General features: G+C 38.7%; 1 pseudogene; it reads left to right on the top strand.

The window, feature by feature from the left end:
* Window positions 1-216,487: 216,487 nt before the first annotated feature.
* Window positions 216,488-217,015, top strand: LOC149221519 ((S)-8-oxocitronellyl enol synthase ISY1 pseudogene; annotated as a pseudogene).
* The last annotated feature ends 71,343 nt before the right edge of the window (window positions 217,016-288,358 follow it).

Here is a 288,358-nt window from a genome sequence, read left to right on the forward strand (position 1 = left end):
AAAGGATGGGGATTTGCAGTACATGTTCTTCTCTTAAATCAAAAAGGGACAAATATGAAGGGTCGGAAAGAGGTAAGCATTCATAACTTTAACTTTTAAAATTGTATAGTCATCAACTATGAAAACATATTTCTTAATGAATTTCTTTTATGTTGTGTAGATTTAACTGTCAAAGAACTTCAAGATCATCGCGAACAACAAACAAATGAAAGGAAGAAGTTGTACAAGCATCGAAAGAAGTGTTATGATAATCCAAATAAATATTTGGATTTGATAATTGATGGTATGGACTAGAAGAAAACACTTTTACACATTTTGTTTGCATACCCAAAAATTTACAGGAGGAAAATTTTATTCAGTTTCACTTGGTCAGTTGTATGGTCTTCAATGGGAAAATGTTGCCAAGACTTCACAGCTCCAAGTATTCATAATGATGCAAATCTGACCATAACCATAATTCATGATGTGATTTCTCATTGGTCTAGTAATCTTCCTGAAGTTTTGTATCTACAATTAGACAACACTTGTCGTGAAAACAAAAATCAGGTTGTTTTTGGATATCTAAACATGCTTGTTGAATTGAGAATTTTTCAAAAGGTAAAGGTTGGTTTCCTTCTTGTTGGGCACACTCATGACCATATTGATCAGATGTTCAATCGTTTTTCAGTCACATTGAGGAGGAAGGAAGTTGGGAGCTTGCCATCACTAATTGAATGTATTAAGAAATCATACATGCCAGAGCCTACTTTTGATGTGTTGGAAGAAACTGTTGACATGCGAAGGTTTATTCTGGGATCATATGGTGAGGGGAAATGCATTGAATAACTTAATGACATTAGCTTCCAACATCAATTTCGTATCAAAAAAATTGATGGGAAAACACTAATATGGGGCAAGAAGTATTCAACTACTACAGAATGGGCACCGTCATCAGGTTTGCAATTTTTGAAGTTCATTCCAGATCATCCAATATTTGCATCAAAAATATTGTTATTACAATCAGTTGGTGAAGTTCAGAATGCACGCAGACAAAATAGAGATATAAATTATTCTGATTGCCTGGAAGAAATTAAAAAATGTATTAGATATACATATGAGTACTTTGACATTGCTGATTTAGCTTGGTGGGAGTCATTTTTCAATAATCAAAGTGATATCATTTCAACAACAACAAATGAAGATATACCTTTGAAAAATCCATTTATTTGGCCACAAAATGTGTCAAATGAACATGAGGAAATAAACATTGTTGAACAACAACAATCTCAAGGTATTATTAATTCTTCACAGGCAGTAGAAAGAGAGATGCACATTGGTTCCAGAAGATCTCGTGCACAACGTGAAGCCATCGAAGACCTTTACAGGGGTTCAGTACATGATATTAAGGAGGGTTGCATGATTGTAGTGCTAGAAGATGGAGATCCCAATGGCTATCCATTCTGGGTTGCTAAAGTTATAAAAGTATTTACATAAAATGAGGATGTTACAAGTATTGAAGTACATTGGTATGCCAAAAATACACACCCATTCAATGGTGTGTATAAGCTAGAGATGGTAGTTGACAAAAAAATGGTGGAAAGAGAAAAAGAAAGGGTACAAATATAAATCGCCGCAGCACAAACATATTAAAATTGGAGGATGTTGACATACTTGTTTATGACTTCAATTTAACAAAGAGAGGAAATCTTCGCTTCAAGACGATAGAGATTCTGAAAAGGTTGTTAGCAGAAGGAACAGTGTTGAGATGGGAGTTTGCTAAAACCAGTCGTAGATCTAGAAGAATTTTGAAACCTGAAATGTTGGGCATGCATGTGGACTCAGATGGGGCACTAGTTGATGAAAGAGAAGAATATGGAACATCTTTTTCAGCATCTAGTCACTCATCTGAAGATGTGAATTCTGATGGTGTGCAAGAAAATATGAGTGATTTTGAATAATTGTTTAAGACAATTTATATAACTGGTGTATGCATCGTATCTTCAAGTAAAATTAATGATTTCCATATAGTGTTAAATGAGAAGTTATGAGGCATTTTTATGTTGTTGGATTATATGTCTTAATTATGATAAATTTTATTGTTTAAAATATCTACAATGCAATATTAAATTAGAGATATAATGTATGTTTTATTCAATATACAAATAATGACTTTTGAATTCATTTAGTAATGTAATTTGTTCATAATGTCATGGTTTTTTAATTTTATAGTTGAAAAAATTTCAATTTCTTTTGTATCTAGCATGTTATGGTTGAAAACATGTTGAATTTATACTTAGGAAAGAAAAATGATATTCTACCAAAAACATTAATGTGTTTTTTCCTCATAAACAACTTTGTTTGGCACATAAAAATTTGGTTTTACTAGCATTTTTTAAAAATTTTGAAAATTGACCCTAAAAAAAAATCATTGTTCCAGTATCATCACTTTCGTTTTGAAGCTATATTTTGCACGAAAATTTCATAGTAAATTTCGTAGTCACTGCCATTTTTAAAACATGTTCAAAATTGACGCCTAAAAAATAAAAACATCGTTCCAGTATACACACTTTTCGTTTTTAGCACTGTTTTTGATGTTTTTTCGGGGTTTTTTTGCCAGAGTTCCCGTTTTGAGTTTATAGTTCCCATTTCAAAGTTTACATTGTTTACCTCTTACCTTAAGTTTCCTGTCACTGGCTGTACCTTACTGAGCTTACCTTCCAATGGTCCAGTCCTTATATGATGTTTGCTTGATTCTTGAAATGGTAACCCACTTAAAAATTAAATTAGATGTATAATCCCACAATTCATGACCTCGACCAATAATAAGACTATCAGTACTTTATCAAATAATTTAAACTAATGTTCTGTCTATAAATTTTGTTCTTTAGGAAACCCAGGACGTTGCTGCAGGAAAATGGAACTGTGACTATTGAACATTCTGCAGGAAATTCTTCTACAGGAAAAACTATTTCTCCCCTATTTATGTACAGTTCATTGCACATGAGTAAAGGTGTTGATGTCGAATGTGTAATGATCTCATTGGATTACTAGCCATTAAGGTCAACTGTTAACCAATGCGAGGCCCATCACCATTAATGAGAGTGAGGACCAAGGTGACCTAATGCATCTTATTGGGTGTGAATTTATACGTTGTTATCAAAACCCCTGTAGGATCCAACAGTCAAGGAGCCATAGTGATTCCCCATTGTTGCTAGTGAGATAGCCTGTCATTAGGGCATACAAGCTTCAAGGCATCATAAGACTCTGATCTTACACCCAGATAATTTGTTGATGTTGATGGGCCAAGATTCTTGGAAGGAGGGCCTTAAGAAATCCCACATCATTCCAACACAAGCAATCCAAAATTAAATAAAAAGAATTTTATTGAGAGTATCCTAGAGAATCTACTGACTTGTAGTTTTAACGAGCCCAGGGTAGTCCATGCTTGCCCGATTTCAGTTTTAGAGAGTCTGAAATACTTGGAAAAGAAGACTCCAAGGGGGATCCTTTTCCGTAACTAGTCTATTGGGCCCGGAAAAAGGAATAAACCTGTACCCAATAGAAATTCCTCTCATGGTTTACTGAGCACGAGGAGGAACAAAGTGAGCTCATTGTATCAGCAGGAAATTAGGAAGAGATAGTGGAAGGAATGACTCCTTCTCTCACCATTTCCAGCTCTTTTTTCTTCACAATTTCTTCCACAAATTCCTCCTTAGATTGGGGTTTTTGATATAGCTTGAGTCTGTGCCCATTCACCAAGAAGGTAACATTCCCATCATCAATGGTTTTAACCCGAACAGATCCATTATAAAAAACTTTCTCAATTTCATAGGGGCCTAGCCAATGTGTGTTGAATTTCCCTTTAAAGTTCTTAAATTTTGAATCATACAACAAAGCCCAGTCTCCCTCTTTGAATTGCTTCTTTTTAATGTATCTGTCATGCCATTTAGCCCGTTGTTGTTGGATCAAGTCAGTATGCTGAAAATCATCCTGCCTAATCTCATCCAACTCATTGAGCTGCAAGATTCTCTGCTGTTGAGCTTCATCAAGGTCTATACCCAAATCTGCTGCCATTTTGAAAGTTCTGATCTGAAATTCAATGGGCAATAAAACTTGCTTTCCATACACCAATTCATATGGAGAGAAGCCAGTGGTATTTCTCCATGTGATCCTGTAAGCCCACAATGCTTCAGGAAGTTGGTCAGACCAATCCTTCTTATGTAATTGCATTGTCTTGGTAAGGATTGTCTCCAACACCTTATTTGTTGATTCCACCTACCCATTGGCTTGTGGATGGTAAGGGGTGGACTTCCGATGAGTAATCTGATATTTCTGCACAATTCCCTGCATAAGATTTGACACAAACTAAGTACCTTGATCAATAACTATCTCCCTAGGTACCCAAAATCTTACAAAAATATCAGAGAAAAGAAAATCTACCACTGCTTTCTCCATTGCTCTAGGTAGTTCTCTTGCCTCCACCCACTTCGTAACATAATCAGTAAAAACTAAAATATACTTCTTACCTTTGGACATAGGATTGATGGGACCTACAAAATCAAGAGCCCACCTCTCAAAATGTTCTATGAGAACCTATGGTTGCAAAGGAATCTCGTTTGATTGTACAGGTCACCCCATTCTTTGGCAGCTATCACACTTCTGGACATACTCTTTTTCATATTTAAAAAGACTTGGCCAATAGTAACTTGAGCGAAGGATCTTATAGGATGTCCGCTTGTCTGCAAAGTTTCCTCCACAAGGTTCATTGTGATAGGCTCTCAAGATGTCATAGATCTCATCTTCCTTGACACACCTGTGAATAATCAAATCAGGTCTAGTGAAAAAGAGATCTCCCCTAATCCAAGAGTAATCAACACTTTTCCTAATAATTCTCTTTTTCTGATTAGATGAAAAGTAAGGGGGCAAATTTCCTGTAGCAAGGTAGTTGGCCATGTCTACAAACCAAGGTGTTTTGACAGAAATAGCAAATAAATTTTCATCAAGAAAGCTATCATTAACAGGAACATCCTCACCTACATGGTTGAGCCTAGATAAGAAATCAACTACCTGATTTTATTTTCCTAGTCTATCCAATACTGTGATGTCAAATTCCTGCAGCAATAAAAGCCACCTAGTAATCCTACCATTAGTGACTGGTTTGTTCATGAGATATCGAATGGCAGAATGATTAGTGTGTACAAAAACTTCATAGCTCGTGATGTAATGTTTAAACTTATTAATAGCGTAAATTAAAACAAGGAATCATTTTTCAGTTACCGTGTAATTCAGTTTTGCGAGAGTTAAATTTTTACTAACATAATAAATAGCATGGGTTACAGGATCCTCCTTTTGACCCAATACTGCTCCTATGGCTTAAAAAGAGGCATCAGTGGAAATATGAAAGGGAAATTTCCAATCTGGGCCTCTCAAGGCAGGTGTTTAAGAAAGCTTTTCCTTGCGTGTATCAAATGCAACTTAACACTCATCATTCCAATGAAATTGAGATTATTTAGTCAATAATTTGAACAATGGAGAGGCTACCTTTGTAAAATTTTCAACAAACCTTTTGTAGTAGCTTGCATGTCCAAGGAAAATTCGAACTCCCTTTTGACTGTTTGGTGGGGGCAACTTTTCAATAACTTCAATCTTTGCCGGATCAACTTTAATTCCTGCAGCAAAAACATGATGACCCAAAACAATACCTTCAGTGATAATCATAAAACATTTTTCATTACTTAATGAAAGATTAGTTTCTCAACATGTTTGCAAAAATTTCTCAAGATTATGTAAAGCCTCTTTAAAAGTATCACCCATAACTGTAAAATCATCCGTATAGACCTCTACACAATCATGCAAAAGGTCAAAGAAAATACCAAGGACTGTCCGCTGGAATGTCACTGGTGCATTGCATAGACCAAATGGTAATACCCTATATGCATAGGTACTCTAGGGACATGTGAAAGTTGTATTCTCCTCGTCATCTGGAGCTATGCTAATCTGATTGTATCCACTGAATCCATCTAGGAAGGAAAAATACCTTTTTCCTGCTAATGTGTCCAACACTTGATCTATAAAAGGCAAGGGAAAGTGATCTTTTAAGGTAGCTTTGTTTAGTTCCTTATAATTTACACACACTCGCCATTTACCATTCTTTTTGGGGACAATAACCAGTGGATATACCCACTGGCTATCTGAGATAGGATAAATGAACCCTGCATTTAACAATGTCTGTAATTCATCTTTCGCAGTTTCCCTTAAAGCGGGATTCATCCTCCTTTGTGGTTGTCTCACATGCCTAGAATTTTCTTCTATATAGATATGATGAATGCATGTGTCTGGGTGAATGCCTCTCATATCTGTATATTCCCAATCAAATTTGTCTAATTTTTTTTTCAATTCTTGAATTAACTATTTTTCTTGTTCAAGGGTTAAGGCAGAATTAATGTTTAGATATTTTTTAGGAAAAATTTCAAATACCTTACTCCACCATTCAGTCAAGGAATATGCAGGAAATGCAGATAAGAGGGCTGAATGTAGTTCGGCTACTGTACTATGTTCATGAAAATCATGCAGATTAGTAATGATATCCAAATTATGACTAGACTGCCCTTCTAATTGCTGCGGAAAATCAGGATTAGAAATACAACAATTTATCAAATTTTCTTCTGAATTTTCTTTAAGGCTCATAGCTTGGGCTATTGTCAAAACTGGTCGGGTACATTCTGAATCATGCTCCTCTTCTTCAACCCAATGTGTATTTTTTGATCTCAAGAGGGGTTGAGCAGGGGGATACAAATTAATGTGCTTTGTTTCAGCTCCATGAGTGATGGTCATGTTTCCAGACCTACACCCTATGTAGGCATCTGCCGTGGCTAACCACGACCTCCCCAAGATCAAAGGATGCCCTCCCAAGTTGGTTTTGGGTTGAAGAACATAAAAGTTTGTAGGGTACTCCCAAGAATCTAATGAGATGACAATGTCTTCTAATACCCCCTTTGGCTTTACCTTAGACCTGTCTGCTAGTTCTAACATGGTGGGAGTAGGTAATAAGTCAAAGGATCCTATATGAGATAAAGTCTCCATAGTCATCACATTAATGGCTACACCTAAATCAATTAAAGTGTTCTTTATGGGATGTCCATTGATAAAGGTGGTAACCACAGGGATTTCGGGGTCTGCATATTTTTTAGTAACAAATCCGGTAGACATTAAACTTGCAAGCTTTCCACCTACTTGAATTGTAGAGAGTTCTCTCTTTTGTCTTCCTGGTTTCTTGGTACATATCTCCCTCACTATTTTGGCATAAATTGGGATATCCTTAATTGCTTGCAGTAACAGGATCTTAATGCACACATTTCTTAGTTCAGACACAAGATCAAACTCGGGTTGTTTTAATTTCATTTCCAACCTCTCTGGAAAAGGAGGCTGGACCGTATGGGATGAGGAAGGTTCTTGTGGCCTTGAAGTAGGTTGTTCTACTGGTTCAAGTGTGGTTTCAACTTTAGGCATTTCCAGAGTATCTTCCTCTACAATCTCTTCAATCCTTCCGGGCTGAGTCACCACTTTTCTAGATCTAAGCTGAATTTCCTGCAGCGACATAGGAAATTCTTGTAACACAGGAACATAAATTTCCTGTAGCGGCTGTGGTGCAATACAGTAGGTAGGAAAAGTGGGATAAGTGACCAATCCAATGTTGTGAGTAGATTGGATGGTTTTATTGTTGGGGTTAGACACTGGTTGAGCAGGAAGTTGTGTGGGACGAGGTTGATTTGGTGGGGCAGGCAACTGAAGTTGTTGTTGTTGAGGTTGAATCATTTGCTGTAGTGTGGGCTGCGGTGGATAAAAGTTCTGAGAGGGAAAATTTTGTGTAGTAGGGTAAGAAAATTTCCCCTGCCAAGGCTGTTGTGGAGGCCAAGGCTGCCAGGGCATTGGAATATTCCACATCTGATTCTGAGTATAAGGAACTTGAAAATGCGATTGAGACATACCTATAGGATGTGGTTTCCATGGTCTTTGAGGTGCCATTGCATAAAGTGCATTGACAGCTCCCTGATCTGCTAGATATGCTGCTTTAATCTCAGGAAGTGAAGGACATTGATCAGTGGAATGCTCAGCTTCACAGATTCAGCATACCTCTATACTATATGTAGGACATTCCCTCAAGGCATGCTTCTTCCTGCATTTCGAGCAGAACACGACCAGGGATTTCTCCAGTTCCTCCTATTTCTCTTGTTTCTTCTTAGCCTGTAAAACATCTAATTGTGAAGATAAAGTGCTAAGAATATCATTTTTAAAATTTTCAAATAGATTACCCATTTTAGCTCTGGTTACTCCAACTCCAGCAACTGACTTGACAAGCCTGGAAGAAGTATCTCTTGTTCCTCCTCCAACTTTAGAATTTCCTCTTGAATATCGCCGACACAGCTCACACACATCATCATAACTTAACTTTGATATGTCACCTCCTCCCATTAAGTTCAAAATCTCCAAAGATTCTGGTCTAATTTCCCTGAGCAAAATTGTTCTCTTGGTGTCCTTGCTTAATTGATTCATCTTGGATCTCTACAGATTGTACTGAAATCTTTCCACCAAATCCTCGAGACTCTCCCCTTCCTTTTGAGTCATGCCAGATATTTCTTCCCTAAGGTCCCTAGTTTTTCAATAATCTTGATATTTCTTCAAGAATACCTTTTTCATGTCATCACAGGTTGTAATGGAGTTTGAATCCAACCCCATAAACCACCTGAGAGTTGCATCCTTCAATGTTGCAGGAAACAACTTCAGCTTCTGAGAATTGGAAGAATAGTCATAGCTCCTGCATAACACATCGAACTTGAACAAAAAGGCATCAGGATCTTCACTGGAGACTCCATGAAAGTTAGGCAAGGCTGAGGGAGGAATATTCTTCATCTGAGTTGCTCCACCAGTCTCCCTGACAGGGAATTCAAATGTGACAAGTTCCTCTTCCTTCTCATCATAGCCTCCATCTGTATTACCAGTTCCTTCTTCATGAGCCATATTGGACCAAAAAGGAGTAGGACCTTTGTAAACTATAGATTTTGTGGAATCAATGGTTTGAAATTCTAGTTCTTGAATAGGATTAACAAGGAATTCCTTTTCAGGCTGACCACTAAGTAAAGATGTTGTCTTCCTTGTAAGGGGAGGTTCTAAATGGGCAGCAACAGAAGATTTTCCTGCAAAAGATTCTACTGTGGAAGTAGGAATATGTTCTGGGCTCTTTTCAGGACCACAGACCTCCTGTTCGGACTCTTCTTCCCTTGTTGCCTTGTTTCTTGCAGACTTCTTTTTCCTTGCCAGTTTATTAGTAAATGAAGTGGTGCTCACACCACCACAAAAGACATTTGTAAATATTGGACCCTATCATCTATTATGTAAACAAATTCAAAGAAAAACTACTTACCAAGCAATCAGGACACAACTTTGGCGAATTTCTGACCTTTGTAGGTGCGTAGGCTTTGCCCTTCGTCTTACCACCTCGACTCGCCCAGTCCTGAAAATTTCAAGCAACACAAATAATACTAAAACACTTTTGGTATTATGCTATGCAAAATATATGCAAGCTTTAATACCTTGAGTGCTTACTAATAAAACCAGTCAATCATACACAGAACTAATGCCTATTTTCTGCATCAACATTTGGTATCAAAGGGCTATAGAGTGTATTTAAACATCCCTCTACAACTCTTAGTATTGTTGATTTTGATTAGAAAATATATGAAATCAAACTTACATCAATAAAATAATCAATTTAACAATGTAAATCAAATATTTGATTAAATGAAATCAACACATTAACATGGAAACTTAATCATTCAATCAATAGAACATTGTTGCTGAAATGTGAGAAAGAGTACATTAGTTGTGTAAACAAATTATTATTGCATAAAAGAATTAAAATGGACACACACTACAAATAAGGGAGTTGTGAGCAAAGGGGCTCCTCCCCCACTCACAACCCCTTCAAAATTAAAAGGGCTTGCTCAGTAGAATAGATAGAACATAAAGTATTATATTAATCTAAAGATATTACAGTCGAGTACAATCTGATATGTGATATCAGAAAACCCAACCCAACCCCTTACAATATAAAACATAATCGAATTTATACAAGTTCGAAAGCCCATATTTGGCTCGAATGAGGAAAAATACTAATCTGAGCTATTAGCTATCAATACTGGTACAGACTGTCAAAATTATCTCTACCGAGTCTAATCCATGACTGAAAGCATGGATTAGACAAAATTTGTTACATAGCTAGAGTTTGTCCTCATGCTGCCATTGAGAAGAGGTCTGCAAATCTGGGTAGTTTTGATGGTGGATTTGAAACAACCAATAGGACAACATCTATATATGATGAATTCCCCACAAAACTGAAAGCATGAATTAGAAATAATTCGTTACATAGTTGGAGTTTCTCCTCATGTGGCCAATGAGAAGAGGTCTGAAAATCTGGGTAGTTTTGATGGTGGATTTGAAATAGTGAATAGGACAACATCCATGTATGACGAATTCCACACAAAACCCATGTTCTCATTTGATTTGGAAGTGAGTGGAACATAGCTAACTGTCGATTTTGTTGTAGGAAATCTGGGCGGTTGCAGGAAATCCGTGTCTGTAGGAATTTCAGAGCATCTACAGGAAATATGACCACAGGAGTTGTCTACAGGAAATTGCGGGACTGTTTCGAACCAAAGCAAATCTGCATAAGATTTCTAGATTGGTTGTCATGACAATTCAATAAGGAAACAAATAGCTTAAGGAATACTTAAGATTAAGGTAAAATGACACTTTTTATGTTAATATGCATACCTCAAGCATATAGCACCCTTGTGGCCAAAACTTAGAGGATATAATTGAAATAAGCATAATTAGGGGTCTAGGAGAGTTCAAAATGGGAGAGGTAAAGTCTAGGAAAGCTGTCAAAATTAGGCAAAAATGGGTCTCAACAGGCTGGGTTTTATTGGTCTACTCTTTTTGTTGATGTGTATAAGACAATGATGACTTCTCATGAATGCCAATTTTTTCAAGGGAAAAGAAAACTTTTACCATTGCCATTGCATCCTGTTTTAGTCTCGGTTCCATTCGAGTAGTGGGGTCTTGATTTTTTTGGGGAGATCCATCCTTCATCGTTAGCACAACACAAATGGGTTCTAACAACCACAAATTACTTTACAAAATGGATTGAAGCAATCCCAACCAGGCAAGCTACTGATTTTGTTGTCATTAAGTTTATTGAATCTAATATCTTGTCTATATTTCGGTGCCCGCAGAAGATAATCACCGATAATGTTGCTGATTTTAAGTCAAAAAAGATGTTGGAGCTATGTGAGAAGTATCATATCACATTGAGGCATTCAACTGCTTATTATCACAAGTGAATGGGCTAGTTGAATCTTCTAATAAATCTTTGATCAACATAATCAATAAAGTGTTGGAGGTGAATAAGAAGAACTGGCATAAAAAGCTCATTAATGCTTTATGGGCGGACATAGTAAGTAACAAGAAATCCATAGGCATGTCTCCTTTTCAGTTGGTGTATGGGGTTGATACTGTCTTTCCTTCATCCCTTATTGTCCCAGTCATGAAGATTCTGCAGGAAGTGGGCAGTGAAGGACAAGTCAGATGATCCACTTACAACAAAATAGGGAAGAAGTATTTCAAAATAAATGGTAGGCTTCTCAAGCACTACCTTACTTGAAGAAATTTCTACATATTTTAGTTATCATTGTATATACCTGTTTACTTTTCATGCCAGAGTGTGAAGTGGCTATCATGGGAGTTTGAAGCCCAAGGAGAAGGCCATAAGGCTTCTTTGATCAGCTTCTGGTTTGAAGGATTCAGTTTTTTTTGTTTATGGTTTGTCAGTCAGTTTTCAATTTGAATTCAATCTTTGTATTTTGACTCCATGCTCAATGAATAAGGCTACCTAGTCTACGGTGTTCTTGACACTTCCAAGGAGCTTCCATCCCTAGCTAAAGCCAATGTTAGTGTCAGTCAGTTTTTCGTGTCACCAATGATCAAATATGCTCTTACCAGATTTTTTAGGGGTCTCAAAGTCAAATTTTATCATTTCACTAGGTTTTCAAAATAAAATTTGGTCACTAGCTAGTGTGTCTAGGTCTATTGCTGCTCCTTCAAAGTTTTCATGATCTAGTCACTGCCATCACTCAGTTGGATGTGCCATCACTGAAAATTCATCTTCTTATTCATGTCATCATGGTCTTCATTTAGCTCAGTGTCACCATTAAGTTATTAAGGTTAGAGTCATCAAAACTATCATGTCATTCATAAAACCGAGAAATGAAGGAGTAGTGATAGGGTTATGCTCAAAAGGTTATGTTATAAAGTGTAATTCATTTCAAAGTGATGTAATAAGTTTATGTTTTAAAGCTGCATATGAAAGTTCCAAGGTTACATAGTTTATTCCAAAACAAAATGTAAATGTATGGTGGGCCACCCTACCATTGTAAAATTCAGTTCCACAAGCTATAAAGACCACTTCATTTCATCTCTCCCTCTTATATTCATTACTGAAGAAGCTCTCATTCACCAAAATACATTTCCTTGGCATTTTCAAAGGAAAAAACACTCCCAAGGCCCATCTGAACTGTTTCGCTACGTTTTATCAGTAATTCACTGTGTTTTATCAGTATTTCGTTGTGTTTTCCAGATTTCACTGTGTTTTGTCAAGTTTTCGTTTCATTTTATTTGTTTCGGCCCTAACACCTATTAGAAAAGGTTTTTACAGCAATTCAAGTCTCTAGCAACCTCCTACAAATAAGTTAAACACTCTCCACCTTGCCATAAGCTTGTTTCATTTGTTTTCAAGTTGAAAAACCGATATTACTCTATACGTTGTGTTTTTTTCTATTTCCCTATTTCGGCTGTGTTTCAATTCTCTAAACCAGACCCTCTACTCATCTTCCCCCATTCCACTTCCCAAAGGTCCCTTACACCCTTGCTCATCTCCATAAATTTTCCTACCCTTTTCCCCCTTCCCTAAACCCTCCATCCTATCCGCTCATTCAAATCCCTTGTTTTCCCAGTTAGGGGTTCACTTGCTCACAGTCAAAATGGAGGAGGAGAAGAAATCTTCTAACAAAGGAGGGGAAATCTTGAGATATGAAACATTAAACGCTGAGGAGATGATGTCTTCCCCATTTTCTAAGCAGTGCTTTGAGAATGCAAAGTGTTTAGTGTTTTGTGAGCTAGTTCAAAGGGTCAAATACCATGCCAAATTGACTAGTTTCTTTGCCACTCATTTGAGGAGGGATAAGGTCACTATTCCAGGTGTTACTTTCACTATTTCAGCTGAAATCATAGCAGTAGCCATGGGGATACCCAACGATGGAGAAAAATGGGTTAAGAATTAGGACTTAGACCTACAAAACTATCAACCATTCATCAAAGGCCACTACAGACATACTATTAAGAAGGGTTTTCCGTTTCCACATCTCCTTGACAAATTTGCTCCATTGATGAAGGTTATAATCAAATACTTTACATGTGAAGGAAGATTCTCAAGATTGTACAAATACCATGTCAGATTTCTCATGCATTTCACAGGGGTAAGGCCACTAAACCTAGCTTACTACCTCTACAAAATTTTGGCTAAGATGGCAGATAAGGTGCAACATAGACAGAGTGCCGATGAAAAGATCTTTTTCTACCATGCCCTAATCAGGGTTATTGTATTGCATCAGCTGACTCAAAATAATATCACTTGGGAAACTTTCATTCAGTCAGATGTTCTATTGTCTTCTACTAGTCAATCTGCAAGCCCTAGTACATCATCAACACCACCTAAGCATGTGAAAGGTAGCTCATCTAGCAGACATGAAGTTGAGAGGATACTTAGGCCTGAAGTAACTCAGACATATCAGAAAGGAAGGAGGCTTGTGTTTAATCCACATCTTGTGGAAGGGGCTAAGCTTACGTTAGCATCATCAACAAAGTACGGATTACAATCACAGCATGAAGCACCATCACAATATGAGGAAACATTTCATATTGACAGTGACATGGTTGATTTGAAGGCTAATGAGGAGCATAAGACAATGGAGCAGGTCATCATGGAGAAATATGCTGAGATAGAAAGGCTCAAGGACAATTTATCAAAGGCAAACTTCATGATTTCATTCCTAGAGCAGGAGAATCAACAATTGAAGGTAAAGAAGATTCTTTTGGAAAAGAGTGAAGTTTATATTGGAAAACAGGATATAAAGGGAAATGCAGTGAAGGATGCATAAGATTTAGAGGAACATCAAGAACAGGTAACAAGGAAAAGGCCAAGGACCAGAGGCCTCAAAAGAGCACTTCAACAACAAAAGGAGCAGATGACTTCAATTGACCTAATTGCAGCAGAAATCAATGAGGATAGAGAATTTTGGATTGACAAGGTGAATTGTCATTTGGAGAAGCTTCTCAAGAGGGCTAACAGAGACAACAGGCTACAAAGACACATGGCCATGCATTATTACACAAGGAATCAGGTTGCTAGGGTTAAGGTCAAGCAGTTAAAGGAGAAACTCAATGAAACCCTAATCAAGAAAAAAGGGAAGGTAAAGTTGGATTTGCTTGCTGATGCCTCCCTCATAGCATAACATAGCACTTGAGGACATCACAAACCAATTTTGAAGATTTTTGGAGGAATTTTGGTTTTTTGAGAATTTTTGCATATTTTAACACAGTCATGGAGACAAAAACGCAGTGTGCTCCACATTGCGCTTTTGTTGGAGAGCTCCAATTCACTTTTTTCTTACATATTTGGATTTGGCATGGTTCATACATCATTTTTGACCTAAGGGGAACATACTTTTAGCAAGATTTGATAGGTGAAAAGGTCTAAAAACCACCTTTCTGCCACCCTGCTACAGACCACGTTACATTTTCCACAGTACCTATGGGAGAATGAAATTTTGAGGGGATAGAAGTGGCCTTTTTCAGCTCCTGAAGAGTCCATCTTGTAGCATACATCCTCAGCTTTCCAAAGAGCCATCAATATCATAATTTTGACTTCAGGAAGGCCTTCAAAAACCATTTTTTCCAAATTCACTGTGTTTTCTCCAGTTTCGTTGCATTTTCTCATAAATTCATTGCGTTTTTGCCTGTGGCAGTTTTTCTCCAGTTTGGTCAGTTGGATTCGGATTTATATGGTGTAATTGATTAATCCTAATGTAAATCTAATGTAATAGTGAGTAATTAGTCTTGTTAAAGTTGTTTTTATGTAAATTTAGCATCATTTATGAGAGTGGTTGGAGTCAAAGTTAATTGGAGTAGTTGTTTTAACCTCCCTAGTATTTAGGGCTTTGATTGGAACACCTCATGTAGCGATTCCTAGACTCATGGATTCGACCCCTGAGAGTAGGGATATATTGTTTTGCTATATATGTATAACTTTATCAGTCATAGAACAGGTTGGACATTAGAGGAGAGAACTATTGTAGCTTTTACTTAGACATTTTCTGAAAATCAAAGGATATAGTTTGCAGCTATTATCTAGGAATTCATGTGCAGTAAGTTTGTGATGTTGTTTTTTCTCTGTTATAGCTTTATATGAAAGACATTCATCTTCTCTTTCCATTCATCAGTTTTTCAATGGTTTTCCCTAAAGTTTATAAACAAAATTCTTTGCATAAAGCTCTGTTTTAATGGGAATATCATTGTGTGTTATTTTCCTTCTTGCTAAATGAATTCATGATGCACATGCTCATTAGAACCCTTTGTTTCTTCTAAACACTACACTACACCGACACACCCTAAATCCATCACAGAATTATTGGTACCTTGCTCCTCTATATGTTTGCTACTGTAACCCTTTGAGCCTTTGACCTAGCTACCTGGTTTTCATCCCTTGTCCATCATCAAAACCCTAAATTTGCAAGACCTACCTGAGCCTATCATACCTAGCCTAAAATCTATTCCTTTTCCAGTCAATTCATTTTTTGTGATCATAGAGAGAGAGCCCTCTCTGATTTGGTAGGGCTAGCTACTGAACTGAAAGTTTGGTTTGTGGTATCCTTCGTTGATCTCCTCTCATCTTGGGACATTGTGGATGATAACACCACTTGTAGTACAGACCAATCAATCACATGATCAGCATCTTGTACATATCTCTCAAGAAATGATACAAGGAAAACATCATAGACTTTCATTGATGGAGACAGTGCATGTTTGTATTCCACTGGTCCAATACTCTCAATGATCTCAAAAGGCCTGGAATATCAAGGTGACAACTTGGCACATGACCCAATCCTCAAGGATCTCTTCTTGGGATTGATGTGCAAGTACACATGCTACCCAACTTGAAACTCCTTGAATGCTCAATGTTGATATGCATAATTCTTCTACTCATCCTATGATGCCTTTAAATTTCTTTCTATAACCAGCATCTCCTACTCCGTCTCTGCTAACATATATGGTCCAATAAACACCCTGTGCACTAGATCACTCCAACTAATAAGTATTACAACTCATCCATAGAGAGCCTCAAATGGACTCATCTTCAATTATTCATGATACCAATTATTATATGCAAATTCCACTGGTGGAAGATACTCCTACCACTTCCTTTGTTGATTCCTGACATACATCCTCAGTATATACTCAAGGATCCTATTAACCCTCTTTGCTTGTTCATCTGTTTGTGGATGATAAGATGTAATAAAAGCTAAATCTATCCCCAATCCTACAAACAACTCCTTCCGAAACCTGGAAGTAAACTTGGCATCTTTGTTTGATATGATCTTCTTGGGAACCCCATGCAACCTCACTATCTGCCCGATGAAGATCTGATCCACTTCACTAGCTGAATTAGTAGACTTCACTGCAATGAAGTGAGCTGCCTTTCTCAAGGTGTCAACCAAAACCATGATGGAGTCATTATGCCTTGATGTCCTAGGAAACCCTATAATGAAGTCCATGGAAATGACCTTCCATTTCCATTCTAGAAATGGAAAAGGCTGCAATAAACCAGTGGAATGCTTTCATTCAACTTTCACCTAATGACATTCCAACCACTTAGCAACAAAATTAACCACCTCTTTCTTCAAAATAGGCCAATAGTAGAAATTATTGATAATTTTCAAAGCCTTATGGTATCCTGGGTGGCCTAGATATGGATTGATGTGAAAATATCTCAAAATAAGCTTCTTCAACTCATTGTTATCTAACACATAAATCATGCTCTTGAATATGACCAATCCATCTACTGTGAGGTGAAACTCCTCATCCTTATCACCTTTACTGTGCTATTGTAATCTTTGCTTTAGTTGTTGGTACTTCTCATCATGTTGCCTTGCATGCGAGATCTTCTCCGGTAAATATGTCCCATAAGATCTCACAACTGGAATATGGTTCACCTACACTCTCCTAATAATTGCATTCGCAACCCGACTCTCCTTGCCTTTAATGTACCAGATCTCAAATTCAAACTCATTGAGAGTATCCAACAATCTAGCTTGCCTTGCATTCAGACTGGGTTGGTCAAACAAGTACCTTAGTCCATTGTGATCACTCATCAAGACAAACCTATTACCAAGGAGATAATGTCTCCACATCTTCAACACATGAATGATGGACGCTAACTCAGGATCATGAGTCACATATTTTTACTCATGTTCATTCAACATCTGTGATTCATAGAAAACCACCTGTCCTTCCTGCATTAGGATTCCACTAAGCCCTTCCTTGCAATCATCTATAAAAACCACAAACTCCTTATCAAGATCTGCAATCTTCAAAACTGGAGCATTGGTAAGAAATTTCTTCAACTGATAAAAACTAGTTGCACACTCATTAGTCCATTCAAACTTATTCCCTTTCCTCTACAAATATGTGACAGTATAGCTAATCTTAGAGAAGTTCTTGATGAACCTCCTATAATTACTTTCTAGTCCCATGAATGATTTGATATCATCCACATTCCTTAGAGCTGGCCACTCCATGACAATTTTAATCTTTTCTGGATCCACCGTCACATCCCTTCCTTGGAAACAAAATGTCCCAAGTAATGAATCTGAGACTGAAAGAAACTGCACTTGTTGAGCTTGACATATAACTTATGCTCTCCCAAAAATCTCAACACTGCTACCAGGTGCTTTTCATACTCCTCCTCATTCTTTGAATATATTGTTATATCATCAACAAAGGCTATCACAAACTTATTCAGGTAAGGGTTCAACACACTATTCATTGAACACATGAAGGTGGCCGGAGCATTGATAAGACTAAGAGGAACCACCACAAACTCATAGTGCCCATACCTTATATGAAATATAGCCTTGTAGATGTCTTCTTCTTTGATGTGCACCTAATGATATCTTGATCTCAAATCAATCTTTGAAAATAATGTTTCTCCCATCAACTGATCAAACAAATAATCACTTTGAGGCAATGGATACCCATTCTTGATAGTCACCTTGTTCAGCTACCTGTAATCGATGCAAAACTTGAGAGTACCATCCTTCTTCCTTACAAACAACACTAGTGCACCCCAAGGAGATACACTTGGCCTTATGTATCCCTTATCAAGCATCTGTTTAAGATGCAACTTCAATTCCACCAACTCGAGAGTGCTCATCTTGTATTGTGTATTAGATGCTGGTGTTGCTCCTGGTACCAACTCGATAGAGAAATCCAACTCCCTATGAGGCAGGAGCTATGGAATCTCTGTAGGAAACACATCTTGAAACTACTACAAGGGAGGATACTTCCTTAGGATCTCATCATCCTCATCTTCCTTCCCTTTTCCACTGGAAACATGTACTGCAAATAATAAACATCCTTTCTTGCAACTACGCTTGACTTGCATAGTTGTAACCATTCTCACTGATGTAGGATTTTTCTTTCCCAACAACACTCTCTTTTCTACATCATCATCTAGGAACTCAATGGCATTATCATAGAAATCTACCTTAGTCATGTGAATGAACAACCACTCCATGCCCAAAAGCATGCTATATGAACCCAAAGGAAGCACATTTAGATGTGTTGATGTAGGCATGCCATTAGACTCAAATGCACAAGGTCTCACGCAGTGATGAACTCTTATCTTGGTCCCTATAGCCAACTTCACCAAAAAATATCTTCCATGAACTTCCTTATTCAATCGACATTGATCCACCAAGTCATGACTAATGTAGCTATAATTCAAACTAGGATCAATACAAATATAAACAAGTACAAGTACACATGATGTGATAGCATAAAAATATAGCTCTTCTTGGGCTTGATGTGCAAGTACACATGCTCCCTAACTTGAAACTCCTTGAATGGTCAATGTTGATATGCATAATTCTTCTTCTTGTCCTATGTTGCCTTTAAATTCCTTTTGATAACCAACATCTCCTAATCCGTCTATGCTAACATATCTGGTCCAATAAATACCATGTTCACTAGATCACTCCAACTAATAAGAGTATTACAACTCTCCCATAGAGAACCTCAAATGGACACATCTTCAATTATTCATGATACCAATTATTATATGAAAATTCCACCAGTGGAAGATACTCCTCCCACTTCCTTTGTTGATGCATGACATACATCCTCAACATATCCTCGAGGATCCTATTAACCCTCTCCGTCCATCCATCTGTTTATGGATGATAAGATGTACTGAAAGCTAACTCTATCCCCAAGCCTACAAACAACTCCTTCCAAAACCTGGAAGTAAACTTGGCATCTTTGTATGATATGATCTTCTTGGGAACCCCATGCAACCTCACTATCTCCTAGATGAAGATCTGAGCCACTTCAATAGCTGAATTAGTAGACTTCACTGCAATGAAGTGAGCTACCTTGCTCAACCTGTCAACCACAACCATGATGGAGTCATGCTGCCTTGATGTCCTAGGAAACCCTGTAATGAAGTCCATGGAAATGACCTCCCATTTCCATTCTGGAATTGGAATAGGCTACAATAAACCAGTTGGATGCTTGCATTCAACTTTCACCTAATGACATTACAACCACTTAGCAACAAAATCAACCACCTCTTTCTTCAAATTAGGCCAATAGTATAAATTCTTGATAATTTTCAAAGCCTTATGGTATCTTGGGTGGCCTGGATATGGCTTGACGTGAAAATATCTCAAAATAATCTTCTTCAACTCGCTATTATCTGACACATAAATCATGCTCTTGAATATGACTAAGACATCTACTGTGAGGTGAAACTCCTCATCCCTATCAATGTTACTCTGCTATTGTAATATTTTCTTCAGTTGCTGGTACTTCTCATCATGCTGGCCTACATGTGAGATCTGCTCCTATAAAGCTATGCCATAAGATCTCACAACTGGAATATGATTCACCTGCACTCTCCTACTAATAGCATCCGCAACCCGGCTCTCCTTGCCTTTAATGTACTAGATCTCAAATTCAAACTCATTGAGAGTATCCAACAATCTAGCTTGCCTTGCATTAATATTGGGTTGGTCAAACAAGTACCTTAGTCCACTATGATCACTCATCAAGATGAAACTATTGCCAAGGAGATAATGTCTCCACATCTTTAACACATGAATGATGGATGCTATCTCAAGATCAAGAGTCACGTAGTTCTGCTCATGTTCATTCATCTTTTGTGGTTCATAGAAAACCACCCGCCCTTCTTGCATTAGGACACCACTAAGTCCTTCCTTGCAAGCATTTGTACAAACCACAAACTCCTTATCAAGATCTGCAATCTTCAAAACTGGAGCATTGGTAAGAAATTTCTTCAACTGATCGAAACTAGTTGCACACTCATCAGTCCATTCAAGCTTATTCCATTTCCTCTGCGAAGATGTCATAAGATAGCTAATCCTAGAGAAGTTCTTGATGAACATCCTATAATAACTTGCTAGTCCCATGAATGATTTGATCTCATCCACATTCCTTAGAGCTGGCCACTCCATGATAAATTTAATCTTTTTTGGATCCACAGTTGCATCCCTTCCTTGGAAACAACATGTCCCAAGTAATGAATATGAGACTAAAAGAAACTGCACTTGTTGAGCTTGACATATAACTTATGCTCTCTCAACAATCTCAACATTGCTACCAGGTTCTTTGCATGATTGTTGGGAAATTTATTGGGCTTAAATTGCTTCATTAAATTATTAACCAGGGAAACTCGTAAGCTTGTGATGATGCCAGCAAAATATATGCAGGAGTAGGCAACTAACTCTATGTCTAACTAAATTATTTACGATTCAATATAATATGCAAGGGAAGAGGCTCCTAACTAAGGAGGTCCTGGTTGTCCTTCCGTACAGTATCGTAGAGAAATCATTGATTACATAAAACTAGAAACTTGAAATGAAGACAAGAGAATGAACTTTAATTGTTGTTCAGATTCAAAGAGAGAGAAAGACTAACTTAGTCTCTTGATTGTCCTCTCATGTACTAATCCAAACTAAACTAAGATTCATTCATAAGCATAAGAAATGAAATAACTTGAAACATAAAAGCAAAAGAATGAATTTCAATTATCATGCAAATCAAATAGAGAGAGAGAGCCTAACTTAGACCCTTGGTTATCCTCTCATATGCTGATAAGATTCTAATTTAAAACTCATTCATCAATCACAAACAAATCCTCAAACATCAAACATCTAAGCAATTAAATGAAATAAGATCTAATATGAAATAACATGTTCCTTTGATCCTTCTAGAGTGAGCTCAATTCTCCTAAGAACAAAGTGACAAGCTATTCCATATACTACATTAAGGCAACTTATATTTAAAACTACATAATGGAAATATATGTACAACTTATATCTAAAACTACATAATGAAAATATATGTAAAATGAAGCTTTATTATATTCCATCATAAGTTGGATACATGCTCCAAGAGTCCTCCCTTTGGAATGGAGGAGGTACTCCTATTTATACAATGGGATGAGATAACAAACTCATAATGATGATCCACTAATCTCTCTTTAGTTCCATACATTTCTCAACCATCTAGACACATAACCCTATCCTCCATGATTTCCTCCATGAGGTCCATGATCTTCTCCATGAGATCATGATCTTTTCCATGAGGCTTATCTTATCAAATTCGAATTTGATCATTCAAGGCCACATAAATATGCCCTGGAAGCTTCCTTTGTACCTACAGATGTCAACAAACTCATTCTAATTGTTAGGTATAAGTATAAGCATATTATTTTCTAAAGTTTAGCCATAAATTCAGTTAAAAATGTTAAGAATTAATAAACTTTGGAAAAGCATAGTTATAACCCAATAATGAGGTAAATGTAATGATGTGGAGGTGGAATGGAGGTGACATGAAGGCAAAATGTGAAGATATTGTTGAATAATGGAGTGAAAATAGGGACTATTTTGAGGCCCAACAATGATCCTCCTCATTCTTTGAATATACTGCTATATCATCAACAAAGGCTATCATAAACTTATTCAGGTAAGGTTGCAACATACTATTCATCAAACACATGAAGGTGGCTGGAGAATTGGTAAGACCAAAAGGAACCACCACAAATGTATAATGCCCATCCCTTGTATGAAATACAGTCTTATAGATGTATTTTTCTTTGATGCGCACTTGATGATATTCTGATCTCAAATCAATCTTCGAAAATAATGTTGCCCAATCAACTGATCAAACAAATCATCACTTTGAGGTAATGGATACGTGTTATTGATAGTCACCTTCTTCAACTGCCTGTAATCGATGCACAACCTGAGAGTACCATCCTTCTTCCTTACAAACAACACTAGTGCACCCTAAGGAGATACACTTGGCCTTACGTATCCCTTATCAAGAATCTATTTAAAATGCAACTTCAATTCCACCTAACTCGAGAGTGCTCATCTTGTAAGGTGTATTAGATGCTGGTGTTTCTCCTGGTACCAACTCGATAGAGAAATCCACCTCCCTATGAGGAAGGATCTATGGAATCTTTGTAGGAAACACATCCTGAAACTACTGCAATGGAGGATACTTCCTTAGGATCTCATCATCCTCATATTCCTTCCCTTTTCCACTGGAAACATGTACTACAAATAATAAACATCTTTTCTTGCAAGTGCGCTTGGCTTGCATAGTTGTAACCATTATCACTGATGTAGGCTTTTTCTTTCCCAACAACACTCCCTTTTCTACATCATCATCCAAGAACTCAGTGGCCTTCTCATAGAAATATACCTTAGTCCTGTGAATGAAAAGCCAGTCCATGCCCAAAAACATACTATATGAACCCAAAGGAAGCACATTTAGATGTGTTGATGTACTAGGCATGCCATTAAGCTCAAATGCACAAGATCTCACGTTGTGATGAACTCTTTTCTTGGTCCTTATAGCCAACTGTACCAAACAATATCTTACATGCAATTCCTTATTCAATTGATATTGATCCACCAAGTCAAGACTAATGCAGCTATAATTCGATCCAGGATCGATAAAAATATAAACAACTTCATCACAAAGCTTACCTTCCATCTCAATAATGGATGCCTGGTGATTTGCCTACTTGTTATCCAATGCTACATAGATTTGGGGAATTCTCTGACCTACAACCCCAACCATCTATTTCTCTTGATCACTCTAGATCTGAGTTTTGTCTCCCTGATGCAATGGACAATCCCTCCCGCGATGGTCTCCACCACAAGTCCAACACCTCAAAGGTTTTCTGCTATTGCCTTTATTCTGCCACTCCTCGGGTCAAGACCCATGTCCTCTCTCAGTTGCAGTGAACTTCTTATGAGGTGCCACATTTTCCTTTTCACTTGCATCCTAGGATCTTCTTTGTGTTTTGAGTCATTTTCATTTAGTATTCTTATTACCTTTCTAGTCACGCTTGAACTCAGGCTTACGTTTTGACTACTCATAACAATGCATCAACTTTCTAATGGCTTCCTCCAATGACCGAGGCTCATCAAACTATATCTTGGCTATGAATGATAATGGAAATCTGTTGATGAACCTTTGTATCTTTGTTTTCTTATCCTTGAAATAGTGCACATATCTCAATAGATCTAGAAATTTGGTTGTGTATTCTTTGTCTACCATGGAACCTGTCTTGAGCTCGTAGAATTCCTTGGCCTTTCCATCATAATATCTCTCAGACAGGTACTTCTTCCCGAAGATTATTTCAAACTCACCCCAAAACAACTCCTCTTCCATGATGCCTCTGACATGCTTAACATCATTCAACTATATATCTTCTTTTCCATTGAGACTAAAGGTAGTTATCTTGAATTTCATGTTCTCTGAGTAATCATGCAACCTAAAGAATTTATTCATCCCAAGTAGCCATGCTTCTACATCTTCTGATTTCTTCATTTACCCATCAAAATTAGGAGTCTTTTCTTTCTTGAACTCCTATGGAAAGTACCTCCTCTCACTCCTCCTATAAGGATGTTGGAAGTGATGGCGATGATGTCTCTTAGAAACAAATCTACAATAAAATCCATGAGTGCTAGCCCTTCTCTCAGGTGTGTACAAGGATATGCACCCTTTATTGTATCATCTTTTTCCATCTTGTACCCTTTCCAAGACCTACTTCCATCCGCACCATTAGACTTTTCTTCATGTCCATCCCCATGACTAATCCCCAATTGTCCATGCTTCTACAAATATGAAAGTATCTGGAGGAGTACTCCATTAAGATCAACTTTCTTTTCTTGAGCTCTAGTAAGCCTTTCCCGCGCCTCAATCAACTGCTCATTGTTTTCCCTTGAAAATCATGATTTTTGCCTTCAAACTTCTCAATGTATCTGCCAAACCAGGAGAATATCCATCTCCCTGTTGCTCAACTAATCTCTCCCATCCTACTAATGTCTCTTCCGGCCTGTACGCAAAGTCATATGAACTGTACTCAACTATTCTACTCTTCATCTCTTAGCCTTTTATTTCCTACAATTTGTCATTGTTAGCTAAATAATAACATAACCAGAATCATACTTCAATGAATATTAGGGGAGGCTATTGAATATGCATATGCAAATCCAGATTAGCATGATACAACGTCATAATCATACGTTCTCATACATGGATATCATAACCATAACAATACATAACTAACATATATGCATGATAAACACATAAAAAACTAACATTCATGCACGAAAATTCTGCATTTACCCCAAGTTACAATGTTTCAACCTTGCTTTGATACCACCTTGTAACAACCCACCCCACATTTACTTGCTTTTACAAGCTCACCAGGGTAAACATGAGATGAGAGTTACTATGACGAGACCCAAAAACCAAGTTCCAGTTATGGAAGTTGGGTCTACCATAATAAAACTCATTGCAACTTCCCAGGGACACCATACCACCGAGATGTTAGAAGACATCCAATGATGATCTTACCCTGAGCTGGAACTACCTTTTTTCTTTACTTAACACGCCATCTGCACGCATGCCAAGCTATGCATGTGGCCAAAAGGCTCCATCTGTATGCACAAACCTTCCTTTGTGCAACTACTATTGAAACTTCTCAGTTAAAATACCGCAACTGTGAAATCAGTGCCACACTTTAGGGCTAGCCTGTAGGCCATTGCCCATAACTCTCCAGAATCAAGTCTATGATAATCACAAGTATGAATAACCTATACTTAAACTAATATCAACTAATATCTTTCCCAACCATGAAAGTCACATGATAAACATTTAGATAAACATATGGTAAACATGGTAGTAATAGGTCATGAATGCATATCTATACATTGTTTCCTTAGTTTCATCAAAGAATCATCAAGAAGACTCACTTCCCTCTCTAGCTAGAAGCAATAACACTAGTTATACCATGCATTCACATAACCATTCAATAACTTATCAAGCCATAAGAAATATCCATAACAAGAGCACATCATTTAACCATGCCTATGAACAACATATAACCAGAATGAAGCCATGACAAACCCGTCATAAAATCAATACAATAACCATTTCATGTGCTCATTGATCTCAATAAGAAATAACACATAATAACATATGCATAAATCTAACCAATTCAAGGACTTCCATATAAAACCCGACCATAGATTGGGATGAAGCAATCTCTCTTTTAGTCAATCGCCCCCATGCCATATTTCAAGCATGAATGTGGGATCACATGAGATAAACCAAAATAGAACCAATCAGGGCTTCCAGAGGATAAACCACCTCAACCCTCAACAACAATGATTTCACCTAAATAGGTGTAGAAATCACCAAAACCAAACAAGATTGGCTTCCTTAGACTTTATTCATCATACCTAGAGAAGTTTTCCTATCTCCACCCATATGTCAAGAGTTTTAGGAGAATTCCCATCTCCACCCTCGACCCTTGGGATTTTTCCTAAGACCACCTCACCAAGCTTCGAAATCTATCGACCATCCAAAGATTAACCAAAATAGGGAATCCACTACATCATGGCTATTCAAGAAATGACAAGGCAAGAATGGAACCACTATAAAGCCAGGAAAATCCCATGCCAATGACAACAAAGTAACCAAACAACTAGATGCATGTACCATGCATTCAAATCTCAACAAGGAAATTACACATGCAACCTGTTACCTGCAATATTCTCATGTTGTGGCTTCTTTTCCAACCTTCTTCCTCACTTCCCCAATTTCCTTTGCTTTCTTTCTTGCTTTTGTCCAAGTGCTCTCTCTCTCCAAGTTCAAATGAGAATGCCTCAATGTCCAAGTGAATGCTATAATGCTGAGTAACCAATATTTGATCAAGAGTAAATAAGAGTGACTAAGAGAGGCATAGGATGTTCTCCCTCTCCTTTTTGTTTCCTTTTCCTTTTCTTTTTTCCTTCACTTTCCTTCATTTTCCTTGCATGCATATTCTTGTCTCTTCATCTTCCTTTTCTCCTATTTTCCTTTATTTCTTTTATTAATTGTCATTTATTTCCTTTTCTCCTTTGCCAATGCCAATGCCAATTTCCATAACCAATAATAAACCATAAGTGATGCCCATTATAATGATTTTCCCTCCATTCAACTTGGAATATGTGTCCCATGAACTTGGTTTAATTTATTTACGTGGAAAATCAACCCGGGGTTGTTACAATATTCATCTAAACTATCGCCATATTCTACTCAAAATCCATTTGTAATAGTATCTCATCTAAAATAATTGTTATGGTAGTGGTGGTGCCACTACCCATAATCTTACTATGATACCACCTATCATAACTCTAATGATACACACATGGATCAAGGCACACCATGGACTCCTCGACGTACAACACCAACATCATTATGCTCAATGGTCTACCCAAATCTATTGTAGTAGACTTGGATTATGCCTCCCTCTCTCACTTTAGTTAAGTATTAGTGGAGTATTTTGTTACTTAACTAGTTCTTCAAATTAGAATTGAAATAAACAACATTTACATTAGACAGGTGGTACCAGGAAGAAGCAAGGGTTGAAGGGAGATTGTAAATAAAATTACCTTCTTTTGCAAGTTATTGGGGAAGGTGCTTACGTAATCAATTTCGAGGTGGGTAATGGGTTTATTAGTTATAAGTTCTTGGTACAGGTTGTATTTGAAGTGTGCATGGAAAGGTCACCTTCAAAAGAAGTAGGTCACAATGGTGAACATAAGGTCTAACCCAATGGACTAGGATGAGGTGGCACTATTTGGGAAGGTTCGAGATATTGAGTTAAAATTGGCATGGATGGTAGACAGTATGCAAAGCCATGGAAGGGATTTTGAAAAGCTCCAAGAAGAAATTCAAGAAATTAACAGAGCCCTCAATGTAGGTTCCTCTTCCCTTGATTATGTAGTAGGAAAATCCCATGATCATGAGATTGGTTGAAGCATTTAGAATATCAGGTGAAGTCACTTTTGGCATTCACAAGACCAAGCTGATACCATAAAAATATTGAAGAAATCCATAGGGCAGAGTCTAGGCAATTCATTATGAAGTTGAACCTGTAAGAACCATAGATGCATGATGGAACTAGAAGTGGTAAGTTTCTTGGAAAATTATGTTGGGACATGAAACAAATGCCAGAACAAATGAATGATTGATTCGAAGAGATGAAACTCAATGAAACAACCATATCTCTCACAGGAACAACAAAAAATTTGGTGGAAAACTTGAGTTGAGGATTTATCAGTTGATCATATCACAAATAAGATTGGGAATTGGAGAAAGTTGAAAGAGGATTTGTATGCATATTTTGGATTGGGGAATCAAGAATGTGTGGCTAGGGATTGTTTGAGGGATTTGAACCATACTAGAAAAATATAGACCTATATCAAGGAGTTCTCAAGTCCTATTTTGGAGATTAGGGATATGCATGATAAGGATAGTGTTTATTGCTTTATCAACAATATCCACCCATGGGAAAAGGGGTAAGTCATGAAGCAAGGAGTGCAAATTCTTGTTGCAATCATCTCCACAACAGAGAAACTCGTTCATTACCAAGAAAATGGGAAGGATAAGGAGGAGTAAGAAGAAGAAGGATCAAGAGAAGGGGAAGACTTCCAACGAAGGCAATCTAGTAGGTGTAGCCAAATAAAATTAGCCCATATCTTGGTGGATCTATGGAGAATATCACTTGGCAAGGGATTTCCCTATCAAACAGAAATTGGTTGCTTTGGAGCATAAAAGGGTGACAAAAATTGGGATATTACAGGTACTAGGAGCAATATATTCGCAGAGGAAGAAGGAAAAAGAAAAGTGATCCAGGTTGATATTGGGGGGAACTTTCCTATTCCACCTAGACCTCCATTCGGTTTCATAAGTTTCCTTAATTATAGCACAATTTACTATTTTTAGTAGTTTTTTGGGTCCTAAACTTCCAAAGCTATTTTGACCCCATAAAAAATGTTTTTTTGAGGTTCATAGTAGGGCCACAAAGCTTGCTGTGAATCTTGTAGTGCTCAGATCGACCTTTCTAAAGAGGTATTGTTGGCTTAGTGGGGCCTGACCCAGGTTCAGAAGTGATTTAGCCAAGAAAATCTCGTTACTACTGGCCCTTTCGATAATAGTCCACGGAGCACGGACTGTTACACTAAAAAATGTCACCATGGCTATTTACAGTTAGTATGGCTCTATCAACAGTCATGCTATCCTCCTGGGCAAGTCTTATGCCTCTTCTCTCCATGTCAAACTCCAAAAAGAGAGAAAGTCTTTATAAATGTATTTATCTCTGGGTACGCAAGTTCTCTCAACCTTACCTGCGGATACGCACCTAATGTTCACAAAAGCTGCGTACTTGTACGCTCTGTATGTAAAGGGGCAGGTGCGTACCCCTGTAAAGGTCAAAATGCACAAGTTTCATCTTTAAAAAGTTACTTGTGGTCATTTCTAGAGGTTTCTAGAAGTATGTTTGACGTGTATGAAGCGCCCCCAGATGGTTCATGTACCCCTACCAAAGAGGAACTTATCCCATCAATAAGGGAGCTATCCCATCCAAAGAGGGGATTATCCCATTGATGGTGGACCTGATTAACTTCCTCTTGAGCACTATAAATACAGGCATTGGGCCAGAAGGAGAAGAGGCTGGAAGATAAACATTTCTAAGGGTAGATGCTGCTGGAATTAGGACTCCCATTTAGAAGCTTGTGAGGAGAGATTACCATCTTTGCTTGTTCTATTTGGAGGTGGGTGAGCTTTGTCAAAGTAAAGGAGAACTCTTGATGGACCCTGGGAGGAACTTGCACAACACCAAGGCTCAGGTTGTAATTGTTCCTTTTGTTTCCTATTAATGCAAATGAGTCCATTCTTCTCAATAACTTGTTATTTATGAGTTGTTTCATGTACTCCTTGGTCTATGTGTTAAATATGTTTTATTTTATGAGATTATCAAGTGCTATTTAATCGTTTGATTGTTAGTGAATGCAGGTTTCGAAGTGAAGGAGGAGCTCATCCGGATCGGCGAGGCTGGATTGCTACAACAGCGTTGGACTACAGGTAGGATCTAAACACTTGATTTCTCGTATAGTAAATGCATGTTTAGAGAAGGATCGCTCTTGTTTGTCTTGTTTGTCACTAGAGAGTCTTAGGCTCCTAGGGAGGTTGGTTGTGTCCGCACTATCGACTCTTTCCGCCTGACAAAATGGCGACTCCGCTGGGGACTCCATTGATGTGAAAGTCTTTTCCTTTGTATGCAACTTTGGTCTGAGAAAAGTCATTTATTTTCTGGTTTTTGCCTTTGTGACTTTGTATTTGGGTGGGTTAGCTTAGGGTTAGATTGAATTTAGCTTTTCTTGGTTTTTTCAGTAGTACGCACCCTCTGAGCATTGCACAGTGCGTACTTGTACGCACTGTTACTGTGTGCACAGAGCGGGCCCGCACCTGTTTTAACAGGTTGCCTGCGTACCTTGCTAAAAATTAAGAAATTTCCATTTTTTACATTTTTCCTCTTAGATTTTGCTTTTTCTGAGTTTTTACTGCCCAGATCCATTAGTCTCTTGTCAAAAATCTTCACCTGAACTTGTTTCGATAGTATTGAGTGTTTTAGTGGATTTCATAGAAATTTAAGCCCTAGGGTTTGATTTTTGAGTAGGTCCTGTAGTGACTTTGGCGGTAGAAGTTGTCAAACCTTAGATCTCTCTGGTTTTGTCAGCCTTCTTAGAAGTCGGACCTGTCATAAAGTCTACCTGTGAGAGAAACTTACCTTTGAGTTGTCTCTTTGGCAAATTTCGAAGTGCTTGTTGATTGAGTATTGAATTCCATTTTACAAAAAGAACAAAAAGATTTGAGTTTTGTTTTGACTAGTCTTTTGATTCTGCATTAGCTGGTCCTTGGCTTGATTGTGGCCAAGTAAAACAACCTAGAATCATCTTTGTAGGCTTTTGCCTCGTTAGGTTTGCTTTAGAGTAAATTTCTTTTTGATTTGCTTGTGAGTCAAGTTTTAATAGATTTTATAGCTTTTGAGATTGATTTTCGTTAAAATAGATTTATATGCTTTATTAAATAAAAGAAAATACAAAAACATCTCCTTTGAAAAGTTTTGTTTCAAGTAGCTTTGAGAGATTTTGAAAGAAAAAGAATTTTTCGTGCACGTAAGGAGTGGTCGTGTTTGTATGCTTGGAAAGATAAAGAGAATTGTTTCTTTGATTGTCTTTACTAAGAAAGTTGTTTTCTATAAAATTTGCATTTTCCAACTCTCTTAGTTAGGAGTTTCATTGAAAGAGAAAAGTAGCGTAAATCATCTTAGGTGCATCTTTGTAGTGGTTTTGAGTCGAGTCTACACACCATTGGTTTCATTTCCGCTACCTTTTGTCTTTAAGAAAAACCATAAAATTAACGCTTAAAGTAAAATCAACTTAGTAACTTTTATTTACTAGGGCTCTGAAACACCAATTTAGATCAGGCTAGTGTCTTGGAGTAGGAGAGTAATTAACTCTCCAAGACAACAAAACAAAACAAGTAGCTTATCTTGTGATAGAATACATCCAATTGTCTCATTTGTACTCTGGGAAAGCTCCTCTTAAAGGAGAAGCACGAGCTCGTGTCCGAACCAGTGAGGGGATCAATCCTCCCTCGTTGGGAACGACGCCAGACACGCACGTATTACAAACGGTAAACCTCGGATTAACCATTGTCGAGGAGCCAGGGGTCACTTGTCGGTAAACCTTGGATTATTGTCAAGGAACCGGCAAGGGGATTGAGCTTGATACTCTGCCCTTGCGTGCTGTCGGAGTGTAGACTGTTCCCCCAGGTGCATTTGTTGCGGTTGGTAACCTTAGTGACCATTATCTTTAGGATTCTACCGAGGTGACGGTGGAGAGAAGATCCCACTGTACCTGGAGCAGACGTCGGCTAGACTCACTTGGATTTTCCGGGGGGTTCACTTCCCTCGAGACGGTTAAAGTGGAGGAACTTGTGCCGGTCTATTCATTAAGCAGGTTGCCGGGGTAACTGTTCCACCCGCCACTTCTGTGCTGAATCCGGCGATGTTGGGTTTCATCTCCAACTAGCGTTTTCGGTCTGGAAGGCTACTGTTTGTGCTTGGTTTGACGCCCTAGATTCTTTAGGCGTGTGCTTCAAATTTGTTTGGTTCTTTAGAGACTTTAGGTGGTTTGATTTGAGATTTTACTTTGTTTTCGTGTGTAGTAGTTAAAAGTTTTTAGCTGTGGCGGAATTACCGAGACAGTCCCGTAGACTTCGGGGCCAGTCTCCTGAAGTTGTTTCTGTGGCCGAATTGTTGAGGAGATCCCGTAGACTTCGGGGTGAGCCTCCTCGAGACGACCCCAGTAATCTAGAAGGTTTGAAGGTCCTTGTAACTCCTCCTAGTGGCAGTAGAGTAGGTTCACCTGAAGAAGGAGAATCTTCCTTGGTAGTCCATCCAGATTACCAAAGTCTAGAGACAGGTTATAATCCCGAAGCTGTTATAGTTTCTGAGCTTGCTGGTAGTTTTTCGTCTACTAGTGATACAGGCGAAGAACCTGAAATATCTGAACCTGTTACTCCAACTTCTAGTGTTCCAGATTCACCAAGAGTAGAACGAGTTATCACCGAAAATCTTCCCACTGGTCTGATTGCTATTGAAGAACTTGCTCCAGAGGAAGAAATAGGCGTCTCTAACCTTGAAGATCAAATTACTATTGATCTAAGGGAGCCTGAATCCATATTTTACAGTCCTCCTAGGAGTACTACTTGGTACCTTTCATTAACTAATTATTTAGACAACTCAGGGGTAGATTTTTCTACACCTCGTACTCCTTTTCCACCTGGAGGTATTTATACTCCTGTAAATATGTCTGGTCAGGCGTCCGTGTTTACTCAAACTCCTGAATCTTTCTTACACGGCGGTCCTTCTGTTCCCACCGGGTATCAATCACTTTCTGGTACCTTTGCGGGGGCATCTCCTCAACCCATTGATCATGGGTTATTAGCTGGAAACAATGGTAATATACCATTGGGTGTAGGAGACATTTACATGATGTCAGGTTCAGTTCCCGTTTCTCAACCTCAAGGTGGCCAATTACCGCCTGGGGGGCAGCCTCAATTAACGCCTGGGGGGCAACCTCAAGGTACACAAATTGTGTCCGGGGGGCAACCTCAAGGTCAGTATGTACCTATGGTGCAATACATGCCTCAAGGTCAACCCCAGCCTCAATATGTACCCCAGGGTCAACCTCAGTATCAATATTTACCTCAAGGGTATCAACCTCAAGGGTATCAACCCCAAGGGTATCAACCTCCAGGTCAAGGTCAACCCCAGTATCAGTATTTACCCCAAGGTTATCAACCTCAAGGTCAATACTCGAGTCAAGGTTATCAACCACCTCAAGGTCAGTCATATGCTCAAGGTATGGGAACTGTACCTTTCGGTTATCAATCCTATCCTCAATCCGGTTACGGATCTCAGTATTCTCAACCTGTTACGGGTCAATACCCCGGAATGTTAGTGTGGGATCCATCACAGGGTCAACAGGTGTTGCAACCAAGTATACAGTTGGTACCTCAAGCTGGACAACCCGTAGTTTCTGGTCCACCCCAGCAACCGCAACCTGTCCAGTCAAATGTTCAAACTTCTGTAACTTCGGTAGTTACTCAGCCGCCAATTGCACCTAGTACTCCATCTCAAACGGCTGCTGCAACTACCGCTACATCTGCCGCACTTACTTCTGGAGTATCGACAGCTCCGGTTTCTACTGTCTCTGCAACCACTCCTCAGACATCTTTACCGTTGTCTGGATCTATGATTCAAACCACGGTCCAGATGCCTACAGGTCAGCCTGGTATAAGTACGGTTGTCACTACTCAACCTCAATTTGTTCAACAACCGTATCAGGGACAGTACCAACATGGGCAAGCTGTCCAACAGCCGGTTTACCAGTATCAACCGTATCTTGGGTACACTTATCAACAACCTCAACAACCCCAGTACGGTTCGGTTAATCCTGGTTTTCCAGGAGGATATAATATCCCTAATGCGATTCCTGTTCCTAGTTATCCTGGATATCCTCCTCCTGGGACTGGTCTTGTGACCTAGAATTTTAGAGATCCTAACTGGCAATTACCGTTTATCGCAATTTTGGATTTACCAGACTTGACGCGCCTAACGAACGATCCAATTCAATATCTTTCGTTCTGGCCGCCAATGCCAAATAAGTTGCCCAGTGATATACCCAAGTTCGAAGGTAAGTCTGGAGAGGATCCGTCCAATCATGTGATGACTTACCACCTCTGGTGTGCTTCAAATTCTATCTCGGATGATTCGATCCGCTTACGTCTTTTCCAACGTACACTCATTGGTCTCGCGGCCAAGTGGTACATTGAGTTACCACGGGCCTCTTTTTACAATTTTAGCCAGTTAGCTACCTCGTTCTTAACTCACTTTTAGTTGCCGGTCAGATACGATAACGGCACAGAGTTATTAACTTCACTAAAACAATCGACGTCCACGTATATTTCTGATCACATTCATGAGTGGAGACGTCGAAGAAGATTAGTGAAAGTTTTTATTCCGGACCAAATATTAGCTGAATGGTTTGTTAAATCATTATTACCGAAGATTACTGAAGATGTAGCTAAGGCCGGAGTAGTTACTGAGGAGCAAGTCATTGCTCAGGCGCAGTACCTTGACTTGGTTTATACTCAGTCAGGTACGTTACACGACAAGATCCCAGATCTTCCAAAATCGAATCAAATCGCTGCTGCTCCTTCGGGATCTCATGCCGCTGATGGTATGATTGGCATCGTGAATACAAAGAGAAAGAAGAAGTCTTCCAAGAATTCTACTACTCCTATAATCACTTTGCCTGATTCCCCGACAGGAGAGTCTTCTCCTGAACTTTCCGTCGATATTCACGCTGTAGAGTCATCTACGGCCAAATCAAAAAACGGTGGAAAGAAGAAAGGAAAGAAGAAGGCTAAAGCAGACAAGGCTCCGAAGGAGAAAACGGAAAAGTCGGAAACCAATGACGAAAAGCGCAAACCTCGATATCCTTGTCTTATTTGTGAAGAGGATCATTTTACAAGAGATTGCCCTCATCGGGCCGAGGTTGTGAAAATAGTCAAAGGTTCTCCCACTCCTGCTGTGTTAAAAGATCCATTTCCGAAGCAGGAGAGTAAGATGATAGGTTCTTCCTCGACTGCCAGTGAAGAACCCATTTTGATGATGTCTCATGTGTGGATTGCGACTCGATCGCAAGATTATGGTAGTAAGAATCCTGTTGATGGTAAGGAAGCAGAATCTTCTCATTCTAATCCATCAACCTCAGCTCCTGGTTCCGATCCACTACAGATCGAAAAACCTAACCCGGACTTAGTAATCAAACCACCCGCCAAGGGTGTACTTCGAAGGTCTGCTTTCAATCCACATGCGAGAGCAGCCCAGAATTACAACATTGTTGAGGACTTAGCTGTTTCACCCTCAGCAATGTCGGCTTTGAAGTGCTGCAATCATGCCCAGCACAACGAAAATTACTTTTGTCGGCTATCAGAGCTGTTGATGTTCAGGACCCGAATCTGATAATCTTCGATCTAGAAAATAGTACACCGTGTCTACCCCATCAAATGGCTTTCCAAATTCCAGTGATAGTCAAAAACAGGCCTATTCATCGGACTGTGATTGATGAGGGAGCTTCTACGTGTATTATGTCGATTCAATGTTGGAGATCGCTTGGTTCTCCTTCGCTGAACCAATCCCCGACCATCCTTAAGGCCTTTGATGGCCGTGGGTTCCGTCCGTTTGGTATTCTACAGGAATTGCCTATAGGGGTAGAAGGCAAAACCGTTAGTCTGGATGTGGAGGTGGTTGATGCCCCTCTAGACTACAACCTTCTTTTGGGTCGAAGTTGGTCATATGCTATGACAGCGGTCGTTTCATCGGTCTTCAGAGTAATAAAGTTTCCACATAACGGTAAGATCGTGACAATTGATCAGCTGACATACTTTTCATCCGACCCAGCCTCTTCAGAGAGTATCCAGCATGTCGGTAAGACGACAATCCCTTATAGGGACGTTGGCGTAGGTTTAGTTAAAGATTCCGGTTTACTGGGAACTTTTCCTTTCCCTCCAATCAACGCAGACCCTTCATTTGCATCAATTCATATGATTACATCAGAAAACATTATTTATGATGATCCTTGGATTGTCCCATCTGAATCTGAGATAGACTCATTCGGTGATGCTATGCCTTTGAGTCCATATGAAATTGCTTATGAAGCCGTCATGTCTTTTACTGACTTGCGTTCAACCCAAATCGACCAAATGAATGTGGTCAGTGAAGAATCACTTTTCACATCAACCTTAGAACGGATAGCGTTTCCCGAAGTCGTGTCATCTGACGAGCAACTTCGCGAAATCCTAAGTGTAAACGATCTACCATGGGAAGATCTCCATCATAGATCTTCGTTTTTACCTGAGGATGATGCTTTTGAAAATGATTTTTCATCTATCTTTACCGCTGAATATGTCAAAGATGCTCAAAATCCAACGAAACATTCTGATTCAGAGTTGAATTTAGGGAATATTTCTCGCACTATTCCCATTGACATTTCAGTGAAGCCCGGAATTGAGGAAAACATTCATATAGGTGCCTCATGTACAGAAGATGAAATTCGAACTTACAAGGCCCTATTCCAAGAATTCCGCGATGTGTTTGCCTGGTCTTACGAGGAAATGCCATGAATCGACCCTGCCATTGTTGTTCATGAAATAAAGACCTACCCGGACGCTAAACCCGTCCGGCAACGGTTGCGTCAGATTCACCCCCGGAAAGCGGCTGCGATTAAAGCAGAAGTCGAGAAGCTGTTGAAAGCAGGTTTCATTTATCCAATCCCGTTAACGGATTGGGTATCGAATATTGTTCCGGTCAACAAGAAACAAGGAACAATAAGAATCTGTATCGACTATAGGGATATAAATCGAGCTTGTCCAAAAGACAACTATCCTACGCCTTATATCGATCAAATTATTGATGATTGTGCCGGAAGTGAAATGTTTTCCTTTATGGATGGTTTTTCGGGCTATAATCAAATCAATATTCTACCTGCCGACCAACCAAAAACGACATTCATTTGTCCATGGGGGACATTTGCTTATTGCAAATTACCTTTTGGGCTTAAGAATGCCGGGGCCACTTTTCAACGGGCGATGTCTTACGCATTTCATGACATCAAGCACATTGTGCAACCGTACCTCGATGATTTGCCTGCTCATTCTTTACATCGAGCTGATCACCTTGTCCACTTACGAGCAATCTTTATGAGGTGTAGGCATTATCGAATTCGGTTGAATCCCCACAAGTGTGTTTTCTGTATAGAGACGGGTCGATTGCTGGGATTTGTTGTTTCAAAAGCCGGCATTCGCGTCGATCCCTCGAAGGTCGAAGCTATCATCAAATTGCCTCCTCCTTCGAGTTTGCGCCAACTCCAAAGTTTGCAAGGGAAAGCGAACTTTTTACGCCGATTCATTCCAAATTACGCCGAGGTCACTAAAGGTTTTACACGGTTGTTGAAACAGAACGCTCAATTCTTTTGGGACGAGATTGCCCAACAATCTTTTGATGCACTTAATCACGCGTTGACCCATGCACCGTTGTTGCATCCTCCCAACTACAACCAAGACTACTTCTTATACCTCGCAGCTTCGCATTCCACCATTGGAATGGTGTTAGTTCAAGAAGATGAATTCGGAGCGGAACATGTGATATATTATCTTAGTAGGACATTAAACCCCACTGAGCTAAAATATTCGCATGTGGAGAAATTGGTCCTGGCAGCCGTTCAAGCTGTCCAATGTTTTCGTCACTACATTCTTCTCCGTAAAACTACAGTTATTTCGGATTGCAACCCTATGATTTATATTTTGACAAAACAACTGCTAGGGGGCAAGTACTCTAAATGGATCGTTATCCTGCAAGAGTTCGACTTGGAGTTTGAGAAGTCCAAGTCTAAGAAATCCTTAGTTTTTGCGGAATTGATGTGTGATTTCCCGTGTGCTGACACAGAAACTGTGGCAGAGGAGTCCATTGCAGACGAATCTTTGTTTCTTATCAGTACTTTAGATTCGTGGTACAGGGATATAATCATCTATCTCCAAACCCAAACCTTTCGGCCTGAAGCTTCAAAGTCGGAACGTCGAAAAATTCGGTTTCAATCCCAGCAATACAAGATTATTGGAGATACACTTTATCGCCGGGGGGCAGACTTAGTTTTTCGACGTTGTTTAACTCACGAAGAGGCTGAGAGGGTTTTGAATGATTGTCACTCTGGAGCATGTGGTGGTCATATGTCTGGGTATGCCACAACTCAGAAGGTGTTGCGCGCTGGCTATTTCTGGCCGTCCATGTTTAAAGATTGTATCATTGCGGTCCGGAAATGCCACAACTGTCAAGTGTTTGATCGCAAGATGCGCGCACCACCTGCTCCTCTCCACCCTATAATTGCCGTTGGTCCTTTTGCCAAATGGGGTATCGATTTTATTACTTGTAACCCTCACTCGGCCGGGGGGCATGCGTATATCATCCTCGCGGTTGATTATTTTACTAAATGGGCCGAGGCGATGCCTACATTCGACGCAAGCGGCAAAACAACTGCAGTTTTCGTATTCAATCACATTATAACTAGGTTTGGTGTCCCACAAGCAATCATCACTGACCATGGCAGCCATTTTCGAAACATCATGATGACTGAGCTTACAAGCCAGCTTGGTTTGCGCCACGATAGCTCTACTCCTTATTATCCGCAAGCCAATGGTTTGGTTGAGTCTATCAACAAAGTTCTGGTTATCATGATCCGACGAACCATTGGTATTCATCGGTCGAATTGGCACAACATGTTATTTTCAGCGCTATGGGCATACCGAACTTCAGTGAAAACTTCAACATGGTTCACTCCTTTCCAGCTAGTTTATGGCTTGGAAGCTGTGTTACCCATTGAATGCGAAATCCCATCACTTCAAATGGCTGTCGAATTACTCCCAGCTACTTCCGAAGAGGAGAAACGTTTATTATACTTAGCTCAATTAGATGAGACTCGACGTGACACTGCATTGGCAATCGAGACTCACGCGAACCGAATGAAAGCTCAGTATGATAGAAATGTGACCCCTCGGAGTTTTTCAGAGGGAGACCTAGTGCTGTTATATGATCAAGCTAACGATAAGCTAGGTGCTGGAAAATTCGTTCCTATGTGGCATGGACCCTACATTGTAAAGCGAAAGCTAGCAAAAGGGGCATATGAGCTGGTATATTTTGATGGGGACTCTTTGGGTAAACCCAGAAATGGACTTTACCTAAAGAGGTATTATGCTTAAATGGTGGGTATGGAGATTTTTAGTTAGGTTAGGTTTTCTTTCTAGCCAGTATGTTTGTTAAGTTTAGATAGTGTGCTTAGCTTAGGAAGTGTGTTTTTCGTCGTTATTCTGGCTTATCTTGGTTTTACTCTTGATATTGCAGATGTCAACGCCTCTCCAAACGTACATTGGATTTGCCGATGGTGCTTGTCGTAGTACACAGAATATCTCTTCCGCAACTTGGGTTATCTATTCGCCCTCTGACGAGTTAGTTTCTATGCATGGGGTGAGCCTCGGTCAAACGACGAACAACATTGCAGAATACAGTGCAGTGGTTGAATTATTGTCTGAATTTATTTCATTTGGAATTCGACGTTTGATAGTGAGGTTAGATTCTGAACTCGTTGTATTACAGCTTAATAGAGTATATGCCATTAGAAATCTTGTGTTATTAAGGTTGTTTTTGAGAGTGCGTCTCTTGGAACGTGAATTTGATTACATTGAATATTAGCATATTCCAAGGTCTTTAAATACATTAGCAGATGCAATTGCTTCTCGAATGTTGGACAGACATTTGCGATAATCATACAAGTAAATTTAAAAAACATTTCATCACATATGTTAAACAAAATGAGCCGGTAATAATGATATATATATATATATATATATATATATATATATATATATATATATCTATATATATATATATATATATATATATATATATATATAGATAGGAGTGTGTCAAAAATATACATCGTCTTCGATCATAGGTTTAAAAACACCTTATGATCGGCAAAAATGATAAGTACAAAAAACCAAAATGTCATATGTGTCTACAAAAGTGACTAGTCAATCACTGGTGGTGCTCTCTATACGAGACCATTGCCCGCGCTACCCTACACAAGAACCTCCTAAAAGGTCTTGGGACTGCAACCACATAGCGCTGAAGTCGAATGGGAATGTCATCTATGGTGGTCTCTGGTATATCCGTCGTAAGACGCTCTAGATCCTGTTCCAGCTCGGCTAAGGTCTCTGCGGCCGCATCCTGTGGGGTTGGTGCTGGTACAGCTGGTACTCTCCTCTCAAAAGCCCGGAGGTTGGCTGGACGCCGTGGACCTACATCTGCATTTTGAAAATTTGTGCTGTCAGTTTTGAGGCGATATATAAAAACAAAAAAAAAATATATACATAATTTGAAAACTCGTGAAAAATGAAATACCTCTGTCGTCCCATTGTTCTCCCTGTGGAAGAACCATGTCCGGATCATTCCGAAAATCCATTCCGGCATAAGGAAAGTCCTGAATAGCAAAGACCTGGCTCTCTAGCAAGTGAAAGTAGCCATCAGGAAATCGAACAACTGCTGCGCCCTCATCAGGATGACGGGCCATTACCGCAACCCATCTCGTCAACTTAGGCTCCCGAGGCGCCCCAACTGGAACTGTAAGATGCTGGGGGACCAGCATTGGAACTCTCTCTAGGGCAAAGCTCACGACTATAGGCCCATATCCAAAGGTCTTCAGTTGTCCTCTCTTTGCCCTGGTTAGTTGGCCCTTCAAATTAGCCAACACAGCATTGCACCAGTCGAAAATGGTGCCATGGAAACAGTCTATAGCCATCCGCATTTGGAACCCGGTGGCTTGGTACAAAGCGGCCGCGCCGCAAATTCTGGTAACGGTAAAGGTTATCACCATAAGTTCAAGTCGGGATATGTACTTGATTTCTATCCCCTTCTCATGGTTTTGGTTGTTGCACCACACTAGCCGGAGACTAGCAAGGGATTGGCCACCCGGCCTAGTCCCGAATAGAGAAAGTTGCTCGCCCCTCTTAGGCAAGCCAGTGAGAAAATATATGTCGGAGGGCTCTATCTCAAGCTGGTGCTCTCCGATGTAGAAACATTGCTCCTGAATGTTCCACCTTTCAACCAGCCACTCAAGAAAAGGCACTTGGCCCCTCATGCCAGGTATGGCCCAGTATTTGTACAGTCCGCATGCTTTTAATGCATCAATGGAAGGTTAATGACCTATTGCGGCCAAATCAACGTCCTCGTGCTTTGTTTCACGCCAATCAAGCATGGTGTGCTCCCTGCGCATCATAAAACATCAGTTAGAATCCATAAAATTTAAAAATTTTGGTCTATTTTGGAGATATGAGGGTTTCAATTTGTGTTTTGCGGGGTACGCACCCCGGCCTTTAGGGACAGAGCGTTCGGACGCAGCTTCCCTTAAGGCCGGGTGCGTACACCCCGTAATTTTCCCATTGGGAAAATATCGCGGTATGCAGGTCAGCAGTGCATGACCTGCGTACCCCGAAGTGCGCATCTTGAAACCCCAAGACCCCCAAAAAATCAAATAAAAGCTTAAAAATGAATTCTAAACGGATGGAAATCAAGAGAGGGATGTTGTAGAATACCTGGTGAAACGACGTTCGATTCTGACGGTCGGATTCTCCGCAATCTCCACGGGAAGTTTCTTGTCAAAAGCCCTTTTCTCAACCTCAACAGTAAAATGGTAAAAATGACATGGTAAAAAGTCTTTTTATAGGTTTTTTTGATGAATGAATGCTAAGTTTGTTTATTTTTCACCATGAAAGGACATTTCTCAATGTATTTTTACCCATCTTAAACAGGTATGAGTAATGTGTTGTTTCTGTGCAGGACAAACGGACTTTAGGGTAAATTATCATTTTTCACGTCAGAGTCATCTTTTAAGCTCTTTTCTGACTCTTAAAACATGAAAAGATTGCTGAGCGTTTCTTTTACACTCGTTAAAATGGAATTAAAAGACGGTCCCCTTATAGCTCTTTTCTGACCGTAAAAACAGGAAAAGATTGCCGGGTTTTTGTCGTTTCAAACTCGATATGGAAATAAAACGACGTGTCCTTGGTCGCTTTTTACTTTTCAGGTCAGAGACACTAATTATGAAAGTACTCCTTGGTCGCAAGATCAAGCGGTTCTCCCGAGTATTATTTTATACTTTTTCGGGCTTGGGGGACACAAATTTACGAAAAAGTTCAACCTGGAGTCTTCTTAAGTTTTTCAGACTCTCTAAAATTGAAAAACGCCGAGTTTCTCCTATACTGGGCTCGTTAAAATTTTACAGTAAAGGACCTATTCAATTACAAACAGGAACGAACCACTCCTTCCTAGGGTTCGAATCAAAACTAGGTTGGACTTGTCTGAAGGATGAGCTTATAATCAAGCATATGTTATCCTCCTCAAGCTTGTTAAAAATAAAGAGGTACTTGCTAGAAATGGTGGGGGAAAAGAGAGAAGAATGAGCCTATTTGTTATCTTTTGTCTCAGAAGAAACTTTATTACCACTCTTGGACACGACACTTTTCATTCACCTGGGTTGGGAAATCCTTTGCCTCACAGTTGATCAAACCACTTTGAAAGTCTTCAGCCGGGTTCCGGGGATTAACTTTGAGTCATTCGTCACCAAGCCATCTGTTGTGTCATTATGTGTTCAAGAGGTCTGCAAGCAAAACTTTCATCTGCAAAATACTTGTCATCCATTTGACCATCCCTGAGTCAGTCCTTACAGCAACATTTCTTCAACTTGAACAATGATTTCGTGTTGTGGGCTTGCCCTGCAACGGGTCGCTTTCTATCGACATCAGCACATTATCTAGAGAGATGACTTAGAAATCGTCAGTACCTTGAAGTCTGCATGCATCAATGGCAGGTTTCTCGCCTTTGACGTCAGTTTACATCATTGACTTTCGATCGAAGGATTCCGTGAAATGTTCGACATCAACTCATTCATTCACATCTCATGGATTGTACTGGGTACTTTGAGAACCATTGACATTACTGGTGGTCTCTCTCACACTTGTTAACAGTTTACATCATCGACTGGTAATCAAGTGGTTTCTACCATGTTCGACATCAACTCATTTATTCGCATGGCTAGAGTCGTACCAATTCGGGAAGTAGAAATGAAGACCCTGGATCTAGTTTCCACCATCCAGGCTGCGAGGAGTTTTTTATTCATTATCTAAGTAGACTAATCATAAACAGATGGCTGCGCCCATACTGTGTCTACAAAAGTCTATGATTATGATGTACTGCAAGATCATTCCTGTATCAGAGTAGTTAGTCTGTTAGTTAAAGTTTTGATCTGAGTATGGGAATGCCTACCTCAGCGATGATATAATCTTATACATGTATTTTGTGTTGAAAATTGCAGGTTCTGACCAGGCTCTCCCGAGATAATCCTTGAAATGATAAAGCGCTTCACCCTTCCTAGATAATACAAAACCCTAATCTACTACAGGCTTCGCACTTTAGGGGGCAATCTGTTACACTAAAAAATGTCACCATGGCTATTTACAGTTAGTATGGCTCTATCAACAGTCATGCTATCCTCCTGGGCAAGTCTTATGCCTCTGCTCTCCATGTCAAACTCCAAAAAGAGAGAAAGTCTTTATAAATGTATTTATATCTGGGTACGCAGGTTCTCTCAACCTTACCTGCGGATACGCACCTAATGTTCACAAAAGCTGCGTACTTGTACGCTCTGTATGTAAAGGGGCAGGTGCGTACCCCTGTAAAGGTCAAAATGCGCAAGTTTCATCTTTAAAAAGTTACTTGTGGTCATTTCTAGAGGTTTCTAGAAGTATGTTTGACGTGTATGAAGCGCCTCCAGATGGTTCATGTACCCCTACCAAAGAGGAACTTATCCCATCAATAAGGGAGCTATCCCATCCAAAGAGGGGATTGTCCCATTGATGGTGGACCTGATTAACTTCCTCTTGAGCACTATAAATACAGGCATTGGGCCAGAAGGAGAAGAGGCTGGAAGCTAAACATTTCTAAGGGTAGATGCTGCTGGAATTAGGACTCCCATTTAGAAGCTTGTGAGGAGAGATTACCATCTTTGCTTGTTCTATTTGGAGGTGGGTGAGCTTTGTCAAGGTAAAGGAGAACTCTTGATGGACCCTGGGAGGAACTTGCACAACACCAAGGCTCAGGTTGTAATTGTTCCTTTTGTTTCCTATTAATGCAAATGAGTCCATTCTTCTCAATAACTTGTTATTTATGAGTTGTTTCATGTACTTCTTGGTCTATGTGTTAAATATGTTTTATTTTATGAGATTATCAAGTGCTATTTAATCGTTTGATTGTTAGTGAATGCAGGTTTCGAAGTGAAGGAGGAGCTCATCTGGATCGGCGAGGCTGGATTGCTACAACAGCATTGGACTATAGGTAGGATATAAACACTTGATTTCTCGTATAGTAAATGCATGTTTAGAGAAGGATCGCTCTTGTTTGTCTTGTTTGTCACTAGAGAGTCTTAGGCTCCTAGGGAGGTTGGTTGTGTCCGTACTATCGACTCTTTCCGCCTGACACGGACTGAGGTCTCACCCGAAGTAGTATGGGAGGGTGCTAGAACCAGGTTTCCGCACCTTGGGGATGTTTGATAGGAGGTGATTGGTACACGGCCCAACATTTGCACTTACTGTGCTACGCGCACCAGCGGGTACCCCGTGCCCTGTGATACAGTCTTCACGCAATTCTAGCCGTAGCGCGACCCATGTTATTTACCCAAGTTTTCCTTAGTTAGGCTCTGTTAGCTGATTACTTAGATTATTTTCATATATAAGCATTCATACAAGTACTTATCAATTGTGTGCGGTAAGTCAACAGAGTAAAAGTAATGCATAACATCAAAATATGGATTCAAGAACATATGCACAGAATAAACATCTCTTTATTAATTTTCAACCCCAAGTACAAACCAGAATCTGCCCTATGCACTTAGCTGTAGGGGTCCGCACACTCAGCTGCGGACTCTTCTAGGCCTCTGTGCACTCAGCTGCAGAGCCTCTTCCTACTACTATGACCCAGTACACTTCAGATCCAACTCTAACCTCGAACCATTCCTTCATTGTTCTATCTATTATTACCTCCCTTTACACATAGAGCCTCACTCTATTTATACAATCCCATGGTCTGCGAACCATGGGTAGGCCGACACAACTTTACATTGAATTACAATATTTTAGGTCAGACCGCTATGACTCATCCTAGACTTCGCGCTCTGCGCCCGCAATTGTGGAGTATTACAATCTAATTGACCAAAAATTGGGCTTTGAGCCCCAAAAACATGCTGCAGGGGATCCCATGCCCAATAGACCCCCAACACAATCATCGTGACTCGTCTCGAGTCACTCTATTGGTGCGGTGATCTTGGCATAGAGCCCTCCCAATTGTGCATGTGTTGCGTGAAGGTTCGCAGCACACTGTTCTGCTGTCTGTTGGATCTGCTCGACTCTTTCGGCTGAATGCTCGCTATCAGGGGAAAATCCCTATCATAAGGCATGCATCACGTTCATCTGTGTGAGCTTTCCTTCGATATTGGTAGTGATGAGGAAGGCCTCATCAATCCAAGGCTGGATGCGTGCTTTAGGTACTGCCTCTTTCTGTGGCACAGCATTCACCTGTTCCTTCAATGCCTTCGCCTACTGTAGCTTCGCCTGCTGTTGGGTCAGGACAACCATTTGTGCCATTCTACGCACATTATCATACTGCACTTGAAGCTCCCGCACCTCTGTTTCCAGGCACTGTATGGTGGGGTCCTCCTATAAGGAAGTGAGGACCGCGAAGGATTCTTCCAACATAGTAGTACATGTCTGCACTGCTTGTCCTATTTCCTCCAGCCCTTTTTGGATAGCGCTAGCATGCTATTCCCTAACTTCCAAGGGTGTGGATTACTGTGCCTTTAATTGCAGTTCGAAAATCTGAAGGTTGAGGTCCAGCTGTATCCTCATTGCTTCCTCCTTTGCCTCATGGAATCCACTAGCCAATTTGTGAATTTGCACTCCTACTGGTAGATCTGTCGCAATTTCTAGCTTTGGAGCACGCTGACATGCTTCCTCTACTATTTTCTCTAGCTGTTGATTCTATGCCAGCACTTCATCGCATTGTAGACTAAGCTGCTTGATGTTGATTCGTTGATTGCTGAGCATCTATACTGCGCGTCCTTCCTTAGCACAGAGTTTTGCTGTTGCTCCATCCTATAGCTAGTATAATGTATCCCGCAGAAGGGCAACCAAGTTTAGGCTAAGTCTGTTGATCTAGCCCACCGTGCCTCTGTCCTCCGTGCTTTCCACTGTTAGTGCTCCTTCTGGCAGCACGATGGTGTTAGCCATTTTGGCCCATAGCAACTGCTCTGTTGCCGATGTACCTGCGACACTGTAGGAAACTACCATTCCCTCCTATGGGGGCCACACCTAAAGTTGCTACAACTGTGCCCTGAGGCCCCCCAACACATTCTGCTGCTCTGTCATCGCTTCCTGGAGCGCTTCCCTGGTGACCTTGCGAACTATGTTGCCAATGTCATAGAGATCACCCTCTGTCAGTGTCATAGGTTCACTGTCTAGTTTGGAAGCCTTGGTCTTCTTTCGTGGGCCCGCTCGTTCCCTACTGCGCAACCGTTTCAGTTGTGTAGATGTTGTTCTTAGTTCTGTGCCTTCCATTGTGTCCTCTGTTCCTGGTCTTGTGGTCACATCTGTGCCTGCTTCCTCCCGTGTCGTGGTGGCCCCTGTTGCCTATGTTGTTGCTGCTTTTTCGGCGGCCTTGGTCTGCTCTGCGGTGGCCTTCACTGCCTCACAGACATCCCTTACCTTCATGGCCAACTGCTCGTTGTGCTTTTGCTGAGCCAACAGCTTGGTGGCATCCTTCTGTTTTTGTACCGCTATCTCACCACGCGCCGCCAGATCCAGTGCACGCCACTCAGGAGGCCATGAGTCAAGCACAGTGAAAATGGCATCATCAATTGTGATGAAAGGAATTTTGGTCTAGTTCTGCACTGGATCCTTATGCACCTTAATATACACATTGTGCATATCCGCCTTGAAGTCTGCAAAGCTTCGTAGACTGTTGTACACTGTGGGGGATAGGTGCAGCCTTTTGTTGATCCACATCTGGACACTCACCTCCATGAGCACCTAGAAGATCTTAGTCTCGCAGATCCTCATGGTGTCCTTCGTAGCCCAGAGCGATGCATATTTTGCTGCCTCTGGCAAGTCCTGTTCAAGAGGAGGGAACTGACTATCCTCAGGCAGTTCCCCGGTCACCAATAAGATAGACAAGAGCAACCACACGTAGTGGAAGGTCTTGCCCTGCTCCTGAGCTTCTTTGCAATTGGTTATAAATTCTTCAGAAAGGAATTCATCGCAGTTTAATTAGACCCCCTCCACACATTGTTCGGCCAGCGCGATGACCGACGCTGGTACCTCGTTGCCACGACATTTTCTCATCACCTTCCCGGCTAGCAGCTGGGTGGCTACGTGCACCCCTTTGTCTTGAATGCTACTAATTACGTAGCCTCTCTACTTCTTTTCCAACTTGTATTTCTTCTTCATGGCCTCTGCGAGCGCCAAATCTCTGCTTTTGCCAGCTATTTCCGTAGGGTCCCTTCCCTTACAGGGAAGCCAAGAAATCCTGTGAATAAGCTCCGCCGTGATGGGAATAGGCTCCTCCAGCCACAAGTACCCATCGTGCACCAGGAAAAGTAGTTGCTTGATGACAAAGATTGTGATCAGTGCCCGGTGAAAGTGTGGAATCCATAGTAGGTGGAGTAGCCTGGCCTTCTCCACACCGCGCAGCCATTTCCACGGCTCTAGCGCTATAACTGACCCTTCCTTGCTCTATTTCATGAGGTTGCTAGTCTCCAAATGTGGGAACTTTTTGCTGTTCGTGAGGTCCCAATCTTCAAATTTCATCGTGGGCATGCAGCCCAGGACCGAGCCTTCAAACAGAATTCCATCTGGGAGGAGTGGGGTTTGGAGTGCGCTCTTAGCGGCATCCAAATCCTTGGGTACTTTTGCTTTCCCTTTCCATGGAGGGACATACTTGGGTAGTTTTGCTGTAGCACGCACTGGCTGGATGTCTTCTTCCATTTCTTCATCCGCCTCTATCTCCTCTACGAAAGCCTGGAGGTCCTCCTCCTCATCATCTGTCTCAAGGTTAACAGTCTTGCCCTTGTCTTCCATAGAAAGTTTACCAAACCACAGATTTCGTGGGGACATGCGGACTGGTCCCGCTACCTATGTATCCATCTTGGGCCTTGGCGTCTGGGGCAATTTCAGAATTTTCGGTGCATCCCCCACCTGCATCATAGGGCTTTGCGTGGCTTCCCTAGTAGTACTTTCTACAAATCCCACACCTCTCCTAGTAGTTGTCATCTTGTTCAAGTTGTCTGTAGTTGTTCGCGACTTTGGAGGCTCAAACACCACTTGGTGCTCAACACTTTGTGCCCTTTGTAACAGCTCAAATCTCAAACAAACAAGTGTTGTCTCATGGCTAGCCTTGGTAGTTTTATAGCATCTTTTGAATTTGAATTTTATTGTTCCCCCCATTTTTGAGTCATTAATGCATTCTTGGCAGCAGATCGTCCCAAATCTAGTTTTGACTTCGTGTCTTAATTGCCCGCCTCCTGCTCCTCTTTGTCTTATATTAGACATCTTGTCATGAATAGTGACACCAAGGATCACTTGCCAACCTACCCGCGTGGTAGCGTAGCCCCCTCTGTGCAGGCGCGACCCTTGTGACATGTCAATCCTGTGGGTAACCTCCTTATCGTGCAGCTCCCCCATAGACTCTTTAATAGTCCCGCGCTCTCCTTCAACTGCTTGGAGCACTAAGACTATGCTCCCTATGGTTATTCAAGTCGTCACACCACCTGTGTGAGACTTCAATTCACCTTCCAGCCTAGTCCGTGGGCACTCCTCGATTACCCTTGCGACAGTCAACGCTGCGCATTCTTCCTTATGTGGTGCGCTCCCTTGGTTACTTTGTTTGGTAAGGTGCGGTTGCAGCCATGGTAGCAGAGTAATAAATTCTCGGCGACAATCTTTTAATGTAGTAGTGTGGCTGTCTATATCTTGTTTTTTCATTCTTAGTTTAGCGATGAGACATGCTTGTGCGATTTCGTTTTCCATTTTTTGATGTCCATGTTCATTGACATGCTTTTCTTCCTTATTCATACATGATCTTCTTCGAGTTCACGAAGTTTAAGGTTCCCTCGCCGAATGGCTTCTTTAATCCACATATGTTCGCCCTCACATAGCTGCATAATTCCTTCATCCTGATCCTTGCTTACTGTCCCAACTATGGGAGCTATTGCATGAGGATTCCTTTACTCCAATATTTTGGTCTCGACTCTGCTCCTCAGCTTTGGAATCATCTCCGCGCTCACGTTTTTGCACATGGTCCTATAGGCCCATCGAACCGTTGGCACGCACAGGTCGAAATCAGTTATTCTCGTCTGATGAACCCTATTCAGAACTCCGCACACCTTATTGAATGCTTCCACATGGAATGTTTGTGGTGCCTATCGCCTTTCCTGCTGTTGCATCTTGTGCTGATTTTCGATCCTAAGTTTGGGGTGTGCTTGTGCTGGCTGCAAAACACATGTCTGTACCCATTGAGACAGGTGGGCATGCAAGTTGCTCTGTCCTTGTTGACTGACTCTTGTTCGAAGCTGGGGGCTTCCAAACCGTAGGCGCATCATCCTTCTACATCTGTGCAAGTTACTCTGTCCTTGCTGACCGTCTCTTGTTCAAATTTGGGGGCTTCCAAATCGTAGGCGCATCATCCTTCTACATTCGCGCCAGTCCTTAAAATTCCCTTGATGTGTACCCCACCATCGTGCAGATGTTTCACGTAGTGCCTACTTCAACGCATCGAACCACTACTACTCCGGTACTGTGCTTTCAAATTTTCTCAGGAATTCATCCACCACTGTCAATCCATGATATGTCGGCAGCTCTCTCGCCTCTGTTGTCACGCAACGCAGTGATCTAATCATCATGTTGCAATTCAACGTCGTCACTTCGTGCAACCGATTCTGCCATCGCTCTACTTCTTCATCTGAATCTGAAGTGCAGGAGCTCTCGCACTCCCACGTGATCCTCCCATCTGTAGTCGGATTCACCCAATCTTGGTCGCACGCAGTTATTTTGTAAATACAATCAAGATCATCATCATTATCATCATCGAGCACTGGTTCAGTGTAGTGCGCTCCTTCGGCTGGGTCTAGTGGGACTACTACACATAATGAATTTTTCTCTAAGATCATTTTGCACTTCTTCGGGTTGATGACTCTGTTCATATCGGTGGCCCAGTCTATTCCTAACAATGCGGGATAGGGATTGCTATCATCAACAATCTCTATTACTTCAAAATCCGCCTACGCACTCGTGCCTTCAATATCAACTGTTACCCCTTGCAACCTCCCCATGGGAAAAATATTTTGTTGGTTTGTCATTCGTAATTGAATAGGGGACCATTGTAACATGGGCCTACCCATGCGTTCCCATGTCTGCTTCGGTAATACATTCGCATTCAAACCCAAATCTAGGATTACCTGATCCATTTCATACTCACCAATCTGTGTAGTCAACCTTATTTCCGTTCCAGTGCGCAATGCATGCTTCCCCAATTTCTGGACTACACGTAGTTCTCCTGACCCCACGCACTTGGTGATTAGATCCTGTAGTCTTTTAATTGCCTGGCTGTCGCATAACAGTTTCATGCATGTCTCCAGAAAGGTAGTGAGCATTGAAGGATCCATTCCTGGCTCTGGTTGATCCTTACTACCTGAAGTGGAGGCCTCCATGAATCTCTTCTTAGCTTCCATGACTGTCTCCTTCATGTGTTCTAAATCAAACTCGTGTTCCTATGCAGGAGCCTTGCGAACCCACGTACTTTCTTCTAGCTACTTCCCCATATCTTCTCCCGTGGGTGTACCACTTCTAAGCATCATGTTTACATTCAGGTCCTCTTTGCACGGCTCAGACCTCATCATTTGTATATTCTGAGTCGAGGGAGGCTGGAATACCCCTTTTTTGTGCATCCTTGTGATCAACGTAGGACAATCTATTGTTTCATGATCAAATTGAGCACAATACGAATAGGATATCCTCGTCAGGTTGGTACAATCACGGGAATAGTGCCCTGGTCCTCCGCAATTGTAACAAATTAATTGTCCATAACCCCTTCCTAGTCCCATTCCACCTCATCCTTGACCTCGCCCCTGAAATCTAGCGTGCGCCATCCCCACATCTAGGTCGAGGGCTCACGTTTCAGTCTGCATCCTATAGGCAAGGGTTCGATCCATCATTAGCTTGTAACTGTGGCAAGTGCGCTCATCATGGCCTACCGACCTACAGAAATTACAAAACAATTGCTGGGGTGTCTGTGTATACTTCTGAAACAAAAGACAATTATCCATCATGTGTTTCCGTTCTATCTGACAGATCACGCACCATAAAGCGGGTACTGCACTCGGCCCTGCTTGTGCCTCCGGTCTCAATGGAATTTGCCTTCCTCCTGCCAAGTAGTTCGCAAACACTGGACAATGATCCTTGTCATGGCCTTGGCCTTTGCATTTTATACACCATACTTCCTCGTGCGCTTCTGGCCACGGTGCCCTATCCTGCTTCAAACTTTTCATTTCCAAACACAGATTCTGTAGTTGCGTGTGGATTTGTTGAACTCCCAACCCAGGGTCTTGTATCGGGGTCTCATGTAATCTCATTGCCATTTCCAATGCTTCGACTTGGGTGGAAAGTTTCTGTTGTGATAGCGCCATCCTCAAGTGCGGTGTCAAATATGCTACAAACCATGCGCGATGCTGTCCATTTGTCAATGTCATATTGGCTTTGCGGATCATACTCTTTAGCCGTTGATCCAGATCTTAGGGAATCTCACCCAGAGCATCGCGATTTCTTTAAACCTGATGATTGATTGTGTTTCTGACTTTGGCTTGCTAAATTCCCTGTTCAGCACGTTCTGGATCTCTGTTATCCCTACATTTGGGTGGTCGTTAGAGTGCTTGATATACCATGTTAATGCGCGATCCTACAGCGTGCTCACCAATGTAGCCTTCTTAATATTGTGGTCCGTGACACCTTGTGCTTCCCATACTGCTCTAACCACAAACCAGAATTGGTTTGGATCTTCATTCCCCACTCCTGTGAATACTGGTAGTTTGATCATGCTCGCGATATTGAACTATGGAGGTGGTGGAGGTGGAGGTGAGGGAGGTGAAGCGGGTGGTGGTGTGGGTGGAGGTGGTAACTGCAAAATTCACTGCCTTATCAAACTGACCACACTTCTCGGAGAAACCTTAGCAAACTCTTCCTCACTCTCTTGCGAGGGTGAAATTAAGGGACTATTTTCTAATTCTTCACTACTTTTGTAGATATTTCCCCTCCATGTGGTCCCAAACATTAATGTATTCACATGACCCTTTTCTCACACAATAGCATCTTAATCCACGTATTCAAAGATTTAATATACTTACCTCGCGGTCCTTTGAGAAAGCGTTGTTCTGCCTCGCTGTAGCTCATGGTCATGTCTACCGCAAACTCAGTGACAAATCCCCCTATTATCTAGTGAAGCTAATGGTCCATAGCTTGCGCGATCTTATCTTCTGATGCTTCTAGTCTGTGCACTAATTCCGGAGTCCACACTATTGTTTTGTCGAGCCTACACCTTCCCTGGTTGTCGGCTAAGTTTGCGATCCACTCATACAGCTCAAAAGGAAAGGAAGCAAAGAAAATCTCATGGATTTCCGTATACACGTAGCACTCCAACCACTTTTCCTTAGATACTTGTGGAGTTTTGTTTTCCTATGTCGCGAACTCATGAATCTTTTTTTCCAACCACTCTTCAATTTCCTGCTTTTTTGGGTTCCAGTGGCACAACATTAGACATCCCTTATGCACATCCCAGTCCTGACAACGAAACCATTTGTTGGCTTAGTGGGCCTTGACCCAGGTTCAAAAGTGATTTAGCCAAGAAAATCCCAGTACTACTAGCCCTTTCGGTAATAGTCCGCGGAGCGCGGACTGAGGTCTCACCCAAAGTAGTATGGGAGGGTGCTAGAACCAGGTTTTCGCACCCTGGGGATATCTGATAGGAGGTGATTGGTACACAACCCAACCTTCGCACTTACTGCGCTATGCACATCAACGGGTACCTCGCGCCTTGTGATACGATCTTTGCGTAGTTCTAGCCGTAGCGAGACCCATGTTATTTACCCAAGTTTTCCTTAATTAGGCTCTGTTAGCTGATTACTTAAATTATTTTCATACAAGTACTTATCAATTGCGCGTGGTAAGTCAACAGAGTAAAAGTACTACATAACATCAAAATACAAATTGAAGAACAGATGCACAGAATAAACTTCTCTTTATTAACTTTCAATCCCAAGTACAGACTTGACTCCACCCTGCGCACTTAGCTGCAGGAGTTCGCGCACTTAGCTGCGGACTCTTCTAGGCCTCTGTGCACTTAGCTGCAGAGCGTCTTCAGATCCAATTCTAAGCTCGAACCATGCCTTCGCTATTCTATCTATTATTACCTCCCTTTACACTTAGAGCCTCACTCTATTTATACAATCCCATGGTCCACGGACCATGGGTAGGCCGACACAACATTACGTTGAATTACAATATTTTAGGGCGGACCGCCCTACGACTCATCATAGACTTCGCGCTCTGTGCCAACAATTCGCAGAGTCTTACAATCTAATTGACCAAAACTTGGTCTTTGAGCCCCAAAAACTTGCCGCGGGGGATCCCATGCCCAATAGGTATCATATTCGCCAAATGGCTATCATATGACTAAGTTACGACCCCAGCAAGTTGGTTGCCCAACTAACTCCAATAGGGTACGCAAAATATTGGTGTTCCATCTCCTAGGGTTAGGGTTTTGGTTGTTTAGGGTTTCCCTTTGTTTTTTAATAACAAAGATGCCCTTGAGCCTCATTATAAAAAATTTCAAAGGCATGTAGTTGCCACATTTCTTCTCAAAGATAAGCTACCATCACTTGAGCTACTTTATTTCCATTATGTATGTAAGCATCTTTCAATTTTTTGACATTAATGAAATGAAGATTTATTTCTGCTGAATCTTTGTGTTTATGTTTATATCTATATTTTGTTTCGATCTTTCATAAGCCCAGATCAGTGGTATCAAATCATTTTTCTCTTTCTCTATTTTTCTTTGCATGTCCCCAACAAGGTTGGGGTATAAGGAGTTAGGGATTGAAATGGTTAAACCTTTGGAAGACCAGCCTTGCAAACCCTGATGACCTCCCATGGTGGAAGAAAAGAAAGATGAGGGAGCAGGAGATCCTTTCAAAATATTCCTCAAAGAAGCCCTCAAGCGACAAAGGAATGCAGTGATGGACAAATTTTCCTAGATCCTTAAAAAACTGCCCATAGGCAACACATCTTCATCAAGCAGCCACTCTGTAAGTGCCTTCAAGGTACAAGTCAACTTTGATATTCCTATATTTGAAGGCTAGATAGATGTATACGTCATATATAGATGGTTAAATCTGTTGGAAGGATAAATTTCAATTCGTGATTTTCCCAATAGGGAAAATATTACTTTTTCACTCCTCAAATTCGCTGCCCATGTCAAGGACTAGTGGGAAACCTACTGTGAGCAAAGGGATGATATAGAACCCTAACTATTTTCAGCCGCACCTACTTGCAATACTTTCTGAGACATCATCAAGGAATAATATTACCCCATGGGGAGATATGAGGAAAATTACATACAATGGACTACGCTACGAGAACAAAGGGATCAAGATGTGCATGAGCTGACGAATATTTTTCATACCATGCATACAAAGTTGCGTATCAAATATTTTGAGAAACATTTGGTGCTCAAGTACCATAGTTTTTTGCACAAATACATTCAGGATGAAATGGAGTTCCTAGACATATCCTCGCTTGGTGTAAGATACCGATATGCTGCCAAGATTGAGCAAAAATTCAAGCAAAATAAGTGAGACTTTGGATCTACGAACCTGAAGCAGAGCAAAGGCACCCCTAAGCCATAAAGAAAAGGACAAATTCAGGTTGTGATCGCCCAGGACAACTCCTCAAAGCCGTAATCCAAGAATAATGGGAAGGCGAAGAAAGACACTGACAAGTGGTGTGATTTCCATAAAACGCTCACTCAAAACATGAACGAATCTTTTGTGAAGCAGGCGCTAGTGGCCAAGCTAAAAGATGCAGAGACAGATGCATGCTCTAATTCTAAGCCCGGACCCGACAAGGGAATCGATAAGGGAAAGCAGATCATTGACATTGGACCCAATATGACTATAGCCACCACCAAGCCCCAAACGATGGAACCTGAGGATCTAGAGGAGGGGGAGTACCTCTTCCACTCACATATGTGGGCAAAGGGTTCGTAGGTGCAATTAATAATTGACAGTGAGGTCTAGAATAACCTAATTTCAGCCAAGATCATTAAGAGATTGAAGCTACCAATGACGCCGCACCCACAATTACACTCCATCTGATGACTCTACCAAGGGCGATATATTTGTGTCAACCAGCAGTGTCACCTACCTTATAACATCAATCCCTTTTCATATGAGGTATTATGTGATGTCTCCCCTCTAGAAGTCTATGATTTTTTATTAGGTCAGCAATGCCTATGGAAGCATCATGCTATATATGAATCTAGACGTCATTCTATTATTATTACTTTGGGTCAGAAATTGTACAGTATACCTGAGGTAGTGTTGCCTATCACCTTATCTTTGATCTCTATTAAACAATGCAGCAAGATAATTTCCCAGAACGAGAAATTTGTCTTACTTATGATTCACCCTCAGAGCAAGGGGAAGATTGTAGCCACATCCAAAACCTCTAGATAGGGTTCCTCTGCATGGAAGCAATGGATGGACAAGTTTGTGGAGGAGTATAGGGACATCTTCACCTCACCCATATGGATACCCCTATACTGTCAAGTCAAGAACTCCATCGTTCTAACCCCAAGTGTACCACTACCCAATGACCAATCTATCAACACTCTGTTCTGGAGAACGATGAAATCAAGAGGAAAATTCAAGAGTTGTTGCAGAAAGGGTGTTAGAAAATTATATATTACAAAACAATGGAACACATAAAATATTGTAGAAATATAAACATGAAAAACACATAAAACAAGAGAGACACAAATATACGTGGTTCACCCAGTTTGGGCTATGTTCACGGAGAAACAACCAGTCCTTCCTTCTATATTATCCAACAAACTGAAGAGATACAACCTACAACAGATCCGCTGTAATTCCCTCTTTGCTTTAAATCTCCTCTCTCTTCCTCACTCAGAATATAGATCTACCTAGACGCAATACAATTCCCTCATATACAGTGAGGGGTTTCCTTATAGGACAAAAAACCCTAAATTAAACATAACTTCTACCATCAAATCTCCGCCTAATGAACGGCCTAGATTGACTACAAAATTACAACATTTTACAAGGAAATTTTACATCTATTTTTAGCTTCGGGGCACTTTGGGGGGGCTCCCAAAGGTCGTCGCTGCCCTCCCCCTAGACCCTATCTGCAGCGCAAATATTACGGGTGGTGTTGCTGCCCCATTACGAACTGGGGTCCAATGCGGCGATACCTCTAAATAAAGAAGATAATCAGGCTCCACACCCAATAAAGGGCACATAAGGCCAAGTTCATCACACTATGGGAGCCTAATCGCGTTGGTACAAAAGGACAAAATTTGGAGGCTATGTATTGACTATCGAGCGCTAAAGAAGATCACTATCTAGAATAGGTATCCAATCCCATAGATTCATGACCTTCTGGACCAGCTCAAGGGGGTCAAATATTTCAACAAGATTGACTTGAAGTTCAGTTATCACCAGGTACCAATCAAACCCTCCGATGTGTGGAAGATTTCCTTCCAAACCAAGGAGGGCCCTTTAAAATGGCTAGTCATGCCTTCCGGGTTGATGAATGCCCCCAAAAATTTCATGTGGCTGATGAATGACATCTTGCATCCCTTTTTTAAGAACCCTGGTGAAAATTCCATGTAAAAATATATAAATACCATAGATGATGGGACACGTATTCCAAGATGAATGTTGGGCGGGACATCGTAGTGGGGGTGTTCATTTGGTTGTTTATGGCTAAGGAAATTGGCAAAGGCATTAAAGAGGAAAAAATGTATTTTGGCACATTTATTTATGAAAATAAAGGAAATTAGGAGCAAAAGGAGGTGAAAGGTCACAGGTTGCATCTGAGGAGGAAATTAAAGGAAAATAATTGAAAATGAAGAAAATAGAGGCCTCATTGATAAAAAGGCTTTTGAGGATCAGTGTGAAAAGCTTGGTTAGTGTAACCTTTTGTTAGTTTAGTGTTGGAGCACTCTCATTATTCTCTCTTTCTCATACCCTTGGACACTTAGAGTTTTCTTGGAGCACTTTGGCATTGGAACAAGAAAGGCAAAGAAGGCAAGAGGAGGCAAGGATCAAGCAGGGAAAGATAGGATCAAGCAGCTACAACTAGCTTCATTGTAGGTATCGACTTGCATGTGTATTTTTCTTGCTAGATTTGGCATGTATGGGATTGCATGTGTTTCTTTTCTACCATGGCATGGGTTTTTCCAAGTGTGACAGTATTTTTAGCCTACCCTTGCCATTTCTTGATAGCTTTGATAAGAGGGGTTCTCTCATTTGGTTTATGTGGGATGGATGGATTGGATTCAAAGCTGAGTGGGGTGGATCTACAAATTGACAAACACATGGTGTAGTGGTCCCTAAAACGGACTGAGGATCATGAAGCCACTGGCCTAGGAATCCTTGTCAGTGAATGGTGGGATATACAGTAAGGCCAAGAGGTGGTTGGGCATAGTGGTTCCAAGATGGAATGCACAGTAAATCTTGGAGAGTATCCCTCGACGTAGGTCCTAGTGATCCCTGGATCAGACTGTGGATGCATGGTAAAGCTTGGGAGACTAGGAGGAACTCAAATTCCCCATGGTGTAGGTAGATAACTCTGGTGGCATCTGCATTGAGCGATGTTTTTTTATGTGTTCTATGAGTCCCACATTCATGCTTGGAATATGGCACGCGGGTGATTGACTGAAGACAGACTTGGCTCATCTGATCTATGGTTAGGTGGAACATGGTAGTCGTATCTCTAGTTGGTTCATTTCATTCATTAATGAGAAATTCATTCCCTTGATTTTCATGTGTAAAAGTACTGATGTATACATGGATTTCGATGGTTGATATGTCCATTGTATTTCGATTCCTATTATGCTGGTTATATGTATATTTTGAGACAACAGCTATGTATGGATCACAACATGTTTTTACTTGTATCTAAATGCATAATGTATCTATGATCTAATAAATGACAAGGCAGCAAATGACACGAGGAAACAATGGTTCATGGCGATTCTCAGATAAGTATGAGACCCCCACACTTAATTATGTTGTTTACACCTGTAGGTTACATGTTGATGATATGTTTGATGAAATTCTTATCATGGCTAATAGGGGTCTGGTTATGATCTTGTTCAACTTATTGCTTTTGTACCCTTGTTTCCTTGTATTCTTGCCAATTTTAAGTGACCATTCCATTCTTGCCAGTGTCCCGAGCTCTGGGATGAAAAGGTGGCTCAAATCCTGGAATGATAGCAAAACAGAGAATTAGCCTAGAGACTAACTCGCTTGGGCAGTGTCTAGGGAGCATTATAACTCGCCTAGGCAGTGTTTTGGAAGCATTATAACTCGCCTTGACAGTATCTACGGAGCGCTAATTTGGCCTAAGTTGGTTAAAACAACAATAGGACCCAGGGCTAGGCTGTTTGAGTGGTTGACTTGTCTCCCGAAGGTTCTGTGGATGATGTTGGATTACTTTTTGTGATGTTCCATCGATTCCACTTCCTTAAGGTCACCTATGACGTTGAATCTGATCATAATATTCTCTAGTCTCATGTTTACCCTGGTTGGCATGGTTACTTGGGTGGATGTGGGAGGAGGGTGTTATAGAGTGGTATCAAAGCATGGTTCAACCATCGGACTAGATGGGTAGTGTGTGTTGGTCATGCATGCATGTCATTTGCATGCGTGTCTCTTACACTTGCATTCCATATGTTTTTTGCATTTGGATGATGTTGATCATGGTCATAACGATGTCATTATGTGTAAACTTGATGTTGATTTTTTGGAATGCATCATCATGAGTATATGACTGGCTAAATATTATTGTATGTCACTTGATTACATCCTTGTATGTTAGGTTGCATTCTTGTATGTTTGATTACATGTATCAGTCTTGTGGGTTGATTACAAGAATTGATCACTTATGCTCGACTACATGCGCTTATACATATGTGTAGTTGATTAGGCATTGCTTATGCATGTTGATAGTTGCATGTAGCAATGTGTACAATGGAGTAATGGTTGTTATCATGCATTGGGTCATGGTTTGTGTAGTTGATATGGTCATGCATTGGTGATTGGGCTCTAACTAGAAGGATGTGTATATAGTTTTGTACTCATGTGTTATATGTCTATATGCAGTCGTTATGCATGTATGGTTTTGGTTATAGTTATGCAAGGATAGTAGGTCAAACATGTCGTGTGAAGTCATGGTTTGTAATTTAGGTCATCATGGTGCTATTGGTATGTTATGATGCTAATGCGTTGAATGAGGTAAAGTAGGAGATGCAGATCATCAAAGTGAAGTTGCGACATTGGACCTCAAGGCAAGAGCATGTCGTCATACAGAATTGTATGTTGGGCATGCAGGTATGTAGGTTAAGAATTGTTATATGCATTAGGGTTATATACATTAGGTTTATGTACATGTATTTTGATGTTATGGTTACATACATGATAAATGCTAGTTGATTAGTATAGTCATATGCACATGTGTTGGGTAGTCAAGAATTATGGTAACTTGTGGTTGTATGCATTGCTATTGTTGTTTAATAGATAACTTGAGGATTATGTTATATGTTGTTGATGAACATGATATATAGCTTATTGTTGTTATATATTATTAAATTGATGATTAGGGTTATTTCATTGAGATCTAGATGTTGTAATTTGGATTGGTCATATGTGCGATGGTTATGTTCATTGCATTAAAGATCTTGATGTTATATGTATTGTGTTAACCTAGTTTGACCTATGCAGATGGTTATGGTTGCAATATTCAGGTATGAGCCAACATATTTGTGATATGGTGTCATACTAATCTAGACTGATCGTACATATGTGATCATTATGCATGAACGACAAATTCTTATGAGTTTATGATGTGAAAATGTTAGTTAGTCACTATTATGGATATCATGATTTATGTTTGAGTTGATATGTTGTGAAGTTGTATTGTGCTAACCTAGATTGATTGTACAGACAAGATTACCTCCCCTGAGATACATTAAGGTATGAGTTTTCTTATGTTGTATATTGGTACTTAACTGTTTGATTATGTCATCTACTTGATTTATTTAACATGGTATGTTTGCAAGTTGGTTGAATGTTTGATGAGTTTCATAATACGAGTATGTGTTCCAACGATCTTGTTTTGTGATGATTGTACTAACACATATGAGTTGAGACAGTTGATATGTATTTGAGTATAGTAGTTGACAATTGTAGCATTATGTCTAATGACTATGAGTTGACTATGGATTATGACATGATTGTTAGTCTTGCTAAATGTTGATTTCACATTGATAGATATGATTGTCTTGATATTTGGAACATGTGGTTAACCTATGTGAGCAGTTGTAGGAAGCATGCTGGTATTAGCCTGACAAGGTAATAGTTGTTGTGTTTATATCACTAACAGTTGGGTGATGTGACAGTGCATAGTAGAACTCAATTGTAGCAAGGAAAAGGTCAAAGAAAGGAATTGGTAAACAATTCCTTTGGCTAGGTTTGGAAACCCTAATTCCAAACAAATGGAGTGCTTTACATACAAGAAGTCTTCTTAACGTGATATCGTTTCACATTATGTGGATACATGCTATATTCATGAACATGTACTTGATAGGTATATTAGCTAGTATTTAGTTATAGGTGGATCTGTCAAAGGGATTGGAGTCCCTTGAGAGATGGCGTGGATGTGCTCAGTTGCAAGCAATATGCTTGGCACAACAAGATAAGGTAACCATTGTATTGTTATGTTTATTTATACACTGTTAGTTATGTGTTTATGGAAATATGATGCAGGGGACTGCATGGTAAGAGAGGTTGCCATGAAATCTTGAAGAAGGCTCAGGTTGAATTTTCCCTTGGAAGCACTGGGAACCATGGGGATTGAGTCATGGTGTCTGTTGTTAATCTTGTGTTTTTGGTCTTTAGTGATTGTTGCACTTGATTTGTGATTTTGACTATGTATGGTGCATAGTTATGCCACTTTGTTGCAGTGCCGTATTGCTTTTGGTTTTCATGGTATTGTTGTTGTTGTTTCCATTCTTTCCTCTTATTGTTTTGAGTCTTGGAAATTGGTTGGGAAAGAGGAAAGTTAATGGAGCTCGGGAGAGTTGTGTGGTACCTAAAAGGTAATGTAAGATTCAGATGAATCTCTATGCATGAGTAAGCATAGTGGAAGATGTGACTATGAAAGTCGGTTGGACTGGTTGGTCCATTGTGGTAAATGGACGGTGGCAGTAAAGTCATGAGAAAGGTAACTAGAAAAGGTAAAGTAAATGGATCTGAGATGTCAAATGGTTTGACTAAGTTGGGAATTTGTGGTTCTCAATGTTGTGCATGCTGTGCACAATAAGGAATTTCTCTTAACCTAGGCCTTATGTTATCTGGTAATTATTTTATGATCATGATTATGCTGATGCTTATATATGTATACATGTACATGAGTATCTATGTCACTGTCTGATAGGGTTGTCAGGGATCATCCTGTGGAGGAATGATTTCTTATGCAGGTGAATGGCATGAAGAGATTCTTGGTTCATGAGAAATCAAGTGGGAAGTCTAGTAGTCACGAAAAATATACGAGGTCAATATCATGTGGTTATGAATTGATATTATATGCTTGTAATATGTTTATGTTATGACAGGTAATGTGGAAGGATACATCAGCAAAGTGAAAATAGTGTGGTCTGTGGCATGCTAGGATAAGCATGGATAAGACATTGGAAGTAAGGTTTCTTGGTAAGGACAAAGTGGTTTTGGATGTGTGGTATTATTGTTAATAATTTGTTGTATATGTTGTACATGTTGCATCCGAGATGAGTGTGCACATGATGTATTGTGTGTACATGTTGTTCATGCAATATTATGTACAGGGTGTTAGTGCATATAGTATTGTATGAACGTTGTGTATGCAATGCTGGGTATAGATGGTGCTATGAACATGTTATATATGCAGTGATGTGTACATATTGTATTGTTTGCATGATGTATATGCAGTGTTGTGTGCATATGGTTCTCTGTGCATGTTGGATATGTGGTGTTGTGTACAGATGATGCTATGTACATGTTGGATATGCAGTGCTATGTACAAATGGTGTTGCGTGCATGTTGTAGATTGGTACTATGTACATATGGTGTGGTGTGCATGATTGTGCATATAGTGTTGTGTACATGTTGTACAAGTGGCACTATGTGCAAGTGGTGCTATGTACATGTTGTGCATGTGGCGTTGTGTACATGTGGTGTCACGTACATGTATTGCATGTGGTACTATGTACATGTGGTATTATGTACATGTTGTGCAAGTGGTATAGTGTACATGTGGCTTTGTGTAAATATTATGCAGGTGGCGCCGTGTACATGTGATGTTGTGTAGACGTTGTGCAGGTGGTGTAGTGTACAAGTGGTATTATGTACTTGTTGTACATATGGTACTGGTGTACGTGTGGTATTGAGAGCATGTCATACATGTTGTGTTGCTAGCATGTGGTACTATGTATGTTTATTGTGGACTTGTGGTGTTGTGACATGCGTACTTGTTGTGTTGTACTCTGTGTTAGTACATGTATCATTTGGCATTGTACATCGGGTATGAATGTATAAGTTGTGTTGTATATAAGATGTATGTGCATGCATTTTTTGGTGTCACACGTTGTGTGCGAATGCATGTCTTGTGATGAACATTGTGTACATATACATGTTTTGTTATGTCATACATCGGACGTAGGAGTATGTATTGTGTTGTGGTACACTAGGTGTAGGTGTATGTGTTGTATGTCAAGTGTAGGTGCATGGTGTTGTATGCCGTGTGTCATCGTATGTGTGTGATGCATGATATGTGTATGTGCACATGGTTGAGGAGAAGGCATTGGGTATTTATCCGGTATGGTGACCGATTCGGTGTGCATACGGAATAAAGACAAAGGACGAAGCTAAGGATTGATGAAAGGATAAGTATCAACATTTTACTTCAGTTTTCTTATGCATGTGGTTTATGATTATGGTATATGATGATTATATGTGATTTATTATTCTAGTCTATAATGATTACGCGTGATCTATGATTTTGGTTTATGATGGTTACATGTGATTTATGATTTTGATGGTTATGTTGTGAGCTAACCTGATGTGATATTTTTATACATGTTGATTTGGTCAAATATTCTAGTTTGACTTGTTGTGACAGGAAGTGAACAGGATTGCAAATGTACCTTATTGACGAGCTACCAATGAGGTATGATGTGAGTTTATTTCAATTTATTTTGAATCTAATGGAAATTGTGTGCTTGGAATAGGAATGAATGAACATGCTCGCTTGAGTGACTGAAATTGAATGCAAGGACTAGCAGCATCAATGAAAGGAATTGGAACATGTAGCAGTATGTTGGTAAAGCATTCAGAAACAGGGCCATTATGGGACACTAGTACCCAATAGTGTCCATTAATTTCCATGAGCATGCTATGATCGGTATGATGGTTTTGAGGCAGGGATATGCCTTGGTTTTTGTATCTTTCGATGTGAGGAAGCCTTGCCAAGGGGTGGACTACCCGGGATGGGGTGCCAGTGAAACTTGGAAGGTGAGTGACTACACGAAAGGGGTGACGAGATTGCCCGAGGGACTGTGTAGTAGAGAATGGAAGGTAGGGATGGATTTGTTTTGGTCATTAGAATTTCCAGATGGAATTAGATGCACATTGGGAGTGTAAGCTAGAACAATGAGCTGATAACTGTTCACTAAGAGGAAAAGTGGCGTAGGATTATAGTGTTGGAAATTGGATGCAAATTTGACTTTGTAGTGGATTCTTCACTTCCTGGGAAGGAGGTGAATCCTGGTACTACTATTGAGCGTGGAGGTGTGAGCTTTTGGATTCCCTTGTTGATTGATACGGGCATCGTATCCTTTTAATTGTTGGTTTAGAAAATGTGCATGTGCATATGTGGTTATTGTAAATACCATAATGAGTTGTGTTATAAGGCTCTAGTATGCAGTATGGTTGTTATATTGTCATGGTGTCATGATGTTTTTCTTTTGAGCAGGTATTTCATTGTAAATACTGCAAAGACCTATGTTATAAAGCTCCATGGGAAATATGTTTTGTTTCAATAGTCTTTTTGGTTGATCTGTTATTGAATGTTAGTTTTGTTGTGCTAATTCCAATTACAGATTTATAAACAAATTCTTGTTCATTCTTCCTATGCATAGGTTTCCTTAGGTTGTTTGGTGATTTTAAACAGGTAAATTACATCAAGTTTAATGTGACATTCATGAGTAAATTATCTTTAAAAGACAAGTGCTGAACAACAACAATAAAAAGTATAGAAAACCATCAAATAGACACTTAACACAATGTTTTGATGAAGGAGTTCATCCCTCTTGGGCTACATCTCCTTGGTCCAACTTCTATGGCTTGGGACTTTGTATTGGCTCAATATGGAAAAAATGTTGTTTACAAAGCTCTACTGCTCCTGATACTTGCACCAATGTGTTCAGAATGTCAAAATTAACTAGGAACACCTTTTCCTGAGCTCAACTTGGTCAAAAAATGCTCCAGTTATGACTCAAATAGTTTATTCCTAGAAAAGCTCCTTTAAATCTGGAAGAACTCTAGTTAAGGTCGCTAAACTTGGAGAAAAGGTCGGATTTAGTGGTATCGTTAAAAGTGCTGCCGATTTAAAATACGTGTTAATTAGAGCTAAACCAGGATTAACTAGAAGATTAGTGCACTAAGTGCAGTTTTGTGGCTAATTGTTCCATAACCGCTGGCGGTTTAGGCGAAGGTCACATGTTGCATTAATCGTCGCAGTCATGGTCTGTTAGCATTGTCCACTGGGTCAACTAACCATAACCTTAACAATGTGCTATCACCATTGTGTGTTCACATGTATGCGGTGCCATGAGGGTTAAGGTTTATGGGGCCATCAGGTTAACCATTTGTGATAATTGTTGGCACGTTCACATGGGGAGGGATGGCCCTCCTAACCACCAACTCTCAAACAAATATAATTTAAATATATGTGGTGCACTGTATCTGTTAAGTAACACGGTTAGTAGAGATGGTCAAGAGCTTTGGTATGTGGGTAGGAGGTTGTGGAGTCGAACCCTGGCGCCTTCATAAAATTTTGTTACACTGCGCTGAGCCTGACCTTTGGGGAGGGACACATGGCGGCCTTTGGACTTGCCACTTGTCCCCTCCTCATTGGTCCAATTCAAACCACTAATAACCTACCATGTCATCAATCTGAAACCCAATAAAATCTTGAAACTTGTCGAAGCATGATTGAATGTTGACCGAAGTTGACCCTGCCTAGTCACTTTCCACGTCAGCAGTACGGACTGCTGACTATGCAGTGACTGGGCATTTTTTTGTTGTAAAATTTCGCTTGTTTAGCAAAGTGGACAAAAATCAATAACTTCCTCAAACGAACTCGGTTTTCAGTGAAACAAGTTGTGTTAGGATTGTTTTGTCGAGGTGGACGCGGTCGTTTAGGTTTTGATCCATTCTAAGAACTTTTATTGTTGAGCTACATACTAAGTGCCTAATCATTCCTCCCCACTAGAAGCCTTTTGGACCAAAAAAGATACTATCAATTGTTCAGAAGGTGAGGGTACGACTCCCTTACCTTCTCAATCTAGAACCGTTTGGCTTTAGAAGAATTTTTTCCCTTGAGTCCCACTCTAAGGAATTCGACATTCCCTCTCTTCGAAGTTCTGATTCTTCTACCAAGTATGAGATATTTCTGAAGATCGTCAAGATATTCTGGCAAGAAATCATCTATTGATGGTAGTTGAACATTCTCTCCTTAATCATCAATCAAACGAGGCTCAAATAATCTCAAATTATCAACATTAACAATAGAGTATATTTGCATATAAGGAGGAAAATTAAGCTTAAATGCATTGTTACCAATCTTTTCCAGAATTTTAAAAGAACCATAACGAATTGGATTAAGATTTTTACCTTCCCCTTGAAGTCTCTCTTTGCTAATATATAACCAAACTTCATCTCCAACTTGAAAATTGTGATCAACCCGATGCTTATCATGCCTTTCTTTGTAGCTGCTTTCACTCTTTTCCAATTGTTCCTGCATTGTGTGATGTTCCAATTGAATTTTCTCTATGAACTTTCTTGCCTTATCGATGTGACACTGACCATCGATGGCGACATCTTTCTCAAAGATAAAGTTCAGTGGCGATCTTGGCAAGTACCCATAACATGCCTCAAATGGCGATGTGTTTGTGGAAGAATGCTTTGCCTTGTTGTATGCATGTTGTATGTAATGCAACTGTTCATCCCACAACTTGGGATGTTTGCTGCAATATCCTCTAAGAAGATGAATGATTGTTCTATTGACCACCTCAGTTTTTCCATCTGTTTGTGGATGAAAGGTTGTACTCTTCTTCAAATTTGTGTCCATCATGTCCCACAAATTTGACCAAAAATTCCCAACAAATCAAGAATCTCGATCACTTACAATGGAAGTAGGAAGACCAAAATGAACGCAAATGTTTTGGAAGAAAAGATGCGCTGTTTGTTTAGCTGTAATTTGCTTTCTACATGGTGTTAGTATACACATTTTACTGAACCTGTCTACAATTACATACAAGTAATCATGACCTTTCCTTGAAAATGGAAGACCTCCTACAAAATCCATTGAGATACTCTCCCATGGACGTGAAGGTACTGGAAGTGGAGTGTACAATCCTAGTTTCCTATTACTAGTCTTACTTGTTGCACACAAAGAACATCCTCTTCTGAAACGAGAAACATTATCAAAAATGCGTGGCCAATAACAATACCTTTGGAGATTCACTAGTATCTTGCCTACACCAAAGTGTCCAACAATCAATGAAGTGTGCGCCTCTCTTATGATACTATTTCTTTCTCCCCATGGAATACACAACTCACCCAAGTGATACAACAAACTGTTATGTACATGATAATCCAACTCTTCAATTTAGTTTTCTTGACTCAAGTTTGCATACACATCTTGAAAGTCACTATCATATGCATATTGTTCAATGTAACTTTCATGTAAAACCAAATTTTGCTTGAGTATAATAGATGAATTTACAATAGGCCTTGACAGCATGCCAACTACCTTATTTTATATTCCCTTTTTATACTTGATAACCAAATGAAACTGTTGTAGAAAACCCATCCATCTAAAATGTTGTGACTATTGCATCTTTGACTGTGACTATAAGTACTACAATGGTTGATGGTCGGTATGGATAATGGTCTCCTTTCCCATCAAGTAGTGTTTCCATTTTTTGACACTTTGTACCAATGCGTAAATTTCTTTGTCATAAGTGGGATAGTTAGTCACAACTCCATTAAAAGTTTTAGAATGAAATGAAATGGGCTTACCATGCTGCGTAAGAACTGCTCCCATGGCATAATCACTAGCATCCGTTTGAATTTAAAATGGCTGTTTAAGATCCAGAAGAGCCAATATTAGTTCTGAACTGGTCTTTTGCTTCAAAGCATCAAATGATTTCCGTTGTACATCTCCCCAATGTAATACTTTCTTGACACTTGTCAATGCATTTAATAGAGCTGCAATGGAAGAAAAATTAGCAATAAACTTTCTCTAATATTGTGCTACCCCTAAAAAGCTTCTTACCTCTATAACTATATTGGGCTTGGGCCAATTCAGAATGACCTCAACTTTAGAGGGGTCTATCTTCATCTCACCTCCTCCAACAATGTGTCCCAAATACACTAAATAAGTCTTTCCAAATTCACACTTCGAAATCTTTAAAAACAATTGTTCTTTTCTCAAGACATCAAGTACTTTGTTTACATGCATGACATGTTCATCTCTGGATTTGCTAAATATGAGTATATCATCTAAGTACACAATGACAAAGTTATATAGAAATGGTCTCAATACATTATTCATAACTCTCATGAAAGTAGCTGGAGCATTTGTAAGACCGAAAGGCATAACAAGACACTCAAACAATCCTTGTTTAGTTTTAAATGCAGTTTTCCAAATGTCCTCTTCAGCTATTCTAACTTGATGATAACCATTTCATAAATCTAAATTAGTGAAATACTTTGCATATCTCAACTGATCAAGCAAATCATCAATTCTTGGGAGTGGATAACGATTCTTTACCATGATTTTGTTCAGTGCACAGAAATCCACATACATGCACCAAGTCCCATCCTTCTTTGGCACCAAGACAATGGGTGAACCACATGGCGAAGCAGATGGCCGTATGGTACCTTTGTTCAACAATTCTTGAATTTTCTTCTTGATTTCCATGCTCTCCATAATCGACATGTGATACATGTCAATGTTTGGAAGTGCAACATCATGCTGCAGCTGTATCTCCTGTTGAATTCCCCTCTTGGGAGGTAACCCCTTTGGTTCCTAAAACATCTTGCCATGCTTGCTTACCTCATCAAACAAATCAGATTTCAATTTGTCATCACAAACTTCAAAAGATTCATAATCATTATCATTCTTTTTATTGATAATGAGAAGCACAAAATTTTTACTTTCATTTACTAGTCTCTTCATATGCCCTACATTAACCAAAAAAATGTTCAGCTTTTTGCGATGGGTTCTCACAATGTACTCCACCCCATTCTTGAGCAATAAGTATTTGTTTTCATGGCGATAAAATACTTCTTTCCTATCATACAAATATGGACTACCCAAAATTATTCCTGAGATGTCAAGTGGAACTACATTTAACTCAACTTCATCAATGAACTTTTCAGTAATGACGAACTTGAATAAAGACTTCCTTGTAACCTGTAAATTTTCATTATTGACTATCCAACCCAATGGATATGGCTTATGATGAGGTATAGTTTCAAGGTTGAGTTTTTTGACCAAGTCTTCTGAAATTAAGTTTGATTGTGATGCACTATCAAGTAATGCATCAATCTTTGTATGATTTGAAATTACCCTTACATGAAACAACTCTATTCTTGATTCTTCACTCGGAGTGTTTTTTTTTTACTATTTGAGGAACTAGTGCTTGCAACAACTTCTTTCACTTTTGTGACCATCGCTGAAATATTGGTGTCATCACCAGAATATGATCCAAGGTCATGTTGTGTGGTAGCAGTCATCTTTTGTTTTCCCCTATTGTTTTGTTTCTTAGGCCTTAATTCGGGATGTAATTTCCAACAATGGGCTTCATCATGCCCAACTTTGGAATAGTGTTGGCATATGGTTTTCTCCCTTTCTTTGTTCACACTTTCATTCCTTTTTCCCTTCCATTTCCCCCTTTCTCTTTCTCCTTACCCTTGAAAGGCTTCTTCTTACTACCCTCTTCCTCAATTTTCTTTCCCCTTGCTTCAAGGTGCGTGGCTTGCACACATACCTCATCCAAATTGCTTGGATTGAACATAAAGATAGTATGTTTCAAATAGGAATGTAAACCCCCAATATATTTCAACATTGTATATTGGGAATTCAAATTTACTCCTAAAAACAAAGCCCTCTTTCTAAACTCCTGGGTATAGTCTTGGACTGTTTTGCCTTTGAGCTACCTAAAATTCTTCCAACTCATAATGGATTTTTGCATATAGGCTAAAGGGTAAAACTGTATTTTAATTGATGAAACAAATTCAATCCAAGAAATGGATATCTTACCATGAATTCACATTTCCTCTTGAGTCTTTTCTTCCCACCAGATTAATGATTCTCCTTCTAGCCTTAATGAATCCAACTGGATCTTTATGTCATCTTCTTGAAGGTTCTGAATTCTACATTATACCTCCAATTGTCGAATCCAATTGTATAACTTTTCTGCATTCAGTTCACCATTGTATGCGGGAAGTTCAAACTTAATGTCCAATTTGAGTAAGGGAGTTTTTCCTTTTGGGGTTTGGGAATGAGTATGGAAAATTTTGGTGGTGGAAGTGGAAGCTATTTGAGCTGTTGAGGATGATGAAGATGATGAGGAAGATGATGAAGATGGTGGAGATGGAGGTGGTTTTCCTCCATTACCCTTGGAATCCTTCTTATCATAGTTTTTTTCTCCTCATCTTCCTTATCCATGTGGAGGCTTAGAAATCTCTCCAACCATTCTAGTGTTCCTGTCTTCATAGAGGACTTTAACCATCTTAGTTAAAGTATAGAAATATTTCTTGATTTCTTCCTCTTCTGAACAAGGACCTCTAGGCTCTCTTTCTCTAGAGATAGTGGCTATGGATTCACACTCAGAAACTGGTACTGCTTGTACCTCTTCAATATCAATTGAAGGAAAAACTTGAGGAGTTTCAAGTGCAGCTGGAATTGGAACTTTGGGTGGTGGAGATTGTGGCCTTGTGGCTCTCCTTCTTCTCGACATAACCTCAGGAGTTGCAACCAACAATTTCCCTTCTCCTCTCTCCAACTTTAACCTGGTAAGCATCACACTTTTGCAACCATTAAAACCCTGCTTGCACAAAACTCAAGCAATCAAGCAAATAAACCTTTTCTTTGATACCAAATTGATTTGTTATTGAATGCTAGTTTTGTTATGCTAATTCCAATTACAGATTTATAAACAAATGCTTATTCATTAATTCTTGTGCATAGGCTTCCTTAGGTTGTTTGGTGATTGTAAACAGGTAAATTACATCAATTTTAATGTGACATTCGTGAGAAAATTAGCTTTAAAAGATAGGTGTTGAACAACAATAATGAAAAGCACAAAAAACCATCAAATAGAAACTTAACACAATGTTTTGATGAAGGAGTTCACCCCTCCTGGGCTACATCTCCTTGGTCCAACTTCCATGGCCTGGGCGTCTATATTATCTCAATATGGAAAAAAAATTGTTTACAAAGCTCTACTGCTCCTAATACCTACACAAATGTGTTCAGAATTTCGAAATTATCTAGGAACACCTTTTCCTGAGCTCAATTTGGTCGATAAAATGCTCCAGTTATGACTTAAACATTTTCTTCCTAGAAAAGGCTCTTCCAAATTTGGAAGAACTCTAGTTAAGGTCGCTAAACTTGGAGAAAATGTCGGATTTAGTGGTACCTCTAACAACATCATCGATTTAAGCTACGGGTTGATTAGAGTTATACTCAGATCAACTGGAAGATTAGCGCACTAAGCGTGGTTTTGTGGCTGACTGTTCCTTAACCGCTGGCGGTTTAGGTAGAGGTCACATGCTACATTAACCATCGCAGTCGTGGTCTGTTAGTGTTGTCCGCCGGGTCAACTGACCATAACCTTAACAGTGTGCTATCACCATTGCGTGTTAACATGTATGCGGTACCATGAGGGTTAAGTTTTATGGAGCCATCGGTTTAACCATTTGTGATAACTGTTGGCGCATTCACATGGGGAGGGTTGCCTGCGAGCTGCCCTCCTAACCGCCAACTCCAAAACAGTTACATTTTAAATATATGTGGTGCACTATACCAGTTAAGTAACACAGTTAGCAGAGATAGTCAAGAGCTTTGGTCTGTGGGTAGGAGGTCGCAGGGTTGAACCTCGACGCCTCCATAAAATTTTGTTACACTGCACTGAGCCCGACCTTTAGGGAGGGACACGTGGCGGCCTCTAGGCTTGCCACTTGTCCCCTCCTCATTGGTCCAATTCAAACCACTAATAACCTGCCACATCATCAATTTGAAACCCAATAAAAAATTGACACTTGTCGAAGCATGATTGAATGTTGATCGAAGTTGACCGTGCCTAGTCACTTGCCATGACAACAGTAAGGACTGTTGATTGTGCAGTGACTAGGGATTTTTTTTTTGGGAAAACTTTGCATGTTTAGCAAAGTAAACATAACTTAATAAATTCCTCATACAAACTCAATTTTTAGTGAAACTAGTTGTGTTAGGATCATTTTTCCAAGACAGACGCAGTCGTTTAGGTTTTGATCCATTCTGAGAAATTTTATTTTTGAGCTAAATACTGAGTGCCTGATCATTGGTTATAGGCGTCATTGAACACCAAGGATGGTGTTCCCCCAACGGGGAGGGTTCTGTAACAACCTTGGTGAAAATTCCATGTAAAAATATATAAATACCACAAATGATGGGACACATATTCCAAGCTGAATGTTGGGTAGGAAATCCTAGTGGGGGGTGTTCATTTGATTATTTATGGCTAAGGAAATTGGAAAATGCAATGGCTAAGGAACTAAAGAGGCAAAAAGGTATTTTGGCACATTTATTTATGAAAATAGAGGAAATTAGGAGAAAAAGGAGGTGAAAGGTCACAAGTTGCATGTAGGAGGAAATTAAAGGAAAATAATGGCAAATGAAGAAAATAGAGGCCTCATTGATAAAAAGGCTTTTGAGGATCAGTGTGAAAATCTTGGTCAGTGTAACCTTTTGTCAGTTCATTGTTGGAGCACTCTGATTATTTTCTCTCTCTCTCATACCCTTAGACACTTAGAGTTTTCTTGGAGCACTTTGGCATTGGGGCAAGAAAGGTAAAGAAGGAAAGAGGAGGCAAGGATCAAGTAGGGAAAGGTAGCATCAAGTAGCTACAACATGCTTCATTGCATGTATCGACTTGCATGTGTATTTTCCTTGCTATATTTGGCATGCATGGGATTGCATGTGTTTCTTTTCTACCATGACATGGGTTTTACCAAGTGTGGCAGTATTTTCAGCCTAGCCTTGCCATTCCCTAATAGCTTTGATGAGATGGGTTCTCTTATTCGGTTTACGTGGCATTGCCGGATTTGATTTGAAGCTGAGTGGGGTGGATCTTTGAATTGACAAACACATGGTGTAGTGATCCCTGAACTGACTAAGGATCATGAAGCCACTAACCTAGTAACCCCTGAATTGAATTATGGGTTGCAGTAAAAACCATATTGTGTGCCTTGGTGGGCCTAAGAATACTTGCTAGTGAATGACGAGATATACGGTAAAGCCAAGAGGTGGATTTTCTCTCCATTGGGACTAGTGGTCCCGGGATGGAATGCACGGTAAATACTGGAGAGTATGTCTTAGTGTAGGGCCTAGTGGTCCCTGGATTGGACTGTGGATGCATGATAAAACCTGATAGACTAGGAGGCACTCAAATTCCTCATGGTGTAGGAAGAGAACTCGGGTGGCATCCACATTGATTGGTGTTTTTTGATGTGTTCTATGAGTCCCATATTCATGCTTAGAATATGGCACGAAAGTGATTGGATGAAGAGAGACTTGCCTTAGCCAATCTATGGTCAGGTGGAATGTGGTAGTCCCATCTCTGATTGGTTCATTTCATTCATTAATGAGAAATTCATTCCCTTGATTTTCATGTGTAAAAGTATTGATGTATACATGGATTTTGATGGCTGATATGTCCATTGTATTTATGTTCCTATTATGTTGGTTATATGTATATTTTGTGACAACAACTATGTATGGATCTCAACATGTTTTTACTTGTATCTGAATGGATAATGTATCTATGATCTAATAAATGATAAGGCAACAAATGACATGAGGAAACAATGGTTCATGGCAATTCTCAGATAAGTATGAGATCCCTACACTTAATTATGTTGTTTACACCTGTAGGTTACATGTTGATGATATGTTTGACGAAATGCCTGTCATGGCTAGTAGGGGTCTAGTTATGGTCTTGTTCATATTATTTCTTTTGCATCCTTGTTTCCTTGTATTCTTACCAATTTTAAGTGACCATTCCATTCTGGGCCGAAAAAGGGGGCTCAAATCCCGGAATGCTAGCAAAACAAAGCATTAGCCTAAAGACTAACTCACCTGGGTAGTGTCTAGGGAGTGTTATAACTCGCCTGGGCAGTGTCTAGGAAGTGTTATAACTCGCCTTTGCAGTGTTTTGGGAGCGTTACTTTGGTCTAAGTTGGTTAAAACAATAGTAGGACCCAAGGACAAGCTATCTAAGTGGCTGACTTGTCTCTTGAAGTTTATGTGGATGTTTTTGGATGACTGTGTGTGATATTCCATTGATTCCACTTCCTTAAGGTCACCTAGGTGGTCAAATCTGATCATAGTAGCCTTTCGTCTCATGTTTACGTTGGTTAACATGGTTACTTGGGTGGATGTGGGAGGAGGGTGTTACACCTTCACCAAATAGTTTGTGGTACTATATCTAGACGATATCTTGATCTTCAGCCAGAGTTGGGAAGAGTACATACACCATATTCGACAGGTCCTCCAAAACCTACAACAAAAAAATTGTGTGCCAATTTGGAGAAATGCACTTTTGGTATGAACCAAGATATAAGTTATTCAGGATTTTTTAGCCCCAACCTCTCTGATAAAGCTCCACAAATTTTTGGGTCTTTCCAATTTCTATCGTAGGTTCATGTTGGGATTCTCTCATATCACTTAGCCTTTGAGTCAAGTCACCAAGGGCAGAGCGAAAGAAAAGTTCTTTTGGTGTGAATCCCAATAGAAGAGGTTTTCCGAGTTGAAATATCGCCTCTTCTTTGCACCAATGCTCACACTACCAGACTGCATCAACCATTTGAAATTGAGACAAATGTCTCTGACTATGTTGTTGGCATAGTTTTTACTCAACAGGGGAATTTGGTGGTATATCACAATAAAACACTTTCAGAGACAGTCCAAAAGTATCCCACCTATGACAAAGAGATGTATTCCATTGTGCAGACCTGCCGAAAATGAAAGTGTTACATTTTGGGGAACAAAACTGTCATCCACACAGACCATTGACCCTTGCAGTTCATACAAACACAAGGAAAGTTGCAGAACATTACCATCAGAAATGGTCCACATATCTACAACAGTTCCATTTGAACATTAAGTATAAGAAGGGAAACACTAATAATGTTACAAACTGCCTCAACCGATTACCAGTTATGGTGTTGACCACTATGCTTGACTCTTGTGGGCACGAGACTTTAGGATGGCCACATATTTATAAGAGTGATCTAGAATTCGACACCACATACCATAGGCTCCTGGAAGGTAAGAAAAATTATAGATTTTCACCTCTAGGACACTCTGTTATGCCACTTGGGACACCTTTGTGTTCGTTTAAGTGAACGTTCCAAGATGATTCGGGAGGTGCACTACAGTGGGGTTGCTGGAAATTTTGGGGTAGAAAAGGCAATGACAGTGTTGCAAAATTATTTTTATTGGCCAAATCTTCGATAGGATGTTGGGAAGTACATCAGATCCTGCGCTACCTATGCCATTTCCAAACCTACAATCAAGAAGCAAGGCTTGTATACTCCTCTACCTAATCCTAGCTAACCTTGGGAATCCATCTCCATGTATTACATGTTAGGACTTCCTTCTACCAAGCATGGCAATGACTGTTTTTTTGTGGTTGTCAACAGGTTCTCTATGATGGCCATTTTGGCGGCCTGCAAGAAGAGCATCACAGTAAAAGCCACTGCCAAACTCTTCTTTGAACGAATATGGGTACACTTTTGGATCCCACAGTCCATTAAATTGGATTAGGACATCGTTTCCTAAGTACATTCTGGTCAAGCCTCTGGTCATTGTTGTATACCAAGCTCACTAAGTCCACGACCTTCCACCCCCAAACTGATGGCTAGATAGAGGTCGTCAATAGGATGATCATGCACATCTTGTGTATGTAAAACTCGAAACATCCACCTACATGGGATGAAAGCTTCCCTTATGTATAACATAGCTATAACAAAGCCCTCCACAGCTCAACTGGCCATATCCCCTTTCAGGTGGGATTAGGATTCCAGCCACTATGTCCCATTGATGTTGCCATACCACTTATAGCTACTCAGGTAGATTCGACGCATGTCCAGTCTGGAGGTGAAAAACTAAAAAATTTATTGAGCACATTCAATACATCTTCCAATAGGTCCATGACATATTGGATAGAGAAAATGCTAAGTACAAACAATTTCATGACAAGCATCGGGTGCCAAACAAGTTTCAGGTGGGCAACAAAGTTTGGTTACATTTGCAGAAGGAGCACCTCAATGAGGCCCACCACAAGCTTCACCTATTTCGATATGGACCTTACACCATCATTAAGGTTGTAGGGGACAATGCTTTCAAGCTCAACATTCCTTCGTTCCTTGGCCTGCACCTAATGTTCAATGTGGACCGACTGCGACCATACTTTCCCCCATTTCTAGACACATCTGACGTTGTTGAGCACCTGACGCCAACAAAGCTCAACCCAAGTGTTATAGACATTTTTGTGCCTTACAGCATGAAGCATGAAATGTCAATAATCTAAGGGATCCAAAGTCCCTAAACATGTTGTTCCTACCCCTAGAGGAACAAGGTCAGCAAACCACAGCACTAAATATCAGTTCTCCACCTGAAAACACTCAAAAACAAGCTAATTCTGGATCATGTCAACTGCTCCACTGAGCATCTGCGCTGAATGTCAACTGCTCCACTCTGTACCTACGCTGAATGTCAAAAGAAATGAAGGATACCTGCGCTGGGCGAGTTTGGCCAAGTGGCACAGTCATTCCTCAAGGTGTCAAATGCCCAGGAAGCTTCCAAAATGACACTTGGATCAGGGAATTCGCCTTGTGATGAGTAAGAGGATCTGGATCTCCAAGTGGAAGAAAGAACCTCCAAGTGGACTCAAGAACTGAAGAATAACTGAAGTGGGAGAGGACACTAGTCAGCTCCATGCCAAGCTCAAGCTGACTCATCCTTTCTCCAAATCTCCTATATATAGAGCTCTCTCATGAGGTCTAGGGGGGCTGGAATCTGGTGAATGTAAGGAAGTGCTGTTGGTTTGAGTATAGAACTATTGGGTGATTTGCTTGAAGGAGGTGAAGAGGAGATTTCTTTCTGCTGGGAGGTGTTGGTGGATTGGGCCTCTTATGGTTGTAACACTCTCAGAACTTTACTTCTTCCATTAATAAAGCATTTGAGGTTCTTCTATATGCATGTGTCTCAATGGCGTATTGATACTTGTATATTTGATTTATTCTAATCCTTGAATCAATTATGAATGTATGCTTCTTGTAGTTTCCCTCTCTTGTCATTTTGCAGGATCTTGGTGTAGCTGGGCCAGTGAAAGAGAAAGGAGCTGGGAGCAAGCAGCAAAGAGAGAAGATTGGATCAATCATTAGCGGAAGATAACAGTTAGTGGATCTCTTTCTCCCCTCTCTTACATCTCATAAAGAAGTAATCTTGAATAGCTTTGCATTCGGTTGTTGCTGAGGTACTATCACCCTTAGAGTGGGATAGGGTCATTCCGTATTGGATACTTTTCCCAACAACAAATTGGCGACTCCACTGGGGATCGTATCTTGTTGGTTGTTTGTGTTTTTGCTATTCATTTCATAAACACAGGGAGTACCGAATCGAACTGCATTTGGATCTTTCAAATGCAAAGTAGAGGGCAGCTACTCTAGCTCAGTTTCTGGGCAAGTTTATGATTTGAAGAGCTGATCCACAAGGACTCTAATAAGCTCTTAGTGATAGCTTTTCATCCTCCTTTTCATCCCTTAGTGTGTACTTGACTGATATCTTCTGATTTGGCCAAAAACTGTGAATTTTTGAGCAATTTGTGACCCGGAAACCAAGATAAACGAAAGTTTCGTTCTTCAGTGCAGGCTGTGTGAAGGCTGTCTGCATTTCAGCGCAGTTCCCGAAGGGGCTACCTGCGCTGAATGTCAAAGTGACAGTGTACCACCTGCGCTGAACCAGTCTTGCCTTGTGCTACTGGGGTTTCCTGTTGTTTCTTGCCCTGTTTTCACCTTTGTTTTTGCAACCTGTTACCAGTCAATGTACCTATCTGAAACCAACTTTCCTTGCCACTATTCCGCCTCGGTTGTATAAAGAAATTGTATTTGTTCTTTGTGTATTTCTTATATCATTTGCAGTTTCCCATAACGAAAGTGAACTAGTCTTGCTGTGACCTCTTAGATCTAGACCTGTGATAAAGTGTCGTTTTGATCTTAAGAGTTAGTTTATTTGCTGTTCATAGCTGATTGAGCTTTTGCTTTCGTCATATGGTTTGAATTTATATATTTCCAGTGTCGAAACAAGTAAATCTTAAGGTGTCTTTTGATTTTGGACAAGCTTGTTTGCTTTCACTTGAAATTGAATTCAAAATTATACAACAGCTTTCTTTTTGTGTCGCACAAACATTAAGAAAGAGAAAAGAAATACCTGCATTGTGCATGTGCATTATGACAGTTTGTATGTTGATTTAGGAAAAAGTGCATTAGTGTGTGCTCTATGATCTGTGTGGAAAGATGTTGTCTTTCTTTTCCCTCAGTAGTTAAGATTTTCAAAGTTGAAAGATTGAAAAGCTTGCTTATCATCTTAGACTGCATTTAGGAGTGTTACTATACATCTCGTGGTGATCCATAAAGGCAAACTTCTAAACAAGATCAACCTTAAAATAAATTGAATTTACATAACAACGCATTGAAACATAACGCAAACACATAGAGGTCTAAGCTAGAGACGTGTTCCGGCGTCGTTAAACGTGATATCTTAGCGTTGAGTGGTTGGGTGATTCCTCCACGGTGAAGCGATAAGTATCAATATGGACTTGTGCTCCCACGTACCGTCGCGTATATATTGGGAGACCCCTATAGGAACAAAGCCTTTATCCATAGGAAACCGTGTCGGCCGCCCTACTGATCGCAATGCAGTGAACATAGCATTCACGAAGATCGACCACTCGTACCGTAAAACGTATTCTGTGGTTTTGCGAAAAGTTTGGCACACCCTCTGCCTAGAACTCCAGAGCAATTTCTTTTGGCCTTTTTCAAACTCTATAACTGAAAAATTCCATCCGAGCATTTGTCACTTCGGGCTCGTTCAAACATCGAAGGAGACTAGAGTCATCTTTAGCTTTTTCTCGACTCTTAAAAAGTGAAAAAGCAAGTTGTGTCTAAAGCGTCGTTATAAAATTTATTTTAAACGGAACATAATCACCTCCTATTCCCGCGTTGATCTTTAGGTTGAGAACATGGAACGCCCCAACCAAGGAATTCCACATGATGGAAATCCTAGTCCTTTCTCCTCTTGGGGAGAAGTTGGTGCACCCCACATGGCCACATTGTCGCTTCCAGGACTGACAATTGGCCTGCCAATTTGGCTATTCTCAACTAATGTAGTTCAGAACACCATGGTTCCTGAACAGTCGAGTCAACAGTTAGATGAGTCTAGAGCTGCCCACCAGCCTTCAACTTCCTATAACTCTTCCTCTAATCCTTCATCTTCACAAGGTAGAGCCGGCAAAAGCCAAGCTCCCATGGAGAAGAAGGAGAAGAAGAAGAAAGAGAAGAAGAAGAAAGAGAAGAAGAAGAAGGAGCCAAAGGTGACTGGGGGCAAGCAAAAGACATCTGACAAAAATCCACACACAGCACAGACCGGGCCTAAATCGCCATGTGTCATATGTAGAGGAGACCACTTCCATAGAGATTGTCCCTGTATTCCCCGGATACTAAGGGACTGGTCACCTCGTTTGCACAATTCGGGAGCATCAACCTCTGATAGCCATGTTGAATGCTTACCGTCAACCAGCGAAAGTGAAGGTTCAAGACAAAGAGGGGGAGCAAGATCCCCCTGCAAACTGTGTAAAGGCGATCACGCCATCCACCGTTGTCCCTTCTTAGACGAAGCGAAGAGAGTTTTGGAAGATCGCCCGGTTTCACCGTTGAGACTTCCTCCTGGATACAAAAAACTCGTGCCAAGTCCTTCGTTGGTTGAAAATACAGCTGGCCCGCTCAAGTGGTCAGCTGAAGAGTCGGTCATTGAAAATGAACCTACTGAATCCAGACCGGACGAAAGTCTAAAGGTCGATACGGCAGTTGACCCGGTTCTTCCTTCAGAGGTTTCATTCTCAAATGACACCGTCACTGAAGATTCATCTTCAAATGACACCCTCACTGAAGAGAATAAGGATGACACCATCCAGATTCTTTTCGTCAACACAGACTCTGATGAGCATCAGGGCAATGCGCCCATTCCTTTATCGCAGGAAGGAACATCGTCAGGGTCATATCCGGCCGTGTATTCGGTCCCACCACCAAGCAACCTGGTTGTGTCCTTTGATTGGAACCAACTAGGCAGACCCCGGTTGCCAGCCAGTATACCATTCAGAATCATAGTCCAAATTTATAGAATGGTAATGGCTGGAACTATCATTGATGAAGGGGCATCTGTGAGTATCCTTTCCTCTATTGCTTGGAAAGCACTGGGTTCCCTGGAGCTTTTGCCTGAGATAAGAAATCTCTCGGGTTTTGATAAAGGAACCAGTCGACCATTAGGGATCCTCCCCAATGTACCTGTTACATTGAAAGGGAAGACCGTTCAAATGAACGTGATGGTCGTTCAAGGACCCTTGGATTATAACCTACTCCTTGGATGAGACTATATATATTGCATGGGAGCTATAGTCTCCTCACTCTTTAGAGTAATGTGTTTTCCACACGAAGGAAGAATGGTCAAGCTCGTAGACCAACTTTCATTTCCGGGATCACGCATCGCAAATAGTCACATACCAACCCTGAATGGTCTATTCAATCAAGAAATGTCTCCACCCCCAGTCCTCCTTCCCGATGAGTGCGAGTGATTCGGAAAGATGGGACTGGAACCCAGGGGGCATGCATCCGGGTCTGCTTCGGGCAGAGGAAACCTTGGGTATAGGGTAGAATTTCCGCGAAAAAATATGACTAGTCCGTACCCCGTCCGTGGATGGAAGAGGGGTTGTTCTAGAATAGGATTCTTTTGTCAAGGTTACTTGTTTGAAAAAGGTCATTCACCATTGTCTACTTCGGTAGACAGTGCCGAGGAAATGTTTTCGTTTGATGGTGTTAACAAAACAATCTTTGGGTAACCAAAAAGAGGCAAGCCTCACCCTTTAAAACAAATGTTTTATCGGATAAGTAGGGGCAGCCTTGAAATTGTACTTTATACCTGGGGGCATGCAAACCTTTTGGAGTGTAAGCTAAGAGCGGTTATTTATCTGTTTTTGGGATTAGACGTTTCCGAACTTGCATAAAGAAAGGATATGAGGAGCATAGCTTCGTGAGATAAAGCTCCATAAAAAATAGCTATCTCACAGGAGACATTTCTTATCTTATGACTGGTATTATCGAGCAGTTTTACCGCGGAATTTATGCTCGTTAAAAAATAGAAAAGAGAAGATTCGAGCAGTTTTACCGTGGAATTTATGCTCGTTAAAAAATAGAAAAGCGTGAGCAAGAGTTTCCTCCAGAGTTTAAACTCATTAAAAATTGAACCCATACCGGTAAATAAACATTGTGATCGTAAATTTATTAGCCATAAAAAGCCTTGGTCGTGTTTGCACCCGCCACCTCCATTCCATTTGGCCAATCGTTCACCTCCATATGATTGTTTACCCATTTTGAGGAACAGCTGCGAAGAGTGATTTCACCTAGCCATCCTTGTGACACTGCCGTGATTGGAAAATTCCAACCTGTACCTGGAATCTGTTGCTATCCCTGTTTATCACTCGTTCCTCAAAAGACGAGTCTTCTTTGAGCTCTTTTCTCTTGACTCGTAAAATATGAAAAGTTTGCCGAGTTTTGGCCTTCCAGCTCGTTAAAGTGACCGGAAGAGCTATCCCTCCTCTAGATTTTAATCTTTTTGGACCTGAGGGATTATTACACAAAAAGGTCGAGCGCTTGTTTTATTCGGCTCGTTAAAATTATCGAAAACTCATCCCTTCTGTATTGTTTTATACTTTTTCGGACTTAAGGGATTAGATGACGAAAAAGGAATTTTGGAGTTGACTTTCTGTACCTTTTCAGACTCTCTAAAAATGAAAAGGACCGAGTTTTCCTTGTCGTTAGACTCGTTAAAATGATTAAATAGCGACAAACTTGTCTTTAGAGGAGAACGAGTTTCCCTATCGCTAGGCTCGTTAAAACATAGCGATGGGCTTGCCCGAAGGGCAGGTTATAGAACAAGCATATGTTATCCTCCTCAAGCTTGACAAAAATAAAGAGGTACTGGTCAGAAATGACTGGGGAAAAATTGGGAGAACCTCAAAGCTTTAATGGTAGCAAGTCGCTCTTGAACATGACACTTTGTCCTCCGTATCACATCGGGTTGGGTTGTTTCATTCACCGGTCTCATCACCATGGTCTTCGCCAAACCATCCACATTTGGGGTAATGCTACCGATCCATCACATCAGTGTCGTTATATGTTCAAGAGATGTTGTTTAGAAAGAGTCAACCGTGTCCCATCCACTGCCATACATTATCTTTCATCCACCCATGATCGCCACCCTGAATCATATTTCGCAGATTGTTTTCACCTCCACTAAAATCATTAGCTCCGTTCCATGTCACTGATGTGGGATTCATTAAGGCCCTCCTTTGACGGATCGCTTCTTGTCGACTTCAGCTCATTATCCAAGAAGTTGATCTAGGGACAAACCCCCCAGTACTTTGAAGCTTGCATGCCTCAATGGCAAGTTTCTCACTTCCGGCGACAGGTATACATTAATGACCTTCGACCAGAAGATTTTGCGTGGTGTTCGACGCCAAGTCCTTTATTCACACCACGTGAATTGTACTGCAGTACCTTGAGGGTCATTATCATTATCGGTGATTCCTCTCGCGCTTGTCAACGGTTTACATTATTGACCGGTAATCAAGCGATGTCTTTCCATGTTCGACTTCAGCGCAATTCTCACATGGATCGACTTGTACTTAGAGTGAAGATCGAACGAGTTTGAAGACCCCGGATCTAGTTTCATCCATCCGGGCTGCGATATATATTCAGGAAATATAAAGACATTTGATATGTACATCATTGCAGCAGATGATCATCCTACTCAAAGGATGATAATTTTAGCAGAGAATTATCAGTCTACCATCAGACGATCGTCTGTTCTATGTACCAAAATGAATTTATAAAGCTGAGCATGGGAATGCCCGCCTCAGCTAGATCATGAAAGCAGAATGAAAAATAATGTATTGTATTGTATTTTATTACAGGTCACCTCTCAGCGATTGAATGAACTTCAGATCCTCCTGATAAAGCATTTCACCCGATAAACGACCTCATACTTTAGGGGGCAATTGTTATAGACATTTTTGTGCCTTACAGCATGAAGCATGAAATGTCAATAATCTAAGGGATCCAAAGTCCCTAAACATGTTGTTCCTACCCCTAGAGGAACAAGGTCAGCAAACCACAGCACTAAATATCAGTTCTCCACCTGAAAACACTCAAAAACAAGCTAATTCTGGATCATGTCAACTGCTCCACTGAGCATCTGCGCTGAATGTCAACTGCTCCACTCTGTACCTGCGCTGAATGTCAAAAGCAATGAAGGCTACCTGCACTGGGCGAGTTTGGCCAAGTGGCACAGTCATTCCTCAAGGTGTCAAATGCCCAGGAAGCTTCCAAAATAACACTTGGATCAGGGAATTCGCCTTGTGATGAGTAAGAGGATCTGGATCTCCAAGTGGAAGCAAGAACCTCCAAGTGGACTCAAGAACTGAAGAATAACTGAAGTGGGAGAGGACACTAGTCAGCTCCATGCCAAGCTCAAGCTGACTCATCCTTTCTCCAAATCTCCTATATATAGAGCTCTCTCATGAGGTCTAGGGGGGCTGGAATCTGGTGAATGTAAGGAAGTGCTGTTGGTTTGAGTATAGAACTATTGGGTGATTTGCTTGAAGGAGGTGAAGAGGAGATTTCTTTCTGCTGGGAGGTGTTGCTGGATTGGGCCTCTTATGGTTGTAACACTCTCAGAACTTTACTTCTTCCATTAATAAATCATTTGAGGTTCTTCTATATGCATGTGTCTCAATGGCGTATTGATACTTGTATATTTGATTTATTCTAATCCTTGAATCAATTATGAATGTATGCTTCTTGTAGTTTCCCTCTCTTGTCATTTTGCAGGATCTTGGTGTAGCTGGGCCAGTGAAAGAGCAAGGAGCTGGGAGCAAGCAGCAAAGAGAGAAGATTGGATCAATCATTAGCGGAAGATAACGGTTAGTGGATCTCTTTCTCCCCTCTCTTACATCTCATAAAGAAGTAATCTTGAATAGCTTTGCATTCGGTTGTTGCTGAGGTACTATCACCCTTAGAGTGGGATAGGGTCATTCTGTATTGGATACTTTTCCCAACAACACCAAGCTGTAGAAAATAAGACACAACTGATAGGATCATGGACACACAGATCAAGAACACTCACCAATAGAGGATCCAACTATATCGAGTTGTCAAAGCAAGCCAACTCCTTCACCAGGGAAAGTAGCTCATTAGGGACCATGTTCAATAAAAGTTTTCTCACCTCATGGAGGCTCTGCGCACAATGGGGACAACTACTTCGTAAGGGAGGAGGACTGACCTAGGTGGATATTGGTGGCCTCTCACCTATTCCACCTAGAACTCGAGTCGATTTCATCAGTTTCCTTAATTAGAACACAATTTACTATTTTTAGCAATTTTTTGGGTCCTGAACTTTTGGATCTATTTTGACCCCCTAAATGACGTTTTTTTGAGGTCTACAATAGGCCCATAGTTATCAGTTGGGCCTTTCACAAATCTTGTATTACTCAGAGATACCTTTCTAACAAGGTATCGTGTCTGCCCAATAGAGATCATATGACCAAGTTACGACCCCGAGAAGTTGGCTGCCTAAATAACCCCAACATTGCCCACAAACTCTTGGCGTTCCATCTCCTAGGGTTAGGGTTTTGGTTGTTTAGGGTTTCCCTTTGTTGTTCAATAATAAAAAAGCCCTTGAGCCTCATTGTAACACAATTTAGAGGCATGTAGCTGCCACATCTCTTCTCAGAGATAAGCTACCATCCCCCAAGCTAATTTATTTTCATTCTATATGTAAGCATCTTTCAGTTCTTTGATATTGATGAAAATGAAGATTTATTTATGTTTCATATCTATGTATATGTTTATATCTGTATTATGTTTCATTCTTGCATAAGTCTGATCAAAGTGGGTAATAAAAGAACTTAATTAGAGTTTTTTGGGATAGAATTGGGGGCACCTAGGTGATAACAATGGTTGACAATGGATCTACCCACAACTTTGTGAAGGAAGAAGTAGAAAGGAAGCTTGGTATTAGATCCAAGCCTAAGAAGGACTCCTTTAAGGCTATCAACTTTGGAGATATGTAAGTGATCGGTTTGATTGATGATGTGCCTATCCATATGGGATATTGGCAAGGTAAGGCAGACATTACGATAGTGCAACTTGTTGATTTTGACTTGATGTTGGGAGCAGAGTTGTTGACTGTTGAGACGTTTTTCCACCTCATATGGGGCATATGTTCATTCTGTCAATGCCTAAGCCGATCATAGCGAAGAATTAGAGAGGATACCCAGTTAGTTTATGTATCTCAAACATGTGTTCTAGTCTCAGATGGTGTCCATGAGGCTAAGGAACATAGTGGGTTAATTTTCTCCAATATCGAGGAAAATTTTCTAAGGAAAATTAAATTAATTAGCCATTTTATTAATTTTACTAAGTCTAACTTAGGGAAAAGGCTTACTTAATCGAGATTAATTGAGGTAAATTGATTATAATGTATCTCATCTAACACTTTTTTTTTCAAAAATAATGTCATTCTTTATTACCATCATGATACCCCTTCGTCTAACTATGTCAGTACAACTATTGTATATAATTATATAATTATTCCTTAAACAATCATTAAAGTAAGTTACCATACATCAATATAATTTCCTTGTTTCACTGATTACTCAATACTTTGATAGTTCACAATTCCCATTTTTTCCTTCTTCAATAAGATTCAACTTATTAAAGTCTTTTTATAGATATTATGAGATTTGACATATCTCTTCTTTGTCATCATGGATTATTCTTACATTTAAAACCACTCTTTATTTTGCATAAATGCATTCGATAATCGTTGAATACATTAGTAAATGTATTTTATATTTATGGCTTCCTTAAAGTCCCTTGTCCTAACTCATATTTTTTTTACTCTTTTCTTAATAGTGGCAAGCTTTAAGATTCAACTTATTAAAGTCTTTTTATAGATATTATGAGATTTGACATATCTCTTCTTTGCCATCATGGATTTATTCTTACATTTAAAACCGCTCTTTGTTTTATTAAAGTCTTTTTATGGATATTATGAGATTTGACATATTTCTTCTTTGCCATCATGGATTTATTCTTACATTTAAAACCACTCTTTGTTTTGCATAAATGCATTCGATAATCATTTAATACATTAGTAAATGTATTTTATATTTATGGCTATTAAAATCTTTTTATAGATATTATGAGATTTGACATATCTCTTCTTTGCCATCATGAATTTATTCTTACATTTAAAACCGCTCTTTCTTTTGCATAAATGCATTCAATAATCGTTGAATACATTTGTAAATGTATTTTATATTTGTGGCTTCCTTAAAGTCCCTGATCCTAACTCATATTTTTTTTACTCTTTTCTTAATAGTGGCAACCTTTAAAATTTAATGACCACTACATATCTATATACATATGGTTTCTATACTTCAATTTTTTTCCACCCAATCATAATACTATATAGTCGGGTTATATTGTCGCATGGAAAATTTATGCTAAAACTAGAAAATATTACATATACATGTATAAATCATGCTTGGAAATAATATATGTTTATCTATCTCTCTATATGTTTAATATATGTTAATCATTTTACAGCAATTTTGATTTATTAACCCTTGTTACTATAAGTCCCATCAGTGATGTGGTACATAGTATATTAACCCCTGGCTTTGATTTCGAAATGGTTTATTTAACATGTAAATGAATTTTGGAACCTTCCATGTAGCCAAGTGTTGATCTGTGGTATTTCCACGAAGGGTTTCCAACCTACCAGATCTACAGTTGTAATGTGTTCTGAGCAAACCGATAGTCACTTAACATTTCTTAGGGTTTCATCTGGAATACAAATATTATTCCGACAGTATAATTTCTTATAATTTCTTTCTCAGGAAGTGAGACTGGTTGTTTTAGATTTTCGTTACAATTTCTCAAGTATATAATTTGATTATGAAATTGGGTACATTGGATTTAATTTACAATCATCTCTTTTGTGCTATATGTCCCTAGGAATAACCATAACGACTTCAGGGTTTCATAAATTTGACCTCCCCCGTACAAGACTTCTTGCATGTATCAGTGAACATATAGGGACTCATTTTTGCGTATATTTTATAATGGATTTAGTTCCATTTTACAAAATCCCTCTGCTGTTAAACTATCTCCTCCGCGAATTTATCCCAGGGTTTGTACCCATTATGACTCAGTAATTCATTAGCCCTTTATTATTTTTTTTCCACATAACGTTGTTAGTGTTTTTCTCCCTTTTTATTATTGGGTTTGTTAATCTATGGAATTGTGGCTTTTCCCTTATTTCCAAGCTTATTTTGTCTCTATACAAACTCCAAAATTACGTTCTTTGTTACTATGGCCTTTGTTTAAATACACAACCTCTATTTACATATATGTATTTTGTTTGGGCTTCATGATTATAAAATAAACTTTGTCGGTTTATAATGACCAAAATTTAACTCGCTTAGTCATAAATTACTACTTGTTTAGAAATAAATCATAATTTCATTTATACTTTTTATTTTATATGCATTGTTTCCCTAAGGGTCTCTAAATGGCTTATAACAACGATTTGTGCTAGTAGTTTTACTCGTTTTGCAAGAATACACTCGTTATTTTCTTTCCTATTGTTATGGTAGTGCAAGGTAATATTATTACTCTCTACATACCCTAACATCCCTTTGGATATTCATATACCCTAACATCCCTTTGGATATTCATAGTAAACATTCTAGTTATTAAGAAAAGGGTTTTGTTTCTATAAACTAGTATGTTCCTTCAATAACCTAAATATATATACAATATCTACTTTGTTGGTTTAAACACCATTTTATTGGTTTTTTATTTATGTGTTCTTTAATAGATGTTTTGGGATGTTCTCCAAAGGGTTTGAATCTCCTGAAGGTAACTTGAAATAAACTATTTTTGTTCTTTTTCCTTTAAATCTTTATTAGATCTCGGAAATTCATACTAATTTTTACTTTCTTTTTATTTTCTATATGTATTCTTTGAATGTATATAACAAGCGAGCTCTCAATTGTTCCTTTGATGTTTCTTGTTAGGATATTCCGACACATAGGAAATAGTTAAGTATAACTTGGTCTAGTGTAGAGTTGGGTAAAGTGTGTTTCTTTACTATGTACTTTTGTAATTTACAATCTGACGGTCACGATATGTTCTAGACATGAGTGATCTGATGCTTCATTCTCTCCTCGATATTATCGACACTTTATTCGTGGCTTGACACCCAATTGGTCTTGTTAGGTTCCTATACCAATAAGAGTCATAATTTTGAATGACTAAGGTTAATCCTTGTAATATTGTACATACCTTCATTTTCTGCAAATGTTTTCCATATTAAAAAATTAAAAAATGTAAAGAGGGTATGTCCTAAAAGAAAAATCAAAGGACAAAAAGAATAAGAGAAGGTCAAAAAATGAAAATATATGAACCCCAAAAACAAAAAGAGACCATGAAAGTGTGCAAGTCTAAATGCCACTACTATTTACTTTTATGCATAATAATGATTGTGTGCAGCTTGTTATTCATGCCACAATCCATGGTAATCAAACTGTTTAATCTTGGTTACTTCATGCTTTGAATTTTATGTTTATAGTTAGAGAATAAAATCTGACCAAACAGTTTAATCTTGGTAGATCATAGATAGGTAGAGAAAATAAAAGGAACTCATAAGCTTAATCTGAGCCCTTGGATGATATAAAGTTAGAAATAGATAGTTTGTTTTATAAAAAAAAATATAGGATAAGGGTTTGCTAGCCTAAATGCACCCAAAGAAATGAAGAAAACATGTTAGGATAAGAAATGGGTAAGTAGAAGAAAGGTTGTTGAACTACAAAGTTGATTGAATCAAAACACATTCATCATGCTTAGACACATATTTCAAATATGTATGATCAACTATGGAAACAAAAACAAAGGTTTGCAAGTTAATTTAATTAACTCCCCCTCATTCATTTTCCCCTTACTAATTTCTTATCTACAAGTATGTTCTAGTACTTTAAATCTTTTAAGTCAAAGAGGCTCAGAGCATTTCTCGGACTTTTGGTGGGACCAGACCCTCAACTTAATGACTTATGGACATCAAGTGTTAGAATCTCTTTCATAAAATTCATCCCCCCCTTCATTTTCCTAATAAAACTCCTTTTCCTAAAGTTAAACACCATTTGCCTAAGAAAAGTGAAAACCCCCATGTAAATCCTATTTCTCCCAAAAAAACCCCACAAAAAACATTTTATCCTAAGTATAAAGCGTATGCACAAATATTACACTTTACATTATGCTTAGGGGGATATCCACTCCGCCCATCACATTTCATATTAATTTTTAATTTTATTATATAATTCTCCGATAAAACCTTTTCCCGTATATTAATTAAATCCCATAACTAAATACCCCCAACCCTTAGTTTTAATAAAAACTATACATTTACCCCTTATCCCGACAAAACAAACAAATCCCTTCATTGACCTTAAATAATCCAAACCCGCCGTGATTAAAGTCCTGCCCCCTCCTGAACCTCAGTTCATTTCATCCGTGCTATTTCACCACTCGACTACCGTCCGATTATCTGCGCCCAAATCCGATGATGCACAACCATATTGGGCTCACTCGATGCTCGAACTTTACCTGAAGTTAAGTTAAACTTTCATTTAGCCTCGCCCGATCGTTTTAACCCATGATTAAAGTCTTAAATAATCACAAACCATCGAGGATTAAAGCTCTGCCCCCACCCCCCCAGAAAACCATGCTTTTATCACCTGCGCGCTTCCCTCACCCAATTGTCGTCCGATCATCATCCCCCTCATCCAATAGTCCACAGCCATATCGGCCGCGCCCGATGGCCGATCGTTACCTGCCCGATAAAGTGGTTTTCCCCGGCCCCCCGAAGGCTATGTGTTAATCACTGGAGTAGATCGGGTGACCCCTCCTAAATACCGCCTTCGCCTTATAAGCGGTGTGACGACCTCCAATACCACCTCCCCACTCGACCCGATAAACCACTTACTATTCATAAATATGGATTTCCACACCAAATTTAAGAAATTGCCCATTAAAACTTAAAACCATGAAAACCCTCATTTTCATGCCTTTTGCCCCGTCTCACAGTAAAACCCATTAAAATCCTCCCGGCGCCACCCTGAACCTCTGCAACAAAATTCGACCTCCGATTGCTTTCAAAACATTGCCATGACTCCTTCTTCGGACATCCTTGTGCAAAAAAGCCATCAGTTGCCTTTCCTGCCGACCTGTGTTTTCTTAATAATTGTTGAATTTTGCAGGTAATTAGCAGAAGACCAGAGAGCTTGGACAAATAGTTTTGATACTAGTCACAAAACTTGTTTACTCCAAGACTCGAAAAGAAATCTATTAAAAATTCTATATTAAGAAGAAGAAGACAATTATACACAAAACAGAGAAGAAAACATTCACACAGAGACATTGACTGTCAAAACAGAGGAACCAGACAGAGCATACAATTTGAAGACAAACAGATAAAACATGCAGAAAGTTGACCAATATCTAACTACCAGATGCTGACACATATAAAAAGCTAAATAATTTATTGTTGAAACACACAGTAAATAGTTAAAATGTACAGTAAAAATAAAAACGTAGTAAAGGATATTGACAGGTCAACAAAGTCAAAGAGTATCAGTGTAATAGAGTATTAGATGAAAGCCTGAAGTAAATGAAGCTTCCAACGTGAAAATCCAAACAAAAAAGAGCATAAATGGCTAAAACCAAACCATAAAGGCCAGTAATACCACAATAAATGGGACAGCATGAAAGCAGTTCAAAAGCTGTCTTTATCTTCTTGCCAGAAGATATTTGTATTTCCTAGATTAAATCTCAAGTTAGTTTGAGATATTTTGTAATAAAACTTTTGTATAAATACTTCACAATTCGAAGTATGTGGGTGGATTCTTAGACATTCTATAGACTTCTTGATCAAAATATTGTAAAACTATTAGATCATTGACTGAGCAAGCAAGCTGGATTGATGAATAAAGACAAGATATTTCAAAGGATTCATGTGTTGAGCGAAGTGCAGACAAGTATTTTCTCATGTTGTTGTTATCTTTCTTAAAGTTTTTCCACAATCTTTAATGTATTTCTGAATCTAAATGCTATAACTGGAATATTATCTCAGAATTTGTTTAATTACACTCTGTTTTAACAATTAAGCAAATAAATGTTAACTGATATCTAAGTTAAGGAATTCTTAATTGCTCCTTAGTTTAGGTTGTCTCTTTATAATCTATAGCAAAGGATTCTTAATTTCCCTTTGTTTCCGATTACCCTCTGTTCCTCGTTTAAATCCCGGTCTGAGAATTCTTAATTTCTCTCTCACCCTGGTTCAAACCATTTCACCTCTCTGCCCCCAAAGACTTGCACTTTACTCTGCTATCTTGCCCTTTGACCATTCCATTTAGTGAGTTGATCCAGTTCTGCTGCCCTTCTATTGACTCCATAGCCCAATGGTCTAAAGACATCATTCTATCCATCTGTTTTAAGGATCCCACCACCCAATCTTCAATACAATTCAAAAAACCCCTAAAAATTCAGAACTAGCCTAAAATCCCAACAAACAAAGATGAATCATATAGACAGAGCCCTCTCTGAGCTTAGGTTGGCTAGAGCCTATGCCCAAAAGTTGGTTTGTGGTTACCTCGGTCATTTTCTTTCTTTTAATAACTTCTAGAGAAATTTCCGAGTAATAACAGGTCCATGATCTCTATTTAAATAGCATGGAGAGTCATTTGTACGGTGACTATTCATGAGAGAAGATTATGTAACTTTTCATTCTTTTATTAATAGATTGCCTGAAGTGGCAGCGTTGGCTTAGGCCATGGACTATTTCCCTCTTTGAGGATTTTAACCACGTCAAGAATATTGGTGTATTGATATGTGATCTGTTTGTGAGAAGTGTCCTTTGGTGTTTTGTCTGAGGAACTTACCTTGTAAATTCCTACATGGTGTCAGAGCTATTTGAGGGTCGCATCTGTTAGTGATCCAAATCTGAAGTCGGTACAACTGCATCTAACTGTCGTTTCCTAGATTTATTGTTTCTGACTGCTTTCAAGCCGAGATGACTGCTCTATTGTGTTAGGAGCATCTGTTCTAGTGAGTAACCTCTTTCTTTTTTCGCAAAAAGGTTTCTGTTAGCCCTAGCTACGTCATTTTTAAGATCTGGAGGTATACAGTGTTTATTTGCAGTTCTAGCAATTCATCTCTTTGTTTATTTCGGTTTATTTAGCTCTCTGTTTTTATTCCTAGATTTATACCTTTCATTTATGTGTATGTTGTTTGCCCCTCTGTGCGATCTGGGCAAATCAGAAACAAAAAGGAAGGATTTTTCTCATGCGTATGCTCTTTTCCACCGCGCCTTAGTGTGATCTCGGAAAACCAGAAACATTGAGAAAAATATTTAATTTCTAGCTAAAGCTAACTTCAAGCCGTAAGGATTGTTTTCTTTGTATGTCTGTGTTGGGTTTTGTGGTTTTTGTTTTGTAAGAAAAACATAGCTTTTTCAAGTAAGCACACACCCCAAAGCTCCAGTGACTAATAAAAAAAAAATCCTTCCTCTTTTCCAAAAATTATTAACCTTTTAAACTAGCTTACTTGGTCCAAAGTTACTTTATGAGAATAGGGGTCTTAAATTCAAGTCTTTCTTTTTGTTGAGTTACTTTTTCAAAAAGCACATGTAATTTATGTTTTAAAATTACTTTATGTAAAAGTATTGTCACCCATTATAAAAAGTGAGTCATTTATAACTCTAAAGTCTCTTTATCTTTTATTTAAGTTACTATTTAGTGGGTAGCTCATAAAGTCTCATTGTAAAAGTGACTTTCACTTATTTATAAAAGTGAGTCACATAAAATCTTTTTTTAAAGTGAGCTAATTAGATTAAGTTTGGAAGAAGGGGGAGAGGAGGGTGAGGGGAGGCATTTAAATATAACATTATCATTCATTTCCGCACATTCACGCATTTCGTCGGCATCTTCAACAACTTTTTTTCAAAAAGCCATAACTTCTTCATCTGGAAGCCGTTTTCAGAACCATTTTTTTGTAATCAACCTAATTTTTCGGGATCTTTCCATTGAAACACTTAGTTTCAGCATCTACAGCTACAGTTTTTGTTAAAATGGAAAGTCCATGCCAAGTTATTCTTGACAGCACCAACTACTCTCAATGGTGGTCCTACATTGTGGATTTACTTAGAAGTAGAGGCCTTTAATGAATAGCCTCAGGCCAAGAAACCAAACCTCAAGATGAAAATAAGACAACCAAATGGGAAAATAGGTCAAATCAAGCACGTGGGTTGATAGGGATGTCTATTTCTCCAGACCTTAGATTCCATATCGCAGAACTTGATACTCCTAATGAAGAGATGAAACACCTTACTAAATTTTGTGGAATTAAAAATGAAATTAGAGCCCATCAACTCGAAAATCAGTTGCTTACATTGGACCCCAATAATTTTTCTTCCATTGAAGATTTTTGTCCAAGTTCAAGACCCTTAGACTTCTCTTGGAAGGTGTTAAGGTTAAGAAAGAATATGGTAGCCTTATCTATTCCATTCTTACTAAGTTGGGACCAGCCTACTATGTGTTTGTTTCCACCTTCCATTCTACTAGAGAAGCCTTTCTTTTCTCAAGGACAAGACTACAAGTCCCCCTCTTTTGATGTCTTTTGTGATTCTTTAATAAGAGAACAAGAAAAACTCTTATAAGAAAGCCTTAGCTGCCCAACGACAACCAAATTCAAAGAATCCTAAGAAATAGTATCCTAAAAAGAATGGTCCTAAACCAAACAAGGGTCTTAAGCAATTTCAATCTCAAAATTAAAAATCATTTCAACAAAATGATAAGGCAAATAAAAACAAAGAGAAGAAGACTGATAGACATTGACACTTTTGTAATTGAGATTGCCACTTAGAATCCAAATGATTTAAGAAGATGGAAGCCTTGGAAGCAACAATGAATAAGCATAACATCCATTTGGAGCACTCTTCAACTTCAACTTCATCTTCAGGAATATCACTTTCTGCATGTGGTTTTCAAGCATCTCGGTCTGGTTATGCACTAAATGTATCTTCTTCTTCTCATTCTCATGAGTGGCTCATTGATTCTGGAGCTTCTTATCACATGGCCAAAAGCAAAGCCATGTTTTCTTCTTTAAATAATTGTAACACCAAAAATATATATGTTGGTGATGATAGATCTCTTAGGGTTGTAGGGACTGGAACTGTTCACCGAGACACTGGTCAATTTAATAATGTATTATGTGTTCCAACCTTATCCGGCAACCTTCTATCTGTATATTATATAACTCATTCAGGTGAAGGTAAAATCGTTGAATTTTCACCTCATGATGTTGTAATTAAGGACCTAAGAGATCCTAGACAGATTTTAGCTACTGGCATTGCTGATGATTATACAAGGTTGTATAAGTTTAACAACTTTGGGTCATCAAATCTTCCCTTGGTATTTGTTGCTCATAATGATGAAGTAAGAAAACTTTGGCATGAGCGATTTGGTCACTTAAACTATCGCTCCCTTCAGAATCTATGTAAAGAAAATATGGTGACAAGTCTTCCAATTGTATCTTGTAGAGATGGTGTTTGTTCTGGATGTGTACTCAGAAAATATCATTAGGATAGTTTTGAAAAACGTGACTCTTGGCATGCCTCGGCCCCTTTACATCTTGTGCATAGTGATTTATGTGGTCCACTTCTAGTTGTTTCATTCTCTAGCTACATGTATTTCTTAACTTTCATTGATGATTTCTCCAAACACACTTGGGTATACTTCTTAAAACTCAAGAGTGAAGTATTTAACATGCTCTTGGCCTTTTAGGCCTTTGTTGAAAAGCAATATGGACATCAAATTCTTAAGCTAAGATTTGATAATGGTAGAGAATATGTTAACAACAAATTCATCAACTTTTTCACTGAGAATGGAATTCAAATGCAACATACTGTTCCATATACTCCACAACAAAATGGTGTAGCTGAAAGGAAGAATCACACCTTAAAGGAAATGGATAATTGTATGCTTCAATCTAAATGACTTAGTCTTAATTTTTTTGAAGAAGCAATTAACTTTGCAAATTACATAGTAAATAGTACTCCTACTAAGGTTTTAAAGAATATCACTCTAGAAGAAGCACAATGCTCAATTAAACTAGATGTAAGTCACTTTCATGTTTTTGGAAGTGAAGCATGGGCCCATATTTCAGATGAGAAACATAAAGCTTTAGAACCTAAGAGTGAGAAATGTATTTTTGTTGGATATTCTGAAGATGTCAAAGGATATAGACTTATTCCACTTAAGTCCAAAAATGTTATCATTAGAAGAGATGTAAAGTTTGCTGAAAAATATCGGCCTACAAGCCTAGTTCGACAGATGTGCCACCTCTCTCTATCCCTTCTACTTTTGAAAATATTTCTTCTTCAAATGATGACATCGAGGATGAAAATCCTCCCCCACATTCTCAGGATCCTCCTTCAGCTCCTCAGCTTCGAAAATAGGTCCATGATACTCGGGATGCAACAGGTGCTCTTGCCGGTGATCCTACAGATCAGTGGCATACACATTCTCAGTTCAATAGAGCCTCTTCTTTACTGGCTCAAGCTTTAGCGAATTATGATCCTGATACCTTTGCAGAAGCTTCAGGCCATCCAAATTGGGATGCAGCTATGAATGAAGAATATTGTTCATTATTGGCAAATGATACATGGGATCTTGTTCCTCTTCCAAAGGGACGAAAACTTGTTAGATGCAAATGGGTTTACAAAACCAAGTATGGACCAGATGGAAAAGTTGATAAACATAAAGCTCGTCTTGTTGCTAAGGGTTTTTCACATGTTTGAAGGCATTGACTATACTGAAACCTTCTCCCCTATTGCCAAAATGAACTCTATCCACCTTGTTCTTTCTCTTGCTGCCTCTTTCAAATGGGAAGTCCATCAGATGGATGTTAAATTTGCGTTCTTACATGGGGACTTGCATGAAGAAATCTATATGGAACAACCCACTAGCTTTATACAAACAGACTCTAGCCTTGTATGTCAGCTTAAGAAATCCCTTTATGGTCTCAAGCAAGCCCCTCAGGCTTGGTATGCCAAAATGGATAACTTTCTTTTAGAAACTGGCTTTTCTAGGTGTCATTCTGATAATATTGTCTACACCAAGAAAGTGGGCAAGTTTCTTATCATTCTTGTTCTTTAGGTTGATGATCTTATCCTTACGGGTAGTGATCTTGACCTTATAAACCATGTGAAGTCCAGCCTTAAAAAGAAGTTTGAAATAACAGACTTAGGACACTTGCATTATTTTCTTGGTCTTCAAGTATTGCAATCCAAGAAAAGTATTTCCCTTTCCCAGTCCAAGTATGCTTGTGATCTTCTACGCCATTTTCACATGGAAGACTATAAGCCAGCCCCTTCTCCCTTTCAATCTGGAGCCAAAATTTCAGTCACTTGTACTTCCCCTGAAGTTGATGCTACCTTATACCGTCAACTTGTAGGAAAAATTTTGTATCTAACCCATACTCATCCTGACCTTTCCTTTGTTGTTGGCCTTATTGCTCGGTTTATGCAAAACCCATATGAAAGTCATTGGAAAGAAGCTAAAGAATACTTCGTTATGTTCAAGGTACAGTTCAATTTGGGATTCATTACAGTGCAAAAGCATCTCCTCTATTGGTTGGTTTCACTAATTCTGATTGGTCTGGTGACCCTGATGATCAGAAGTCTACTGCAGGTTATGTGTTCACTCTTGGTTCAGGACCTATTACATGGGCTTGCAAGAAACAAAGTGCAATTTCTCTTTCTTCAACAGAAGTAGAGTATCGTGGTGCCATAGAAGCTAGTAAGGAAGCCCTGTGGCTTTGTCAGATCCTGTCAGAGTTTGGCTTTCAGCAGCAGCATACGACTACACTTTGATGTGATAATCAAAGTGCCATTCGAATATGCAAAGATCCATTCCAACATCAGCGCAACAAACACATTGAACTGCACATGCAATTCATCATAAATCTCATTCATGACCATGTTTTGGAAGTGCAATATTGGTCAACAGATGATCAAGTTGCAGACATCTTTACAAAGGGTCTCACAGAGGCGTAGTTTACTAAACTTCGATTTATGGTTGGAGTTGAGGAAGTTGTCACTAAGGGGGAATAGGCTCTAATGCCTCCTTCCTTCTCCTATTGTGTCATATTTTTACATCCTTCAATCCTGTCCCAAGTTGTTCTTAAGGGGGGATGTTAGGATATTCTGACACATAGGAAATAGTTAAGTATAACTTGGTCTATTGTAGATTTAGGTAAAGTGTGTTTTTTTACTATGTACTTTTTAAACTTACAATCCAACGGTCACGATATGTTCCAGACATGAAGTGATCCGACGGTTCATTCTCTCCTCAATATTACCGACACTTGATCTGTGGATTAACACCCGATTGGTCCATGATCTCTATTTAAAGAGCATGGAGGGTCATTTGTAGGGTGACCTTTCATGAGAGAAGCTTAGGTAAATTTTCTTTCTTTTATTAATAAATTGCCTAAAGTGGTCGTGTTGGCTCAGGCTGTGGACTATTTCCCTCTTTGAGGGTTTTAACCATGCCAAGAATATTGGTGTATTGATTTGTGATCTATTTGGGAGCGGTGTCCTTTGGTGTTCTGTCTGAGGAACTTACCCTGTAAATTCCTACAGTTCCAAATGCTCATGGAATAAATCCCACAACTTACTATTCATTCGGTCATGCTTTCTCAAGTTGGGCATTCCAACCTTTGGTATCTCACTCATTCTACCTGGTGTATATACTATGATCGAAGACTCATCATGAGAGTTTTATCTCTGAAAAGTTTATTGATTAGTTTTCTTAAATTCCTCAATTGTATATTTTTATTCCTGAGCGGAAGTGACCTAAAAGCCTATAGGCCTCATCTGTAATAATTACTCCTTCTACTATTATAGATAGAACCTTTAGGTTCTATAACTTTGCCTTGAATTAGTATTTATTTATATTTTCTTTTGAAGATATATGTACCTCTCATAATATTTCCTTTTTAATTTACAAGAATGTATATGCATTATTATTTCAACTACTACAATTCTTTTTGAATACATGTTTGAGAATATTTATAGATGTGTGGAATTTTCTTAAATTTATTAAGCATTTATGTCAATTAAACAAGTTTCATTATTTGATAGAAATGTTTAAATATATATATATATATATATATATATATATATATATATATATATATATATATATATATATATATATATATATAAGTCAACATTCTATTCATTCAGAAAAAAAGAAAGAAAAAGATATGCATATGATACTTCAAAAAGCATGTGGTCTCACCCCAATTGGCTTTGTTGACCAAAATATGTAGAAGGAGGAAAAAATATAAAAGAGATGCAAATAATAGTGTCGACAAGTGAGAGGGCCATAGGCTCCAATAGACAAACAAAACATAAAGAAAACTAGAGGACATACTAATCGTATGAGGTGACAAAAGCTGGTTATCTAGAGTAGTTCCTGGAGGAGGAGGAGGGCGAAAGTTGCACTAAACATGCCCTTCAAAGTTTGTGTATAGTTTTGTAGATGTTCTATGCTAAGAGAAATTTCACTTTTCTCACAACAATCATACAAGTAGATAAGCAAAATGCAGATAGAACGTATAAGCAGATCTTACAGAAGACAAATCAGAAACAAGAAAAAGTATGTGATTGTTTCGGTGGTCAACAGGATGCTTCAACCAGCAAAGTCTCCTTTGGTCAACCAGCCCAGCATGTGTCACAACAACCCTCCAACCAGTAGATGAGTCAACCCAAGTCAGTTCTACAAAAGTCAACGCTGTCCTGAAAAGTCAACGCAGGGGCAGCAAGCTAAAAGTCAATGCAGCAGCAAAACGATCAACCCTTTGACCTCGATTTTTGTGCCAGGTAGTATGGCCTTCAAAAATCGAACCTCCCACAAGTTTTCAGCTTGTTTGGACCAAGCGTTGACCAAAGTCAACGCTGGTCAAACTTCTGCGAAACCCTAGCAGCAGAAACATCCTCTTCGTCCTTCCCACGTGTGGCTGAAATTCGTCCTCCAGGTAGCTCGTACTTTTTAGGATGAGAGAGGAAGATGTGAGTTGTGTTGTGTTCCAATTCTCTCCAACTTTTCCTGTATATATATATCCATCAATGAGGGTGTGTGACACATCTGTTGGGCATGTGAGCCTACATTACAAAACTGGCTGACCTTTGCACATATAATTTATTAAGAATAATAAATTCAAAATATAAGTTCTGCTCATCGGATTAAGACTATTTTTATATGGATTTTACACCTCTCAGAAAGAGGAATCCAACAAAAATATTAGCCTCTTAATCTGAGCATCAGAACATGGAGTTTGGACCTAGTTGTCCAAATTTAACACTCCCTCTCAACTAGGGAGAACTCCATCTATTAGTGCAATTAACATCGTGAGTCATCCCGCCGAAACTTGCTTTGTTGGCTTCTTTATTTCAGAACAGAAGTGGGTCAGTCACAAAGACATCATTCCCCGACTGACATAATCAGTCCAGAGGTCCCAGACCTCACAAATCTTGATCCCAGATCAAGTGGTTGGACCATGCCATCCTAGATAGAGAGTATGGCAATCTCTGATGCGTCCATCAGTCTTTGCTAATAGTCTCTAGCTTTTCCACACCTCATTGGCCAAATGAGAGGTACTTCCCATGAGCCCTGAACTCAATGGGTAGGATGCATACGAGGCACAGATTAAATGAGTGGCGAACCAGCTCAATAATCACAAGGGTGGGGCAGAAGCATTATGAGTGCTTATAGCTCCGAGAAGCTATCCCCAAAGCCCCCCAGAGCTCCCAGAGCTCATCGTCCAACAGGACCCACATCATAGGGTCTTTCCACGACACCAAGACTCTCACGGAAGGTTAGGAACTTGACCTTCCCCAGGGGATTAGTGAGAATATTCGCGACCTGCTCATCAGTTCCTATATGATCGAGCCTTACGGCGCCTTGCTGTACCATATCCCGGATAAAGTGGTACCTGATATCAATATGCTTGGATCGGTCGTGGAACACAGGATTCTCAGTCATACGAATCCCACTCTGATTATCACAGAGTATTACAGTGGTATCTAGCACATGTTGGAACAGCTCACTAAAGAGCTTCCTCAACCAAACTGCTTCACAACAGGCCATACTAGCAGCAATGTATTCGGCCTCCGCGGTGCTCAAAGCCACCGACTTCTGCTTCCTGCTCATCCATGAGATCGAAGCAGAACCAAGATTGAAACAACATCCAGATGTGCTCTTACGATCCACCACACTGTCAGCCCAATCGGCATCAGTATATCCCCGGAGTATCACACTCCCGACAGTGTATCTCAGCCCATGGTTTATCGTGCCCCGAAGATATCTCAAAAGATTCTTGGCACCAACCCAGTGAAAATGATGAGGCTCAACCATCTGTTGACTCAAAGTATTCACTGCAAAACATATGTCCGGACGGGTGTTCACTAAGAACATCAAAGCTCCTATGAGTTGACGATACTCAGTAGGATTGGTCAAGATAGGCCCTGCAGCGCTGCCACTCAACTTCTTAAAGTTGAGTTCCATTGGTGTCGACACGGACTTACAGTCCACCATCCCAAATCTTTCCAGAAGCTTCACAATATACTTTCCTTGAGAAAGGAAAATCTCTCCAGGTCTCTGCCAGACCTCCAGGCCTAGGAAATAGTGCATCAGTCCTAGGTCTTTCATCTCGAACTCAGCAGCAAGCTCCCTCTTACATTGATGAATGAGAGGGTCATCACCTGTCAGGAAGAGGTCGTCCACATACAGCACTAGAATGAGAGGCTTTCCTTCAGATCTAGGAAGATCTACTACTTTCTTCAGGGAAGCATCTTCGTCAAAAGTGACATCATGGCTTATCTCTACTTCCCTTTGACCAGGTACATAGACTCTATATGCCTTAGAAGTCTCACTGTAGCCCACAAACATTCCTTTCTTCCCAGTAGCATCCAGCTTACTTCTCTTTTCTTTCGGCACATGAAAATAGACAGGACATCCAAAAATTCTAAAATGTGAGACATCAGGTTTCTTACCAGAGAAAACCTCTTCGGGAGTTTTGGAGTCCAAAGCGGAATGAGGGCATCGGTTTTGAATGTACATAGCAGTATTTGCAGCTTCTCCCCACAGAAACTTTGGAAGACCCTGGTCACATAGCATGGCACGGGCAGCTTCCACAATAGTCCTATTCTTGCGTTCAGCAACACCATTCTGCTCAGGAGTATATGCAGTGGTAGTCTCCCTCTTAATGCCAGCTTCTCTGCAAAAGTCTTTGAACTCATTTGACTCATATTCAGTGCCATTGTCAGTCCTCAAAATCTTGATCTTCTTTTTGGTCATATTTTCCACCAAGGCTTTGAAGGTACGGAACCACATGAAAGCCTCATCCTTCTTCTTCAAGAAGTATATCCAGGTTTTGCGAGAGAAGTCATCAGTAAATGTCATATAGTAAGAACATCCCCCCAGGGATGTTACAGGCAACATACCGGAAAGATCAGAATGGACCAGTTGCAATATCTTAGATGTCTTTGTGACACTTGAGGGGAAAGGTCCCCTTGTATGTTTTCCTTCAGCACAGCCCTTACATACACCTTTATGATTATTTCCAAAATCAGGCATCCCTGTCACCACCTTCCTTGCTTCGGGAAGAGCCTTATAATGAAGGTGTCCAAATCTTCGGTGCCATAGTTCGGTTTGACGGATAGTATCACAAGTCATAGCTCCCAACGGACTCCCTCCAACCTGGTAGAGTGTACTAACTCTAAAACCAATTGAGATAGCTTCCTTGAAGCTCTTCTTCCACATGAGTACCTTTCCATCAGAGAAAGTTACATTGAATCCTTTGTCTTCCATGGCAGATACAGACACAAGGTTCTTCTTCAATTTGGGTACATAGAGTACATCTTGTAGATGGAGGACTTGTCCTTGAGACAAGTGGAGGGTCACAGTCCCAGTCCCTTTCACAGGATAAGTGGCATTATCCCCAAGGATAATTTCTAGATTAGTATCCCTTTCAACCATGTCAGAAAGTGCTTCCTTGAATCCGGTGATGTGTCTTGAGGCACCACTATCGATTAGCCAGACATCCATAGTGTCGGGCGAAGATGCAGCTGAGAGAGCAGATATTAAAATATACTCATTTCTTTTATCAACAACATTAGACTCCTCATACCTGGTATTTCTGGTCCTTTTAGAAGGTGGATGGTTTCCTTCAAAGTGAGCCTTCCTCTTTCCTTTGGATTTGTCATTTCTTTGATTCCCATTCCTTCGGTTGTTGTTTGTTGTCGTCACTATCGGGAGAATTCTTCTGGAAGGGGCATTCTCTAGCATAGTGTCCAGTCCTATGGCAGGTGAAACATTTACCCTTCTTCTTTTGAGTCTTAGTCCTTCCTTTGTCCTTGGAACCACCAGAGTTCTTCTTTCGGGAATGAGCAACATAGGCAGCATTTCTTTCATTATCAAATTCCTTCATCCTTGTTTCTTCTTGCATACATCTAGACAGAAGCTCATCAAAGTTAGGGATGGTATTATTGTTGAGAATGGTTGCCCTTAGGATCTCTACACCATAAAGACCACGACAACACTTCACTGTACTGCTTCTTTCATTATACTTAAACTGTAATAATCATGTTACTACTTCTTGTGACCCTTGTCATTGTGACTGCTTCTGAGATCATATTCATGTCGAGATCACTAGATCCGAATACAATGGAGACTATTGATATGATATATCTCCTTTTTCAGGGATGCCGAGAATCAATGTCATCACCTAAACATACTTCATTAATCTGGTTATGCTGAGACAGTAATATATATGAAATAGAGATAATATTCAAGATGACCTTCGTTGATCCGAGAGAGTTGATCCGTCACTGCTCCGTTTGAGTATACCGAGACTGTAGCTCCTGATTTGATTGTCACTGCTTAGATTGCAGTAGACACAGTCATCATTGAAATTCTCTTCAACGAGATTATATGCCGAGACTGAGACAGTATCTTCAGGATCACTGTGATCTCTATTAGGCCGTGAATATGATTAGCCCAGACTTCATGCCAAAACTGCATCCTCATCTGAGATCTTCTCTGGTCCATCTATCCGAGATTTGCACCTGCAATTTGAGAATGTATTTAGCCCAGAACTTGCCTCACTGTTGTGTCCTCATCGAAGTCATTACTGCTCCATACAGCCGAGATCATAACTGTATCTAAAACCGAAACAAAGTGCAGTCAAACCCTACTGCGACTCCTTCATTTCTTGCGGATTCATTATTCCTCAACTGCGGCTATAATTGTCACACTTGTATGGCGTATATATATATATATATATATATATATATATATATATATATATATATATATATATATATATATCATGTATATGTATCCAAACTTCACGTAGAATGGCCATACCTGTATAGCGTATATATGTATCCCAAGTTCACGTAGAATGGCAGAGAGGAATGCAAAGTTCTGTTGCGTGAACAGGTCTCGTTGACTACGTTTTATTGACCCATTGACTGCGTTTATATTTCTTCATAAGCCTGTTGCTTACTGCGGCTAGGGCATCACTGCATCTAGGGTATCACCTGTGGCTAGGTATCTACAGCTGGGGCAACGTACAGCAGCGAGGGCATTACTTTAGTGACCAGCCTATCATTCATGATATCTCTCACCTTCACCAAAATCCCAGACGTGGAGAGGAGGAGACTACTCAAGAATGTGTTTAACAGCAGCAGAGGCATTTGATGGAGGTTCTTGAATCTTCCCTGTCACATGATCTAGGAGATCATGATCTTCTAATTTGAGATCTAATAACATCTTCCAGGCATGGAAGTCATCACTTCCAGTCAGCTTGTCATTCTCCCTGAATTCAAGCTTAGAGGAATCCATTTCCTTCGATGATGATTGCTATAGATAGAGTTTGTCTTCACCTCAGCTCTGATACCATGTAAAGTTTTGTAGATGTTCTATGCTAAGAGCAATTTCACTTTTCTCACAGAAATCATACAAGTAGATAAGAAAAATGCAGATAGAACGTATAAGCAGATCTTACAGAAGACAAATCAGAAACAAGAAAAAGTATGTGATTGTTTCGGCGGTCAACAGGATGCTTCAACCAGCAAAGTCTCCTTTGGTCAGCCAGCCCAGCATGTGTCACAACAACCCTCCAACCAGTAGATGAGTCAACCCAAGTCAGTTCTACAAAATTCAACGCTGTCCTGAAAAGTCAACGCAGGGGCAGCAAGCTAAAAGTCAACGCAGCAGCAAAACGGTCAACCCTTTGACCTCGATTTTTGTGCCAGGTAGTATGGCCTTCAAAAATCGAACCTCCCACAAGTTTTCAGCTTGTTTGGACCAAGCGTTGACCAAAGTCAAAGCTGGTCAAACTTCTGCGAAACCCTAGCAGTAGAAACATCCTCTTCGTCCTTCCCACGTGTGGCTGAAATTCGTCCTCCAGGTAGCTCGTACTTTTTAGGATGAGAGAGGAAGATGTGAGTTGTGTTGTGTTCCAATTCTCTCCAACTTTTCCTGTATATATATATCCATCAATGAGGGTGTGTGACACATCTGTTGGGCATGTGAGCCTACATTACAAAACTGGCTGACCTTTGCACATATAATTTATTAAGAATAATAAATTCAAAATATAAGTTATGCTCATCGGATTAAGACTATTTTTATATGGATTTTACACCTCTCAGAAAGAGGAATCCAACAAAAATATTAGCCTCTTAATCTGAGCATCAGAACATGGAGTTTGGACCTAGTTGTCCAAATTTAACAGTTTGCCATCCAATTCTCCAGATTTTCCACTTTCTGTGCTAGATGGTTTTGTCCTCACGAGATTACCACCACTCGCTCACTTACCTGGCACTGGAAGTAATGCATGCGATCCAATTTTTCCATTACATCGTCTTGATTTTCCCGATTTATTCATTATGTCGCATCTGTCTAGTCCACTAAGGATTGAATTAGGCCTCAGCAGTTTTCCAAGCAACAGTGTTGCAATACCTGTGGGTTTGGGGTGTCACATCGACCATTATTTTGAGTTGCATGTGCTCTCCTGTGCCCACCACCCCTCCAAGAGCCAAGAGTTCATGTACTGCTACCAATGCGGGATTTCTTCGTGCTGCCATTGTCACCACACTGAGTCAACTACCCCCACCTCCTTCCACCTCCTCAGGAGATCTGGCGTCGACCACCATGAAGTACGCCACCTCACCATCTATGCGCTCTAGTCACTTCAGCCCGAGCCCAACCCACTGGTTTTCTCTCGCTTCCATCCACCATGGTTTTTAATGCAAGGGCCTCCTCCCTCCCCATCCCTAGCTTCGTCGGGAGGATAGACCGCTCACGCTGAGGATTAGGGCACATCTGCTGCCACCCAAGTACACCCAATTCGATCGAGGGTGTTGCCCCGTCTGTTAAATTGAATTGCTGCCCACCTGTCCATTAGATAGTTTTCAAGGTTCTCCACCTGCTCCAATGAGCGATGGTAGCTCCATCGCTCCACTCGTCAGTCCACTCAGAACGGGTTTGGGGACAAGGTGGAAGCATGTGTAGATTGTCCCTATCTTGACAGACCTAGATAGAATTGTGCCAACTGTGAGATAGGGTCGCTCTCTTGGAGCCCGAGGAGTCCACTTGCCTACGGTTGCTAACACCACCTTCACATTCCTCGCCACACCAGTCACTCCACTATACATAGCCAGTTACCAGGAGGACGACGACCCTCTAGAAGCTTGGCACCTCCAAATCGCCACCCTCACCATGGCACTATCAGCTTTACATAGACGCTTCTTACCCCAAATGAACTAGAAATACCATTTTCCTTCACACAACGGCTGCCAACCTAATCCAACCCTACAAGGCTGCAAAAAAACAAGTTGTACTCCGTTGTATGCAACAAGACACAATTCCCTGAAGAAAACCAAGAAACCACCAATTCTATCACGCCTCTGAAGCCTCTTTCATCGTCGAGCAGGAGGCCAAGTATAGTTCTACCCCCGAACCTGAGAACTGAAATGAAATCCTGACACCTTCCTCATCTTCTCTATCAACCCATTATCACTCACCATTCCTAATGCAACATAAATAATCACATGCTTTAAATCTAAGGCTTCTGTAGGCCATTCCCTCCTCCATATAGGAAGAGGGACCAGGAGGTACGACCCTCCCTAACGACCCATTTGTCACTCCTCATGGGGCCCGACGGCCACAAAGAAATATCTTTTGAACATCTCAATAGAAACCATTAAATATTCATAAGACATAGTTTAATATTTCTAGGCTATGAACATAAAATCTTAACATTCCCATTTCTCTAGTTCCTTTAAAAATCACACATAGTTATAAGTTTAGAATATTGATTTGGAAAATATGTCTGGAAAATTAATATTAAGTACTTGGATCCTTCCAACCTTGATACTTCATCTAGCTAGTATCCCCCCAAGCATAATATGTATGAAACTTCCTTCTTGCCTTTTTTCACTCTTGCTTCTCTTCAGTCTCTTATATTTTTCTCAAAATTAGAAAAAAAAAAGTAGACAAAATGATTTTTATGAATTACTCATCTACCACTATTTTGGTGTTCAGTAACTACCTCCACCTCACCCACAATTATAATTACTCGCTCATTAATGAGCTTCTGTTTCCCACTCCTAAATAAAACCTCATGTCCATAATTCTTCAATTAATCTAGTCATCCAGATTAGATGCCTAGGACTTATTGATGGGTAATTAGTTTCACCAATAATTTTGCAACCTCACTATCTTTCAGCTACATGTACTCAAAAATATATTTTCCAGATTTCTTTATTTATAAAAAAGGCATCATAATTATAGATATATAATCAGTTAATATCATTAATAAATTACTTATAATTAAATTATTCAAATGTATTTCAGATTTAAACACTTAAAAAGGAACACATATATGCACTTAATTACATAAAAACATCAAGCTAGGCGGTATCTCATTCTCTCCCACTTGAATTTGACATTGTCTCGATGTCTGATCACTGTCCTTCTGGAATACATTCCAACTTGTTATAGCATAGAAGGATATGCTTCTTTGAAAGCATCCTGCAAACTCCTAAGTTGCCTCTTCAGGAATGAAATGTTTCCATTGAATCTTCAACTGTGGTATTTCTTTATTCCGAAGCATGAATACCCTCTGGTTTATAATACACAATGGTTCTTCTAGGAACTCTCCCTATGGTTCCAATTGTGCAACATTCCAATTAAGCATATAATTAGGGTCATGCACATACTTCTTTAATAAAGACACATGAAAGACATTATGATTTTTTTTTTTTTGGAGGGCAAGTTGGTAAGCAACTAGTCTAATTCTGGCTAGGACTTCAAAAGGTTCACAATATCTAAGTGATAAGTTAACACAATTTCCAAGTCTAAGCATACTTTTTTTAGGTTTAATCTTTAAATACACATGATCTACCACATTGAATTATATTTGAAACTTTTTTAAATCCACATACATTTTTTGGCAGTATTGTGATATTTTTAATTTTTGTCTAACCTGTTTAACCACTTCTTCCATTTCCTTTAACATGTCTGGTCCTAACACTAACCGATCTTCATGATGGTTCCAAATTATAAGTAATTTTCAATTTTATACCATATAGTACATCAAGGGACTCATCTTTAAAGAAGTTTGGTTCCTATTGTTATAAAAAAACTCAACTAGGTGAAGGTAGTCCTCCCACTTAGTTGGTTTGTCCATAACATACATTCTTAACATGTCTTCTAAAATATGATTAGTTCTTTATGTTTTCCCATTAGTTTGAGGGTGATAATATGTACTGAAATTCAAATTTTTCCACATTCCTTCTGTTAGAGTCGGTCTAGTCAGCCCTCCGTCAGAGATCAAAGCTCTTTGTGCATTTCAATTTTAGATGTCTCGCTCCATCCACTCAACTGCATCTCGCTAGGGACATGTCATGATTTGATGGAGGAAGTCATGCTACTCATTTTCCCTCATGTCTGGCCCCTGCTAGTTCAGGTCTTGATCCATAATCACTAAAATTCATGATAGCCAAGGTCTGGTCATATTACAGGTCAAAGTCCTTTTTATTGCTGGGTCTAGGAAATCATCAATGTGGTTTTTGAAAAACATGTCCAGAATAAAGTCATGCAGGCTAGAGGGAGATCTTATACACCTACAGTGCAGAAAGCTTCATCATCACCGCAAGAGACATCGACTCTTCTTCAAAACTCTGTTTTGAAGAAAAGTCAAACAAGGTCAACTATGACAAAATTTTCCAAAAATCGACAGTTGACATTTTTAGATGCAGTCATGGATTTCAAAGCCAGAGGCCCAGTCACACAGTCCCCGCAAAGAAACGCCGAAAATTTTATCATGAGAGCCAAAATTTCAAAGAAAAGGGAAAAACAGAGTGTTTTAAAAGTCAATGAAAAGTGCAAAACTCAAACATTAGAAAGTGGGTCTCCAAAGAGGAAAAAATTAAACCCAACTCTCCCAAAGCCTATATATGTTTGTTTTTGCCCAAAACAAAGACCATTTGTGCTTTGGCAAGCTTGGAGAGAAATTAGAAAGGTGAGAGAGCAAATTCATGAGGGTTTGAGTGAAGGAGAGCCGGTTACCACAGGGCGCGGCGCACACACCAGGGAGCGCGACGCACACAGAAGGCGCGATGCATTGGCAGCCAGCCCACAGTGCAAAATCCACAAGGGCACGATGCACTCAGGGTGCACGACGCACTGGGCTTGGCGCGCGACGCACACAGCCAGGGGCATAAAAACAGTCCCAAACCGTTTCAAATCTTTGTGAAAGCTATCAAATCACGAGGTAGGCCTTATGACACCTCTTCTCCATCAATTTGGTCAATGTTTAGTTGTTTGTAAGATGTTTGAAAGGTATCCAAAAGCACAATGGCCTTCCATGGAAAAAGCAACAAGAAAAATGGTTGATGGGGTTGCCAGATTGTAATGATTAGCACCAAGGTCACTTTCCTCCCCTTGTCCCCTCACTAGTCATCATTTTCACCTCCATTCCTCCTTGTCTCCCAAAGCAAACCCCCTAAAATCTCCCTAAAACTACCTCCCCTGTTTTTCAAACAAAAATTGTGTCGTTTGACCGTGCACGGCGCACACACAATGTGGCGCAGTGCACTCAGGGCGCGCGACGCACTGGGAGCCCAGCCACAGTGTTAACATTACACTGGCGCGGTGCATACCCAGCGTGCGACGCACTGGGCAAAGCGCGCGGCGCACAGGCCTGTGAGCCTAAAAAAGCCATGAAATCGCCCAAATTTTTTGAAATTGGCTCTCATCATTCCAAAAGTGGCCCTAGACACCTTCATCATTGATCCTTAAAACTCAAAGAAAAATTTGATGTTGGTGACCATGAGATCAAAAACAAATTTTTATTAAGCAAACACAAAAATGACACAAAGGAGGAAAAAAAGCTAGGGTTTTATCTACAGTAACACAATTGCTAAATAAGCTCCTACCCTTCCTTGATCAGCTGACTTCCCTGGAGCATTTTCCCCTGATAGTTACCCTAGCTACATTGCAATCATATCCCTTTGTCCCCTTTACTCATATAGCTCAAAAGTTTCTTAACCCTACCCCATCAAAAACACACCCCAAACACTCCCAAATCCCTGATAAATTTCCCCTTTAAACCCCTATTCCCCTTTTCATCATTCCCCTCCTAACACTCCCCTGTTTTATTGTCCCCTTGGTAACATATTTTCAGAGAATTCATCAGTGTCATTAATTCAAAGGGAATCACTAAACTCAAGGTACAAGCAGCAGTGATGGCATCAGAAAATTCATCAGATTATGAGGGGGATACACACAGTGACACATCTTCAGGAGAGAGGGCCCATAGGAGACATCACCAGAGTGGCAGACATCTCAGAGACGAGCCCAACACCCTCACAGAGCTACAAGCATGCCCACTTGCCATGTCTTGTTTCCAGCACTTGGCATGTTATGAATTTTGCCAAAGGGTGGCAAATGTCAGAGTACATCATGAGTTGGCCCGCCTTTTTGCACTTCATCTATAGGGAGGCCAATCTGTCCTAGCTGGGGTCACTTTCACCTTCACACCGGAGGCTATATCAGTGGCAACAGGGATACCTAATGTTGGGGAGCAGTGGAATAAGAAAAAGAAGGTGGAGAGGCATCACTATGAGCCTTACATCAAGAACATATGCTTAAGCCAGCTCACCAAGGTTTTTCCATTTAGATTTTTGAGGGATGAGTATGCCCCACTCATGAGATTGATCATGAAATATTTCAGTTGCGAGGGGAGGTTTTCTCGCCTTTATGCCTATCACATCCGCTTGCTCATGCACTTCACCAGGGTGAAGATGATGAGCCTCCCATTTTTCATCTGCAACAACATTGAGAAGATGAAGAAATTCATGCAGCGCAAGACCCCATGACAGTAGCTAAACAGTGTCTATCATTTTTCTCTCATCCGGATTTTGGTGGACCATCAGTTGGGATTGCAGGGTATTGCTTGGGAGGACTTCATCTCCCGTGATTTCTTCAGCGCTCCACCGGTGATATCAGAGGCAGAACATGAGGTGGGAGGCCCTTCACATCAGTTTGAGCATGATACAGGAGGTCCTTCACATCAGTTTGAGCGTGAGGTGGAGAGTCCTTCACATCAGTTTGAGAGTCATGAGACTGCCACCATGCCCGTTTTCATCACATATCAGAGAGGTTATCCGAAAGGCACCAGACCGTTGTTTGCAGCAGCAAAGCGAGTGTTATCTCCACCCGGGGTGGAAGGGGCCTCGCTTCCGCCATCAGCATCACAGGAGAAGGGTAAGGGCAAGGAGCCAGTGCATGAGGAGGGGCCATCAGGTGAGCAGGAGACCGAGTTTGTTCTCCTCCAGGATGATGAGACGGATGCAGAACCTACAAATGCTGAGCTGGGAGAGATCATTCAGGAGCAGCAATCTGTGATTGAGAAACTATCCCTGGACTTGGATAGGGCCAAGTGGAACGTGCAGTATCTAGAGCAGAGGAACAAGCAACTTGAGGATCGGCTAGCCGAGATAGAGTTGCAAATGATCAAGGAAAACCGACGACACATCCTAGCAGCGCAAGGCAGACCTATGGAGCAAAGAGACGAAGACCGGGAGTATGTGCTAGAGAAAGTGAACGTTCACTTGGAGCAGTAGTTGGGCAAAGCAAATAGGGAGAAATACATGCTGAGGCACATGACTCATCACTACCAGGCACGCAACATGAGTTCCAAGGCAAGAATCAGGAGCCTAAAGGCAAAATTGAGCAAAGCGAGAAAAGAGGCAAAGGAGGTAAAGGAGCAATATCGGCTTCGAATCTTGGCATATGCCTCCTTGGAATAGCAAAGCACTTCATAGGGAACCTCCAGCCCAAATTTCAAGGAATTTGGGCAAATTTTGGTCACAGGCAAATTTTTTGGGCACAAAACAGGAAATTTCTCCCTGTGCGCCGCGCCACTGGCGCGACGCTAAAAATATAGAACTCAGATCGAGGAACGGCTTGCATATTTGGATTTAGCATCGAAAAATACATCTACTGGTGTCCAGGCAATAAATTTTGATAAGTTTTTGGTCTCCTAAAGGTCAAAAAACACCCAAAAATGGCCTCTCTGCCACTTTTTGGACACACAGAAACCAGTCTCGGGAGAATGAAGTTTTGGAGGGGAAAATGAGCTTCAAATTCAGAAATTCTAGTTGGGTTGGAAATTAGATAGGACATGCTTTCCAACAAGCCCACTTGGGCACGTTTTGGACACCTGCAAGTGCCCCAAAACAGGCTCCAAAGTGGCGCGACGCACAGGGGAAAAAACTGCCAAATTGCTTCCGTTTCACGAAATTTCGGGTCGCGACTTCTCCAAGTGGGCCCGGTCATTTACTCTTTGGTTTTTTGGCACCAAGGGCACCTTTTAAAGAATTTTATCTCTAGGTGGGCATCTATCTAAGTGGCAAAAGAATGCAAAGGGTCACCATAGCCAAATGTCATGCTTGAGAGCGCTGCACCTGTAGCTGATGGTTGGCTCTCCATCTCCTTTTTGAAATGATTTGAGTAACTTCCCAACCCTTGGGCATTCCATCTCTTCTCTACACTTTCTATATATTGTAAGAAAGTTATTTGCAAAGGGTTGGCTGGCTTGTAACTTCTGAGAGACTATGGGAAAGAAACTCTGTTTCTGCACTGTGTATTTTTGACAGAGAGTTAATGAAAGGCAGCGGCTTTGTTTCATGAGATTCTTGTGGTTGTGAGTGTAGCAAATGTGTTCTTATGTTCCATATGTATCTTGTTATGTTTCATAATTCATTTCATGTTTCATTTCAGTGAAATTTTCTAAGTGAGATTAGGTAGAATTCAATTTATATTGCTCTGCCTGTGGGAAAATTTCATGTGCAGTGTTATTCTTCTGTTGAAAAGGATTCATGCGACCATGCCCTTTTCACTATCTTTGGCAATCTTTCCATTCCGCATCACCTTAAGTTAAAATTGCTGCACTTCCCGCCTACCTTGCCTCATGGAATAATCTGTGCCTTCATCCTCAATTCTCTGTTCTTTGCTAAGCGCCAATCCCATATACATCTCAGAAGTTCAGTCACTTCGAAAATCTTTTCCAAAATCCTTTTTCACTTACTAGCCTAAGGTCAATATCGCAGTGTAAGTCATCTCAGACCATTTTGCCTATCCATTTGCTGAGTGTGACTCGGAGAGAGCCCTCTCCTACTCTGGTAGGGCTAGCTACCAGACTGAGCGTGGTTTGTGGTTACCCTAATTTTTTCCTTCCCTCAGCCTAAGGTAGATTTAGGCGATAAAACCTTCAAATAATACCTTCCAAAATTTTGAATTGAATTTGGCGTCATACTCTGAAAAGATTGTTTTAGGCATATTGTGATGCCTAAATATTTCCTTCATAAAAAATTATGTTATTTTGATGGATTTAAAAGTATATTTAACAGGAATAAAGTGTTCAAATTTTCTAAGATTATCTACCACTACCATAATTGAGTCATTTTGCTTTCTAGTTTTTGTCAATCTAGTAATGAAATCCATGGATATTGTTTCCTATTTCCATTCTAGAATTGGTAAAGGTTGCAACAATCATGTTGGATGTTGATGGGAAACCTTCACTTGTTAGCTTTCTAAACATCTAGCCACATATTATGTTATCTTATATTTCATACTAGGCCTATAATAATCCTTCCTTAGTACCATTATCAGTATTTGATACCTAGGATGACTAGTTGTTGTAACCCATCTAACACAAATGTATTCAATTCTGGTTCATTATGCAAGTAAAATTTTCCTTTAAACAATAACAAATCTGCATTGTTTACTGAAAAATCAGTTTCATTTTCACCTAATTCTTTAGTTTTATGCAGTTTCCTTTTGATTTGCAAGTATTCTTCATCGAATTCTATTGTTGTTTTGATCCTCTTAATCAACAATTTTATTTTACTTTCCTTTAATATGTACAATTTCAAAATTGCACTCACTAAGAAATCCTAACCATCTAGCTTGTCTAGCATTTAGGTTTGGCTTGTTAAAAATATATTTAAGGTTAACATTATTTATTCTTAGCTAAAATTTCTTCCCAAATAGTTAATGTCTCTACATTTTTAAAGCATGTCTTATGGCTGTCAATTCCAAATCATGCATAGTATAATTCTTTTCATGGTCCTTTATCTTTCTAGACTCATAACTAATCACATGGCCCACTTGCATTAAAACACCTCCCAATCATTATTTACAAGCATCTATGCATACATCAAACTCTTTGTTTGGATCAATTAGTTCTAGGATGGGCGTTGTAACACCCTCATCCCACATCTACCCAAGCAACTAGCCAGTTGGGGTAAACATGCTACGAGAGGCCACTATGATATGATTCGACTTCCTAGGTCAAGTTAAGGAAGTGGAACTGATAGAAATACACCATAAAAACATTCAACATCAACAACTGGACCCTCAGGAACCAATCCAATACTTTAGACAGTTTTCCCATGGGTTCCACTGAAATTTTTGACAACTTAAGCCTCAGTCGCTCTCATGTTATAGGCATGACAACGTCCAGAAACCCAAATTCACTCTCACAGGTTTGTCTGCTAGTGACCAAAGAATAAATTTGTCAGTGCTATGTTAGTGACCCGGGGATTGGAGCCACTTTTCCAGGCCCAAAGCCCAGGTCACTGCCCAGAAGTTATTAACCATCTCTTAAGAACAGTAAAATAACATGGAAATGACAGTATTAAAGAAAATACTTGTTTAATACCTTGAATGGACCCATACTAGCCATGACAGGAATTTCGTCAAACATATCACAAATATGTAATCTACAAGTGTAAATAATCATTCTGAGCATAAGGGTCTCATACTTAGTTGAGAATCGCTAAGAACCATTGATGCCTCAATACATAAACTTCCATTCCATCCATTAGGTCAAATAGATTGATCATTCAATTACAGATAAACACATGATGAAAGGCATACATGACTTCTGTCATAAAACACATACATAACCAACATAATAGTAGTAGAAATCACTTGTAGAAAATGGCTAATTGGTTACTAAAAAAGCGACTAAAATTTTCATATAAACAACCATTTTTCAGTCGGTGACCACTAGTAGCTAATTTACAATATCTTATAACGCGACCAACTTTTAGTCATTTTTAGCTTAGTCATTAATTGGTTGTCTCAATTATATCATCTAGTAATATATTTAGACATAAATTTGGTCATTAATTTGGCCATTAATTTAGTCATTAATTGCCACAATTAATGACCAAATATACAACAAAATATATTACTATATGATCATCTGAGAAAACCAATTAATGACCAAAGAAATATGACCAAAATGTTGGTCATGTTATAAGATATTGTAAATTAGCTACTAATAGTCATATATATGCAAATTTTAGTCACCATTTGAAACCAATTAATAACCAAAGAAATATGACTACATTTTGGTCATGTTATAAGACACTGTAAATTAAGTACTAATAGTCATATTAATGCAAACTTTAGTCGTCATTTGTAATCACAAATTTATCATTTGCAGTAGTTTATATTTTTTTGGTAGTTTCATATTCATTATATAAACGACTAATTTAGTAGTCTATATTCATTTCATTTACTTTTATTAATAATAATTATAAACGACTAATTAGTCATGTATTCATTTTATTTGTGTTCATCATTAATCAATATGAACTACTAATTTAGTAGTTTTAGATTGATTTTATGTGTTCATTATTAATCAACACAAATTAATTAGTATGATTTTGCGACTAAATAAAAAAAAATGTCATACAATGTGCATATTCATTTAGTATGAAAACACAAAGTTACATATGTTAATTACAATACTAAATAATATCACGTGCAACTATAAATAATTTCAACCATAAATTATATTATATAAAATGTCAAGTATTACAATATGAGTTTCCAATTTAATATTGGTTGGACTACAATTTAAACATGAAATATTGTTTCATCACTTCAAAACATTCTCATTGTGTTTCCAAGACATTACAAGTGAATTCACCAACTTTGAAGACTTGACCGTCAATCTCTATCTGTGTGTCTTATGCGAGATGTTGGATCCAAGGGTATCCCTAGACTTGTTCTCTTCTTTCTCTTTTTTTGTTTGTTGCTCCAGTGTTATTGTTCTCCTCTTTCTTCAATTCTTGCTTCTTACCATCAATATTGAGTTCCTCTCTTGAAAACGAAAGAAGATACAATGTAGAGTATAAGACATGAAATACAATGAATATTGGAATATAAACTAAAGTAGACTATTAAATATTTATACGACATATACCTCAACATTAGCAATGTCAGTGCCATTTTTCTCCATAAAAACAAGAAACTCAAACATTTTTTCTTCAGTCAGGCGAGGTAGTGGACACTATGTGGTTAAATGACCTGTATAAACAAAGAAATTAAAACGTCACCATAGAAAAGAACAACTTAGTAACTTAGTATTCAACCTTTAGAGAAAGCTTATGCACAATCAAGCCAACTAAGTTACATGCTAAAAAGCTCATACTGTAGATAACTTGTGAAAACAAATAATCTGAGGTGTGATGTCTAATCCTTGTCATTTTATTCACAACACATTTCATTCTCTAATGCATGAACTTGGTCAAGTATATAGACAACCTGTGCTCAAATAACAACATGAAAGTAAACTTTTCTAATAGTCATGAAATTTTCTTAACACAAAATAGCTAAAAGGATTTCAATTAATATCATGTAATACTAATCTCATATTCAAGCTTTGGATGTTTAAATGGACATGATACCAAGTATTTTCAATTTCATGGTTAAAAAACAAAACAAAATCAAAGGAAACGTTCAAAATACAATCAAACAATAAAGATGGTGTTGACGGTGTTGGACCTACCAACATGTCAGGGGATCTCCCAAGTAAGAAGTCTCAATTAGACCTCAAACCATTTGGTGTAGAAGTCCTAGCAGTGGGTTGTACGTAATGCCTTGACTGCAGTTTCACACATAGGCAAGTAAGATGTCCATGTTGGTAGCAAGGGTGTGACATATATAGTAAGTCAAGGATGGTGCATGAGCGGTTCTAACACACTGAGGGTGAGGTGAGTGCGCCCCTTGGAAACCTATGATAGTGAGAAGTTAAGAAGGGAGCACACGAGAAAAGATGCATCACATCATGGAAGGCAAGTTAGCTAGAAATCAAAAGAGATGGTTAAACCAACACCACATTTCAGAAAGATTCATACATACATATACAGAAACAGCTACACATGCATGCGTAAGAAAACATATACATATATCATTTAGAGTACTCAAGATAGCTGAAATATAATACAACATATGCATGAAATGTGTTGGCTCTATTATATTAACAAGTGTAAGTTACAGTCATACAATACATCCATGTCCAACCACTAGTTATGACAGTGGAACGTTACAGCCAAAACCACCTACTCCTGCAAAGAGATGTACTAGCTCTGCGCACTGGAGAAGCCAAGGCTCGTTACAATATTTTCCAAGATTTCTCTAAGATACTCCTATTGGAAGCTTGGGTGACCAAAAGCCTATACAATGAGTTATGAGGGAATATTTATAGAAAAGGGTGGGGTGGCCCTTGACATTCCCCTTTGTGATAGTTCATCTACCCTCATGACTCTTCATCTACTCTATGATTGTTACATCCAACTATCGACACTTGAACTTCCACTTGAAAAGACGTTACATTACAATGCACATGTACCCATGTCAGACAAAATGGCTTGAGAAAGCCATGCAAGACACCATTGACACTCATATGGTTTTGGTGAGATCAACTCTTTGACATCCTTGTGAGGGTTGATGGTGGTGAATTGATGCCAAGCTTGGTCTTCCGTGATGATGTCCGTGCGCTCAGTGGTGACATATTGCTAAAGCGAACTCTTGCCTCCGTTGCATCCGAGTACACTGATATGGCTCCTCTATCCAACTCGTCTAATAGCATGCACATGGTCATCGTGGGTGCGATCGGACTGGAAACATCTTCATGCATAGTGTATGTGCTGATCTCCAAACATGTGTTGGTGGTTGTGCACATCGACTTGTCTAAGTACATGTTCAACTCTAGTCATACTTGTTTCTTGTCTTCACCTCGGTGAGTGTGCCAAATGGGTGGGATCGCATGCATGCGCTCAATGACATGCATGCTGTTGAATTCCCTTACATGCGATCAACAACACTACTCACCTTGTCTTATCTGTGCTAACTATTGGGATGGATCTATAACTTGTGTGGGCGTAGTTTCATCCATCTATGCATGTTGTGCCCCCTATTGTACGTGTTCCTGCTGCAACTCATTCTCTTGTCTGTGCAATTCCTGTTCTTCCTTGAGTTACTGCTTCAACACATGCAACTCCTTCTTTGTTCCTTTCTCTATCCTCACGTGATCATCTTGTCACAATGTCACCTCATAAGCTCAATCTCCAAAGCTGCTTTTGTCATGAGTGGATCTACTTTCAACTTGCAGATTTTATTTGCCTTTATGCTGTCAACAACCTTCCTCTTGCACTTGCGGCATGCAAGTGTGTTGCCTTCTGCTGCTGCTGATGGTGCTGCTCGTTGTGATGTTGCTGCCATATTATCTTGATGTCCTTGTCTACGAACAATTTGATGTCTTCATAGGTATGCAAGTTCATAGACACTTGATTGACTGCAACCCTGTTGTGCTCTCAACAGTGTCCTTTGACTCTGTTCTCCTGAAGGCCATTGTACTTGTTCTGCTGAGAGACAGATGAACACTTGTGATGCCTGGAGACATAGCAACACTCATTTCAAGCAATCTGTCAGTTAAAAACCAAAACAAACTTGCGGAATGACTTGCAACATACCTGTGTGATTGAACGTGAAGGTTACGCAATATCTGCCGGAAGGTTGGGAGACTGACTACAAAAAGTGCGCAAGGCACAAACTGGGTTTTCAAGAGGCTGACTAACTGTTGGAAATTCACAATGCACAGTCCAGCCTAGCTTGCTAAGGACTGAAACTGCACAATGCGCAATTTCAGTCAGTAGTGACATGCAACCAACAAACTACATTGCACAGTTTCTAGAGCTAGCAGGACACTGCCTCCAAGAACTACGCAATGCAAGTATGGAGGTCAGTGCTGGGCTAGACTTGCATAATTTCTGGAGGGAAGGCAGAGCCTTTTCTTCCGGAAATGCGTAGTGTTAGCCGAGCAGAGCACCGTCTGGGCCAAGGCAGCCTAGACCGGTCGATGGGCGACTGAAATCGTGAGAAGTCTGAATGCTGATGAGATGAGTGCAAACAAGAGTGAATGTTCATACATGCAAATAATAAGTTCAGGATTTAGAAAATGGGAAAGCATACATGTGTGTGAAGCAAGTCGCCACAACGATGACCGTTTATGCAAAAACAATGTCATGCATTTGATAACAGTGAGATGAGAATGAAAACTCAAACGATGCTTCAACAAGCTAACATACATCAAAACGACAGCAAGCACTCACTGAAATCAAGCAGACAACCCTCACACAAAGTGAAACACAAAAAGCGACAGAAACACAGCACAAGACATGAAAAACGAGCTTACCCGGAAACAACTAAACTGAATGTGTCGACGACTCCTAGATGCATGTGGGATGCCAGAGCTGCAAGGTTGATGTGAGGAATGATCTCTACAATGTTTGGTTGATGAGTTTTGATAAAAATCGAGGTTGTGACGTGCATGCCACAAATCTAGGAAGAGCAACATTTGGCAGGAGGTTTCTGAAATGATCCTTGCATGTAACCTCTAGCTGCTAAAAATAGATCCCTAAATTTAGGGATTCCATTGCATTCTACCTTGGGAGAAGCATTCCATGCATGCAAATCAGTTTTCCCTAGTCCCGGGGGGAACCGGTCAACTCAATGGCACATGCAACAGCCTGCTCAGGTGAGGGGAAAACTTGTGTATTTATAGGAGGGAGATGGGTTGGATGCCCAAAAGGATTGTGTAATTTCTAGGCTGAGAAGTTGACTGCTGCCCATAATTGCACAATTTCTGGGCTAAGTAGTCTTGTTTGGAGAAATTGCACAATTTTTCCAATGAAGGGTGACAAGCATATTTGGCAATTCTGGAGCCCAGTAGGCTGCCAGACATGATTGCATGATTTCTAGAGGGAAGGTTGGTTCCCCTCCAAAATTGTGCAATTTCTTGAGGGAGTTGCTCAGCTTGCATCTAGACCAAGTATGGAGAAAAAGCCTGTGAGGGGGATGCAACAAGCTATCATGCACAGGCTGGCAGTCTTCTAGAAAACCACTCAAGCTTGTGTACCTGACAAGGCAAGAGATGCTTCCGTGGAAGGTTGGTAGGGAGGCTCCAAAATGAAGCTAAGGAAAAATTTTAGAGGGTCGTTGTAGCCGCTACAACACTTGGTGACACACTGGTAGAACTCCAGCTCTATGAATGGACCTTGTTAATGAAAAGCAAGTCTAACACCTCTGGAAGTATTGTTTAATTCTTAGTTCGTCTTGGTTTCCACACTTGCTTGATTGTAAGATGTAGCATCTGCCAAGATCTTGGTCGATCGACACATAATCTAAGCCAAGGAAACACAGTTGTTTCGATTGGGGTTGAGGGGTATATTGGTGCACAAGCAATATAGTTGTCATAGTCTTAGTTTCATCTCTGGTGTTACTCCGCTGCCAGCAGGCCGGGACAATACCCTGACGGAGTCACACATGAACACAAGCATTGCTCCGCTGCCAGCGAGGCTGGTTAGTACCCAAGTGGAGTTACTTGCTTCACCTCTTTGTGCAGGAAGCCTTTCTTTTCTTTCGCCTTATTCATTTTTCATTTTTTCGAAAATTTTCACTTTTCATTTTTTTCATTTTTCATTTCCATAATTGTGCATAACACTTATTCATTTCAGAGGTGGAAGAGGGATCCTGACTTATTAGGAGTAGAAGAGATTGTTCCTTCAGAGAAGTAGTTTATTATATACCTCTGATGTGCCTGTTAAGATTTCCCCCCTCACCTTACTCTACTTGACTGAGTTGCTAAGGGTTAACCCAAAACCAACTGACTAGAGTAGGTGACACTAGTTAGCACACAAACGTTGTGTTTTCACCAAGGTTCACTTCAAACAATGCGTATTTTCCATCGATGTATCATGGAAAAAAAGTAACAATTTCTTCACACATAGGTAAGATGACAGATAACCAAGTAGTGATAGCTGCACAAGGCCTCTTGTACTTTACCTAGCTTGTTTCAAGAGTTGAGCACAGTTTCATGTGAACTAACCTACGAACAAAGACAAGAAAAAAAACCAAAAAGCAAAGCAAGAAGCATAAACAAATGTGTATGCAAAGTGAGTAAGCAAAAAAACAAGAAAGAAAGCAAGGACACAAAGAAAAAAGAAAACATACATGCAAGCAAACAACTCAAAAGAAAACACTATTCCTACTCCTAAGCTAATAGTGCATGGGCCTGATCACATGAAGTGATATTTCCAATGCAGCCACTGCCACATTGGTCGACCCATGTTGGTGAAGGCATGGTTCATGAGCCTCACAGTTGCGCAAACCAGCAAGCATGAAAGTTATAACGATGAAGATGAACACACTCCGAGCTTAAGTGCATCCACAGAAAATAAGTAAGTGAAAGCGCATAACATGCACTCTGTGGACTTTCTAAGGTGTTGTGCTACACTATGTGAAGATGTTGAGTATATGCATTCTCTTGATTGTGACATGCAAACAAACGTGAGAAAGGTAGACCACTTACGTGTTGTAAGTGTGCTTGCTATGTAAGATTCCTCCAATGTACGAGCGATGTGATCGTGTAGTTCAAGTGGAGGAAGTGAAATCTGAGTGTTAGATTTATCTTGAATGCAAAGAAGAGAGTGATGAGGAGCCTTGCGTGTTTCAAAATTTTCCTGATAGAAGCGAAACCATCCTCAAGATAGTGAGGGTCTGACATAACCATCAGCTCGGGTTGAAGTTCCTCAACAGTCTGTGGGGTTTCAACTTTGTCGATAGATAGATAATCATAGACCAGTGGCTTAGACAGATTAACAACGAGTGAATGAACATCGTGATTAGTTGAATAAGTAGAGAGATCATGACAACCAAGATCATAAAATCTAGGATGTTCATCGGCATCCTCATGATTTGATGAATCATGCAGAGGGGTAGATGAAAAGAAAGGATGTTCACCCTTTGTGTTTTCAGAAATGATAGATGACAAATTGGATAGATTTTCGGAGGAAGATTTGTCCTCTCTGCAGTGTAATGATAGACTGACATTTGACATGTCCTGTGAATGACCAGAAGTAGAAACATTCGGAAATGAGTTTTCACAGGGGAAATCAACAGTGGAAGAATCACAAGGGATGCCAAGATATAGCAGGTGAGGCGCAGATGGAAGGGTGTCACCCTTCACCGCGGATTCTTATTTAGATTCCCGCACACTCTCATCATGAATGATGGTGTAGGTTGGATGCATAACACCAACTCCATCGACAACTTGATCCTCATTCACAACAGGTGTGGAGTCTGAAACGGAGGAGAACAAGACAGTACAATCCGAAGCATCAACAGAACACGGGGACGGAGGTTGAGGGAACGAATCGAGAGAAAGAAAAATCTTCTCAGATATCAAAAGTAGGTGGGGTGGGAGAATGTGACAGTTCAACAGATGTGTGTGCTTAATCTCCCACATCACTCTACGGTGGTGGATCTATTTGATGAGGTGAAGGTGGATAGTCACTTGTGACAACAACTGTGCCTGCCTGTGATTGCGCAGTTCCATCATCGAAGTATGCTAAGCGGGATTCGAATGATTTCAAGAATTACAGATTTTTGAATATGTAAATAAGATACTCAAATATTCCATCGAGAAATTGCCAATCAATTTCATCTTCGGGAAATCGGTATGCAAGATTACAAAAGTGTGTGTGAAACTGTTCAATGGATTCGTCAGGTGATTTCCATAATTTTAGAATTTCTTTATCAAGTTCTTTATGGTTAAAGTGATTGAAAGCACGGTCTATCTCTACGAACAGATGAACAAGAGAATGAATATATTTTTCAGGCAGCATGGAACACTAGTGCATTGGGTGCCCTCGAAGCGTGTAGATGAACATCACATAGGTCATGTATTCTGAAAAGATTCCATGTCTTTCGCATGAGCCTACAACATCGACCACATGCCTAACCAAGACTATGTGCCCTCCACCATCGTATGTTTTATGTGACAAGTTATCCGAGAGATTTTCCGAGATAATGAAGTCGTTTCCATAAGACATACACTCTAGAAGAGAAACTCTGTAGTTAGTCATGATAGATAAGTAGAGATTGAAAACAGATGTGAGGACTCAACTTGTCATCTGACCCTCCTTCTAGCACCAAAATGTTGACAGTGTTGGACCTGCCAACTTGTTAGGGGATCTCCCCAGTAAGAAGTCCCAATTAGACCTCAGACTATTTGGTATAGGAGTCCCAACAGTGGGTCACACGGTAATGCCTTGACCATGGTTTCACACAGATGCAAGTAAGATGTCCCTGTTGGTAGCAAGGGTGTGACATACACAGTAAGTCAAGGATGGTGCATGAACAGTTCTAACAAATGGAGGGTGAGGTGAGTGCACCCCTTGGAAACCTGTGATAGCACGAAGTTAAGAAAGGAACACACGAGCAAAGATGCATCACAACATGGAAGGCAAGTTAGCTAGCAATCCAAAATGATGGTTAAAACAACAACACATTTTGGAAACATTCATACATACATATACAAAAATAGCTACACATGCATGCGTAAGAAAAAAGATACATATATCATTTAGAGTACTCAAGATAGCTAAAATACAATACAATATATGCATGAAATGTGCTAGCTCTGTTATATTAAAAAGTGTAAGTTCCATTCATACAATACATCCATGTCCAACCACTAGTTCTGACAGTGGAATGTTATAGCCACAATGGCTTGCTCCTCTAAAGAGTTATAGTAGCTCTGCGCAATGGAGAAGCCAATCCTCGTTACAATACTATCCAAGATTTCTCCAGGATACTCCTATTAGAAGCTTGGCTAACCAAAAGCCTATAAAATGAGTTATGAGGGACTATTTATAACAAAGGGTGGGGTGACCCTTGACATTCCCCTTTGCGACAGTTCATCTACCCTCATGATTCTTCATATACTCTATGACTGTTACATCCAACTATCGATACTTGAACTTCCACTTAACAAGATGTTACATTACAATGCACATGTACCCATGTGAGGCAAAATGGCTTGAGCAAGCCATGAAAGAAATCACTGACACTTGGATCATTGTGGTGAGACCAACTCTTTGACATCCTTATGATGGTCGATGGTGGCGAACTGATGCCAAGCTTGGTCATCCGTGATGGTGTCTATGTGCTTAATGGTGACATCTTGCTGAAGCGAACTCTTTCCTTCATTGCATCAACATACACTGATATGGCTCCTCTGTCTAACTCGCTTGATAGCATGCACATGGTCTTCCTGGTTGCTACTGTACTGGCAACATGTTCATGCATAGTATATGCGCTGATCTCCAAACATGTGCTGGTGGCTGTGCGCATCAACTTGTCGACGTACATGTTAAACTCCAGTCATACTTTCTTCTTGTCTTCGCCTCGGTGAGTGCGCAAAATGGGTGGATCGCATGCGTTCGAATAATGACATGCATGACGCTGAATTCCCTTGCATACGATCAACAAAAATGCTCACCTTGTCTGCTCCGTGCCAACTACTGGGATGGATCTATAACTTGTGTGGGTGCAGTTTCATCCTTCTATGCATGTTGCACCCCTTGCTATACCCTTTCCTACTGCAACTCATTCACTTGTCTGTGCAGCTCATGTTCTTCCATGAGTTGCTACTTCAGCACATGCAACTCCTTTGTTCCTTTCTCTATCCTCGTGCGATTTTTTTTCTGTGTCGTCACCTCATAGCCTCAATCTCCAAAGCTGCTTTCATCATGAGTCGATCTACTTTGAACTTGCAGCTTTGCTTCGCCTCTATGTTTTCAACAACCTTCCTCTTGCACTCGCGACATGTAGGTGTGTTGCCTTCTACTGCTGCTCATGGTGCTGCTCGTTGTGATGTTGTTGCCATCTTGTCTTGATTTCCTTGTCTACGAACAACTTGATGTCTTCATAGGTAGGCAAGTTCATAGACACTTGCTTGGATGCAACCCTGTTGTGCTCTCAACGATGTCCTTTGACTCTGTTCTCCTGAAGGTGCTCAGAGACAGAAAAACACCTGTGATGCTTGGAGACATAGTAACACTCATGGTAAGAAATATTTCAATTGAAAACCAAAAAAAACTTGAGGAATGACTTGCAACATACCTGTGTGATTAAACGTGAAGGTTGCGCAATTTCCGCCGGGAGGTCGGGAGACTGACTGCCAAAACTGCGAAAGGCATAGTTCGGGCTGTCAGCAAGTTAAATGACTATTGGAACTTTGCAATGGACCTTCTAGCCTAGCCTGCTAAGGACTGAAACTGCGCAATGTGCAATTTTAGTCAGTAGTGACATGCAACCAGCAAACTTCATTGTGTAGTTTCTAGGGCTAGAAGGACACTACCGCCAAGAACTGCGTAATGCAAGTCTGGAGGTTAGTGCTGGGCTAAAATTTCACAATTTCTGGAGGGAAGGCACAACCTTCACTTCCAAAAATGCGTAGTGCTAGCAGGGTAGGGCACAGTCCGGGACAAGCCAACCCAAACCAGCCGACGGGTGACTGAAATCATGAGAAATATGAATGCATGATGAGATGAGTGAAAACAAGATTGAATGTTCATACATGCAAACAAAAAGTGCAGGATTCAAAGAATAGGAAATCATACATGTGTGTGAAGCGAGTCGCACAACTATGACCATTCGTGCAAAAACAATGTCATGCATGCAACAACAGTGAGATGGGAACAAAAATTGAAACGGTGCTTCTACAAGCTAACATACATCAAAATGACAACAAGCACTCACTGAAATCAATAAGAAAGCACTCACATGAAGTGGAACACAAAAAGTGAAGAAACACAGCATAGGACATGAAAAGTGGGCTTACCCTGAAACAACTGAGCTGAATGTGCCAACGACTCCTAAATGCAATTTGGGATGTCAGAGCTGCAAGATCGATGTGAGGAATGATATATGCAATGTTCGGTTGATGAGTTTTGATAAAATCGAGGTTGTGACACGCATGCCACAAATTTAGGAAGAGCGACACTTGTTGGGAGGTTTCTGAAATCATCCTTTCATGTAACCTCCAGCTGCTAAAAATAGATCCCCAAATCAAGGGATACATTTGCATGCTGCCTTAGGAGAGGCAGTCCATGCATGAAAATCAGTTTGACTCTTCCTGAAGGGAACTGGTCAACTCAATGGCACATGCAACACCTGCTCAGCTAAGGGGAAAAATTTTCACATTTCTGGGAGGGAGCTGGGCTGGATCCCTAGAAGGATTGTGCAATTTTTGGGCTGAGAAGATGATTTCTACCTAGATTTGTGGAATTTTTGGGCTAAGCAGTCCTGCTGGGATAAATTGCGCAATTTTTCCAGTGAAGGGTGATAGGCATATTTGTGCAATTATGGATCCTGGAAGGCTACCAAACATGATTGCGCAATTTTTGGAGGGAAGGTTAGTTCCCCTCTAGAATTGCACAATTTCTTAAGAAAGCTGCTCAACTTGCAGCTGGACCAAGTCTGGAGAAACAACCTGTGAGGGGGATGCAACAAGCTATCATGCAAGACATGTTGCTGAGGAAGGTTGGTAGGGAGGCTTCAAAACGAAGCTAAGGCAAAATTTTTGAGGGTGGTTGTAGCCACTACAATAGACGGGATACCATGGAATGGATATTGCAATTATAAAATATTTGTTTACCTGTCCACCTGTGTCTTGTCTAACATTCCTAAAACATTTTTTCCCAAAATAACCATGAGGTGAAATAATCCCAACATTAAAAATCATAGGAATCCCTACCGGAAACATTTCCAAATTGATGGCATGGGTGCCTAAAGGATCTCCAACAATAAATGAATCATATCCAAGACATTCTCTACATTGTCTCCCCATCCTTTTTTCAATCTCATTTCCTGTAACCTACCCACATCAAAGTCAAGTAACAATCAAATGAAGGCATTGCCAGTTTTTTTTGCATCTTTTATATCTATAAAATTTGAATCTGATTTGTTTCAGGAACATATTAATTCATATTTAAAGTCTTCCTATCATGAGAAGGTATCAATCAAGTAGGACAATGGAAAAATCAACCTTAATGAGGTAGGAAAAATAACATATATGCAATAGAAAAAACCATATATTACTTGTGTTCAAACTTTGTATATGGTGTATTCTTAGGCTGATTTTTAAGATGTTCCTCTATCTCTACCAAAGAACACTGCAGCTTGGTTAAACTCTATATCCTTTCATTCAACATCAATTTATGCAAAATAGATATCACACGTTATTCTTTCCCATCTCTAAACATGCTACAAATGATAAATTGAAAGTCACATAAAACCAAGAGAAAACCCTTTTCTAACCAAAATAAACAAACAATGCCTCTAATAAAATGTTACACCTTAGAAATTACTTTGCCATGTGCTTAGGCTAAAGGTGAGATTCTTTGAATCATCTTTAGGTCATACTTAATGGGATATTCATATTTTTACCGTGATGTAAATTTGGTGATAAAAGCAATATATAAATCTAGGTTATTATCATTTCCACTATTGGTCCATTCCTAACTAGTTATACCCCATAGTATCCTTTTCGCATTTTATCTCCACATACCCACCAAAATGATCAAATATGGAAAACAAATGGCATTTTGGAATTTTTTCTAAAACTATATCATTTACACACCCTTCCAATGTATCTAACCAAATGTACCCACTTGAATTTCTTCTTTCATATTTATTTACATCCTAAAAAATATCCATTTCAAAAACCAAGACAACCCCAATATCTTCGAATCCTAACACTCATCCATATTTGCTACAAACCATAAGAATTAGTAATCTCTTACAATTAAAATTGTTGAAGTATGATTCTTTGACGAAGAATACGGAATGCTAAGAGAATAATAATTCTCTCACAAGTAATTACCAAGATTAGAAATTCAACTTGCAATCGAATTTCAACACTCATTTGGAACCAATGATATGATTTGTACATTCAACAATCTTATATATAAATACTATGGATATTACCATATTCTAGATATTCCGAATATTTGTGAATATACAAACCTTGTTTGTTACAGACTCGTTGAAACCTACCAAATATTCAAGAGAATTAACAACTTTTTGATGATAGCATCCAACTTTTGCATCGTGGGGAGACAAAAGAAACCTTGCTCCATTGGATTAACTATACAAGGATAGAGCATGACCTATCAATGCTCTCAATTGCAACCTAAATTTATACATTTGTTCCAGGTTGGATGCGTACAAAGTCCAAGCTGAGTTTAAGCTTCATATTTCTCTCTTGCAATTTTCATTGAGTAAATTATTTATGTTTTACTAACCCGCAAGGTTCTAGAGTCTCATCTATGTATTGTTACTTAAATGAATACTGTGAAAGTTATTAGCTTTATTCAAGAAATCTTACACCTATTATTTAAATTTAAAATCTCTTCATCGATTGGTGTTAGTGAGGGTGTCTTTGCATACAACTTACCACTACTCTTAAACTTAGCTACAATGTGTAATATCTTTAACTCAATTAAGTTAGATATTGTTTTATGTTCTTCACAAGTTCTGTTTGTAATCTTGTTCAACTTGGTTGTCTTAGGTCGTATACTGATTATAATTGGAAGTAGAGGAATTAGCCTCAAGAGAATAAACTCATATAAAGAAGATACATTGAGTTTGAGAAGAGGTGACACGTGAAAGAAATCTTCACTTATTTTATTCTCGAGGAAAATTTTTATTCAATCTCAATTTCTAAGGAGAAAAAACAAGACAAATTCATGCTTGGAAACTAGTTCACATGAATTTCTTTAGTAGAATAAACTAATTTAGCTATTCTTGGAAGGTAAATGGGATGATAAAATGAGGAATTTATTTATATGTTTATATGCAAAGATAATAAGATTGAACAGATATGAAGAATACTTTCTTGACTTTCAGTCACATGCTAAAGATGAAAATAGATGAGAAAAGTGAGTTTAAGATGGACAAAATGGTTAAATCTGAAATATAAATTTCTGCACAGTTAGTTTGAAGATATCCATACAAAATGTATATTCTTCATGTGAGAACACTAGCTTATAGGATGATTTTATTAGTAGTTAGGTAATAAATATTCTGTCAATGGGATAGTTAATGCTAAAGCTTATGGAGTTCACAACAATTTGTTTCCTTCAACTCTATTAAAAGGAATATCATCCATATTCACATATCAGAGTAGGGCTACTACACGACACTACTTACCATCAATGTAATTGATTATCTTACAGTGTGGCATGACTAATTGAATAATACTTTGGACCTTCATCAATGTCATGCTCCTCTCATTGTTCATGTAATTGTGTACTTGTAAGGATGCAAGGAAAGGGTGGGATTGATCAAATCATGGAAAGAAAGGATGGGGATGGTATGGAAATCAACTGGCCAAGAAGGGTGGGAAATGAAGGAATAAGACAATATGGCTTGAGATGAATGGTGGAAAAACTATGAAATGGTAAACTAATAGGTAGGGGATAAGGATAGAGGGAAAGAAATGGGACATAATCCAATAAAGTTAAGAAACATAATTTGTTTATCTACAAATAAATAAATTTGAGCAAATATAAACGTGTGAGTCTCAGTTATCACATGCCAAATGTCAAAATAAATGAGTTTAAGATGGATAAAATTCACCTAAGAAAGTAAAATTGTAAATTATTAGATTCCAAAAACATTCATAAGGAAAATATTTCATTCGCCAAAAAGTAGCAAGAATGAAAAGGACATGATTAAGTCCAATGAAAGTCCTAGATTCAGAAAGGGCTCAAAACCCTAGAATATTTTCCATATCATTGTGGAAGAAGAGATAAAGGGTTTCCCCATATGGTTTGAGCATTCAGAGTCTTGGAAAACTGCATATATTTTCTAGCATTACTATTCAATAATGATACCTTTATCCGTTAACAAAGTTGGATTCATCCCTTAGATGTAACCTCAAGGAAAAAGCACATAGCTCTACTCCTAGTCTTATGATACCAATGCTTAGGTTATTGCTTCATCCCTAAATATCAATGACTTTTCACCCATAGCATATGTCATAGTGTTTGCATATTCTACAAAGAATGAAAATGGTTTGCCCTACACACATATACTTAATGGGGTTTGTATTTCCTAGGTTTCTTATTAGTACAAAATTTCATTTTGCCTTTTCTTGTTCATATTTATTGCCATTCGTTCCAATCTAATACTGAACCAAAGTTTGGTTAGATAGCTATATTGAATATGCTAGTGTGGGTGAAGAGGGTAAATGCTTCCCCGTCCAGTTGGAAAACTATGTTAAACCACATAATCCAATAACTTTGGCATACTTCATTTGCGACTACAACCATCCAAATGATAGGAAATTTAACATGTTTTATTTCAGGAGAAATTTTTTTTCAAGTTCAATTTTCCTAAGGGAAGATAAAAGGGGGGATTTCTACTTGATTCATATTCATGGAATAGTTGGGTTTATTGAGAAAATTGTAGCTATTTAAGAGGGAGGTTGAAGATATAATAGATATTTTGGCCCAATCACAAGGGGTGAAGGCACACTTCAAAGAGTAGATGCTCCATCATATGATGGAAGTTGGTGAGTGAAAAAGGAGTCATGAAGAGTCAATAAGAAAACTTTGAGCAGGTCTCTTAGTTGTTTCTTGAAATGTATGTGTTACTGGAATATAACGAATTACAAAATTAATTAATTAATCGCTTGGTGAGGATTGTTATTGAGGTATTTCATGTATTATTGTAGACTCTAAGTTGAACAATTTCCACTTTAAGTGACTTGCTAAAACCGATCCTCACACAAGTTTACGAATGCCAAGGAATAGGACTGACTAGTCATATTTTCGAAAAAGAATGTTGAATCTATCTATTTCAAGAGCAATAATAATTTCTTGATAATTTCTTTTAATAAGGATTGTCCATCCTCAAAGTTTAGTAGCATCTCAATTGTATCAATTAAAACAGGGAAAACTACACAAGACATCAAGATATTTGTAGATATGCCGAAAAAGTTGCTTGGGGTTTTGATATTCCAATTTGTAAGGGCATGATTTAAAGTTTGTTGGATAGAGCATGCAAAGTTTTCAAATTGAATGAATACAAGTTGTTGTTTACCCTACTATTTAAACATAATTTATTCCTAACATTTTAAGTCCTAGAAATATGGAGATGGTGATTTATTTCTAAGAAAGAAAATTTCATTGAAAAATCATTCCAAATATAGTGGAGCACTTTGCAAGAAAGTTTTCATCTCTCTTGGTAGTGGATATCATGATCAGTTCATTTCTCTCTGTGGTAGTGATTGAATACTTCACAACTATGTGGACTGGGGATGGAAGTTCTTGATGTATCTTTTGGATTCCCCTAAAGAATAAAATCCAATGAATTTCATGCAGTGTAGGAACCTTACTATTTAGAAAAACTATATCAATTCTTGTGCCACAACAAAAACAAAAGGGTTCAATTTGTGATCTATCAAAGATCTTGGCCCAACCCCAAAAGGCAAAGCCACAGCTACATAGATCCTTTTTCATAACAAGAGAATACAAGAGTATGAAAGGAGTTAAGAATGGTCCATAAGAAAGCTTGGAGGGGATTCCTCATCGATCTACCCTCCCATGCACCTATGTAGATATTTTGGAATAAAAGAACTCTGATCAATATTTAACTATATATCTATAATATTTCTCTAACTTCTATCTAAACACTGATGATTTCCAATCTAAAGTTCATATACTTTGTAATCTATGAAAAAATACCTTTCTTTACTATCTAAACACTAATGATTTCTTATCTAAAGTTCATATACTTTGTAATTTGTGTAAAATACCTATGGAATTCACTTCACACAATAGTCTTGTATTGGTGTTATATCAAACTTAGCTGAGGCATTCTAGTGAACAAAATGAAAAATCTATGCTTCTCGTGCACATGCAATCATGGCTCAACACATACATATTTGTTCAGAATGAAAAAGTGGAGTTGAATTGTTCTAGCCACAACGTGACCTTAATAATCCTCAATTGTCAAACTTCACCCAATTTTTTATGAATATTGTATGGTAGTTGAAGGGACCCAATGTTGGTCTTTTATGTTTGAGGGAAGGTCGTAGATCAACAAGTTTACCAAGGAATGTGGAGAAAATCCCTTCATGGATTCAGAAACAATGCTCCTATATTGTGTTGGGATTCATGGGAGGCTGGAATATATGCTCTCTAACTTCGTCCCAATGAAAATTTTGGGTATGGAAGCTTTCACTGATGCTTTGTATTGTGTTATCATTTCATCAATTGTGACAAAGTTAATGAACCTAAGGATAAAGAAACTTCATAAATTTCAATAGGATATGATTCTGCTTCAGAAGTAAAATTTTTAATTTTTTCGTTGCCTTATTATGTGATAATATTGGCTTATAGGAAGATTCTTGGTTGTCAAGCAATAAACATATTGTCCAAGATATAAGTTCCCAAGGTGAATATTGTGGAGTTTACAGTGATTCCTAAGCAGTCAAAGATCTATCTAATATGTATCATCCTTAGAAGTAGATGGATTAAGAATTGTTGCTTCAAAATCTATAGAGACAATGGACAAGAATGATAAGATCCATGGAAAATAGAAAGAAAACCCATTTCTAAAGTATCATTTTAATTTTAGATTCACCAAAAATTTTAAACGTCTCTACAAGTGTGGTAAGAAGTTATGAACATTATTTGGAAGAAATCCATTTGGCATATATATTGCATGACTGTTATGCCACAAAACTGAAGATTTGACAATGGAAATTTCTCCATGAAAATGCAAGAATGTGCCAGTTAAAATATCTAAAATATCTTTATAGAATAGTGGTCACTTGTTCCTTGAGGATGCAGATAGGAGGAATAATGGTTATTCAACTATATCTATATGCCTATTGGAGGTACATGAAAAAATTCAAAAGAATCTCATAATGTAATCTTCATATTAACTCTTTCTCAAAATTGTAGCACAATCTTCAACAAAAAATTGTTAATGGAGATATATACAAAGAAAAGAAATCCAATATTAAGATCAATGTCTTGAGTTGCAACAAAAGAAGTGCTCTTCAAAAGTATATGGATTACTTGAGAAGCATGAGAATATTTAAGATCATAATAGAGAGACATTAGTCTCAGAGGGAGCAGGTAGAATAAGCAAGACTAAAGCATTAAATACCATCATATCTTCTAAATAATGGTGTTGATTCAATTCTATGAGCCTTGTTGAGATTTGGCATTATGGATTGTATGTCCATGGATATCTTCTTGAAAAAGTCTCTGATTTTGAATTGATGAGACCTTCTAACTAGCACATTTGATGCATACCTATCAAGGCTCGGTAAAACTAATTCCAACCTCCATATCAAGGTTGTGACAGATGAACTTGGGAATATTCTTCCTTATGTGTTTGACTCCCCAACGAAAGAGGGAGTTGGCTCCTGAAATGGATAAGAATAATCTTGGGTTGATGCCTTATTTGGAACTGGAAGTCTAAAGTTTCCCTTGGGAAAGGGAAGTGTTGTCACCTTCTAAAAAGAGAGTTCTAGTTGTACAAAGAGGGCAAAAGAACAAAGAGGAGTTTGTTGTGCTTTCAAAATTGGAGATTAAAGGAGGAAGAACAAGTCCAGTTTAAATTGTTTTGGAGAAATTTCAATATTCTCTAAAAACCATTTCTTTCACAAACCCCATTTTTCCTTTGTTTTTTAAACTCTAGCCATAGTGATCCATTTTTAACTCCCACCGAAATCCCTTTGTATATCTATCTCTAGCCATGTTTCCCATTCCCCTTTGAAATGTTTTAAAAACATTCAGAAATCATGCTGAAACCCTTTTTAAGCGTCGGACCCCACAAACCATAATCACTATCGACCCCTTCCCTTTTTGTGATACATATTAGCCCATCTCGCTGTTTAAATTTTGCGATTGTGATATCCCATATCACAAAGTCCCCCACCGATTATCACATCGTAAGTCCCTCCTCAGTCTCGTCGATTGCGATATTTCCTCCATTCACCGATTGCGATAAAATCTTTTTCACCGATTGCGATAATTCCTTCCCTCGCTGATTGCAATATCGCAATCGAGGCTCACACAAGTCAAAGTCCCCCCTTCACTGAATTCCCTCCCAACTTGCGATTTCAAAGTCCAAGAACCCTCCCAAATGCGATATTTTATGAGATACTTCAATAAAATATCACATTCGGAACATCAAAAATCACCATAAATCAGTGTTAAAGCCCCATTTCCCTTTCCAATGGCGATATGCGAGTCCTGGTTCTGGATGTGATATTTTATGTATCATGCTTTATGGAAGTTTCACATCTGGAAAATCAGAAAACACTATGAAATGTGGTAAAAATGCCCTCTCCTGCATTGCGATTGCGATACCATCAAGCCTAGATGAATGACCTAGATTGAATCAGCCCGGATAAATGGCCCAAATCAACAAGCATTAAAATGTCTATTTTGCTTCTTCTCAGTGGGATGGAAAGGGTTTTTTTCGACATATATCTAGTATCACGGTCATCAAACAGAGGAAACAGAGGTAATACTATGTAATGGTTGATTGCGATGCCCTAGGTGGGCCCAATCCTCGCATATCGGCAATCGCAATTGTCAAGGGCAGACATCAAATGGGAGCATCAGGAATCACCGATATGTGGGATTCTGTTTAATAAAGGGTTGAGCCTGACAGACCCACGCCCAATGTTCCTATCACCTAAGGGCTAAAAGCTTGGTCATATCTCCCGGTCACACGAAGAAAAAGGAACTAAAGTAGACTGGATTGTCCCATCCCATAAGGACCCTTAACGGAAAACCCCAATGCAATAGCTCTGCGATGAAGTAACACAAAACTTTAAAGGTGTGGTGGGTTAGTAGCTGAGACATTTAAGAAAGGAGGTGAAACATACAAAATCGGCATAGGCTGACCCAAAAAGGCCCCTTATGACATGAAACCAGGGTCAATGAATACAGAGTAAATGAATACATGGAAGCTAAAGAGGACTTGGTGATCCAGCATGGTGCTCCATGCAAAGGGAAGACAAAGTACCATCTAGGTGACCTCTGATTTTATACTGTGGCATTAAACTGATAGTTGACTGCTCCCAGTTTTGAAGAACGAATGATCTGAGCAGTAAAGGTAGAAGCGACGAGAATCAACTTGTGACACAGGTGACCAGACCATGGGCAAGAAACAACCTTAAGCAAAGGTGATCACAGGGATGGGAATGAGATATTTTATTGGCATGTTCATCTGATTGATTGACTTGTTTTTTTTCCTATAATGTGTCGCCATTTATTGAAGCAATTAATTTTTGTAGTCATTTTTGGGCCACCAAGCTATCCTAGTGCGAGATACCCAGTTGATTTGACAGTTGAGGTTCAAATGAGATATTATTTGGTAATTAATGTTCAATGCTCCCCTCCCGCAATAAATAGGGGGAAGCAACACTTGACAAAGGTTCAACATTCTAAAGAAAGAACTACATGTTATTTTCAAGGCTGTATGATTTTATGATATGCATCTTTCAGAATATTAAGAAAATGGTGGTGATTCCTCCTTCGAGTACTATAATATGTTATCCTTGTGTTAAATTCCATTATGTTCATGTTTCCTCTATGAATTCATGTAATCGTAGCTGCTAGAAATGCTTCATATGTTCTTACAAATTCATTTGTATTGATTCTTTAATGCATGTGCCTGTATGGATATTTGATATTATATATTTAAAATTGCACTCCATGAATCATTTCTCCCATCCTCTTTCATCCATTATGTATACCTTTAGCTCAAAAGTGTAGAATTCTGGAAACTTCAAGCTCTATGCGATAAGTGTAGAATTCCTTACGCTTCAAGCTCTATGTGATGAGTTACTCTATCTCCTTATCCTATCTCATTGCTCTGCCAAATATTATTAAAATGCAGGTCATTGAACTACTCATCCTCCACTAGTTTATCATATATTTCTGTGAGTCGTATATGTGAAGAAGTACCAGAAATGCATGGCTTACACCTTTAGATGAATGAAACAACCCAAGCTGTTTATTATATATATATGAATATATATATATATATATATGTGTGTGTGTGTGTGTGTGTGTGTGTGTGTGTGTGTGTGTGTGTGTGTGTGTATATATATAGATATATATACAAAAATATATGCGATGTCCCCAGTTTCCTGAGAATCATATGAGACACACAAAATCTAGATGTTCCAGGCACTGGTCTTGTAAGCAATCCGAGGTTGTCTCTGGAAGTGACAACATCTTCTAGCGCCATTGCTAGGGAACATATTGAAAGATTTTTCCTCTGGGATACGACAAGTTAAGAACTCTTTGTCTAGGTGAGAAAAGACATTCTGATTACATCCTCATCACCTTGGCGACTCCACAAACCCCATTATCATTTATCATCCTAGATTTTAGAAAGCCTCACACCCACTTAGATACCTCTCCGTAGAAAACCCCATTTTTATCTGACCCAGAGAAATTAATTTTCAGGAGAGTCTGGAAGGAGAAAACTCCTAGTACCTATGCTATTGTCTCATCATTCTTTGAATCTTCCTCATCCAACTCCCAACTCGTTGTCATTCACTGCTTAGAATTTACTCCTAAGATCCTTACATACCCCGCTCTTAGTCTAGCCACTCGAACCACCGGGGTCTTGGCCCAAGGTTATCTTAAAAATATTAACCCCCCTCCATTAATTCAGATGGTTTTTCCTGGTTTTTAACTGAATAAATATGCCCCTCTTGACTTACCTCAACCCCTAAGTTCTATGTCTCAGGCCTACCTAAAGCTTTTGCCTAGGTTCAATGGGGAGGATGAAAATACTACATAGAGACACATTGAAACCTTTTGTGCTTTTGCTAAGAATCTAAATGTAGAACAACTGGATGTCGTCCTGAGACTCTTCATACAATCCCTTGATGGAGAAGCTAGAAAATGGTTTAAAGCCCTACCTAATTCCTCCATCACTACCTAGGAGGAACTCGAAAACTATTTCACTCAAAGGTGTGGTGAAAAGAGAAATCATGAGTATTTCCTCACAGTGTTCAATGCTATAAGGAAGAAGCTAGAAGAAGAGATTTCAGAATTCATAAAAGGTTCAATAAGTAATATAATAACCTACCTGGTGAGATAAAGCCTCCTCAATTTGTTGCTTGCATAGCTTTTGTGGGAGCCTTTGAATCCGACTTTGGTTTTATCCTAAGAGAAAGGAAGTCTCGCACTTCGTATCAACTCCAAGTTGATTCTCTTGAGGTGGAAGCAAATTTTACCTCGACAAGGAAGTCAAGAGGTAAGGATGAACCTACTGAGAAGAAAAGCGGGGAAGAAGAAACATCCTCTAGTAAATCTAAAGAATCGCCAGATCTAAAGTGGGAAGAAATGGATAAACTCATCAAGTGTTTATCACATAAGGTGGTGAAACTTGAGTTGGAGAACAAGTGTCTCCCGAAAGCGAATGCTGAAGGTACCAACTGAGGTTATAACCCACAATACCGAAGGCCACCATTACAGATTCTATCAAGGGAAAGAAAGGACCAACTTGATCAGATCCCTCATCCTCTATATTTAGAAGATGATCCCGATGAACAACCATCGGATACACATGAGATGCAGGGAAACTTGTATTCCTCTTTCTCTGAAGAAGAACATGAAAATATGGCTCACCAAGAGACAAGTCAGGAGAAAGAAGCAAAAAAAAGTGAGGAGGACATAGGTGATTACTATAAAAAGTTAGCGGATTTCATGCAAGCACGACTACACCGAAGGTATGATCTAAGATCTTCAAGAAAGAGGTCACGGGAACTAGAACAACAAAAGGAAAAGGTAAGCTGAATCCCAAATCATCCAAGGTAAAAGTCCCCTCAAATAAGTAATTTTATAGCTCTGAGGTACACACAAAAGAGAGGGCGCTTGTTTTGATAAAAACTACCAATGATAAGGAAAGAGAAGCAGAGCTAGGAGGTGTAGAAAAAATCCAACCTACATTCAATCTTTAAAAGGGACTCTAAACGGTAAAGATTCATGTCCCTCTAATTGAACTTCTAACTCTCAAGTCTCTCAGTTCATGCTTCCATCCACCTCAGTGCCGACCCATGATTGTTTAAAACTTCAAGAAGAAATACCAATGGTTGTTTATGGGCCTCATGTTGAAGAACTTGATCCTTCCACTGCAGCCTTCTATGTGACCCTCGTAATTCATGACCTCTTATTGCATAACTGCATGTTGGACTTCAGAGCCTCACATAACCTCATGCCCTTAGCTGTGATGGAACAACTTGGCTTGCAGATCACCAGGCCCTACAAGGACCTATACTCCTTTGACTCTAAGAGGGTCAAATGCTTGAGAATGATAAAAGATCTGTTTGTAAACCTAACTCAAATCCCTGTGAAGAGTGTGGTGATGGACATCGTAGTGGTAGATATTCCCCCTCAGTTCGGCATGCTATTATCTAGATCTTGGGGTTCCAAGGTTGGAGATCTATCAAATTAGATCTAACTTATGCCACTATTCCCACTTTTGGAGGCGAAGAAAAGAGGTCGTATAGAGAGTCCAGATTTGTAAAAACTGTGACCCTAGCTGAAGGTTCTAAAAATTTTCTAGTATATGGAAAATAAAGTGACCTCTCCTAAATGTTCCTAGAAGAATATGAGACCATCCTAGAAGAAACACCAGTACATATAATGATGCAGTTAAAACACTAGCACACAGATGAAAACAAAGTGTGGAAATTATACTTTGATGGAGCAAATTCCAAAGAGGGAAATGGAGCAGGAGTATTGTTGGTATCTCCTGAGGGCAGCTTGATACCCCTCTCATTCAAGCTGGAGTTTGAGGAAACCAACAACGTGGCAGAGTATGAATAATTTCTCCTTGGGCTACAAACAATAAGGAATATGAATATTGAATGCTTAATTGTGTATGGAGACTCCGAGCTGATTGTAAAGTAGATTAGAAATCAGTGCTAGGCTAAACACCCCAGATTGAGGACTTACTAGAATGAAGTATGGGATTTAATTGATAACTTATTCCTGGCCTTTAATATCCAGTTTATGCCCAGATAAGGAAATAGAATGGTTGATTCCCTTGCTACAACAGTAAGCAATTTCAAACCCCCTCAAAATCCACTTCTCAGGTGCGAGGTGGAGGTTAGACATAGGCCCTCTATACCTAATAATGTCAAAGACTGGCATGTATTTTAGGACAATGAGCAGATCAAACGATTTATAGAAGTAGTTGGGGAGTTCGCTAACTCAAATTTTGATCAAGGAGAGGAAAAAGAGGCAGATCAAGAACCCACTTCGTGGGAAGGCACAATGGCTGGACATAAAATTCTACAACTGAAAGGGAATACCATTCCTCATGGGCTAGTCCCACTGGAAATATTATTTAATAAGGATGATGTAGCCTCCAAACCAATGGCTCCGGAGATGGATGAACAAGTACAAGATTGCAATATCGGCTTAGAGGATGAACCCCAGATGGTTAGACTATCAAAAGGAATCCCTGGGAAATATAAAAAAGGTATTTAAATCTCTTCAAAACCTATAAGGATGTTTTTTATTGGTCTTATGAGGAATTAAAATCATTTGATACTAACATCATACCACATAATATTCCTTTAAAGGGTGGAATAAAAGCATGCAAGCAGAATCTCAGGAAGATTAATCCACTCTTACTCCCCTCCATTGAAAAAGAAGTGAGAAAACTTCTATATGCTAAAATAATAGTTCCTTTAATGTATTCGAAATGGGTGGCCAAGTTAGTCCTAGTCCTGAAAAAGAATGGATAAATTAGGCTATGTGTAGATTTTCGGAACCTTAACAGGGCATCATTAAAAGACAACTACCCATTTCCTAAGATGGATTACATATTGCATAAGGTGGTTGGGTCATTCAGAATGTCCATGATGGATGGGTTCTCTAGTTACAACCAAGTGGTAGTCCACCCTGATGATCAAAAGAAGACTGCTTTCACCACCCCGTGGGGAACATTCATGTACACTTTCATGCCTCTCGGTCTTATTAATGTAGGGGCCATGTTTCAGCAAGATATGGATATAGCTTTTGTAGGGGATAAAGACAAGTTCGTAGTGGTATATTTGGATGATATCACAGTATTCTCTAAGACCGATGAAGAACACATCCTCCACTTGAATCTCACCTTTCAGAAATGCAGGAGGTATGGTCTTTCTTTGAATCCCAATAAATCTCATTTTTCCCTGAGTGAGGGGAAGCTACTAGGACACATAGTAGTGCAAGAAGGAGTGAAAATCAATCCTACGCGAGTCGAAGCTATTATTCATATTCCTCTACCAGGAAATAAGAAATAGGTCCAAGCCTTTTTTGAGAGAATCAATTTCTTGAGGACATTCATACCCAACTATGCAGAAATATTAAAGGGTATTATAGATATGCTAAAAAGGAAAATGAAGTCAAGTGGAGCACTGCCCCTCGAGATTCTTTTACTAGAATTAAAGAAGCTTTGGCTAAAGCCCTGGTACTAGTTAGCCTTGACTACACTATGACTTTCTATATCTTTTCTTTTGCTTCTCCACATTTTATTACCACAACTCTACTACATAAGAATAAACATGGTTATGAGCAACCCATCACCTTCTTCAACCAAGTCCTGAGGGATGTTGAGCTGAAATATAAAATCTTGGAGAAGCAAGCCTATGTGCTAGTCAAGGATTTGAAGGAATTTTGAATCTATGTGCTACAATCAGAAATCACAGCATTTGTCCCAACAAAAATGGTTAAGGAAATCCTTGTGCAAGGATACAGTGAAGGAAAAATGGGTAGGTGGATAGCAAATATATAGGAATATGAGTTAGACATAAAGCATACTAAGCTCATAAAAAGCCAAGGGTTGGCCAAGGTTTTATCGGAATCTAATTGCCAAGCTTTAGGGATAAACCTAATAATAGAGGAAGGCAGAATAGAGGTTCAGTAGAAGGGGATTAAAACATCAGAGCAAAACATCTATACTAAATATGAGGGATCACCCTGGTATAGGAATATCATCCATTATCTCTTATTCCTGAGGTACCCACTAGAGCTGGATAAATCCAAATAAAGAACTCTGGGACTGCAAGCTCAAAAGTATATCATATCCAATGGCCAACTCTACTGGAAAGACCCGGTGGGAGTTTTTTTGTTATGTTTTATAGAAGGTGAAACACATAAAGTGGTTGAGGAATTTCATGGAGGAGTTTGTGGAGGTCATTACAGCTGGAATACCACAGCTCACAAAATCCTCTAGGTAGGATTCTATTGGCCTACACTATTTGGAAATGTTCATTCCCAGGTCAGGTCATGTCAGAAGTGCCAAGTGTTTGTTGAAAGACAAAAAAATTCTCCTCTCCCCCTAATTCCAGTACAAATGGAAGAACCCTTCAAACAGTGGGGACTAGATAGGAGAAATAAACCTACCTTCTTCTGGACAACATAAGTGGATATCAACAGCCACAGATTATTTCACCAAGTGGGTAGAGGTTTTCCCAACTAGAAACACTAATCACTCGGTGGTAATTAAGTTTATGGAGGAAAACACATTATTGCGTTTTGGTTTCCCTATCAAAATCATCACTGATAATGCTCAAGTCTTCAAATCCACAAAATTCATTGGCTTCTGTCAGAAATTCAATATCATGATTGAGCACTCCACTACCTACTATCCTCAAGGTAATGGCTTAGCTGAGTGCTAAAAAAAAACTATGGTGAGAGTTTTGAAGAAGACCATCACTAAGAATCAAAGGAACTGGGACTCCCAATTGAAGTTTTCCCTCTGGGCTAACCTAGTAACTCCTAAACGATCCACTGGAAAATCGCCTTTCGATCTAGTATATGGTAAGATTGTAGTATTCCCAATCTAATTAGCAATTCCAATGGTGAAGTTACTATAAGAAGTTGAGGAAGAGCCAAATGCCTTGACACGAAGGATAAACCAACTCGTTGAACTTCATGAAAATAGAGAACATCTGGGGCTAAATTGGCGAATTACCAACAAAAGATGAAATCCCTGTTTGACAAGAAGGCCAAGGATCAACCTCTTCAACCAGGAGATTTAGTTCTTTGATGGGATATCCGACGGGAAGAACAAGGAAAACACGGAAAAATTCGATCCACTTTGGTTCGACCCTTTCAAAATTTCAGAGGGAAAAGGAAACAATACATACGTACTCGAAAATCTAGAAGGTGAATCGTTCGAGATGCCAGTAAATGGTCAATTCCTCAAACTCTATTTTCAAAGTTAAAGGTACCTGTCTTGCACCCATTGTAAATATCAGTGTGTATATTATAATTATTATATGAAATTTCTAGTTTTTGATGAAAATTCCACTTTCACAAAATTATCATTTTTTTAAAAAAGACTCCGTTCCCAAAAGAGAAGTTCACAGTCTGCAGGTTCTCGACACATTGCAATCCAATTCCCCATCCCCGGGTGGAGCCAATGTTGACCTTTTGAAAAGAGAGTTCTAGTTGTACAAAGAGGGCAAAAGAACAGAGAGGAGGTTGTTGTGCTTTGAAAATTAGAGATTAAAGGAGGAAGAAAAAGTCCAGTTTAAATTATTTTGGAGAAATTTCCATATTCTCTAGAAACCATTTCTTTCATAAACCCCCTTTTTCCTTTGTTTTTTAAACTCTAGCCGTAGTGACCCAATTTTAACTCTCACCAAAATCCCTTTGTATATCTAACTCTAGCTGTGTTTCCCATTCCCCTTTGAAATGTTTTAAAAATATTCATAAATCATGTCGAAACCCTTTTTAAGCGTCGGGACCCACAAACCATAATCGCTATTGGCCCCTTCCCTTTTTGTGATACATATCCACCCGTCTCCCTGTTTGACTTTTGCGATTGCGATATCGCATATCACAAAGTCCCTTGCCAATTATCAAAGTGTAAGTCCCTCCTCAGTCTCGCCGATTGCGATATTTCCTCTGTTCGCTGATTGCGATAAAATATTTTTCACCGATCATGGTAATTCCTTCCCTCGCTGATTGAAATATCTTAATTGGGGATCACACAAGTCAAAGTCCCCCCTTCGCCGCATTCCCTCCCAACTTGAAATTTCTATGGGTGATAACACCCCGGTTGCAATATTTTATGAGATACATTCTATAAACTGTCATGTACAGAACATCAGAAATCACCATAAATCAATGTTAAAGCCCCTTTTCCCTTTCCTATGGCGATATGCGAGTTCTGGTTCTGGATGCGATATTTTATGTATCATTCTTTATGGAAGTTTCACATCTAGACAATTGGAAAGCACTATGAAATGTGGTAAAAAGGCCCTCTCCTGCATTATGATTGTGATACCATCAAGCCCTGATCAACAACCCAGATTGAATCAGCCCAGACCAAAGACCCAGATCAACGAGCATTAAAACGTCTATTTTGCTTCTGCTCAGTGGGACAACGAGGGTGTTTTTCGGTGTATATCCTGCAGCACGGTCATAAAACATAGAAAACAGAGGTAATACTATGTAATGGCCGATTGCGATATCTCGGCTGGGCCCAACCTTCGCATATCAGTGATTGCAATTGTCAAGGGAAGGCACCGAAAGCGAGCATCAGGAATCACTGATATGCGAGATTCTGTTTAACAAAGGGTTGAGCCTCACAGACATGAGCCCAAAAGTCCTAGCACCCAAGGGCTAAAAGCTTGGTCGTAGCCCCCGGTCACACGAAGCAAAAGGAGCTAAAGTAGACCAGAATTTCCTGTCCCATAAGGACCATTAATGGAAAACCCCGATGTAATAGCTCTGTGATGAAGTAATGCAAAACTTTAAAGGTGTGGTGGCTCGGCGACTGAGGCATTTAAGAAAGGAGGTGCAGAATTCAAAATTGGCATGGGTTGACCCAGAAAGGACCCTTGTGACACGAAACAATGGTCAAAAAATACAGAGTAAATGAATACATGGAAGCTCGGAAGGGCTTGATGATCCAACATGGTGCTCCACGTAGAGGGAAGACGAAATACCATCCAAGCGACCTCTGCTTCTATATTGTGGCATTAAACTGATAGTTGACCGCTCCCAGTTTTGAAGAACGAATGATCCGAGTAGTAAAGGCAGAAGTGACGGAATCGGCTTGTGACACAGGTGACCAGACCATGGGAAAGCAACAACCTAAAGCAAAGGCGATCACAGGGATGGGCATGGAGATATTTTGTTGGCATGTTCATCTAATTGATTGACTTGTTTTGTTTTCCTATAATGTGTTGCCATTTATTGAAGAAATTAATTTTTGTAGTCATTTTTGGGCCATAGATACATCCCAGGCCGAGACAGCTAGTCGATCTGATAGCTAAGGCTCAATTGAGATATTTTGTTGTAATTATTGTTCAATGCTTCCCTTCTAAGATAACTAGGGGGAAGAAACACTTCACAAAGGTTCATAATTCTAAAGAAAGAACTACATGTTATTTTCAAGACTATATGATTTTATGCTATGCGTCTTTCAAAATATTAATAAAATGGTGGTGATTCCTCCTTTGAGTACTATAGTATTTTATCCTTCTATTAAATTCCATTATGTTCATGTTTCCTCTCTGAATTCATGTAATCGTAGCTGCTAGAAAGGCTTCATATGTTCTTACAGATTCATTTGTATTGATTCTTTAATGCATGTGCCTGTATGGATATTTGATATTATATCTTTAAAATTGCGCTCCATGAATCATCACTCCCATCCTCTTTCATCCATTATGTCTACCTTTAGCTCAAAAGTGTAGAATTATGGAGGCTTCAAGCTCTATGTGATAAGTGTAGAATTCCTGACGCTTCAAGCTCTATGTGATGAGTTACTCTATCTCCTTATCCTCTCTCATTTCTCTTCCAAAGCTTATTAAAGTACTGGTCCTTGAACTACTCAGCCTCCACTAGTTTATCATATATTTATCTGAGTCGTATATGTGAAGAAGTACCAGAAATGCATGGCTTGTGCCTGTAGATGAATGACCCAACCTAAGATTTTTATTTTATATATAGATAGATATATATATATATATATATATATATATACAAAAATATATGTGATGTCCCCAGTTTCCCAATAAATTATATGAGACACACAAAATCTAGATGTTCCAGGCATTGGTCTTGTAAGAAATCTGAGGCTGTATCTAGAAGCGAAAACAAGAAGAATGATATCAAGATTCTATTGTAGGTCTATGATAATCACGTGCATACATCCAATTGGGTTGTGAGGATTTTCTAATTAACTTAGAAGTACTGCTGATAGAAAAAACACAACCAATGGTTAGTTTTTTCTCTCCTATGATGAGAAGAAATCAATCATCTAGGGCACCTAGTTCTACTAAGGCAAGGTGTATGACAAGGGTAGGGGACCTGCATTTCATCGATCTAGAGCTCGAACCACTTTAAGATGTCTATTTGGATGATCTCGATTTCCAATTAAAGGGTTTTATTTGGTGAAAAACCAACAATGTGTTTTTTGACATCCTCCATCACCCATATATTTTATAAGTATTGTGAATGTCAGATTCAGTTAGAAACCTTCTGATTTCATTTTCTTGAGAGCACTTCAGACATTGTCAGCTTTACATATTTGGCAGATGATATTGATGTGGGATATTTTGTTTCATATCAATGGTGGATTACTTTTATTTTTTGGAAAGATTTCATCCAAGTTACTGAGAATGAGAAATATTTATTTTTCACCCAATTGAGTTCCCGGGACTTATATATGGATTCCCATTACATATCTTAAACTCCATCCTTCTAAGGGGAACTAATTGTTTCAGCTTTTCTAGCAGGAATGACCTTAGCCTTAACATCTTAAGTACCCAACTCTTGTAGAACAACTTGAGTTGTTGTCTAGTTATCTCTTGTAACCATGATTGGGTGTATGCCCATTTTCTTTAGACCTTCTATGAAAACAACTACCTCCCTTTTAAATGGATCAGAAATGGCCAACATTGCCACTAGTATTTTATCAAGGCCACCAAAATTCCTATTCTGGCATGTTATTCCATATCCTTTAAATAATCCTCTACAAATGAAGGTGTAGACACTCCACACTCAGATATCAGCTTCCAGTTACCAAAAAAAATATCTATCCCATCTATTAAACGTTTTACATATTTTCTAGAAGGAGAGTCAATTTTTTTTAAGCTAATAAAGTAGTATTCTTGATCCCAAGCCCCTTCGTATATGTAGTTGTAGGCGGCTCACAAAAGAAATGAAAGTGATATACGTAGTCTGCCACTACCCTAGCCAATTGTTGCTCACTTCTCAACTCTGTTTGAATCGATTTTGTTGAATGTGTTTGAAATGGAGGTCACCATACAAATCTAATGAAATCTTGTTTGAACCATAGTGAAAACAATAAATCATTTTAGATCTAAACCTCTATTGCATGTGGAAGAGTGGCGTTGTCTTTGCTAGCTTGGGAATCATTTTATATCCAACCTCTATTTGAAAACCACTGAAATTATAGAGTGGACCCTAAATCAATGCTCCATGAAGTCTGATGATTGTTGGATTAGTTATGTAAATGGTCATGATTAAATCTGGCATTGAATTCTTGAAAAATACTGCATGTTTTTGGTGCTTCAATGCTATTGACAATGACTGTGCATTCATGGCTATAATTGGTGGGAATTTAGTAATACCTCCATTTTTAGAATGGGAATACGAAGTTAGAAGATTGAAATAAGGTCATAATTGCATGGGTAAGGTTAAGATTCTATTGTTAAATATTACACCAAGGAGAAACTATTTTGAGAAATTCTCCCAGTTGCATATATGATAGAACTTTAGCACTAGTAACAAAGGGTTTTCCTTTTGTGAGGGTACTTGTTTTATCAAATACAATGCACTATATTTTTTTGGCACGTGACAATGTGGGTCATTGATTATTTCACCAACAACATAAGAAATAACACCAAACCTGCTTGAGGGTCATCATAAGAGAATTTCGATCAGGGAGACGCCTTGATATATCTTCCCCACTAGATGCGAGAGTTGCACCTATTGCTAGCATAGAGACTCCATCCTCAATACACAAAACATATGAAACTTTAGCACCAATATTCACAACACATGAATTCAACACTTCATTTCGAAATATTGCAGAAGACTTTCCTGGTGGATTATAGTAGTATTGAACTACAAGTCCCACAAAAAGTGTTTCAGTTCATGATTGTCAATTTTTTCTAAACCTATTTTCATCACCTCTGAGATTACTTTCTTATTCTTTTTTTTGTTTCCTCTCAAAATATGTGAACAATGCCATCTGTTGTAGTGTTTCTTCTCAATAATGTACGAAAAGAACCCACTTAAGATTGTTGATGACAAACAATCTCAAAAATAGAAATGGATGTTAAACATTGTAGATATGCAACTACTAATAGAAACAAAACCCGCCAAAATTCTGATCTATGCTATGATCTTAGTTAAAAAACCAAAGGAAGAGTAATAACCCCAAAACATCCAATGGAAACCAAATATGTAAAGAATTCTTTTATAATAACACCTGTGAAGAGAACAGATAAATGTTGCTAGTTCCCTTCTATGGGATGGTTCTTCGTTATCCTCAAACGTCTTCAGCTTATGTAGAGTCTCTCTCCTCTATAATGCATAAACCTAGCAAAAATATGGTGTGCAACAATGAAAATAATCAGAGTTACAATAGTCAGTGCAACAATGAAAATGATCAAAAGTGAATAGTGAATGGAAAACCCTCCTATTTATAACAAAATATTGAGTTATCCTCGAATAATGAGCAATAATAAAATATTATTGATCCCATTCTTGGAATAACCACCTCGACTATTTTATTATATTTGTTTAGGAGGGAAAAAATATTTAAACTTTTATTTAGAAATAATAAATAAATAAATGATTTATTTATTATCTCAAGGAATCAGTTAAGGAATAATAAACAAACAATGATTTATTTAATTATTCCTAAGGGATTTAGTCAAATTTAACAAATAATAATAATTAATTAGTGATTAATTAATTATTTTTAGAGAAAAATAAGAAAAATAATGATTTATCTGTTTATTTTTCATGATTGGGTCAAATTTCACAAGGAATAATAATAAAACAATGGTTTAATTAATTATTCCTAGAAGAAAATCAAATAAATAGTTATTTATTTAATTATTCTTCATGGGTTTAACTATAAATTACTTAATAAAGGTTGTTTATTAGGTAATTTCTCATAGTGAAAACAATTTTACTAGGCTAAAATTGGCTTTACATGGTATACTTCGATCCATCTAGTAAATTAGGCTAGATGATCAATTTTTTGGTGATAACATATTTCCCCCCATTGTAGGAGTGTTAGGAGAAAAACGTATGACCGAAGTACGTGGTAAAGACACAATCACTTAGACAACACAAGGGAGTCAAGGGGGGAGAGAGAGAGAGACCAATGAAGCTAAATCTGGGAGAGGATAGTGATAGAGGGGGTGAGACTAATGCAAGTCTCTTTTTTGTGTTGTGGTACCAGACCTTAATGAGGCGGGGGGAGGCATACCCATAGCTGTCGAGATAACTTAGTACAAAAATAATGGTTTGCCCACAAATATAAAACTGAGCAATGAAGTACATGCTGAATGGTACATGACATGTTGACATAACAGAGCTAGAAAATAATACAATGTGTCCTGTATGCATAATGCACCTGGTAAAAACATGAGCCATGAATGAATACAATAATATATGAGTACATGAGATATAAAGCCCCTTCCCTCAAAAAATGGGTGGGAGGGAGGGTATAACAACCGGAGAAGCCCTGCTAATCAAGGAAGGGCTCTGCAAAACTGAATGGTTCATCTTGGGGAGACGTGCATGCTATGAACACTACAATTGGTAGGAACCGAACCCATCAACTCTGTGGAACTATATTTGAGGCTGTAGCATAGTAGGTATGCATTTGGGCATGTTGGGGGCTACCTGAAGGGCCACCCCCTCATGAGGTATGAAACATCTCACACACACCTGGGAATCACTAGTACAATCTACTGCATCACTGGACCATCAAGTGTATGGATCATGAACAGGAAATGACCAAGTCAAAGGGCAATAATGAGACCCTCTACTCGATCCAAGGCACCAAACAATAATGGAAGCTAGAACCAAGATACACCTCCCTCTAGGTCGTTCTTCTAGAGTAAATGAGCGGATGTCAACATAATAGGGCCCACGATAGATGAGGCGATGATGGTCCTCAACTAAAGCACAAGGGAAAATAGTAATGTTACTAATGGACTGAAACCAAGGATAATGGGGAAAAAGGGACTGAGGGAAAAACAGACGACTACCCTTGTAAAATCATAAAGTGCATGGTTGACCTTGCAGCAATTGACTCAACTCCGAAGGGGATGGAGACAGTATGACTGGAGGCCAAAAATGGGCAACAAAGGATGAACGGTATGCAAATATGGATGGAATACTGTGACATGATAGGATGGGGCATGAAATAGACTCCAAGAATGCAAGGGTGACTCATCGTGGATGCTCTGAACAAGGGTGACTTGATGACGCTGCCACACAGACTAGGCCCTAGTGGGGACCATTAAAACATGAGTAAATGATGGTTGCTCATGACAAAAATTGACATATGGTATGACAATCATTAAGAGGAGGCGGACCTCAAAGTACAATTGTCACTTTATGACAAAATTCGATTTTGAGAGGCGACGAAGTGACCTTTCATGGAAGAAAGACTTCATTATGAAGTGTCAAATCATCAAAAACTGAGGAAGACCCATTATAGAGATCGGTGAGAGATTTCCAATGGTGTTGACGGTTCGACAAATGGAGCTACAGTTTGGTTGCAATGTGCAACAGAAAAACTGTGGGTTTTCCTATAAAAGGGCATGTTCCCTCAAATTTGAGAGGAGGATAAGGTCCTAAATCTTGTGGAGATTGTAGCAGACAAAGTGACCATCAGAATTGGGATCTACAACTTTTAGGAAAGTGGCCTAATGTTGGAAACCTAATCCTCAATGGGTTAGTGTGGAAGCCGAATAGACAAAAGGAGTCCAAGAGACCTTGGGATGTGGAACCCAGCGGTCAAACCATGTACTATAAATGTATATCTCTTGTTAATAAAAATGTATGCTCATGTTTTATCTTTCAGATTATGTTGCTGCCATGTGTGTGTTTAACATGGTATCAGAGCTGCAGACGTATTCTTGCACTGCATAATTACTGCGAGCCTAATTTTACATATATGTTGGTCTGCCATTTTCCAGCCTGTCAGAACTGTCCTTCTATATTCTACCTGGTTGCCTGAAGCCTGCTCTAGGCAGTGTCATATATGCGTTCCTCTGTCATATGCGGTTTTAAGTGAACGCCCTCTGTCAAGAGACCTGCTGCAAAAACTGCCTCACTACGTCAGTGTCATAGATGTTTTATATTCTCCTATACTCCATTGAAAACATTGTCTCCTGCTGCAATTGGGGTGCTTCCAAAACTGGAGAGACTATCTTTAAGTGGGAATAACTTATCGGGTCTGGTTCCATTTTCCATTCACTGTCTCTCTGTTTCTTGACTCAGGTCAATATCCTCGTAAATATTCCACTGCATGAGCCCTACTTGATCACTCCAGATTATGTTACTAAGCTCTTTGATAGGGGTTGTATCTTTAACACCATAGCCACCAGAACACAGGTATCAGTTCTTGTATTTATGCTCTTGTGTATGACATTGAACGCAGCATATATTAATCACTGCCCCATCCATCGAATGGCCTCTCCATCTATACCTCGGCTTCTCCATCGAACTCCAGTATTCTCACTCCTCTGGTTGACATAACACCTGCAGCAACCATGCCAATGTGTCTCCGTCTCACTTGAAGGACCTCAGTCCTGTAGCCGTCGAAGTCTTTTGAACGCTGGAGGAAAGAGTACAATGCTTATACGATTATTAACGCAAGCATGTGTTTCCTGCTCTGTAGCGCTGTCCCATATATGCTTCAAGTTTAACGCTGCTCCATTGTTTAACACTGCTCCCATATATGTTTAACACTGCTCCATTGATTGAGGTTTGATGCTAGCCATAGGTCCTTTGGTGTGCTGTCCACTTGAGCCGTTACAATGGGCATGGTCACGTTGCTGTTAAAGAACCCATTCGATCATCTGGTCTTCTCGTTTTGAGGCATTTTTGAATGTATGATGCGGCGTCTGATATAGAAAACCTACCTTCATGCAATGAGAGGTGGAAATTTGGTTGGGAATGAGAAATAAGAGTTTTAGATTTGTACAATGAGTGAGTAAATGGGGTACCATTAGAGTGGGTTCCTAGATAATCGGTGAAGTCATGGGTGCACAGTGGTTCATATACTAGAGTGTAAATATCTCTAATAAAAATCAGAATATATACAGAGAAAGTGTTTAACGTTGCGTTTGGCAGGTCGAGGTTCTAATCCTGCTACTGTGGATGGTAAGGCACCGTGGCTTTGGATTGGTGCGCATCGAGGCACGCTGGAAAGAGGAACGAGGAACAAGGAACGTTGCCATCTGTTGGTATACACTCGCATTGCTCCATACATACATTTACACTTGAGCTCTTGCCATCAAAGTCTGTTGAAACGAGGAACGAGGAACGATGAAACTGATGCACTGTCCATTGAATGTTTGTTACAGTATGCATTATTTTTGCGTTGTCCATTGAATGTTTGTTACAGTATGCATTATTTTTGCGTTGTCCATATGTGTTGTTTAACACTGTGGTGAATGTTTGCGTTGTCTTACATTGCGGTCTTACACTCAGAGTGCTGTCCATTAACACTCATAGCATTGTCCATATGTGTTGTTTAACACTGCCCATATATTTATATGTGTTCTTTAACGCTGATCAGTTTGAGTATTACGTTGAATGAAACGTTGAATGTATTGAATGCCTGTCTAACATGGCACCTGAACGACAGGTTCCGGCATGGAATTTGTCTTAAAAGATAATAGCTTTGAGGGGTAAATACATTCTGTCATTTTATCATGGACCATTGCCATGAAGTCATCTAGCTGGCTTTGTTGCAGTACAATGGCATTTATTTTAAAACATAACAAATACCGCCTTGATCTTTCTATGCAAGTGACTTTGGTCAATGTACAGGCCTTGCATATTGATACAATGTTTTTGAATAATACGCTTGAACTGGATGATCCATTGGTGAATTTAATTTCGAGCTGAATATTTTTGAAGGTCATGGTAAAATGTTATGGTATATGTATCACTGCTGGTCATATGCATGTGTCCGAATAGTTCTGGAAGACCATCTTTGGCACACCACAACAAGCAATTTGCAGTTTATGAGATTATGTACAGCTCTTTCTCTGGAAATCTATAATCCCACAATTGCAGTTGTTCCACATGCTATCATCAATGGGTACAAGAATGTATTAGCAGTCGCTATTGAACTTGACTATTCTTTTCCACTGGTTGAGAAAGTGAAGGAGTATTTGAAGGATCCAAGCAAGTTTGCAGTTGCTTCTACCCTAGTGTGGCATTATATTTAAAACTCATTATAGTTTTTGTCTACATATATATTCTGATTGATTCCTTGATTCGACTGCTGCATAAGAGTTTGGTGGGCTGTATAAAGGTAATGATTGTTTTGAAAAATAAAAGTAATCTTTTGTGGAGAAAAGTTTAGTCAATTGTATTGTAAGAACATAATGCTAGTCATGAGTAAACTGTTATTTTTATATGGATTGTAATTGGTGCTTGTTGGTTGCACATTGATCATTTTCTGCACATTTATAAAGGATATTTCTGTGTACTGTGAGTGGGTATTACTTTTCTACATTGAGTAGTAGTTGTGATCAGTTTTTAAGGTGTAATTCTGACATTACAGAAAAAAATGACCAGAACCAATGAAGTATTAGAGTTCCTCAAAACTATGATATTGTCTACTACTCATGATACATTAAAAATCAGCAAAGTTTCTCTCACAAACATTTAGGTCTGTCTACAAAATTCACAAGAGAAAATTGTTTTTTTGCAGGTCAAATCTCAGCTACAACAAGAAGAATTAAAACAGAGGAGTCATTCTGAACCTGTTTCTATTCAGAAGATTGAAACAGAATCCCATAAAGCAACAAGGTTATATGTAGATGTAGAAGTTCAGCTTGCACTTCCCAATCCCATCATCAGACCTTGGGAAGAGATTGTCCACAACAAACACATAACTGGTCTCGGATATGAGAAGGACTTGTCCTTTCATATTCCAGACTACTCAAATCCCATTCAGTTTCATAGTGTTGGATTCCTTCATGACAGTTCACCTCCATCTGTTCCAGATTCTACCCCTCTTCCATAGCAACAGATCATGAAATTCCAACACTATGACCAAGTTGGCCATTTAAAAGATCACTGTTTTGATCTTCATCCATGTAAGCACTGTCATAAAACCACCCATTCTTCATATAGATGCTTCAGAAACAAACATCCTGCAAGAACAAAGATTCATCTTGGATGGATCACTTCTTGGAAATGGGCATCAACAACAAAGAAGATATTCCAATCACATGTCAGAACTTGTTCCAGAGTATTGAACAGTCTTGCAGTTGAGTTTTCTCCATCATCTCACCTTGTATCTGACAGGGGGGGAAATGATGGTCATCTACAAGCTTCAAAGTCACATCAAGCGAGCCTGAGCCACAACCTGCCACACCAGTTTCAGATTTGTAGCCAGAGACAAACATGCCCCTGAGCATGCCTTTATTTGGTAATGCCTCTTCAAAGAATCTGGGACACTTCCTCTAGCAGAAGACTTCAGCTTCTTTCTAGTTTCGGAAGAATTCCAAGAACAAAATTGGGGACACTTCCTCTAGCAGAAGACTTCAGCTTCTTGCCAGTTTTGGAAGAGTTCTAGGAATTGCATTAAGCATTCTAGAGTTGTTGTTCATCCTTAAACCATCACAGGTTGAAACTTCCATTTTCAGGTTGAAGTTCTCCCTTTTATGCGGGGTGAGACCTCCCTTTCATGGTTGAAGGTTTCCCTCTTCAAAACAATAGGAGCACTTCCTCTAGCAGAAGACTTCAACTTCTTGCCAGTTTTGGAAGAGTTTCGGGAACTGCACTAAGCGTTCCAGCGTTGGTGGTCATCCTTAAACCACCACCCTTTATACCAACATTTCAGAGAGCACATTCAGCCTAGTGCTGCCATGCATTGTTGCACATTTTGTATTACAGCTTTCTTATTGGACTCATACATAACCCTTCGGATTAAGGGGGGGAATATTGGACACCTAATCCTCAATGTGTTAGTGTGGAAGCTGAATAGACAAAAGGAATCCAAGAGACCTTGGGATGTGGAACCCAATGGTCAAACCATGTACTATAAATGTATATCTCTTGTTAATAAAAATGTATTCTCATGTTTTATCTTTCAGATTATGTTGTTGCCATGTGTGTGTTTAATACATGGCCTAAATTCTTCTTGGAATGATGGTTCCTAGTGAAGAATTAAGGGAAGAGGAAAACGAGAATGAACTACTAGAAGAGGTCTATAATCATCCTCACCCACTAAGTCAAACATGGGGACTATGTGGACATAGAGTAGAATATTTGAAGATATGGTATCAAACATCTACGATATGCGATGTGCATATGGCTCGCCAGAGAGGCTGGTAGGATAAACTATCCAAGGAATGGGAGGATAATCAACCATACCTACATCCAATGGGATCCAGGCCAAGACTCAACTGAGAAAATGGCTAGGGGTAAACCATCATGCCCCTGAGCATGGGATACTGATCTAGTATGAAAAGGTGGGAATGATGCCCCTACCAAGAGGATTTTGTGGAGTTCCATTGTGTTCCGAGTGCTCAAAAAATGGATTCAAGCATCTCAGCCCAACTTGGCATGGGATCCTCCAAAGGAGATGTAGGGGCCTATGTGCCCCCCCAGTATGATATGGGCATACCAGATGTATTTAGAGCTAAGGGCTCCAAACACTTGTATGATACATAATATGATTATGCATTTTATATGGAAATGATGGTTCGCCATTTGTGTGGTTATCTTCTGTGGTATACATGTGATAAATGCCAATACAAAATGTTGTTTGCAATGGCTTCTACATAGTGATTTTGGGCTCTAGGCACATGACTGAAAGTAATGGTTTCAAATTCACATACCAATAGCTTCACTCGTAGATATTTTCTAAATATGACTTGGTTATGCACATGATACACACCATTCAATTGCATGACAAGTAGAAAGGAATCTAAATGAACATGAAGATGAAGGATGCGATGAGCGAGGGCATCGATTAACAAACCTATCACTACATCATATTTGTCCTGATTATTGGTGGCAGATCCAATGCACATGCTGTTTGAAAGGACTAACGTATGCAAGGGGGTAAAAATGGCCCAGGTTGCCGAGGCTAGATTCCGGGAGAAGTGACTTGCACCGTCGGCATGACTGATATACGGTGTGGATGATGGATCCATCTGAAAGGTGCAAAAGACAATGGATGAGATGATGCAATCTACCTAACTACATGGTAGAAATAAAGACACGCAAATCAAAGGGATGTGCTATGAGCAACATTTCTGGAGATAGAGTGCATTGGGAGAATTAGGATGGACATGGCCTTCGAAATCCTCTTGAAGAAATTCCCCCTTACTCAAGTGTAGTGGTAATCAGGGGTAGACATAGCTTCCATGGTGTCCTCATCAGGCTCGGTGATGAGCGGACGTGAGGAATACTAACTACATGATGTGACGATAACTTGGTGCATCAACCTAAAGAATAAGGTTCACATACACATCGTCTTGAATGGTAGACGAAGGGCTGGTAGATGGAGGATCTACAAATGTTGAGACCTGGGATTCTTTCGAAAGAGGTTCGATAGAAATGTGTGTAGCAACCTCAGGAAGGTTTGCCAACAAGGAACTCAAGGATAATGAAAGGTAAAGAATGGGGCCTATGGTGTTTGTCATCTCAACATCAGGGGGGAGGGATCACAACAGAAGGGTCAGAGTTTCCCTATTATGGTTGACTAGTGGTACCAGAGTCCACAGGTAGAGGAGCAGAGGTTCGACTACGAGTGGCCTCGTAGTCATGAATCACCCCAAGGCAATCACGAAACTCATCGAGACGAGGGCAACAATGGGAATAGTGACCATGAAGATCACAAATGGAACAAGGGTAGTTTGTGCGAAGCGTTTTTAGTTTCTTAGGTGGGACTAGTATGTTAACATGGAATTCTGGAACTCAGGGACCGATTCATGAACCAATAGTTTAAGTTGAGGAAGTTTAGGACAATTGTTGGTGACATGCCCAAAAAATTCACACAAAGTGCACAGGGGTGTAGGCTTTGGGGCCTTAGGGGCTAGAGAAGCTTGGGGAGCCTTGTCCTTCGAATATTTCCTTTTAGCTTTGCCCCCCTCGCTAGATGCTTTCACAACAAAAGCTAGTTCCTGTTGAGGTTGTGATGGAACTGAAGTAGTGATAGGGGTCATGGGAACCGGTTGAACCGGGGTCAAAGTGTGATATGGTCTTGGCTGAACAGGTGGAATGTTTGTAGGGGGGTCGATGTAGCATATTGGGATCCCGAGATTCATGCTAGGAAGGACCAGCGAAGTCGTGATAGGTATAGAAACAATTCCCAGAGGGGGGAATAAGAAAGGTATCTGGCCAGCAGGATAATGTCCCGATGGAATAGCTCCTGGATGGTTGAGACCTGGAGGAATAGTTCCTGGTGGGAACATAGGAGAGGCACCCACAAATGGAGGAGGTCCTGGGGGAGTGGGTCCAAAGGGTTTGGCTAGAAGAGAAACAACATGATGTTGAGGAGTTGGCTGTTGATCAGTTGTACTAGACTGCTTAAGGGAAGCCCGTGACACTTGTAACATGAAAACACTCATGGAAGTAGGTTCAAAAGTGGGAGGGAGAGGACCAGGGAAGGCACCCAACAATGAGGAATCCTTATAGACTCTGGGTGAGATACTAGTATAAGGAGGTGAATACTAGTTGTCAAACAACGACGAGATGATGGAATAGGAGGAGATCATGGATGTCGGTTCGTAGTAAGTCAAATGATCAATGGTAATGATCTTCCCTTTATGGGGGAAGCACATCTTGTGGAACACTGTAGACGCAACAACTGACATGGCATATGTGTAAATACAACCTGAGAGGATATTGTAATCCAAAGGGGCATCAATGACTTTGATATCGACATGGACAGTCTTGCCCACAAGGGTCACTAGACAATTGTGGTACATGCCAAGGAGCTAGGAGGAGTGACCATCCCAAGCACGTAAGGTGATGGTGGAGGGGGACAACTCAGGTGACTTTAATTGTTTCCAAACAGCAACAAACATCACACAGGTGGATGCACCTTCGTCAATAATGCATCTGGAGATGATGGAATTACAGACTCTAATTGGTATCTGAAAAGAAACAGATGAAGGTAATGGGGGGTGCTCTGATGTATCAATTGGGAAGACAATCAAGCAATCGTTGGAAAGATCCACTGTACCCAAGGCAATTAGTAGAGCCTTCTTTTTGGAAGGGCACGACTGGAGGAATTCCAGTGTTGACATGGTGGTAAGTGATTGGGCCAAGTCGTCTACTATACGGTACGTATAGGAAACTTTGTTATAAGCTGCATTACGATGTAATGGTCCATTTGGGATCTTGGGAATGGCCACAAATTTGGGTTGAGGGATCTGTAAAGGACCATTTGGTGTCGTAAGAGGCTCAACAGACCCTTTGGATTTGGACTCAATAGCTGACGAAGTGGAGGGCTTGTCATATTGGCGTGACCAAGTTTGTAAGTTGATATTGGAGGGGTTAACCTCATCAGAGTTCATCATCAAGATCTAGTATTCACCAGGAACAGATGGTTGGGGGAGGTGGGTTGCTTGGCCTAGGTGGGGTTGAGTAGCAAAAAATCCTTGCTGAGGGAAAGGATTTGTGAGCACGACCAGTTGAGGTGGATTAAGATTCTCAAGCAATTGTTGACCTCGAGAAGCTGCTTGAGCTTCCGACATTTAACGCATCTGGGGTAAAAGAGGACACTCATGTGTATAGTGGCCATGTACACCACAACATGCACAAGGCTTAGTTGTACAAATAGCCTTGTTCTACTTGGGCTAGCCGCCCCATTGCTGGTTGTTGGTGTTAGGCTAGTTCCCTTGGGATTCACTAGGTTGGTTACCTTGGTTAGCCTAGTTACCCTTGTTACCCTTACCCTTATTCTTTTTCTTCAAATTCTAGGGATTGGTATCACTTTGCTATGCAAACACCTCACCCTGAGGGGGTGGTGGCTTCTAGGGATAGGGAAAATTTTAGGGGCTAATATTCGCCCATGGGCTAATTTTCTATACTTTTTCAAAAAAAAGGATTCACTAATTTCCATTTTTTTATAGAAATGATTTGCCCAAATTTTATAGAATGAAATTATTTTACCCTAAAAATCGCCAAAAAATTATATATAGACTATATAAAATATTATAAATTTGAATATTTTTACAAAAATATCTCGAAACATTTTATAGATTTCATATTATGGAATAGTGGGATTCGCCAAGGTTTCTAAACATTAAGATAAATTTCCGTCCTTCAAATTTTCCCTGTTTGGGACTAAGGATGCATGGGATGTTGCAACGCTAATGCTTGAGGGGATGGAGCGCCAGGCTGTGCATAAGAAGGAGCAACAATTTGGTAGATAGGTTGAGGCCCTGGAAACATGTTTCTAGGAGGAGGGGCATAAATGTTGGAGGAACTGGTGCCCCCCTGTGGATAGCCATAACTCTGCTGAGTGTATGGTGAAGAGTGTGAAATGGATCCAATGATACCATCAACGGCGTGAGATTCCCCTAGTGCATTAGCACTTCCAGGACAAGGGAGGTATGGAATAACGATATAGACATAACCTGATTGAGCATAAATCAGATCATATCTCAAAGCGGTCTGGAGAGCTTCTTCCTCGATCTGAGGAAAATGGAACGCAACATCTTTCCCGATGGGGGATAAAAAGATCTCGAGAAACCAATCTAGATAAACACAGTATTTGAAAGGCGAGGCATGACATGTGTTCCTCCTTTGATGCCACTCTTGTAAATGTTTAGAAAGGTGAGTAGCGGAGGATTAACGAACTGTGGTCAAAAGCTTAGTACCAGTTTTGTACCAGAGAGGTAACTAGAAATATGATAAGAACACTTTAGCAAGCATTGTGAAAATGGAATGAGAGGTGGAGGGCTGGTCTACATACCATTATGCAGCATCTCTAGTGAGCATACTTTGGAAGAGTCGAAGACGAATGGAGTCATCAGGACAAACACCACATGTGGAAAGATCAAACATGGTTGGTAGGATTCTCTTTAGCAATACTCTCGAACTTTGGGATATCCGAGGGGAGCTTAGTCGGCATAGAGAGTCAACTAGCAACATGGTGTATGGGGTAATTTATCAACTGGTTAAGATCCGGTAGACTTAACCCAGCCATAAAGGGGAGCATGGGGGCTACCGAACAATTCCAGAGACTATTCCGCCTGATGTGACCACCGATATAGTACCGAGGCCACCACCAGTTTAGGTTCCTGCACCAGCTGTGGGTCCAGACATGGTGATGATATGCGATGAAGGAGGCTCGGAATCAGATGAGGAATCAAAAGGACTAGGAGAAGAGTCAGGATGGGGACTCGGAGGGCTATGAACTCGAACCCGATAGGGAGGAGTAATACGCCCAAGTGGAAACTGGGGGTGAAGGCCTAATAGTCTCCGCGACTCACACCTTGGTGGCGCAATGATGGAAGGACACACGGAACATGGAAATGGTGAAGGGAGATCAACAATATATCTTCTATCTCTGATGCAATGAGATAAATTTATTATGTTAAGTCTTGGCTTGGCGGTGTAAACCAAGTGCCCTTCGCTTAAGGTGTGCTTGTGTGTGCAAGTGTATTAATTTATTAAGCCCAGATCTTTTTGATAAAAAAGAGAAACTCTTTCTGCAAATAAACTGAAATAAATAGCAGAAAATAAACAACAAAATAATTAACTAAACCCCACCCAAACTGGGTTTGAAAACACTGTACTGCTTGGTGGCTAAACCGATGGAAAATACACTAAAACGGTCAAGATATCTGAATGTCGGTGTGACTGGGATCAAGTGACTCTAAGCTGCTAGAAAGTGGTGCAGCAACAACAAAAAACCAGAGGGGAAGATCGCTGCAAAAATATAGGGAGATGGGTGAAACACCTAAGGAAACCAATGGGACCCTAAGGGAATGACTAAACAAGTTTAAATGTGAAACTATGGATGGTAGCAACCTATCTTATCAGATCTTAAACAAAAGGTTACAAATTTGGAAAATGTGGTTGAAAGTGCTAGAGAAACTCAGACTTCTCACTCAGCTAAACTCCTCCTAGAAAGGTGAAAGTGTACTAGAATATCTAAGGGAGGCTAAATTTGACTTCAATGAGTAAAAAATAATGGATCAAGGCCTAAGCGGGATGAGACAGAGGTTAAACACCCAACAGACATCTCTCAGCAAAACCTAGACACAGATTTGAGAAAAACCCTAAAACTCAGAAATCGCACTTTATGGGCTGAAAGCTGCGTTCTGGAACCCATATCGCACCTTTTGGCATGAAAACCATGATTTCCGTTTTGAGACTCCCCGTCTACAAATTTCAAAAAAAAGTGTCGCCTTTGCCGCGACTTGTTCTTGTGAACTCTGGAAATGACCAGAAAGCTTGCGAAAGTTAGAAATTTACTAGATCTAGGGTTAAAACACTAGGAAACATTAATAGGATTGAAAAAAGAAGAAACCCTAAGCTGAAAACCAAAGGTCACCCAGATCTATGGATCTAAAGTATAAAACCCAGTGAATTCGCTAATTTGTTGTAGTGTTTTCTTCTCAATGACATACAAAAAGAACCCACCTAAGATTATGGATGACAAACAATCTCAACAATAGAAATGGCTGCTAAACATTATAGATCTATAGCTATTGATAGAAACAAAACCTGCCAAAATTCTGATCTATGCTATGATCATAGTTAAACAGCGAAAGGAAGAGTAATAACCCCAAAACATCCAATGGAAACCAGATATGTAAAGAATAATTTTATAATAACACCTGTGAAGAGAATAGATAAATGTTACTAGTCCCCCTCTATGGGATGGGTTCTTGGCTATCCTCAAACGTCTTCAGCTTATGTAGAGTCTCTCTCCTCTATAATGCATAAACCCAACAAAAATATGGTCTGTGACAATGAAAATAATTAGAGTTACAACAGTGAGTGAAACAATGAAAATGATCAAAAGTGAATAATGAACGGAAAACCCTCCTATTTATAACAAAATATTGAGTTATCCTCGAATAATGAGTCATAATAAAATGTTATTGATCCCATTCTTGGAATAACCACCTGGAATATTTTATTACATTTGTTTAGGAGGGAAAAAGTATTTAAACTTTTATTTAGAAATAATAAATAAATAAATTATTTATTTATTATCTTAAGGAATTAGTTAAGGAATAATAAACAAATAATTATTTATTTAATTATTCCTAAGGGATCTAGTCAAATTTAACAAAGAATAATAATTAATTAGTGATTAATCAATTATTCTTAGGGAAAAATAAGATAAATAATGATTTATCTGTTTATCTGTTTATCTTTCATGATTGGGTCAAATTTGATAAGGAATAATAAAAAAACAATGGTTTAATTAATTATTCCTAGAAGAAAATCAAATAAATAGTGATTTATTTAATTATTCTTCATGGGTTTAACTATAAATTACTTAATAAAGGTGGTTTATTAGGTAATTTCTCACAGTGAAAGCAATTTTACTAAGGTAAAATTGGCTTTACATGGTATACTTTGATCCATCTAGTAAATTAGGCTAGATGATCAATTTTTTGGCGATAACACCATCTTCCACCAATCATTGTCCAAGCTTTCATCAAATTTCAAATCCACTTCCTTAGCAATGGAATCCTGCAAACCTTCAAGCTTAAACTTCTAATAAACAATAACCCAAATGAAAACATTAAAGATACCGGTCATCTTCTTGAAATGGTTATGTGGAATGCGAACTCTCATAACTGAAGACAATATCTTCTAGACATAAAATTCCACTCATAAAAAATGTGTAATATTTTATTTTAAAAATTCTTCAAAGTTTTATGTTAAGTTCTCAAATGTGATATTTTAATTACACTCTCTTTACAAAAAACAACAAATCACACTATTGAGGATCTACTTCACGAAAACAAGCATCACAAAAATTTTCCAATAGTTTTAAATCCAAAATTCTCTTTTTTCCTTCATGGATCCTCTTAAATCGTCTCAAATAAATCTTAAACCACATACCTTTCTAAAGTCCCAAACTACTAGTAGATAATTGAGGTCGCTCATTCTAAAACAAGTCCTCCTCAGGCCCTAGCATTTGTTGTTGGTAAGAGAATATTTCAGTCAAATAAGCATGTTTGAAGTTAATAAACTTTGTGTTTAGTTAATTAAAAAATTCCTCTATTTCTACGTGGAGATTATGGCAGGCCATTAACAAATCACAAATGTGTGGCCATTTAGTAGTTGATAAAAACCCCATTGCATTATGTGTATGGCATGCCCATTTGAACCTGATGTTGCTACCATTTTTCAGTTCAAGTGGTGCTTCTAGGCTATAACTTAAATGTTGTTTTTCCAGCTGAATTAAAAATTTACGAGATACATCAAAATTTCTAAAGATTTCACTAAACAACTGCAACTTCAAAATTGCACATGGAACCTTGACAGTGCAAGGACAAAATTCTCCATAGAATTCCCAAAACATTAACGATATGGTAAATTGTCAAACAAACCAACCTATGTGCAAAGATCTACATTTCATATCTCTTACATGGACCTACATAATGCATATTCATTCCTCGACACCAGACACAAGGAATTCAACCCTTGGTTTAAAATGTTGTCACTAGAGAGATTTTACAATTCTTGAGATGGATTACCTCAACTGTGATAAGTAGTAGCAACCAATGAAGAGATGCAATAATGAATTGAGGCCATTGCTGAAGGAAAAAAGTTGCATACAAGTTTGGTTTTGCATCAAGCAATAAATAGGGAAAGACACTTCATATCTAACACAAATGGAAACAATGCCAAAAAAACAGCTAGACGGTGAACTATATTTGTATATCCTATATAGTATTCACCATCAAGAATATAAGAAATACAACTTTTAGTTTTTCAATATTTTATTATAGCAAGTTCCTCTCCACTAATGAGGTCAATCATCAGTGTAAATCTCTTTCATTACTGTGCCAAGATTCTTTATCAGTTTAGCCAAATCCATCATGTATCTATCTAAACATGCAAAAACATTTGTAAGTTGGATATTTATTACATAAATGCATCTATTTGCTGAGGAAAATCATTAATGATAGCAAACGTAGTAGTACACTAATCCATCATGGAATTTTAGAGACACAAGTAGTACTTGAACTGAGAGGTATTTTCTGGAGGTCATAGAAAATCTCACGATCATCAGAAAAAATAGTGATCCAAACAAAAACAAAAATCTAAAGGGAATAATCTTCAACCAAAATCAGGGCCATATGGTCAAGGCACACACATAGACGTAAGACAATGATGGATAGAGAATATAAAATATTTGATGATAAAGTTTCATCCTTACATCTCCAACACACACACACCGTTCATCATATCTAACTTATTTATAGCACCCCTAATTGTTAGGTAGTTTAACCACTTAACCTCTAACATCAATATTGATATTGTATTTCATTGGTCACATATTCACCAGACAATGTGACTTAAACATTAATGGCTCCTAACTTTAATGTTCAAGAGTGCTACGAATTTAACAAGAACTAATGCGATCAACCCAAAGAATCCACAATAAACTCAATGATCCCCAAGCAAAAGTAGCCTCCTTGCATATTTCAATGAGAAGAAGATTGGATCACGTCATTCTCACCCAATGACTCATTTTCAAGAGAATACCTCCCCTTTCCCCCACCTCTCCCACTTTCTCTAGTGGACCTTGGGTCATACATGTCAATGTCCTCTTTGAGATTTTTTAGCTTTGAACTTATTTCAGATGCATTTCTCTTTTCATTATGTTTTCCTCTTCATTCCAATAAATTAGGTACTTCCTATATTTTATGGAAAATATTGCCCTTATATAATTTTTTCACCTATTCTAGTGTGGCTAGGTTGAATAGTATTCTTATTCTTTTGTCCCTTTCTTTTAAACTCTTCTCCTCCAAGATTTCTTCACTAGATCTAATCTACACCATTCTCTTGTGGTTAGCCCCAGCCAATAAGTTGTTCACCTTGGATAATGAACATAAGAGGAACTAAGTAGGGACATGTAGATGTATATTGTTAGGTCCCTATTATACTAGTGATTCCCCCATTACTATTGTCACTGTAGCCCCTTATTGTTATTGTTGTGCCCCTGTTGTCCCCACATTGTTATTATTGTTCCCCATAGAAACCCAATATTGTTATTTTTGTGCCCTTGTATTATTATTGTTATGTCGGCTTTGATTATATTGTGACCCCTTAGACTCCTACATATAGAAAGGAGGTTTTTTCATTTGAATCATCCAAGAATTGTTCATTTGTGTAATGTAAAGGAGGTTTCCCCCTCGAAGAAGCTTGTTTTGAAGTCGTTGATCTATCTTTTCTTCTATTTTGTGAGCTAGTTGCATAACATATATTTTACAAGAGAAGTGAGAAAATTGTGGATGAGTTACCTGTTACTTATCCTTTTATAGAGAAGTTTGGAATGAGGTTACTCAAGCCACAGTGGGAAAATCTAAATGGGAAAATATGACTTTGGTTGATTGTGATTTTGACTAGTTATATGATAAGACAATAACAACATATAAGGCTCTCACCTACCTATTTTCTTATGGGATTTGGGGGACCCGAAATTAGATGATATTTCAGGATTTGGTTATCACATATGTAGAGGTAGCACACAAGGTTAGAATGGCTTGAGTTGATAATGAAGTACTTCTCAAATAGATTTCTCCTAGAATCTTATTAATGCCATGTATTGACCATGAAAGGCCTTGAGGCTTCTTTGACGAAGAAAGTCAAGGAAACCCTGGTATATGTGGAGCAGGGGTTGTTTTGACTCTATGAACTACCTTAAGCTGAAGTATGTTCCTGACCAAGGTTCAAAAAATCAACCTGAATTATGTACCCCTTGGCTTTTGTTGAAAATTGTAGAGGAAAGAGGACTGAAAAAAATTTAGGTCTATGGAGATGGAACATTGGTAATTCAGTCTGCTCCCAATTATGAAGATTGTCCAAGAGATATAAGCCTCTTTTGAAATTACTTCATTTTCACATGTATACCATGAATTCAAGACACAGGCAGATAAGTTGTCTAAAGAAGCTTCTCTCTTGCAGGAGGGTTGCTTAACTTAACTTGAATTCAGAGGAGGTACCAAATGGTGGTTTTTTGTAGAGGTTTTTCAGATCCATTATAAGAACTGTGAGTTTTAAATTCACAGGATAAGTAAGATGTCTGATTGATGTTTTTTGATGGAATAGTTGTCTATAAGACACTACAAGAAGACTTAAAATTGTGGATTGTCATCTGACTGGGGTAGAAAATGCAGAGAATAAGAGAGGCTTGAGTTTGCATATGATTGAACAATGTATATTCTAATTTCATTCTCAGAAATATCAAATATAAGGATTTTTTTCTTTAAAAAAAATAATAGTTTGGATCTCCAAAAGGGAAAGAAACATCAGGGCGTCAAAAGGCAGGAGAAGAGATTTATAAAGTTCCATTAATATTAATCTAAAGGTACCACATAGCTCTAGAGATAAAAATCCATTTTTATTGCTAAAAACTAATTACACCGAAATTTGTACTACTACAGAGGAATCAAGTCAACGCAAATGCCAAAATAAAATGCTTTGAATTTTATGAACTTACCAGATAGAAGTTATTCCTCCTTGAGGAACTAATGTATGGATTTTATGAAAATTGGTCCGTCTAAGGGCACGAACAGGGTGATATTCTCCTAGATATATTGGTAGTGCTAGTCAATCCTATAGATTATGCAATTTTTAGTTCAACAGTTGGTTCAGTCGCTCAAGTTGTTGATCATGCTGGTGATGTTACCGTACACAAAGAAGTTGACCCAGTCACATATATAGATTCAGATCCATACCCAGATCTTTTGGAAGAATGTCTGGTAGCATCAATAGCTTAGATAGCAACATCAGCTTTACCAACATCCCATTCTATTATGTGGATCCATAGAAATCCTCTCGGGTAGGCGGGATTGAGTTGATTCGCCTCACCCTCCCGCATCTCACCCTCCCATGTACTTCAAATACTAAAATTAAGGCAAGGGAGAGGAAGGGAACGAACAGAGCAGTGGAGTAAAAGGAATCGGTGACATAGTAGATTTGTGTCATGGAAATCGATCCCCGAACCTCCAGATTAGATTTGCGTCATGGAAATCGATCCCCACACCTTCAATTATTCATCTGTGACACTAATATCTAGAGCTCCGTAAGAATTTATGTCGGTAAATCTCCATAGGTAATTGACTGTAACCGTGTCCTCTACTCTGTCATGGGAATAGTTAAAACTAATAATAGTCAAAATTAATTATGTTTCGGCTGAGTCTATCAAATCAAATAATAGAGAAATAAGAAGATCATAATTTAGGGTTATAACGCTGGCCACTTCTCTCTGCTCTTATTCTCATCTTTATTCCACTATTTATTCATGAAAATAGGTGTCAAACAAATTGATGTTTTGCTGGGTGAGCTATTGAAGAGATCTTCCTCCATCCGTCGATCTCTCCACGTATCGAAATTCAACCCTGAAACCCTAACTGTCGATGAATCATTGCTTGGTCATGCATGCATGTTAGTTCCATGTGTGTCTCTTACACTTACATTCTATGTTCTTGTTGCATTGCATCATGTTGATCATGGTTGTAGTAAGTTTGTCATGAGTAACTTGATGTTGATTTTGTGGAATGCATCGTCAGGAGTATATGACTGGTTACATGATTATATGTAGCTTGATTACGTCCTTTTATGCTAGGTTACATTCTTGTATGTTTGATTACATGTATCAATCTTGTAGGTTGGTTACAAGAATTGTTCGCTCATGCTCAATTAAATATGTTCATGCGTATGTGTAGTTGATTAGGCATTTCTTTTGCATGTTGATGGTTGCATGTGGAAATTGGTATAATGGAGTAATGGTTGTTGTCATGCATGAGGTCATGGTTTTTTTATTTGATATGGTCATGCATTGATGACTGGACTCTAGCTAGAATGATGTGAATATGGTTTGGTACTCATGTGTTATATGTCTATTTGCATTTGTCATGCATGTATGGTCTTGGTTATAGTTATGCATGAATAGTAGGTCAACATGCCTTGTGAAGTCATGGTACACAATTTAGGTCATTAGGGTGATATTGGTATGTTATGATGCTAATGTGTTGGCTAAGATATAGCAGGAGATGCATATCATCATAATGAGGTTGCAACATTGGACTTTGGGGTAAGAGCAGATCGTCATACATGTATTGTATGTTTGGCATGCAGGTATGTAAGTCAAGGATTGTTATATGCATTAGGTTTATATACATTAGGTTTATGTACATGTCTTTTGATGTTATGGTTACATTCATGATGGATGCTAGTTGATTAGTGTAGCTATATGAACATGTGTCGGATAGTCAAGAGTGATAGTAACCTGTAGTTGTGTGCATTCTTATTATTGTTTTATATTAGATAACCTGATGATTATGTTATATGTTGTTGATGAGCATGAACCAACTTCTTGTTATATGCTAGTAACTTGATGATTATGATTATTACATTAAGGTCTTGATGTTATATGTATCATGCTAAATTGGATTGGCCTATGCAGATGGTTAGGGTTATGACATTCATGTATGAGCCGACATATTTGTGGTATGGTGTTGTACTAATATAGATTGACTTTTCATATGTGTGAATGATAATTTTGTATGAGTTATAATGTAAACATGCTAGCTAGTGACTATTTGTATATCATGATATTATTTATGTTTGGGTTAATATATTGTGAAGATATAACATGCTAATATGGATTGATTGTGCAGACAAGATTTCCTCCCCTGAGATACAATAAGGTATGTGTTGGCTTGATGAGCCCTTACCCAGGATCAGTGTTAAGCAGCCAAGAAAATCCCTACACTACTGGCCCTTTCAGCATCAATCCATGGAGTGTTAACTGAAGTCTCACCCGAAGCAGTATGGGCGGGTGTAGGAACCAAGTTTCCACACCTAGAGATGGTTGTGATGTCATTTTTTAGACCTCCGTGCAGATCGATAAGCCCTTTAGGGCTTATCAATGTACTTCTCTTATTCATCCTTGGAGCCTCCGCGGAAGTCTCCGATCATCCTTCACAGACCATAAATAGATAGAGCAGGTGCTTACACACCTCTATAATTATCCTTACTTCTATGTCTACCCAGATTAGCTTAAGTATTGGTTAACTTTAACATGCATTACAGTTATCTTCGCGTAACATATATTCTTATTTGCGATCATATGACAGAGTGAAATAAATAGATTCGCGCATCAATATAGCATTAATTCATAACCCCAATATTTAACATAGAATAAACACATCATTCATAGCATAAGTAAAATAATGCACACACAGATGGAAAGTACACAGTAATTTCAGAATACTTCTCTTTATTGATGATTCAGATTCTCAATACAGACTCTATCCCTCCACGCACTCAACTGCAGACTTCTACCCTAGGCCTCTGTGGACTCAACTACAAAGCCTCTTCGTACGCTAAGACTCTTGCTCTTATCTCTTTATAGACTCATTAAGTACTTCTACTTCCCCCACTGGCCTCCCTTAGACTTCTCTAAGACCTCCTTTTTATACAATCCCATGGTCCACAGACCAAGGGCAGATCTCCAAAACCAACACAACCTATCTAGACTAAGGGTGGAAAACCATTTTTGACTTTAGATATCTTCACACTCCACGACCACAAAATGCAGAGAATTTACATTTTTCGATACAAAATTCGGGCCTTCTTCCCCAAAACTTGGGTTTTTAACCCCAAAATTGACCCCCAGGGGACCCGTTCCCAACAGGCCCCCAACACAAACATGGTGACTCACCCTCAAGTCACTCGGCTAGTGTGGAGATCTTGTCGCAAAGACCTCCCAGCTCGACTTGGACAACTGCTACCTCGACGACGCATTATTTTTCTGCCTACTTCATCTCCTCAGCCAACTGCTCTGTCGTTGGCCCTACACTATTGCACTTAATCTTTTGCTGAGTCTGCTGTAGACTAGCCAACTTTCCTTCAATAGTGGTCATGATCAAGTAGGCCTTATCCAACCAAGGCTTCAAGCGAGCCTTCAGCACGGCTTCCTTGTGCTGAGTTGCATCTACCTGCTCTTTCAACGCCTTGGCCTCCTGCAGCTTAGCTAACCTCTGCGTGATGGTGATAATGCGCGCTGTCGCTTTGACTTTGTCATAGCACTACTGCAACTCTTGTGCTTTTGTTTCCAGCTATTGTACCGTAGGATCTTCTTGCAGGCAGGTGACTACCTCGAGCGACTGCTCGAAGAGCATGGTACAGTCCTTTACTGCGCTCTCCACTGCTGCTACCGCGTCTTTCACAGCGGTCTCACGCTTCTCTCTAATATCTGGCGGAGTCGAAGGCTATGCCTTCAACTATAACTCTGCAATTTTGAGGTTCATCTTCAGCTGAAACTTTTCCAATTCAGTACATGCATCTCGCACTCCAGCATAAAGCTTTTGAACCCTCACATCGATCGGCTCAGCCTCGGGAATTCCCAACTCGGGGACAGTTCTGCACGCCTCAGTTATGATGGTGGTAATTCACTGGTTATCATATCTAATGTCTTTGACAAGGTTAAGGGCATATTCTCTCTTCATGGTTAGCTGGGTGTTGTTGACCTTCTGTTCACTGATCACCTGTAATGCATGTTGTTCACGGGCCCGAAGTTCTGCGATCACGTCATCCTGCAAAAGGTAAAGTTCCTCATTCGGAAGCGTGGCCAGGTTGAGTCCAACTCTCTTGAATACACTGATAGCAGGTTTGTCAGCTTTAGTCTCTATTGTTAGTGCTCCATCTGGTAGCACTATTTCTCGAGGATCCCTTCCGCACAGCATCCCTGCAACTTCTGAGGTGTCGGGTGCCAAGCTGGTTGACGCCGCATTGGTGTGTATCTGTGATGCATGGATCTGTAGCTCACGCAGACCCATCTATATAGCTCCCAGCGCTTGCTGCTATTGTTGCTCGAATTGCTACAGCAATTCCGCGGTGGCATTCCACACCGTATCATCTATGTCATTTAAGTCCCCCTCTGTTAGGGTGATCAGGTCTAGAGATGTCTTGCTAGCCTTGGATTTGTTCTGCGGCCCTACTTTCTCTGGATCTTTGGTGCGCTTGGTGCAGAACGGAGTCGTCTCTAGGTCCACTCCTCCTTGCTCTATCTGATCATCTTCTTCCTCGGTCTCCAAGGAAGGCGACTTTTGACTTCGATCAGAGTCGCGCTCTTCTTCGCCTGCCTATCCACCCGATTTTTACATGATAGTGCGCTCTGCCTTGGCCTTGTCATCAACCTCCTTTCTCCTCTTTGCGACCAACTGTTCCATCTTTAGCTTAGCTTCTTCCTTCTTCCGCTGCATGGCAGTCTTGCTAGACCCCGCTGTCGAGTCCGTGGCATTGCGCTAATCAGTCGGCCAACAGTTGAGGACTGCTGTAATTGCATCATATGTGGCCAAGTATGGCATGTTGTGCCATTTCTGCTTAGGGTCCTTCCGTGCCTGTATTGACACATGGTGGAAGTCAACCTTGAATTCCATGTATTCCTATAACTTCTCAATATTTTTAGGTGTCAACCACGGCTTGCATTTGATGGCCACATGTATGCTCATTTCCATCAAGATCCAGAAGATCTTATTGTCCTTTATCCACTAAGGATCCTTCATCGCCCACAGCGAAGCGAACTTCGCTGCCTCTGGTAGGTTTGGCACGACCAGAGGGAACTGGCTATCTTCAGGTAGCTCCCATGCAACCAACACTATGGACAACAATAGCCATGCATAGTGAAATGTGTTACTGTGATCTTATGCCTCGCAACAGTTTGTAAGGAACTCACTACAAAGGTAGTGTGCCTAGGTAAATTGGACTCCCTCTGTGCACTAGATTGCCAAAGTTATCATTGGTGCCGACACTTCATCTGCATGACACTTATGCATCACCTTCCCCGCTAAGGTTTGTGTCGCCGCTTTTACCACAGGGTCACAGATTCTCGAAATGGCGTATCCGCGTGACTTCTTTACCAGCTTGAATTTTTCCTTCATCGCCTCGGCAAGCGCATGCTTGTTGGCCTTTCCGCCAAACACCATGGCTGGATTTTCTCCTATGTATGGCAGCTGCGTGATCCTATGGATCAGAATGTCCATGATGGGTATCAGCTCCTCCATCCACAGACACCCGTCATGCACCAAGCACATCAGCTTCTTGATCACTACTAGCATGATAGGTGCGCAGTTGTAATGTGGCACCCATAGCAGGTTTAGCAGGCCTGCCTTGTCCACACCTTTCAGCCACTTCCTCGGCAACGCGGTCACTCCAGTATTTTTGTGGAAGACCCAGTGCATAAGTTGGTCTGTCGCTAAATGAGGGAAGCGCCCTATATCTGCTAAGTCCCAGTCCTCCAACTTCAAAAGGGGGACACGCCCCAAGTGCAGTCCCTCAAAGATGATTTGGTCTGATAGGAGGGGTGTGTGCAGGGTGACCTTACTCTCATCAATATATTTGGGCACCTTCGTCTTACCCCTACATGGAGGAATGTATTCAAGCAGCTTAGATATGGGGTTTGACCCCTCAATTTCAACGGCCTCCATTTCCACTGCAATATCCTCATCATCCATGGGGATTTCTTCGACCTCTTCTTCCAGCTCTAGGTCAATCATTTTGGCCTTTTCTTGTGTGGTGGGTTTTCTCGACTATGGGTGCCTCCTAGGTGATGCATGCACCAACGATGGAATTTTTTGCTTGTCCTTCTTCAGTTTTGGCCCCTCCTGGGTTGACGTAGGCCTTGGCGGGGTGTCCTAGGGGATTTAGGCACTTCTGTCGGTACTTCCGCAAGCGCAACTTCTGGGGTAGCTCCCTCTACTGCCATAGCCACCTCTGGAACAACTCCCTCGGCTATCACTACTTCAACGCTCATAGCTTCTGTGGGCGTTGACATGATGCTATGCAACAACTACTGTGTCACTTGTGGAAATGTCTCAAATACTAAACTTGCTAGCAAAACTTCAAAGGTTTCACGGTTCATGTGTGCCTGAGAGCTCAACAACTCAATTCTCAAAATTCCAAGTGTTTTTCGCTGGGCAGCCACCTGTAATTTATAGGCACTTTCAAATTCAAATTTGACCATTCCCCCCAAAATTGGTTCATTAATGTTATATTGGTGGTAGATTTTCAAAGATCTAGTCCATAAATTCCAACCTAAATGCCGCATCCTCACTCTCTTTGGCCGTTTTTTCATCATCAAATCATGAACAGTGACTTTAACGATCACTTTACGGCTATCCTTCGTGGTTTTTCCTTTGGTAGCGCAACTCTCTGCACACTTCTGCGGGCTCTGTGACATATCTTTGTTCTATGCAGTTCCCCGATCGCGCAGCTCTCTAACCCAGGCAATGTAGTTTATAGTCCCGTGCTTCCTTTCAGCTGCCTGGAGTGCTAAGACTGTGCTTCCCTCATATATTCACCTAGCTGGATCACCGGTGTATGGCTTCAATTGGCTGCCATTCACCTTCCCTAGGAAGGTTTCTCCATTCAATTTACCCAGATGAACTACTCCACCATCAGTAATCTCCTTGATGACATATGGCCCTAGCTAGTGCATCCTAAATTTCCCTAGAAATTTATCAAATTTATGGTCATATAACAAGACCAGATCATTTACCTTGAAGGTGCGCAATTTGATTTGTCAATCGTGCCATGCCTTTTCACGCTCCTTTTAAACTTGTTGATGAAATCTAGCTAGAAATCGGTCCTCCTCAAGCTTTGTTAGCTGCGCGAGCCTCTGTTCCAGGGCTTCGCGGTCCACCATTCCTGTGAGTGCCTCTATGTGTAGACTAGGTACAATGTATTCCATTGGCATCACAGCTTCTACGCCATAGACGAGTCTAAAAGGCGTTTTCCCAGTCAGCTTCTTGCAAGTCATTCTATAGGCCCATAGCACTGCGGGTATGCGCACATCCCAGTCATTTCTCTTAGCATTGCAAACATTCGTCAATGCACTCTCAAGTATCTTATTGAATGCTTCCACTGTTCCATTAGCCTGCTAGTGATAAGGCATACTTTTCTGATGATACACCAAAAATTCTTCTATCAACACGATAATTGTTTCGTTAAGAAAGTGTGTACCACAATCGCTCATCAAGATCTTTGGACAACCAAATCTTGTCAACACATATTCAAAAATAAACTTTGATGTTGTCGAACTTGTACAGTCCTTCACAGGCTACACCTCTGCCCACCTGGCCAAGTACTCAGTCGCAGTGATTATGTACCGCGCACTTGTCTTCTTTCCTTGAGGCTGAATTGGACCCGTAAAGTCAATCACAAATTTCTCGAATGGTTGTAACATCACCTGCAGCATTAGAAGCAGTTCATCCCTCCACGACGGCCTGCCAATCCTTTGACATGCGTCACATGCCCTACAATATGCTTTCAAATCCTTATGCAGGGTTGGCCACCACAACCCAGCATGTAAAACCTTCTACGCTATTGCTTTCCCTGCATAATGTCCCCCTGCAGCTCCTCCATGAGCCTCAATAAGGATGTTGCTTCATTCAAAGTCAGGGACATAATGTCGCAATATTTTTTCTGACCCTATTTTGTACAAGTGCCCTGCAATGATAGAAAAGTTTGTCGCGCGCACTACCAGTTCCTTCTTCTGTTGACTTGTATAACCTTCTGGAGCCGATCCTATCATCAAGAAGTGGATGATATCTTCAAAGTGATTGTCCGCGATGTGCACCACAAAGAGATATGCTTCAGGCAACCCTTCCTCCAAATTAGTAGGTTCCTCTCCCGTTTCAATGCACGACAAATGATTAGGTCTCGCGTTCAGTCATCCTGGCTTCATAATAAATTCAAAGTCGTACTCCTGGAACAACAATAGCCACCTACATATTCCCCCCCCCCCCCCCCAACGCAGGCTTGTTGACCAGGTACTTCAACGTGAAATGATCCGTATACATCTTAAAGTGTCCGCCCAACAAATAGTGCCTGAACTTTTGGAGTGCATACACCATAGCTAATCCTTCACGCTTTGTCGTGGAATAATTTTTCTCTGCTTTACATAGCTTCCTACTTCTGAACGCTATAGGGTGATCCAGTTCTCCCTCACTGGAATGTGTCAGCACGACCCCCAGTGCAATACATGATGTGTCCATGTGCACATGAAATTCCTTCTTCCAGTCCGGGAAGACTAGGATATGCATAGTGACCATTTTCTCTTTTAGCACATCCAAGATCTTCTAACATTCATCATTCCAATAGAACATAGCATCCTTTTTCAACAATTTATCCATAAGCCCGGGCATAGCTCTTGATGAACTTCCTATAGTATCTGGTATGCCCTAGAGTTGCGCGCAACAGTTTCACATTCCTCAGCGCCTCCAAGTTGATTATCACTGTGATCTTCATGGGGTAACCATCAATCTATGTCTACATACCACCTGACCCAGCAGGATCCCAAAAGGGACACAAAACAGACACTTCTTCAGATTGAACGCGATTTGGTATCTTCGACATGTATCTAGCATCAAGCGCAAACTTTCCACATGGTTCTTGACCAATCCAAACATTGTCCAATCATCAAAGTATACCTCCAGAAATTTATGAATGAAGTCTTTGAATGTCACAATGACTACGTGTGAAAAGATTGTTGGTGCATTTTTCAGCCCAAAAGGCATTACGGTGTACTAAAAACATCCCCATTCAGTCACGAAGGTCATCTTGCTTCTATCCTCAGGCACGATTTTGATCTAATGGTACCCAGAGAACCCATCAGTGAAAGAGTATGCTTCTTGGCCACCTACATTATCTAGGACCTCGTCAATGAACGAGGTCGAGAAAGGATCATGCACACAAGCGTCATTCAATTTCCGGAGATCCATGCATATCCTTATTTATTCTTTCTGTTTCTTCTCCTGAACCACTATTGGGCTTACACAATCATATTCTTCTACCAGCTCAATAATACCTGCTGCAAACATCTTATCTAACTCAGCGCGGACTCTTTCCTTATACTTCGGATTAAGGTGGTAAGGTCTTTGTTTCACAAGTTTCACGTACGATTTTAGGGTGATCTTCATGACACCCAAGTCTCCTATTATTCCCTTCAGATCAGAAAACTTTGTGGGGAACAAATGCTAATATTCACGGAGGAGCTTAGCGACCTTATCTATTGTTGCATCGTCCCAATAGTCCCCAATCTTTGCAAATTTCAGCTCCGCCTCTGTGCCAATGTTGACCTGTCTAGTTTTTAGTGGCGTGGTTATGTCTGGATCCTCTATCTGCGGTCCTTCAACCTCCCAGTGATCCTCGGTTTCTAGAATATTAATATTTCTGGGATAGGTAGGCACGTTATAGAATTTCAGCACGTGGGTCAGCTGGGTAGTCCAATCAGGTTGAATCAGGTCCAAATGATCCTGTGGTATCCTAAAGATCATTGCTTTAACCTCTTGTAGCGTTGTGTCAATACAATTAAACCCATCCTCAAAGTTGAACGTCATTATAAACCCCTGGCGCAAGATGTCCCATTCTTCAATGCCATGGTGGATCTCTATTTCCAAGTACCAATTCATTAGTATGACATCCAGGGTATGACAAAACAGATGCACCCATTCAGGCTGGGGCTCCACTCCATAAGCCTTAGTCCATTTGGTGAGGTGATCATGCGGATCATCCCTTCCATCATACTTGTATTTCATCCATACTTTTGGTTGTCCAAAACGTATTCTCATCATCCTCCTATAGTTGCACCAATCACCAAAATTATCCTTGTGCGTACCCCACCATCTTGCAGGTGTAGCGCGCAATGCCCAATCCAAGGCCTGGAAACGATGCTTCTCCAGCACTTCTCTTTCAAATGCATCCAAAAAGCGATCAATGTTAGTTAGTCCATCATAGTGAGGCATATTCCTTACCTCCGATGATATGCAATGCAATGACTTGGTCATCATATTACAATGCAGCGTAGATACTTCATGCAGTCGGTTCTACCATTGCTCTAGTTCTTCATCTGAATCTGATGTGCAGGAGCTCTCGCGGTCTCATGCAATATGTCCATATGCTATTAGATTTACCCAATCCTGGTTTCTCGTCATTATCTTGTAAATTTGGTCCAAATCATCATCATTTTCATAATCATGGATTGGTTTCATGCAGGTCTCCAAGAACGTGGTAATCATGGATGGGTCCATTTCTTCAACTGGTTTCTCCTAATTTCCTGAGGTAGAGGCCTCAGCGAAGCTTTTCTTTGCTTCCATAAATGTTGCTTTTGCACGCTCCAAATCAAACCCAGTCTCCTTTTCTGGTGCTCTGTGGACCCATTGACATTCTACAGGCTGCTTCCCTTTATCCTCCCCAGTCATCGTTCTGCTCTGTAGAATAATGTTTACCTTAGGATATTCCTTGCAAGGCTCAACCCTCATCATCTAAAGGTTCTATGTCAACTGCGGAGACTGTGCCCCCTTTTCACGAATCTTAACCAACAATATAGGCAATCCTCAGTCGCATGGTCAAACTGAGTACAGTAGTGGCACGAAAATCACATTGGATTCAGACAGTCTCTCGCATAGTGTCTTGGTCCTCCACAATTGTAACAAATAAGCTTCCCTCGGCCTCTACCAAGCCCCCTCAACCTCGGCCTCAACCGCGCCCCTGATACTCACCTCGCATTCCCCCAATGCCTTTGTCCAGAGGCCGCATTTCTACTTGCACCCTATATGCAGGTGTCCTGTCCATCATTAATTCATAGGAGCTAATTGCGCTCATCATGACATACTGATTAACAGAAATTGCAGAAGAGTTGTTGTGGTGTTTGTACAAATTTCTGCAACAAATGGCAGTTGTTGGTTGCATGTTTCCTAGCTACTTGGCATATGGCACACCATAGCACGGGCCCTTCACTTGGCCCCACCACAACTTTTGGCCTTAGAGGCATTGGTCCCCCTGCTGCAACATAGTTCGCAAAGACTAGACAGTGATCCTTGTCATGCCCCTGACCTTTGCATTTTAGGCACCAAACTTCTTTGCGCACCTCCGACCACGCTGTTCTATCTTTCTTCAAACTTTTCATTTCGATGAAAAGGTTCTGCAACTACGGGTGAATCTGTTGAACCTCTAGATTAACATCCTACATTGGTGTCTCATGGAGTCTCATCATGATTCCCAGAGCTTCTGCCTAGGTCCCAATATTCTGTTGTGATAGCGCAACCCTTAGGTGGGGAAGGAGCGAGGCCACGAACCATTCGTGATGCTACCCATCAGTTAGGTTCATGTTGGTTTCATGGATAGTACACTTCAATCTTCGATCCAAAACCCAAGGCATCTCCCCAAGCTTCATCATGATCTCCTTGAATCCCACAATTGATTGTGCTTGAGACTTAGGTCTACTGATTTCTCTATTCAGCCCAACCTGGATATCTGCCAACATGGACGTTGGGTTATCAGTATTGTACTTAATGTAACACGTTAGTGCGTGATCCTGCAAAGCACTAACCTGCATGGCTTTCTTCATTTGGTCGTTTGTGATACCCTGAGCTTCCCACACAACTTTCGTGACGAACCAAACTGGTCCGAATCTTCATTCGCTACACCCTTGAATACAGGTAGCTTTACGGAGTTCGCCATGTTGAATAGTGATGGAGGTGGCGGTGGTGTAGGTGATGGGATGAGTGGTGGAGGTGAGGATGGAGGCGGTGTGGATGGGTGGGACGAGGATGGAGGTGGTGTAGGTATTCATAGGAACCCTTGTCTTATTAGTTGAATAGCGCTCAATGGAGAAGACTGCACTGCTCCTTCGTCGTCACTCAAAGGAGGCTCAATCAATGAGCTATACTCAGGACCTTTCCTTCCTCCGTCCCTGAAATACCTTCCACTTCGCATAGCTCCAAACATCAAGGTAACTGCATGACCTACTTTTCACACAAGAGCATCTTAATCCAAGTATTTAGTGATTTCAAATACTTACCTCGCGGTCCTTTGAAGAAGCAGCGCTCTGCTTTGCTGTAATTGACAGAAGTATCGACCGCGAACTCTGTCACAAATCCTCCTATGATGCGGTTGAGCCAATGGTCGACAATGCGCATGATCTTATCTTCAGAGGCTTCCAATCTCCACACTAACTCTAGTGTCCAAACAATCGAATTGTCAAGCCTCCACCTTCCTTGGCCGTCTACCAACTTCGCGATCCACTCGTATAACTCAACCAAGAAGGAACATAAGAATATTTCGTGTATTTCTGAGTACAAATATCTATCTAACCACTGTTCTTTCGTCAATTGCGGATTCTTATTCTCTTGTGTCGCGAATTCGTGGATCTTTCTATCCAACCAGTTTTTGATCTCTTTCTTAGTTGGATTCCAATGATACGACATCACACATCTCGTTATGCAGATCCCGGTCCCAGCAACAGAACCATTTGTTGGCTTGATGGGCCCTAACCCAAGTTCAACGTTAAGCAACCAAGAAAATCCCTATAGTGCTCGTCCTTTCAGCATCAATCCACAAAGCGCTGACTGAAGTCTCACCCAAGCAATATGAGGGGGTGCAGGAACCAATTTTCTGCACCTTGAGATGGTTGTGATGTCGGTTTTTAGACCTTCGCTCTACCTTCGCGCAAATCGATAAGCCCTTTAGGGCTTATCAATGTACTTCTCTTACTAGTCCTTGGAGCCTCCGTGAAAGTATTTTATCATCCTTCGTGGACCCTAATTAGATAGATCAGGTGCTTACGTTCCTTTGTAATTATCCTTACTTCTGTGTCTACCCATATTAGCTTAAGTATTGGTTAACTTTAACATGAATTGCAGTTATCTTCGCGTAACATATATTCTTACTTGTGATCATATGACAGAGTGAAATACATAGATTCACACATCAATATAGAATTACTTCATAACCCCAATATTCAACATAGCATAAACGCATCATTCACAGCAGAAGTAAAATAATGCACACACAGATGGAAAGTACACAGAATTTCATAATACTTCTCTTTATTGATGATTCAGATTCTCAATACAAACTCTATTTTCCCTGCGCACACAGCTGCAGGGGTCCATGCAATCAGCTGCAGACTTTTACCCTAGGCCTCTGCGCACTCAGCTGCAAAGCCTCTTCTTATGCTAAGACTCTCACTCTTAAATCTTTACAGACTCATCAAGTACTTCTACTTCCCCCACTGACCTCCCTTAGACTCCTCTAAGACCTCATTTTTATACAATCCCATGGTCCGCGGACCAATGGAAGATCTCCAAAACTGACACAACCTATCTAAACTAAGGGTAGAAAACCCTTTTTGACTTTAGATATCTTCGAGCTCCGCAACCACAAAATGCAGAGACTTTACATTTCTTTATACAAATTTCAGGCCTTCTGCCCTAAAACTTGGGTTTTTAACCCCAAAATTGACCCCCAGGGGACCCATTCCCAATAGTATGAGCTTGCTTATGTCATATATTTGGTGCTTTACGGTTTGATTATGTCATCTAGTTGATTTATTTAACACGGTATGTTGCAAGTTGGTTGAATGTTTGATGAATTGTATAATATGAGTATGTGTTCAAATGATTTTGTTTTAGATGATCATACTAATGCATATGTGTTGAGACAATTGATATATATTTGAATGAAGTTGATAGTTGTAGCATTATGTCTAATGATTATGAGTTGACTATGGGTTATGACATGATTGTTTGTAAAAGTTGATTTCAAATTGATAGATATGATTGTCTTGATAGTTGGAACATGTGGTTAACATGTGTGAGCAGTTGCAGGGTAACATGTTAGGTACTAGCGTGACAAGGTAACACTTGATGTGTTTTAAAACTAATAGTTGGGTGATGTGATAGTACATAGTAAGCCTCGATTACAACTAGGTAAAAAGGTAAAAGAAAGGAATTGGACAAGAATTCCTTTGGCTATGTTTGGAAACCCTAATTCCAAATGAATGAGTGCTTTGCCTATAGGAAGTCTTCTTAACCTTAATATTGTCTATTAGCTAGTCTCTAGTTACAGGTGGATCTATCAAGGGGATTGGAGTCCCTTGAGAGATGATGGGGATGTGCTTAGTTGCAAGCAACATGCTTGGCACAACAAGGTAAGGTAACCAATGTATTGTTATGTTTAATTATGCACTGACAATTATGTGTTTATGGCAGTATGATGCAAGGAGTTGCATGGCAAGAGAGGTTGCCATGAAATCTTGAAGAAGGGTCAGGTCAAGATTTCCTTGGGAACCATGGGGATTGATTCATGGTGTCTGTGGTTAGTCTTGTTCTTTTGGTATTTTCTATTATTGCGCTTGATTCTCAATTTTGCATGTTTCTGGTGCATAGCTATGCCACTTTATTGTGGTGTCGTGTTGTTATTGGTTTTCATGGTTTTCTTCTTGTTTGTTTCTTGGCTTTCCTTTTATGTTTTGAGTCTTTGGAATTGGTTTTGGGAAGAGGAAGAGTTGATGGATCTTGGGGAAATTTTTTTGGTACCTGACAGGTGATGTAAGACTCATATGAAGCTCTGTGCATGAGTAAGCGTAGCAGGAGGTAAGACTATGACAGTTGGTTGGACTGGTTGGTCCATAGTGGTAAACAAATGATGATAGGACAAACACGAGAAAGGTAACTAGAGAAGGTAAAGTAAATGGATATGAGGCATCAGATGTATTGGCTATGTTGAGAACGATTGTTCTCAATGTTGTGCATGTTGTGCATGAATAAAGGAAGTTCTCTTCACCTAGACCTTATGTTATATGGTAATTATGTCATAATCATGATTATGTTGATGATTATATATGTATACATGTATGTATGTATGTTTTTGTCTAATCGGATGATGATTTTTTTATGCTAATGATTATATATGTATCTATGTATGTATCTATGACACTATCTAATAAGGTTGTCAGGGATTGTTCCTGTGGAGGAATGATTTCTTATGAAGATGAATGGCAAGAAGAGGTTCATGGCTATGAAGAATCAAGTGGGAAGAGTAGTCATGAAAAAATATACAAGGTCAGTATCATGTGGTTATGAGTTGATATTATGTGATTATATTATGTATATCTTATGGATAGGTTATACCAAGGGATACAAAAATGAAATGAAAGAAATGTGGTCTGTGACATGCTGGGACAAGCATGGATAAGATACTGGAAGCAAGGTTGCTTGGTAAAAACAGTGTGGTTTTGGATGTGTGGTACTATTGTTCTGCACATTGTGCATATGTGATGTTATATGCATGTAGTGTTGTGTGGATATTGCACATGCAGTGCTGGGTATAGATGGTGTCATGTAGATATTGGATATGCGATGCTATGTATATATTGTACTGTGCGCATGATGTATATGCGGCGTTGTATGCATATGCTGCTCTGTGCATGTTGAATATGTGGTGATGTGTACAGATGATGCTATGTACATGTTGGATATGCAATGCCATGTACATGTGGTGTTGCATGCATGTTATTCATGTGGTGCTATGTTTGTATGGTGTTGTGTGCATAATTGTACAAGTGGTGTTGTGTGGATATGGTGTTATGTACATGTTGCACAAGTGGTGCTCTGTGCAGGTGGTGTTTTGTACGTGTCGTGCATGTGATGTTGTGTACATGTGGTGTCGTTTCCATGTCGTGCATGTGGTATTGTGTACATGTTGTACAATGGTGTAGTGTACTATGGCGTTGTGTACACGTTTTACAGTGGTGCAATGTACATGTGGCATTGTGTACACGTTGTGCAGGTGGTGCCATGTACATGTGATGTTGTGCACACGTTGTGCAAGTGGTTGCGGTGTAAAGGTGGTACTGTGTACATGTGGTACATATGGTACTGGTGTAGATGCATGTATTGCATGGTGTTGTATGACATGTGTAGATGTATGTGTGTGATTCACGCTATGTGTATGTGCACATGGTTGAGGAGAAGGCAATGGGTGTTTGTATGGTGTAGCAACCGATCCAGAGTGCATATAGAAAAAGAAAAAGGTAGAAGCTAAGGATTGATGAAAGGATAAGTATCAACATTTTATTTCAATTTTATTATGCATGTGATTTATGACTATGGTATATGATGATTATATGTGATATATGATTTTGGTTTATGATGGTTACATGTGATTTATGATCTTGATCTATGATGGTTGTGTTTTGAGCTAGTCTGATGTGATATGTTTATACATGGTGATTTGGTCAAAGATATTAGTTTGACTTGTTGTGACAAGAAGTAAAGATGATTGCAAGTATACCTTCTTGACGAGCTACAAATGAGGAATGATTTGAGGTTATTTCAATTTATTTGAATCTAATGGAAATTATGTGCTTGCAACAAGAATGCATGAACATGCCCAGTTGGGTGGTTGAAATCGACTACAAGAGTTGGCAGCAGCAATAAAAGAAATTGTAACATGCAGCAGTATGCTGGTAGAGTACTTTAGGTGCAGGGCCATTGTGGGACACTGTACCCAATAGTGTCCACTGATTTCCATGAGCATGCTATGACCAGTATGATGGTTGAGGTAGGTATATTCCTTGGTTTTTATATCTTCTGATGCGAGGAACCCTTGCCAAGGGATGGATCACCTAGGATAGGGGATACCGGACAATTTGGAAGGTGAGTGACTGCACAGAAAGGGGTGACTGGATTTCCCGAGGGATTGTGTAGCAGAGAAGGGAAGGTTGTGGATATATTGGTTTTTTCCATTAGCATTTCCAAATGGAATCAGATACACATGGGGAGTAGAACAATGAGCCGGTAATTGTTCACTGAGAGGACAAGTGGCACATGATTGTAGTGCTAGACATTGGATGTAACTTTGACTGTGACAATGGATTCTGGACTTCCTGGGAAGGAGGTGAATCTTGGTATTAATTTGAGGGTGGAGGTGTGTTCCTATGGATTCCCTTATTGACTGATACAGGCATCATATCCTCTTATTTGATGGTTTAGTAAATGTGCATATGTGTATATGTGGTTATTGTAAATATCATAATGAGTTATGTTATAAAGCTCCACTATGTGGTATGTTGTCATGTTGACATGATGTTTTTCTTTTGAGAAAATCTCTCATTGTAAATACTGCAACAAGATAAGTTATACAACTCCATGGGTATTATTTTTTCTTTTCAGAGGTCTTAATGAGGTCTTGGTGTGGTTTAACACCGAGGACGATATTCCCTAAGGGGGAGGGTTCTGTAACAACCCTGGTGAAAATTTCATGTAATGAAATTTAATAAAGGAAAAATAATACTATGGGTAAGGGACACATATTCCAAGCTGAATGTTGGATAAATGGGCATCACTGGATGTGTGTTTTGGCTAAGGAAAATTGGCAAAGGAATTAAAAGGAAAAAATGATTTTTTGGCACATTTATTTATGAAAATAAAGGAAATTAGGAGAAAAGGAAGGTGAAAGGTCACTGGTTGCATGTTAGGAGGAAATGAAGGAAAATAATGGAAAATGAAGAAAATAGAGGCCTCATTAATAAAAATTATTCTAAGGATTAGTTGGCAAGCTCTTGGCTCAAGCTTGTTCAGTGTAACCTTTTGTCAATTCAAGTTTGGATATCTCTCATTATTCTCTCTCTCTCACTCTTGGTCACTTAGAATTTTCTTGGAGCACTCTAGCTTCGGATAAAGGAAGGAAAAGCAAGGAAAGGAAAGGAAAGAAAGGGTCAAGGAAGAAGAGCAGGATCAAGAAGCTTCAGCAGGAATACTTGCAGGGAACCTTTTGCATGTGTGATTTCCTAGCTAGTTTGGACATGCATGACTTTGGATGTTGGTGTATGGTTCTCTTGCTGTCAATGGCATGGTTTTGTCAGGTTATGACACTGTTTTTCAACCTAGCCTTGCCTTTTTCTTGATGCCATGGTGTTGGGATGTTTATTTTTGTTTTTGAGCTTTGATTTGCCAGATGGATTTCGGAATCCGGGGCGAAGGTGGTATCGAGGTTCATTCCCAAAGGAATAAGAATCCCTTGACCGGTTTTGGAAGGATACATGGTAAACCCCGAGGGAGAAGTCTCAGTTTAGGGCCTAGTTATCCGAGTTTGGATTGCGGCAAATCATGAGAGACTGGTCTCATTTTAGGGCCATGTCTATGGTTGGGTGGTACGTGGAAGTCCCGAAACTAGTCAGATTTACCTATGATTAATAAAAGCCAAGTTCTCTTACTTTTGCACTTGTTTATATGTGAATTTTATGTCTACCATATCTCTGATATTTATATGGTTTTATGCTAGTTGTAAGCATAGTTATATGACTGGTTCTTGTCAGGGCTATTTAATTTATTTAATTATAATTGTTAAAATGATGGATGCAAGTCTTAATTGATGATATAATAGTTCAATGGAGAAGGTGGTGATCCTTCTTGTTATGTTTCATAAGTATTTTTCAGTCATTCATGCTCTATCTTGTATCCTAGACCTGTAGTTTGCATTGATGCCACATGTTTAATAGAATGTCATTCCCATTTGGGGATGCTCAAGCCTAATCCTGAGGTTGATTTTTGAATTGTTTATATTTTCATCATGTCTTTGATGGATTCTAAAGGTTATGACAAGTTTTGGGCAGAGGCCGGGATTCTAGGCTAGAAAAGCCACTCAAATCTTGGGGATGTTGGCATAGGTCTGTTGAAAAGAGTCTAGGGATGCTGACACATAGGCATGTGAGAGAGAATTTGGCTTCTGGGCACTGTCATTCCTATAGCATGAGAGTGACCAGGGGTTAAAAGGCTTAAAACATCAGTGGGACTCAGGGACAGGATGTCTGAGTGGATAACATGTCTCCTGAGGGTGTTGTTGATGATGTGGATGAGTTTGTTTGACATGTTCCATCGATTCAATTTCCTTAAGGTCACCAAGTAAGTTGAATCCCTTATAGCGACCTCTCTCGTTACATGTTCACCCCGACTGGTCAGTTGCTTGGGTGGACGTGGGAGGAGGGGATGTTAAAGTATTTCAAAAGGAGGAGGACTAGTAGATTCAAGCAAGGGAGGCTTCAACTTTCCCCAATTGCCCCCATCACCATTGAGGGGTTATCCAATCACCAAGAGGGAGAATTAGAGAAGGGTAAGAAACAAATTAAATAGGTTACCTCCCTCTAAAATAAAGGAAAGTAGCCCCAAACCTCCCAAAGGAGTCCAAACACTATGGGAGCCAAGATGAGGCAACTACAAGAAGAAACTGACATGCTACGAGAAAGAAGGAGAGTGCTACAGGAATAAGGAAAGATGCTACAGGAAAGTAAGGAAGCTCTACAAGAAAGTGTTGCACAACCTTAGGAGGGATAAGGACCACATGCGCTACAAGAGCCTGATCCTCACCCAGATCTTGGGTCGTACTACAAATTTTATGAGCAAGGAAAAATAATACCCACCAAATTTGCAGTCACTATCATCCTTAATCTAGACAAAGAAAGAAGTTGAACACATCGATGGATGCATATTAAAAAATATAACAGAGTATAGGATGTGGGATTGATGAAAGAAAACATAAAGAATAAGGGTGAAGAAATGTTTCATTTGAGGTTGAGAGAGTCAACCATGAGGGAGCAACTACAAATGGAGAACAAGATATTGAAAGGGAAATTGTAGGAAACAAGGGCACCTTTCCACCATGGAAAGCTTGGCCATGGAGGCCACCCATTGTAGACATCCCTCAAGGGCATATTCCCTATTCCTCAAGGACCAATGGCTTCATTTTCAAATCAACTCTAGCACAACATGGTTCATTGCCCTTTGGAAACTACAAATAGTTTATTAAATTTTTTCATGAGGCTAGTGTGGAGGACAAAGCTAAGATGGGATAATTATACATGCACAACCTCATATTTACTGACATGAACTTATGCTATCCAAATTCTACGATGGGGGATGTGAAATTGATGACATTATCCTCTTGGTTGGTCGATGAGGAGGCAAGGGTTGAAGAAGCAAAAAGAATCATATCAAAATAGATTAATGAGCCCCTGTCGGTCAAAGAGGAGTTGAGGGCCCCTCATCTTGTTATCAACAACCATAGTTTCATCTCTCAGGATACAAAATTGGCATCGCGCTACATAGAGAAGTAGGAGAAATCCATCTTGTGTAGAAATTCCTTGTATATTCAAACTCCTAATTGTATTTTACTAAAACAATAGACTTGAATCTACTCTACCTATCAACCGAAACAATTAAGCGATCACAAAATAATGAAAAATACAAGAGAAATAATTCAATCAACACATTACACAATAATTTCCTGGGGAAATCCATAGCTAAAAATCCTTGCTATCTCTATATTGCATTAGTCAGAAAATATGAGAAGATTACAATGATTTTCTCAAGCCCAAGCAACCTCTGCACTATCTCCATCTGTCTCACTCCTTCCTAGACAAGCCCATGCCAATAATTAACCAAATTTCTTCTTGCCCAATTCCATATTTCCTTTCATTGTTTTCTTGGGAATTAGCCCCTATTAATTAGTGAAATTCCTTAATTGGAATTGTGCAATCCTCATAGACCTTCCTCTGAATCAATCCCAGGATGTGGGTAAATCTTATATCTGACATGCATGATTTATTTATGAGTGAATCATGAGTTAACTAGTTCAATACATGATGCAACACCCCATTGTCTGACCTCCTACTGGTTCCTCCATCAAATGGAACTAGTTTAACTGACTTTAACTTAGTTAAACTAAATTAATTAATTACAACTCAAAATAAACTCAAACAATGCTCCTATAAATTAGGAGACACTCTAGATGACTCAAGTTAGACCCTCAACTCGAATTAACGAATCCAAATAACTCAATTTAACTTAGTTAATTGTCTTTTGATGTGGAATTACAATTTTATTCCTCATTTAATTCAAGGAATTCAATTATGATTTTCTTGTTGCATTTTCAACACTCCCCCTCAATAAGAAAGGGATTATAAAATACCCCAATCATGCCTCTATCTAACTCGAATTTTCCTCTTGACAGTGCCTTAGTCAACATGTTTGCATCCTGTTCCTACGTAGAAATGTACTCTAGCAACATGACTCTCCTCTACACACAATCTCGTAGATGGTGATATCAAATGTCGATATGCTTGGATCGATCATGAAAAATTGGATTCTCAAAGAGTTTGATACAACTCTGGTTGTCATAGTAAATAACTATAGGATCCATTTGTTGACCATATAACCCAACAAGGATTTTCCTCATCCAGATATCCTCACAAGCTACTTGACTAGCAGCCATGCACTCTACTTCTACTTAACTGAGTGCATCTGATCTCCGCTTCTTGTTGTAACAAGAAACTGCTGTTGAACTAATACTGAATATTCCCCCTGATGTGCTCTTATTGTCCGAGGGAATCCTTGCCCAATTTGCATCTATGAAGCCTTGAAGCTTCACTCCCTTTATTCTTATGTACCAAATACCAAACTGAGTGGTGCCTCCAGGATATCTCAACACATGTTTATTTAGCTTCCAATAGAGTATGATTGGCTTAACCACTGGTTGACTAAGTTGGTTAACTACAAAACATATGTTAGGTCATGTGTTCACCAAGTACATAAGTGAACGCACAAGCTACCTGTAAATATCAACATCCACTACTTAACCTAAAGTAGCATCTTCCTTCCTCCAATTTCCTAGTAGAGGAGTCCCCATGGGTTTGTTTCTCTCCATGTGGAACTTATTCAATATCTCAATGGCATACTTTCATTCAGAGGCAAACAATTCCTCATCTCCATGTCGTACTTCCATACCAAATAATTCATGAGCCCCAAGTCCTTCATCTCAAATTCTCTTGCAAGATCCTCTTTGCAAGATTTTACCAGCTTCTCATCACCTATTAGAACTAAATCATCAACATATAATACTATACTCAAAAATTTACCTTCAACCACAATATGGTAAACGTTCGCATTTGCTTCAACTTTGGTGAAGCCCAACCTAGTGAAATAGCTATCAATCCTGGTGTACCAAGCACGGGGTGCTTGTTTCAATCCATACAATTCCCGCTTGAGTCTGCACACATGCGACTTTCTATTTAAGGCCTCAAATCCTTCCAGATGCTCAATGTACACCTCTTCATCAATCACTCTATTGAGGAATGTTTTCTTCACATCCATCTGATGTATCTTCCATCCCATCTATGTTGAAAGTCCCAAAATAGATCTGATTGAAGATTACCTTGCTAAAGGAGCAAGGGTCTCCTCGTAATCAATTCCCTCCACCTGAGAGAACCATCTAGCAAAAAATATGGCCTTGTGTTTCTCCACACTCCCATATGTTGGTTTATTTACCTTGTAAACACATCTAGAACTCACAACTGACTTATCTTCTAGTCTTGAGACCAGTTCCCAAACATTGTTTATGATAATGGAGTCATACTCCTCTACCATCGCATCAACCCATACTAGTTTTTGCATTGCTTCCTCGAATGAGGATGGATCAATCTCTACACTCTCACTCATCATAGCCATGTAGCCAGTGTACCGGTCTGGTGACCTCCTCTACCTAGGTTGTGATGTGGGTGCTCCCACTTTCTCTCTAGCATCATGTATCAATATGTCAGCCTCTCTGGTGTGATTCCTTCCATCTCTAGAAGTATCTGCATGAGTGGGTGCTTCCACTCTCTGATCCTCTACATGTGGCTACTTCACATCATCTGAGGTTCTTCCTTTGGAGCTAAAAGCTCCTCATCTGCATGCAACTAAATCTCCCTCTCAAGGGAATATCTCATGGTCTTCTCTTCATCAAAATTCACATCTCTATGAACCACTGTCATCCTCTAAGATGGAAGGTACACCCGATAGTTGTGAGATGTATCAGTGTACCCCACAAATATGCCCAAATCAGTTGTCGGCTCTATGTTTTTCCTTGCATCCTTGGTAACATGACAATAAACTGATGAACCAAAGATCCTGAAGTGTGCCACATCTGGTTTCTTACCTGAAAAATATTATTCTGGTGTACTCATCCTGAGAATCTGATGAGGACTCTTGTTCTGCACATATACAACTATGTTGCATGCTTCATCCCATAAGTGAAAAGGTAGGCCCTGATCATGTAACATCGCTCGTGCAACTCCCACAATACTTATGTTCTTCCTTTCAGCCACCCCATTTTGTTGTGGGTTATGGGGTGCTATTAACTCTTATCGAATGCCTTCTGATGCACATAATTTCTTGAATTCATTCGACACATATTCTCCATCATTATCGCTCCTAAGAGCCTTCACTTTCCTACCAGTGTCTTTCTCAACAAGTGCTTTAAATTCACAAAATTTAGAGAACGTCTGATATTTCTTTTACATGAAGAAAATCCAGCACTTACGTGAGAAATCATCTACAAATATTACATAATACCTATGCTTGGTCATGGAGGCTGTTGAGAATGGTCCACACACATCTAAGTGAAATATTTTAAGGATATCTTGTGCTCAATTGTCCTTATCATGAAAGGTGTATTTGGTGTACTCCCCCAATGTACACCCTTTAAATGTATCTCTCTAATCTATTGTACCCTTGGAAAGTCCTGTATAAATCTATTTCATGATATTCAAATCTCCAAGGTGCAAGTGACCCAATCTTCTATGCCACAATTCACCAATGTATCAGCTCTACACCTTCTCTACTTTTGTGCTCAATGCTGTATAATATTCTACATCCAATTTGTAGAGGTTATTCACCCGAATCCTCATCTGCTTCACTTTTCCTGAGGCTATGTGACGAAGGAAATCCTTTCCTTTGCTAAATATCACATCGTAGCCTTGGTCCTCCAACATAGAAACTGGAACCAAATTCTTCTTTAGACCCGAAACATACATGACATCTTTTAATGTGATTGGACAACCAGACACGCTCTGAAAATGTAACATTACCTATGTAGGTTGCACTATACCTTCCATCATCTCCCATTTCGATGTGCATCACAAGATCCTTCTCCTCCAAGTCACTGAAGAATTCTTTGTTTCTGGTCATATGGAATGAGGCTCCACTATCCAGATACCATACACTACCCATCACCGATGTCACCATCCAAGCAATGAGGGTGAAATACAACTCAAATTATGAAGCAAGAGATTCAGCTTCTGCTCCTCCTGAGGGCTTCTTTCCGACTTTATTGTGCGGACACTTTATGGCATAATTTCCCAACTCATGAGAGTGAAAACATTTAATCTTTGACAAGTCCTTCTTCTTTCAACCTTGTCTCCTAATTTGGAATGGGATGACTTCTCTTTCCCTTTCTTTGCATTTCTAGCTAAGGCACAATTATCCTCATCATCATGCTTGGATGAGGATCCATCTTTTGTGTTCTGTCGAATCTCTTCTTGCACCAAGTTAGACCAGAAAATCTCCCACTCTGGTAGCTTATCCCTCCCATTTACCAAATCTTGATAGTTGTGCCAGCTCTTAGGAAGGCCTAGAAGTGATAGGGTGACCAGATAATCTTAAGCAACTGTAACACCAACACTTCCAAGCTCATACCGACATTGAGTGAACTTGAACTTGATCAAGTCCTTTGGTATTGTGTCAACCTTCTCCATCTTGATTTTCCTGAGATTTTCCTTCAGTTCCAACTTCCTGTGGTCATTGTTCTTCTGAAACTGCCCTTTTAAGGGCTTCCACATTGCATATGGAGTCTCCTTCCCGTGGAGGTTTGAGAAAATATGATCTTGAGCTCCTTCTAGTATGATCCTTCTCACCTTTGGAACACATTTCTTCCACTCTGCCAGATCTTTTGCATCTATTGTTGGAGGCTTAGGAATATCAGTTTCTATGAGTTCCTTCGGACCGATGTCTTCCAACGTTGCCTCCATCCTGTCCTTCCAAGCAATATAGTTTGAACTACCCTCAAGGACATATTTGAGTCTCAATCTGTAGAACGACATCCTGCTGACTCTGAAGAATGATACTGCAAATTTGATTTCACCTACAAAAGAAAAATTTTTATTCTCCTCTTCTAGATTGATTTCTGCTCTGATACCATGTAGAAATTCCTTGTAGATTCAAAATTGTAATTGTAATTTACAAAAACAATAGACTTGAATCTACTCTACTCATCAACAGAAACAATTAAACGATCGCAAAATCACGAAGCATACAAGATAAATAGTTCAATCAACACATTACACAATGATTTCCTGGGGAAAGGCATGGTTAAACTCCCCTACTATCTGTATATTTCATTAGTCAGAAAATATGAGAAGATTACAATGCTTTGCTCAAGTCAAAGAAACCTCTACACTATCTCTATCTGTCTCACTGCTTCCTAGACAAGCTTAGGTCAATACTTAACCAAATTTCTTCTTTCCCAAGTCCCTATTTCCTTGCGTTGTTTCCTTGGGAGTTATCCCCTAGGGGGTTAGGGAAATTCCTCAATTCAAATTGCGGAATCCTCATAGGCCTTCCTCTAACTGCATGCACCACATGTACAATTTGGATGATTATATAACTGATAGTACACTGTCCCTAAACTCCAATCTCAACTGGGTAACTCTCAGATCTAGCATGCATGAGTTATTTATGAGTGAATCATCAGTTAACTAGTTGAACACATGAAGTAACACCCCACTTTTTGACCTCCTCCTAGTTCCTCCATCAATTGGAACTAGTTTAACTAACTTTAACTCAGTTAAACTGAATTAATTAATTACAACTCAAAATAAACTCAACCAATGCTCCTAAAAAGTAGGAGAAACTCTACATGGCTCGAGTTAGACCCTCAAATCGAATTAACTGATCCAAATAAGTCAATTTAACTTAGTTAACTCGTACAAGTTGTCTTGTGATGTGGAATTACAATTTTATTCCTAATTTAATTCAAGGACAAAATTAAATTAGGATATTCTTGTTGCATTTTCAACATCTTTCACATTGAGGACATTTTTAGACTTCTATGGGCCGAATGCTTGTAGGCCTACCAGAGGAGATGACACTCCTTATCCCATAGCCTAAAATTCAGAGAGTACTACTCCCCAAAGAGATTGATGAATGTCTTGGAGAAGACACCCTTTTAAAAGAGGATAGTTGAACGACTGAAGATAAACTAGATTGTGCTTAAGTTCAACCCTCATTTATTGCTAGGGATACAGGAAAGGAAAGAGAAAATTGAAGAGCAACAGGTGTGGGAAGAAATATAAAAACATACAGGGTTCCACCCTCGAGAGGGAACTCCTTCATAGATACCTTGGGATGTTAAGGCAGTCACTAGGACTATGTATGAGATGGAATTAAATGGTTGAGATGTTCATAGGGTGAGAAACACCTTCAGTAGGGTGGTGATGATGAGCCTCATTAATAGGTATATCATAAGGCCCATCTGGCCATCCTTCAACCTATATTTACCTCTTTCCTTGCATTTAATAACATATTTTTGGCTATAATGTGTTTATTACGAAGATTAAAGGATTTTTTTATATCTCATGGCCTAATATGATTAATGTGCAGGAAAAGGGTACATTTGAAGTGAATTTACTATGAAATGATATGTTGGAGGTAGCTGGAGGAGATGTAGGAGGCTTATCTCCTACATTTACTCACCTACAACTGGAATTTCTCCCTCTATTTACTCACCCACATTTCAAAGATCCACTAACAACTAATCCATTAATGAAATTTAGAATAATGAGATTGTTTATACCTCTCTTGACTATCTCTGATGCAACCCTAGTGATGAGAGCTTGGCTTAGCTCTTCCTCTACAATGTGCACTGTCATGGGAGGATTGTGATGTGTTACAATCATCCTCTTTCTCTAATGGCTTCAACAATGTCTTGGAAGCTTCTTCTGCCTTTGAACACTCTCCTTTAGTGTACCCCAAACCTACAAATCAAGGTATTTGTACAACCTCCAACAGATGAGTCATTGCTTGGCCATTAACATCAAGTCCTCCTCCTTTATACCCCATCTTGGTAAGGAGTCTCATGCCAGTTCCTGAAATGAGTACCTCAAGGCTTCCAAAATAAATAATGTCATGTGAAAATGAAACTAAATAATGATCAACATTGTTTACCTTAGTTGTCGATTCTGAAGCAGGTGATGATGACTTCGCTAAGCCTTCGTTGCACTTCAACGTTACCAAGGACTCTTTCGTGGCTCATAATTGAAGTTGCAATCTTTGCTTATCCTCTTTTTCTTCTTGTAAAAGTCTCCTTAATTCAACATTATCTGCTTGAAGGCTCTGGTTGATCTCCTCATCTAAATGATGAGAAGACGATGAAGAAGATGAATAATCACTGGAAGATGGAGATGGATCATCTTCCTCTGTTATTTATTTATCTTTTTCCTCTTTTCCCATTTTCTCCTCATAATCTGCATACATTAAATCTACCATGTGTGCCATCCGGAGGAGGTCCTCATAGAGATCTTTGTTGTCCTCCATTTCCACTCTTGTTGCATGTCCAATCATTCACACTCACAATTCACATCAGCGAGAAGACCACTTTGATACCAAACTTGATTCGGATCTCTTCAGCTACTGGAATTAACCAATATCTTTTACTTTTGTGATGTTAGCGGAATTGCATATGGAAGAGTATGAAAAGACACCTGTGTATACTATAAAGAAGATGAAACATAATGACAACCATCAAATCAAAGAACACAGACACATTGATAACAGAGTTCATCTAGTGTGGGTTATGACTGCGGGCCCGATGTCAAGAGTGGGGAGGTTGTTTCTTTAAATGATGTAAGATGATGATGAGTACATAGTACATTTTTTTGTCATTATAAGGACAAATTCCCTCAACCAGAGTGGCATGTCTCTCCACGAGACATTCTTCTTATAGGAACTCTCACTCATATGGGCCCTCCTTCAGCATGAAAAGCTAATAAATTCTCACATGACGTGACATATGTATCCTCAAACATAGTGGTAATAAAGATCTCGACAACGAAATCACCATCTCAACAAATCAAAATAAAGACATGGGCATAATTGCATCATATACCTCCACTTTCGAGGATAGCCAGAAAATGCTAATCTCTACTAATGAAATGCATTACACTGTTGAATTCATGGTGCCAAATTGTGTCAAACGACTATAAACTTGACCCCTTTCTAACACCGTCAAAATCTGAACCCTCTGGGATCTTGAAGATTCCACCAAAGATTCCTTCCTAGAGATGGCTGAAAAATTCGCTTCTCAGATGGAAATTCTGTGCACACCACTGCACTCCTTGTGAAATTATATGAAAAATGACTATAAATTCGACATCATTCTGCCTCTGTAAAAAATCAGCCTCCAAGGGAATCTTTTAAATTCCTCAAGCTCTTGTAAATATTCCTCACCGCTGACTCCCTGAAATTTTTCTACTTTGATGAGGAAACAGAACACACCATCACATTCCATGTGAAATTTTAGTTCTTTTGAGAATAAAGTTGACATGTTTCTCTCACTGTGACAAATCACACTCTAGGGAATCTTTCAGATTCCTCCAAGATTCTACATGAGAATATTATGTGGAATATTCTAGGGAATATTCCCCTGTAATATACCCGCCTTGGTAACCATGCCCGCACCTGGGTCTTCTGTTTGGCTCCTCCACTCAGTACCCCCCCCCCTAGGTGAATGACTGAACTGGATTAAATATGAGTTTTCCAGTGGACATCTCAATGTGAGACCACTTGGACCGTTGGTGGGCGTCGAAAATAGGTGGGCGGTTTGTTGTGTTGACCATTTACAGTTACAGGAATGATGTTTGTATGTTGTGGTGTGGCATGTTGTGGGGCCGCCCATTTGGCAAGTCGGCCATATGGTTGGGCGGGTTCAATCTTCACTGACCCCGGTCTATGTAATGTCAATAGGCTTTGGTCATTGGGGGATTGGCGGGGTTGGTGGCCCACCACCCAAAAATAATATATTTAAATATATATGTGGTGGTTGGGACCCTATTTGTTGGGTTTCACTGTCAGCAAACCGACCCATATAAATTTTTTTTTTTTATTTTTTTTTTGTTTCATTTAAAACAAACTATCAAGAATAATTTGACCGATTTTTGGGGTTTACCAGAAAAATTAAGTATACAACAAATTTTCTTGTACTGGACATCGTTTTCCGTGAGCCATCCCTTCGCTAAAGAGTTTCCTTGTTAGTGACTGCCACTTGGCCATGTTTGACCAAAACTTTGACCATGAATATCTTAAGCAAACGAACTCATATTTGAGTGTCATTCACGTCATTGGAATCAGGACAATGATCGCTACGATCTGGTCCTAGTTTTGGTGAAATCTGAGAACTTTTATTTTTGAGCCTTTTCTGAGCCACTTCTAAATTCTGAGCTTTTCTGGAGCCACTTGGATCATTCCTCCCCACTGAGGAGCTTTTGGTCCTCCAAAATCATGAACGTAATCTGCAACTTCTTTGTTACATTGTCTACACAACAAGTGTCCTGACATGTCACACTTTCTTCTCCTTCACCCTTGTTCTTGGGAGACATATTAAGTGATTAATCGACAGCTACATCCTCTACAAACCTATAGCACAATATTTGCAAGCTACATGACCAATCATGACCCAATCATCCCCATACTTACCAAGAGTTTATAACACACACTCTTTAGTTAAGTTTACATCAGAATATAAATCAATACCTCAACTATCAATAAAAGGCCAAAAACATCATTGTTTCTTTAATAAGCGATGGAAAAAACATCATCATGTTTACACTTTAAATTGCAACATATGATTTAAAAAATGCTGCCATGACAAGCTAACATATCTAATAAAACCATCTCTTACTCAACAAAGTGAACCACCAGGAATGTGGAAGATTCATTTGTTCAACAACTTTTCCAACTAGTTCTTGCATGGGTGCTTTGTCCTTGAGACATTGCTCTGGATGGAGCCTCTAACATGTGGCTCTTTGATGTCCACCTCTATTTCAAATATTGTAAAAATTCTTCTTCCTCCATACCTAGTTAACCTTTTTCTTTCCCTAATGTGGATAAGGCCTTTCACGCCTCATCATCTTTCTTACTGCCATTATTTCCCAGCACTCAACAACCACATGGTTATGTAAACCACAAAAACTACATGGTTTTATACGCAATGGTTTATGTTCATCGTTAACAATATTCTTGTAATAAAAATTAAATTTATAATACTACGACTTTTTATACCTCTGTTGGTTGTCTTTGGTGCAATCCTGACAATGAGAGCTTGCTTTCTCTCTTCCTCTGCAACATGCAATGTCATGGGAATATTGTGATGTGTTCCAATCATCCTCTTTCTTTGATGGCTTCAACAATGTCTTGGAAGCTTCGAACACCTTTGAGAACTCTCATTCAGTGTATCCAAACTTGCAAATCGATGTCTTTGTACAACCTCCAATGGTTGAGTCATTCCTTGGACATTAGCACCAAGTCCTCCTCCTTTATACCCCATCCTAGTGAGGAGTCTCATGCCAATTCCTAAAATGGGTACCTCCATGTTTCCAACATAAATAGTGTCATGTGAAAACAAAACTGAAGAACAATCAACATTGTTTACCTCAGTCGTCGATTCTGAAACATGTGATGATGGCTTCACTAAGCCTTCGTTGCACTTCAAGATTTCCAAGGCCTCTTCTGGGGCTTGTAGCTAAAGTTGCAATCTTTGCTTCTCCTATTTTTCTTCTCGTAGAAGTCTCTTCAATTCAACATTCTCTTCTTGAAGGCTGTTAGGCCCCTATACTACTAGTGTAACCACTTATTATTATTAGTACAACCCACTTATTATATTTATGTACCCATGTAGTGCCCATATTGTTACTGTTGTGCCCCATAGAAGCCCACTATTGTTATTATTGTACCCTTACATTATTATTGTTATGTCGGCTCTGATTATGTTATGACCCCTTAGATGCCTATATATAGAAAGGAGGTCTTTTCATTTGTATCATCAAAGAATTGCTCATTTGTGTAACGTAAAGGAGGTTGCCCCCTCGAAGAGGCTGAATTATAAGGCGTTGATCTCTCTTTTCTATCTTTTTGTGAGCTAGTTTCATAACATTTGGTATCAAAGCTTTGGATTCTAGGGTTTCGCTGCTCCAAATAGGTCATCGTGGAATTTTCGCTATAAATTTTTTCTGCGATGTTTCAGAAGCTAAAAACAAAACCCATTTGAGAAGAAATCGCATTGAATCTTGGGTCCAAATTTCAGAGCTTTTTGTGCTATATTTGCAGAGATATGATCTAAGGAAGTTGGTCTTTTTGCAGACTCCTGAATTACATTCCAAAAAGGTGACCTGGGGAAAATCGTCATAACTTTCTCTCTGAGCATCGGATTGAAATTTCATAAGAAGGCACAGAAAGAGGACAGACTGTAGTTTCTTGTATATATTTTTCAGAGCCAAAGGTTGAAACAGTGACTCGTGGCACATCGTACAAGTTCGCTCTACTGAACTAGTCTATAATCAGGTCATCTTGGGAGATTGTGCATAACTCTTTCTTGGAGAATCCAATTTGGATTAGACTGATGGCATTGGAAAGAGGACATAGAGGACTACTACAGGTTGCAATTTCAGAACTTAAAGATTGGAAAGTACAGAGTTATAGTCGTTTCAAGATCGAGCTCTTAAAATCAAGAAAAAGCAAGATGAGGGAGTTTGATGGCAAGGATCCAGTAAATTGGATACTTTAGATGGATCAATATTTTGATCTACATGGCGTACCACTATTACAAAAGGTATGTATTGCATCTTCATATTTAGAACCGGATCAAATTTTATGGTATGAAGGGCTTTGTTCTCGTAAACAACTTGTTACGTGGTCAATTTTCACGGAGGAAATGATAGCACATTATGAGGATACAAAGAGCAACACCTTCTTTAGAGCAACACCACAACAATTGGAAAGAGTAAAAGGGCTTTGTGACATAGTGGAAAGAAAAATTATGGAAACCAGGAAGCATACCCCTCACAACTATAAATATGGAAGTGTTGTTTCTTGTAGCCTTCCACAACCTACAAGGGTTACACCACAACAATTGGAAGAAAAAAGAGAAAAAGGGCTTTGTTACAATTGTGATAGCAAATGCACTAAAGGTCATAAGTGTGCTGAGAAGAAATTATTTTACATAGAATTTGAAGAGGAGGAAGAAAAGGATCAAGAAACATCAAAAGAAGAAGATATACACCAGGACCCCACCCCAGAGAAAGAAGAAATGAATAAGACAATATCTTGTAAAGCATTGGCAAGAATTACCACTCCTCAAACTCTCAAGATAGAAGGACATATCAAGAAGAAAAAGGTGCAAGAAGTGAAAGATCACATTGAGAAAGAAGAAATGGATCCAACCATATCTTGTAATTCATTGGTCGAAATTATCACTCCTCAAACTGTCAAGATAGAAGTACATATCAAGAAGAAAAATGTTCAAGAAGTGAAAGATCACATCGAGCATCAAGAAATGAATCCGATCATATCTTGTAAAGGATTGGAAGAAATTACCACTCCTCAAACTTTAGAGATAGAAGGACATATCAGGAAGAAAAAGGTTCAAGTAGTGAAGATCACATCGAGCATCAACAACAAATTCTCCAACTTTTAAAGGATAACGTCACTTTGGTGCAAAATCAAACGAAACAACAGGTAGATCAACATTGTAGTGAAAAATGTTTTGATGTACATGATTGGGTATTTTTACTGCTACATCTCAAGCAAGCTATTTATGAGAAGGAAATGTTGGCAATACTACATGCACTTAAAAAATGGCAACCTTACCGAATGGGAAGACTCTTCAAGGATGAGGATGTGGAAGCATTGTTTTGTGCTATTTCTATTATCCAACCAGATTGGATAAACGAAGCAAGGGATGAATGGAAGAAGGATGAAGAAGTATGGCCACTTATTCAAAAGTTGCAAAAGATCCCAATTCAAACAATATTGCCAAAATTTGAAGAGGAAGGAAAAATCATATTGGAACCTAGAGCAGTCATAGAAACAAGAACTCGACAGCTACAAAATCGATCAATTTCAAAGTATCTCATCAAGTGGAAGAACTTACCTGCTGAAGATTCCACATGGGAGGATAAGAATTTTATACAGAAGCATCAAGAACTACTCAAGCATTGAGGACAACGCTTTTTAAAGGAGAGGGGCATGTTAGGCCCCTATACTACTAGTGTAACCCCTTATTGTTATTAGTACAACCCACTTATTATATTGATGTACTGATGTAGTGCCCATATTGTTACTATTGTGCCCCATAGAAGCCCACTATTTTTATTATTATACCCTTACATTATTATTGTTATGTCGGCTCTGATTATGTTATGACCCCTTAGATGCCTATATATAGAATGGAGGTCTTTTCATTTGTATCATCCAAGAATTGCTCATTTGTGTAATGTAAAGGAGGTTTCCTCCTCGAAGGCTGAATTCTAAGGCATTGATCTCTCTTTTCTATCTTTTTGTGAGCTGGTTTCATAACAAAGGCTTTGATTGATCTCCTCATCTGAATGATGAGAAGACAATGAAGAAGATTAATAATCACTGGAATATGGAGATGGAGCATCATCCTCTACTCTTTCTTTCTCATGATCCTCTCTTACCATTTTCTCCTCATAATCTCAATACATTATGTCCACCACATGTGCCATCCTGAGGAGGTCCTCATCGAGATCTTTGTTGTTCTCCATTTCCCTTCTCGTTGCACATTCAATCATTCGCACTTGCAATTCACATCAACGAAAAGACCACTCTAATACCAAACTTGTTCCTAATCTCTTCAACTGCCAGAATTAACCAAGATCTTGTACTTATGTGATGTTAGCAGAATTGCATATGAAAGAGTATGAAAATCCACATGTGCACACTGTAAAGAATATGAAACATAACAACAACAATCAAATCAAAGAACACATACACATTGATAACGGAGTTCACCCAATGTGGGTTATGTCTTTAGGTCCGGTATCAAGAGTGGGGAGGCTACTTCATTAAATGCTACAAGATGATGATGAGTACATAGTACATTTTTTTGTTATGTGACAAGGATAAATTCCCTCAGCCAAAGTGGCATGTCTCTCCATGAGACGTTCTCCCTATAGGAACTCTCACTTGTATGGGCCCTCCTTCAGCATGACAAGCTAATAAATTCTCACATGATGTGGCTTACAAGTATCCTTAAACATAATGGTAATAAGGATCTCGACAAAAAAATCATCATCTCAACAAATCAAAAGAAATACATGGCATAACTACAACATATACCTCCGCTTTCAAGGATGGTTGGAAAATGCAAAACTCTGCTGATGAAATGGATTGCACCATTGAATTCATGGCATGAAATCATGTCAAACGACTATAAACTTGACCCCTTTCTAACACTGTCAAAATCTAGACCCTCAGGGATCTTAAAGATTCCCCCAAAGATTCCTTCCTGGAGATGGCCAAAAAATCCACTGCTCGAATGGAAATTCTGAGCACACCATTGAAAAATGAATATAAAGTCGACACCATTCTGCCTCTGTAAACAATTAGCCTCAAAGAGAATCTTTTAGATTCCTCAAGATTTTGTTAAGATTCTTCATTGCTGACCACATGAAATTATGTTGCTCAGATGAGGAAATGGATCACACCATCACATTCCCTACGAAATTCTAGTACTTTTGAGTATAAATTTGACACATTTCTGTCACTATGAAAAATCACCCTCCAGGGAATCTTTCAGATTCCTCTAAGAATCTACATGAGAATATTCTATGGAATATTCTAGAGAATTATCCCCTAGAATATACCCACCTCAGTAACCATTCCCACACCTAGGTCCGTCGTGTGGCTCCTCCGCTCGGCGCCCTCCTCCTAGGCGAATGACTGGACTGGGTTAAATATGAGTTTTCCAACATACATCTCAATGTGAGGCCACTTGGGTCGTTGGTCGGCATCGAAAATAGGTGGGTGGTTTGTTGTGTTAATCGTTGATGGTTAGAGGAGTAAAGTTTGTATGTTGTGGTGTAGTGTGTTGTGGGGCCACTTGTTTGGCGTGTTGGCCAAACGACTGAGCGGGTTCGATCCACGCTGGCCCTAGTCTATGTAAAGTGAATAGGCTCCAACCATTGGGGAGTTGGCGGGGTTGGTGGCTCGCCACCCAAAAATAGTAGTGGTTGGGGCCTGGTTGGTTGGGTTTGACCACTGGCCAACCGACCCATATAATTTTATTTTTTTATCTTTTTTGTTTTATTTAAAACAAACTGTCAAAAAAAATTTGACCAGTTTTTGGAGTTTACGAGAAAAATTAAGTAGGTGAAAAATTAGGTCGTTAGGGCCACTATTTTCGTGCGCTATCCCTTCACCAAATTGTTGCCTCGTTAGTGGCTGTCACTTGGCCAAGTTTGAGCAAAAATTTGACCACCAATATATTGAGCATACAAACTCAAATTTGAGTGTTGCTTGTTCCATTAGAATCAGGATGACGAGAACTATGATCTGGTCCTTTTGGTGTGAAATATGAGAACTTTGATTATTGAGCCTTTTCTGAGCCACTTCTTAATTCTAAGCATTTCTGGAGCCACCTGGATTACACCCACAATTCGAAGATCCACTAACAACTGATACACTCAAGGATTGTGAGGATCTCAGGGAGCTAGATCCACCTTTCTAGGGATTTTGGAGGGAAACAACCCTCTTTCCAAGGAGGCTGCCCCTCGGTCATTTTTGTATAAATAAGGAATCCCAAGGGCTCAATATGATTGAAACTTTTTTGAAGAAGATAGAGATTACTAGGAGCTAGGAGCTAGAACTTGTCATCTTCATTCTTTTTTCATGTATTTGAGCATTATTTTATGTTAATGAGAGTCCTTCTATTATCCTGAATCTAAGCCCCCTTGGGTTAGGGCCCAACCCACAGGCTCTAGTCTCTCTCATGAGTATTTTATTTATGCATTTTCTTCTCTGGCGATATTTTATTTCCTTCTTGACAAAATTTGTTTATGAAAAATTGCTTGTGCAAGTCTAATTACCACCTCTCTTATGGGAAGTGTGGTCGACGATGTTGTGTTGGATATAGTTACTTTCTTTTGCAGTTGTTAGATCCCATATTAGTCTTCTTCTTGCACCTCAGTTTTCTACAAATTAGTGATTGGTTTAACAATTTTCTTTAAGCATAGGAAGCATAGTCCCTTATGGATGAAGATCTTCTGCAGACTTCAATATAGGTTTTCTTTCAATGCAATAGTTAAATTAAAAAAAAAAAAAAAAAAAAAAAAAAAAAAAAAAATCAAAAAAAAAATCAACGCATCCTTTATTTGTAATTTCAACTTTTTTGCAATTTGCATTGTTAAAATGCTCTAGATGATTGGCAAGATTGAGTGATTTTTTGTCGTGTGCAGGTAAAACTGTTGATTTTTGGCATTAGCATTGTTATTTATACTCCTTATCCTACCACCAGTTCTTCCTTTCTACCCCAACAACTCCTCCAAAATGTTGTTCACTGAGAGTACATTTATGGGTTGTTAAGGGTCGTCGTGTGCATTGGCTTTTGTGCAAGATGGGCCCATGAATGGTAATAAGCTTGGCAAGGACCTCATACAACATTCATCTACCCTCCATTACCCTATCCTACCTTAAGATCACCTTTTTTACTCTTAGAATGCTCACGAATTCAATCCTGTAGCGTCCTATAGCACCATGTAATAGCCCTCCAAACTTGACCATAATTGTCCTTGAAGTTTGATTTTTGCCTCATAGCCCTAAATAATGTCTCTTAAGTTCTAAAACCATGTTTGAGGAATACCAAAGACCATGTAGGACTTGCCTTTCTTCCATTGCAACACATTTCAACAATTAGGGTTAGACGAGAGGTTCATGAATTGAATGACATAGTGATGATTTTCATGATTATTTTAAGAATCACCTAATGAACTCTGTTGATATAATCTCTCTTGAATAAAGTGATTAAAGGTTGATTTCATAATCTTGACTTTATCTAAGGTAGATTAGAATTGCTTTCTCCATTTTATGCTTCTTAAAGCTAGGGTTTATGTTTCAAGCATTGTCATTTATGTACATATACTAGGTTTCCTTTTGATGCAACATCTACATTCTGCAAATAGGCTAGATGTCTATCTTCTGCAAGTAGTGTAGCCTTTACATTTCTACAAGTAGTGTATTCTTTATAATTCTACAAGTAGGTTTAACATATATATTTGAGCAAGTAGGTTAGTATTTACATTTTTGCAAAGCATATTAACATTTCCATTCCTGCAAGTAGATTAGAACTTTCCTTTGATGAAATCCCTTTTCTTGTAAATCTAGATTCAGTTGATAAAGTGACCTTTGTATACCTTGGTCTAATCCATTGCTTTACAAAAACTTGAGTAGAGGTTAGCGTATTATACATATATCACTACTACATCTTAAATTTATACAAACCCTAAGTTGATAATTAAAATTGATAACCTTGAAAATACTACACTCTTATTACAATACTAGAACTCATCACGCGACATCAAAGTTGAGTTCCACGCATGAGCATGGAACAATCCCAAAAACCAACATTCATTGCATACGATTCAAAATAAATATTAACCGTGAGAGATCGATATCATTTATATAACCAATGCTCTATTAAACATTATCGTGTGCCATGGTATCATTTTAGATAAACCATGGTGGGAATTATACAACTATGGATATTGGTGTAATGTAATACGAGTATATAAATACCCGTTGATAGTTAACATTACAGGTATCCACAGATTTGGATGGACTGTGGTTCATCTTTTATAAAAATATATGAAATACAATGTGCCTTCCCATATATTAAGCCACCTGTGTTATGCAAACAATACCTCGTAATAATAAAAGGGTTCAAAGTTGTAAACGGTTGCATATATATTCTCGAATATAATACTTCTTTGTGGCCTCGTTGATATACTTTACTCACATATAATATTTCTTTGCAGCCTTTGAAGTGGACATATATATAGCTCGGTGCTATTTCTACAACTTGTTGAAGTATAGTTTGGTGCGTTAATTGAAATACATTTTTCTAATTTAATTATATTTAAACTAAGCGACGGGAACTCACTACTATGTAGTCTTTGCTCTTGTTAATATTTTAAATAATAAGTGTTCTTCACTTGTCTCCTCTAGGGTCAAACCTCCAATTAAGCATATTTCCAATACAATATAATCACTTGCCACCCAATTATATAGCTTATGCTATTATAAATAGTTTCTATTTATCTATTAGTCTAACCACCTAATTATATAACTTATACTATTATAAATAGTTTTTATCTATCCAAAACTCTAACCATCTAGTAAGCATTCATTGATGAGACAACATCAATTACCTAACAAACCTTCTTTCAGAAAACTATTTTACATTTATTAATTACATATTCTAACTATCTAATAAATTTTATTTAATACAAATATTTATTATACATTAAACAATAAACTATTTCTTTAATTAAAAGACATAGGGCCTAGAGTATGCCCTAAAACTGCTTCTGCTTGGCTAAGAGCTTGTCTTCTTTGGACGTAAGGAAACATGTTTACGACCCAAGACCTAGAGGTATTTGGTCGAAGCAAAAGTCTGCTCCCTTATGGACCACCAACAAACTTTTCTAGGTGGTGTGGTTTTCCTTGAGTAACAATGATGAATTAACATGCATTTGTGGATAACAACCAGTGATAATCCTCACTACTGATTTAAAAATTGAATTATGATAAATTTTTTCCATCATATAAAAACATTAAAACATTAAAAAAAAACCTTTAACACTTTGCTTATTAAATATATAATATTTCCTTTTTATTTTTAATACTTTTCTTAATTTTTAGTTTAAATGCCACCTTTAAAAAAAACGACAATATGCTACCTTCTTACCTTCTTACCCAAAAAAAATAAATAAATAAATAAAAATAAACATTATTCTTACCTAACAAATGTGACCCATTCAAATGTAAAAACAAAAAGCAACAATAAAAAAAAAAACGTCAACATTATAGAAATCTTTGTTTCTTGTGATATCAAAAACTTTATGATGTGAGATTGTGCTATGTAAAGAGACCAAGATCCGAGAATTTTGTACCTTATAATGAGACCAAGATGTTTGGAAAAATATTCTCGTTTTGACTTTAATAAAACTGATGTTTAATTCAATATTGGGGGTTGATGCATGTTTAATTGACTTTTAACTCCTTGTAGAGCTTTTCTTTTGTATGATGAATTGGCATTTCAGCGTTTTGCACAATTATTTTCTTAAAGCACTTTCTTAGATTTATTTTTAATTTTGATTTTTGTAAATATAGTTTTATTTATATATTAGAATAAAATTTTTATAATTTTAATCTAATTATTATTAAAGATAGGAGAATCTCTTACACTTTTTTAAGGTAGCTCCTAAGAAATTCTGGAGGCAGATTTTAATTAGGAAAACTAAATATAATAATAAAATTTCTTTATACAACTAGAATTCCTATCTTAAAAAGCTTTATGAATCTCCAAATGTCATGAATAACTTTGAAACCCTGCTCACAACGAAAGAATTTTTCTCATTAGAAGACATTGATTTTGGGGTTAAACACCTGGCAAATGGGAAAGCTAAGGACATTGAAGGTTACCAGGTGGAAATCTTAAAAATTGGAGGTCCTATCCTCATCCCCCACATCCACAAGCTTTTCAATCAAGCGGTCAAGCAAGGGTTCCCTAAACCATGGACTCAGAGCCTCATTATCCATATTTTTAAAAGTGGGGATACAAATAACCCTTCTAATTATCGGACAATTATGATCAGCCATCTCTTAGCCAAGTTATATGGTATTATTTTGGAATATAAGTTGAGCATATGGCTTGAAAGTGAAGGTAAGCGAGCTAAAGGCCAAGTAGGTTTTAGAAGGCAGCACTCAACAATGGACCGCATCGTTATGCTTAGGATGATTGTCGAGGAATGCCGCAATGATAAATCCAATCTCTTTTGTTTCTTTGTGGACTTTAGAAAGGCTTTCGATACAGTTCCTAGAAACAACCTATGGAATATATTAGAAGAAATAAAGGTTCCTTTTGAGTTGAGAGTTGCCGCTATAAGATTATACGAGAATGTAATTGCCAAGCTAAAGAGCAATGAGGGGTGGTCGAAAGATATTAAGTGTAATATCAGAGTTAAACAAGGTTTCCCCCTCTCCCCTACCCTATTTGGCATTTCCATCGATAAGATAAAAGGTTGTTTAGAGGAAGCAGGTTGTGCTGGCACGATCTTACTGGGATAGTCATCATCCTTCTTCTCTATGCTGGCAATATTGTTCTTCTCGCAAGGTGACCATCTGATCTTGATAAGCAACTTAGACTTCTTAAGGATTTCTACTCTACCATGGTTAAGACTGTTAACACTGACAAAACAAAAGTTATGATTATCAAACCCAAGAAGGACACTTATGCTAATTTTATGTATGACAATAGTAACTTGGAGGAAGTGTCTTCTTACAAGTACCTAGGAATTGATATTCATCACAAGCTCAACTGGAACTATAGCATTGAGAAAAGGATTAATGGGGGGTGGAAAGCTTATTTTGGCCTTGAAAATAATTGTAAAACGATAAACCTCGTACTGTGGGATAGAAAGAATTTCCTCTTTGAAACTTTAGTCACTCCTATTATCTTAGATGGATGTGAGGTTTGGGGTTGCAGCATCTCTAGAGAATCCTGGAGAAAGATCGAGAAAATCTAGAAGCATTTTATAATGTATAATCTCAAAATTAAAAGCAATACATCCTATCATATTCTCCTTAGAGAAGTGGGTTTTTCCCCTATCGAGAGCCTAGCTATGACTAGGCTTCTATTGTACAAGCACAAACTCAATAACATAGGTGACCATAAACTTCCTGAGCTAGCTTTAAATTCCATCCAAAACAGCTTAAGGCTCAAACGAGGTTGGTATAAAGACACGAGGGCCTAGTTAAACCATTGGGAGATCGACGAGAATGTTGCATTGCAAAACATTAATAACATTAAAAATATTGTTACTTCTAAGTTCAAATAAAAAATGTGGTGTGAGAAGGATTTAGCAGCTAAAAGAAAATTAAGATATTATAAGGAGGTCATCAACCGCACCCTAGAAGATCAAAAGTATCTCTCTGTTTTAACTAGGTCAAAGAAGAAAATTAATATAGCCAATATTAGAACGAACTCTCATGAGCTCCATAGTGAAACGGGTCATTGGGCAGTTCCTAAAACACCATGGATGGAAATGATCTGCCATCTCTGTGAGAATATGAACATCGAGGATGAAAATCACTTCCTCTTAGAGTGCCTCGTGTACAACCACATTAGATCTCAGTTTCATAATCTTTGTTGCAATACTAACCTTCCTAGCCTTTTACGATGTCAAAATTATAGTGAGCTCGGGAGGCTTCTCTCCAAGATTTTTGAGCATAGGAATAAAATCTTAAATCAAACTAAATAATTCGTTTCTTTAGGTCTGATAGACCAAAGTTTGGTCTCAGTGGACATTAACCATCATCATCATCAAAAGATAAGAATTTAATATTTATGAAATATTTTTAATAATGGTTAGATAAAATATTCAAATTTATTTTAAATATAATTGTGTTTTTTTTACTTTTCGATTTAATTTAAAAAATATTATAAAATTAAATTCTATATCTATATATATAATTTTAAAGTCAAATAAGTTATAATTTTTTGGGCCTATAGTGTTGGTAAGGCATGATATTGGTCTATAATATTGTAATGAAGCCTATTATAAATAAGGAATCTCCATGATAAAGTGGGGCAAATCTCTGGTTATAAATCTAGTTATATGTTATTTTAAATGTATATATGTTAAATCTAAGTAATAGACTAAATAACCCTTTCACAAACACTTTTTTTAGTTAATTTTGTCCAAAAGCCATAGATATTTTTAAGAATCATAAATTTAAGATGTTTAATGTACAAATTTTTAGTGCATAAGAGATTTTTAAAATGCTAAATCCATTTATACATTCAACAATAGATTTTAAACAACAAGAAATCATAAACTTTCTCGAAATTGTATTATAAAATTTAAACCCAAAAAACCTTTTCATATTACTTTATATTAATTCTTTTATAATTAATAGAAATAAATTATAATTTAATTATTTTTTTTATATTTTTTTCACTATAATATTTCTCATAAATTAATACCTCTCCATATTTACAAACAATTTCATTTATATTATTTAATACTTAATGATATATCTCCCCCATAATCTATAAAATACTTTTACTCTCTTAAAATAGATAATCCAGTCAAGTCTATCTATTAAAAATCTTTAAGTAGGTATGGGTTGTAGTTTTCTCACACATCACTCAATTAGTCTATAAAATGCTTTCACTCTCCTAAAATAGATAATCAACACAAGCCTACAAATCTTTATATATGTTTCGGTTGTAGTTTTCTTCCACATGATTCATATACCTCAGTGAATTCAGATAACTAATTAGGTAACCAGATTCTTCAATTTAACATATTCTAAACAAATTCAGATATGTTATAAAGTGATGTATTGTTCTGAAATCATGACATTGCATTAATTCAACTCAGATGGTATGACACATATAAATATCTTATATGTGCTTGCTATCCTTTCCAAATGCATTCCTCTAACATGCAGTAAACACATGAGTTTGGAATCCTTAAAAGTTGTGTAATGATAATAAAGATATAATTTATTAATAAATCGGAGGTTTTAATGGGAAGATAATTAAGTTTTAAAGTTGATGTATTAATTTTTTATAAAGAGAAATATTTATCAATGTTACGGTATATTATGTTTAAAAAGAAATTTAGTCTATTATTTATAATATTAAATAATTTATTTATAATGATATAATTTTTCAGGTGTTGTATTTTATTTTGATATTATTTCGGGACAAATTTGATTGGCCGTATGAGTGGAGTCGTGGGGAGGGGTGCAATCTTTTCTATAGAAATATTGTAACTAGTTATCAATAGCCTATTACAGGAGACACATAAACTTTTATGGGAAACGACAACAAGAGCAAAAACTAATTGCTCGATTCACAATGGCCCTCTTGCCTCAAAGGGAGATGTTTAACGAAAGCAATAGCAAACCCTAAATTTGTGGTGTTGCACAACAAATTGGAGGGATATTCAACCTTCCTTTATTGCTAGTTGCTAGGGCTACAGGAAAGGAAAGAGAAGATTGAAGAGCAGCAAGGGTGGGAAGAAATAGAAAAACATATAGGGTTCTACCCTCCAAAGCGCATGCCTTCAAAGATAGCTTGGGATGTTAGGGAAACTACCAGGGCTATGTATGAGATGGAATTAAATGGTTGAGGTGCTCAGAGGGTGAGCAACACCTTCAGTAGGGGGGTGATGATGGGTCTCATTAATAGGTATATCATAACACCCATCTGGCCATCCTTCAGCCTATATTTACCTCTTTCCTCACATTTAACATATTTTTGGCTATAATGTGTTTATTAGGAAGACTAAAGGATGTTTGTCATATCTCTTGTCCTAATATTATTAATGTGCAGGAAAAGAGTGCATTTGAAGTGCATTTACTATGCAGGGATACATTGAAGGAAGTTGGAGGAGATGTAGGGGGCTTATCCCCAATATTTACTCACCTACAACTTGAATTGCTCCCTCTATTTACTCACCCATAGTTCGAGGATCCACTAACAACTAATTCACTCAAGGATTGTGAGGATCTAAGGAAGCTTGATCCACCTTTCTAGGGATTTTGGAGAGAAGCAACCCTCTTTCCAAGGAGGATACCCCTAAGTCATTTTTTTATAAATAAGGAAGCTGAAGGATGCAATAAGATTCGAACTTTTGGAGAAGATAGAGACTACTAAGAGCTAGGAGCTTGAACTTATCATCATCATTCTTTTGTCATGTACTTGAGCACTATTCTATATTAATGAGAAACTTTATGTTATCCAAAATTTGAGCTTGTTTTAGAGGGTTGAGTCCCCTTGGGTTAGGGCCCAACCCAGAGGCTCTAGTCTCTCTCATGTGTATTTTATTTATGCATTTTCTTCCCTAGCAATATTTTCTTTCCTTCTTGACAAACTTTGTTTATGAAAAATTGCTTGTGCGGGTCTAATTACCATCTCTCTTGTGGGAAGTGTGGTTAAAGATGTTGTGTTGGCAAGCCAAAAATATATAGTTACTTTCTTCTGCAGTGGTTAGATCCCAGATTAGTCTTCTTCTTGCACCTTTGTTTTCTACAAATTAGTGATTGGTTTAGCAGTTTTCTTTAAGCATTGGAAGCATAGTCGCTTGTGGATGAAGGTCTTGTGCATACTTCAATATAGGTTGTATTTTAATGCAATAGTTAAATTTCAAATAAAATTCAACTCAACATTTCTTTGTTATTTCAAATTTTTGCAATTTGCAATGCTAACATGCTCTAGATGATTGACAAGATTGAGTAACTTTCTATGGTGTGTAGGTACTATTGTTGATTTTCAGGGTTAACATTCTCATTTAGAATCCTTATCCTACCACCAACTTCTTCCTTTCTACCCCTACAACTCCTCCAAAATGTACTTCACCAAGGGTACATTTATGGGTTGTTGAGGGCCACCATGTGCATTGGTCTTTGTTACCCCCTGCAACCTTCAGATAGACTTTCTCAACCTCAGGATGCTCACAAATTCAATCTTGTAGCATCATGTAACAATTTGATAGCATCTTGTAACACCTTGCAAAATCCCTCCAAACTTGACCAAAATTGTCCTTGAAGCTTGTTTTTTTCCTCGTAGCCCTGAATAATGTTCCTTATGCTCTAAAACCATGGTTGAGGAATACCAAAGGCCATTTAGGACTTGCCTTTCTACCACTACAAAACAATTTAGCAATTAGGGTTAGAAGAGAGGTTCATGAAATGAATGACACAACGATAATTTTCATGATTACTTTATGAAGCACCTAATGAACTCTGTTGATATAATCTCTCTTGAATGCAATAATTGAAGGTTGATTTCATACTCTTTACATTATGTAAGGTAGATTAGAATAACTTTCTCTATTTCATGCTTATTAAAGCTAGGGTTTTGTTTCAAGCATTGTCATTTATGTGCATAGACTAGGTTCAATTTTGATGCAACATTACATTTTGCAAATAGATTAGATGTCTATCTTCTACAAGTAGTGTAGCCTTTACATTTTTGCAAGTAGTGTAGCCTTTACATTTTTGCAAGTAGTGTAGCCTTTATTTCTGCAAGTAGGTTTAGCATTTATATTTGAGCAAGTAGGTTGGTATTTACATTTCTACTAAGTAGATTAACATTTTCATTCTTGCAAGTAGATTAGAACTTTCCTTTAATACAATCTCTTTTCTTGCAAATCTAGATTTAGCTAGTAGAGTGATCTCTATATACATTGATCTGGTCCATTGCTTCAGAGTAACTTGAATAGAACTTATCCAACTGTACATATAGCACTGCTAAATTTGTACAAACCCAAAATTGATAATTAAAATTATTAACCTCGAAAATCCCAAATTGATAATTAAAATTATTAACCTCGAAAATTACAACACTTTTCTGGGAATATTAAGACTCATCATGTAACATTAAGGTTGAGTTCCACGCATTAGCATAAAACAACCCTGAAAACCAACATTCATTGCATATGATTCGAAATAAATATTAACCATGAGAGAACGATATCATTTACATAATCAATCCTCTATTAAACATTACCGTATGTCATGGTATCATTTTAAACAAGGGAGGCTGCATGGCAGCTAGTCCCTGCCTTCAGGGGGAAGGGGAGCGGAGCGGACATTGAGTTACTCAGCTGAGCACTTATCAAGAATAGCGCACTCACAGTCCTCGCATCTTTCTCAACCCTGGTAGTCAGCCACTAGTCCAAAGTTCTGTCTTTCAAGCCTCTGCTGCAAAGATCTGCAATAAGCACTGCCATCTTTCCAAGAATGTCGATTCCTGGACAAATTCCTCCATTCTTTATGATGAGGATGTCGATATGGCAAAGAATTATGTTCTAGCTGAATAGAAAGTGCAATCTCAAGTTCTAACTTAACTAAAGGTTCATAACAACCCTGCGCATCATAATCAATGTAATATACAATAACATCTGAAGATTATGGCATATCATGAACAACCAAATATGAAATCTTTGGAACATAATTGTCTGCAATCGGTTGCTCTTCCAGCAACTAAGTCGAAATTCCACATACAACAAACAAGACTCTTCTAGTCTTAGCAAAGCCATATTTATTTGACAATGAATCTTCATCATATCTAAGACCTGCTTTAGGCGATCTCAGCTCAGGAGTAAAACAACAGTACCCTGGCCATTCTTCCCAAGCCCACCTCTGGTATAGCCCATCTTGCTTAACAGTCGGGACCCAATACCTGTAGTATGTTCTAAAAACTAGAAGAAAACGCAAGATTAGTAGCCAAAAAAACATGAGAAGCTGTCATAACATCAACATCATCTTTCTCTGCGAGGGATCCTAGCCAACCAGTAAGAACGCTACGAGCAGAGACAAACCAACCTTACAGAAAGCCTGTTAGGTCTCCAAACGCCCATATTAGTGCATACTAAGAAGTATTATGGAACATAGATGAATGTTGTATCTGAATGCCCGTGCACCATTCACATTGCTCTATGTGACATGAAATAGTTTACAGAGTTCAGTCCAGCTCGGCCAGCTCAATTAATGTTAAACCACCAGCGCCAATAGGGTAAAAGGCATAGCGTCAAAAGCAAAGATGATATATATATATATATATATATATATATATATATATATATATATATATATATATATATATATAAGAGAAGTATATATATAATTATTTGTAAAATTTCAATTTGGTATTCTGAAAATTTTATTTTTTTTAACTATTCCGAAAACTAACTATTTGTTTAACTATTCCTCATAATTTTTTTTAACTATCCGAAAATTAAAATGGTTTTTTCTGTAATGCTATTCCTTGAGATGCTCCATGCCCACAGCAAATTCAGAAACCGGAACCTTATAAAAAACAAACCAATACGAGATTTCATACTAATATATAATGGCTGTCCTAAAAAGTCTTTCAACCCGTAAGGGGCATAGAACAACGGCATGAAACGGTCACTGATACACCTGTTTTATAAGCAAACCTCAACACAGCCACATATCTCTCATGCCATGAACACGAACCTGCATGCATATCAAATGCCTTATTCCGGATCTGAGGTGCATGCATACCAAATGTCCAGATTGGGAGGCTTTTCTGTCACGTTCGATGAAGGCCAACCTACATGCATACTGAATAATGTGACAACCAGATCAGTGTGAAGGCAGGAAACGTGAAATTTTGCAGAGTAGTGCACAGTCTAGGCCCATAGTTCTCAAGCTTCAAAGTGCAGAGTCGGCAAAGATTGAACAGATTGTAGTGAAGTTATTTGTATAGTGGAGGCAAGCTTCAGTATATTCTTGTTCCTGATAACGAATTTACAGGTCGAACTTTTCGGGAGATGAAATCCTTCCACAAGCTCAACTTTGATGAGCATGAAGTTCTGGAATCCATGGACGAGGAGGACATTATTGGTCTTTTGAGGCTAACCAAACTTCTATTAGTAATGGAATAAAGTAAAGGATGATGGAGAATAATGGATCTATCTCCATCCTTCTGTTTATACTGTTAAGGATTCTTTGTTGTATATTCGTTTTCTTGCACATTTAAGTCTTGTCAATGTGTTTTCTTTCTTGGGTGTTTATCTCTCTATTTGTGTGTGTCTGTCAGTGATAGAAGAGGATGAATCTGGATCATCTCTGGCTGCAAACAATTTCATAAACAACACCAGAAATACAACTACAGAAACAACTCCAGAAATACAGTGCGGAAAGCAACTCAGGCGCTCAACAATTTTTTTTTCTAGTTGAAGATAGAATTAACGATTGATTCAGAGTGCTCAGATGAGATAAGTCGGTGAATGCAAAGCATTAACCCTCAAAATGGATGTTGCTTCTCTAGTTATATGTTTTTACAAGTTTCAATTACAATGTTCATGTCTATAAGCCAAAGATTATACATTTCATCCACTATGTTAAGACTCCTATGCTATTTTAAAGACTTTTGAACAAAATTTTTCCATTTTGCCTTTTAATCTCATTGATAAACTAGCCAGCCGAATTTGTTTGAAAAAAAAAACCTAGAAAATTGAAAATATAAAATGCGTTTAGAAATGTAAATACTTTTTGTGTCTGTATAAAGGATCTCACAAAAAAAGGAGTATAATAACTCAAAAAAAAAAGACAGTTTCTCTGCCTCAAGTGCAATACGGTCGCTTTTAAAATTAAAAAATAAGAAAATATAGCTAGATTGACTCTACCTCGAAATATGTAATCCCTCAGTTAATTACTTCGAAGGCATTCATCTTAATCGATGTTTGCAACGTGTTATGTATCCATTTCGTCTTTCATTTCCCAAAAGCAGCATGTGGCAGATATTTTCCATGATATTTCGTATCTCTCAGAACATTGTGCCAGGTATCCATTTCTTCTTTCATTTCTCGAAAGCAGAGCATATGTCAGAGATTTTCCGTGATATTCCCCATCGCTCTGGTTCCTTGCTTTCAGCTATGATAACTTGCTTTCATCTCTGATAACCTACGCAGCAACAGGTAATCCTTTGGTGAACAAATGGGTTGAGTCCCCTGAAGCGCTTTTGTATTCATATATGGCCACATACCTCATAAGCACTCCGGCCTTCTCTGGTCTACTTAGTCTTTTCCATTCTTTGCACCCTAGGTTCAAAAGATTTCAGACTGGGATTTCCAGTTTTGTGTATATGTTCTTTTCCAGGAGGGTGTGAGAGGTTTGGACACTAAGTATACCCGGTGAAGCATATTATCATCAGAAGTAGAAAGCTAAAATCGTTATAATTTTCCATAAGTCATGTATGTATATTTTTATCTGGTTCAGTGGTTTAATGAGTGTATTGGTGCAAATAAATGGTTTTCATTTCAGCTACTCTTCCATGAATTTCCTGGTTGCGATCTGCAAGAAGGAGGGCACGCAGTTCAGATTCCCGGGGAATTCCATCACATGGGAGGGGCTTTCGGAGGCTTCAGATGTTAGAAAATTATATATTACGGAGCAATGGAACACATAAAATATTGTAGAAATATAAACACATAAAACAAGAGAGACACAGATATACGTGGTTCACCCAGTTTGGGCTATGTCCACCCCGAACAACCAGTCCTTCCTTTCTATTATCCAGCAAAATGAAGAGACACAGCCTACAGCAAATCCACTGTAATATCCTCTGTTTTCTCTCACAATATCACTTCTCTGTTTCTCACTCACAGAATACACATCTATCACACAGCCTCAAATACAATGCCCTCATACAAAGAGAGGGGTTGCCTTCTAGGGCAAAAAAAAACCCTAAACTAAACATAAGATCTACCGTCAGATCATCCGCCTAATGAACGGCCCAGATTGACTAGAAATTACTATAATTTTACAAGGCAATTTTACATTTATTTTTGGCTTCGGGGGCGCTGCCCCCGAGCCCCTGCCAGGGGACCGCTGGTCCCTGGACCCCCCAGCCGGGGGGGATCGGCCCCCCTGGACCCCCGCGGGGGGGACAAGTCCCCCCCGCGTGGAGGGGTGTACAAAACTTCCTAGGGTATACATCCGGCTAAAACAAAGACCTCTGAACAATCATGCTCCACACACAAAAGATTTCAGATTGGGATTTCCAGTTTTGTGTATATGTTCTTTTCCAAGAGGGTGTGAGAGGTTGGACACTAAGTATACCCGATGAAGCATATTATCATCAGAAGTAGAAAGCTAAAATCGTTATAATTTTCCATAAGTCATGTATGTATATTTTTATCTGGTTCAGTGGTTTAATGAGTGTATTGGTGCAAATAAATGTTTTTCATTTCAGCTACTCTTCCATGAATTTCTTGGTTGCGATCTGCAAGAAGGAGGGCACACAGTTCAGATTCCTGGGGAATTCCATCACATGGGAGGGGCTTTCGGAGGCTTCAGATGCGGAACTCATTGCGGAGCAACAAATATGGGCATGCGTTGAACCAAATGGGAAGAACAAGGTATTTAATGTGAGCAACGGGGATGTATTCAGATGGAAAAATCTGTGGATTGTGGTTGCAGAGAAGCTGGAGGTGGAGGCGGGTGATTATGAGGGGCGTGGATTTTCCTTGGCAAAGGAGATGAAAAGCAAGAGCGGTGTGTGGGAGGAAATAGTGAAGGAGAAGGGGCTTGTGGAGAGCAGGCTTGAAGAAGTGGGGGAACAATGGTGGTTATCTGTTGACAGAATATTGAACAGGAGTTTGATGAAGGGTGTGAGCATGAGCATGAGCATGAAGAAGAGCAAGGACTATGGTTTTCCGGGGTTTAGGAACACAGAGAGGTCTTGTCTTGAATGGATCGATATGCTGAAAACCCATAAAATCATTCCTTGATTGAAAGGTACAGAAAATAGGAATGACTAATTGAAGTTTCAAAAGTTGCAAAGCATACATAGTCTCTCTTCTTGATTAGGATAAAAAGGAAAATTTCAAAGTGCAATCAAAATTAAATCGCGTTTTCTAATTATTTTATGTTTCGGAATTTTTGGTTTGAATAATTTTTATTGTTATTTAAGATGTGCCTTAATTGAGACACATACATGTGAATGTCTTAGTGAGCAAAATGAATGACCTGACATACCAAAACATTACTCTGTGCAATTGATATGTGATAGTGCTGCTACCTAAGTGGCAAACTTCAAATCTTGGCTTGTATGTTTCTGTTTGTCATTCTAGAGGTGAGATTCGAGAGCCATCCAAGGATCTTGTCATATTATAGAGCAATTGAATAAACAGTTCATTAAAATTACTACACGACTAGGTAACTTGTTTTTTTTTTCTTTGGACATACAGTCCATTGTTTTCTTCATTTTGTAGGGCGCACTCAAAACCATAATTTGTAGAAAAACAAATTATGTTCAGAAAACAACTAACAAAGGTATATATTGACAATTTTATGAGGTTTCTATATAGAATGAAGGCTTCAAAGTAATGATTCCTTACTGGATAAAATGGGGCATACCATGAATGCAGGGGAGCTTGTTTTGGGACACAGAAACTGTTGGAGAAAATGTCCTGGAAGGACATCAATGTTCCAGGTATTGAACTAGCAATCTCCCTTTCTATTTTCATTTTTAGAAGTAGAGTAATATAAATAACAATGAAATCTTTCATGTAATTAATTATAACAAAAATATTTGCAATAGATAATTTGGATACTGTCATTACAACAAGAATATGTGCATGGAAAGAAAAGAAAACATTGAATGAATATGTGCATTGAAAGAAAAGAAAACACAAATATTTGCATTGGATCATTTATATTCTTAACAGTGAAATGTTCAGGTGCATGTAAGACGCTGAACCTATAGAGGTTGCAGGTAAGAGGCTGAGCCTATAGAGTCTCAAAGGCTCCTAATGCAACAACAGTTGCAAACATCAACATCCTACTCATCAAGAGCATGCCGCTAAATCAACAACAACATGCACTAAAGTAGTAGGAACCATCAACGGACATGGAAGAACCAGTAATTCCATCAACATATAGTAGGAACTATCAACGGACATGACAAAACTAGTAATTCCATCAACATAAATAGCAGAACCTAAATGGCAGAACCTAAATGGCAGAACCAACGATTTGAGTTGCAATTTTTCTTCGTGCAATGGAGCACACAACACAGTGGACAAAAGTAGAGGTAGTGCTTTTTATAAGCAATACTTCCTATTTCCATTGCAGTATTCGTGGCACCACCATGCAACATGTAGTTGTAGTGTTTGTGTCACCGTCATGAAAGGTGTAGGTGGCAGTTACAAGGTGGTGGCAGTGGAAACAGGTGGTGGCAGTGGAAACCAGGATGAAGGTTTAGGAATAACATTTTCGTAGCATCTAATAACTTTAAACTAATGCTAGCATTAGTTAAGATTTGAAATATGTCTTTTGAAATATGAAGGACACAAGTTGAATATAACCTATGGTTGCCTCCTCCCCGCCTCGGGAAGAGGCCAAATAAGACTGTGAAAGCGATATGAGCCTAAAACTTTAGCAATGAATAATGAGTGACCAGCTTATTCCGAATGGTAACCAGCTCAAACTAATGTTAACCCACATTTTTCGATTACTATAGTCCCTGACCATTGCCAAATGGCCGGGACTAATAAAACATGGTGAAAATTATACAACCATGGATGATTGGTGTAATATAATTCGAGTATATAAATACCGTTGATGGTTAACACTACATATATCCACAAATTTGGATGGACTATGGTTCATATTTCATAAAAACATATGAAATATAATATGCTTGCCTACCTATTAAACCACTTGCGTTATGCAAACAATATCTCATAATAATAAAAAGGTTCAAAGTTGTAAACAGTTGCAAGTAACATTGTATTGACACCAACGGTTGTGGTAGCATATGTGTGCAAATATTTTGTGATACTTTTGATCAAATTACAAACATATTCAAAAGAATAACATAAGAAAATAGGAAGAAATAACATTATAATACCTTTAGTAATAAATGTATAAATAATTGAACATTAGGACCGTGTAGATGTTGAGTTTATAATAACAATTGTAGCCAGTAGAATGTTTGTTTATAAAAATAGTTAATGGTGATTTTTTCATTAAAAAAATTAGTGATAGTGAGGGGGTCTTTACATAATATATATTTTTTGAATGGTTGTAAATATTGTAAAATATAAAAAGTGGTATATTTTTTATATGAAAATTATTTATTTTATATATATATATATAATATTTTTTTGTGATTTTACTGAATTTTGTGTTGTTATTTTCTGTTCAGATATAATACTTCTTTGCGGTCTCGTTGATATACTCTATTTTGTGTTGTTATTCTATGTTCAGATATAATACTTCTTTGCGGTCTCGTTGATATACTCTGTTCAGAGATATAATTTCTTTATGGCTTTTGAGTATATATATATATATATATATATATATATATATATATATATATATATATATATATATAGATATATATATATGCGCTTAAATATAATACTTCTCTGTTGTCTCGTTGATATACTCTATTTGGATATAATATTTCTTTGTAGCCTCTGAAGTGGACACACACACACACACACATATATCTCGATGCTATCTCTTCAGCTTGTTGAAGTATAGCTTGGTGCCTTCGCTGAAATACATTTTTTTAATTTTTTTATTTTTAAACTAAGCGAGAGTGACTAACTAATATGTAGCCCTTGTTAATATTCTAAATAAGAAGCGTTATTCACTTGCCTCTTCTAGGGTGAAACCTCCAATTAAACATATTTCCAATACAATATAATCACTTGGTACCTAATTATATAGCTTATGCTATTATAAATAGTTTTTATCTATCTGAAACTCTAACCACCCAATCATATAACTCATAGTATTATAAATAGTTTTTATCTATCCAAAACTCTAACCACCTAGTAAGCATTCGTTGATGAGGCTACAACAATTACCAAACAAACCTTCTTTAATAAAACCATTTTACATTTATTAATTGCACACTCAAACTATCTAATAAAATTTATTTAATAAAAATATTTATTATACACTAAATAAAAAATTATTCCTTTAATTAAAAGACCCATTTCCTAGAGTATGCCCTAAAATGCTTTTGCTTGGCTAAGTGCTTGTCTTCCTCGGACGTAAGGAAACAGGTTAATGACCTAAGACCTAGAGGCATCTCGTAGGAGTGAACGTGTGCCCCCTTACAGACTACTAACAAATTATTCTAAGTAACATGTTTTTCCTTGAATAACAATGATAAGTCGATCTGCATTTACGAATAATAGTCAATAATAATTATCCTCACTACTAATTTGACAAATAAATTATGATAATTTTTTCCATTATATAAAATCAATTAAAAAAAATAAAATAAAATCATAACACTTCAATTATTAAAAAAAAAAACAAGACAAAACAAAACATTTTTAATAATTTTCTTTATGCCACCTCAAAAAGAAAGGAGGAGACCATAACCATTATTCTTGCCTAACAAGTATGACCCATTCAAATGGAAAGGAGGAGACAATAACCATTATTCTTGCCTAACAAGTATGACCCATTCAAATGGAAAGGAGGAGACAATAACCATTATTCTTGCCTAACAAGTATGACCCATTCAAATGGAAGAAAGAGAAAAAGCAACCATAAAAGAACTTCAACATTATAGAAATCGTTGTTTCTTGTGATATCAAGAACTTTACGATGTGGGATTGTGCTAATGTAAAGTGACCAAGACCCGAGAATTTTGTACGTTGTAATGAGACCAAGATGTTTTGGAAAAATATTCTCGTTTTGACTTTAAAACAACTTAGGTTTAATTCAATATTGGGGGTTGATGCATGTTTTAATTGACTTTTAACTTCTTGTAGGGCTTTTCTTTTGTATGATGAATTGCCATTTCAGCGTTTTCCACTATTAATTTCTTAAAGCACCCTCTTAGCTTTATTTTTATCTTTTTATTTTTTTTTAAACATAGTTTTATTTATCCAATTTTCATAATTGTCATTTAATTATTATTAATTAATAATTAAATTGTAAAAAATTATTTTTTATAAAATATTTTTAATAATGATTAATAATTTATATATATATAAATTTAATTTATAATATTTTCAAATTAAATTATATATATATATATATATATATATATATATATATATATATATATATATATCATTATTAAATGAGTTATAGTTTTTTAGGTATGTAGTATTGATGAGCTATGATACTGGTTTATAATATTATAATGAAACCTATTTAAAAGTTAAGAATTTTTATGATAAAAGAGTGAATCTCTGGTTAAGAATCTCATTATATGTTTTTTTAAATGTATATATGTTGAACTTCAAGTAATAGACTAGATGACCCTTTCATGGACACTTTCTCTGGTTAATTTTGCCCCAAATCCATATATATTTTTAAGAATCATACATTTAAGATGTTTAATTTACAAACATCTAGTGCCTTAAGGATTTTTAAGGTGCTAAATCTATTTATGCATTCAACGGTGCATTTTAAATAACAAGAAATCACAATCTTTCTAGAAATTGTATTACTATATTTAGACCCAAAAAACCATTTCATTTTTTAATTAGACTTCTCTATATTAATTATTTTTATAATTAATAATAATAATAATAATAATTTAAAATAAACTATAATTTAATTAATTTTTATGATTTTTTAATATTAACGATATAAAATGTGAATTCATTATTTTAATGTCTATTATAAATTAATATTTATCAATACTTATCAACCAATTAATTTATATTAATTAATACTTAATGATATATCTCCTCATAATCTATAAAATACTTTTATTCTCTTTAAAAAAATAATCCACTCAAGTCTATCTATTACACATGTTTACATAAGTATCCGTTGTAGTTTTCTCACATGATTCAGTTAGTCTATAAAATTCTTTCACTATGCTGAAATACATAATCCACTCAAATCTATCTAATTAGGTATAAAATTCTTTCACTATGCTGAAATACATAATCCACTCAAATCTATCTAATTAGGTAATGAGATTCTTCAATTTAACATATTCTAAACCAATTCAGATATGTTATAAAGGTATTGTTTTGAAAATATGACATTTCATTAATTCAACTCAGATGGCATGCCACATATAAATATCTTATATGTGCTTGCTATCCTTTCCAAATGAATTCCTTTGACATGCAGTAAACACAAGAGTTTGGAATCCTTAAAAGTTGTATAATGATAATAAAGATTTGATTTATTAATAAACAGAAAGTTTTAATGGGAAGATAATTATGTTTTAAAGTGAATGTATTAATTTCTAATTAAGAGAAATATTTATCAATGTTATGGTATATGGTATATCATGTTTAAAAAAAATCAATTTATTATTTATAATATTAAATAATACATTTATAAAGACACAATTTCTCAAGTGTTGTATTCTATTTTGATATTATTTTTGGATGGATTTGATTAGCCGTATGAGTGGAGTCAGGGATGTTGGCATTATGATACAAGTGTTGTCCTTGATGGCAACTCACTTAGATGAAAGCTCACAGTGCAACAGGTCAAAGAATTATAGATCAGACTACAAAGAATGAAGAAAGAGAGGTATACACAGGTTCACCTTGTCCAAGTTACGTATACATGCAGGTTTACTGAACAAAAGGAGTGTATACGTACACACGCACTTTCACAGAAGGAAAAGCGCGTATATCTTGGAAAAACAAAGTTTTTGGTCCAAGGTATTTCTTGGTCCAAGGTATTTGACCCAAGGTAATTGGTCCGAGGTATTTGGTCCAAGGTATTGGTCCTAAGTAGTTTTGGTCCATGGTATTGAGAAAGGCCTAAAACTATATAAGGAGGAGAAGATCATTAGGCCAGGTGTGCAAGTATTTTGAATATCTTATGAGGTGTTGGATCATATATGCAGGTTAATGAGCTTCTGATGGTTTGCTTGATCTAATCTAAGGAGGCACCTATATGGCTGATGAAGGTTGATGGACCGGGATCATAAAGGCTTAAAAGTATTCTCATTATGTGGTTTGATCTTGAACAGTCTAGATCTGAATACTGACACATGTTTTATTCTGTAAATGTGATGATCTGGGTATGACTAAAGTCTGGAATAGTTGTGATGTTTTAAGTTAGCATTTACAGATCTGTACGCAGGTTCACTTTAGTAAAAGAGCGTATACACGCTAGTTCAACATATCAAAGTAGCGTATACATCATAAATTTGAATTTACAGATTTGTACGCTGGTTCCCTTCAGTAAAAGTGCGTATACACGCTGGTTCAACACATGGAAGCAGTGTATACCTTATGAAGCATGATGTTTAAAGTTTCAGTAATCTCTGTTTGCTGTTGCAGAGTTCTGGGTTCTGTTCTGATGACTGTATTTTGGTAACAGTCTTCTGAATGATCAGATTGATTGATTGTGATTTGCTTCAGTGATGATGGGTTGTCAGTGATTGATTGATTCAATTATGGTTGATTCAGAAAGTGATGATTGAGTTTCAATGATTGGTTAATGCAGATGTATTTGATGGTTGTATTGCAGTTATGGTTTTCTGAGTTTCAATGTTGTTGATGGGTCCAGTATGAAAATTGGATGAAATGTGGCCTTCAGATTGTGGTGTTGTGTTCCAGGAATATCTAGTTTGAAAATTCATGAAATGTGATCCCTGGTGGAAGAGTGGAGTTTTCTGTAGGTTGGAACCTATGTACTAGTAAACATATTGGCTAGTACAAGAGCTAGGGGGTTGTAGCTCCCTTCCAGTAGTAGCTGGAGAACGAGAGAAGGTTGTAGCCTTCTACAGGTGGGTGCCTGCGTACTGGTATGAGTCTGCACCAGTACAAGATTGTAAACAGATTTTCTTATTATTAAAATAATATAGAGACGACAATAGCAGGTGGTTTTTACCCACATTGGGTTTCCACCTTATATCTTGGTGTTCATGTGTGTTGCTTATGTGTGATGCTTTATTCTGCTTTTACTACACTATCTAATAAATCTCTGATATACTGGTTAAAGCTCAATACATGATAAATTGTCTAAATCAAAAGTTCTTTGCATATACGCTAGTTGCTTTAAGTACAGTCGCATGTACACACTAGTTCACTTAGCTGAAGTAGTGTATATAAATATGTTTGGGAAATAAAATTATAGATTTGATAATACTGATTCACCCCCCTCTCAGTATTATTTCCAACAATTGGTATCAGAGCAGGTCCTTTAGAAGAAGCTTGATCGCTTGAAGGGAGATCCATCAACATGACTAATCAAGAAAGCATGGGATCCATCAGACTGCCAATCTTCGATGGGAGCAAATTTGTCTATTGGAAAATAAGAACCATAGCCTATCTACAATCGCTTGGAACGGATGTCTGGGAAATTGTGGAAGGAGGATATACATTTCCAATAGAAATTCCTACAGATACGGTAGGTAAAAAGCAATATGAAACCAATGCCAAAGCTGTCAATACTTTATTGGGAAGTCTGTCACAATCAGAGTTTTTCAAAGTCATGCAGCTCAAATCAGCCAAAGAAATATGGGACAAAATCGTTCTGAGCTACGAAGGAGACTCTCAGGTAAAATGTGCTAAGCTTCAAACTCTCAGAATTCAGTATGAAACTCTTAAGATGCATAGTGATGAAAGCATAGCTAGTTACTTCCTACATATAGATGAGGTTGTCAATTGTATGAAGAATCTGGGTGAAGAAATTAAGGAAGTTACCTTAGTTGAGAAAGTATTGAGATCCTTTTCTGCTAAATTTGAATCCAAAGTGTCTACCATAGAAGAAAAATAAGATCTGCAGAATATCACTATGACGCAGCTTCACAAAATCTTAACTGCATTTGAGATGAGAAAAGGAGGACCATCAGATATGAGAGAAGCCACATTCAAAGCTTCAAGAAAACGAAAGGAAGAACACAATGAATCAGGGCATATTTCAGAAGAAGAAGATGAGGTAAACTTTGTCAAAAAGCTTCAACGAGGTTCTGGAAGGTTTAGAGGTAAGTTACTCTTCAAATGCTTTTCTTGTGGCAGATTTGGTCATTATGCTGCCAGATGTCCTCGTAAAGATAAATTTGAAAAAGGAAAGGAATATGCAAAATGGAATACAACACAAGTTGTGAATAAAAGGAGTTACTATACTCATGAAGATAGTGATGGTTTATCTAATAGCGATGAAGATGAAACTGGACAAGATTACAGACTTCTCATGGCTTATGACGATGATAATTTTTGGGATGCTTTAGCAGAGGAAGACCGTCATGAAGAAATATCTAAACTCAAAATCTGGTTAGAAGGAAAGAATATGATTATAGATACCTTAACATACCAACTTGTTGAAAAAGAAAAACACAATAAAAAACTAGAATGTGAAATTGTGGGTCTAAGAAAGGATCTTGAGAAAACGAAATATTTCAATCTTAGATTTGCTAAAGGATCAGAAACTTTAAATGAAATTATCAAAGTTCAATGTTCTCCTATGATAAATATAGGTCTTGGATATACTGAAGAAGCATCTTAACCACAGAAGTTGTTAACATCCACCAAAAGCTATCTTGATGCAGCAAAGACCAGTGAATAGTATGACAATCGTCAGCAAAGGCATAAAGCAGATCACCAGGTAAATCAGACTCAATTTACTCCAAGGATGAATAGAAGCCACAACCAACCTCAGGTAAATCATACTCAATTTTCTCCAAAGATGAATATCAATAGAAACTACAATCACGAGGTCAATAGATTCGATAGTCGCAAGAAATTCTTTAATGGGCAATGTTTTTCATGTCATAATTTTGGACACAAAGCTGCTCAATGTGTTGCTTACAAAACCATCATGACTAGAGAAGCACGGAATCAAAAGAATGTAACAGGGATCAAGAAAAGTTCCTATAATAACTTTTCTCTTCTTGAAAATGAAATAGAATGCTCAATCTGTAACAACTTTGGTCATGAAGAATTTGAATGTAGGAGCAAATTTTAGCAAACATATCAAAAGGAGCAAACTCCATTAAATCCCAAGATATGGAGAAGGAAATAATCTCAACCAGAAAGATGTGGTATAGCCTTGTATACAGAAGGACAAGAAAATTAGTGGTACGTTGACAGTGGATGCTCAAAACACATGACAGGTGACAAAGAAAAACTTCACTCATATAATGCCTTAGAAAAGGAAAAGAATGTCTCATTTGGAAACGACACTCATGCTGTCATAAAAGTTAAAGGCTCTGTTTTCTTGAAAGAAAAGGTTAAAGCTGGAAATGTTATGTATGTAGACGGTTTAAAGCATAACCTGTTGAGTGTTAGTCAAATGTGTGATCAAGGAAATGAAGTGGTGTTTTGATCAAACAGATGTGTTGTTTGTGAACTTGATACAGGAGAGACTGTGATCAAAGGTAAAAGAACTCCAAACAACTTATACATACTCAAGGGAGGACAACAACAGTGCTATCTAAGCAAAAATGATGAAAACTGGTTGTGGCATAGAAGATTGGTACATCTAAGCTTTTCTCAAATAAGAAAAGCATGCAAATTCAAGGTTGTTCGTGATCTTCCAAATATCAGCATCCCAGAAAATACAATATGAAAACCATGTCAAATCAATAAGCAAACCAGAATTCACTTCATGGAAAAGGAAGGATCAGCTAGTAAGCCTCTTGAACTTGTCCATACTGATTTATGTGGACCATCGAGGAAAAGGTCACCTCGTGGAGAAGAATACTTTATTTTGTTCATTGATGATTTTTCTAGAATGTGTTGGATAGGTCTTCTAAAGCATAAAGATGAAGCATTTGAAAAGTTCCAAGCCTTCAAAGCTTTGGTTGAAAATGAATCAGATCGAAAAATCAAATGCCTCAGATCTGATCGAGGAGGGGAATTTACCTCGGATGAATTCTTTGACTTTTGTGAACAACATGGAATAAAAAGGCAATTCTCCACCGCAAGGACTCCTCAGCAAAATGGAGTAGTAGAAAGAATGAACAGAATTATTCAACAAATGGCTCGAGCTATGCTAGATGAATCTAGAACTCCTGCAACCTTCTGGGGCGAAGTTGCATTCGCTGTCATAACTATTCTCAACCAAGCAAATGTTCGGGTAAACAACACTTAAACTCCACATGAACTTTGGTATGGTAAGACTCCTACTGTAAAATACTTTAAAGTTTTTGGAAGCAAATGTTATATCAAAAGGACTGATGAAAAACTTGGTAAGTTTGAACCCAGAGTAGATGAAGGTATTCTTCTTGGTTATTCTTCCAGAAGTAAAGGATATAAATGTTATAATAAAAGACTTGGAAAAATTGTTGAAAGCATTGATGTTGTAGTTGATGAAGCATGCAAAAATCCAAAACAGATAAAATCAACAAAAGATTATGACAATGAAGAAGGTTTGGATTATTTTCCCACATCAAATCAAAATCATATTGAAGAAGAAACCAATGAAGCACCAAAAGAAGAGATAATGGTAGAAGAAAAGACTCTGTCTAGGTATGTTCAGAAAATCATCCAGAAACTCAAATTTTAGAGGAAAAAGAGGCAGGTGTACAGACAAGAAGAACTATTACAGGGACCTCAAGCTATCTAGCATTACTATCCTCCACCGAACCTCAAAATGTAAAAGAAGCATGCAAAGATGAATGTTGGGTCAAGGCCATGGATGAAGAATTTGAGAAAATTGAAAAAAATGATACTTGGGAATTAGTTCCTAGACCTCGTGACAAAAGTATTATAGGAACTAAATGGATATTCAAAAACAAGTTGAATGAAAATGGAGAAGTCATTAGAAACAAGGCCAGACTTGTTTGTAAAGGGTATGCTCAACAAGAAGGTATAGATTTTGAAGAAACTTTTGCACCTCTTGCTAGACTTGAAGCCATAAGGATGTTTCTTGCTTTTTATAGCTTTCAGAAATTCAAAGTATACCAAATGGATGTAAATCAGCCTTCCTGAATGGAGATTTAGAAGAATAAGTTTATATTGAACAACCAAAAGGATTCATTCTTGGAAATGATGCAAAACTTGTATGTAGACTCAAAAAGGCCCTTTATGGTCTAAAACAGGCTCCAAGGGCTTAGTATTACCACCTTGGCAAATATCTACACCAACAAGGTTTTACAAAAGGTTCAGCAGATAGCAATCTATATACAAAGATTGAAATTGATAAGTTGCTAATTATTATTGTTTATGTTGACGATATCATTTTTGGTAGCAATGAAGAATCCATGAGTCAGAATTTTGCTTCAGTAATGTAGCAAGAATTTGAAATGCCCTTGCTTGGTGAACTTATCTATTTTTTTGGTCTGCAAGTTCAACAAAATAAATATGGTATTTTTCTTTCACAAATCAAATATCTCAAACAGATCTTGAAAAGGTATAGAATGGAAGATTCTAAACCTGTATGTACCCCAGTGGTAACAGGATGCAATCTTAGCTCAAATGATGAATCAACAGCAGTACATCAACGAACTTACAGATCCATGATTTGCAGTCTACTTTATCTAACAGGTACCCCACCTGACATCATGCATGCAGTAGGAATAGTTGGAAGATTCCAAGCAAATCCAAAGGAATCACACCTTCAGGCAGTCAAAAGAATTTTCAAATATATTCAAGGAACTCAAGACTTTGGTTTATGGTATCCTAGAGATGTAGATCTTACTCTTCATGCATATACAGATGCAGATTGGGCAAGAAGTGTTGATGAAAGAAAAAGCACTAGTGGTGGTGCATTCTATATGGGTTCCAGGTTAGTGTCTTGGATCAACAAGAAAAAAAGTTCAATTGCCTTATCTATAGCTGAAGCAGAATATGTGGCTACTGCCTCTTGCTGCACACAACTACTTTGGATGATGCAAACCTTGCAAGACATTCAAATCACATATACTCCACCCATCTCCATTCTATGTGATAATACAAGTTCCATCAGTATTTCAAAGAATCCAGTCATGCACTCCAAGACCAAGCACATAACCATCAAATACCATTTTTTACGTGAACAAGTGCTTGAAAAAAAATCAAATTGGAGTATGTTCCCTCCAAAGAACAGGTTGTTGATATATTCACTAAACCACTGCCCAGAGAAACATTTGAATATCTCAGACAAAAGCTGGGAGTAGTTGCTGCATCATCCTACTGTTAAATATAATTTTTTCGGTGAAAGGTTATTATACGCGAGATTCATGAAGTCGAGTCGCGTACACACGCAGGTTTCTGTGGGACAAGGAGCGTATATGTTTTTCAAACAAGAAAAACAGTGGGGCAGGCTCTGATATGGGTGCTCTGTCTGATGTTGATGATCACAATCTATTGATATGCTCTGTTCATTAATTTTTATCTAATTGACAAAGATGCCTTGATCATTGACTTGTTAACAATGCACAAGTAGCACAGGTTCAGGGGGAGCATTAACCTTCACTCGCACTCTGCATTGTTGGCATTATGGTTGCTGAGTCTAGCTATGGCTTCAGATATTTATACCTTTTGTTTCTTAAGCCATGTAAAAGCCTAGGATGTGATATATCTTCTCATACATTTGAATGAGTCCTATTGGACAAATGATGTAATTTGTATCCCCACTTTGCATAAGATGGATGATGTAATATTTATTGTTTCTGTCATGTATAAACAATTGGTATATCCCCACTTGGTTGGGTGGATGAGTCAAGTTTGGTATATCCCCACTTGGTTGGGAGAATGGATGTATGTATGAGTCATTGGTGATAGGAAGGTCATACTCACATAGTTGAGTTATAGAGTCATGTTATTCTTTTGGAAAATATTTTTGTAGACTCTGATTGTGCTCAGGGGGAGCATGGACGGTTTCAGTACATATCAACACATACAAAAGGGGTGCTCAATCAAAGAATTCAACAAGTACTCAGGGGGAGCATGAACAACATAATGTATGCCAAAAGGAGAGAATATATTGATCTGCCCTTTTCCCTTGATGTCAAAGGGGGAGAGTGTCTTGGTGTTGTTGTTGCCATCAAGTCCAAAGGGGGAGATTGTTGGCATTATGATACAGGTGTTGTCCTTGATGGCAACTCACTTAGATGAAAGCTCACAGTGCAACAGGTCAAAGAATTACAGATCAGACTACAAAGAATGAAGAAAGAGGGGTATATGCAAGTTCACCTTGTCCAAGTTACATATACACGCAGTTTTCTTGAAGAAAAGGAGCGTATGCGTACACACGCACTTTCACAGAAGGCAAAGTGTGTATATCTTGGAAAAGCAAAGTTTTTGGTCCAAGGTATTTGACCCAAGGTAATTGGTCCGAGGTATTTGGTCCAATGTATTGGTCCTAAGTAGTTTTGGTCCATGGTATTGAGAAAAGCCTAAAACTATATAAGGAGGAGAAGATCATTAGGTCAGGTGTGCAAGTATTTTGAATATCTTATGAGGTGTTGGATCATATATGCAAGTTAATGAGCTTCTGATGGTTTGCTTGATCTGATCTGAGGCACCTATAGGGTTGATGAAGGTTGATGGACCGGGATCATAAAGGCTCAAAATTATTCTCATTATGTGGTTTGATCTTGAACAGTCTAGATCTGAATACTGATGCGTGTTTTATTCCATAAATGTGATGATCTGGGTATGACTGAAGTCTAGAATAGTTGTGATGTTTTAAGTTAGCATTTACAAATCTGTACGCAGGTTCTCTTTAGTAAAAGAGTGTATGCATGTTGGTTCAACATATCAAAGTAGCGTATACATCATAAATTTGAATTTGCAGATCTGTACGCTGGTTCCCTTCGGTAAAAGTGCGTATACACATTGGTTCGACACATGGAAGCAGTGTATACCTTATGAAGCATGATGTTTAAAGTTTCAGTAGTCTCTGTTTTTTGTTACAGAGTTCTGAGTTCTATTCTAATGACTGTATTCTGGTAAGAGTATTCTGAATGATCAGATTGATTGATTGTGATTTTATTTAGTGATGATGGGTTGTCAGTGATAGATTGATTCAGTTGTGGTTGATTCAGAAAGTGATGATTTAGTTTCAGTGATTGGTTGATGCAGATGTATTTGATTGTTGTATTACAGTTATGATTTTTTGAGTTTCAATGTTGTTGATGGGTCCAGTATGAAAATTGGATGAAACATGGCCTTCAGATTGTGGTGTTGTGTTCCAGGAGTATCCAGTCTGAAAATTCATGAAACGTGGTCCCTGGTGGAAGAGTGGAGTTTTTTGTAGGTTGGCACCTACGTATTAGTAAACATATTGGCTAGTACAAGAGCTATGGGGTTGTAACTCCCTTCCAGTAGTAGCTGGAGAATGAGAGAAGGTTGTAGCCTTCTGCAGGTGGGTGCCTGCATACTGGTATGAGTCTGCACCAGTACAAGATTGTAAATAGATTTTATTATTATTAAAAGAAGACAGAGATGACAGCAGCAGGTGGTTTTTACCCACATTGGGTTTCCACCTTATATCTTGGTGTTCATGTGTGTTGTTTATGTGTGATTCTTTATTCTGCTTTTACTGCACTGTTTAATAAAGTTCTGATATACTGGTTAAAGCTCAATACATGATAAATTGTCTAAATCAAAAGTTCTCTGCATATACGTTGGTTGCTTTAAGTATAGTCGCGTGTACATGCTAGTTCACTTTGTTGAAGTAGCGTATATAAATCTGTTTGGGAAATAAAATTATAGATTTGATAATATTGATTCACCCCCCTCTCAGTATTATTTCCTACAAGGGAGGGGTGAAAGCCTTTCTTATAAAAATGTTGTAACTGGTTATGAACAACCTACCCTAAGGGACACAAAAACTTCTATGGGAAATGACAATAAGAACAAAAGTCAATTGCTCGGTGCGCAATGGCAATCTCGCCTCAAAGGGAGATGTTTAAACGAAAGTGACGGTAAACCCTAAATTTGTGGTTCCACACAACAAATTGGAGGGATATCAACAACACATGAAAGACCATGCTCTAATTTGTAAATTTATTGGCATCTCGCTGAAGGAGTAAGACTTGGTGAAGTGGATTCAGGTTAAATGGCAACCCAAAGGCCAAATTAATCTGAGATTATGAGACAAAGAGATCTGAAATTAAAAATTGAAGGTTTCTTATAAATTTTTGCAAGCTAGTTTATGTCTTGTGGGCAATGGATTGAAATTGGAAAAGCTCATAAACATAGTAAACTTAATTAAGTTTTATAGATTTAAATAGTGAAAAATAGGCAACATGAAACATCACAAAACAACAATTTGATAACTATGCTCACCCCTCTTGGGCTACATCTCTAAGTCCAACTTCCAATGTTGGCCCTTTATATTATATGATCAAATTTAAAATTACATCAACATACAATGCTCAAATTTCAAAAATAACACTGCCATTGTGTTCAGAACACCCAAAACCCCCTGTGTAAGCTCTTCTTGGGCCCAAAAAGGCTGAAAAATGGCTAAGTTAGGCCTCCTTCTTCATTTCATTGCTAACTGTTCTGCAAAATTGACCTTCTGTCAGAACTGGCAACGAATTCTACCTTTGGCGAATATGCACAAAAATAAATTTGTGGGGATTCGGTGACAAATTTGCCGAAAATGGTGCAAATTGTCGAACCTTTAGTTTGGCGCCGCCCCTTAACTTCTGCCCTTTGGTCAGTCACGTGGCACCATATGAATGGGGAGCATAGTCCAGAGGCCATGTGCCCCACTGACCCTCTACTCCTGGTCACATATGGTTACAAAAACCACAGGCTAGGCGTGGGCAGGGTGCCATGTGCTTGCCCCTCAAATTTTATATGTCATTTGTTACATTGTATTGATAGAACTGGGGTTGGAGGCCATTTCCCTGGCCCTTCCGCCTCCGCCCATAGTTAAGTGATATTCCATATGCCTTGAGACTGGTCCAATTGAGCGAGCCCGTTGACCTACCCCCCTCCCAAACTACCAAATTTTTAAACAATAAATATAAATGACCCATGTTATATAATAAGAAACATCATAACACTGCCACATGTCGCAGGGTCGAACCCCGTCGAGGTTGGTCATTCCATCAACAATATTTTTTCCAATAAACCAGAGTCACGTGGTGACCTCCCATAGGGCCACATTGTAGCCTTTCATTGTGCCACGTGGTGGTTTATGGTTGGACCAACCACAATCACCACAACCAATAGAAACTTGCCACTTGTCCTAGCCTAATTGGCTTGTCAGACCACTATACCGCCTAGTCAACCTGCCGACTTCAACGCCATGTCAATGTATGGTCTGCCCAGTCAACCCTGTAAGTTGACCTTTTAGTTTTTTACCAAAAAATTCATAATGTGATAACTTCCTCATACGGTGTTGGATTGAGGCAATTCAATCGTCATTGGAATCATAATGATGAGAGGTAAGATTTGGTGTTGGTTTAGGGAGAATTTGAGCAATTTGATTTTTAAGCATATCTTATATCCTTTGGATCATTCCTCCCCACTAGAAGCTTTTGGACCACCAAATGTCTATTTTTACTCAGCAAGTAAGTGAGGGTATAACTCCCTCACTTTCCCAATCTTAATCCACCTTGCTTTACTTGGATTGGTACCTTTGAGTTCCACTCAAAGATACTCCACATTTCCTCTGTATGAAGTCCTTATCCTCGTGCGAATAATTGAGTCTTCCAGCAACTCATTTAAATATCCAGGACAATTTTTTTCTATAGATGGAATATGAACATTCTCTTCATGACCATTGATCATTGGAGGCTCATACAATCTCAATTTTTCCACATTCATAATAGAATAAATTTTCATATAAGGTGGCAAATCTAATTGGAAAGCATTGTTACCAATCTTCTCCAAAATTTTGAAAGGACCATATCTAATTGGCTTGAGATTTTTACCTTCACCTTGTAGTATTTCCTTGTTGATATACAACCAAACTTGATCTCCCACTTGGAAATCATGATCAACTCGATGCTTGTCATGTCTTGCTTTATACTTTGCTTTGCTTTTCTCTAGTTGTTCTTGTACTCTTTGATGCACTAGCTAAATTTGTTCAATGAAATTCTTGGCTTTGTCCACATCACTATGTCCATCTATTGCAATATCTTTACCAAAGATGAAATCCAAATGAGACTTTAGCAAATAACCCAAACAAGATTCAAATGGATATACTTGTGTAAATGAATGCTTGGCACGATTGTAGGCATGCTAGATGTAATGCAAATGTTCATCCCAAAGTTTAGGATGCTTACCACAATATTTGCGAAGGAGATGCACTATTGTTCTTTACACTACTTCTTTCTGGTCATCAATTTGGGGATGAAATGTGGTGCTCTTCTTCAACTTGGTGTCCATGAGTTCCCATAAACTTGACCAAAACTTCCCAATAAATCGAGAATCTCGATCATAAATAATAGAAGTGGGTAACCTAAAGTGAACCCATACATTTTGAAAGAAAATCTTTGTGGTTTGTTCAGTTGTAAATTATTTCTTACATGGAACCAACACACACATTTTGCCGACTCGATCCACAAAACCATATAGATAATCATGACCTTTCCTAGGCATTGGTAGTCCCCCTACAAAATCTATAGAAATACTTACACAAGGACGAGAAGGAATAGGAAGTGGAGTATACAAACCCAATTTCCTATTGTTTGGCTTGCTAGTAGCACACATGGGACATCCTCTTACATATTTTGAAATTGTTTCATTCATGCGAGGCCAATAACAATACCTCTGAATTTGAGCAATTGTTTTTCCTATACCAAAATGACCACTAATAAAAGAAGTGTGTGCTTCCCTTATGACATTGAATCTTTCACTCTGTGGAACACATAACTTGCCAAAATGATACAACAACTTGTTATGAACATGGTAATCCAACTCTTCAATATGATTTCCTTGACTCAAGGTTGCATAAACATCTTTAAAATCGTCATCTTGAGCATACCGTCCAATATAATTTTCATGCATGATTGAGTTATGCTTATGAATAACAGATGCATTAACAATATACCTTGATAAAATATCTGCAACTTTGTTGTATTTACCTTTCCTATACCTAATTACCAAATCAAATTGTTGCAGGGATCCCATCCACCTGAAATGTCTAGATTGTTGTATTTTGGTTTGTGATTGTAAATATTGCAAAGGTTGATAGAAAGTATGAATAATTGTTTCTTTACCCATCAAACAATGCTTCCATTTCTTCACGCTTGGTACCAAAGCATACAATTCGTTATCATAAGTTAGATAGTTAATTACTACATTGGTAAAGGTTTTAGAATGATAACAAATTGGCTTACCATGCTGCATCAAAATTGATCCCATGGCATAATTTCTTGCATCTATTTAATCTTAAATGGATGCTTAAGATCTGGAAGATCTAGAACTGGTGATGTACTAATTTTATCTTTCTAAGTGTTGAAGGTTTTGTGTTGCTTTCCTCCCCACTGAAAGACTTGTTTCACACTTGTCAAAGCATGTAATGGTGTTGCAATGAGTGAGAAATTAGCGATAAATGTTCTCCAAGATTGGGCTTCTCCCAAAAAGCTCCTAAATTATGTTACATTGTTGGGTTTAGGCCAATTCATTATGACTTCAACTTTTGAGGGATCAAACTTCAATTCACCCCCTCTTATAATATGGCTGAAATAAACCAGAGAGGTTTTCCGAAATTCACACTTAGACATCTTCAAATACAACTTCTATTTTTTCAAGCCTTCTAAAACTTGTTTCACATGATTGACATGCTCTTCACGAGTCTTACTAGAAATCACAATGTCATCTAAGAAAACTATGACAAAATCATCAAGGAATGGTTGCAACACATCATTCATAACTCTCATGAATGTTGCAGATGCATTGCAAAGCCTAAACAACATAACTAACCATTCAAACAATCCTTGTTTTGTCTTGAAAGAAATTTTCCAAATATCATATACAACAATCCTTATCTGATGGTAACTGCTTCTCAAATTTAACTTACTGAAGTAAACAACTTCCTTTAACTGATCTAGAAAATCATCAATGTGAGGAAGAGGATAATGATTCTTTATTGTGCTCTTGTTCAAAGCTCAGAAATCCACACACATGCGCCATGTACCATATTTGTTTGTAACCAAGACAATAGGACAAGGAGATGTGCTAGGCCTGATGACCCCTTTGTCAAGCAACTCTTGAATTTGCTTCTTTATTTCTACATTCTCCAAAATTGACATTCTATACATGCCAATATTTGGAAGTGGTGCATCCTGCTACAAGTGAATCTCATGTTGGATTCCTCTTTTAGGAGGCAACCCTTCAGGTTCTTGAAACATCTTGTTATAAGTGTTAACAACTTCAACCAATTTATGCTTGAGTTTTGAATCACATCCTATGAAAGCTTCATATTTAGCAATATCTTTAGCTTTAATCATTAACAACACAAAATTCTTACTAGCATTTACAAGCCTTTTCATCTAACCAACACTAACAAGAGATAAGTTCATCTTCTTGTAATGTGCTCTAACAATATACTCAAATCCATCTTTAAAATGATGATAATTTTTCTCTTGATGATAGACTATCGATTTTCATTCATACAAGTATGGAATCCCTAAAACAATTCCACAAATATCAAGTAGTACAACATCAAGCTCTACCTCATCTATAAAGTTAGCAATGATGGAGAATTTGAGTTTACATTTTCTTGCCACTTGTAATTTGACATCATCACAAACCCAACCCAAAGGGTAAGTTTTAGTATGAGGTGTAGTTTCTAGATTTAATTTCTTGAAAATTGATTTAGAGATAAGATTGACTTGGGATCCACTATCGAACAGTGTATCAACTTTTGTAATGACTTTGATATGAGAATTCTCAATTCTTTATTTATCATTTTGAGATTCAATAGGATTACTAGAAGAAATAGTACTTGCATTAGAATCTATAACTTTCATTCTCGTGGCTGTGATTTTTGTTTCATCACCTGAATCAAATCCTAGATCTTGTTGAGTTGCAGCAGCAGTCTTTTGCTTCCTGTTTTTATTGGACTCTTTTGGTCTCATTTCTAGATGTAATTTCCAACAGTGGTCTTCATCATGGCCTTCTTTTGAAAAATCTTTACAAATAAGTTTCTCTCCCTCTTTCTTGACAAGAACATTCTTTTTTCCTTTTCCTTTAAACTTCTCCTTTCCTTTATCTCCATATTTGGAAGGTTTCTTTCTAGTCTCTTGAGGAACATTCTTGCCTCTTGATTCTAAATGAGTTGCCTGAATAGATACTTCATCTATATTGGTGGGATTAAAGATAAGTATAATAGGTCTCAAATAACTATGTAATCCACCTATTTATTTAAGGAGAGTATCTTGTGAAGACAAATCAACACCAAATACTAAACCTCTTCTTCTCATTTTTGTGTGTAGCTTTGGACACTCTTACCTTTAGCTTTTCTAAAATTTTGTGAATCCATAAGTTCTTTTTGCGTGTAAGCTAATGGATAAAATTGCCTTCTTAATGCAGCTATAAAATCATTCAAAGAAGATATAATTTTACCACTTTTCTCCAAATCGTCTTGAGTTTTGGCCTCCCACCAGATGAGGGTTGCACTTTCCAAATGAGGAGAAGTAAGTTGGATATTTGTAACATCATCATCAATCTTTTGAATCATGCTCAAGAAATTTTAATATAAATCAAGAGACACAATTCTACTCTACTAATCTGCGAAATTCAATTCACAATTTAAAACAACAATCTCAGACATGCAATAAGAAATAACACACATGCACGGTATTTTTTCTAGGGGAACCCAACTGGGAAAAATCCCCACAAGCCTCTTTGCATTAATTAGATGAAAAGATGTATTACAATTTATTACCTACATTGAGCATAACCTGCAAGTGACTAACCTGTCTCTTTGCTCAATGAAAATCTCTGACTCAGACTTAGTCAATTTTTGCCTTAGATTGAGACCTTATTTCCTTGCACAATTCCTAGAGAATTAGCCCTTATTTTTTTAGGAATTTTTCTCCAATTTATTGCACAATTCCTAATGTTTGATCATCTGACTACATGCAACACCTGTACAATCGAACTAGTTTAAAATTGCTTGTTACATTGCCTTAGAATCTCCACCACAGCTGGGAACTCGAATTCTTTGCATGCACTAGTTATTTTAGGTTGATTGATCAATTAACTAAATGATCATTGAGTTAGACTATTGTCCCACTACACAACTGACCTTCCACTATTTCCTCCAACTGTTAGAACTACTTTAACTGAACACAACTAGAAATAAATGAATTGGATTACTAAAATTTAGCAATCACGCATGCTTAAGTGAAATCCAATCCCTCTAACTTGAACTTAATGAGCTAACTCGGTGACAAGAGCCATGTCACACAAGTTAACTGCCTCCAAGTTGTCTGTTGATGTGGAAATTCAAATTTTCTCAATTTGACCAAGGTAAAGTCAAATTGAGACTTTCTTGCTGCACTTCTCAACATTCCCTCTCAGTAAGAAAGGGATTATCAACCACCCATATCCTGCACTTGTGCAAATCGAACTTCCCTTTTGACAAAGAATTTTTCAAGATGTCAGCATCTTGTTCCTTTGTCAAAATGTGTTGTAGTAACATTATTTGCATCTGCACATAGTCTCGTAAATGATGATACCATATATCTATATGCTTGGATTGATTGTGAAGTATCGAATTCTCAAAGAGCTTAATGCAACTTTGATTATCACAATATATCACAGTTGGATCCATCATTTGACCAAATAGTCCCACATGTATCTTTCTCATCCAGATCACCTCACATGTTTCTTGAATTGCAACCATGTATTCTGCTTTTTTCGAGCTAAGCGTCACAGATCTTTGCTTCCTACTATACTAGGAAACCACTGCAGACCCAACACTAAAAATTCCACTTGATGTACTCTTTCGGTTGGATGGACTCCCTACCCAATCTGCATCTATGAATCCAAACAACTTCACTCCTTCTATTCATCTATACCAAAATCCATACTGGGTAGTGCCTCTGAGGTACCATAAAACATGACTAGTTGCCATCCAATACAACTTGGATGGCCTAACTATAACTTGACTCAGTTATTTGAATGTAGAGAACATATCTAATCATGTGTTCACATGATATATTAGTGAACCCACTAACTTTTGGTAAATGATATCATCCACCTCTTCACCTGAAGTGGAAATACCCTTCTTCTAGTTGGTCGCTAGAGGTGTCTCCATGGGATTACAACTCTCCATGTGAAGTCTCTGCAATATCTCATTGCCATACTTTCCTTGAGACACAAATAATTCCTGATCGCCTTGCCATAATTCCATCATGAGGAAGTAGTGCATGAGATCCATGTCATTCATCTCAAATTCCCTTAAAAGGTCCTCCTTGCAAGATATGATTAGTTTCTCATCACCTGTTAATATTAAATCATCAACATAAAAAACAATGATAATAAATCAACCTTCTATCAATATTAAATCATCAACATAAAAAAAAATGATAATAAATCAACCTTCTATCATAATATGATAGAGGTTTGCATCCGCTTCACTTTTGGTGAAGCTGAATCCTGTGAGATAATTGTCGATCATGGTGTACCAAGCACATGGTTCCTATTTAAGACCGTATAACACTCGCTTGAGTTTGCACACATGAGACTCTTGATCAAATGCATCAAAACCTTTTGGTTGCTCTATGTACACCTCCTCCTCAATACACCAATGAGAAATGTCGTTTTTACATCCATTTGGTGGATCTTCCACCCCATTTGCAAAGTCATTGCAAGAATTGATCTAATGGATGAATGCATTGCTACAAGAGAAAAGGTTTCCTCATAGTCAATTCCATCAACTTGAGAGAATCCTTTAGCCACAAATCTGGCCTTATACTCCTCTATGCTTCTGTCTGGTGCATGCTTAACTTTGAATATCCATCTCGAACCCACAACTGATTTATCTGTCGGTCTTAGGACCACTTCCCAAACACTATTCTTCATGATGGATTTGTATTCTTCCACCATTGCATCAACCCAAACTGGTTTCTGAATTGCTTCCTCAAAAGGGGATGGCTCAATCTCTACTAACTCAACCACTAGAACCATGTAGCCAATGTACCTCTCAAGTGATCTCCTTTGCCTGCACAAATTTGAAGGAGCTCCCACATTCTCCCTAGCATCTTGCACAAGTCTATCAGCTTCCGTGGTTCTTTTTCTGCCTTCTTTGGATGGTTCTGCTTGAGTGGATGTCTCCACTCTCTGCTTCTCTATTTGAGGTTGTTCCACAACTTCCTGAGGCTCCTCCTTTGGAGCTAAAAGCTCCTCTTCTGGTTGGATTTGAAGCTCCCTCTCAAGAGAGCACTAGATCGCTTTCTCCTCATCAAACTTTACATCCCTTCGCACAACTTCCATTATGAGGGAAGTTAAGTATACACGGTAATTGTGTGGAGTTTCAGTGTAACCCAAAAAAAATCCCAACTCTATTGTCAGCTCAAGCTTCTTCCTCGAGTCTTTGGAGACATGGAAGTAAACAGAGGCTCAAAATTTTTTGAAGTGAGACACATTCAAATTTCTCCCCGAGAAAGCCTCCTGTAGTGTAATCATACCAAGAATCCAATGAGGACTCTGGTTCTGCAAGTAGATTGTTGTGTTACATGCCTCTACCCACAAATGGAGTGGTAGGTCTTAGTCAAGTAACATAGCTCTCATAGCTCCCACAATTATCTGGTTCTTCTGCTCATCTACCCCATTTTGTTGCAGGTTGTGGGGTGCTATTGTCTCTCCTCGAATTCCTTCTTTCACACACAACTCCTTGAATTCATTTGAAACAAACTCACCTCCATTGTCACTCCGGAGAGGCTTCACCTTCTTGTTGATCTCTTTCTCAACTATTGCCTTGAATTCTACAAACTTTGAGAATGTCTCATCCTTCTTTCACATGAAGAAGATCTAGCACTTCCTTGAGAAATCATCAATAAAAATAACAAAATACTTATGTTTATTAGTGGAGGTCATCGAGAAAGGTCCATAAACATCAGAGTGGACTCTTTCCAAGATTGCATGTTCTTTGATGTCTTGATCATGGAATGTGGATTTCACATATTTCCCTAAGGTAGAACATTTGCAAACATCTTGTTGCTCAAGTGCTCCTTTCGAGAGGCCAATGGTTATTTTCTGCATACGTTTCAAGGTGCCATGATGCAAATGGCCCAATCTCCTATGCCAGATCTCATTGAAATCATAACTCTACTCTTCTACCTTGCTTCTTAATGCAACACAATCTTCCACATCCAACTTGTACAAATTATTCACACCAACCCCGATATGCTTCACCTATCCAGTGGTTATGTGTCTCAGGAATGCTTTCCCTCACTGAAGATTACATCATAACCATGGTCTTTTAAAATTGCTACATAAATGGGATTCTTCTTTAGGCCTAGAACAAACATGGCATCTTTAAGGTGAAGAGGGGATCCTGACTCCCTCTTAAAGGTTATTGTACCAATCTCGGTAGCACTGTACCTTCTGTCGTCCCCAATATTAATGTACATTTGGAGATATTTCTCCTCCAGGTCACTTAAAAACTCATTACACCCTATCATGTGGAACGAGGCACCAGAATCCAAGTACCACACACTCCCCATCACAGAGTTGGCCATGCATGCGATAAGGGTGAATTCTAGCTCAAACTGTGAAGCCAATGCCTCACCTACTCCTCCTCCTGAGTTCTTCTTGCTAGACTTTTTGTCTGGACACTTTGTAGCATAGTAAATGAATTCATGACAAATGAAGCATTTTATTTTTGACAAGTCTTTCTTCTTGCCCCTTCGTTGGATTTTGGTTTGGTTTGAGATTTCTTCCCTTTTCCCTTGTTTCCCTTTCCAACCAATGCAAAATTTTCTTCATCCTCTTCCTTGGATGAGGTTCCATCTATGGTATTCCACCTGATCTCTTCTTATACCAAATCGAACCACAAGCGTTCCCAATTTGGTAATTTCTCCCTCCCATTCACCGAGTCTTGGTAGATATGCCAACTTTTGGGAAGGCCTAGAAGAGCTAGGCTCACCAGGTCATCTTCTGCAACATTCACACCAACCCCTCCAAGCTCATCCCGAACTTGTCTAAATATGGTGAGATTGTACATAATAGTATCATTCTTCTGCATCTTAATATTTTAAAGTTTCTCTTTGAGGTCCAATTTTCTATGGTCACTGTTATTCTAGAATATCTATGTCAGTGCCTGCCACATTGCGAAAGGAGTTTCTTTCCCATGGAGATTTGAGACAATGTGGTCTCACACTCCCTCCAAGATTATTCTCCTTGCCTTGGCTACATATTTCTTCCATTAGGCTAGGTTCTGGGCATCAGCTGATCCTGGTTTTGGAATGTATGTCTTGACATAATCCAACAATCCATTTTCATCAAGCATTGCCTCCATTTGATCCTTCCATGTAATGAAATTTGAGTTGCCTTCCAAGAGATACTCTAATCTCAACCCGTTGAAGGTAATTTTCTTCATCTTGAAGAAATCCTACTACACTGAAGCTGCAAACTTGAACTCCCTGAGGAACAACTTCGAAATTCTTATTTTACTGTGAATGCTACTATGATACCATGTAGAAAATATTGTGATAAAATTGAAACTGCTTAAGAAATTTCAATCTAAATCAAAAGACAAAATTCTACTCTACTGATCTGCAGAATTCAATTCACAATTTAGAACAACAATCTCAAACATGCAATAAGAAATGACACACATGTATAGTATTTTTTCTAGGGGAACCCAACTAGGAAAAAACCCCTCAAGCCTCTTTACATTAATAAGATGAATGGAAATGTATTCCAATTGCTTTCTCGTACTGAGCACAACTTGCAAGTGAATAACCTATCTCTGTGCTCAATGAAAAGATCTGACTTAAACTTATTCAATTTCTGGATCAGCTTAAGCCCTATTTTCTTGCGCAATTCCTAGAGAATTAGCCCCTACTTTTTAGGAATTTTCCTCCAATTGATTACGAAATTCCCAAGGTTTGATCATTTGACTACATGCAACACCTGTACACTCAAACTAGTTTACAACTTCTTGTTACATTGCCTTGAAATCTCCACCAGAACTGGGAACTCAAATTCTTTGCATGCATTAGTTATTTTAGGTTGATTGATCAGTTAACTGGATGATCATCGAGTTAGACTGTTGTCCCACTACACAACTAACCTTCCACTAGTTCCTCCAATTGTTAGAACTAGTTTAACTGAACACAACTAGAAATAATTGAACTAGATTACTAAAATTTAGCAATCACACATGCTTAACTGAACTCCAAGCCCTCTAACTCAAATTTACTGAGCTAACTAAGTAAGAGCCATGTCACAGAAGTTACCTTCCTCCAAGTTTTTTGATGATGTGGAAATTCAAATTTTCTCAATTTGACCAAAGCAAAGTCAAATTGAGACTTTCTTGCTACACTTGTCAACAGTTAAGTTTCGCAGATTTAAATAGTGAAAAATAGACAACATATAGGATCATAAAACAAAAATTTGATGATGGAGATCACCCCTCCTGGGCTATCTCTCTGGGTCCAGCTTCTAATGTTGGCCCTTTTATTATATGTTCAAAATTGAAATTACATCAACCTACAATGCTCCATTGTGTTTAGAACACCCAAAAACCCCCGTGTAGGCTCTTCTCAAGCTCAAAAAGGCTGAACTATGGCCAAGTTAGGCTTCCTTCTTCATTTCCATGCTAACCGTTTTGCAAAATTGACCCTCTGTCAAAAATTGCAACAAATTTTTCCTTTGGAAGATATGCACAATGACAAATTCACATGAATTCAGTGAAAAATATAACGAAAAATGGGATAAATTATCGATCATTTAGTTTGGCACCACACCCCTAACTTATATCCTCCAATTGGTCACATGGTGCTATATGACCAGGGGGCTTGGGCTAGAGGCCATGCATCTCGCTGACCCTCTAGTCTTGGTCGCATATGGTTACAAAAACCACAAGCTGCACATGGTCAGGGTTCCACCCGCCCGCCCCTCTCGTTATATATGTCAACAATTACATTGTATTAATAGAACCGAGGTTGGGGGCCAACTCCTCACCCCTTCCGCTTTCGACCACGGTCAAGTGATATGTCATATGCCTTGGGGCTGGGTCGGTCAGGCGAACTCGGTCAAATGATACACCATATGCCTTGAGGCTGGGTGAGTTCCTTATTAGTTTAGGACAGGTGAATATGCTTGGGCATTGGCTATGTGGGATAAGTTATGTACTCCTAAGTTGGCAGGAGGATTAGGGGTTTGAGACCTTGAAATTTTGAATAAATAATTAGGGGGTAAACTATGGTGGAGATGGATACAAGGGGGTCAAGAGCTCTAGAAAAAGATATGGCATAGAAAATATAACCACTTTCTTTCTCTGTCAAGTAGATAAATTGCAAGCACTTGTCTATCCTTCAATATCATCAATTTGGAATATGGCCTAGGAAAATAAGCATTTGATACAGAACCATGCTTTATGGGAAATCAAGAATGGTAGAAAAATATCTTTTGGGAAGAAGCGTGGACAAAATTCCTTCACTTTGAATATTGACCAGACCTAAAGGATGTAAAGGACTTTACTAAGGAGTAGGAGGAAAACATGGTAGCATATTTTTGGAAAGATAATCAAGTCTCCAATACATGGAAGGAGTGAAAATAAAGGGAAGACTGGTTGGATCACTAGGCTCTAAATTCATGGCTAGTCCTAGAAAAACGCCTTCAGGAACACAAAATCCCTATATTGTAAGATCAGGATAAATGACGTTGGGGCAAAAAGTTGCACACTTCCTGTGGTTAATGTGAAGGAGAAAATTTCTTATGTGGGATCATATCAAGAAAAAAGGATTCCACAATCCCTCTTTTTGTTATCTATGTAGGGAACATGAAGAAACAATGGAACACCTTTTAAAAAGTTGCCCTTTTGCAAAATCCATTTGGACCCCAGTACTATCTCTCTTTGGTCACTAGGATCGCATGCCCAACAGCTTGGTAGAAACATTAGAGCTTTGGAGATTCAACCTATTCAATAACCCTACAACTAATAGAGCTTGGATCCTAGTGGGGTTTTTTTCCTATGGGAATTATGAAAAGAGTGTAATAAGAGGATATTTCGGGACAAACAAGCTTCTACGGACTTTGTCTGGTAAATCATTAAAAATAATATTAAAGAGTCAATTATTTTAGAACCTTGGTCATCAAATGAGGAAAGTAAATCAAAGACTTTGAGTTATTTGGAAATATCTTAGGCCATGACTTCCCTAATGATATCCAAGTCCCCCGTCCAACTCTACATCTTCCCCCTCCTATTTTACCCATCCTCCTCCTAGATTCATTAAAGTAAAATTTGATGGGGCTCCCAAAGGCAATTCGAGCCTTGATGGATAGGAAGGTATTATCAAATATTGGAGTTGGAATACTCTAAGAGTTTTCGCCACAGATTGCGACACAACTAGCAATGATTTAGCTGAATTTCTAGCATTGGAAAGGGGACTATAGGTAGCAATTAAGGCATGATATTCTAAAATTCATGCAGATGGGGATTCCTAGTTGGCTATCTCGATTGCACAAAGAATTATATATGGCACCCCTATTTCCAAACTAGGAAAAGGTTAGAGTTTGGAACTCTTTATCTCTTGCATCTTTCAACCTATCTCCCAAATTCTCATTCTTCAACAACATGATAACAATTATAGCATCTTGAACTTCCCTTACCACCTAATTAAATGTCCATGTCATCTGTTGTATCTTAGTCTCCAACTCATGCTTTCCCAGGATGCAATTGTAGTTAGTTCAACATTTGATTTACAACCTTTTTAACATTTTCCTAACAATCTTTCATCTTGGGGGTCCTTGGATCCCTCTTTGTGTCACTTCCTCCCTACTAAGAACCAACCATAAGTGTACATGAACCTATCTCACAAAAAATCCTTGATCCACTCACTTAAAGCCTTGTGGTCATCTCAACTATCACCACAATTTACTCCAACTCTATTTGTAACAATATCCTGTTTGAAAGTCATGTATCATGGTAATGGTAGTGCTTCTACTCACAATCCTACTTTAATACCACCTGTCACAACCCTAGGGAGTCCTACATAGATCAAGATGCCTCATGGACTCTTGGGTGTGAGACACTAATATTGTTGTGTTGCGTAACGATCTACCCAATTAGATTGTACTAGACTTTGGACTATGCCTCACTCTCTCTCGAGTGAAGTATTAGCAAAATATTTAGTTACTTAACCCATTCTTAAAATTACAATTGAAATAAACAATATTTGAAAGAAACACAATATCAATAAGTAGCCTCAACCAAACATCCAAAGTGTGAATATCATGATGGAAAAACAGCCTTTTATAAATACAACCCACTTTTACCTTTAAATCGGCCAAATCCCAAAATTCAACCCAAAAAATTGAACCCCAAATTTTTGTACAACACACCTAAATCCCAAATTTCAGTTCAACCAAAAGTTCACCCAACCAAATAGAACTATTGAACTTAGGCAAATCAGAGAGCTCTACAATTCTTGGGTTTACTAAAAATATACCTAGGACACTTCCAACCGAAACAAACCTATGTCACTCCAACGGAGAGGGACTTGAAACACTTTGTGCCAACCGATATAGACATGTGACACTTAACCAAGCAGAATTGCATCACTCGGTGTAACTGGTAGAAACCCCCAAAATTTCCCTAGAGAGAGCACGCACTTACCCATATCGAACAAGGCACTTCACACCTTGTCTCTTGGTGCTGAATTATCACAGTGTGTGCCTCTAATAGAGGGCTTTTCATTATGAATTACATTTAACGTCGTGTTCTCCAATTCAGTGGTTGTGATCGATCGTCCCAACTACCTACTTGTATGTCTCCGTGGGCTTACCAACCATCACCGCGTCGATTGGGTGGAACAAGCCAACAAACCCGTTTACCTTCCGCGCCTCTTTTTCTCTTTCGCTTCCAGGCCCACTCTGGTCGATGTGCCCCATGCCATTGTGTGTTTGTTCCAACCATTTGTCGAGCATTGCTTAGTGCAAGAAACCAAAAATTTCATTGTTTCGATCAACTGTGTACGCTTTTGCATTTCATTTCGATTGATCGAAGGGAGAGGCGTGCAATGTACTCCTTGCCTGCCGAGATAGGCATGCTCATGATGTGCGACCATTCCCATCACATCGCAACTTATGGCACCTGATTTCGTCCTATACAGCTAGCTCGACTATGTAACTTATCTCTCGTTCATCGTGTCATCGCGATGGTGTGCAACCACCTCGCTTGCCCACCCATGGGTCTGCCCATGGCATGTAACCACCCAAGATGTGATGGCATGTCTGCGATTCAAAGTCAAGGTCAGGAAACTCCAAAATATGTGTGTAACCAAATTAAGGCACACACCTCCAATGTGCTCAAGTGAGTTTTGTGCTATTGATGTGTACCCAAGGTTGAGGGCTTCACAATACGGAGACTCTTATTCCTACTTCTATTGCAATATTAATGCGCCTTGACATGCGGGGCGATAGCCAGATATAATGCGCGTTGTTTTTTTTTCTCTAGTCATTACAGCGCGCGTTATATCTGGCTATCGCCCCCGCATGTTAAGACGCATTAATATTGCAATAAAAGTGGAAATAGGAATTTCCTTCACAATACTCTTTCCATTGCACATCATTGTTGTTATCATCCTGTGGTGAATGAGGTTTGTGGCTTGAGGAGATGACTCCACTAGTGCCTGAAGGACATTGCAAAGGTTTAGGGTCATGTGACCTATTTAGTGTTTAAGATGGAGAAATGGAATACCTAGCCAGAAAGTAACCTTTGAACCTTTGACAAATAAAGCATGTGCCTTACTCCACCATTACCATATTCTCAAGCTTTACGCTTCGTTAATTTTTCTTTGTGGGACATGTTTCTAGTTTCTATGGACTATTATGAAAATTCAAACAACTCTTTTGACAACTTGAACTCAATCATTTGAGTTGAATCAATAATTAATGCCTACTTAAAACTTTCAATTTCAGTTACAAAAAAATTAGTTTATCAATAATATTTTTATAAATTTTGAGGTAAAAGATTTTACAAATAATTTTTTAAAAATTATAAATAACTATGGTCAGGAAAATAAAGAAATGAAAAAATCTAAAGAATATATATATATATATATATATATATATATATTATTTTTTAAATATTTTATATTTATTTGGTTTTAATAGTATTGAAATTTCAAAAATTTTAAGCTTTATTTCTTTGTTTTTAATATATATATTTTAGAAGTAAATTTTTAAAATATAATTCTAATCATTTGGCACTTAATTATATAGCTTTATTATTATAAATAGATTATATTTATCAAAAGCTTTAACTTAGTGTGTTTTCATTAGTGAGGCTATATTAACTACTTAGCGGAACTTCTTTAATGAGGTCACCTTACATCTATTTATTACAAATGTCAACCACTCAATGGACCTTATTTTATAAATATATCCATTAAATATTAAGTAACAACCTATTCCCTAACTAAGGAAGTTAGGGTACAACCCTCACATGCCCTCTCTATTCAATACAAAAAATTCCATGATGTTGGAGATATGGAAATTATTTTAGGATTGTGCTTGTTGTTGACTTCTGTCAATGTTACCTTACTGAATTCTGCACGCCATGTGGTGACCTTTAACAATCTCTCTTACATTTTACAACTAAAACTATAAAGACCTGACCTGGTAAGTGGGACACCCATCAAGTGAAAATTTCTTAGTTACAAGTCAACAGTTGTCTTAAAATCCATGGCTGTTAAATTCTAATCATTGCTCCCCACACAAGTTTTATATATGTTGGGCATTTAAAGAATGATAAGTATCCCCCTTTGTTTGATAACATGAGGAAATCCACCTACATATAAATAAATGAAGAATATCCTTGACTGTGGTTTGTAGGTCATTTCTCAATGACAAGTGTAATTATCATGGTATGTGTGGTATTATATATATATATATATATATATATATATATATATATATATATAGAGAGAGAGAGAGAGAGAGAGAGAGAGAGAGAGAGAGCCTGTGTTGTTTTATGGCATTGCTTTGTTGCAAGTAACAATGATATATATATGGTCTTCGAGTTTATCATATGACTTATAGTTTGGTTAAAAGGATTTGTTATAAGATATGATGGATAATCACCATTGTGATGCATGCTCTCTCTCTCTCTCTCTCTCTCTCTCTCTCTCTCTATATATATATATATATATATATATATATATATATATATATATATATATATATATATATATATATATATATATATATATATATATGAAATGAGTATTGAAGGCTTATACTATATGGTTTGGATGAGTGTGTATATACACATTGTATACACTATGCATTAAGCTTCACATTGTCAGTTAATGTATTACTGATAACATAAGTTTGCATCCTTATGAGATATAAGGTCTGATGTTTTTTGTGGGAATGATCACCGATAAGGTTTATGGTTTATATGATTTATGGTTTCATTAACATGTTAAAGGACATTATAATATATATGTGATTATATGACCTAGAATGTATGGGTCGATGCCGAAAATTGGTTGATGTGATTTTGGATGAAAATTACACAAAATGGTCAGACATTCAATGGGAAATAGCCTCTATAAGACTTGGCACTTTTTTTATGCATTGAATTTATGATTAGCAGCATTGTTGATCTGGTAATGAATTCGGTTGACATGTTGGAGTTACCTTGAAAAGTTTTATTGGTCCAACTTGTTATGCCTACGATGACTCACCCCTAAATCATGACAAACGAGTTGCATTGGCATCATTCCGTTGGGTTATGTTTTAATCATTAGACAAGATGAAATGTTAAACCCTACACCCCACTAACTCTGCCATTCATTGCTTCATTTACTCCCATCGTCCTCACCACCTCGAGCCATGCAATTCACTTCTTTTCATTTTCCATCTATGTAGGGTTTCATTATTTTTGTCCCTTGCACTAAAATTCAATGAAGAACTCCATCACAAATCTGAAGGAAGATTCAGTAAGCACAACTCTGCTAATCAAATTGTAATTTTATTTTTCTTTCAAACATCACTTCTCACTAGGTATGTTTTAAATTGGTTTTCCTTCATCAACTATATGTAATTCTCTGAGTTGTTCTCCCTGTTCTCCTTGCCCCACTACTGGTGTATGTTAGCATGCGCGAGCGCGTGCGTGCGTGAGTGTGTGTGTGTGTGTGTGTGTGTGTGTCTAGAGAGAGAGAGAATCTCAGGTGGTAACAATGTTTGTCTCATAAATTTGCAAAAAGCATTGCTTCGAATGTTGTTGGGGTTCTTGCGTAAAATTATTTTGTTTAAATATTCTATCGTCCTATAGTCATTCTCCCTATGCACTATGACATGAAGCCCTTGAGGCTATTAAGCCTTGGGCATATAGCGTATGGCATAAAAATTGACCTAATCATGGTCAGTCATAATTACTGTAATAATATTGGCAGGTTCTGTTTAGTTAGTGAATTAATTGGGGAGTTTGTTTGGTAATCTCAATTACTCAATCAAGGGTTATTAAAACCATTTTGTTTTCATCAACCAATGAGTCTATTTGCTTGTTATTACCCCTGTGGAATTAGTTAAAGAGCATGGTTGCACTCACTATTATGAATTTTAATAAAACCCTAAGAAAACATTAAACTAATTCATATTACCGTGTGCAATAGCTCTTAAGGTCTTAGTGCTTTGGGAAAAAAATCCACGTGAAGGTCATGCATGGGAGTTTTGTCAATTTTCATCTAGTTAAGCCATTTTACTGATGCACAAGTTGCATGAACTATCTCATTACCAACACAATTTATCATTCATATAATGATATATCTCAAAATCTATGCTACAATACTCTATTCCATCCAGTCATTTCCAGCTGTGATCCTTTGTTACGACACACACACACACATATATATTAACACGATTCCTTTTCCTCATTTAACTTTTTTCCTATTTGGTGTTGCAAACACAATGTTTTGTGCTTATGTTGATGATTGATACCACATCTTCCACTGCCTGTGAGTAACATAATGAATTTTTTGTAGTATGACTTTTTTTAGTAGAAATAGAGGAAGGGGTAGGGGCAGAGTAGGAGTTAATAGAAACCAACATCTAGGTGTGATAGGGGAAATAATACCAAGATTCTCTATTCACTTTAATGTTTATTCTCAACAATTAAGGTAGTTGTTGTGTATAGGTGTGCTGAACCTACTGGGACAACCTGAACCCCAACCTCTAGTGTAGCCTCAACCACAACGACCTCCATTTCCTCAACCACCCACTATGGGAATTTCTGCCCCACCACATATGTTTGCCCCTTTGGTTAATCCAAATAATGATGGTTGGAGACTTGTCGTTTATGCACAACCTTTATGTTCAATACAAGGTTTTCATATTGTTTATCCACCAAATCTGTAGAATTTCCCACTGTAGATCACTTGATAATGCAATATACTAAAGCAAAATACTTGATCTACTTCTACAAACAAACTTGCAGAAGCTTAATTGATTTTGAGCAAGATCAATTAGAACACATATAACTGAGAATGAGAAATCAATCACACATGAACACAGAATAATACTCTGGGAAAGCCTCAGCTAAAAACCCTGATATCTGTAGTATCATACAAGTGGAAATATCTCCGGAATACAAAGATTTATCTCACAAGCTATCCAACTCTCAGTACAATCCCTCAATGCTACTCATAGACTAAATAGACACAACATATACCTTCCCTCAGTCCTCCAAGCCTCCTATTTCCTTGCGCAGTTTCCCCTGGGTCCTCTGGCTGCCACTTGTGTGAATTCACCTCTCGCACAACTCACCAAACTCAGAAATAACTGCACAATCCTCAAGGAATGAATTCCTTCTGCATGCAAGAGATATCCTCAATGGAATATTCCTGCAACTGATAGTACACTATCCCATCATCTGATCTCAACTGGGTCTCTAACTGAACTAACATGCACGAGTTATTTATGAGAGAATATTCAGTTATCTGAAGTGCAGTAGTTACATTCATCCATGTATTAAGTAACTGAACTCACAATCAGTTCCACAAACTGTTGGAACTAATCTAACTAGACTTAACTCAGTTAACTGAGCTAACTAATGACATCTCAAAGTACAACTCATCATGATCACTTTAATTAAGGGATAACTTCCTCAATCAAAGGGAAAACTGTTGCATGTCTTCACATAGACTTCATGTTTGATTTTCTCCAACTAATTAACTCAAGATGAATTAATTAATTATTTTTCAAACAGTTGCTAAGATCAAATTCGAATTTTAATTCTCAATTTTAGTTCAGGGACTAACTAAAATTGGAATGTATCCCGAAATGCTATTTATAGAAATACTATTTTTAGCACTTCTATATTTAGCATTTCTTGTTGCTATTTTCAACACTTCCTCTCAACAAGAAAGGGATTATCTGTCACCCCAATCCTGTCTCTGTGGAACTCGAACTTGCATTTTGACAATTCCTTAGTCAAAATATCTGCATCCTGCTCCTCGGTCGAAACATACAGCAATAACATGATCCTTCTCACCAAACAGTCTCGAAGATGATGATACCAGATATCGATGTGCTTAGACTTCTCATGAAATATTGGATTGTCAGAGAGTTTGATACAACTCTGATTATCACAATAGATCATAGTTGGATCCATCCTTTGACCAAACAATCCAACTAGAATTTTCCACATCCAAATGGCCTCACATGCTGCCTGATTGACAACCATGTATTCAACCTTTGCTGAGCTAAGTGCAACTGACCTCTGTTTCCTGTTGTACCAAGAAACTGCAGCTGGACCAAGGTTGAAAATTCCTCCTGAAGTGCTCTTCCGATCTGAGGGACTCCCTGCCCAATCTGCATCTGTGAAGCCCTGAAGCTTCACTCCTTTTATTTTTCTGTACCATAATCCATACTGAGATGTGCCTCTAAGGTATCTCAGCACATGCTTCGCTGCCTTCCAAAACAACTTGGTAGGCTGAACCATAGCTTGACTCAGCTGGTTCACCGCAAAGCACAAATCTGGTCATGTCTTTACTAGATACATTAATGAGCCCACAAGCTGCCGATAAACAATAGAAACTACTACCTCACCTGAAGTAACATCCTCCTTCCTCCAGTTACCTGCTAGAGGAGTCTGCATGGGCTTGCACTTCTCCATGTGGAATCACCTGAGTATCTCATTGGCATACTTGCCTTGAGACACAAACACTTCCCCATCCTTCTGCCACACTTCCATGCCTAGAAAGTAGTGCATAAGACCCATGTCTTTCATCTCGAACTCTCTTGCAAGGTCCTCCTTGCAAGACTTGATCAACTGATCATCACCTATCAATACCAGATCATCAACATAAATAACAATGATCAATGGCTTACCTTCTACCATGATGTGGTAAAGGTTCGCATCTGCTTCACTCTTTGTGAAGCCCAACTGTGTGAAATAATTGTCGATCCTGGTGTACCAAGCACGAGGTGCTTGCTTTAGCCCGTACAAAGCTCTCTTGAGTCAGTACACATGCGAATCACATTCGAAGGTCTCAAATCCTTCCAGCTGCTCTATGTACACCTCTTCCTCAATCTTTCCATTGAGGAACACAGTCTTCACATCCATTTGATGGACCTTCCAACCCATCTGAGCTGACAGTGCCAACATCGATCTGAAAGATGAGTACCTTGCTACAGGAGAAAAAGTCTCATCATAGTTGATCCCCTTGACCTGTGAGAAGCCACGGGCAACAAACCTTGCCTTATGTTTCTCCACACTGCCATCAGATGCTTGCTTTAGCTTGTAAAGCCATCAAGAACTCACCACTGACTTGTCCTCTGGTCTTGGGACAACATCCCAAACACTATTCCGAACGATGGAGTCGTACTCCTCCACCATAGCATCAACCCAGACTGGTTTTTGCATTGCTTCCTCGAAGGAAGATGGCTCGGTCTCTACACACTCCCAAACTAGGGCCATGTAACCAGTGTACCACTCGAGTGATCTCCTCTGTCTGCACTAAGAGGATGGTTGTCCCACATTCTCTCTCACATCCATCACCAATTTGTTAGCTTCCCTTGAGCATTTTCGCCCATCTCTGGAAGAATCTGCATGAGTGGATGTCTCCACTCCTGGATCCTCTACATGCGGTTGCTTCGCATCAGTCTGAGGCTCCTCCTCCTTAGGAACCAAAAGTTCCTCCTCCGCATGCAACTTGAGCTCCCTCTCAAGGGACAATCGCATGGATTTTTGCTCGTCAAACTTTAGATCTCTGTGTACCACTGCCCTCTAACTGGTAGGAAAGAACACCTGATAGTTGTGGGGTGTATCAGTGTACACGACAAGTATCCCCAACTCAATTGTTGGCTCTAGCTTCTTCTAGGCATCTTTGGTCACATGGAAATAAACCAATGATCCAAAGATCCTGAAGTGACTCACATTTGGTCTCTTCCCAGAAAAGGCCTCCACTGGTGTCTTCATCCCCAGTATACGATGCGGGCTTCTATTCTGCAAGTATATTGTTGTATTGCATGCCTCAACCCACAAATGAAGTGGTAGGCTTTGGTCATGCAGCATCGCTCGAGTTGCTCCCACAATCGATCTATTCTTCCTTTCGACCACCCCATTCTGCTGTGGGTTATGGGGTGCCATCAACTCCCGTTTAATTCCTTCTGCTGCACAGAAGTCCTTAAACTGTTGGGAGACATACTCTCCACCATTGTCGCTTCGCAAGGCTCTTATTTTCTTTCTAGATTCTTTCTCAACCAAGGCTTTGAACTCACAAAACCTTGAGAAGGTTTGATCCTTCTTCTGCATGAAGTAGATCCAACATCTATGAGAAAAATCATCAATAAAAATAACATAGTACCTTTGTTTAGTGGTGGAGGCTGTAGAGAATGGTCCACACACATCTGTATGAACTCACTCTAGGATTGCTCCAGCTCTACTGTCTCGATCCTGAAAGGAAGATTTTACATACTTACCCAAGGTACAACCTTTGCATGTATCCACTTGCTCTAGTTTTCCCTTGGGAAGTCTGGTAGAAATCTGTTGCATGATCTTCAAGGCCCCATGGTGCAAGTGGCCCAATCTTCTATGCCATAGCTCGCCAACATCTTGGCTCTACACCAACTCTGCTTTGGAACTCAATGTAGCACAGTTGTCTACCTCCAGCTTGTAGAGATTCTTTACTCGAATCCCAATCCTCTTGGTCTGTCCAGTGCCGATATGCCTCAGGAATGCCTTTCCTTTACTAAAGACTACATCATAGCCTTTGTCTTCCAACATAGCGACGGACACAAGATTCTTCTTCAGACCAGACACATACTTTACATCAGTTAGGGTGAGAGGAGCTCCATGCTCCCTTTGAAACACAACCATACCTTCACCTGAAACATGATACTTTCCATCATCGCCCATCTCGATGCGCATCTGGAGGTCCTTCTCCTCCAAGGTACTAAATAGACTCTTGTCGCCGGTCATGTGGAATGAGGCTCCACTATCCAGGTACCAAACACAACCCACCATTGATGAAACCATGCATGCGATGAGGGTGAAATCCAATTCAAACTGTGAGGTCAATGCCTCACCATCTGATCCCTTTGAGGATCCCTTCTTGGATTTCTTCTGTGGACAATTCGTAGCATAATGGCCCACCTCATGAAATTGAAAGCATCGCACTTTCGATTTGTCAATCTTCTTCCCACCATGGGAAGAACTCGATTTGGAATGGGATGCTTTCCCTTTCCCTTTCCTCGCCTTACTCGCTAAGGCTAGATTTTCCTTATCATCTTGCTTTGATGAAGATACATCTCTGGTGCTTTTTCTTATCTCCTCCTGCATCAGATCTGACCAAAGTCGTTCCCAATCTGGCAGTTTTTCTCTTCCATTTACCGAGTCTTGGTAGCTATGCCAGTTCTTAGGAAGACCGAGGAGAGCAAGACTCACCATGTCATCATCGGTTGTCGTGATCCCTACACTTCCAAGCTCATCCCTGTAGGTGATAAGCTTGTTTAGATATGTAGAGATCGTGTCGCACTTTTTGCACTTGATTTTCCGAAGCTTGTCTTTCAACGCCATCTTCCTCTGATCGTTGTTGTTCTAATATAGATCCTTCAATGTTTTCCACATTGAAAATGATGTCTCCTTCCCATGGATACTCGAGACAATGTGGTCTCGAACTCCCTCCAGAAGGATCCTCCTTGCTCTAGCCACACATTTCTTCCATTCTGCCAATTCTTGGGCATTAGCAGTTGTTGGCTTGGGGACTTCTTGATTAATGAAGTCCTTCAAACCATTGTCCTCTAATACCGCTTCCATGTGATCCTTCTAGGCTATATAATTCGAGTTGCCATCCAGGGCATACTTGAGTCTCAAACCATTGAACGCCATTGGTGAAATTTGAGATGTGATAAGAATTCGAATTCTATAATCAAGAACTTCAAACTTCGAACTTCTCCCTTCTTTGTATACTATTCTTCGCTTTGATCACCTTTGCTCTGGTGCCATGTAGAATTTCCCACTGTAGATCACCTGATAATGCAATATACTAAAGCAAAATAACTGATCTACTTCTACAAACAAACTTGCAGAAGCTTAATCGATTTTGAGAAAGATCAATTAGAAAACATATAACTGAGAATGAGAAATCAATCACACATGAACACAGAAGAATACTCTCGGGAAAGCCTCAGATAAAAACCCTGATATTTGTATTATCATACAAGTGGAAATATCTCTGAATTACACAAAGATTTAGCTCACAAGCTATCCAGCTCTCAGTACAATCCATCAGTGCTGCTCATAGACTAAATAGACACAACGTATTCCTTCCCTCAGTCCTCTAAGCCTCCTATTTCCTTATGCAATTTCTCATGGGTCCTTTGGCTGCCACCTGTGTGAATTCACATCTCACACAACTCACCAAACTCAGAAATAACTGCACAATCCTCAAGGAATGAATTCCTTCTGCATGCAAGAGATATCCTCAATGGAATATTCCTACAACTGATAGTACATTGTCCCATCATCTGATATCAACTGTCTCTGACTGAGCAGACATGCATGAGTTATTTATGAGAGAATATTCAGTTATCTGAAGTGCAGTAGTTACATGCATGCATGCATTAACTAACTAAACTCACATTCAGTTCCACAAACCGTTGGAACTAATCTAACTGGACTTAACTTAGTTAACTGAGCTAACTAATTACAACTCAAAGTACAACTCATCCTGATCACTTTAATTAAGGGATAAATTCCTCAATCAGAGGGAAAATTGTTGCATGTCTTCACATAGACTTAATGTTTGATTTTCTCCAACTAATTAACTCAAGATGAATTAATTAATTATTTTTCAAACAACTACTAAGATCAAATTCGAATTTTAATTCTCAATTTTAGTTCAGGGACTAACTAAAATTGGAATGTATCCCGAAATGATATTTATAGCAATGCTATTTTTAGCACTTCTATATTTAGCATTTCTTGTTGCTATTTTCAACACAATCCTTCTCTGGAATCACACGTATCACATCTGCAATTTGTTGTTGCTTGTATAGAGCATAATCCTCTTACAACAACTTAACCATTTATACCTGCTACTGAACATCTCCTCTCTACACACCAAACTTCTAAGCAACCTAAAATATTGGTTGGTCATGTTGTTCAACCATCAAAACATGAAATTACTCTCATACTTGCTGCCAGTGAGCAAAAAAAATTCCTAGGCAACCCTTTTTGGTTCCTCCCATGGTTCATCACATTTAGTGACATCGAATCCATGATAAGAGGAACAACATGCAGGGTCAACTCCTTCTCATAGGCAGGGGCATTAGTCTTTGGTGCTAACATCATGTTACATTTTTGGTACAATTCATTTTGGCATGGTTTTCAACATTTTTGAAAAACATATTCATGTGTTGATGTTACTTTCTTTGTTTGGCTACTTGATACTGCACTTATATTTATGATGGCTCATCTTTTTGAGGAGAAACATTATGGTTCTATTTATATACAACACTTTATATTATTGTAGTACTACAATGGATATGGATGATTAATGGAGAAACAAGGGAGATGGGAGACACAGGGTTTGGGTGATAATTTAATATCAAATAAGTTTTGGTTACGTGACATATATTTTGGGTTGCATATGAAATTCATGATTGCATTTTCTTTGTTATGATGTGGTTTATGATTATAATATTGTTGGAATTTTATGAGATAAACCAATTGTGTGGCTCACATTTCTTACACTTTTATGTATAAAGACAAAAAGGTTATAGAATCCAATCGAATAAGGAAAAGGGGGTCCCACACACTAGAGTCAAATTCTTTTAATTTAAGTTAAACCTTTAGTTATGCTTTTCGAACATCCATCCTCCAATTATCTAATCACTTAGATTAGAAATAGACAAATACAATATTTTAATTAAGAGAACTATCTAGATTTCTTTGGAGCTCTTTAAAAGGGGGAAGGATCTATGAAGTCAAGGGAGAGAAAACTTTGAAGAGAGGTATGCTATAAATTTCTGGTTGTCATTCATCCTCTGATTTTAAATTCTTACAATCTAGAAGCTAATCTTGAAGGTGACAACAATCTTATTTCACCAAGGGAGACAAACTAGGGTGACTTCATTAATATTTCCCAAGGAAATTGCAAGTATCTTGTACCTTTTTTATCTATTTGTTGTTGTTTTTAAGGGCTGGTTATCAATTATCAGTGCTAATAACTATCTTTTTGCATAAGACAAGCTGGTCATACTTCACTTGCATGAGGAATTTTATCTTGTTTTCATTTCTGATTGTTCCTGAGCTATTGTATATGGTATATATTGCAGTAGTTTGTGATTAGACTGGTCAAAATCTTTCGCAAAAGCTTTCCTTCTAGGATTTTGGTTATATTCTTTTATCTTTAATAAAATGAGCTATTGTATATGGTCTATATTGCAGTTGTTTGTGACTAGACTGGACAAAATCTTTCTCAGAAGATTTCCTTCTAGGATTTTGGTTGTATTTTTTTTATCTTTAATAAAATGAGCTATTGTATATGGTCTATATTGCATTAGTTTGTGACTAGACTGGTCAAAACATCTCGCAGAAACTTTCCTTCTAGGATTTTGGTTATATTCTTTTATCTTTAATAAAATAAGTCATTAATTTTTACAACTTCAATATTTTGCATATCTTTGTTCTGCCACATACTTTATTTCAACCATTAGTCTTTATTACTTTTTGCAGCTTATGCTCTAGAGAGTTTTGTATTTTTATGTCCAGATTCTAACTAGCTCACTACATATTTAAATCTGATCTGAATTTTCTATTTCTTTTTACACTTATTTATAATGTTGTTGTAAATGATGTATTCGCGATGTATATATTTTGATATTTTACTTATTGTTGTAAATTTTCTTTCACTTGTTTTTAAATTATACACACAAAAAAAACACAAAACATCCCCCTTAACTATAAATTATGAGCACACTGTCTCATTATCTCGTTGTGATAACAATATTCGAGGAGTGGTCTTGTTCAAGTTCAAACAAACTTAAACATTCATCAACATCTTTTGGAGACCATACTGGGGAACATTTTATTTCCTCAGTTTCTCTGAAATGTTGATCAATCTATGATTATTCAGTCATTGGAACTACCCAATCTCGGCTTTTGGATCCATGATCAAACTAACAAATCCCATCCTTTACTTGATTTTATACTTCAAAATTTAGCCTATAACAAGGAGTTTGCAAGAAATTGAACCATCATTTACAAAGACATCGAATTGGAAGAAATAAGGGAAGATCTACGAAGGTAGATATGCCAATGTGAGGACCTAAATCACCCTTAATCTATTATCCCATGATTCCCATGATCTGGTTCCAATTCATGACAATTTGATCTAATTTGCAACCTAGTTTAATTTTTCAATTGAATGATCAATGGAACATTACCAACTCCTTTCTCAATTATGTGTTGAACAATGTCCCTAACATTTAGTAACTGAATCATGACTAGTCCGTTATAGCCAGTGAGATTGACAAAGCAGATGAGCATGTGGATTTGATTAATCAACAATGTTAATGTGAACACTAGCACGTACATGATTCGTATCATTAACTTTGTATGAGTAGCGAGTCACGAACTTCCCGATGCCTTAGAAATGATAGCCCTGAATATATGCTCATCAATGAAATACAACATCATAGGGTTTCCTTAGAAGTAGAAGCTCTTCGTCACTTTCTCCAAAGTCTTACTAGTTCGTCTTAAACTACCTTTAGAATCTTCTTCATCTTTTTATTTGATGTTACAATTGATAAACTATTAGGACATATTGTCTCAAAACAAGGTATCAACGTTAACCCTGACCAAATCACTACAAGTAAGAATCTTCCACCTCCAAATTCCATGAAAGAGATTCAATCTATGATGGGTAAGATGAACTTCATATGGAGTTTCATAAAATATTTTTCTAAAATCATTAAACCTATTCATAATCTAACTAAGCAAGATCATGAGTTTAAGTGGAATGATTCTACTCAATAGGATTTTATTGACATCAAGCAAGTAATTACATCCACTCATGTTTTAGCCAAACCTGAATTTGCTAAATATTTCATATCTACACTAATGCAAATGAGGAGGCTATCTCTGGTATTCCTATGCAAAAAAGTGATGAAGGGAAAGACCATCTGCTTGCTTTCATGAGCCAAATTTTATCTGATGAAGAATTTAAGCACTCTCTAATTGAAAAAAATGCCTTTGCTTTAGTTAAAGCAATCGAGAAATTTAAACACTACATTATTGGAAAACATATGGATGTTAAAGTCCCTTTACCTACCATTAATTTTCTGTTATCACAAACTTTGCTTTTAGGAAAACTCGCACATTGGCTCGCCAAGATATAAGAACATGATTTAATGATTACCACTTTGAAAACTATAAGGGATGTGACTTGGAATGCATTTAACCCAACATGCAAAGCCAAGTGTTTCAAATAATGATGATGAGTCTTTGTCTGACCTGTTCTTGATAAATGAACAATTAATTGACGTGGCAGATCATCCGTGGTACAATCTTTTGTCTTCAAACTCATGTTTTTCCTGAATACTTGAATAAATTTCAATGCAAATGTTTATGTTCAAATTCTTCCAAGTATTTGATTCTAAATACTATGATGTACCATAGATCTTATGATGCTTTACTTTTAAGATGTGTTGATGACAAATATTTTTCTATGTTGTTGTCGACCTCTCATGGTTCCACTCAAGGACGTTTTCACATAGGAGGACACTTTGCAGCAAATGCCACTGCTCATAAGATTTTGAGGCTTGGTTTTTACTGGCTTGTCATTTTTACTGATTGTTATAAACACATGCAAAGCTACAAGGAATGTTAGCAAGAATATGGAAGAGAGAAATTTCACACTAAGCCTCTTTGTCTTGTAATTCATGAGTTTACATTTTCTAAATGGGGTTTAGATTTCATTGGACCCATTAACCCTCCTTCATTAGCTAAGCATATTTTCATATTAACTGCCACTGATTATTTCACCAAGTGGTATGAATTTGTCCCTCTGAAGAATGTGCGTGATGAACAAGTAATTGAATTTTTAGAAAATAATATTTTCTCAAGTTTTGGACTGCCTCTTGAATTAATTTCAAATAATGGACTCACTTTCATATATGCCCATTTCACCCAATTCTATAATCAATATAATATCAAACATTCGACATCGTCAACTTATTGCCATCAGGGTAACAATTTAGCTAAGTCAACTAACAAAAACCTCATTCGAATACATCTTTTTGGATATGCTAGTGTTTGATAAGGGCTCTCCTATTTACATTGAGATTCAAGATGATTTGAAGAAATCATTTTACTATGTTCCTATTTGGTGTTGCAAACTCATTATTTTGTTCTTATCTTGATGATTGATATGGCATCTTCTATTGCGTGTGAGTAACAAAATGAATTTGTTGTAGTATGAGTTTTTTTAATAGAAATATAGGAAGGGGAAGGGGAAAAGGAGGAGTTAATAGAAACGGGCATCTAGGTGTGAGAGGGGAAAGAAGACCAAGAGTTTCCATTAACTTTGATGTTGATTCTCAATAATTAAGGCAACTGCTACGTACAGGTGTGGTGAATCTATTGGGACAACCTGAGCCTCAACCTATGGTGCAGCATCAACCACAACAACCTCCATTTTCTTAGACACCCATTATGGGCGTTCCATCATCCCACATATTTTTCCCCTTTGGTTAATCCAAATAATGGTTTTTGGGCACCTATAGTTTCTACACAACCTTTATGTTCAATACAGGGTTAGCCTGTTGTTTCTCCACCCAATCCTCCTCTTGAAGCTCATCTGTCACATCTGCAATATATTTTTTCTTGTAAAGTGCATACTCTTGTAGCATCTCAACCATATGTACTTGCTACTCAACATCCTCTCTCTTCGTACCAAACTTTCAAGAAGCCTAAAGTGTTGGATGGTCCTGTTGGTCAACCATCAAAACATGCAATTACTCCCCTACTTGATGTCAGTGAGAAAAAACAAAATGCCCAGGACACCCTTATTGGTTCCTCCCATGGTTCATCACATTTAGTGAGATCACATCCACAACAAGAGGAAAAACATGCAAATTCATCTCCTTCTCACGGGTAGGGGCATTAGTCTTTGGTGCTAACCGCATGTTACATTTTTGGTACAACTCATTTCGGTATGGTTTTCAACACTTTTGATAGACATAGTCATATGTTGATGTTATTTTCTTTGTTTGGCTATTTGATATTGCACTTATATTTATGATGGCTCATCTTTTTTAGGAGAAACATTATGATTATATTTATATACAACACTTTATATTATTTTAGTACCACATTGAATATGGATGATTAATGGAAAAACAAGGGAGATGGGAGACACAAGGTTTGGGTGATGTGATGATAATTTATTATCAAAGAAGTTTTGGTTACGTGATATATATTTGGGTTGAATATGAAATTCATGATTACGTTTTATTTGTTATGATGTGGTTTATGATTATAAGATTGGCTAGAATTTTATGAGAGAAACCAATTGTATGGCTCACATTTCTTACACATTTATGTATAAAGACAAAAAGGTTATAGAATCCATTCGAATAAGGAAAAGGGGGACCCACCTACTAGAGTCAAATTATTTTAATTTAATCCAAACTTTTAGTTATTCCTTTAGAACATCCATCCTCTTATTATCTAATCACTTAGATTATAAATAGGCAAATACAATCTTTTAATCAAGAGAATTGTCTAAACTACTTTGGAGCTCTTTAAAAGGAGGAAGGAACTATGAAGGCAAGGGAGATAAAACTTTGAATATAGGTATGCTATAAATATATGGTTATCATTCATCCTCTGATTCTAAATTTTTACAATCCAGAAGCTAATCCTGAAGGTGAAAACATTCTTGTTTCACCAAGGGGAGACAAACTAGGGGGAATTCATCAATATTTCCTAAGGAAATTATAGGTGTCTTGTACCTTTTTTAATATATTTATTGTTGTTTAGAAGGTCTGGTTATCAATTATCAGTGCTAACAACTATCTTTTTGCGAAAGACAAGTTGGCCATCACTTGCGTGAGGAATTTTATCTTGCTATCATTTTTTATTGTTCCTCAACTATTGTATATGTTCTATATTGCAGTATTTACCGACTAGACTAGTCAAAATCTGTTGTAGAAGCTTTCCTTGTATGATTTTGGTTGTATTATTTTATCTTTTATAAAGCCAGTCATTACTTTTTATATCTTCAATGTTTTGCATATCTCTATTTTGGCACATATTTTATTTCAACAGTTTCTCTTTATTACTTTTTGCATATTATGCTCCACAAAGTTTTGGAATTTTATGTCGAAATTCTAACTAACTTGTTGCTTGTTTAAATATGATTTGCATTTTATATTGCTTTTTACACTTATTTATAATGATGTTGTAAATGATGTATTCATGATATACATATCTTGATATTTTCCTTGCTGTTGTAATTCTTTTTTCACTTGTTTTTACATTATACACAAAGAAAAACACAAACACATCTCCATTAACTGTAAATTCTAAGCACATTGTCTCATTATCTCATTGTGATAACAAGATTCGGGGAGTTGGTTTGTTCAAGTTCAAACAAACTTAAACAATCATCAACACTTTCCACTTGGCATCTCTAGGTTGCATATGCTTCCACTACATCAAGACTTCTTGGATACTGTACTAGTCAAAGTGACACTCTCTTTTCTTTAAAACTGCCTCTAGCTACAACCAATTAGAACTGTCTTCACTAGTAGTCTAGTTCTTAGAGGATGGTTGAACTAGGAAATTTGGTCTTACCACTTTCATCTGGTGTGACACGTGAAATAATAGGTGGATCTTAGAGTGAACTGGGAGAGCCAACTTACAAGAAAAATGTTCAATATGTTTGAGCATAAGATAGGTTTTATCAACCTTGACCACAAGATTTTGCTGGATAGGTTCTCCTTGAGTAATTACTACTTATGGGGTTTGAGGAAGGAACACCTAATACCATTATTTAAATCCATGCTTAAATTGATGTTTATCAACTTATTGATTCATTTTGTTCTAAGCCAATGTCGAATTTCCCTTGAACATACAGAAAATGTCAATGTAGCAATTCAAAGTTTTGTCAGCTCCTGAACCTTAAATGTCCTTGATAAGTACATAACCATTGATGGGTGATTTTTTCCAAAGATAATATCATAGGGTCTCATTTTGGTACCACCATGATAGATGGTGTTTTACCACCATTCTACAAAGGGTAGCCATTGAACCACCATACTTGAACCTTTTGAAGGAAAAAAACAACATATAAACTTATGGATGCTTATTAACCATATATATGTGATCTTATGTTTGGTGATTATATGCCATTCTCATTTTTAATTAGTTATATTGTAGCTTAAATAACTCTTGTCATAAATCGTTGGTGAATATAGGCTAATGACCTAACATAATTGAATCAAGCATTCCATGAAGTTTAAAAACATTTTCCATGAAGACTTGTGCAACTATGGAGGCTTTGAAGAGGTGTTGTAAGGAACAAAAGTGAGCATACTTGGAAAAGTAGTTTACAACCATCATGATGAATATTTGTTTCATACTTTAGGTAATCCCACAATAAAATCCATGCCATTGTCAATCCAAGTATTATAGGAATCAATGAAGGTTGTAATGTTCTCAAAGGCTTTACCATTTCACCATTGTTCCTTTAAATTTCTCCATTCCTTCCCAAAAGAATGAATAATTAATCCATTCATATGTTTTTTGAAACCTTGAGTATCCCATTGTGGGAAATGAATTTAATTCTATTAACATGCTTGATTTGAGTGTTGAATCTAGGACCAAAAAATACACCATTTACTGCAATATCTCATTTTTCCAACTATATACCGAACATGTATGTGGATCTACCTGGAGTTGTTGTAAAAATTGAACAATATTGGCATTCACTCGTCATTCCTCATGTACCTCCTTTACCCAATTAGGAACCAGTAAAGATAAAGGAAATAGATTGCCTTCCTCCTCATACTTCCTATATTAAGCATTGAACATCACATTCTCCTTGTTCTTGTAAAAAATCACATAATCATAGCCTAATATTTTGGTAACCCACTTTGTTGTCCTAGTGAGTATAATATTTGTTCCAAGAAGTATTCCAGATTGTGATTATCTAGAAATCGCACCCAACTATATAAGGATTTCACATGTCAACTACATGAAAAAAAACCATCATCTTCTTTTCATATGTTATTTTCCAAGTTTTCATTAGACAATAATGTGTTGGTAAAGGCTAATGGGCATCCTTCTTGCATTAACATCACCCTAATAATTTTCTTGATGCATCACATTCTAAGATGAAAATATTATTGAAGTTTGGCATGACTATGATAGGAGTAGTATATAATTTCTTTTGAATCTTAAGAAGCCCATTTTGTAGCATCATTCCAATTGAAGACATTTTTGTTGAGAAAGGTGGTGAGGGAAATTGTAATTTTACCATAGTTTTGCACAAACTTCTTATGGTAGGTAGTGAGGCTAAGGGATCCATGAAAAATTTTGAGAGTCTTTGAGTGAGGCTAGTATTTCATTACCTCTATTTTCTTAGGTTCAACAAGTACTCCATCTTGATTGACAATGTGGCCGAAATATTCAATTTCTTCAGAAACATAAGCACATTTCAAACATTTCGTGAATAGTGTGTTTCTCTTATGAAGTGGTGACAAATTGAACTATGGATATTATCACATTATCACTTGCTATTAAGAGAATCACATTCTTGTGCTAGATATAGCTAACCAGCTTTAATGCCTATGGAGATGAAATACCACTGAAGGCATGAAGGGAGATTCAATGGTATTCCCAATGTTAGGTCATAATGAGAACATCCTTTGTAGGAGGTGTGATTTCCTCTAGAGTCAACTTATTAGCTTCATTTTTAGAAAATTTCTCAAAATGGCGATAAATATTTGATGTTCCTTACATTTATGCATGGGGAAATATTTGTTTTCACAATTATAATTGATACCTTTGAGTTGATCATTTTCCACTGATGCTAATGTTGACTTGTCAACCTTCAGGGGTGGAGTGGGAAATTAAGGAAGCACAAAGCTATAGCAAGGTTTTGGAACAAAGATTATGCATTTGGACTTTTATATGTCACAATCTATGTGTAATAAGCTAGCTAAGAGGCCTCCAACTAGGTAATAGGGTGATTATTCTCAACATGGGCTTTTATTTCCTCAATGGGACCATTATTAAAAAATTGCATGAAAAATTCATAAGCCAAGATATAATTGCCAAATGCTCAAAAGAATAAGGATATTCTTCCACCATGTCTATTTGATGCAATTTGGTAAGAATCCCCAAAAATTAATTTACTTTTTAAGTCGGCACAAAGGGAATTCACAATGAGCTTCCAAGAAAAGCATATCAAAGGTTATTTTTTTATACATTTCCATGATCATCAATTTTCCCAATCTAGATATAAAACTCCCATTCAGTTTCAACTGGCCATTCTCTATATCAAGGAGGGATGAGTAGTTTTCCCTTTGGTCAACCAATCGTATTAGTCCCTGCATCTGGCATAGTAGGGACTATTGCGATTGATACGACGTTGACTAGTGATTAAATCACTTCAGTTTCAACTGGCTGTTCTCTATATCAAGGAGGGATGAGTAGTTTTTCCTTTGGTCAACCAATCTTATTAGTCCCTGCCTCCGGCATAGTAGGGACTATTGCGATCGATCCGACGTTGACCAGTGATTAAATCACTTTGACCGATTAATATATTCGGTACATTTCATGTTAAACCAAAGTTTATCCGTGGAAATTTCGGTGTAAGAAACTTATAACCAAACTTGTGAATTCAACCTCTTATTACAGGCTTCACGTGCCCCGATGTTATTTCAGCTGGGACAAGTTATTTTATCCTAAGTTTTTAGGCCTCCACTGGAAGTGGCAGCTGCATGCCGCCTGCATGTTCTTGAGGCCACTTGTCACCTCCTCTATTTCCTGTCTCGTCTTCATTCCACGCAATACACGACCGCTTCATTCTTCTTGCCCCTCCATGCTCATGTTAGCCCAGTGTTCTCTGAACTTGCAGCTCCGAACCCGAGTCCGATGGTGGACAAGTACACAATCTGCAGATTGCAGGGCTGTATTGGAGCCCTGGGAAGCAAAGGCAATCCGGATGATGGTGGGGAGCTGCTAGATATTGCTGTGAAGAAGCTCAAGTCCTCGTTCATGTTGATTCTGTTTGAGAACAGCCTGCCGAGGGATCTCAAGGTAAGCAGTGAAATACCCCAATCAAAACAAGTGTTTGTTGGTATTGAAAGCCTTCAGATGATTGCAGAGTTCCTTAAGAGAAATGGTAGGGCTCAGGCATGTTTGAAACTGTATTGGGAAGTTAGAATTAGTACTGTTAAGAGCAGTTTTCAATCCATGAAAGCTTATTACCTGAACTACAATTCTACTGAGATTGTTCATAGGCTGAAGTTGGCTGATGTGGAAGGGCCGTGTGAGGGATTTGATGTGGTCTGAAAAGGTTCTGTGCAGTGAAATATTTGAGAGTTTTGACAAGGAGGTATGGATGGAATGTTTTGGGAAGTTGGCCGCAGCTGGCGGTATGGGTGCAATTATCCGGTTTGGGGAAACCATTGCTGTGAGTCAGAGAGAGCCACAGAAGGTCTTTAAGCTGCTTGACATGTTTGAAGGCCTGGAAAACTTGAAGGACGACGTGGAGAATGTCTTTGAAGGGTATGGATGCATGGAAACCAGGCTTCGGTTGAGCGAGCTTCAGAAACAGTTGGCGCACAGTTCTTGCCAGGTTCTTTTGGAGTTTTCGAAGCAGGTGGAGGAGCAATGGCCTGAGAATGGGCAAGAAATTGAAACTGCCGGTAAGAAATTGAAACTGCCTAATGCACATGCAAAACAATAGAATGAAAATTGTGCATTTTAATTTATGGGCAGGTATGTTGTGCAGGCAAGCCATTATGCTGTTCTTGTAGCATATTGATTAAGTAGATGCAGAAGAATTCTATTAGAAAGGAAATTATAAATGCTATTTGAAAGGGAATTATGCTTATAATACCTTTATCTGGCATAAAATCACATACAAAAAATGGCACTGGCTTTCCTGTGTTGATTCTTCCCATCACATATGTCTCCTACTTTATACATTGATCTGAGTTTTGATGCAGGTATAGAGCCTTTTATTACACTGTTCAACTGGGACTCGCCACAAGCTCTGGAGAATGAGTATGGAGGATTCACTGTCTGAATTTTCTTCAAAGTCTTCTGAAAAACTGAGACATTTGATTCTTCCTTTTCTTCCACGCATCTCCTTCGGGAGAAGGAGCCCCATCCTCTACTATTAGCTGCATCCTTACCGCATTCTGATTTTCTACTTCTTTTCGTCTTTTCCTAGGATGTGATTCTGTCATTTTTCTCTGAGTGGCATTGCTCAGAGACTGCCAACACCAGTACCATGTAGTTGTTGAGGCTCCACCTGGAAGCTTCACAACACATTGCTCATGTATTTGACTGTTGTCATGCCTTGGAATCAATCTTGTGGGCCCATCTTGTGACCACTTTTCCAACATTTATCATGCATGTTCGCTAAAAAGTAGCTGTCAGCATTTAACTAGTAGACAGATTGTTGTTTTCTTATTCAGTTAAAAGGAAAAAAACAATTTTTCTATTAGATAAAGATATTTACCTAATCATGTGGCATATAACTGATATCAAACTAATGTGCTGTGGGCAGCCTCAAAAAAATCCCATAGGGATTCACAGGATATAGCCCAAACAATGGGAGTCATTCATCAAGTTGGCAGATACAAAATAGGGATTCGCCGGATATAGCCCAAACAATGGGAGTCATTCATCAATTTGGCAGATACAAAATAAATGATACAGAGCACACAGGCCTGCATAATCCAATTGTGGGCAGCCTAAAAAAATCCCATAGGGATTCACCGGATGTAGCCCAAACAATGGCAGTCATTCGTCAATTTGGCAGACACAAAATATATGATACAGAGCACACAGGCCTGCTGAATAATCCCAGCAACAGGCAGTCAATACATTGAAAAACTATCTTCACAACCCATCAAGGATGGCACAAATCCTGCAAAAATAGGCTGATAACAGAGACAACAGAAACCCCAAAAGGAGCAGAGGCAGGCTCCGAAGAGAAAGAGGCAACTCGAAAGAAACTGGTCAGCTAACCCAAATGCCAGTAACAGAGTGAAGGTGCCAGGCAAAATAAAAACAAAATAAAAGGGTCGTAAAGCCGAAGAGAAACCCGTGGCAGCCATGAAACAAGAAATGAACAGCTGGGCATGAACAGAGAAGCTGCAGATGATAAAAGAAACTCTTATCATGAGTCCAAGTATGCGGACCCCGACAGCAAAAGAATAGGCCACAGGTCCGATTCAAGGAATCGACAGCAAACGTAGACATGTGCCATGAACCTTCTAATCTCAGAAATGGTTCCATGAACCTTCTGAAATATTCCTTCGTCTCGAATGCCATCTTCAAACATATGCCGAAAGCCCAAACATATGTGGGAAGCCCACTGCAAGCTTGCTCGCTAAAATTCTAATCCAAGAGGCCAGAGGCCATTAACGTCACAGAAATAACTAATGATGAAATTTCAAGTGGTTTAGGGTAGATAAAATTTGCAGCTTTATATTACCGCTACGTGTAACACATGCACATATCATTTTATATTACTCTAGGCACCAAGAAAGCTTATGAGGATAAAATTACATGTTATTTGATTACGGCTACGGGTAATTCCAACTTTTCATGGTTTAACAGGTGTTAGCAAATTATAAAGTATGATTAATTAACTGACACATTAGCCTCTTTGTATATATTCCGACTAATAGCAATAAAACAGAAATTAATTACATATATACCTAGTAAACAATCTGTGTCTATTTTATAGCTTTCGTTGCCATTAAGATTTCATTCATATCTCTATCTATTTATAACGTTCGTCGCCATTAATATTTCATTCCAGGACGGATATATAACTGCGCGCACAACTCTCCCTGACAGGCAGAGCGTTAGCATTCATCTGCCTTCAATAAATTTCTTGTCAGCACCACCATCGTTTGACATTATCAATCTCTTATGCATTAAAATTTTCGAATTGAAAGGCAATTCCATCGTTTTCTTCTTCAGTAAAACCAGAAGTAATTACAGTACAGAGAACAGAGGAAACAAGAGATGTAAATAAGTAGACCAGTGCTGGCGTTGGTGATCACGCAGGCCAAATTAGCAACGCAGATAATGTGAGAAAAAACACTGATCAATTTGGGGATGGGGATGTTGACAAATTAGCGGAAGAACGAGGAAACAAGAGATGTAAATAAAGAGACCAGTGCTGGCGTTGGTAATCACGCAGGTCAAATTAGCAACGCAGATAAGCTGTAATTAGTTTATTATTTGATTTCAGGCCCGACAGGGACTACTGCCGCTTGCGGATCTTGTTAAAATAGGTCATTCAAAATTATTTAGACCTACCTTACGTAATTGATATAACATAAGGAAATGGCTAGGAAAGGCATTGTAGTTACAAAAACCTTCATCCGTGGAATGTTCACCATAATCACGCTTAACCTCTAGCTTTTCAAGTTTCTAAAAAAAAGTGAGATTTTATTTTTGAGACTTCTATGGTGTTTCTTGTTATTTATATTCAAAATATCTATAGTAGGATAGGATTTTGTTGACTTTTCAAAGCCCAAAGCCAGGTCCATATCGAGGACAAAGCCAATTTATTAAGGTTGGGAAAACTTAATAAACAATGAAAAGATCATGAAGAAGAGACCAAGTGCAAGCGCTGGCCAGAATAGGAGCAAGGGATACTAACGTAACATTGGAAGAAGAAAAAACTAGGACAAGAATGAGAAAAGAGAAGAAAAAAGATAAGAAATATGGAAATACATAAAACCTAAAAGGTAATAATATGATATATATTAATAATGTGAATAATGTATTAATAAAAGAACTAATATATAATATTAAAATTTATAACTTTATTGTATTTAATTTTATAACCATGTAGGATTAGAATAGTTAAAGTAGAGGAATAATAAAGTAGGTAATGTGATTAATGGAGACAAAATATTATCTAAATGATAACATAATTATAATTATATTTTATTATAAAACAGATTAATAATAAGGGTGATATTAATATCCTAAGTGGATGAATAGAAGATATAATAGGATGGAAAAAGGGATAAAGAATTATTAATAATATTGATTTGATAATAACAATGAAATGGAAAGAGATTATTACTAAAAAGGTGGGAAAAAAATATATACAAAATAAAAATTAAAGACGGGAAAAATTAACCATGAAGATTTAGTAGAGGGAAAAGAAATGAAATAGTATCATTAGAGGGAAGAGGAAAAAGGATGAACTAAAACCCTAAACCAAAGAAGAAGAGGGAGACAAAAGCCAAAATTAAGGAAAACCAAACTCTAGGACCTACAAAGACAAGAAACATCAAGGAAGCCCAAAAATTGAGGAAGAAAATAAGGAGAAAAAAAGAGAAGGAAATGAGAAGAAATTTGTTCCTAGGAAGGATAAGAGGGAGCCAATTTTCATCAATTTACAAACCTCCATACCTATTGATGTTGTTGGGATGCTTTCTAATATCAAGGAGCGCTTCTCTGATCCTATGTTTGAAATAATGATATTCTTTGGCTAATATCTTCATGTTTTCGAGGGGTATATGATGTTTGGTGTTGAGAGAGTGTTCTTCCAGTGTCGAGTTTTGGATGTGTTGGATACCTAATCGACTAAGGGTTATAATGTGGAAGGTGAATCATTAAGGGGAGTCCAAGAGACCTTGGAAGATGAATCCAATGATCACACAATGTATTTATATGTAACATTTTTGTGAATAATAAAGACATTCATGCTTATCTTTCATACCTAGTTGAACATTCCAACAGTGGTATTAGATCAAGTCTTGCTCAAAGACCTATCATATATGCCTCCCTAAATTGGTCAATTTTTCCACTTTGAACATTCCTAAAACCCTTCGTCATTTATGCCCATGCTCTCACACTCTTCTACCCTAAAATTCGCTTTGTCATTGTTCATGAAACACATTAGTCCTACCTTGAACAACGTTGACCTGATAAATGCTTAGTAGCCACAACCACGATGTCTACATCAACTAGATAATAGATCATTCCTTATGTCTTTCTAAAAGTCTACTTCTCTTCATTATTCTATGTAATGCACTACCTTATGTGACTTGGATGTAACATTCCTATAATGACAGAAGCAAGGAACCACTGTTAGACCTACATAAATCATTGAGCATATTCAACAATCCTACAAGACAACAAAGGTTTTATCACAACTATATGACCTACAATGCCTTCATCAACAAGCTTGGCCAAGCCAAGAAATTTAAAGTTGTCGAAATATTTTTGAAACATATGTCTATGTTGGGCCGCAAGTGCCATGAAATTCTCTTCACAATCCTCATGAAGCTCTCCTACAAAAATGCACCATTGCAAATCATATGAATTGGTAGTGTTGGCCAATGGTCATTCCTTTTTTCTAAGTAACAGAGTAACTCACTGTTAAAGGCATAACTATTCTAGATTGTGTTGTGTGTTTTATTGCAAATTCGTTCTTATTAGTAGATGTATTAACTATTGGTGAGGTTTAGGTCAAGGAGGTCTCTTATCTGGATCAATATTTACCCTGAAGTTACAATGTCGGGGGATTGAAAGTCTACACTTTGTGAGGTGGAGGACCAAAAATTAAATTTCCGGAAGGAGATCAGTTTGGCCTCGCAGAAAGCCCATCGGTCGTGAATTTTTTTTTCATCATCTTCTCTCACATCTCCTATTTCTCATGTCTATGGTTGTGAGAAACTTCCCATATTCATTGAGGAGGAGGAAGTAAGGCCAAGGGAAGCTACAACCCCTGCGCATTCACCGTCACTAGGAACAATGACGAAAGGTGAGTCCCTAACCACTTTTAGCATGTAAATTAGATTTTGTATTGAAGAGGCGAGCCAATTTTATTAGTTATTCAACTTTGATATGTGGGCTATGTCGTGTGGGAAAACTGAAGGAGTTTGTTGAAGTTTTTCATTGAACAAATGCCAATAAAGGGAATTGTTCCTGATGCATTGGCATATAATTTTTTAATTAATGGATTTTGTAATTATGGAATGTGAATGGGTCAATGAATATCTTTGATGAAGGAAAATATGTGTAAGCCCTAACCTATATTTGGTTAGGTGAGCTATGCATTCCTACCCTGTTGTGGCTTATTCATATGCAAGATTGTAGAAAATTTGTGATAGGTTAACTCGATAATGCAATATAAATCAAAGCAGAATACTATAACCTACTTCTACTATCAATTTGTGGAAGCTTAAAGATCGATTTGAACAATATAACCAGAAGAAGAAGAATCAAGGGCACAATACACATGAAAATACTTTGGGGAAAGTCTCAAATAAAAACCCCATACTATTGTATTATCATACATGGTGGAAATACATAGGAATTATACAAAGCCTCAACTCTCACAGCTAGCCAGCTCTCAGTACAATCCTAACAGATGCTCACAGGAAATCTTGGCTTCTCTCTAGCCTTCCTCTCTTCCCTCCAAACTCCTATTTCCTTGCGTTGTTCCTTGTGGATGATTAGCCTATTACCAAGTGGAAAATCAAGCCTTCAAAACTGCGCAATCCTGAAGGATGAATCCTTGACTGCATGCATGAGTTTTCTCCATGAGAAAACACATGCAACTGATATTACACTGTCCTTGAACATTAATATCACCTGGTTCTTTCTCAGAATAGACATGCATGAGTTTCTAATGAGGGAATCTTCAGTTAAATAGAGTAGCACTAGTTGAGTGCATTAATGCATTAACTGACTGTTAACTCACTATTAGTTCCTCAAACAGTTTGGAACTAATTTAACTGGACTTAACTCAGTAAACTAAGTTAACTAATTACAACTCAAATATAAATGAATCTTATCTCCTTAATTTAAGGGATAACTCTTGCATGACTTTAGAAAGACTTCTAACTTGAATTTCTCCAACTAATTAACTTAAAATTAATTAATTAATTATTTCCAAGTAGTTGTTAAGACTAAATTCGATTTTAATTCACAATTTAATTCAAGGACAAATTAAATTGGAATATTCTTGTTTCCATATTTCAACACTTCCTCTCAATAAGAAAGGGATTATATGCCACCCCAATCTTGTCTCTATGGAACTCGAATTTACACTTTGGTAATGCCTTTCTCAAAATGTTAGCATCTTTCTCCTCTGTCGAAATATATTACAGCAGCATGATCCTCCTTGCTACACAGTCTCTGAGATGATGATACCAGATGTTGATGTGCTTGGACCTATCATGAAATACTGGATTCTAAGAGAGTTTGATACAACTCTGATTACAAAATAGATCACAGTTGGATCCAACATAGATCTGATAGAGCGACAGGAGCAAAAGTCTCATCATAGTCAATCCCCTCGACCTGTGAAAAGCCATGGGCAACAAATCTTGCCTTATGCTTCTCCACACTACCATCAATAACTTGCTTTACCTTGTAAAGCCAACGGGAACTCACAACTGACTTGTTCTTCGGTCTTGGAACCACGTCCCAAACACTGTTACGAACTATGGAGTCATACTCCTCCACCATAGCATCAACCCAAATCAGTTGTTGCACTGCTTCCTCAAAGGAATATGGCTCGGTCTCAACACATTCCCCAACAAGGGCCATGTATCCAGTGTACCTCTCAGGTGACCTCCTCTGTCTGCGCTGAGAAGATGGTGCTCCCACATTCTCTCTCGCATCCTCCAACAATCTGTCAGCTTCTCTTGTGCGCTTCCATCCATCTCTGGAAGACTCTACTTGAGTGGATGTCTCCACTCCTGGAACCTCTGCATGCAGCTACTTCGCATCAGTCTAAGGCTCCTCCTCCTTAGGAACCAATGGTTCCTCCATAGCCTATAGTTGGAGCTCCCTCTCAAGGGAAACTCGCATGGCCTTATGCTTATCAAACTTGAGATCTCTGCGAACCACTGTCCTCTGATGGGTAGGCAAGTATACCTGATAGTTGTGAGGTGTACCAATGTACCCCAAAAATATCCCCAACTCTGCTATCAGCTCAAGCTTCTTCCATGTATCCTTTGTCACATGGCAATATATTGATGAGCCAAAGATCCTGAAGTGACCCACATCTGGTCTCTTACTGAAGAAAGCTTCCTCTGGTATCTTCATCCCAAGTATGTGACGTGGGCTTCTATTCTGCAAATAGACCATTGTGTTGCATGCCTTAGCCCACAAGTGAAGTGGTAGGCCTTGGTCATGCAGCATTGCTCGTGCTACCCCTACAATAATTATGTTCTTCCTCTCGGCCACCCCATTCTACTGCGGGTTATGAGGTGTCGTCAACTCTCGTTTAATTCCTTCCGCTGCACAGAAGTCCTTACACTCTTGAGAGACATATTCTCCACCATTTTCGCTTCTCAAGGCCTTGATCTCCTTCCCTGACTCTTTCTCGACCAAAGCTTTGAACTCACAAAAATTTGTCAAAGTTTGGTCCTTCTTCTGCATGAAATAAATCCAAAATTTATGTGAATAGTCATAAATGAAAATCACATAATACCTTTGCTTCATTGTGGATTCCGTCGAGAATGGTCCACACAAATGAGTATGAACTTGCTCTAAGATAACCTCTGCTCGACTGTCTTGATCATGAAAGGAAGACTTGGTGTATTTTCCCAAGGTACAACCTTTGCATGTGTCAACTTGCTCAAGTTTACCTTTGGGAAGTCCTATAGATATCTACTGCATTATCTTCAAAGCCCCATGATGAAAATGGCCCAACCGCTTGTGCCACAACTGCCTAGAATCCAAAGCTCTGATACCAAATGTTAGGAAACCAGCTCACAAAAAGATAGAAAAGATAGATCAACGCCTGTTACAGGGAAAAGTTTCTATGCAGAATTGCTAATCCCACTAAGGGGCAGTAGCTACCTTAGAAACAAACAAAGTAAAGCTACTTTTGTTTTTCCTTTATGAAAGATAGATGAGAGAAGAATAAAGGATACCAACCTCTGTCTTGTGCTTGGCTCCTAGTTTGATTCCTCTCTCTTCTGATAGTCCTTTGCTACTTGCTTCCTTGTACACCCAGCTTCACAGAGTACCTGTAGAATCAAAGTAGCATAACACTATACAAGAACATGGATCTATTATCATAAACAATCTAGGATCAGATGTAAATTGACCATACAAATGCATAAAACATAAACGAAACAAGAGTATGGAGGAAAACTTGAATAGCTTTTATTGATAATCAAGAAAGAGCCAAGAGAGTTACAAACAGTTGTTCTGACCCAGCATCATCCTCTCAGCAAGTAAGCCCTTCTTCACCTCATGCAAAGCTTAGATCACCCAACACTATGATGTTGCCTAAAGAAACCAACAACAATTCCTTACAAGATGCAAAATTCCAGCCTCTGGATCTCTGGGATGAGGGATCCATATATAGATATCTGTAAGGGAGATGAGTCAGCTTGTGATTTGATTAGTGTCTTCCCTCTGATAGTTCTTGCTTCCACTTGGAGATTGATGATCTCTTACTCATCCTTGGTCGAATTCAGAGAGGCAAGTGTCACAGGAGAAGTTTTTGGAAGATTCCATGCCTCTCCACCTCGCGGATTGACACTGCCATTTGTCACTTCTCGCCCATCGCACCCCATAGAAGGGCTTTTTGAAATGCAACGCACCTACATAGTGTACTTTGGTGAGATGTAACGCACTTAGCCTATGGAGAAGGTGAAATGATCCTGTTTTGACCAGTTTTGAGTGGTTTTTCATGGAGAACTTATGGGAGAAGCTTTAATCAGTTGACCTTGTTCCTTTAGGGGTTAGAACAACACTTTTAGGGACTTAGGAGCCCTTGGTTTATGGAAATTTTATGCTTGGGGTTGCAGTGCCCAAAAATGTCTATAACAGTTGCCCCCTAAAGCATGAGGTCGATAATCTTTTTGATGTCGGGTGAAATGCTTTATCATGAGGATCTGAAGTTCTTTCAAGCTGGGAGGAGACCTGTAATAAGATACAATACAATACATTATCTTCATAATATTTTCATGATCTAGCTGAGGCGGGCATTCCCATGCTCAGCTTTATAAATTCATTTTCATGTACATAGGACAGACAATTGTCTGAGTGTAGACTGATGATTTTGGTAGAGCCATCATCCCTTTGATTGGATGATTATCTATGCAGCAACGATGTACATTTGATGTCTTTATTTCCTTGAATATATATCGCAGCCCGGATGGATGAAACCAGATCCGGGGTCTTCAATCTCGTTCGATCTTCACTCGAAGTACAAGTCGATCCATGTGAGAGATGTTTTGGAGTCGAACATGGAAAGACATTGCCTGATTACTAGCCAATGATGTAAGTTGTTAACAGGCGCGAGAGGAATCACTGATAATGATAATGACCCTCAAGATACTGCAGTACAATTCACATGGTGTGAATAAAGGACTTGGCGTCGAACACCACGCAAAATCTTTCGGTCAAAGGCCATTGTTGTAAACCTATTGCCGGAAGTGAGAAACTTGCCATTGAGGCATGAAAGCTTCAAAGTACTGAACAGGGTGTCCCTAGATCGGCTTCTTGGATAATGAGCTGATGTCGACAAGAAGCGATCCGTCATAGGAGGGCCTTAATGAATCCCATATTAATGACATGGAATGGAGCAAATGATTTTAATGGAGGTGAAAACGATCTAGTGATATAAGCTTCAGGGTGGCGGTCATGAAAGAATGGAGCGTAAATGTATTGCAGCGGGTGAGACACAGGTGAATTCTCTGAGTGACTTCTCTTGAACATATCGGCGACACTGACATGATGGATTGGTAGCATTAACCCCAAATGTGGATGGTGTGATGGGACCATGGTGATGTGACCGGTGAATGAAACAACCCAACCCGACTTGGATGCAGAATGAAAGTGTCATGTTCAAGAGCGACTTGCTACCAACAAAGTTTCTTCAAGTTTTCTTCCCAATTTTTCCCCAGTCATTGCTGACCAGTACCTCTTCGTTTTTATCAAGCTTGAGGAGGATAACATATGCTTGTTCTATAATTTTTCCTTCGGGCAAACCCATCGCTATGTTTTAACGAGCCTAGCGATAGTGAAACTCATTCTTGTTTGCTATGGACAAGTTTGTCGCTATTAGGTTTTAACAAGTTTAACGACAAAGATAACTCGGTCCTTTTCAATTTTAGGGAGTCTGAAAAGGAACGTAAAGGAAACTCCAAAATTCCTTTTTTTTCATCTAATCCCTTAATTCCAAAAAAGTATAAACAATACAGAAGGGATGAATTTTCGATACTTTTAACAAGCCGAACAAAACAAGCGCTCGATCTTTTTGTGTAATAATCCCTCAGGTCCAAAAAGAATAAAATCTAAAGGAGGGATAGCACTTCCAGTCCCTTTAACGAGCTGGAGAGGTCAATGGCTCGACAATATTTTCATATTTTACGAGTCAGTTGAAAAGAGCTTAAAGGAGACTCGTCTTTGAGGAACGAGTGATAAAATTGGGTAGCAGCTGATTCCAGGTAAGGCTTGGAATTTTCCAATCACGACAGTGTTACAAGGATGGCTAGCGGGATCACTCTTCGTAGCTGTTGCTCAAAAGGGGTAAACAATCAAATGGAGGTGAATGATCGGCCAATACAGAGTGGAGGTGATGATGGGAACACGACCAAGACTTTAAAGGCTGAAGTACTACATTCACGATGATTATTTACCAGGAATCGGTTCATTTTTTATTGAGCTTGGGGGAAACATTTGCTCATTGCTTATGTTTATTTTTTAACGAGCATGAAGTCCACGTTAAAACTGCTCGATACAACAGTCATTTCTTGACTTTACCATAAATAGCTTTGTTCTTTCAAAGATTGTACTGCATTTTCAATCGCTTCATCAAACTAGTTAGAAATGAACAATATATGTTTGAAAAATGAGTTAGAACACTAATATTTTACTCGAATTACGTAAAAAGTAATTTAAAAGTGCTTTTACCTCTCATTTTACCATTTCATTTGAACTTTGGCTTGTTGGAGCTTTGGAGGTGCTTTCCCCCCTTGATTTTCATCAGCTGATTCCGGGAGATTCTGTGGATGATTCTCGGTGCCGTCTGGACCAGGTAGGAGCTAAACCTGAGCTCTTTCATTTCATGCTTTCCATTTTGCATTCTGAGCTTGATTTCTGGTTTTTCTAAGCCTCTGGGGTTTGAAAAACTTGCCCTGGCTTCAGCGCACCCTTTGTGTATCGAAAGGTGCATTGGATGTTAGCCTGTCTACTGGCCAACTGACATGCAACGCACCCAGAACACTACTGTAGCTGCGATGATGCAAGGAAGGAAATTTACGCACAGTTTTTGATGGAAATTTTTGTCTGTTTCTCACCAAATCAGGATCTAACTCTTGTCTTGTTTGTTTTTAGAGATTTTTGGAGCAAGATGACTATTACATGGCGAGAACGTGAGCATGAAGAAGAGGACATGGTTGCTTTACATGATCCGGTTACAGTAAACGCACTGCGGAACTGTGGCTTGCTGAAGTTTTTCCGCATTTCTAGCATGAGACAAGAAATCAACTTGCTGCAGTATTTGCTCGATGCTTGGGATCCTACCAGCCAGGTGTTCTAGATTAGGGGTAAATCCATCCCCTTGACTGTAGTGGACATCTATTTTTTGACCGGCTTATCGAGGCGGGGTGCCCCCATCTCTTTGTCAGGTTTGGCCCGAGGAGGTGAATCTGTCAGAGATTATGTTCATAGGTATTGCAGAGAGGGATCTCAGCCAAGTAAAGACGACAAGATCATCATCCGAGATGTCACTGACAAGTCCCTGAGGACTATTCTATTCACTTTTGGTAGGATGGCTGGTGGTGCGACTCTTCATGTGGCCAACCGATCTTATATGCAGTACGCCTTGGAATGTCTCCAACCGAAGGTGTTCAACTGGTGCGACGCAGTACTCCTTGTGATGAAAGAACAGTTGACCAAGGTGAAGAGCGGGAGATTGAAGAACTTTGGATATGGTTCTATCTTGACCGCCTTCACCTTGGAAAAGATACCACTGATGCAGCCGCAGTATATTGCACTCGATTTACCTCCACCGACTGAACCACGTATGCAGAGATGGGTTGACCATATGTCTAGGCATGCTGGTCAGTCTCAGATTTCCTTTTCTGATACCTTCTTCGGGTGGTTTGATCGTCATGAGATGGTTTATTCTGAGTATCCATATGCTGGTATGGACTTCCAGGGTGACCCAGATTTGGTACTGCTGGCTGGCAAACAGTGGGGTGCCATTGGTAAATTCTTTGACCATATTCCTATTTATCATTTTTCTTTTATAATGTCCTTGCGCTTTACTCTGTCAAGACTAATCAAAACTCATGTGTTCATGCAGATGTCGGTCCTGTTTGGCCAGTAGTACACCTGACAGTGCCAGCTGTTGCCCCAGCAGGAGAGGCTGTTGGAAGGGCTATCCTTCGCAACCTCGATGTGGCCGAGACTCTCACAGCATTACAGGATCAGGTCAAGGGCCTCACTCTTGGTATTCCAGATGTGAGGACTGATGAGCTGCCTTTGAGGTTGCAGCGGCATACTACTGGTGTGCTAAGACGATGGACTAGGCTTTTACGCATGATCGCACAGGCTGTGACTTGTTATCACGAGCATCATTAAACTAGGGTTCCCCCTAGCGTTTTGAGTTTTGGGTCATTTGACCAATTTTGTCTTGGTTACAGAACATTATGTGTAAACCATAAACAATTATATATATATTTTTGATTTTCAAAGTTTTATTTTGGTTAAGTTGCATGATCTTGATGCAAATATTGATGAGATGCTTCTTTTTATAAATGTTGCAAATGTCTATCTAACACATAATTTGCCAATGAGTCAGTTAATGTGTTTAAGCTCCTGGAAATATGCTGATATTGAATAAAATCAAATTGCCTTTCCAAAATCTTAACCCTTAGGAACATGCGATAAATAGCTGGATTTCGGACAGAGTAGATACCAGTGAGTTGTAGTATGATGAGTTGTGAGTCTAGCCTGAAAATCAGTCGGTGTATGCCATGTGTGATGGCATCAGAGAGAAGTTTTATCAACGCGTTATATTCAACAATGTTATTCGTTGATCGTCCAATACATACCCCTCTGAAACTTACTAACTACCGCTTGGATAAAAAATGGCCCAGGCCGCGGAAGATAGGTTCCACAAACTACGACTCGCTCCGTCGGCATATCCAACACATGACTCCAATAGGTTTGACATCTGCAATAAATGTAAAAAGTGGATTACTTGACCAAAACAAATACTTTAGCGAAAACAAAAACATAACAAAAGCATATAGGTTACTATACTGAATCACGCATAGTAATGCTTAAGGTACAACCCGTTACGAGGTTGTGCCAGTGGAATCCCGTCATAATCCATTAACTCGTAGGCTCCTTTTGCTAACACTCGCTTAACAATATAGGGGCCCATCCATAAAGACTTGAATTTACCTGCCCCCAATTTATCGGATTCTTGGTCATAAAGCAAGACCAAGTCACCTTTTGAGAAGACACGGGGTTTGACATTCTTGTCGAACTGCGCCTTGACTCGTTTCTTATGGGCTTCGTTAGCCAAAGCGGCATTACAACGGGTTTCATCCAATTGGATTAGTTCCAAGAAACAGGCCTCCTCTTCTGAAGTCCCGGGGAGAAGGTCAATTGCGAGTTTGAGGGATGAGATTTCACATTGGATTGGTAAGACTGCTTCTAGGCCATACACCAGTTGGAAAGGTGTAAACCCAGTTGCATTCCTTACCGATGTTCAGTAAGCCCACAAGGCTGAGTACAGGATTAGGTGCCAACTTCTTTTGTGAACTCCAATCATCCTTTGCAGCATGCGCTTCAGGACCTTGTTGATTGCTTCAACTTGTCCGTTGGCTTGTGGGTAATATGGAGTAGAGCTGTTGTGAGACAACCCTAATTTGGTAGCTAATTCGGCCATCATGTGATTGTGAAAATGCGATCCATGATCTGTGACTATAGCTTGTGGGATGCTGAATCTGGCGACTACATGATTGAAAAAGAAGAGGGTAGCTGTTTCACCAGTATTATCTAATGTAGGCATCGCCTCGGCCCATTTGGTAAAATAGTCAACTGCGACTATGATATACCCATGCCCCCCGGTCGAGGTGGGGTTACATGTCATGAAATCGATGCCCCATTTGGCGAATGGCCCAACAGCAACTATTGGCTGCAGAGGTGTGGGTGGTCTTCTGGTTTTTCTATCGAAAATTTGACAGGCATGGCAACTTCTGACTGCGGTTATGCAATCTTTGAACATCGTTAGCCAGAAGTATCTTGCTCGTAAATTTTTTTGTGCTGTAGCATAATCGGATTGATGCCCACCACACGCGCCTGAATGGCAACCATTCAGGACTTTTTTGACCTCCTCATGAGTGAGGCACCTCCGTAGAACTGTATCGACACCACGACGGTAAAGTGTATCACCGACGATCATGTAGTCTTTTGATTGGTATCGAATACGTTTTTGTTCGGAGCGGGAGGTATTGGGCCTATACTTTTGGGTTTGGAGATAAATGATTATATCTCCATACCATGGATTGCTTGAAGATATCAGAAACAAATTTTCATCCACGATCGTTTCTTCGGATGTTTCATCGTTGGACGACGATGGGAGATCGCATAATAATTCTGCGAAAACCAGAGCTTTCTTTGACTTGGATTTTACAAATTCTAGATCAAACTCTTGCAGAATTGCTATCCATTTTGAATATTTTCCCCCCAGCAACTGTCGCGACAATATATAAGTCATGGGGTTGCAATCTGACAGAATAGTAGTTTTTCGAAAGAGGACATAGTGTCGAAATCTCTGTATCGCTTGAACAGCTGCGAGCGCTAAATTTTCAACATAAGAATATTTGCTTTTTGTATCATTTAAGTTTTTACTTAAATAGTATAAAGGATGTTCAATTCCGTTGTCTTCTTGAACTAAAACCATTGTGATGCTTGTATCCGCTACAGCCAGATATAGGTTAAAGTCTTTTTGATAATCAGGAGCGTACATTAATGATGCTTTCATTAGGGATTATTTTAAAGCATCAAAGGAAGCTTGTGCAACCTGATCCCAGACGAAGGGTACTTCCTTTTTCAAAATACGTGTATAACCTTTAGCAAGTTCGGCGTAATTTGGAATGAACCTCCTTAGAAAGTTTTCTTTCCCTTGGAGTTTCTGAATCTGAAGCAAATTCGAAGGTGGAGGAAAATTTATGATTGCCTGAACCTTACATGGGTCGAGACGAATCCCGTCTTTCGAGACTACAAAGCCAAGTAAACGACCAGAACTAACACAGAACACACATTTGTGTGGATTGAGTCGTATCTTTTAGTGTCGGCAACGTAGAAATATCGCTCTTAAATGCTGCGGATGATCAGTCCGCTTTCGTGAATGAGCCGGAAGGTCGTCGAGATACGGTTGAACGATGTTTTTGATGTCATGGAAGGCATAATTCATTGCCCTCTGAAATTTTGCCCCTGTGTTCTTTAAACCAAAGGGTAATTTTCGATATGCGAATGTGCCCCATGGACAAATAAATGCAGTCTTTGACTGGTCCTATGGGCGGATATTTATTTGATTATACCCGGAGAATCCATCCATAAATGAAAAGATTTCACATCCGGCGCATTCATCAATTATCTGGTCAATGAAGGGTGTAGGGTAGTTGTCTTTTGGACAAGCTTGATTTACATCCCTATAATCGACGCACATTCTAATCGTTCCTTGTTTTTTCATAACGGGGACAATATTCGATACCCAATCGGTTAGAGGAACCAAGTAAATGAAACTAGCATGGAGAAGTTTTTCAACTTCTGCCTTGATGGCAGCGGCTTTCTTGGGGTGCACTTGCCATAGCCGTTGTCGTACTAGTTTGACATCTGGATACATCTTGATTTCGTGTTCAATGATACTCGAGTCAATGCCTGTCATTTCATTATATGACCAAGCAAAGACATCTCTGAATTCGCGAAAAAGAGCGTTATATATTTCCAGTTCTGAAGGAGAACAACATTTGCCAACATAAATATTCTCTATAACATCTGTTTTGGTCGATATATTTATGGCGATAGTCTCTTCAATGTTGGACAAGTTTCACTCGGAATCCACCGTGTTTATAGTATTTGATAGAAAATCAAAAACTGAAGGATGATAAAGGTCATCAGGAGTATCTTCTTCACAATCCGGAAGAAGGGAACGATGGTGGTAATCTTCCCATGGTGTCCCTTCAATTACCATTGATTGAAAAATTCCTTTGTCGGTGCCATGCACTCGCGACCAAGGATCTGAAGGGGTGCCATATTCCTTAGACCTATCTATCCAAATGCTTGATGAGCATTGATTTGGGTTTGCCTCCCATGCTAGGAACATTGATTGCTACAATATTTTTGTTGGGCTTGGAGGCAATACCTGCGCATGATCCATGTTGATATCGTTTTCTGAGATCTTTTTAATCGAAGATATCATATTGCAGGTTCCTACCGACGCTACTTCCGCCAAATTGATTGGAGGCAGAAGGGCAAAATTTCCCATTAATATAGGGTCTTTTAGTAGGCCTACTCCGATATTTTGAAGCGAATGGGGGCTTCCATGGATCATTGGAATGCTTCCCGTAACTTGAGAACCATTGGGGAGGAAGGTTTGTTGATCGACGATTGTAATCCCTCCTTGAAAGGGAAATGCAATCTTCCTAAAATAGGTCGACACAACAGCAGCCATAGCATATATCCATGGTCTTCCTAGTAGGATGTTGTAATCGAGGTTTCCGTCAATTACTTCAACATCTATTTCTATTGTTTTCCCTCCTAGTTCAACCTTCAAGTTACTTAGAATACCATATGGGGTATATGTTCGTCCGTCAAATGCTTTTAATGTCGTCGAAGATCGTGACAAGGTTGGAGATCCTAAAGTTTTCCAGCAACTCATAGAAATAATACATGTAAATGCCCCCTCATCAATAATCGTTCGATGAACAGTTTTGTTGAGGGCTTTCACTTGAACGAGGAAAGCTAGTTGAGCTGGTCACTGAGGATCGTATCCTTTATGATCAAAGGATATAAGATTTGAATCCTTTGGGTCTATCCCACCGATGGCCGATAATAAAGCCTGCTTTTGGGATGGGAAATTTTGCAGTACCTCAAGTGTCGACATAGCGGATGGCGATTGGGCCAAATCTTCCACTATATTATAATGTTGTGCTGCTCTAGCACGAGGATTAAACGTCAACTTGTGTACTACTCCCTTTGGCGGTTTTATTGTCAACTTAGGACTGATGGGCGGCGCAACTTCTGTCGAAGTTGTTGTCGAACTACTAGGTTGATCTTTATCCTTGTTGTTCGACAGCTGTGGATTCCTGTAATCTTTGTTCCTTGTTGATATTAAAGCATCATTTTGCTGTTTGGAAACCGACAACATCAGCACTTGAGATGGGGAAGCATTTCCGCTATCAACCAGATTTGTTCCTGGATTTGGAAACGGATCAGTTAATACTGCCGAGGTTTTTGAATTCTTGAAGAATTTTTTAAGCTCAGATCTGTGTGGACAATCTGCAGTCCAATGATCCTCATCGCATATAAAGCATGGACGACTTGGTTTCTTATTTCCAAAAGGGTTTGTAGAATATTTTTCAGGTGATGATTCTTCCTGTTTCTTCTTCTTCCCTTTGCCTTTCTTCTTGCCTCCTGGTTGCTCGGTTTCTTTGCCTTTATCTGTCGAGACGACATTTACTTCCGAGGCAAGAAGTTCCTCTTTTGCATTTTGACTGGAAATCTTACGGGCCTTTTTAGATGTAGCCTTTGTTGATTTCATGTCTGTTGCGCCTATCACGCCATCACCGACATGAGAGTCATTGTTTGATTTAGGAGGAGGGGGGACTGAAAATTCCGGTCTGGGAGCGTCAGGTATTTTATCGTAGAGCGTGCCAAACTAAGTATAAATCAAGTCTAAATATTGTGCACGAGCAATGACTTGCTCTTCGGTGACGACTCCCCCTTTTGCCACATCTTCTGTAATAGAAGGCAATAATGACTTAATAAACCATTCAGCTAAAAGCTGATCAGGAACATACGTTTTTACCATTCTACGACAACGTCGCCACTCATGTATACAATCAGATATGTGAGTGGCCGTTGTTTGTTCGAAATTGGTAAGAAGTTCCGTTCCCGTTTCATACCTTATTGGTAACTGAAAATGGGTTAAAAATGTTGTGGCTAGGGTACTGAAGTTGTCAAATGAAGCTCTGGGAAATTCGATATACCATTTTGTTGCCAGACCAGTTAACGTCCTCTGAAAAAGGCGAAGCCTAATCGAATCATCATTTAGGGTGTTTGATGAACACCACAGATGAAAGGTCATCACATGATACGACGGATCTTCATCCGGATTTCCATTAAATTTAGGAATATCTGATGGAAGTTTATGCGGAATCGCTGGCCACCAAGGGGCATAAGCGATTGGATCCTTTGTTAACCGATTTAAATCAGGTAACTCTAAAGTTGCCACGAAGGGTAATTGTTGATTCAGGTTAGGTGAAGCATACCCAGGATAAGATGGGATTGCCTGAGCAGTTGGTCTTTGCATACCAGCATAATGCATTTGATGCTGGTAACTTTGGTAAGGTTGGTGGGCATGACCATTGTAGAATGGTTGATTTTGACCGTTTTGAATATACGGCTGCCCACTATTTGCAAAGATTTGTTGCTCAGATCCTTGGTATACTTGTTGGAATTGCGGTTGTTGGTACTGCACAAGCCATGGTTGTGAAGCCATGTGCTATTGTCCAATACTAACTGTTTGACCAAGATGAGGGGTAATTGTACCCGTTTGGACCTGTGTCATTCCACTAGTCGGTGATTGTGGTTGAGTCGCAGGGTCAAGAGGCTGTTGCATTACAACCTGAGAAACCTGAGGTTGGCATACAACAGGTAGCGCTTGTACTTGCGACACCGTCACAATAGCTGGCGTAGTTGGTATATTTGACATAGGTAAACATTGTTGCATTGAATATACAACTCTTGGTTGTTGAGGTAGTATTGGTACCCAACCGCTAGATGTAATTCCAGCATAACCTGAATTTTGTTGTGAACTCCCATATGGATGTCCACCTGGAGGGGACAATGAAAGGGTATACTGCCCGCCATACGACGATAATCCGGTACTTAAAGGAATGGTTTTCCCTTGAGGACCGGACTACCCAAATTGACATCCCAAAGGATCAATTTGTTGAGACTCAACATAAGAGTTTCCGGATACTATTCCAGATGAACAAACAGGAACGGACCATACTGTCGAAATAGCCCCTGAGTGGGCTCCTTCTAGCGAATGAGAGCTAGTTGGGACAGATGGTATACCAGCGAACATTGTTGGAGTGATAACAGGAAGTTCTGTCGTCACTGTGTCAGACGACACAGTCCTAGAT

This window comes from Pinus tabuliformis, chromosome Q (genome assembly GCF_031772625.1).
Source record: "Pinus tabuliformis cultivar Carrire ecotype Pingquan chromosome Q, CPIR1, whole genome shotgun sequence".
Taxonomy (NCBI): Eukaryota; Viridiplantae; Streptophyta; class Pinopsida; order Pinales; family Pinaceae; genus Pinus; species Pinus tabuliformis.